A 288,358-nucleotide genomic window follows, 5' to 3' on the forward strand; every position below is an offset into this window, starting at 1 on the left:
CTGGAGAAGAATAGAGTTTGGTGAGAGTGGTTGGGAATAGAGATATAAAATTCCCCTCAGTTTGAGGATCTGAGAGACAAATGTAAGGGGCTGTGGAGAGGAAAAAAAGCAGAGATTTAGGAAATTTGTGTTGTCACAGGTTGGGTTCTCCAGGAAGCAGACACTGTTGCGGAGTTAAGAATACAGAAGATTGCTGGGAGGGTAACACCAAAGAAAGTCAAGGGAAGAAGCCAAGATTGGTCTGTGGGAGCCACCAGCCTTCGTTGTAGGAGTCACTACATCTCTGCCAGTCCAACTTGGGCAGGAGACTAGGCTCAGGCAGATAGCCTAGGCCCTCATACCACTGTCCCAGATGGCCATTGGCAGGGGCCACTGGAGAAGTGCGTGACTTCAGCTCAGTCACTGAGGTGAAGCCTGAAAGAGTGGGAGCTGGGTGCTCTCAGCTAAACACACTCCTTGCAGCTAGGGAGCAAGTCCTGGCTTGAAGGGAAATCTTAGTGATGCCATGTCCACACTCTGCACCACGTGGATCTTGTTTCTCCACCTGTACTCAAGGAACAGCTTCTTCAGGGATCACTGGGCCACTCTTCCTGAAAAGAAACTTAGAAGAGGGAAGTTAATGAAGTGAAGGGCTTCCCTGGTGGCTCAGATGGTAAAGAATCTTCCTGCAGTGCAGGAGACCTGGGTTTGATCCCTGAGTTGGGAAGATCCCCTGGAAAAGGGCTTGAGCCCATTCCAGTGTTCTTGCCCGGAGAAATCAATGGACAGAGGAGCCTGGCGGGCTACAGTCCATAGAGATGCAAAGAGTCAGACAGGACTGAAGTGACTGGGCACACACAATAGCTTCTGCCACTGCAGTTGGTTGTAGAAACCACAACTGGTCCTCATCGTTTCCCTCCACCACTATCCATTTCATTTTAATTATTTTATTGAATATAGTTGATTTATAATATTGTGTTAGTTTTAGGTGTACAGCAAAGTGATTTGGTTATATAAATGTATATATATTCTTTTTTGGTTCTGTTATTATTTATTCAGTTCAGTTCAGTTTCTCAGTCATGTCCGACTCTTTGAGACCCCATGAATCGCAGCACGCCAGGCCTCCCTGTCCATCACCAACTCCCGGAGTTTACCTAAACTCATGTCCATCGAGTTGGTGATGCCATCCAGCCATCTCATCCTCTGTCGTCCCCTTCCCCTCCTGCCCCCAATCCTTCCCAGCATCAGGGTCTTTTCCAATGAATCACCTCTTCGCATGAGGTGGCCAAAGAATTGGAGTTTCAGCTTCAACATCAGTCCTTCCAATGAACACCCAGGACTGATCTCCTTTAGGATGGACTGGTTGGATCAATTCTTCAGCGCTCAGCTTTCTTCACAGTCCAACTCTCAGATCCATACATGATGACTGGAAAAACCATAGCCTTGACTAGACGGACCTTTGTTGACAAAGTAATGTCTCTGCTTTTAAATATGCTATCTAGGTTGGCCATAACCTTCCTTCCAAGGAGTAAGCGTCTTTTAATTTCATGGCTGCAATCACCATCTGCAGTGATTTTGGAGCTGAAAAAAATAAAGTCTGACACTGTTTCCACTGTTTCCCCATCTATTTCCCAAGAAGTGATGGCACCAAGGTATTAAATATAGTTTTCTGTGCTGTGCAGCAAATCCTTGTTGTTTATTTTATATATAGTAGTATATATCTGTTAATATCATACTCTCCATTTATCCCTCCCTCCCTTCCCCATGGGTAACCGTAAGTTTATTTTCTATGTCTGTGAGTCTGTTTCTGTTTTGTAAGATCATTTGTACTCTTTTTTAGATTCCACATGTAAGTGATATTATATAATATTTGTCTTTCTTAGTATGATAATGTCTAGGTCCATTTGTGTTGCTGCAAATGGATTTATTTCATTTTTTTTATGGTTAATATTCTATTGTATGTACAACATCTACTTTATCCATTCATTTGTTGATGGATACTAGGTCACTTCCATGTCTTAGCTATTGTAAATAGTGCTGCTAAGAACATTGGGGTACATGTATCTTTTCAAATTAGAACTTTCATCTTTTCCAGATATATGCCAAGGAGTGGAATAGTTTGACCAGATGGTGGTTCTATTTTTAGTTTTCTAAGAAACCTCCATTACTGTTTTCCATGGTAGCTGCAACCAATTTATTCACTACATTCCCACCAACAGTGTAGGAGGGTTCCCTTTTCTCCACACCCTGCCCAGCATTTGTAGACTTTTTGATGACTATCCATTTCCAATTCCTCTCACCCTAGGTGAGGTGAGTCTCAGTAGTCCACCAGGGTGGGTACCCCAAACCCTCATTCCTAAGAGGTCCGAACACCTTCACAGACCACTGTTGTTGCTCTTTTCTTGTCCATTCTCAGTCACAGTTGGACAAAAGGTACCAGCTGACACCCAAATAGGTCACTGGAGTGCACACATGTTCCTCCCTCCCCCTTCTAACAGCATCCCTGCTTCCTCCTGCTGACCACATCAAGGTATCTCTGATAAGACAGTCGTTTCTTATCTTACTTCTGGTCTCTCACCATCAGGAGGTCAAAGTGTCTGGTGGCAGCCACAACGTGCAATCCAGTGGGACATTTGCTATATCCTCAGGCAATAATGTGCCCTTTTTTGGGACCAAGACCTCTAATTTTGCAGAGCCTGGATATGTGAGGAATAGTGGAAGACCAGTGGGTTTGTAGGAGACCTAAACTTGACATCCCCAAAATATCTCCTTAGTATGAGGATCATTTACAGCTGAATATAATTAAGATCCAAAAGACTCAGGAAGAAACTCTGACCTTCCCACAACTGCCTAAAAAAATTTCAGTTGAGGATATGTTCTGGAATAGAGCTATCACCAGAGGTACCTGTAAAGAATACAGGCTGTGGGTGGTGGGGGAACTCTACACAGGGCCTAGAGATCAGAGTCCATTCTGTGACCCCTTGTTTCTGTGTGACTCAGCAAACATTTATTTACCAAATATTTGTTTTTCCATCTCCATGTGAATTGCCTTCCTCCTCTTTGAAGTTCCAAACCACCACCCTCAACATCCTCTTTTATCTTAAGCTAAAGATGGTATTTGAGGTGAGGAATTCAGCTATTTGGAGGAGTTGCTTAATTTTCCCAAATCTCTTTCAAGGGGTCTTCCACATATGCATGCATGCTATCTCAATCAGTCGTGTCCTGCTCTGTGTGACACCATGGACTGCAGGCTCCCAGCAGGCTCCTCTGTCCATTGGATTCTCCAGGCAAGAATACTGGATGTGGGTTGCTATAACCTCCTCCAAGGGATCTTCCCAACCCAGGGATCGAACCTGAGTCTCCTGTGTCTCCTGCATTGTCAGGCATGTCCTTTACCAGTAGCACCACCTGGGAAGCCTGAATCCAGCATATCCATGTTATTAAACTTTGCTTAATTTTCTTGGGGGCTTCCATGATGGTCCAGTGGTTAAGACTTTGCCTTCCAATGCAGGGGATGTGGGTTCAATCCCTGGTCCAGAAGCTAAGATCCCACATGCCTTGTAGCCAACAAATGAAAATGTAAAAAGAGAAGCTACATTGTAACAAATTCAACAAAGACTTAAAACAAGCAAAAGTTCAGTCAGTTCATTCAGTTCAGCCCCTCAGTCACGTCCCACTCTTTACAGCCCTATGGACTGCAGCACTCCAGGCCTCCTTGTGCATCACCAACTCCCAGAGTCCACCCAAAACCATGTCCATTGAGTCGGTGATGCCATCCAGACATCTCATCCTTTATCGTCCCCTTCTCCTCCTGCCCTCAATCTTTCCCAGCATCAGGGTCTTTTCCAATGAGTCAGCTCTTCACATCAGGTGGCCAAAGTATTGGAGTTTCAGCTTCAACATCAGTCCTTCCAATGAACACCCAGGACTGATCTCCTTTAGGATGGACTGGCTGGATCTCCTTGCAGTCCAAGGGACTCTCAAGAACCTTCTCCAACAGTGGTGTTGAAAAGCATCAATTCTTCGGCACTCAGCTTTCTTTATAGTCCAACTCTCACATCCATACATGACCACTGGAAAAACCATAGCCTTGACTAGACGGACCTTTGTTGGCAAAGTAATGTCTCTGCTTTTTAATATGCTATCTAGGTTGGTCATAACTTTCCTTCCAAGGAGTAAGCGTCTTTTAATTTCATGGCTGCAATCACCATCTGCAGTGATTTTGGGGCCCAGAAAAATAAAGTCAGCCACTGTTTCCACTGTTTGCCCATCCATCTGCCATGAAGTGATGGGACTGGATGCCATGATCTTAGTTTTCTGAATGTTGAGCTTTAAGCCAACTTTTTCACTCTCCACTTTCACTTTCATCAAGAGGCTCTTTAGTTCTTCTTCACTTTCTGCCATAAGGGTGGTGTCGTCTGCATATCTGAGGTTATTGATATTTCTCCCAGCAATCTTGATTCCAGCTTGTGCTTCCTCCAGCCCAGCATTCCTCATGATGTACTCTGCATATAAGTTAAATAAGCAGGGTGACAATATACACCCTTGACGTACTCCTTTTCCTATTTGGAACCTATTTGGAGTCTGTTGTTCCATGTCCAGTTCCAACTGTTTCATCCTGACCTGCATACAGGTTTCTCAAGAGGCAGGTCAGGTGGTCTGGTATGCCCATCTCTTTCAGAATTTTCCAGTTTTTTTGTGATCCACACAGTCAAAGGCTTTGGCATAGTCAATAAAGCAGAAATAGATGTTTTTCTGGAACTCTCTTGCTTTTTCGATGATCCAGCAGATGTTGGCAATTTGATCTCTGGTTCCTCTGCCTTTTCTAAAACCAGCTTGAACTTCTGGAAGTTCACGGTTCACATATTGCTGAAGCTTGGCTTGGAGAATTTTAAGCATTACTTTACTAGTGTGTGAGATGAGTGCAATTGTGCGATAGTTTGAGCATTCTTTGGCATTGCCTTTCTTAGGGATTGGAATGAAAACTGACCTTTTCCAGTCCTGTGGCCACTACTGAGTTTTCCAAATTTGCTGGCATATTATTGAGTGCAGCACTTTCACAGCATCATCTTTTAGGATTTGAAATAGCTCAACTGGAATTCCATCACCTCCACTAGCTTTGTTCATAGTGATACTTCCTAAGGCCCACTTGACTTTGCATTCCAGGATGTCTGGCTCTACATGAGTGATCACACCATCATGATCATCTGGGTGGTGAAGATCCCTTTTGTACAGTTCCTCTGTATATTCTTGCCACCTCTTCTTAATATATTCTGCTTCTGTTAGTTCCGTACCATTTCTGTCCTTTATTGTGCTCATCTTTGCATGAAATGTTCCCTGCTATCTCTAATTTTCTTGAAGAGGTCTCTAGTCTTTCCCCTTCTATTGTTTTCCTCTATTTATTTGCACTGATCACCGAGGAAGACTTTCTTATCTCTCCTTGCTATTCTTTGGAACTCTGCATTCAAATAGGTAAATATTTCTTTTTCTCCTTTGCTTTTCCCTTCTCTTCTTTTCTCAGCTGTTTGTAAGTCCTCCTCAGACAGCCATTTTGTTTTTTTGCATTTCTTTTTCTTGAGGATGGTTTGATCCCTGTCTCCTGTACAATGTCACGAACCTCCGTCCATAGCTCTTCAGGCACTCTATCAGATCTAGTCCCTTAAATCTGTTTCTCACTTCCAGTGTATAATCGTAAGGGATTTGATTTAGGTCATACCTGAATGGTCTAGTGGTTTTCCCTACTTTCTTCAATTTCAGTCTGAATTTGGCAATAAGGAGTTCAAGGCAATGGCAACCCACTCCAGTACTCTTGTCTGGAAAATCCCACGGGTGGCGGAGCCTGGTAGGCTGCAGTCCATGGGGTCGCTAAGAGTCGGACACGACTGAGCATCCTTGCTTTCGCTTTTCACTTTCATGCATTGGAGAAGGAAGTGGCAACTCACTCCAGTGTTCTTGCCTGGAGAATCCCAGGGACGGGGGAGCCTGGAAGGCTGCCGTCTATGGGGTCACACAGAGTTGGACACGGCTGAAGCGACTTAGCAGCAGCAGCAGCAGTTCATGATCTGAGCCATGGTCAGCTTCCGGTCTTGTTTTTGCTGACTGCATAGACCTTCTCCATCTTTGACTGCAAAGAATATAATCAATCTGATTTTGGTGTTGACCATCAGGTGATGTTCATGTGTAGTCTTTCTTGTGTTGTTGGAAGAGGGTGTTTGCTATGACCAGTGCATTGTCTTGGCAAAACTCTATTAGCCTTTGCCCTGCTTCATTCTCTACTCCAAGGCCAAATTTGCCTGTTACTCCAAGTTATATATATATGTATACATATATATATATACATATATACATATATATATAAATCTTTGCTTAATTTTCTCATGTCAGTTTAATTATTAGACCAACCAGAAGAACCTAGAATGGGAGAGGAAAGTTTCTTCCTCCCCAGTGGGTCACTGGGATGATACTAACTGGGGTCACTCACACTTCCACCTATTGTGAAAGATACAAGTATTCTTTCTACGGTGCTATGTTATCTGATCGAAGGCGTATGCTCTGATGTCCTGGAGGAAATATCATGATATGGTGCAGAGCTCTGTCGGGCTCCTGTGCACAAGGCCTTTAAGCTCCCATGTCTTTGATTATAGGAAACAGCCTTCAGTCAGCCTCCATGACCTTCCCTGAGCTTCAATGGGCAGATTCAAACCATTGTTAATTAGGGAAGGCAGGGAATGGGAGATCAAGGAGAAGCAAACAGTCAAGAGCAGCCTTGGAACAAAGTCCTATTTCCCCATCAAAGGATACACACAACAATATCTTTGAGCTATTTTGCAAATACTGAAACCCCCTCCAGGTGGGAGAAGTTAATGATTCATGGTGGTATGCTGCCCACAAGCATATAGACCCAGACTAGTCGGACCTGAAGGTTGACAGTGTGGACTCACTCCTACTTACCTCACCACCAACTCATCAGAAGAAAGTCCACCAGCTGATCACACCCTCTGTGAACAATTGCTAGAAAACTTGTCACTATCTTCCCCAAGTTGGGACACTTGTTCTTGACGGCATTAATTCCTCTTTGCCTGGCAAAGCAATAAAGCTATCCTTTTCTGCATCACCCAAAACTCTGTCTCCGAGATTTGATTCAGCACCAACGTGCCAAGCACCTGAGCTTTTGGCATCAATCACTGCAGTGTATCACCTCCATCATGGAGCTCCACTGTGTCTCTAACTTGCTATTCCAATATTTCATGTATATCCAGCTGCTTTGAGGTTGGTTACACAGTGATGTGACCCGCAGATCCCATGTTCATGGGCCCCTCCTTCTACTTCCTGTGATGGAAAGAGTTTTCTGGTCAGATACTGTGTTATGTGGGATTCCATGTTTGTGAATTAAGCACCCAGAGAGTGGTGCTACTGAGGTCCTGCAGGCAGGAAAGGCAACCCCCATACCTGGAATCAGTGTCTGTTCCTGAAAAAGCAAACCTCTGGCCCTTCCAGGAAAAAGGAGGTCACAGTGCAGTCAACTGGTCACCAAGTATCCTGTTGGTTTCCTTAAGGAGTAGAATTTAGCCTCAGTCTTGATGGCCAACATCAAGACTAGAGTGGATGTCTAGAAGTGGCAGTAGCTATATTCGGGACCCATCATTCAGCAGTGGTGGGAGAGTGACTCTGACAAAGCTGGCCAAGTCATTTTGTCTACTTGGCACATCTTTTGGAATAGATATTTACAAATGGGCTCAACATGGGATACGAACAACTTCTCATGTTGCATCCACTCCTTTACGTCCATCCACAAGCCTCTATACCAGCTCTTCTTATATCTCAACTTTACAATCTTTTTCTCTCACGTCCTCCACCCACCAGCCAGGGCCACACATCACTGTCCATGAGTCCACATTTGTTCAAACTTTGGGCCATTGTCTTTACACACAACTCAGATGACCAGATGCACATCTCAGGGTTCCTCCTATTGGAGAGATTTTCTGTCACCACCATCTTTCAAGGGCCCCCCTGAGTGTGTAGCAGCCTTCCATGTTCAGCTTATACCCACATGCTGAAGTGACTCATGCACACTCCCAGCTTGGAATTTTTCTTCTTTCTTCATTGGTTATATGGGAGCCCCCTCATATGGCCATAGGTAAAAGCTGGTGTATCTGGTGGGGGGTGGGAGTGGGGGGGTGCTGGTGCAAGTGTAATGAGTGATATAGAGGTCTGGGCTACTTGTTCATACAGCTTCCTTGGAGGTGGAAGTGTTAGTCATTCAGTCGTGTCTGATTCTTCATGACCCCTTGGACTGTCACCTGACAGGCTCCTCTGGCCATAGAGTTTCCCAGTCAAGAATACTGGAGTGGGCTGCCATTCCCCTCGTGCAGGGGATCTTCCTGACCCAGGGATCGAACCCGGGGACTCCTGAATTGTGGGCAGATTCTTTGCTATCTGAGCCACCTGGGACATCTTCCTTGTACCTCCTTAAATCCTATATCCTGAGAGAGTGCTCCTTTGTCAATAAAGTCTGTATGCTGCTGCTGCTGCTGCTAAGTCACTTCAGTGGTGTCCGACTCTGTGCGACCCCATAGACGGCAGCCCATCAGGCTCTGCCGTCCCTGGGATTCTCCAGGCAAGAACACTGGAGTGGGTTGCCATTTCCCTCTCCAGTGCATGAAAGTGAAAAGTGAAAGTGAAGTTGCTCAGTTGTGTCTGACTCTTAGCGACCCCATGGACTGTAGCCTACCAGGCTCCTCCGTCCATGAGATTTTCCAGACAAGAGTACTGGAGTGGGGTGCCATTGCCACAGTTTTATATTCCAGCTTACTTGATGGAGGCGATTTCTCAGATTGGTCAGGTCAGAAATCAAAATACATCACTCATTTTAGAGGATTGATAAGGAGAGAAGACGGGATGAGAGGAATTATTTGGGTAGCCAGGGAGATTTTTTTTTTTTGGACTGAACTCAGTCTTCATTGCTTCTCACAGGCTTTCTCTAGTTGCGGTGAGTTGGGGATACTCTCTAGTTGTGGTGTGTGGGCTCCTTATTGCAGCGGCTTCTCTCATTGCAGAGCACAGGCTCTAGGTGCGCAGACTCACAAGCTGTAGTTGCCCCAAGGCACCTGAAATCTTCCTGGACCAGGGATCAAACCTGTGTCCCCAGCATTGGCAGGCAGATTCCTAACCACTGGACCACCAGGGAAATCCCTACAGAGACTTTTTGTTTGCTTGCTTACTTATTGCTGTTATTTTACTGGCAGATCTGGGGCGAGTGTGAAAATTTCAAAGAAATACATCTGGGGAGGGAGCAAAGCCACAGTTGCTCTGACACATTGGCAAGAAATTAGGGTACGTGAGTCAGTTGAACCACCAATCGGGTACAGAAGCAAAACATACACAAGGAAGTGATGAGTCAGCTATGCCAAGTCATAGAAATGTAAAGTACATAAACCTTGGAGGGTTGAGTCACATGCCGTGTTCAAAGTCCACGGCAAACAGGTGTTCTCCAGGAGATGAGGTAGTCAGAGGAGGCATTAGTCGGCCAGACAGGGGAGGGCAGAGGCGGGGAGCAGGCAGAGGGGATTTCCCTAGGTTGAACCTGCAGCAGCAAGGCTCGCTCCCAGGAAGAGAACTGGGGAGGGATGGAGCTGGCATAAATAAGTGGAGGGCTGACTTCAGAGTAAGAAGGCTGATTTCTCTCTCTGAGAATGAATTTCTAGGCTTTGCTTTGGTGGTGTTAAAATGAGGAACTTCAGGCTGCAAATCTTGCTGTTAACTCTGGTTTGAAAACACAGGCAACAGGCATTTAGACAAGGGCCTGATGTGACAGCCAGCTAGTCCCCAGGGAGTCTCACTTCCTGATATTTACACCCTCCCACACTGTATAGGACTGATCTGCATAATTCATCAGTGGGCTAGGACAGTAATGGCAGTGTGAGTTTCAAAGCTAGCTCGTAAAAAACATTGTGACTTCCTGATTCACTCTTATCACTCGCTATAGGGAAGCCAGTTGATATGTCATGAGGACCCTCAAGCAGCCCTGTGGAGAGGTCCATACTACAGGGAACAAAGGCCTACTGTCCGCAGCTAAGCAGCCCTATGGAAAGGTCCACACGACAGGGAACAAAGGCCGCCTGTCCACAGCCAGCACTAACTTGCCAGGCATGTGGATGAGCCCCATAGAATGGGACCCTTCAGCTCCAGCCAAGCAGTCCAATGACTAGAGCCCCCAACTAACAGCTTGGCTTGAACCTGAGGAGACGCTGAGCCAGAACCACCCAGCTAAGTTACTCAGCAGTACGGGAGCTACTCAGTAACTACAGGAGATAAGAATATTGATTGCTTTAAGCTATTAAGTTTTGGGGAAAATTGTTATGCAGCCATGGATAATTAATATAATATACCCAAACACACAAAGTAACAAAGGTCCAAAACAAAAAGCAATGTGGACTGTGGAAGGCATCTGGGGCGATCATCAGGTCCAGAGGAGGAATGAAAGAACAGATTAGTGAAGAGCAGATGACAGGGAGTGGGAATAACAACAGGTTATCAGGTTGTATGTGGTGGGAAGAGATAACTGGGAACTCGTGGCTTCTGAGAACACTCTATAGAAGGTCAAGGCTGGACTTGGCAAGGCAGGGTCAACAGGCTGTGTGTGGATGACCTTTCACAGCTTGGACATCTTCCTTGAGTACTAATCTACTTGGGATAAAATAGGACTGGAGTGGTACCCTGAACCCTATGGTATTGGGTGGGATGCTGATAAGACCACCAGGCCCTAAGCATTTGCTGTGTTAAGTGCTTTAACAAATATGACATAGTCGTACTGTGGAATATTATTCAGCCATCAAAAGGAATGGACTATAATATGCCCTGTAACATGATTGAGACTGGAAAACATTACTCCAAGCGAAAGAAGCCAAAGATAAAGGGTCACACACTGTATGATTCCATTTATATGAAATGTCCACAGAGTCAGAAAATAGATTAATGGTTGCCAGGGGCATAGGATAAGAGTGAATGTGGAGTGACCACTGATGGGTACAGGGGCATTTCTCTCAGAGGTAATGAAAATGTTTTAAATTAAATAATAGTGACGTACATTTTTGCAAACATACCAAAACCCCATTAAATTGTACACTTAAAAATAGTGAATGAAAATTATATTCCAATAAGAAAATAATATGAAGATGGAGGCACATATAATAGCACTAACCAAGAACTGGACATGGAACAAAAGACTGGTTCCAAATTGGGAAAGAAGTACGTCAAGGCTGTATATTGTCACCCTGCTTATTTAACTTATATGCAGAGTACATCATGAGAAATGCTGGGCTGGAGGAAGCACAAGTGAAATCAAGATTGCTGGGAGAAATATCAATAACCTCAGATATGCAGATGACACTACCCTTATGGCAGAAAGAGAAGAAGAACTAAAGAATCTCTTGATGAAAGTGAAAGAGGAGAGTGAAAAAGTTGGCTTAAAGCTCAACATTCAGAAAACTAAGATCATGGCATCCAGTCCCATCACTTCATGGCAGATAGATGGGAAACAATGGAAACAGTGGCAGACTTTATTTTTTTTTGGCTCCAAAATCACTGCACATGGTGACTGCAGCCATGAAATTAAAAGATGCTTGCTCCTTGTAAGAAAAGTTACGACCAACCTAGACAGCTTATTAAAAAGCAGAGACATTACTTTGCCAACAAAGGTCCATCTAGTCAAAGCTATGGTTTTTCCGGTAGTCATATATGGATGTAAGTGTTGGACTATAAAAGAAAGCTGAACGCCAAAGAATGCTTTTGAACTGTGGTGTTGGAGAAAAACTCTTGAGAGTCCCTTGGACTGCAAGGAGATCCAACCAGTCCATCCTAAAGGAAATCAGTCCTGAATATTCATTGGAAGGACTCATGTTGAAGCTGTAACTCCAATTCTTTGGCCACCTGATGTGAAGAGCTGACTCATTTGAAAAGACTCTGATGCTGGGAAAGATTGAAGGCAGGAGAAGGGGACGACAGAGGGTGAGATAGTTGGATGGCATCACTGGCTCGATGGACATGAGTTTGAACAAGCTCCAGGAGTTGGTGATGGACAGGGAAGCCTGGCGTGCCGCAGTCCATGGGGTCGCAAAGAGTCAGACATGACTGAGCGACTGAACTGAACTGAACTGTGTGCCCAGCACTATTCTAAATGCTTTCTGTATGTAATTTAACTTTCACAATCGATGGACCTAGGAGGTAAAAACTATTAATATTATTATAACTTTCTATTTACGAGTGAGAAAACTGAAGCCCAGAGAGGTTAAGTGATTTGCCCAGGTCACACAGCTAAAGTAAGCACTGAAGCCAAGAACTGAATGCAAGCAGTCTACCTCCTGACAGACTTAACCATTACATATCCTTTCTCAGGTGACTTTTAAGCAAATCAGCAAGGCGGGTTTTAGTGTAGTGTCTCTATTTACAGAGGATAAAATTCAGAGAGGTTAAGTAAACTGCTCAAGGTCCCACAGGTAGGAAGCAGGGAAGGCAATATTCAAATCCAAGTCTTGCTGACTTCAGAGCACAAGAGTCTATGTCACCTTCACTTCTTGCTAGGAGCTGCCTTCAGCACTATATGCTAAGTTGCTTCAGTCATGTCTGACTCTTTGTGACCCCCTGGACTGTGGCCGGCCCCCCTCCTCTGTCCATGGGATTCTCCAGGCAAGAATACTGGAGTGGGTTGCCATTTCCTTCTCCAGAGGATCTTCCTGACCCAGGGATCGAACCCACGTCTCCTGCGTCTCCTGCATTGGTAGGTGGATTCTTTTCCACTAGCGCCACCTGGGAAGGCCAGCTCTCAGCACTAGGGAATGAACTGAAATGGACGATCCGAGGAGGATCCCACACCTCAGCAGCTGGCTGACACAAGAAGTACCTTCTCTAAGGATCATGGAACTGCAATACCTGGTATTTTTCCTTTGTACATGTGATGATGTCTATATTGCTTTCTAATTTTCCAATTATCTCTTCACCAAATAACAATTACATTAGCAATCAGAAACTGAAAATCAGCTTGCTCAGTATCCTCACATAGACTTAGTTTTAACTAGTATAAATGCAAGTTACTTTTTATATTGAAATAAATATCGATTGCTATGTCTTTAATTCATTTCACTTAAAAATTTTGGGAGTTTTCAAATGTCTTTTTTATTTTTGGATTATGGAAAATTTCTATATAAAAATAGAATAGTATAATAAACACTCATTATTCATCACCCAGCTTCAACAATCATCACCTATAGATTTAAAAAAATATTTATTTATTTGTTTGGCTATGCTGGGTCTTAGTTGCGCCATATTGGATCTAGTTCCCTGACCAGGGATCGAATCTGGGTCCCCTGCATTAGGAGTGGGGAGTCTTAGCTACCGGACCACCAGGGAAGTCCCACCTATAGATTTCTTATAACTAGTTCTCCAGTTTATTAGTAGATCAGCCATGATCACATTATCCTTTAGTACTAGTTAAATAAATCACTTTTTAAAAGGCAAAATGTTAGAAAGTGTTAATAGGTGGTTATACATTTATAGATAACTTATACTTTCTTCATTTTAATTCTTAGCATCTTCCAAAGTTTCCATGGTGACTATGTAGTACTTTTGTGGTAAGGAAAAGTGTAACTTTTTACAAGTCCTCAGAAATTGCTGCTCTATTGCAACTGCAGTAAAGTTGCAAATTCCAACTTTGCCTCTTACCCATGCAACTAGTTCTCGTGTGTCTATGTTATTAAGTGTTTCACAACACCCTAGATTCTTAGAGATATATCTGGGAATAACAGATTCTTCTCAACTGCCATATTCTGACCTTCACAATTACAGGCAGAAGAAAGACAGAACGCTGTCCTCAGTTATGTCCAACCCTTTGCGACCCCATGCAGCCCGCAGAAGATGGGCCCCATGTAGCCCACTAGCTCCTCCATCCACGGGATTTTTCAGGCCAGAATACTGGAGCGGGTAGCCATGTCCTTCTCCAGGGGATCTTCCCAACCCAGGGATCAAACCCAGGTCTCCTGCATTACAGGCAGTTTCTTTCCCAACTGAGCCACCAGGGAAGCCCTCATAATTACAGCTACAGTTCAAACAGCCCCTAAAGGAACTTACAGGTTGAAAGCAGTATCACAAACTGCTGGAGATCGTTTCAATGGATTTAGCAAAATCAACAGGGTTGTTTACAATGTAATCAGCAACACTGCCCTTAGACCTTGGTGAGCAGAGCCCCTGCCCTGGGCTCCGTGCCCTGACCGCACCCTACCCCAGGTGTGAAAAGGCCATTCTTGTGGCTGAGGGTTTCCTGCAGTCCTCTCACCATGCTATGATGCCCAATCCTCTGCCCATAACACCCCAAGCCTGTTTCCATACCTGAGCAAGTCTCCTCCCTTTAGATCTGTCAGGATGATTCCTCATAAGAGAGTGTGTGATTATGCTTGCACTGCAGGGCAGGGTGTCCACGCACGTGCACAGAGCCCCTTGTGGTACAGGGTGGAGCCTGGGCTGAGAAGGGAAGGACTGAGTGACGGCTGGGCCTAGCTCTGTCCACACTGCCACCTCCCCCTACAGGATTCCAGGAAGTCTGAGAATTCTACATTGGAACGTGACCCTATTCATCACGGTGTATCTGTCAAGGTAGGAGGATGAAACATTTTAACAGTTTGCTAGGGTGATTTTAAATTTTTCAGTATTTAGACATATGGTATGTGGACCTCTGTATGGCTTCATTTTTATGAAATGTCCAGGATAGGCAAATCCATGGAGAGAGATGGGTTAGTGGTTGCCAAAGGCTGGGGGAAGGAGGGGAAACTATGCGTATGCCTGTTGTATGTGTCTTTATCCATGTTTGTGTGTATGTGCTTAGTCACTCAGCCGTTTCTGATTGTTTGCGACATCATGGACTGTAGCCAGCCAGGCTCCTCTGTCCATGAGGATTCTCCAGTCAAGACTACTGGAGTGGGTTGCCAAGCCCTCCTCCAGGGGATCTTCCCAAACCAGGAATCGAATCCAGGTCTCCCGCCTTGCAGGCGGATTCTTTACCATCTGAGCCACCAGGGAAGCCCATGAATACTGGAATGAGTAGCCTATCCCTTCTCCAGGGGAATCTTCCTGACCAAGGAGCCGAACTGGGGTCTCCTGCATTGCAGGCGGATTCTTTACCAGCTGAGCTACCAGGGAAGCCCCGTTTGTGTGTATTCAAAGCTGTATATATCAAGGAATGAAGACAAGTGGACACTCATTTACTCTCCAAGTGTTTGGGGATGGGGTGGGGGGCAAGAACTGGAGCACAAGGAGGATGAAGAATCTAGGAAATCATACCTTCTTTCTGTGAGCTTATGGTACACCCGAGTCTCTATATAGGCTAGTTATTCAGGGGGGTATGTAATGTAATTCAACTATAACACAACAGTCTATACACTTGCGAGAATTACTTCTTCACTTCTCTAGATGTTAGTTCCTTAGTCTGTTAACTCTGAGGGTTGGACTAGATGTCCTTTAAAGGTCCCTTCCAGCTCTAATATTCCGTGATTCGGTGATTTTAGATTACCCTTGCAGCTGTGTTTACTGGATTTGTTCCTGGTGAATTTGAGGTTCTTGCTTCATCATCAAAGAATCTGGAGACGAAGTGATAGGTAAGAAGTGGATTTATTTAGAGAGAAACACGCTCCACAGAGTATGGGCCACCTCAGAAGGTGCGACAGAGCTTCGATATATGGCATGGTTAGTTTTTATGAGTTGGGTAATTTCATAGGTTAATGAGTGGGAGGTTTATTCCAATTATTTGGGGGGAGGGACACAGACTTCCTGGAATTGGGTACCACCCACTTTTTAGCCTTTTATGATCACCCTCAGAACTGTCATGGCACTAGTGGGTGTGTCATTTAGCTTATGTTAATATTAGAGTAGGATACAACTTGGCGACTAAACAACAACAACAGCGTATTACAAGGAGCAAATGATGAGGCTCAAAGGTCTACTGGAAGTTGACTGTTCCATCATCTTGGATCCAGTTGGTTCTAACCAGACTTTGTCATGTCCTATGGCTATATCATTGTTTTAAAGGTTGTGCCCTGCCCCCTTCCCTCCTGTTTCAGGTTCAGGAATAAGATAAATTAAGTCATCCAACCAACACATATTATAGTTTCTTACTGTGTATGGGTGTTGTAAGACAAAGCAACAAGGCCAGGTAAGAATCATGGGATTGAGAAGTCATAAAACATGTCATGAGCCAATTGTGTAAGAAGCTCAAATCACTCGGCTTATTGCATTCAATATACTCAAATTAGTCACACCCAGCAGTAAAGAAAATACAGGGTTTAAGGAACCACTCTGAAGAGGGATCAGGGACAGGAGGCATTCTCAATGCAGATGGCAGGTACAGGTTCTGCATGTAGGCATGGCAACCAGTGTGGTGCTGGCTTTTCTCAGCAGTTAACTTCTACTCCGGCAGCTTCTGACATGGGCAGTCTTCACCTTAGTGTGTGTGCCCCCCTGAGACCCTTCTCCAGCAAATGTGTTCAGTCAGTTCAGTCGCTCAATTGTGCCTGACTCTTTGTGGCCCCATGGACTATAGCACACCAGGCTTCCCTGTCTGTGACCAACTCCCAGAGCCTTCTCAAACTCATGTCCATCGAGTCAGTGATGTCATCCAACCATCTCATCCTCTGTTGCTCCCTTCTCCTCCTGCCTTCAATCTTTCCCAGCATCAGGGTCTTTTCCAATGAGTCAGTTCTTCACATCAAGTGGCCAAAGTATTGGAGCTTCAGCTTCAGCATCAGTGCTTCCAATGAATATTCAGGGTTGGATTTCCTTTACGAAGGACTGGTTGGATCTCCTTGCAGTCCAAGGGACTCTTGAGAGTCTTCTTCAACACCACAGTTCAAAAGCATCAATTCTTTGGTGCTCAGCTTTCTTTATGTGTTCAGATCCTATCTTTTATAAGGTACAGCCCCTAAGGTGCAACAGTTACAACCCTGGCTACAAGGAGCCTTACCTGTAGACAAAAAAATGTTGTCTTCTATTTCAGTAAACAGAGTGCTGTCTGCCATCAAACCAACAGTCACTGCAGCTGTCCTGACAGTGCCTCCTAAGTGGAATTCAGGATGGAGAAAAAGAGGACACTGGCCCTAGATAGTTAAGATGTATATCAAAGGAATAACTTCAATGAGCCCAGTCACTTCGATTTTCCCGTACATAAAAAAGCACTGAAGTCTTTGAGATGTTGGGTTTTGGGTTTTGTTTTTTTTTTTTTTTTTTTTTGTAATTAACAGTAATCTTTTGAAGTTTGACTACATTTTGTTCTCCAAGAAAAACCCCTATATACCCTGGCTCCTTGCTTATCTCTTTGGAACAGTTCCTCAGAGCCATCTGAGAGGCTAATTCCCAGGCTATTGTCCTTAGTAAGGTTCCCTGAATAAACGCTAACTCTCAACTTTTAGGTTGTGCATTTTTTTAAAGTCAACACACAAGCATGTGTGTGTGCATGTGTGTGTATGTGTGTGTTTTAGTTGCTCAGTCATGTCCGACTCTTTACAACCTCAGGGACTATAGCCTGCCAGGCTCCTCTGTCCATGGGATTTCCCAGGCAAGAATACAGGACTGGGTTGCCATTTTCTTCTCCAACATACAAGCATAGATCTCCCCAAAATTAGGATTGCTAAGACAAAGAGCATTGCTTTTTTCACATTTCCACAAGGGTTCATTTGTAAACTCACCACATTTGCTGACTGACAGTAGGACTCTTGGAGGAATTTAAGGTAAAAACAGGATGAGGCATCTGTGCTTTGGATGCACATGAATACAGACAGGTCCCAGGCTTTGGGTAGCTCAAACGGTAAAAAACCTGCCTGCAGTGTGGGAGACCTGGGTTCCATCCCTGGATCAGGAAGATCCCTGGAGATAGGCATGGCAACCCACTCCACTATTCTTGCCTGGAGAATCCCATGGACAGAGGAGCCTGTTGGGCTACAGACCATAGGGTTGCAAAGAGTCAGACAGGACTGAGTGACTAACACTTTCACTTTCATAGGTAGTCAAAAGTATATCTCAGGAAGAATTTTAATGACTCTAGATTCTTCCATCCTCCATACATTGAAAAGCTAAAAAGACTAACTGGAGACATCTGTTCTTTATGATTAGCAGTAATCTTACATGCTTGACTGCAGGTATCCCCCAGCCAAAAGTCATATATGAACTGACTTTTCCCTTACGTCTACTGAGTGGTTGCTTCAGAGTGCACTAAGTCACTGTCTCTTGGGCTTTAGTCCTCAGAAAGATCTTGACTAAAACTTAAAACTCACAGCTCTTACGTTACACATCTTTAAACCCTTTCTCCACACCTTTAAAAACAATTTCCTGGAACTCCCTGGTGGACCAGTGATTAGAATTCCCAGCTTCAGGAGGTCCCGGCTCCATCCCTGGGTGGGTAACTAAGATCCCACAAGCTCTGTGACACAGCCAAACAATAACAACAAAACTTACACACACACACACAGCCAAAACAAATTTAATTATTTCACTCCAGTTATTTTAATTTACATATCCAAAATATTACATCAGACCTTTAGAAACAATCAAGATGGGTGCCGCATTGGCCACTGTGACTTTACCTTGTTTCCCTATTTCTAACGAACGAGAGGTTCTATTCTAAATTCTAAGTAGGAATTATAATGTCACATCACAATGGAGATTTATCTATGGAAATAAGAAACCGTATTCAGGGGAACTCCCGCCTCCAAACAACAGCATCCTCGCTCGGCAGAAATTTGATTCTAAGCCGCACAGCACAGGAGACCCGCGATCACATGCCAGTCAGCGCTCAAGGCTGCTCTGAGCCCAGCGCGGTCCAAATCGGAAGTGGTCCTTGAAAATTACTTTCCCGAGAAACCTGTTTTTGAAAAACTTTGTCATTTTAATTCGCTTTTTCCTAATGTAAACTCACAGAAATACAGACAAACTCTCGCTCGCAGTACAGAGAAAGACACTTTCATGCGGAGAGAAAATCTTTCACGCCCGGCAGCAGCGATAAGCCTATGGGAACCAAGATGCGCAGGGCGCCAGTTCTCCGGCGAGCGCTACTCCGGGAAGGACCAGTCCCCTGGCGGGGTTGCCGTGGAGACCAAGCGAGCTTTGTGGATGCTGAGGCGCGCTGAAGCCAGGCCTTCTGCTGTCTGTCTGCAGAGGGGGTTCACAGGACCGGCGCCAAGATGGTTAGTGGCGTTGAATAGTGAGGAATAAGTTTGAGTAGGTCCTGGGACTGGAGATTAGAGATTCGTAGCACACTTCTGGTTTAAGTCTGGGAGTGTTAGCAGAGGCAGATGTCTGTGCCTTCCTCGTGTTCCCACCGGGGACAGGAATGCAACTGTACATACATCGTTGCTTTCTCCCCTCCTGCTTCTCCGTTTCCGCACTCCTGAGCTGCGCGTGGGATGGAAAGCGGACCAAGGGAAGGCTGAGATGACAACAGCTACGTGAAAGCATCTCTTACCTCATTCTCGTTGGAGGAGATGAAGACGTAGGGGAGAGCGGTTTCGTTCTGCTCAAGCACCGGGTTGTGGACCTTTTAGTAAAATACGTGTTACGGAGAGAGTTTAAATAGGCTTACAGGGGGTTCATTGTTCAGGACTTGACTTATGAATCCGGAGCGCTCACTCTCAGTTTAAAATTGACCATGGGAATGGGATCATACAGCTGTCTTTGTTGTTTCTTTCACAGATGCTTTCAAGGGCCAAACCTGCTGTAGGCGGGGACCCACCGCACACTGACAAAAGAAAGAAGAAAGGTAGGAAGATTCCAAAGCTAGAGGAGCTACTTTCACAAAGAGATTTCACTGGAGCTATTACCCTGTTGGAGGTAATGTCCGAAGAAAGTTGCTTCTTAGGACGTAAATAACCAGAATATAGAGGAATGCATGAGTGAATGCTGGTTGCTATGCATGGAACAGGTGGGTGCATTCTGGGACTTCGTAAATCTAGTCAGGCACAGATTCCAGGTTAACTATAAACCTGACTAAAGATGAACTAAAAAGATAGACTTCTTTCTCTCTATTTCTCTTTTTTTTTACATGATAGACTTATTTCTTGAGGGACACTTTTAATTATGTTTAGTTTCACTGATGGCAAATCCAGCCTAAAAATGTAGAGGGACATTTAATACAGTGTCAGTTCACATATTGCCTATTCCACCCCCTGACAAGTTTATGATTTAACATTCCTATTAATATGTTATAACATTTTGATCAAATTTAAATAATTCTACCATGTTTCATGCTTATTGTCTGAAATACTGTATCTTCAGAAGATATTTCAAATCTCTATGGCAATAGTTCTCAACTTTTAATACTCATCAGAGTGACTTGTGGTAAATGTACTTGTTTAAATGTACATTTCTGGACTCCTACCCTGTATGTGTGTGTTAGTCGCTCAGTCATGCCCAACTCTTTTCGACCCCATGAACTATAGCCCCCCAGGCTCCTCTGTCCATGGGATTTCCCAGGCAAGAATTCTGGAGTGGGATGCCGTTCCCTTCTCCACAGGATCCTCCTGACTCAGGGATTGAACCCAGGTCTCCTGAGTTCAGGCAGTTTCTTTACCATCTAAGCCACCAGGGAAACTCAAGAACCCAATATTTTGGGCAAATAGCCTAAGCGCTGATGTAGATGGTCCACGGATACTGCACTTTGGGAAACGGTTCTGTGGGAAGCACGTTATAGGAGAATGAAGGGGCGCACCAAAGAATGAAGCGGGGAGGAGTTTTGACAGCACAGCCTGGTTGTGTTGTGCCATAATCATTCCTCTAAAGCGCTACAACAGCCATATTACTCTATCAACAATAAGTGTTTTAATCAGCTTTATATATCTTTCTCAGTCTTGCATGTAAAGTCCTGTGTTTCTTGCTAGTGCACTGGTGTTGAGCACGTTGCTTAAACTTTTATGGTGTCAGATTTCTTATCTTTAAATCGAGGGAGCTGCTTTGGAAGGACCCTCTAGATCTGTAAATCAGTGGACTGAGTGGTAGATACATGTGTGATTTTTGTTGTCTCTTTTTCTCTTCTCTCTTTTCTTTAAGGAAGTGACCACGCTCTCCTTATTGTGTGATCCTATGCTGCCTTTAAGTTGTCCAGGGAGGCTCAGCTCTGTGCTTTCATTCTTAGGTAGCCAAAGTGCCATGATGGATGGGAATGGGGACTGCCCTGGTCTGGGACGAGGAAGGGCCTGTGAGCTCTGCTGTGGCTCCAAGGAATTCCAGGGGCAAATTCAGGGAGACCTCAAATAAGAGTTTCTTCAGACTTAAGGCACTGCACTCAAATGCACAGTATTTGGTGAGAGGTTGTTGTTTAGTTGCTTCAGTCGTGTCCGACTCTTTGTGACGCCATAAACTGTAGCCCACCAGGCTTCTCTGTCCATTGGGTTTTCCAGGCGAGTATACTGGAGTGGGTTGCCATTTCCTTCTCCAGGTGAGAGGAGAATTTCTAACGTTATAGAGTTAGCTACAAGAGCAAGTTTTTATTTAGACAAAGTATCAACAGATACCTTCATCTTGTACTGGTCAAGGCACCTGAATTTTTGTAACAATGATTGGTTTTTTAAAATTTTATCTTATTTGTATTAGAGTATAGTTGCTTTACAATGTTGTGTTAGCTTCTACTGTACAGTAAAGTGAATCAGTTATATGCATACATATTTCCACTGTTTTTTAGATTTCCTTCCTATTTAGGTCACTACAAATCAACAATGATCTGCTTAATTTTTACTTTTTCACCCATGTTTTTGACTTATCACCACATAGAGTGGAAAAAAAAAATCTCCTTTTGCCAAAAAAAAAAAAAAGCTCCTGGTAATTCAGACTTGTCCTTCAGGATCTCACACCTTTCCTCCAAAACAGGACTTTTCTTTCATTGGATGATGAATTCATGAATATTTTTTCACAATGGACATAAATGATTAGGTGGTCTTCTAAAATCTTTAATTCTTATAGGCCCTGGCAAACCTGTTCAAGGGTAACAGAATGATTTAATGCCTTGTCTTCAGTGAAAAGTTATAACCTATGAAGAAATACATGTGTGTGCTCATGGGGCAGGTTTGAAGTGTGAAGTTAAATGCAATAGAACCTGGGATAGGGGGTGAAAACACGGGCTTTGGAGTCAGTTGGCTACATGGTCGCTTCTACCACCCTTACTGGCTGTGTGTGGCCTTGAGGTCATTGCTTAATTTCTCTAACCTTCAGTTATTTGGCATTAAATATTTCACAGAGTTCTTATGATCCTTATATATCACCCAGAATTTTTATGAGGATAACTCTTAGATACTTCCTGGAGTAAGGCGTCAGTAAACACAGAAAAACAATTGTGAAATATTTGAGGAAAAGGTAGTTAATTGTGCTGAGTTCTGTAGGTATCAGTTTGATTAAACTGAGATTATCTTGCTTCTATAACTTGCAATTTCCTATTGTTCATTAATAACATAGCATAGCAGTTTGTTAAACAAGGGCTTACCATTCAAAGTATTCATGGTTTTTTTTTTCATGAAATTTTAACATGAAGTTCAAACGTCACGTTGGGGAACAAGAAGAAGACACTAATTTGTGGATCGGATACTGTGCTTTTCACCTGGGTGACTACAAGAGAGCTTTGGAGGTTAGTTTAAAAGTTTTTTTTTTTAAGTAACTGTAGGGTTTTAAAATGTTACTAAGTTTTGTATTATAATAACACATGCTCATGGTAAAATTCAAACAATATAGAAGGGAACACAGGAAAAAGGAAAAAAGTCACCCTGTCTGCCTTCCTCCGTCCTATTTCTTTGTTAACAGGAGTAAACATTGGATCTTTTTTGATGTATTGCTTCAGAAATCTTCTATATATATTCAAGTATATGTAGCAATGTTGGTTTACTTTTTCATTTTAGATATATACTAATGAGATTGTTCAATATATTAATATTAGTCTTTCCTAAGGATATCTTCAGGAGAAGAAAAATAAGCCCTTTTGATTAGAAATTGTGTGATTCTTTTCTCAAAAAAATTTCACGGTTATTTTGTAAGGTTGATTTTAGACATAGGAAAAATTATTTTATCTTTATATTTTTAATATTTTGATGTATTATTTATTTTTTATATTTTAAAAGTATAGTTTTGGAAGTTGTTTCTCTTGGTCATTGTAAACCCTACAGTGTAATTAACAATCTATGGAATTATGGCTGTACATAAAATTGTAGATGCCTTATGTCAGTAATTTTTAACTCATAAATGAAATTGTTTTGACCTTTCTTACATATTCTCACTCTCAAAATGCAATTTAAGGATATTAAAAACCTGCACTACTTAAATGAAAAATATCCAAGATCAGGTAATGAGAAACTGATATGAACAAAAGCAACAAAATCAGTGAAGGAAAAGTGAAGATGTGAAGAGGGCAGAATAGAAGCTGGTAGTATTTGTGAAAGATTTAGGAGAAGACAGAGTAGTTCAAATGGAGTAAGGAAGAAAATAGGCATGTGGTGAAGACTGATAGTAAAAGAGTATATGGAAAATGTAGTTGACAAAGTGAATTTCAGAAACTGTCATTAACAGGGAAGAAAAAAACCCTCAAAGACCAAATTTTTAAAATGTAAAGCCAAGTAAACAAAGCCAGAAAAAATTAGAATGAAATCAAACTTGTAGCATATTAAGGTTATCAGATTTTAAGTTAGCTGAAACTATGCATTTTTAATATCTTTTTTTATGTCTTTTTAAGTTAGCAAAAAGCAAATATTTTAGTTGTTTTTCATCCCTGCAGTTTGTTAGCAATATTAAAAGGGGGGGAGAAAAAAAAACAAGTATAGGATTCTATGGGCAACAGTCCCACATGGGTAGGCTTGAGCCCTAACTTCAGTATTTAATATTACAGGTATAGAATATAAGGAGCACATGTGTGTACGTGGTAAGTCGCTTCAGTCATGTCCGACTCTTTGTGACTCTGTGGACTGTAGCCCTCCAGGTAGCTCCTACTGGAGTGGGTTGCCATGCCTTCCTCCAGGGGATCTTCCTGACCCAGGGACTGAAATTACATCTGCATCCGCAGGTGGGTCCTTTACCACTAGCGCCACCTGGGAAGCCCTAAGGAGCATATAGAATTCTCCTAAATGTGAAGTTGCCCAATCAAGAACTTCTATTCCATTATACATAAAAGAATGGCCCATTGATTGCTTTACTGCTATAAGGGATCACTGCTTATTGTATATTTCAGGAATATGAAAATGCAACAAAAGAAGAAAATTGCAATCCTGAAGTCTGGGTGAACCTAGCCTGTACCTACTTTTTTCTTGGAATGTATAAACAAGCTGAAGCAGCTGGGTTTAAAGGTAAGTGAGCCCCTTTAATATCTGATATTCATCACTAATATTAAGAGTCATTTTGGAGATTTTTAAACTTAATACCTTTCTCGAGGAAAAATCAAGTGACATTAGAAAGCTAAAAAAAAAAAAGAAAGAAAAACTCTGCTCTTCAAAGAATATTGGATCTTAGCAACTTTATGTTTAAAGACAGAGTTAATCTCTGTGTGCCTTACCCTTACCCTCACCACTTCACCTCCCCAGAAGCTGCAGCCAAAAATCAGAAGGATGAGAAAAGAAAAAGATAAGGTGCCTTTCTTAGGCCCTCCTGTGGTGGGACATTCATGCTGTTGGTAGGAGTTGGGTATAGTTATTCAAGCTCCCGTGAATGTGGATTTTATAGCTTCTTGCCCTACTTCTAAATGAGAAGCCTAGTAATTTCGGTTTGAAGAATCCAAATTTCCTCCGTTTTGTTTGACTTATGAGGTCAGTCATCTTCAGTTCAGTTCAGTTCAGTCGCTCAGTCATGTCCGACTCTTTGCGACCCCATAAATCGCAGCACGCCAGGCCTCCCTGTCCATCACCAACTCCCGGAGTCTACCCAAACCCATGTCCATCGAGTCGGTGATGCCATCCAACCATCTCATCCTCTGTCGTCCCCTTCTCCTCCTGCCCTCAATCCTTCCCAGCATTAGGGTCTTTTCCAATGAGTCAACTCTTCGCATGAGATGGCCAAAGTATTGGCGTTTCAGCTTCAACATCAGTCCTTCCAGTGAACACCCAGGACTGATCTCCCCTAGGATGGACTGGTTGGATCTTCTTGCAGTCCAAGGGACTCTGAAGAGTCTTCTCCAACACCACAGTTCAAAAGCATCAATTCTGTGGCGCTCAGCTTTCTTCACCGTCCAACTCTCACATCCATACATGACTACTGGAAAAACCATAGCCTTGACTAGACGGACCTTTGTTGGCAGAGTAGTGTCTCTGCTTTTTAATATCCTATCTAGGTTGGTCATAACCTTCCTTCCAAGGAGTAAGCATCTTTTAATTTCATGGCTGCAATCACCATCAGCAGTGATTCTGGAGCCCAAAAAAATAAAGTCTGACACTGTTTCCACTGTTTCCCCATCTATTTCCCATGAAGTGATGGGACCAGATGCCATGATCTTAGTTTTCTGAACGTTGAGCTTTAAGCCAACTTTTTCACTCTCCTCTTTCACTTTCATCAAGAGACTCTTTAGTTCTTCTTCACTTTCTGCCATAAGGGTGGTGTCATCTGCATATCTGAGGTTATTGATATTTCTCCCAGCAATCTTGATTCCAGCTTGTGCTTCTTCCAGCCCAACGTTTCTCATGATGTACTCTGCATACAAGTTAAATAAGCAGGGTGACAATATACAGCCTTGACGTACTCCTTTTCCTATTTGGAACCAATCTGTTGTTCCATGTCCAGTTCTAATTGTTGCTTCCTGACCTGCATACAGGTTTCTCAAGAGACAGGTCAGATGGTCTGGTATTCCCATCTCTTTCAGAATTTTCCAGTTTATTGTGATCCACACAGTCAAAGGCCTTGGCATAATCAATAAAGCAGAAGTAGATGTTTTTCTGGAACTCTCTTGCTTTTTCAATGATCTTAGGAGAAGTGAATTCAAATTTGCAAATACGTGTAGGGCAAAATAGAAGTATGGGAGGACAGATTAAGAATAATTAGAGTATGAATCAAATTAAAATCAAAGAAAAATAGAGAAAGTGGGCAAAAGAAGGTTTGTTAGGAAATATGTTAGGAAAGAATGTATTCCAGGGTAGAATTCTTAGAGAATTAACTGGTACATACATATTTAGATCAAATTCCAGTTCAAGGTCATGGAAAATCTCTTGATTTGTACCCAAGTTGTTTCAACTTACTGATGTAGTTTTTCCCAAATCAGTTATAACGGTCTTTGAGTTATTTATCTTATGTTTCTGGACTTTTTCTGTGCATAGAACTGTTAGATGCGTGTAAGGTGATCAAGGTACCTATCTCTCTTTCCATATATATTTTTTCTTTTTTGACTTTTTACTGTAAAGAGATATATTAACAATACTGAGTGCCCAGAATTAGGAAAATTCTCCAAGAGCACAAAGGGGATCTGGAATTTAAAAGATGTTAACCTTTTTGCTTGCTACCTCTTTTAGATGGCCCATTATCATGCCAGAAGATCTGTGGAGGATGGGCTAGTATTTAGGAAAAAGCGTGCGAGTGTTCTCAGTTGTATCTGACTTTTTGTGACCCCGTGGACTGTAGCCCGCTGGGCTCCTCTGTCTATGGGATTTTCTGGGCAAGGATATTGGAGTGGGTTGCCATTCCCTTCTCCAGGGGATCTTCGTGACCCAGGGATCAAACCTGCGTCTCCTGCAATGACAGGCAGATTCTTTACCACTGAGGCACCTGGGAAGCCCCGTTTAGGAAAACATGGCAGTATAACTATGAAAAGAAGGAACTGACAACGCTGGATTCCTATATGTACTGATATGACCACCACCCTTTGCTTCCCGTGCTTGGTTCCCCGTGTGAACTACACAGGATGGGCTGCTACTGGCACTGTGAAGAGTGCAGGCCGTGCTTCACCACGACAGAGTCAGGGAGAGCCAGTGTGAGCAGGAGCAGAGCCCTCGAGTGTTGTCCTTCTGGTTCTTGATGACGTTCCTTCTCCTGCAGTGGGACTAGACTAAAATATGTTATAGCAGAGACATAGCAGGATCCCATGGGTAAGGATTTGGGAATATCCTTGTCCGAGTCTTATGTCACTCCTACAAGGGACTAAGTGCCATAGACAATTGAGATCTTTAATAAGCACCTTGGATTTTTTTTCTCAGCTCCAAAAAGCCGACTTCAAAACCGCCTCCTCTTCCACTTGGCTCACAAGGTATTTCTGTGCTTATTTTTTTAATGTAAAATTTTGTTTTTCTTTTTTAATTGACATAAATTAAAACTTGTTTTTAAAATATTTTTCTCTTTCTTTCTTGTTACCAACATGGGTGAAAGAGAATTAAGTAGAAATTCTTGTTAATGATATGTTTAGAGCAAGTAGAATAAAGGTATTAATTTTATAGGATTTTTCTCCCCCATTAATGTTTTTTACCCTGTTAATTTATTCAGAGTTGTTAGGTTTTGGTTCTTCCTAAGCAGTAGTCTTTTATGATTAGTTTGTTTCCACCATCTTATTGTCTCTTAGGAAACAGAAGCAAAGATGCCTTGTCCTGACTCCTGAAAATAAATACATACTTTTCTGATTTGCCTGCCTTATGGCAATAGTTTTGATCATCATCATAAAATTATTTCTTAATACTTTTTCATATTATAAAATCATACATTCTAGTAATCAAAATATAAATATGCAATAAAGAGATATTGTTGTTGTTCATGTCTGACTCTTTGTGACCCCATGGACTGCAGCACGCCAGGCTTCCCTTTCCTTCACTATCTCCTGGAGTTTGTTCAAACGTCTACCATATTTAAAGTTAACTATATTTCAACCTTTTGGAATATCCCTTTAGGGATAATTCTTTTTTGGGGGGGATAATTATTTTTTATATGCATATTTGTATTTTTGTTCATTTGTTTTGCAGAATGGGATTTATGTTAAATATATACTTTTGTATTCTGCAACTTACCTTTAAATTATGAGTGTATCTCTGAGTCACTAGTCTTCAAACCCATCCTTTTTAAATAACAATCCATCATATGCATGTGCCTCAGTTCATTCAGCATTTCCTAGTTATTTGGCTTCTAGATTGGTTTCAGTTTTAATTATAAAAATGTAATTCTAACATCTTAGAAATAGACTTATTGGGTTATTGAGTATAAAACTTTAAAGCTGTTAAAAATAAAAATTTAAAGCTGTTAATTGATAGTGCTAAATTATTTTACAGGAAGTTTGTCTATAGGTAGTATTTGAAAATAATTATTTTTGGTGTATTGAAAAATTTCATGCTGTAATTATCTGTCTTTGTTTAGTTCTTTCAATTTTTGCTTTACATGTTTTGCAGACTCTCATTAAACGCATACAGATATAGAATTGTTATGTCCATCTAGTGAATGGAAACATTTATCATTATCATTATGAAATGTCTGTCTTTATCTCTGAAACTCTCTCTTCATGTAAACACTACTTTGTCATGTTTGTGTAGCTCTATCAGCTCTTTTGGTTAGTGGTTGCCTATTACATCTTTTTATATCCTTTCATTCTCTACTTTTCTATGTCCTATTTTAACTGTCTCTCTTATAAATAGCATATAATAAAGAAACATAGAAAATAAAAAGGGAGGGAGAAGATACAAAGAAAGAAACAGAAAGTAAGAAGAGGGGGGGTCAAGTGATTAATGAGTTGTAACTGAAGACTAAGACTCTGCCTCTAGAGACTATTTTATTCCTTGTCTGAAGGAGAGAGAAAGAAGACCGCAAGCTGAAGGGAAATAGGGAGAACAGAGGCAAGTGGCTGAAGGAAAGGGGGGGTTAAATTTGTGTTACATAAGTGTTGATTTCTCTAACCATACTCTAACATGAATTTTTATATGTCTTTTTTCTCTCTTACAATTTTAGTTTAATGATGAGAAGAAATTGATGAACTTTCATCAGAATCTTCAGGATATCACAGAAGATCAGCTCAGTTTGGCCTCAATCCACTATATGCGATCTCACTACCAAGAAGCTATTGATATTTACAAGCGAATACTGCTAGATAACAGGTGTGTGTCCTGTTACACCTCCTTGAACTCTCATTTTGTTACTTTCTTCTGTACCCAGTTTGGCTGAGGACCTAGTAGTTCTAATATCACCGTGTGTTCAAATCTGTTTAGCTAATAATCTGGTGAGATTAAGAACTCCTTATTGTCTAGATCTGATGAGATTAAGAATTCCTTATTGTCTAGACTCCTTACTGTCTAGATTATCTTTCCCCCTCTTAATTGCCCTCCCATTAAGTTTCAGTACCACAGGTATACTGTATATCTGGTTATGTACTGTATGTATATCTGTATATAGATATATGTATGTGTACTATATGTCTATCTGTATGTATGTATATATATAAAATAAATATTATCTTTCATCTCTCCATAAGAACCAATTTTTTCCCCTTTGGGGGTGATATCACACCTGTTGAAAATGCATGGTCTAGGTGTATCAGTGTTCAGTGTTGTAGTTACATTGAAGGTAATTTGCTGACAAAATTAGAAACAAACTGTATTTGTTTGTAGAACTAGTATTCCAACTTTATCACTGACTACTTGGTCTCTCTTCTGCATCCCAAAATATCTCATGAATCTCCCTTCCTCCTCCTTTTGCTTTACTGTCATAGTCTCCCACCTGTTCCTATTCTCAGTCATCAAATCTGCTTGCCTTGTCTGTCCATCTTCTATATGGTGTCAGCTTATTTGCATTTATACTTCATTACTGATTATATTAGTTTCTTTTTTTTTTAACATGAACAGGTAGTAGTTGAACTTTTCCCTTTCTCCTCCTCTAGTTATCATCTTTTACTCTACTTATATCAAAACACTCAAATATTATAACACAGAAAGAAAAATACTACACTGATCATATTGCCTTTTTCTTTAAAAAAAGAAATGTCCTCTTTGCCTTGCTGTCCAGTTGAGCTATTAAAAATGTCTGTAGTTTGACAACATTTTTGTGAAGTAGACTTAAATTGTTAATCCTTAATTTTTTCATCTAACAGGGAATACCTTGCCCTCAATGTTTATGTGGCCCTATGTTACTACAAGCTGGATTACTATGACGTGTCTCAAGAAGTTCTGGCTGTTTATCTTCAGCAAATTCCTGATAGCACCATCGCACTCAATCTTAAGGCCTGTAATCATTTTCGCCTTTACAACGGCAAAGCCGCTGAGGTAGTGATGAAATTTGTTCTTAATTCACTTAATTCCAGTTTGAATTACCCTATACTTCCCGGGTTAGTCATAAAACTATTATCTGTTACTCTTGATTAATATCCCTTTGTTATTGCCAGTGTGATTCTATAAGAGCCCAACTGTATAAATATTTATATTTACCAGATATTCTAAAAAAGAATGTTGACTTCTGAATTCTCTGTGTGCACCTGATATACTGTAGATGATCTTTATCTATGTCTTACGTTACCTTAAATATATTAAAAACCAAATACTTATGCTTCTTTCTCTGAAATATGTTTGTGGCTCAGAGTCATCAACATGTAATCAGAAACCTAGAGTACCCATCACTCTCTTCTCCTTCATCTGCAGCCTAATTTTCTACCAGTTCCTATCAGTTCTGTTCCAAATATCTCTTTTCTCTGTGCCTTCTCCTTTGCCACTGCTCTAGTTTAGGCATTCCTTATCTCTTGTTTCAACTCCTTAAATAATTTCCCTGCTTCTCCTCTTTGTTCTCTTCAGTCCAGTCATTGAGTTTGTTTCACACACCCATATCCTCCTACTGCCATGGCTTTGTACACAGCATTCTGTTTCCTGGAGTGCCTTTCTCTGCTTAGTGATACTTCAGTATCTCCTTTAAGGTTACTCCAAGAAGCAATAGTGGGAGGCATTTTAAAAGTAGTTAGAAAGTGGTTAACTTATAGGTACTATGCAGAATACTTTGTATCCATTATTTAGTTTCCCTGACAATCCTGTGGATAAATTCTGTTATATAGCTCTCTCTTTTTTTCTTTTTTTGATTTTTTTCCTTGTTATAGCTCTCGTTTTATTTGAAACTCAGAGTATACAGGAGTCCATACATTATGATCTCATTTTATTAAACTACACACAAACACACGCATACACACATATATACATATAAACATAGATATAAATAGATCTATAAATAGATATATAGATAGCATGTTCTATACTATATCTATACAGATTCGGATATATATATTTGAATATACTTTATGTACAGATATGTTTAGGTTAACCCTATGAGGGGGTCCATGAGTACAAATTACTTCCTTGGCCATTACTTTAGTTGATGTCAGAAGCCACCAAAATTTAAATGCAAAATTTCTTTATATGTCAACACCCTGCCCACAAGGTAGTATAAGTGGCATCATACCAGCCTAGAGTAGGGGAAGGAGTGATTGTGCTCAGTCATGTCTGACTCTTCGGTGACCCCACGGACTGTAGCCTGCCAGACTCCTTTGTCGATGAGATTTTCTAGGCAAGAGTATTGGAGTGAGTTGCCATTTCCTGCTCCAGGAGGGTCTTCCCAACCCAGGGATCAAACCTGCATCTACTGCATCTCCTTCATTAGCGGGTGGATTTGTTACCACTGCACCACCTAGGAAGTCCAGAATAGGGGGAGGAAGGAAGAAATTGAAACTAGAAAATTAATTACTATATCAAAGCAAAATTTATTGTGTAATAGCAGGAAGCACTATTAATATACTTTACACTAACAGCAGATTGAGTTGCTGAGTGAAACAGCATTTATCAGCTGGTGGATGGAGAACACATATCCTTAACATTTGCTCAGGTTCACTTTTCATGGCTTATGTCGATGAAGGTGCTCACTTGAGGCAAAAGAAATACCTACAATTAAATTGCTTAGTATGCAATGGAACGGTTGCTTTATGTATGAAATAAAATACATTCTTGGATATCCTTATTTCAGCTAGAGTCCCTGCCTAATTGACTAGTTCCCAGCATCAGCAGTTTAATAGTAAACTGGATTTGCAATTTGGTCTTTAATTAGAGTTTTGGTTAAAATAAATAAAAGAAGTATATTTTTGTCTTTCTATATTGAGTCAGTCTTGGGGGCTTTGTCAATTTTGGCATAAGGTCCAACCTATTAAATGTTTATATTTTGTCTGCACATGTTCTTTCCATAGTCTGGAATGGGTGACATAGCTAACCAATATGCTCTAGATGTAATGCTATCCAACTCAGGACAGCAAATTGTACTTCTTGTTCACTAAAAGCATGCTTTTTCATTTGAAATTGTGCCCATGCAGATTACATACTGATTGTATAATGTTCTCCAGCAGTAGATAACTATAACAAATGTACCCTAAGGAGCTTTCTTTCTTTTTTTTTTGACAGCAATAGGATATAGTTTGTGTTTACTTTGACAGTTTTATTAAACCTTTTAAAAGCAAGCATTCCTCTAGTATCTTTTCTGGTGGGCTCTATATTGTATAATTCATTCTCTCCTCAAACACCAAAACATTCTGCTTTTCTGTAGTAAGTATGAAATATTATGTAATGATTCATTCAATTCTTAAAGTCCTTTGAACAACTTGCCCAAAATTATACAACTAACAAGTGAGAAATTCAGATCTCTAAAGCCCGTAGATGGCTGACTCGTGTTGAAGTTTGACAGAAAACAACAAAATTCTGTAAAGCAATTATCCTTCAATTAAAAAATAAATTAAAAAAAGAAACAAAACAAAAAATAAAGCCCATAAATTAACCACTAAAATTTAATGCAAATTTAAGTGTGCATTTTTCTTCTCTGCGCTTAACTTATATAACTTATATATATGTATACACACATACACATGTAATAATACAGCTACCAAATAACAAGCATGATTTTATATATATATATATATATAATCCAACAATATGGTTATTATATCTTACTAACAAATAATTGGTAATAATATGGCTATTATATATGATTTTATATCTATATATAAAATCATGCTTATTGTTTGGTAGTTGCCTAATTACCTTTTTTTTTCCTGAACAAGTTTTATTATTCACAGAGAGGAAGGAGCTCTGTCCTTGGCTGTGACTTTCCTCATGACTACCAGGACATTACTCAGCTCCTCTCCCTTCTTCTTGGCATGGATGTGTGTCCCCACCCTTTTCTTGCTGAACTTGAGGCCCTGCCTTCAGAGACCTTGAGCAGCTCCACGGCTTGCCACTCCTAAGGGGTGAAGCTGCAGACCTCTCGGATCATGAGGCTTGTTCTTGGTGAGGCGCCCACAGTAACAGTGGCTATAGCTCTGTTGGCTCACATTCTCAGTCATCTTGTAGGCCTTGCTGACGCCCACAGTCATGGGGTATCACAGAGCCGTGGCACTGAGCTTCATGGGGGCCCTTAGGGTCCAGATGGTGGTGGGTCCTACTGGAGCAAGGCCTCATGAACCTGCTTTAATTATCTTTAATCTAGACAAGCTTATTGAGGGTTGAGCCTTGTGACATTTGTATCCCAGGACCTGGCACAATGTATATACAAAGTTGATGCCAATGAAGTAATGGTTGAATGAGAAATTTAAAATATGACTAACAAATTAAGGGAGAGTCATGTTTAAAAAAAGGAGGAGGTTGAAAACAGGTCAATAAAGATGAAGATTAAGAAAAAGCCATTGGATTTCATAACTGGGATTTCCTACGCTGATTAGGGTATCATTATTATTGAGTGTTAAAGCTAGATGTCAAGGAAATAAGGAGTGAATGAGTAACCTCTCGGACTGAGAAATGTCCTAAGGGGTACGGCAGAAGAAAGACAAGTGGATGATGAAGAAATAGAAGCAGTGAGTATAGGATGCTTGTGAAAGGAAGGAATAGTTTCAGCGGATAAAGAAATTTTATCCAAATTCCAATCTTAGGTTACTAGCTATTTGGTTTCAGTACAAAGTATGCAAAATAACAGTACTGGATTATTATAGGTTTTTGTGATGTATATAAAGTCCTTAACTTTATACACATAGTAAATAGTGAACTGAGCAATTATCAAAGATTTTATAGGCTGAAACATAGTCAAATTTATCTTTTTATTTGTTTAGTGCTTTTTGTATTGTGTTTAAAAAAATATTTCCTAGTCCAAATTTTGTTCTCTGATATTCTAAAAGCTTATTGTTTTGCCTTTTACAAATCCAAATTATCTGTAATTATATCTAAAAGGTTTTATTTCTCAATTAATGACAAAGATTGACAAGTTAGATTGAAAAGACAAAACCCTAATACATGTTTTAAATATTATTGTTGTTGAGTCATTAATTCCTGTCTGACTCTTTGGGACTCCATGAACTGCAGCACTCCAGGCCTCTCTGTTTATCACCAACTCTTGGAGCTTGCTCCAACTCATGTCCATGAGTCAGTGATGCCATCCAACCATCTCATCTCTGTTGGCCCCTTCTCCTCTTGTTCTCAGACTTTTCCAGCATCAAGGTCTTTTCCAAAGAGTCAGCTCTTCACATTGGGTGTCCAAAGAATTGGAGCTTCAGCATCAGTCCTTCCAATGAATATTCATGGTTGATTTCCTTTAGGATTGACTGGTTTGATCTCCTTGCTGTCCAAGGGACTCTCAAGAGTCATCTCCTGCTCCACAGTTCGAAAGCATCAATTTTTCAATGCTCAGCCTTCGTTATGGTCCAACTCTCACATCTTTATACGACTACTGGAAAAACCATAGCTTTGACTATGCGAACCTTTGTTGGCAAAGTGATGTTTCTGCTTTTTAATACGCTGTCTAGGTTTGTCATAGCTTTTCTTCCAAGGAGCAAGCATCTTTTAATTTGATGGCTGCAGTCACCATCCACCGTGATTTTGGAGCCCAAGAAAATAAAATCTGTCACTGTTTCCACTTTTCCCCATCTATCTGCCATGAAATGATGGGACCAGATGCCATATCTTCATTTTTTGAATGCTGAATTTTAAGCCAGCTTTTTCACCTTCCTCTTTCATCTTCATTAAGAGGCTCTGTAGTTCCCCTTTGCTTTCTGCTATAAAAGTGGTATCATCTGCATATCTGAGGCTACTTCTCCCAGCAATCTTGATTCCAGCTTGTGCTTCATCCAGCCCAGCATTTCACATGATGTACTCTGCGTATAAGTTAAATAAGCAGGGTGACAATATACAGCATTGACATACTCCTTTCCCAATTTTGAACTAGTCAATCGTTCCATGTCCAGTTGTAACTGTTGCTTCTTGTCCTGCATACAGATTTCTCAGGAGGCAGGTTAAGGCGGTCTGGTATTCCCATCTCTTTAAGAATTTTCCACAGTTTGTTGTGATGCACACAGCCAAAGGCTTTAGCAATGAAGCAGAAATAGATGTTTTTTTTTGGGAATTCCCCTGCTTTTTTCTATGATCTTGCATATGTTGGCAATTTGATCTCTGGTTCCTCTGCCTTTTCTAAATCCAGCTTGAACATCTGGAAGTTCTTGTCTCATGTACTGTTGAAGCCTAGCTTGGAGAATTTTGAGCATTACTTTGCTAGCATGTGACATGAGTGCAATTGTGTGGTAGTTTGAGCATTCTTTGGCATTGCCTTTCTTTGGGATTGAAATGAAAACTGACCTTTTCCAGTCCTGTGGCCACTGGTGAGTTTTCCAAATTTGCTGGCATATTGAGTGCAGCACTTTAACAGCATCTTCTTTTAGGATTTGAAATAGCTCAGCTGGAATTCCATCACCTCCACCAGCTTTGTTCATAGTAATGCTTCCTAAGACCCACTTAACTTCACACTCCAGGATGTCTGGCTCTAGGTGAATGACTACACCACTGTGGTTATCTGGGTCATTAAGACCTTTTTCGTTCAGTTCTTCTATGTGTTCTTGCCACGTCTTCTTAATCTCTTCTACTTCTGTGAGGTCCTTGCCATTTCTGTCCTTTATTGTGCCCATCTTTGCATGAAATGTTCCCCTGTTATCTCCAGTTTATTTGAAGAGATCTCTAGTCTTTTTCATTCCATTGTTTTCCTCTATTTCTTTGCATTATTCACTAAAGAAGGCTTTCTTATCTCTTCTTGCTATTCTCTGGAGCTCTGCATTCAACTGAGTGTATCTTTCCCTTTCTCCTTTGCCTTTTGCTTGTCTTCTTTTCTCAGGTATTTGTAGAGCCTCCTCAGACAACCACTTTGCCTTCTTGCATTTCTTTTCCTTTGGGATGGTTTTGGTCACCACCTCCTGTACAATGTTACAAACCTCCGTCCATTGTTCTTCAGACACTGTCTACTAGATCTAATCCCTTGAACCTAGCTGTCATCTCCACTGTATAATCATAAGGGATTTTCATTTTAAATATAGGATACAGAAAATTTGAATGTATATCATGTACATCATGAGGAATACTTCTTACATGATTTCTATTATGTTTTTGTACTTTTAGACAAGTCATTTTAACTCTAAAATAAGATGACCTACGTCTTCTATTTACACCTCTACGTTTTAACAGCTTTATAGAGGTATAACTAATGTACCATGTAGTCACCCTTTTGAAATATACAATTCTGTGGGTTTTAGCGTATTCACCACTGTGTTTAATCTTCATCACAGTCAGTTTTATTCATTTATTTATTTATTTTTAAACATTTTCCCCCCTATTTTTGGCTACACCATGCAGCTTGCAGGATCTAACTTCCCTAACCAGGGATTGATCCCACACCCTTGGCAGTGAAAGTGCTGAGTCCTAACCACTGGACTGCCAGGGAATTCCCACCACAGTCAATTCTAAAACATTTCCATTACTTCAAAAAGAAACTCGAGGCACAAAGATAGAAATATAGATCAATGGAACAAAATAGAAAGCCCAGAGATAAACCCACGCACATATGGACACCTTATCTTCGACAAAGGAGGCAAGAATATACAATGGAGAAAAGACAATCTCTTTAACAAGTGGTGCTGGGAAAACTGGTCAACCACTTGTAGAAGAATGAAACTAGAACACTTCCTAACACCGTACACAAAAATAAACTCAAAATGGATTAAAGATCTAAACGTAAGACCAGAAACAATAAAACTCCTAGAGGAAAACATAGGCAAAACACTCTCCGACATAAATCACAGCAGGATCCTCCATGACCCACCTCCCAGAATATTGGAAATAAAAGCAAAAATAAACAAATGGGACCTAATTAAAATTAAAAGCTTTTGCACAACAAAGGAAACTATAAGCAAGGTGAAAAGACAGCCTTCAGAATGGGAGAAAATAATAGCAAATGAAGCAACAGACAAACAATTAATCTCAAAAATATACAAGCAACTTCTGCAGCTGAATTCCAGAAAAATAAACGACCCAATCAAAAAATGGGCCAAAGAACTAAACAGACATTTCTCCAAAGAGGACATGCAGATGGCTAACAAACACATGAAAAGATGCTCAACATCACTCATTATTAGAGAAATGCAAATCAAAACCACAATGAGGTATCATTTCACACCAGTCAGAATGGCTGCTATCCAAAAGTCTACAAGCAATAAATGCTGGAGAGGGTGTGGAGAAAAGGGAACCCTCTTACACTGTTGGTGGGAATGCAAACTAGTACAGCCACTATGGAGAACAGTGTGGAGATTCCTTAAAAAACTGGGAATAGAACTGCCATATGACCCAGCAATCCCACTGCTGGGTATATACACCAAGGAAACCAGAATTGAAAGAGACGCGTGTACCCCAATGTTCATCGCAGCACTGTTTACAATAGCCAGGACATGGAAGCAACCTAGATGTCCATCAGCAGACGAATGGATAAGGAAGCTGTGGTACATATACACTATGGAATATTACTCAGCCATTAAAAAAAATACATTTGAATCGGTTCTACTGAGATGGATGAAACTGGAGCCCATTATACAGAGTGAAGTAAGCCAGAAAGAAAAACAACAATACAGTATACTAATGCATATATATGGAATTTGAAAGATGGTAACGATAACCCTATATGCGAGACAGAATAAGAGACACAGATGCATGGAACAATTTTATGGACTCTGAGGGAGAAGGTGAGGGTGGGACTTTCTGGGAGAATAGCATTGAAACATGTATATTATCATATGTGAAACAGAACACCATTCCATGTTCGATGCATGTGACAAGGGCTCAGGGCCGGGGCAATGGGATGATCCAGAAGGATGGGATGGGGAGGGAGGTGGGTGGGGGGTCCAGGAAGGGGAACACATGTAAACCCATGGCTGATTCATATCAATGTATGGCAAAAACTATTACAATATTGTAAAGTAATTAGCCCCCAACTAAAATAAATAAATTTATAAAAAAAAATAAAATAAAATAAAATAAAATACAAAAAAAAAAAAAAAAAGAAACTCGATAATCTATAGCTACCAACCCCCATCCCACCAACCGCAAACAGCTACTAATCCACTTTCTGTTTCTATAGATTTGTGTGTTTTGGATATTTCCTCTAAAAAGGAGTCATATATTAATAATATATAATCTTTTATGACTAGCTTGTTTTACTTTAGCTTAATGTCTATGAAATTCATCGTGTTATAGCATGTTTCAGCACTTCATTCATTTTTATCACCAAATAATATTCCATTGTATGGATATACCACATTGTATTTTTCCAGTTGTCAGAGATGGATATTTGGATTGTTTCCACATTCTTCCTATTATGAATAATGCTGCTGTAAACATGTATATACCTGTTTTGGGGCATGTTTTGAATATGTTTCGTTTCTCTTGGGCATATACCTAGAAATGGAATTCCTGGGTCATATGGTAGCTATATTTAATTGAGGAACTTTCAGACTATTTTCCAAAGTGGCTGCACCAGTTTCCATTCCCACTAGCAATGTGTGTAAGAGTTTCAAGTTTCAGTTTTTCTACATGCTTACCAACAATTGCTCTTATCTGTCTTTTTTATTCTAGCCATCCCAGTGGAGGTGGAGTGGAATCTCACTGTAATTTTGATTTGTATTTTCCTGATAGCTAGAATGATGTTGAGCATCTTTTCATGTGCAAAGAGCGCTGCTTTAAATTTTGTGCCCCGTGCATCTCACTTGCCTCACCTTTCGTCCTGGCTGGCCCTGTCTGAGATCGAAGCTAGCCTCATAATACTAAAAGATTTTGTCTTTTCACCTTCATTCACTTTTGAGTGTGCAGTGAAGTTTTCCAGAGACAGCGTGATTTCAAAACAGATTGATTGCAGGCACAGATATGCCAATCAAGCTGTCATCTGTTAAGGCAGACATTGAAGAGACTTGCAGAAATAGATAACAGTACCATTCTTGTCACTAAATTTTTGTATTGGTAAATACAGTTTTTTTAAATGAAAAATATGTTATTTGTGTTAATGTGTAGTAAGTTTACTAGTACTTTTGATTAATTGAATACTTTAAATTTCTGTTTTAATTTCTAATACAATATCTATGAATGGCTCAGTTCAGTTCAGTTCAGTCTCTCAGTCGTGTCCTACCCTTTGCAACCCCATGAATCGCAGCACGCCAGGCCTCCCTGTCCATCACCAACTCCCAGAGTTTACCCAAACTCATGTCCATCGAGTTGGTGATGCCATCCAGCCATCTCATCCTCTGTCGTCCTCTTCTCCTGCCCCCAAATATGAATGGCTATAACCCACATAAACAAAAACTCTTTGGGATCCTTAGTAATTTTTAAGGTTTAAAAAAGATCTTGAGATCACAAAGCTTGAAAACTGCTGAACTAGCCTAATATTACCCAAGACTTTGGAATTCCTGCTGTAGACAAGAGGAGATTAGTAAAAGGTTGCTAAATAGGTGTGCATTCCCATATGACATCAGGTAGAACAAGTTTGTAGTGCTTAGTGAGAACAGTCAAGAATTTAATTATTTTATCCAGAAAATCTTAGGTATCCACTGATGGAGGTAGAAAAAGAAGGTGAGAATTAGTCAAAATTATAGATTGGCAAGAGGGAATAGCAGAAAGCTGAGGAAGTGGATAAGTAAGCCTCGGACATTACTAAGACACTGTAGAAATGGCTGACCACTTGTTCTAGGGGAAGTTAAAGAAGCAGGATAAAATAAAAGAGATCTGATAGTTCTAATAAATAGTAACATAGAGGGGAGAAGGTACATTAATTGCGTCATGTAAATAAAGGCCAATTGAGCAGGAAGAAAGTATAGGAAAATTCAGGACACAGGTGGAATGGTCAGATTGAAGAATCAACCTTAGTGGACTTCCCTGGTGGTTCAGTGGTTGAAAATCTGACTGCTAATGTAGGAGACACAAGTTCAATCCCTGGTCCGGAAAGATTCTGCCTGCCGTTGAGCAGCTAAAGCCTGTGCGCCATACATACTGAGCCTGAGCTCTAGAGCCCTTGATCGCAACTACTGAACTACTGAGCCCGAGCGTTGCAACTACTGAAGCCCAAGTGCCTCAACCCCATGCTCTGCAACAAGAGAAGCCTACACACTTCAATGAAGAGTAGCCCCCTCTCACCACAACTACAGAAAACCCATGTGCAGCAGTGAAGACTCAGTGCAGTCAAAAATAATAAGTAATAAATGAATAAGTTAATTAATTAAAAATGTCAAATAAAGAAAAATAACCAACCTTAGTTGTTAAAAGTTTATCACCTGAAAGGAAAGACTAACTCTAGGAGTCTTCAGACTTGGGTTCACCAGTTTTAGACTTGCTGCTTAGAGGTTCAGTCATTTATGTTTATAAGCCTCAAGGTTCTCATCTGTAAAATGAAGAGAATAATAATTACATTAATTATTTCTCAGAGCCCTGCAGAACAAAGGAAGCAGCATGTTAAATTCTTTGTAAGCTATAAAACTTTGTAAATTTTATAGGTGATGTAAGAACTATATACTTGTCATTTTCATAAGCCTTTCCTTTTTTTAATTTCAGGCAGAACTCAAAAGCTTGATGGACAACGCTTCTTCTTCCTTTGAATTTGCTAAAGAGCTCATCAGGCACAATCTGGTGAATAAGAGTTTCCAGTTTTGATGATTTGATGTCTACCCTATTTGGGGTACATCACAGTGGTTGGGAAGATGAATGAAGGGAGATATCTCAACAAGTATTTCTCTACTCCAAGTGAACTCTCTGTTGTTGTGGAGGAGAATGAGTTTAAGATACCAGATTCTTTCCTTACTGGGAAGGCAGTAACACATACTTAACATTTAGAAAGAAGTGTGAGGCAGTGAGATCCAAGTGTTCATTTTGTTGGCAAAGACAAAGGAACATATCCTTTACTTTCTGACGAAAGTAAAATTTGAGCTGGTCTTTGAAGAATGACTTGGATTTAAAGGGTTCATTTGTGGCAAGGACATGGATGAATGAATGAAGTCATATGTGAGCAGACTGAATTTACTGGAACAGAAAATTTGCACTGGAATAGTTGCTAAAAAAAAAGATTCAGATGAAGTTTCAAGTTTGATTCGATTGACTCTGCAGTAAAGTGGACGCAGAGCAGCTGCATTCAACTCAGACAGCTGGGGACACTGAGCAAATTACTCAGTATTGTTGAGTTTCAGATTCCTCGTGTGAATATGGCAGTAATAATAACCATGCTTTTTCCTTCTGATTTCTCTGCACCTTCGTTAGTACTAAGTCTCCCAGTACCAATGCTGAAAACTGTAGCTGGTTTAGACTCTCTCGTCCCCTTTATTTCTGATACTCAGTCACTTAATCCTATTAATTCTTCGTTGGCAGTGTCTTCTATTTATTCCATTCCGCCTTTAACTCAGGCCTCCATCACAGAGTTTTCTGAGGTTATTTTGCATTATGAGCTTCTGCTTCTAACCTTTTCACTTCTAATTTAGTCTATAAATTAAAGCCAGATTAATTTTTGTAGAGAACGCTATGATAGAGAGAGTAGTCTGGAAATTAAACTTGGAAAGAGATTAAGACTGGAAGATTAAGAGATTAAGATTTAGGAGTCTTCATAAGAGTAGGGATAGCTGAAGAAAAGGTTAAAAAAAGAGAAATATGGTTCCAAGAGAGTGTTTGTATTTAAGGGGCTGAAAGAGGAGAATAAGAAAATAACCCAAAAAAGGGCAGGCAAGAGAAAACATCTACATACTGTACAACCCCTTCTGCAGCACAGGTTTGAAATGCATGGGTCCGCTCATACACAGATTTTTCTCAGTCATAAATACTATACCATCTGAAGGGGGTTGAATCCTTGTATATGGAGGAAACCTGCATGTGGGTGGCTGACTGTAAATCATATATGAACTTTCAACTGTGTGGAGAGTCAGCGCCCTTAAACAATCCCCCTCACCATTGTTCAATGGTCAACAGTCATTTTATAAAATTTTTCTAATTTTTATATAATTTTTAAAGGTTATACTCCATTTACAGTTATTATAAAATATCAGCTATGTACTCTGTGTTGTACAAATACATCCTTATATCCTACCTTACACCCAATAGTTTATACTTCCCGCACCCCCCACATACTGCCCTCCCGACTGGTAACCATTAGTTTGTTCTCTGTATCTGTGAGTCTGTCTGCTTCTTTTCTGTTCTATTCACTGGTGTGTTGCATTTTTTTTAGATTCCACATATAAGTGACATCAAACAGTGTTTGTCTCTCTATCTGACTTATTTCACTTAGCATAATGCCCTCCAGGTCCATCCATGTTGCAAATGGCAAAATTTCATCATGTTTTATGGCTGAGCAATATTCCATTGTATACACAGACCACATCTTCTTTGTCTATTCATCTCATCTGTTGATGGACACGTAGGTTGCTTCTGACTGTAATGTCATTGTGTTGTGATGTGCTTAGTCGCTCAGTCATGTCCGACTCTTTGCGACCCCATGGACTATAGCCCGCCAGGCTCCTCTGTCCATGAGGATTCTCCAGGCAAGAATACTGGATTGAGTTGCCATGCCTTCCTCCAGGGGATCTTCCCAATCCAGGGATTGAACCCAGGTCTCCTGCATTGTAGTAGATTCTTTACTGTCTGAGCCACCAGAGAAGCCACCACAGAAGTTGTAATGTCATTACAACTACACATTTTAATCACCCGGGGGATTTTAAAAAATATTAATGTGTGAGATTTTTATTGAATGGTTAGGCTAAGGTTCAACTATCAATACTTTTCTTAAAAGTTTTCCAGGTGGATATAATATACAGCCAGAGTAAAGAACCTTTATTTATACATATAACTGGAAGGTGCATATTAGCTAGTGATGGGAGTTATACTTGGAGGCTGGGATTAAAAAGAAAAGTGAGAAAATGGTAATTTTCCTTTTACCTGTTGTAATACTATATGTAAGTTTTTTCTAGTAAATACAGATTAATTTTATAGTTTAAGACAAAACCTGAAAAAACTATTAAGCAGTATAAATTGTTACTGACATCAGCTTTCACAGTCAGACCTGATGTCAAAATCAAGTACACCATATACTAGCTTTATAACTTCGGGTAAGTCACTAAACACTGATGAGTCTCCATGTTCTCTTATGTAGAATAGAGGAAATCACAGAACCTACCGTATTTGCTTGTGAAGATGAAATGAGGTAATATATGTAAGGTACGTCAGGCAGTATACAGCGTATAGTGAGCATTTAGTAAATAGTGCTCTTATAGTCATGCTGTGGCCACCAGTGTCAAAACTGCAGATACGTCATGGAGCGAGAAGAGAGGGAAGTCTATTGAATTTGGTCAAAGGCGTTGATATTTGTGACCTGTAGAATGCGTTTATTAGTGTGCAGACAGCAGCAGCAAGTTTTCTGGGAGGTTAAGGAGAGGAAGGGAAGAAAGTTGAAACAGCAGACCACTTACTTTTCAAGTATGGCACTGAAAAAAGGAGAAAAAGTACGATGCTCTTCAGAGGGAACAGTGGCACCAAGTGAAGTGAAGATTTTTCAAGAGAGCAGAAACCTTTGTGCATATTTAAAGCTGAGAAGTGGGACCAGGATTAATGAAATAGAATATTAATGCAGAAACAAAATCCAAATGGAGTTAAAATCATGACATCAAAGAAGACAATTGTAGGAATTAATCTTGGCAAGAGAAGGGAGCATCTTAGACAAGGAAAACCAAATAAGATGACCAGATGGATATTTTGATATAGAAAGAAGAGACTAGGTAGTTTATGCCTGATAGTCTTGATTTCTGTATATTTATTTGTGAAATAATTTACTATGTGTCAGATACTGTGCTAGGCTCTGGGTACAAAACAGCATATAAAACTGTCCTTTCATGGATGGTGTTTTTGTTTTAGCTATTCTCTGTAGCTTTTATTATCATATGACAGCATACTTAAGTTTGCTCTTTGAAGGTCTCTCCCCATTTGAGTATAGACTATATACAGACAAGAGAATGACTTTTTCCTGTTGTAGCCCTGGTATTACAATACCAGGCATATAGTAGGTGCTAATGAATATTTACTAATATTTTAATAAAACAAAATATAACCTACAATATGCCATGCATGTAGCCCACTTTAACTTATTTTATCCTTATGATAACTCTGAAAGGTGGACATTACTAATGCCATTTAGAGATGAGGAAATAATCTCGAAAGGATTTTATAAATTCCTTCATGGAGTTTTTAATGTAGACTATCTGTCTAGAAAAAAGTTTCATTTAATTTTTGGGTACTTTAAGAGTTTCGTACAGTTCTTATGAGGAGAAAAGGAAGTATATGCAATAGGGCCATGCCTTGATTCTATTTCTTACATTTAGGATGACTTTTTTTTTTTCTGGCCATGGACTTAGCGCCCCAAACAAGCATCAAATCCGTGGCCCTTATATTTGAAGCACAGAGTCTTAACCACTGGACTGTCAGGGAAGTCCCTAGGATGCCTTTTTTGTTTTAAATGAGGTCAAGGTCATGTGTGTATAGAGAAAGCTTCAAAAATATATTCGTCCTTTCAAAGAGTAACTGTTGTGTCAGCTCCGTATGTATTTCCACCAATAAACATACTCATATTTACTGCCATAATAATAGTTTTTCTGTCTTTAGGTAGTTTTCCGAGGAGGAGAAGGGGCTTTGCAGGTTTTGCCTCCCCTGGTTGATGTCATTCCTGAAGCTAGGCTAAACTTAGTGATTTACTATCTTCGTCAAGGTAAGAGAAATGTGTCTTGGTCTTGCCTATGTAAGATATTTTAGAACATTTACTCTCTAACTGAACTACTTGCTTAACCTTTAAAATCACTTCATAATACTTCCAAAAATATATTTGCAGCAGGTTCACAGGACAGAACAAATTTATTGATATTTATTTGTTGTGCCTTTTCTCTTTATCTCCTCCTTCCTCTTCTGTTGCTTCCAATCTCTCGCTCATTCTGGTTCTTGTCTTTTCCTCTTATTTTTCTGCCCTTTGTCCTCTATTCATTTTTTTTTTTTTAATAAATTCATTTATTTTAGTTGGGGTCCTCTATTCATTTTATCTCAGGTTCTCTGTTGTTTTTCCTTTCCCTCCCTCATTTCTTCTTTTTTTGTGTGTTCCTCTGCGCGTAATGTCCATCTGCAGTTCCTTGTGTCTTTTCTTTCTCATCATTAACTTTTTTTTATTTGCTCTAATTACCTGTCTTTCTGTTTCTGGGTACCCCCAGCCTCTGCAAAATATTAAGATGCGGAGTGAGCATGGTATTTGTTGCCCCCAAGGAAGGATAAATTGTAGACACAGACCTAAGCAGTCTGTTACCCCCCAGTTGTGAACATAAGGTGGGAGCTCCCATGCAGTGGTGCTGGCACTCGGTCATGGGCCTCGGACTGAGTGTGGGCCTTTTAAGGTGCATGGTAGGAACCGACCAGGCAACATATTCCTCATTGAGGGAAGTGTGAAGTGTTTATTAACAGGAGACCATGAACTTGCAAATAGTTCTCTCTAATTTGATACATCAGCACCAAGAAAGAAGCTTTTGGACAAGAATTAAAGAAACACCTTATATATTTCATAAACTAAGTTTTATTCTAAGAACTTTCAAACATAAACAAAAGTTAATAGTATGAACACCCAAATAATAACCCCAGATACAACAGTCTTGTAGATATTGCCAATCTTTCTTCATTTATCCCCTCTCTTCCAGTTTTGTTGTGAAATATTTTAAAGCGAATCCCAGCCTTCATGTCATTTTACTCCTATGTACTTTATATATATATATATTTAAAAATGGATGTTTTTCTTGTATAATTACAATGCCATAAGCAGATACTTCCCTGTTCCTTATTTTTAGCTGGAACCCTTAAGTGCTTCGTGGCTTAATACGGGTTTCCTACAGGTACTTGGTTATCTACTACTAAGTGTTGAACTTGATGGAGAAGTAAGAGACAAGAAAAGCCAACCATACTTCCCATGAATGTTTAAAGGACCTACCTTATCATTTGGGGCGACTGTTTCAGAAAAGTTTGCTAGGATACAGACTAATATGGCTACTTATTTCCTATATTTCAGATGATGTACAAGAAGCTTATAACTTAATTAAGGATCTGGAACCTACTACTCCTCAGGTAATTGACAACGTGTTACATTTTTACTAACCAAGTTCTGTTGAAGGTGGAATTTCTGTTGAAAGGTAGTTGGAAGGCATGTTAGAGAAGATTCCTGCCTGTAGACTCTGGAAAGTTGTGTATGTTGATCTGGGACTATTACGTGAGACTTTTGATATGAGACTCAATATTCTGGGCTTTTTTGATATTTGTAAACTCCCATAAGTATGGTCATTTCCTCAAAAGGGTTGAGGTTTGAAAATACTGAAATCTAGAATTCTGATGAAACTAGACATGGAAACTTACGTCACCAGTATGATTGTACTGTGTCTTTGTCACCTGCTGGTTGTTCACTCCTCGAAGTCAGACACTGTGTTTGTATTGTGTCTCCAGTGCTAAGCATGAACGCGAAGCATGTACTAGGCATCCCACTTATTGAGTGAAAGACTGAAAAATATTTCCAGATCTAAGTTGGTATATTTCTCAAGTGTATTAAAAGCTTCAGCATCTTTTGTTTTATTCTTTTTAAGATCTGTCTTAAATAAAAATAGTATCCACATAAAAATCAGGATTCCCTGGTGATCCAGTCATTAGGACTCCATACTCCCACTGCAGGGGACACTGGTTTGATCTCTGCTCAGGGAACTAAGATCTCGTGTGGTGAAAAAAAAAAAAAAAAATTCATAAAGCTAAGGAGAGTATCTGTTAAAGAATAGAACCAAGTCTGAAGGAGATACAGATAAGGCCTCAGGACTCCAAAATGAGAATACCTTACAAATGAGAGTCAGAAGATTATTGTTATTTATTTATTTATTTTTGAGGAAAGGAATCACTAGCAAAGGAAGGTTATTATATCACTGGAAAGGGAAAATTATATGTGTGTGTGTGTGTGTGTGTGTGTGATATGGTCACAGAGAAGGGCAGTGGCTGATAAAGTGTAAAAATTTTTACATAAATATTTTATGGTTAATTTTTTCCACTGAATTGAAATAAAAACAAAACTCCTATGCATGTCCACTGAGTTTTTCTGCTTATGATTGAGAATTTACAAATATGATGAATTCTGTTATATGCACACTTTCCTGAGAACCAAATGAAAGTCTCCTAATTCTTTTATTCTTACCAGGGATAGAACAGAGCAAAGTGACTTTGGGTAACTTTTGATAATATATGTAAAGCATTGAGTTGATGCAAATGATTTTTTTGAGAGATATCTCTTAGTTTTATGTTCCTTTTAAATTAATTACTGATATTCCACATTTCCAGGAGTACATCCTCAAAGGAGTAGTCAATGCTGCCCTTGGCCAGGAAATGTGTTCGGTGAGTATAAAACCACCGGTATCTATAGTTTGTGAAGTTACAGTGCGTGGAAAAAATAAAAATGAATGTTAAAGTTCAACTACTAATAAGCTTACAAATAGGCTCCTCTGCAGTTCCTTTTATTTCTCCATATCCAGCAATCCAAACTCCATTGTGACAGAATTCTGTGTTATTTGAAGACCAAAAAAGGGAATTCTCTAGTGGCCCAGTGGTTAGGACTTGGCGCTCTCATTGCCAAGGGCCCAGGTTTTATCCCTGGATGGAGAACAAGATCCCACAAACCATGTGGTTTGTCCAAAAAATAAAGTAGAATAGAATAAAATTTTTAAAAATAATAGAGAACTATGGCCCTAAGAATTACTGCTTTGTTAAGGAAAAAAAAGCCCAATTGTTGAACAGTGTGTTTATCTAATAACAACAGCAAATCATTGCAAAACTTCATTCTTATTTTCACTGGCTTTTTTTTTAACCTTGCATACCTCTGAGCTATAATTTTGGCATCTGTAAAATGGGAATAATTGTTTTTTTGGGAAAGCTTTTTATAAATACAAAACACTGACTAAAACTAAGCTCTTATTCACCTGAATATGGCATAGTAAGTTCTTTATGGAGCGAAGTGGGATGTAAATAAATCTTTTTATCTCCAGCTCGCTCCAAAGTGCCTCAAATGGGCAGTAAATAGCTATTGAATAAATTAATGATTTTCCTTAATAAATTATTCCTTGTTCTAGCCATAGCTCCTACCACCAGGTCTGATATATGATAAAAGCAATAAATATTTGTTAAATGAATGAATGAGTTCATTTAATGAAGGTACTTTTAAGATAGAATTTAGGAATTGAATTTTTTTTTCTCTTCTTTTCTATCTGATCCTAACTAGGTTATAATTCAGTTACATATTGTCACTTTCTAGTTGGTGATGCTAATAAAAATTAGTACTGCTGGTTTGAGGAGAATAAATACGTTAAATATGTTTAAAATTAAACATATGTAAAATATGTTTAAAGATTTGTTTACAGATTTAAAATATGTTAAATCCTGACAGATATGTTGAAACCATAAAGTGTAATACAATGATATATTTTCAGTTTATTCCTCTTATCAGCTCTGCTTGGTTTTTTAGAGGGATCATATGAAAATCGCCCAGCAGTTCTTCCAGTTGGTGGGAGGATCAGCTAGTGAATGCGGTATGTTTGAATCTGTACATGTGAGCATGATTTATCACTGGAGTTGGTCATATATTGACTGGTGAAGTTTGATTCTGTGTCCGGGGATATATCTGTTAGGCTTCCCATTGTAAAGCAGGAACTCAGACACAGGAGATAATATTAGATTAGCCCTTCTTAACAGCTCAGCTAAAATGGGATAAGAGGATGCATAAACAGAGGAGAATAAGTACATTCTCTAGTTTATAAAAGTTTTAAAAATTTGATCCTGTTTTTTATTTGAAATGTTCACTTTGATTGATTTCTCAAGTGCTCTTTAGGTATAAAACTTTTGTCATGCTATAGATCTTTTTCCAGTAGGTCATTTGCTTTTAACTTTGCCTGTGGTATTTTTCCCATATGAAAACATTTAAATCTTATTTATCTTTTCTATAATGATTTATTACATGGATATCAAGCTTAGAAAATACTTTTTTATTCCTGAAGTTATGTAATATTCACCTATATCTTGCAGTAGTTTCATGGCTTCATTTTTGTTATTAAACTATTGATCTCATCATTCAAGATTCAGTGTAAGATTTGAAAAAGGCATCTAAAAGGGCTGATAGTTAGCCAGTATGAGCCAATATGGATGGCTGTATCTGTTTTCAATGGTTGGCATCTATTCTGACAAACAGTGTTCATGCTGAACTGATTATTAAATATTCTGATCACCCCTGGAGAATTTATTTTCTTTCAAATGTTTCACCAAAACCATTTATTGGATAATATTTTCTTTCCCCATTTCACTTCATTCTTACAAAAATTTATTGAGGTGTTGGGGATACAGCAGTAGACAAAACAAACCAATTCCCCTACCCTTGTGCAGTGTTCAATCTAATGAGAAAAAACTATAGACATAAGAAATAGATGATATAGTATATCTGACTGTGGTAAGTGTTACGGGGGAAAAAGTGAACAGAGGAAGGAGGATCAGGAGTGACCGTGGTGAAGGTAGGGTATTAAACGTATCCTCTGCCACTTCAAATAGGAATCTGTTATCAGACAAGTTGGTCAGAATCAGTATCAGATGGTTCCATGGCCAAATATTCCTCCAGTTGAGATCAGAAGTGTTAGGTCGTCTTAGGTGTGTAATGATGGGTACTAATTCATATTAGTTGAATGTGCAGGTGTTGGAGCTGAAAGAGAGAATCAAAGCCCTGGAACAAAGACCTAGGGAAAACTATAGTCCGAAGGACACATGCTCGTGTGGGACTGAGTTAACCGCAGGAGAGATTATTGGTCATTCTTGAGGACTGTGACTTCCACACGCCGAGGTTCTGTCCACTGAACAGAATCTAATTTCAGAATCTAGAAGGATGTCTTGGAATACATTTCTTGTCGCTAAATTATAAATTAACTCAAATTTCAGCTAAAGAGAACTTTTAGTTTCATGAATACACCTGGTTTCTTTTCCCATTCCGTTTCAGATACAATACCGGGAAGGCAGTGCATGGCTTCCTGTTTCTTCCTGCTTAAGCAATTTGATGATGTCTTGATTTACCTCAACTCATTTAAGGTCAGTATAGAGTTTTCTAGGTGATTTTGTATACAAAATACTCTATATAATATGTCACAGGTAAGATACTTTTGGAGATGACCCTTTTACTGTGAGAGTAGTAGTGGTATCAGCTAATTCCTCAAAATTGTGTTTGTATTTATCTGGTGTAACTGTTGTTTTTATATTTTATATGTTAATGCTTAATGTGACCTGTTCTCGGGATGTTTTTCAGAGTTACTTCTATAATGATGACATCTTTAACTTTAATTATGCCCAAGCCAAAGCTGCAACTGGCAATACCAGTGAGGGTGAAGAGGTAGGTACCTGCTTTTGAAGACTTTTGAATGATTCTATCTAAAAACGTTATCTTTTTCTCACTGAAATACATGTTTAAAGCTAAAGGATTATTGAAAGTTCCATTGTTCTTAGGTAACATTAAAAAGTACAATATAAATAAATACATAGATTTTATGACCACATTCATGTTTTCCTTTTTTGGATAAATTTTATGGGGCTTCCCAGGTTGTGTTAGTGGTAAAGAACCCGCCTGTCAGTGCAGCAGGCATAGAGATGCGGGTTTCGATCCCTGGGTGGGGAAGATGCCCTGGAGAAGGAAATGGCAACCCACTCCAGTATTCCTGCCTGGAAAGTCCCATGGACAGAGGAGCCTGGCGAGCTACAGTCCATATTGAGAGACATACACATATAACCACATTCATGTTTTCCTTTTTTGGAGTAATTTTATAAAGACATAGCATACATGGAGAAAAGTATACAAATCAAAGTACACAGCTTGATGGATTTTTAAAGTGAACATACCCAAATAGTCAGCACCCAGATCATAAAATAGAATTTTATCATAACCTGGGGAACCCTCTCATCCCCTTTTGGAGTCAGTCCCTTTCCCACAAGGCTAACCACTATCTTGATTTCTAACTCCATAGATTGATTATCCAAATGATTCAAAATATTTCAGTTGAGTTACTTGATTCAGTTTTATTATTATTCAACAAATGATTCAACTTACTATTATTGAAATTCTAAGTGTTTTCCAATTTCCATCATGTTTAGAAATGATCTTTTTATTATCTTTAACTGTGAGTTATTTTAAAACATGTTTCATGATTTTCAAGTATGTACATTATCTTTTCCAGGTTTTTTTTTAATTAATATATTTTTTATTGAAGGATAATTGCTTTGTAGAATTTTGCTGTTTTCGGTCAAACCTCAACATGAATCAGATGGGGAAATATATATATCCAGGTTATTTTGATTTCTAACTTAATTGCATTGTGGTCATAGAGTGTGGTCTGTATAACACAAATCCTTTAAAATCTGTTAAGACTTGCTATATCACCCAGTAGTATGTGCAGTTGTTAATTATTCTGTTCAAATCTTCTATATCCTTACCAACCTCATGTCACCTTGTGATATCAATAACTGAGTGCTCTTCCTTAGTCACTAAGTCGTGACTGACTTTTTGCAATCCCATGTACTGTAGCTCACCATGTTCCTCTGTCCATGGGATTCTCCAGGCAAGAATACTGGAGTGGGTTGCCATTTCCTTCTCCAGGGGATCTTCCTGACCCAGGAATCAAACCCAGGTCTCCTGCATTGCAGGCAGATTCTTTACTGACTGAGCTACGAGGGAAGCCTCAATAACTGAGAGAAATGTGTTAAAATCACCACAATTTTATCCTTCACTTTTCTTAGCAGCCTGTGTAGAATTTGGTCATTATAATGCTCATTAGTCTAAGGCAAGCTGCTGTGGATATTTTTACTGTAAAAGCATCTGAGTGTTTGTTCCCTTTTCCCTCCTCTTGCAGGTTTTCCTTTTAATCCAAAGTGAGAAGATGAAAAATGACTACATTTACCTCAGTTGGTTAGCTCGGTGCTGTGAGTCTTCTTTTAAATGTTATAGAGGAATCTTCCTTTTATTGAGTGTTTTCTAACTTTGTTTTGTAGAGTGGTTAAACTCTGAGATTGTGTTATTAATGCTACTCAGTAAAGGTGGCCATGTGTATGTCTTTATATAAGTGTACCCTGTGGTTAGTTCTTCCATATGACAGTGACCTAGCACCAACAGTCCTAAAAGATGCCAAATTCTTTCTTTAGCATGTTCCAGCTTCCAGAGTCTCAGTTTACTTTGGTTTCTTTTGCTAAATGATATTGTTATGTTAATTTTATCTTTTCACTATGGTGCAGGCCTGAAAAGTAGTAAAATGTCAAAAACATAATTTTTGTGTGTGCTGTATATGTGTGTGTGTGTGTGAGTGTGTGTGTGTGTGTGTGTGTGTATAGCCTATCATCTCTGTCTGTCTTTCTCTCTCTCCAGTGTTTTTTCTTGTTCCTTTTTTTCACTTGGATTTAAAATGTTCACTAAGTTTTTGATGTCTTAGGAAAATTTTAGCAATTAGATCTTCTAAGTGAGGCTGAAACTGTATGAGTGAGATTGAATGAATGATAGATGACTTTTTAAGCAGATGAGCAAAGTGAGAACTACTGAAAATCAATTCAGTCTAAAAAGACATACTTACCTGAAGCCTAACAAGTATTTTAAGCACTGTTTGTAGAGTCCTGATGGGGAACCAGCTTAATGCCAACATTGCAAGCTTTCCATGTAAAATGTTCACTGTTTACTATTACTTAGTATGTTTCTAACATAAAACCAAATCCATAGACTAGCAAGATGCAGAAGTGTACTTCGTGTATATTTAGAAAACATAAATCTTTGTTTCTCTTTGTAGACATTATGAATAAGAAACCAAGACTAGCCTGGGAGCTTTATCTCAAGATGGAAACCTCTGGCGAGTCCTTTAGCCTCCTACAGCTCATTGCTAATGACTGCTACAAGGTGAGTCTAAGTGAAATATAAGGGGAAAGTGAAGATCATTATCACATTGGTACATTGACTAAATGTTAGGGAAAAGTGTCCTAGAGACTAAATGGTCATAGGTGAGAGAATTCACATAGTGATATTAGAAATGTCATCCCTTTTATAGATGAACTAAACTCAGAGATAGGCAGGATTTTATGTGTATATAAAACATGTATACATATAAATGAAATGTGAAAATAATGTGTACGGAAATAGTGGTTTAGAGAGGAGGTTTGAGATTTCTAAAGGCTATGACTCTTTAGGTATCATGCAGGTAGAGATATTAATCTAGTAGTTGGAAGTTTGGTTCTGAAGCTCAAGAATGGTGGCCTCTGGACTTCTCTGATGGTCCAGTGGTTATGAATGTGCCTGCCAGTGCAGAGGACATGGATTCGATCCTGGTCTGGGAAGACTCCACATCTGTGGGGCAGCTAAGCCCGAGTGGCACAACTACGGACCCTACCTGCTAAAACAACTGAAGCCAGCTTGCCCTAGAGCCAGTGCTCCACAGCAAGAGGAGCCATCGCAATGAGAAACCTGCACGCTGCAACTAGAGAGTAGCCCCTGCTCATGCAGAGCAATAGAGACCTGATCCAGCCAAAGAAATAAATTAGAAAAGAAGAACAGTGTGCTCTGACATTGAGAGACAGATTTGGAGAAATCACCATTTCAACAGTAATAGATGCCCTGCTGCTGCTTTTGCTGCTAAGTCGCGTCAGTCATGTCCGACTCTTCGCAACCCCACGGACTGCAGCCCACCAGGCTCCTCCGTCCATGGGATTCTCCAGGCAAAAGTACTGGAGTGGGTTGCCATTGCCTTCTCTGTAGATGCCGTGAGAAACAGTGAAATTTCCCAGATAAGGGAGTCAAGTAAGAAGAATAAAGAGTTGCAAACCAAACCTTTGGGAAATCTTGGTGCAAAGAGTAGACAGGAAGGACAAAGGAACCAGAAAAAGTGGAGTCAGATTTAGTAAAAGAGGAGCTTTGTGTGTATGTGTATGTGTGTGTGTGTAGGGAGTTGGAAAGACAGGGAAGAGTTTGGGGCCCTATCCTATAGATTAAAAGCTTTTTATAAAACTAACCTCAAATTCTGAAAACTATTTGGAGAGTATTTCTTCCTGTTCAAAAGACAGGAAAACATTAAAGAGAGTCTAGTATCAACTTAATCAATAATAGCTCATTTCAAAGTGAATCATTACAAAAATAAAGTGAATCACATCAATGGAAAAGGTTTTAAAACATAGGAAACTTGAAAATGTTTAATAGAACTTGGTGGATGGCAATGATATTAAGTGAGTTAGAGAAGGCAGAGGGAAAGAAAACACTGAAAGCCAGGAATTTAGTTCAATTTTAGATGCATTAAATCTGAAGTGTGTTTGGGGCTCCCAAGTAGAAATATTATAGTAGGAAATAATCAGGGTGAGCCCAGAGCTCAGGAATGCATGTGAAAGGTTCGGGTTAGAGACGTGACTTCAGAAGTTAACAGAAGTTAATGGTGGTGGTGGTGGTAGTAGCAGCAGAGTATGGTAAAGAATGAGAGTAACCAGTGAATGGGGTGAGGAACCGTGTGGAACACCAGTCAGTATTTAAGGGTTAGAAACAGAGGAGTCAGTAAAAGAAACAGATGATGAGGATGAACAGAAGGGAAAGGAAGGAACCAGGAGAGAGAAAAAAAGCATTTTTCCTTACTGTTTTTCTTGTTGCTATTTTATCAAATGCCAAGGAAGGAAAATGTCAAATCTGCAGCTAGATTGAATTGCATGAGGCCTGAGAAAACACTCCTAGGTACAGAAGAGAATTGGATTAGGAAACAGATTCAATGAGAATAACACAAGCCATGATCTTTAAAAAACTGATATATGATTTCATATATATACATATATATATAAAACATTCTTGAAATGATAAAATTATAGAGTTGTAGAAAAAAATTGATGATTGCCAGAGGTTAGGAATGGTCAGCTGGGAGGAGAGTACAGCTTTGTGGTGATGAAATAGTTCTGTCTTGAATAGGGGTGGTGGTTACGTGAGTCTGACACACTTGATTAAATAACAAAAGTGTACACATACATTGTAGTTATGTCAGTTTCCTGGGTTTGATGTTCCATGGGACCACTCTGTACTATCTTTGTAACTTCCTGTCAGTTTACAATTATTTCAAAATAAAAAGGCTTTAGCAAATGACCCAACTAGGGCTATATCCAACAATATAGATGAATTGTAAAAACATATACAAGACACAGAAGAACATTTACAGCATTATTTCATATAGTTAACATACTAAGAGGCAGCACTCAATTATGTTGTCTAAACGTATATACAAAGCTGATATAACTATACAGTCAAAGAATTGATGACCATAAGAGTCAGACTGGTAGTTACTGAAAACGGGAAAAGAGGGCTGTGGTATAGAAGTGAGACCCAGAGCTTTGGTTTTGCTATCAATGTTTTGTTTCTTGACTTGGGTGGTAGTTACACTTGTGTTGACATTATAGTCATTAAACTGTACATGTACATCATTTGGTGTGTTTCTTTACCAAGAGAATATTTTAGGTGAACATAGAAAGAAGGATTAACCTTGAAAAGGAATAAGAACACTTCTTTCTGTGAGATAGGCAGCGTAATGAAGTATAATTTGAATGGAAGGCAGGAAAGTTGTGTCTTCCCTATGAAGTAGAGAAAAATGCTATGCTAAGAATGCAATAGAGATCTTAAGAAAATTGGCAAAGGTTTAAAACAACAGTTTATGGAAAAGAAGAAGTAATTAAACCACACTAAGTAAGGGAGGATTTCCCAGCAACTTGAAGACTTCAGTGAAATTAGTAACCCTATATATTTATGAGACTGCAGCCATGAAATTAAAAGATGCTTGCTCTTTGGAAGAAAAGCTATGACAAACCTAGACAGCATATTAAAAAACAGAGACAGCACTTTGCCGACAAAGGTCCTTATGGTTTTTCCAGTAGCCATGTACGGATGTGAGAGTTGGACCATAAAGAAGGCTGAGCCCCAAAGAATCGATGCTTTTGAACTGTGGTGCTAGAGAAGACTCTTGAGAGTTCCTTGGACTGCAAGGAGGTCAAACCAGTCAATCCTAAGGGAAATCAACCCTGAATAGTCATTGGAAGGACTGATGCTGAAGCCGAAGCTCCAATACTTTGGCCAGTTGATGTGAAGAGCTGACTCTTTGGAAAAGACTCTGATGGTGGGAAAGATTGAGGGCAAGAGGAGAAGGGAGCGACAGAGGATGAGATGGTTGGATGGCATCACTGACTCAAAGGACATGAGTTTGAGCAAACTCCAGGAGCAAGTGAAAGACAGAGAAGCCTGGTGTGTTGCAGTCCATAGGTCACAAAGAGTTGGATGTGACTTAACGACTGAACAACAACAACATCTAAGCAAAATTTAATGATAGCATATTGTACAAGGCCATGGAAGTGTGTAGTGTGTTTGGGAAAGAAGTTTGTCAAAATGAATTAAATATTTAAGAGGTTTGCTGTTTAGGAGTCAGTATACATCTAGGCATTCTGAGATGACAAGGCCAAGGTCAGGGAAAGACCATCCTCTTGGGTAAAACATGATCAAATTAGCAGAAAATGAATGAAAGTAGTCATCTATAGAATGTATTGAGGAAACTTAAAAAGTAACCAGTTTGGATCAGTCATTGGTGTTTATCCTCAAGAATAGAATATAATTAGAAGAAATGACAAATGTGTTGATTATAGCATAACTTGACTATATGTAGAAGAAATGTTGTATTGCTGAAAACTTAATGAAGGTAAGGGGATTTAAACTGAACCCATGTACACAAACTGTGATTTCCCTTCTTGTTTTAATAAGGAATAGAAGTTAATTTGCTAACTAAGAATGTTGTCATTACCCATGCACTTGTTTTATGTATACTTACGTTATGTAGTTCTGTTTCATGGTATCTTTACATTTAGTTTCATTCTGTGGGATCTTTTGATTACAAGTATTACCACAATACTTTCTTTTATTCAGATGGGCCAGTTTTACTATTCAGCCAAAGCATTTGATGTCTTAGAGAGGCTGGACCCCAACCCTGAATACTGGGAAGGCAAGCGGGGTGCCTGTGTGGGCATATTCCAGATGATCTTGGCTGGGAGGGAACCCAAGTAAGTAGACGGACAAGAGACACTATTCTGTGCACTTGCTGGTTTCCTGGGGGGTAACAATTGTTTTCCTGGGTAACGTCGTCTGAAAACTAAAAGTTATAATGACGTTTTAGAATGATGAATGAAAGTTTAAGTTTTATACTGCCATTTTCACAAGCAATGTCTTTTTCAATCTCTTCTGCTCTTTTCTTTGCCTGTTGGTTTTTTTCTTGTGTCTCTTAGTTTAGACCTCAAAGAATTAGAAATGGAGTGAGTGTGGTTAGAAATTAATTTTTTTTTGCCTTCTAATATTTCACGAAATACTGAGACATTAGACCACACAAAATTACATGACATACAGTTCCATTTGTAATAAAAGTTAAACTACTGAAAATGAAATTCCATTTTCTGAAAGTAATTTCATGGAATGTATTTGTTACTGACATATGATAGAAGATAATGACTATTTTATAAGTAAATAATCTATCAAAAATTAGTTCCTACCTTGTATATATTTCTAGTACTATTAAAAGTTTAAAAGAATTTGGGTAGTTGAAAGAAGATACTTGAGGGAAAAAGTAGAAAATATGAGAGAACCTTTAGGGAAGAGGATCAGTAGGCAGTCATCTATAGATCTGATGACATAACAGGGAAGATTTAGTATGTATTACTTAAAACATGAGTTTTAATTTAATTAAATTTAAATTAGTTAGATATAAATACTGCATATTTGCCAAATCTTGGTCCTTAACTTTCCTCTCTTCTGTATTTATTAATGTGTCACTTTTCTTGAAGAGATCATATACCCCGGCTTTCTGACATTTTCCATTTAGGGCAGTGACACCCAGTTTGGGGTTATTACCACATTAAACAAAGGAGAAGTCTGGGACTCAGTCAAGTTAAGTGACCTGTTAGCACAGAGCCAGAATTTGAACCCAGCTCCTTGATACACACTTTCTATTCTGTCCTACAGAATAACCGTAGAAACAGAAATATTTATGTCATATTCAGACAAAAAAATATATGTGTATATGTGTGTGTGTATGCAAACAAGGAAAACTGAGATTGGTGAGGAGTTCACAGAATTTCTATTTTACTATGGCACCGTAAGAATAGAAAGCTAGGAAGTCTGTGATTGGTTTATGAAAACACAGGAAAAGGGTAGGCAGATATGCCTGCTAGAAGGATGTGAAGAACTGTCACAAGTTATTTTAGCTGTTAATTTGCGAAGAACTGTCACAAGTTATTTTAGCTGTTAATTTGCATTCTTGTAGGTCTTCTCTTGTAGCTCAGTTGGTAAAGAATCTGTCTGCAGTGCAGGAGACCTGGGTTCGATCCCTGGGTTGGGAAGATCCCCTGGAGAAGGAAATGGCAACCCACTCCAGTATCCTTGCCTAGGAAATTTCATGGACAGAGGAGCCTGGTGGGCTGCAGTCCATGGGGTCGCAAAGAGTCGGGCATGACTGAGCGACTAATACTCTACTCTTGCATTCTTGTCCTTTCACACTTATTTCTCAGAGAGACCCTTCGAGAAGTGCTCCACTTACTGAGAAGCACGGGTAACACGCAAGTCGAGTACATCATCCGGATCATGAAGAAATGGGCCAAAGAAAATAGAGTGCCTGTCTAAAACAGCCCCCAAGTCCTCTGGAAAGTATATCAGAGGACTGATATATAAAGTATAAAATATAAATATAAAATATAAAATATAAAATATAAAGTATATCACCACTTTGATATAAAATTGGAGATCGTTTGCCTCAAGTTTATGTGAGAGACAGGGCTCTGTTTATTGACATCTCCTTCCTTGGTCTCCAAGCCTCCAGATCAGTGACTGGCTAGCTTAGACCAAGCTCCCTGGCTGAATTAAGAGCTGTAGTCTGGGCTGTGGCTCCCATATGACCCCACAAGCAATAAGACTTTGGACTTGTCCAGTGCCTTTATTCTAAAAATACTCAGAGTACTCTTATGTAATTTACTGACTTTAAGGAGAATGACATAAACTTTTTTTATTTATTAGCACTCCATGGCATTTTCTCCAAGTTGCAATAACAGATGCCTTTACTTCTCAAGGGTCACATCATTTCTGTCATCTTAATTTTAGCCATCTATGTACATGATCCTGTGTTACTGGGGAAATCCATAAAAAGTTTTGTAATGCATCTCTGAATCTTAGGAGAGCAGAGGTTATAAATAGCTACATGGTTCTAAGAATGGCAGTAAGACCTTTATCAAACTGTCCAGGCATTAATAGATAATAGACTTATGGGGTTATTCTTTTGATAGTTGAATTGTTGATGATAATAACATGTTGCAGCAGAGTAACATGTACATTGCAGTTTTTAAAAGGTGAGTTCTATATGAAGAAAATCTGAGTGGGACATTTTAAAGATATTCAGGAAACAAAGTATTCAAGTCTCATCAGTCACTTCTCCATTATATTTTAGGTAATCTTACAGGTTAGGTTTTCCTTCATATATCTCACTAAGTAAACACCAATTTTTGAAAGTAGGGCTCCAAAGATTATTTTATTTATTAATGTAATGATAACGGAATATGAATCATGTAAAGTTCTTTGAGGGATTTTCCCTAATGGCTGGACTTTGTCCTAAGCCATATTCCAGCCCAATGTTGCTGAGCTCTCACAACACAACTTATACAGCTGAGCATTTTTAGGCTCACAACCTATTTTCAGAAGATAGACTTATACGTTTTATGTACCAGGTTACTTTATTTCTATATTACATACTTTGTTTCTGCTAGTTGAAGGTACCAGCATTACAGACACAGAAAGTGCAGAGCCATTGCTATCTAGCAGGAGAACTCAAAGTCACAATTCCTTGAAGCACTAAAGACAAGAATTCCTATAAGCACTATGTCAGATTTTCCACCACCACCCCCAGCACCCACTGTGGACGAAGGAGTTGTATAGGCTGGAGACAGGAACGTGGCGGAAGTCGGCACAGCAGAGGTGAGGTCAGTGATGGCAGAGAGTTTATCCTTCTGGACAACTATGAGGGTTCTCCCACCTCCACTCAGGAACATAGCCAGTTCTCCAGTCTTTTATTAGACCCAGACCTAATCAAGTCAAAGCACAAATCAAAATAAACTGGCCCAAATAGCTGAGTTTTAGAAAACAAAATTACACCATTTTTCATATACAAAAGCTTCTGTTCCTTATTATAGTTTCTGTTTTTTCATTAGTTGGTTCTCAGTATCTAAGTTACTAGGTGGATCAGATGTGGACAGAACCTGCCATAATCTTTAGAATCCTTGTGATTCTTACTTACCTCACTCAAAGTATTAGGAAACATGACAGGAGAAAAAGACGTATGGACCTCTTCAGTGGTTCTTGGCAATGAAATTTGTCTTCCAGTTAGTTGCTATTATTTTCAAATTTCCTATACTTGGACAGCTTTTCCATGAATGGCGATTTACTTTTAAATGAGCTCTTGTTGATCTTAACACTCCAGCTTCTCCCTGCCATTTTTCTGTCTCCTGGAAAAAACAGATAGTCCGAAAAGAGCAATTCCCAGAATTACAGACTAACTTTTTAAAAAGTTTTTTATCTATAGAACCATCCCCCACCCCCCGCCAAAACCCCATAGAGACTAGTTTCAGAGAGATACTACCCAATTCTGTTATTAAGGATAGCTACTTCTGAAGTAGCTTGGCCCGTCGGCAGGGCCTCAAGATTGCAGAGTAGTGTTGCATGGAGAGGAGAGGGTCCAGGCTTGGGAATGGAGTGGTAATGTGTACAATTCATAGCATCAATGTGCTCTTTATACTCTGTAACAGATACTACTTGCAAATGGAAAAAATGTTATTTTTATACTTCAAAAGAATTGCTATGTTCCACTGTAACATATTTAAATTAAAGCTCATTATTTGGTTATTTACAGTATTCTGTGAAGTGTGGTGAGTATGGTCAGTGGGTTTATAATGTGCCTTCTCCCCTTTCTTTCCTGACCTCAGAGTGAAGGGGGAAATACCAAGTTTTACTCTCCACAAGTTACTCTTTCTGGGAGGAAAATAGACAGCCCTGAGAAGCCTTGTCCACTAAGGCTTGTATTTCCTGCTTAGCCATGTTAGGTTTGGCTCTCTACTGAGTCACAGTGCATTCCAGAAGTTCATTATACAACGTTAACAAACGTTATACAACACTATACAAGTCTCATACGTAGAAAGCTCCCAAATACTTGACTGAATAATTAAACATAATAACTGGAAGAGCAGGGTACTTGTGAGATCTGACCTCATGTATTCTTGTTCCCATCTAATTTTTTTTTCCTTTTGAACTTTTTATTTTGTATTGGGATATAGCCAATTAACACTGATGTGAGTTTTAGCTGAACAGCGAAGGGACTCAGCCATGCATATACATGTATCCTTTCTCCCCCAAACCCTCCTCCCATCCAGGCTGCCACATAACATTTAGCAGAGTTCCCTGTGCTGTACAATAGGTTCCTGTTAGTTATCCATTTTAAATATAGCAGTAATTGTTTTCTGGTGTGCCAAGCATATACTGGGCTTCCCTGGTGGCTCAGATGGTAAAGGATCCACCTGCAATGTGGGAGACCTGGGTTTGATCCTTGGGTTGGGAAGATCACCCAGAGGAGGGCATGGTAACCCACTCCAGTATTCTTCGCTGGAGAATCCCCATGGAAAGAGGAAGCTGGTGGTCTATAGTCCATTGGGTTGCGAAGAGTCAGACACGACTGAACGACTAAGCACAGCATAGCACAGAAAGCATACACTAGGTGCTAGAGACGCAGAGAGAAATAACGCACAAACCTGATCCTTAAGAAACTCAGTCTAAAAGAAGTATACCTACTGAAACACAGTAATGTGTGACTGTTGTCTCAATAGGAACAAGCTAGTGAGAGATAAAATAAGGCAGTGGAAATGTTTGTATTCATATATAGGGGACATCTCCTTCCCCATGTGGGAGAAGCAACCAGAATCGATCCTGGAACTCAGCAGCTACCAAGACGCCCAGACCTCTGCCATGTGTACAGCACATGCAACATATATCCAAGTACACAGAAGCCAAAGGACTGCTTTCCTTCTTTATGGCTTGATACACTTAAAAAGTTTCAAGCAAAAAAAAAAAAAAAAAGTTTCAAGCTAGTGGGCATTAAATTACAATAGTTATATCTACTTTCTAATAACAAAAATGAATTTGTGATTTACTTTTGTTGTTGTTATTCAGTCACTAAGTTGTGTATGACTCTGAGACCCCATAGACTGCAGCACGCCTGGCTTCTCTGTCCTTCACTACCTCCTGGACTTTGTTGAGTGGGTGATGCCATTCAACCATCTCATCCTCTGTCGTCCCCTTCTCCTCCTGCCTTCAATCTTTCCCGGCATTAGAGTCTTTTCCAATGAGTTGGATCTTCGCCTCAGATGGCCAAAGGATTGGAGCTTCAGCTTCAGCATCAATCTTCCAATGACTATTCAGGGTTGATTTCCTTTAGGATTGATTGGTTTGATCTCCTTGCTGTCCAAGGGACTCTCAAGAGTCTTCTCTAGCACCACAGTTCAAAAGCATCAATTCTTCAGCACTCAGCCTTCTTTATGGACTGACTCTCACACTCTCACGTCCATACATGACTACTGGAAAAACTATACCTTTGAGTATACGGACCTTTGTTGAGAACGTGATGCCTCTGCTTTTTAATACACTGTCTAGGTTTGTCATAGCTTTTCTTCCAAGTGGCAAGCATCTTTTAATTTCATGACTGCAGTCACTGTCCACAGTGATTTTGGAGCCCAAGAAAAGAAAATCTGTCCCTGTTTCCAGTTATTTCCTTCTGTGAGCCATGAGGTGATGGGACCAGATGCTTATGATCTTAGTTTTACTAATTTTAGTGATTTACTAGTTCCTGTATTTATGACTCCCTTAATATGACTTAGATAAATAGTCATCTTTCTTCTTCATCCTATAAAATACTTCTCAGGTTTGTATGTATTTTATGATAATGTTCAAACAGTCATCTGCTTATTTAGAGATGCTCTCAGAAAAGCAGAGCTAGAGACCTGATGATGTGCCCACAACCTACCTCAACTCTGGTGGAATATGTGAAGTTACGAGGCAGCCACACACCAAAAGGATGTGTGAACACAATCAGCTGATGCATGTGTATTGACTGTGTAGTGTACAGACAACCTTGCACTCTTTTCTGCATCAAACCTCTTCCTTGAAATAAAGTCTAGATGCCAAATACAAAAGAACTGCCTTGGTGGTTGGGGCAAAAATAGAAAAGGAAGCAGATACAGCAGGCCCACCACTCAGGCTACCTAACATGGCAACACAGTTTACAAACCTCAGGTATAGGAAAGGAGGAGGCTGCTAGGTGAACCTCAGGAGAGAGGACAGTGGGAAACACAAATGTGAGCATCCATACCGCAAATTACAGAAGCATTTGATTTAATTCACCTTTTTGTGTGTATGTGTATTGATTCATGTATTCATGTATTTATTTGGTCAGTTACTTCTTCTGTGTTCTAGAAATGATTTGAGATAAATTACCAAATATATATATATATATATATATATAATATATATAACAATTAGAAGGCATTTAAGAGTAAAGGAAGGAATACCCTGGTGGTCCAGTGGTTAGGATTCCGTGCTTTTACTACAGAAGGTCTGGGTTCCATCCCTGGTCAGGGAACTGAAATCCCACAAGCCATGCAGTGTGGTCATAAAAAAAGGAAGGCAAGAGTAAAGTTAATACACAAAAATATATACCAGAATTATGAAAAATGGGCCAGAAATCTACCTTCAAGCTTCCCACAAACCAAAGCAAAAAGGGAAATACAACCAGATAAAAAACTCAGTCCATCTGCATAAATGAACTCTCTATAGGGAAAAAAAAACTGGGATCTCTGTTGATGGGGTTCTGAATTGGGTTTCTGCATTATAACTTAGAAATAACTATATGCATAACAAAAATTTCAAGGGAATCTTACTGCATCTCTAAATATATATAAATCTTTCCCACTATGTATAAACTACACATACATACTATGTATAGTTAATTACATGAAGTGAAGTGAAGTGAAGCCGCTCAGTCATGTCCGACTCTTTGCAATCCCATGAACTGTAGCCTGTCAGGCTCCTCTGTCCATGGGATTCTCCAAGCAAGAATACTGGAGTGGGTTGCCATTTCCTTCTCCAGGGGATCTTCCCAACCCAGGGATCGAAACCGGGTCTCCTGCATTGCAGGCAGACTCCTTACTGGCTGAGCCACAAGGAAAGTCTTAATTATATGAGCCCTTCCAATTTTCATTTCCTTCATAGACATATAATTATACCCTCCTTTGCTAGTTTTTAACTGAGAAATAGCTATTAATATAGTGGAGATGAGACATGTTATTCAAGTCTTAAAAATTAAAAGTGCATGTTAGGATGAAAATGTAGGTAACAGCAACCTAAAGAATAATTGCAAGGTACTGTAAAAGCAATGAAATGATAGGATAGTATAGCTTATATTAATACATTTACTGAGAAAATGTAACGGGGAAAAACACTGTGGATGGGTCACACAGGAAAGGCAACATAGGGGAAGTGCATCTTAAGATGAAACAGAATTTAACCACATAGAGAAGAAGTCAATAATTATGTCTGATGAAGATAACATAAATGAAGGCTTGAATAATATTTACAGATGTTTAATCTTAACTTTAATTGTTCCTATTTACCTACTTTCATCTATTCTTTGAGAAACGGTATGACCTTTTTTGTTAACTTTAGCTTCATACTATGACCCAGGAATTCCACTCTTCAGTAAATGTTCAAGAGATACTCTTGGATGTCCTTGGTGGTCCTGGGGTTAAGAAACTGTTGCCAGTGCAGGGAACATGGGTTCAGTCCCTGTTCTGGGAAGATTCCACATGCCATGGTGCAACTAACCCCGTGTGCCACAGATACTGACGTCCAAGCACCTAGAGCCTGTGCTCTGCAACAAGAGACACCCGTCACGTCAGGAAACGTAGTGTCTGTCTCTCCCACTTGAGAAGAATTCTATTCTTGTTAATAGACTTGTATAGGAGAAGGCAATGGCACCCCACTCTAGTACTCTTGCCTGGAAAATCCCATGGACGGAGGAGCCTGGTAGGCTGCAGTCCACGGGGTCGCACAGAATTGGACACGACTGAAGCGACTTAGCAGCAGCAGCAGCAGACTTGTATTACCAAAAAAAATTGTGGTCAGTTTCTATTTTTAATTTCATCAATAAGAAATTTGGGGAGCTTTGTTTTCTCTCTTGTTATGTAAATAGCTACCGAATAGTCTCAATTTGCCTCTTGGTCTCCAAAACCTAAAATATTTACTAACTGATTCTTTACAGAAAGAGTTCTTTGACTCCTGCCCTAGAATATTACCTTATCTTCCTCAAGTGAAACTTTCAAGCAAGGTGGGAATGCTTGAAAAAATTGTTGGGACTTCTCTGAGCTCCCATACTACACAATTAAACTTACATGAAGTATCCAAAGCAGTCAAATTCATAGAAGCAGAAAGTTAAATGGTAGTTGCCAGAGGCATGGAGGGAATTGTTTCATAGGTATAGAATTTCTTGTTCTCCAAGATGAAAAAGTTCTGGAGTGTACATTATATATGGTGGTGGTGGTGGCGGTTTAGTCACTAAACTGAAACTATTAGTCACTCAGTCTCTTGTGATCCCATGGACTGTGCCTGCCAGGCTCCTCTGTCCATGGGATTTTCTAGGCAAGAATAATGGACTGGGTTGTCATTTCCTTTTCCAGGGTATCTTCCCAACCTAGGAATCGAACCCCAGTCTCTTGCATTGCAGACAGATGATTTACCAACTGAGCTATAAGGGAAGCCCATACATTATATCAAAGTTGTTAAAAGATTAAATCCTAAGAGTGCTCATTGCAAGAAAAATATTTTTTCTATTTCTTAATTTTTGTACCTACATGAGATGATGGATGTTCACTAAATTTGTGGTAATTCATGATGAAGTCAAATCATTATGCTGCATACTATATACAGTGCTACATCAACTGTAGCATCAACTGCATACTGCATACAGTGCTACATCTACAGTGCTGTACATCAACTGTCCCTCAATAAAACTAGATTAAAAAGTAAATAAAACATAAAAAAGTTCTGGAGATCTGTTCCAAAACAACATGACGATACTTCTGAACTATACACTTAAAAATGATTAAGATTGTCAATGTTATGTGATTTTTTATCACTATAAAAAAAAAGGAAAGGGATGTAAAAAGATATACCATACAAATAATAATCAAAAGCAAGCTGCAGTGTCTATATTAATAACCAGGCAAAGTAGACTTTAGCCTCCCTGGTAGCTCAGCTGGTAAAGAATCTGCCTGCAAGGCAGGAGACCTCGGTTCGATTCAGGAAGATCCCCTGGAGAAGGGATAGGCTACTCACTCCAGTATTCTTGGGCTTCCCTGGTGGCTCAGCTGGCAAAGATTCTGCAATGTGGGAGACCTGGGTTCAATCCCTGGGTTGGGAAGATCCCCTGGAGAAGGGATAGGCTACCCACTCCAGTATTCTGGCCTGGAGAATCCCATGGACTATACGGTTGTCCCCAAAGATTTGGACACAACTGAGCGACTTTCACTTTCACTTCAAAGTAGACTTCAGACCAAAGAGCCCACAGAAACGACTCAAATCATTTGCCTTGTTTTTGGACTGACTGTTGATGTTGCTCCTAATATCTTAACTCCTTGAACAACTGTTTTTGACAAAAGGCTGATTTATTCTATTTGCGTACATTTTTTATCAACTGCCACAAGCAAACACAGTTTAATTAACTCGCCATTGGTAAATGGCTTTCCTTGCTTGACTAACAAATGAGCCACTCAGAAACCACTGCAGCCTCATTTTCACATTTTATTTTTGTGAAGAAATTCCACTTTGATGAAACACCATTTTAAATTTTCCTGTGTTTTCAAACTTTGCTTTCCTGTGAGTTGGAAATAGTGTGGGGACTGCTTAATCTGGAAATGTGACATATTGTGTTCTTCTAGAATTATTACACTGTCGTTACATAATAAGCATGAAGTTTTGACATCTAATTTGACACAAAATAATTGACACTCCACTGTGCCTTAAAGGCTCTAATATCATGCGGTGAGGACTCATTGGGGTTTCTCTAACTATCAAGTTTGTAGATCCTGATTATATATTAAAGAAAGGGGAAATGACCACAAGGTGGGTCTGCCAACCAGCAGACCCACAGTAAGATGGACTTGGACCAGGGCTGCACTTATTACTTGGTTCCCAGACTCCAACAAAAGTGTACCAAAAGGGTCACGGTATATTCTGGGTCTCTGTATCAATGTCAACTAGGACTTTGAGTCTCCTAGTCTTCAGAAAAGTCAAGTACTCCTCAGTTTACTGTCATCTGAGTAAATGGCCATAGGTCCTTTTGGGCAAGGACTGGGGAAATCACAAAATGTATGTTTTTTACAATTCTACGGTTTTCACAAACGTATACAGTCATTAGTTCAGTTCAGTGGCTCAGTCGTGTCCGACTCTTTGCGACCCCATGGACTGCAGCAGGCCAGGCCTCCCTGTCCATCACCAACTCCCAGAGTTTACGCAAACTCATGTCCATTGAGTCGGTGATGCCATCCAACCATCTCATCCTCTGTCATCCCTTTCTCCTTCCACCTTCGATCTTTCCCAGCATTAGGGTCTTTTCAAATGAGTCAGTTCTTCACATCAGGTGGCCAAAGTATTGGAGTTTCAGCTTCAGCATCAGTCGTTCCAATGAATAAAATATATATGTTATATATAGACCTGTTAATATACACATGATTTTTTTGGTATCAAAAAGCTATTTTTAAAAAAGAATACAGGGGGCTTCCCTGGTGTTGTCAGTGGTTATGATTCTGTTGCCAGTGCAGGTGGTGTAAGTTCAATCCCTGGTTGGGGAACTAAGATTCCACATGCTGCAAGGTGCAGCCAAAATAATAATAAAATAAAAAATAGAAATAAAAAAGAATCCCAGGTTTAACTTCATGCTCACCTGCTATAGTTGCAACCACTATTTGGAAACTGGCATGAGACCTGGGCATCTGTCCAGTGTGTCCGTGGAACTAAAAAAGATAGTTACAGGAACACTGGTGACAAAGAGAACTAAAGCTTATGATGGGGGAGGTCGGCACAGGTTGCAGACAAATATCCCAAAATAAAATTGATAAATGGCCTTGGACTTCTCAGTAGCAACTCTGGAAGCTTTATAACAGTGTTGCAAGGCCTTAAGAATGCTGAGGAAAAACTATTTCCAACTAGAAACTGTCATCCAAGTATGTAGTAGAACAAATGTCTTTTCAGACATGTATTTAAGTTCATAAAATTAACTCCTGAATTTTGTGCTTTACTATCTGTTCTTGTCTTTCCCCATTTTTCTATTAGGTTATTGTGTGCATGCATGCTAAGTCTCTTCAGTTGTGTCTGCCTCTTTGTAACCCTATGTACTGTAGCCCTCCAGGCTCCTCTATCCATGGGATTCTCCATGCAAGAATACTGGAGTGACGTGCCATTCCCTTCTCCAGGGGCTCTTCCTGACCCAGGGATCAAACCCGCTTCTCCTGAGACTCCTGCACTGCAGACAGATTCTTTACCACTGAGCTGCCAGGGTACTGTTGTTTCTCCTTGATTATTATCAGGGAACTTCACCCTTCGTGAAATGTGTTATAATTGTTTCTTTCCAATTTGTCTTTTGACTAAGGCTATTTTTCTTTCATAAAATTTACTTTAAATAGTCAAAAATATCAATCATAATTGAAAAGGCCTTTCCTAGTGTGAATTTTTAAAAACATCTCAGTTCATTACTTCCAAAGTTTTTTTATTTTTTTTTACACTTAAAATTTTTATTCACTACATATTTATCCTTCTGTAAGGTGTGAAATAAAATTTTATTCTTGTCTCAGATTTGTCTCTTGCCTCTTTCCCCATTTTGCTCACTGTGCTCCTGCCACTCTGACCTTTTGTCCAACTCACCAACTCACTCCCCACACAGACCTTTTGCACTTGCGTTTCTTTCTCAGTGATACTCTGCCTTTGGATCTTCCCAAGACATTCTAGTCTTAAACCTGTCATCCTCAGAGAGGGTTAACATAAAAAGGACTGACACTGAGCTGTCTTTAAATCTACCTATTCATGTTAATTCCACTTGTCTCTGCTATTACCAATTAAGTGTTTTCTATTGTTTAACTCCACAAGGCAGCTGTTTTAAGCTTATTGCTAAATTCATTCTGGGGAAGACAGGGATTTGGGGACAATCCTGCTGCTCTGCCTCTAGGACAGAACATTAAGGGAAAGGCATTAAATTAAGGATCAGATTGACCTGCCCTTTCTCTATAAGTACACTTCTCCATAAGTGTCCACACCCTGGACAGAACATTGATCCTCAACCTGAGATTTGAGAGTCTGTAAAGTTATCAAAATTGCTGTGAAGATGTTTTAGATAGTAATTATCCATTAAAAAGGTATGAGTAGCTTGATCTCACAGGATATTTTATAGATAACAAAGATAGAATGCCTGATCTCACAGCCGTTATGTGGGCCTCCCTTGTGGCTCAGCTGGTAAAGAATCCACCTGCAAAGAGGGAGACCTGGGTTAGATTCCTGGGTTGGGAAGATCCCCTGGAGAAGGGACCGGCTATGCACTCCTGAATTCTGGCCTGGAGAATTCCATGGACTGTATGGTCCGTGGGATTGCAGAGTCGGACACGACTGAGGGACTTTCACTTCTCAGCATTATAGTTAGATAACATGAATATCTGACACATTTTAGGTAATCTAGTATTTTAGATAAAGATATTTTGACTTTGAACAAGAATTGACTTTGACCTCTTCCCAGCCTCTTCAAATGCCCCCCAAACTAGGATGTTCATATTAGCAATTGAGAGCTGGGAAGGAACATCAAAATCATCGATTCCAACACTAACTTTATACAATATGAAAGTATTAATATATGAAGGCAAAAAAACCCAGAACCTGCTCATAACTCGTCTACGACATCACACTGACTCAAAGTCATCCATAGGGGTTAACATTGTTAACCTGGTTAATGGAATTAACAGAAGGCGTGGAGGGCAAGCTCTTAGATTTGTTTTCCATTAAATGTATTATTAATCAAATGGACCGTAACTCTCATTCTTTTAAAGGTGAATTTCAATTAGTTTACGACAGATGTGCCTGTGAGTCGTTTCCAACTAAGGCCCCTCTCCTACCAGAAATGGGTCATCTAGCATTCCACTTTCAAGAGTCTCATAAAATACCAACACACTCTGTTGAGAAGGTTTTTTTTTGTAAATTAAACAGCTTAGACTTTATGAATGAGCCCAGAAATGTTCATTAGCTTGTTCAATTTCCCAACTGCAAAACGTTACTGGGCTTTTATGACCCTGTGACACAATCCCCGGGGCAGTCCGACCAAAAAAAAAAAAAAAGGGAATCGGTTTAGGAAAGGGAGGCCTGTGGGAGTCAACGTCGCGCTTTGCGCAAGGAAGCCGCAGGGTGAGTCAGGCTGGAGTTAGCCATTTTCTTTCTTCCCCTGACACTTCGGGCTGCTGGGGCGCTGGGTGGGCAGACACCGAGGCTGGCGTCCGCGGCCTTCTACTCTTCCCCCGCATCGGCCTTGACTAACCAGCTGACAACCCCAACTCTCTAGAAGCGACAGAGAGAGGGAGAGACAGAGAGAGAAAGAGAGAGAGAGACGACCCGGCGCCATAGCTAGGTCGGTCCCAGGCACATCTCCACGCTCGCCACTGAGCGAGCCTCCGGCTTCCAGGTGCGAACAGGAAGCTTCTTGCGAACCCCCAGACCCCTCCCCTTTAGGAAGGGCGCAGACAGCGTCTCTGTTTCCATGGAAACCGGTCCTGCCATGATGTCACTTCCGCTGACCTGTCTGGACTCCAGACTGTTGGGAGGAAAAGGGGAAAACTGAGCCGCAGCCACGAAGGTGGATGCGAGCGTCTCCTGTCTGCGCATGCGCCCGCTCAGCGGCCTGCTTCTATTTATGTGGGGGATCCAACATGGCGGCTGCGGCGACCCTGGCGATGGCGGTGGAGCCCGTCAGAACATAGTGGCGGGGAAGGGGGCACAGTCCGCACTCACGGTGGCGTCGGCGGAGACGGCTGAGGGTGGTGGAGGGAAGAAAAGCGACGGAGAGCAAAAGGAAGGGCAGGCAGGCAAACAACTCGGCGTAGAACCGAGCGCCGGCTCGAGCGAAGGCAGAGGGCCAGAACAGTGGGGATGGCGGAGCCACGCAGAGTAGCGTTTATTAGCCTGTCACCGGTGAGGCGGCGCGAGGCCGAGTTCCCGGGGGCTGAACGCGAGCCCGAGTATCCTCGCGAGCCTCCCCGGCTGGAGCCGCAGCCGTACCGCGAGCCGGCCCGGACGGAGCCGCCGGCCCCGCGGGAGGTTGCCCCCAGGTCGGATGCGCAGCCCCCGCCGCGGGAGAAGCCGCTCCCCCAGCGCGAGGTCAGCCGCGCCGAGCCGCCCATGTCGCTGCAGCGCGAGCCCCCGCGGCCCGAGCCGCCGCCGCCGCCGCTCCCGCAATTGCACTTGCAGCCGCCTCCGCCGCGGGAGTCGGCTTCCCGGGCCGAGCCGCAGCCGAGGCCGCCGAGGGAGACGGTGCGCCTGGAGCTGGTGCTCAAAGATCCCACCGACGAGAGCTGCGTGGAGTTCAGTTACCCGGAGCTGTTGCTGTGTGGAGAACAACGGGTACAGAAGATCCCTCCCTCATCCCCCAGACCCCGGGAGCCTCGAGACCCGTCCGCCTCCCCCCAGTGGTTTGCACCTTCCGACGCCCACCTTGCGCGTCTCGGGTCTCCGCAGAGGGTGGCTGGAAGGGGCAGGGGCCGAGCGGGTGTGCTTTCCTCTGCTCCCCTGGGGTGGCCGAGGCTCCTACCCGCTCCACCGACCATCCTCCCCTACCCCCCACATCCTGCTCCCGCTCCAAACGCTCTTCGGATCTGGCTATCCCCTGCACCTTTAGAAACCTCAGGTTTCCTCTCTGCCTTTTACAAAAAAACCTGGGGGCCCTGCAAGTTGCGTTGTTGGGTTTTGCTTGTGGATCTCCAGCAGTTGTTTCGGTAGAAAGGAAGAGAAAACCTGGGGGACACGCCCCCCAGTGTGAAGCAGAGACATTGTGTAACCCCTCCAGGATCATCCTCACCTTCGTCGCTGTTTGTTGTTGTGGGCGCTGAGATGTGCTTCTGAGCGTGGGGTATTTTTCTTTACTGAAGGGGATTTGAAAGTAATCTAAACATTTTCAGACTAAGGATTCCACTTTAGGAATGAAGGACACCTGGGCTAGTTATCTAGTTTCTTATTTTTCTCTTTCGTGTTGATATTGGTAAACCTTTTAAGCTTTGTTTTCTCTAGTGTTCATGCAGCAATTGAAGGGGAGGGTGTCTCTCGCTTTTTTGGTGCTTACCATCATATTCTTATCTGAGTGTACATATCATTAGTTTATTGGTCCTAGTTGAAGGCTATTGCACTTGGCCATTGTTGCACTTGGCCATTGTGATTTTTGGAGAGTGATGAAAATAATGTTAGCCTTGAATTTCTAAAAACTTTATTAAAAATATCTAGGTATGCCTTTGGTAGAACTGGTGAACAATGGAGATAGGAGAGGGGCTTGTTGGTAGCTGTAATTTTTATTGTTGCTTGGTGATCTTAAGAAGTTAGCTAGAAAGGAAAATGACGGAGTAAGAGTAATAAGAACAATTTCCTCTGTTGTTTAGAGACCATGCTGTTGATTAGGTTTTGCTTTAGCACCTGTCTAATGGACTCCAGAAGTCACTTGTTTTATTTTCATCCTCGATTATCTTTATAGTTGAAATGAATAACTTAGTTTAAAAATACCATATTAAACAATGTCACTAGGTTTTGTTTGTTGTAAAGCCAGCTAATCTTTTGATCATTATTTACAAATACTATTGTGTGATCAAATCATTACTAAATGTTTGCAACCAAAATGAATTTTTAAGGATAGAGATCATTTTGCCCATTTCCACATAACATTTTGCCCTTTAGACTCACTTTAGTGCCCCTGTTATTCATAAAGTGATGGCATATTTTTCCTGCAAAGGATTTTGAGAATATTGGACTGGAGCATTTTTCCAAAAAATTGTGCTATATTTGATCTTCTAATCAAAGAAGGCTTGCAGTTGTACTCCCTAATCTACTTCATAAATTATAGGTGATTATATTGGGGGAAAAATACATAATAATGACTAACATTTACTGATTTCTCACTGTGTGCTGAACACAGTTCTAATTGTGGCTTGTGGAGTTTAGTCCAGCAGAGCTGTATGAGAAAAAACCTTCATCCCCATTTTACAAAGAGGCGGCTGGTTCAAAAAGTGCTCATATGTCATCTTATTAGTACTTTTTACCATATGCTAGTACCAATTGTTAATAAAAACAGAATGCTTACAATTAACTCATATAGTATAAATTTAGAAAGTCCTGCCCAATTGAACTGGAATAAGAGTTATAGTAGAAATAACAAAGACCTCTGTTACGACCTTTATGCTATAATATTCATGGAATGATAAACTAATAATAGATATGTATCTTTTAATTATGAAGTTGATTTTGACACCCTGCCCTATTAATTTGATAATATCAGAACTAATAATTTCATGTACTAGGAGAAAGGTGAATAATTCATTTAATTTTTCTTTTACACTATCAATTTGTGGTGTATTAGTCTAGTTATCTTGTACATTCAGCCATATATCATTTGACATATTCCACTGAACCAGAATATCCATTGTTTACATACAGTGTGCCTTTGCAACAAATATTTGCCAGATTTTCCTATGATTATTCCTAGTGAACATATTTATTACGTAAGGAAGTATAGAAAACACCTTTCTGAATGAAGTTGTCACATTTCCATGAAAGGAAAAGGCAAAATGTAAGCAATAGAATTAATCTGCAAAGTGGCGATTCCCAGCTTGGTTTTACTTCCCCTCAGGAGGAGTCCAGTTTATTTTCAGCGATGATGGAATATTTTCAAAATAGTTTTTAAATTTTGTGGTGATTTAGTGACTAAGTCATGTCCAACTATTTCGACCCCGTGGACTGTAGCCTGCCAGGCCCTTCTGTCCATGGGATTCTCCAGGCAAGAATACTGAAGTGGGTTGCCATTTCCTTCTCCAGGGGATCTTCCTGACCCAGGAGTAGAACCCAGGTCTCCTGCATTGCAGGTAGATTCTTTACCTACTGAGCTATGAGGGAATCCCTCATTTTACCTTATTGTAATTGAACAACATATTATGTAGCAGGTTAAGAGTAGCAAGGGAAGGAAAAGAGATCTTGTAAAATTAAAAGAAGAAAACTTTCTGCAGTATTGAGATAGCTGTCTATCACTAAGACTTTACTTGATAGATGTATAAGTGTAAAAAATCTGTTACATGTGAGTACAATCTGTACTGGGGTGAATTTAAATCGTCTTTCATAAATACACAATGAACAGTAAAACCCCAATTAACTGAATGCAGTCAGGAATTTTTCTAAACTTACTTTTTATTTATAAGGGAAAGCATAATCAAATGAGCAGGTGTTGGCAAAATAGGGGAAACAAAATCCACTCTAGTTGTCAGAACACAGATTAGCTAAACCCTTAACCTTGTCTGCAGAGTATTGATCCTGGTTGAGGGGGAGGCATTGTAATCATCTCTATCCTGAAAGAATAATTTGTTCACCTTTTCTGGCTCAGGGGAATTGATACACAAGAAATTCTTTTTTAACTCTTAGTAAACCAGAAAATCACTTAACCAGAAAACATCTTCCCATAAACATGATTAATTGAGCATTTTGTATAAAAATAAATGATTATAGTGGTAATGTGATTATACTGTTACCAGAGCATTCTGTGGTATTCCATTATTTGTCATACTGCATATTTTGGGTAACAAAGGAAAGCTCTCCTGAAAATGATATTAATTAGTTAACATCAAAGGAAAGAATTGTTGCATCAGTTTTGCCTATGGGTTGATCAGTTATTTTGTTATTTACCAACTGTTAGGTCTTTTCACCTAAAAAATGTAAAGCTTAGAGCCTTAATTTTGAAAGTGAGTCAGTTTCCTTAAATTTGCTTTTATAGATTATCAAGAGCAAATAAGTGATTTAATTTTGCTGCCTATATAAAAATCCACATATAAAATATTTGATAATGGTATATAAGGTGATTCCTATTTAAAATATCTATTCATGTGTTTATATTTGCTCATACAGAAATGGGTCAGATCAGTAGTGAGATGTAGTATTTGGACTCCATAATGACATGAGGGAACAGTTTCTAATGGCAAGGCATAGTGGTTGTTTACTGTCCTTAACTCTAATCTCACGTTAAGACTGTACCCTGAACATGCATAGTGCTTCTTCTTTCATTACCTTTCTGCTTGCTTGCTTGCTTTTTTTGTTTCTTTTGTTTATGTTTTGTTTCTTTTCTTTCTTGTTTCATCACCTTTCTGCTGGTTTGTTTCCTCCAGGTCATATTTATATTTTCCTTTGATAACTCCTGTTGGGATAAAGGACTCTATAAACATGTTATTTATTATAATAGACAATTTTCAAAGTTGAATTTAAAAATTCCTTTAAGCTTTAAAATGTATCCTTTCATTCTGACGCCTCCTAAGTATGATGAATTGTTTTGTATTCATTCTGTCCATATTTTTCGATTAATCATGTCTCAGCCTTTATAGCCAGGATGAAATATCTTGGTTTCAAAGTTTGCAAAACGTCATCCCTTCTACATTTTTTCTTGATCTTCAGGGCAAATCTGTATCTAATACTTCAGCTGTAATGTACTTTCATTTTAATTACTGCTTGAAGATGGTACGTCAGTTAAAGCATCTAGCCTTTTTTTCCATGAACTTTCTAGTCAGTTGTTCATAATTAGAAAAAAATAGCATTTTTATCCATATGTAGCTCCTTGTTTTGGTTTTTTTGTATATTGAAATATATCTATATATATATTAAGTGTGTCTGTGAAATAGGAAGCTTGAGTAAAAGATGTGATCTGTCTTTTTGTTTATTTTGATCAGTAGGTGGTAAATGCCGGATCCTAGCTGCATGTTTTAAACTGTGCTTTATAGTAGATTTTAACTCTTCTTGCTAAAAGGAAGCCTTGGTAATGTAATCTGTAGCTATTGAACTTTTCTGCCTTGTTTAGAAGTCGTATGAATTCCTTGAATGGATATTCATTGACAGGATGTAGGTGATACAGAGCTTGTCTGTGCTCGGCCTCAGCAAAAAGCTGTGGCAGCTACGGATACTCCAGTGCTAACTCAGGGCAGATGATTAAATGATGATTGTAATAAACTTTTTGAAGCAAAAGGTTTTCTGACCAAATTGGTTAATCTTTGTTAGGAAGTTATCAAAGTACAGTTATAGGTGGGTTTTTTTATTTTACCTAATTTTCTTGGGTTTCTTTGGCCTTTTTATTTTGGATGAGGTAACCATAGATCATTTTGTGACTGAAGACAATTTGAATTGTTGAGTTTTTAACTGTTGAAAACCTTTAAAATGTGTAAGAGTCATTAAAACTGCAAATATTTTTGCTATAAACCAACATTTCTTTCTAGTTAGGTTTTTTTTAATTTTTGAATTTTTTTAAATTAAAATGGATTTTTCAAATGAAGTGTAGTTGATTTACAGTGTTAGTTTCTTTTTTAGTTACTTTTTAATGCTTCTAATTTATTTGTTAATATTTGGAAAATTGACTCATTTACTAAATTTAAAGATATAGTCAACTCTAATTGAAGTAATGCTAATACTTCTATTTCTTTTACCATTTACTTTGAATCAGAAAAAGCCCGTTTACACGGAAGACCCGTTCAATGATGATCATCAAGAGAGGCAAGAAGTGGAAATGTTGGCTAAGAAGTTTGAAATGAAATATGTGAGTATAATAAACTTCACTCAGGTAATTTGATCCTGTTGGCCTATTTTTTTTTTTTCCCTGTGACTGGTTGGGAGGGCTTATGACATCCATTGCTCACGTTATCTTGTTCTAATAAATTGAACCCAAATAAATGGTTAGATGATCAAATAAAGATTCTGATAGGTTTGTGGTGGATGTAGTAGTAACTGTCATTTCTTATACTCCTTCTGGAGTTTAGGCAGTTTGCTTATCGTTATCTACAATCCTTGTAACAACACTGCAAGGTAAGTGACATTGACCACATTTACAGATGAGGAAACAGGTCTGAGCTTAAGGTTAAATAACTGATCTAAGGTCACATGTGCTGATGGCAAAAATGAGACTGTATTTCCAGGTCTATTTAGCTTAATCCTTTGCTCTTTCCACTGCCATTGAGAACATTGCTTTAATTCCTTTGGTGTAGTAGTTCTTAAGGCTTCCTGTCTCTTAAGTGTTTAAGAGATTTTGAATGTGTGTCCTTCTAGGCCACTGAGATCAGGATCAATCAGAAGCAGCATGAAATTTCTTTGTAAGTGCCTTGTCTACCTTAAAAATTCATGTGCATTTTATAAACTGTGCCATAATAGATTAGTGTTTGTTTTAATATAAAAATAAATTTGAATTACCTGATTGTGAAGTTGCTTACTATTATTCTCAATTTTTCTGGTGTAATTGACTTTGTTGGAAAATCCCTTCCATACCCTCCCCATGTTTATTCTATGGCTTTAACTACTCCTGTCTCTTTGCTCAGACGTGACCCAAGAGAAGCAAGACCTTACCTCTTGTGGTTTCCTTGAGAGCACTGAAAAGTATCTCACAGAGATAGGCTATCAGCTCACACTAGCGCTGTCATTCATGTTATCTTCAAATGCAGTTAGGGTGGCTATAGTAGTAACTGTCATTTCTTGGTGATCTTGGTGAACACTTGTTGGCTCTTTGTGGTAATGAGGAAACAGTTTGAGGGGAGGAAAATACATGAGAATGTTTTGAAATGTGGGTCAGGGTCTAGGTCATACTTTGCCAGCTGCTAATTGTATCCATTGGTGAGGTTATTTAACTTCTTTGCACAAAGTTTTTTTCCTTGTAAATTTGAGAAGTTCAGATTTTTCACGCCCGTCTCTGGCTCTGTATTCTGTGGCTGTATAATATCTTGAGGGGTGAACTGATGGAAAGCATAGCCGAAGTTGTTACACTGATTTGTAGTGTTAATTATAATGCAGTGTTCTCAGATTATAAATCCTGAAATAGCTGTCTGTAATTTGTATACAAATTAATACATTGGTTAAATTTAGTGTTTTAACCAGCTAGTACATTTTACATGGTTCAAATTCAAAAGGATGGAATGAAAAATCATCCTTTTATTCTCTTGTCCACCTACTTACTCTCATTTCCTAGAGGCAAATAGAGCTCTTGAGTGTCCTTCCCAAAGATATTTTATGTGCATCTTTCTGTATGCATTATTTCTCCCCCTACCACCACCCTTTTACACATATTGCAGAATACATGATTCTGCTCTTTGCTTTTTTTCATTTCCTATATCTTAGAGATTTTTTTCATATCCAGGCAAAGAAAGCTTTCTCTCTTTCTCAAAGCTATATGGTATTCCGTTGTATGGAAATATCACAGTTTATTTAACTAGTTCCCACATAATTGCAAAATTGTTTCCAAAAATTTGCTCTTCTAATAGTACTACAGTAAATTATTTAGTAGTGTGGCATTTCACACTTCTTCAAGTTTATCTGTAGAACAAATTCCTAGAAGGGAATTTTTTAGGTCAAAAGATTTATGCATATGTATTTTTGGTATATACTGCTACTGCTACTGCTAAGTCACTTCAGTCTTATCAAATTAGGAGTTTCAATTATTAGTTTCTACTCCCTCCAACACTCTTATTAAAATGTTTTTTTCCTCCATGGGTTATAAAACCAAGGGTTACAATTGCCCTTTGGAAATGGAAGAGTCTCAGCATATCCTATAAGGAAGGAACCTCACAGTTTGCATTGAATCTTATTGGGGATCTTTTAGATAGTTCTTGGCATAGAAAAACCAGTGTCCAAAAGAAGTTGGTTGATGTGTAAAATTGTTTTAAGTGATTAGGACATACTCAAGCACTGTCATTTTGCAGGGATAAAATGTTACTCTTGTTATCATTGAAATTAATGGACTATATTTCTTCTCTAGTTTTTTATTTTGACTGCTGACTCTTTTATTTCATTCTAAGTAGAGATTTAAAATATTCTGCCTCATCAAGGTTTTATGTACGTAAATCTAAAAGCATGCCATGAATATCATAACAGTGAATGTTAAGTATGCATATTATAACAAGTTATTTGGAATCTTTTAAGAAAATCATCAAACTCTTAAGTGACCTGTGAGAAGATATCTTGTCCAGCTCTAGGCTCCAGGCTTCACAAAAGATCACTCTTAAACAGCAGAGATTTTTATTGTTGTTTAAGGACAGCATATGCAGATGTCTATATGTATATTTATACATATATGACAATTATTTATGTAAGCACCATATGTATATTTATATTTTAACTAAAAGAAAATCTTTTAGATATTTGCAAAATGTTAACCCACCAAAGTTTGATTACTTTTTGTGCATATGACAAATAATGACTTAGCTTTTTGAGGTTTATAAAACACAAATAAAACTTGTATCCCTAGCTACCTTTTCTTCTTACTTTTTCCCCCTTTGTAATATAACTTAGATGTCCTTGTCATTATTTCTGAAAATCACTTAAGGTTATTTCTGACCTTTTGTTTCTTGGAACAAGAGATGGAGATAATTTGTTAAATTCTGTATATAAATAATAAAATATTTCAGTACTTATGTTGGACATACAAAGAATCACGTTATTTGCCGCCTCCTGGAGAAACTTTAAAAATAATTGGGAAGACAAAACATATATGACACACAAATGCAGTGTCTGTGGGAATGAATGACTCTCCTTTGGGGACCTGAAATTGAGTAGAAGAGCCAGTCTCATTCTTGAAATTGGGAGGAATTTTGGAGACTTGAATGGATCCTTTGAACCTCCTTTCCAGCCTCTGTAGGCTTACACTGGATGAGATGCGGCAGCAGCAGCGGGTTGTAGTGGAAAGAACCCAGGATTGTGATTTAATGAAGCTGCATTCTAATCTTCTCTTTGCCATAACTAGCTGGGTTACCTTAGTGAAACCTCTTGGCTTTTTTGTACTTTAGTATGTGTGAGGGGAAAGTAAGGTCTGCTTAGTCAACTTTATAATACAAAGGTTTTGTCAGCATAAGATGAAAAATAGATTGTTAATGTTTAAAATGTTTAAAGTGCTATCTAAATGTGAAATGCTGTTTGGTCACTTAAACATATCATTCTTTTTTCTGAAAAATAATTTATTTCAGGAAATAGCAAGTAACCGATTAATTTTGCAAAAAAAGACATTAAAACACCAATATTTTTCTCTCCCTTTTAGGCAGATATATTAACCTGGCCTCCTAATTACCCAGAGGGCTAGACCTATGCAGTGAATTACTTCATTGACTAAAACAGAAATTAAAGCTTATCATTTTTGTAGAGAGTTGCTCTTATTCTGTACATGTCATAAATTCTTTGTACGTAAACATCTGTGTGGTTTTAACCTCTTAATTGACAACCCCACTGATTTTGATCTTTTCCTTCAGGCATTCTGTTCCATGTAGCCTTTATCTTTGGTCCTCCAATCACTTGTTACATATTCTTCTTAACCGTTGTGTCTTCTTACAGACCACAACAGATTATTTGGAGCCCTTTAAGAAAAATTATTGGCCAGCAGTGACCTGGGAGAAGATATCTCCCAGCCTAGGCTCTCACAAAAAAGAGTACGATTAAATAACAAATGAGGATATTTATTGCCCTGTAGTTTACTGTCCTGTAGTTATTTTAGTGTTTGAAATTCAGGAGTAGCAAATTCAGGTGTCCTCAGTTGTGCACTGATCAATCAGTGAAGCAAGTCTGATGGACAGTGACCGTGGGGGATTCTTCCAAACGGGGGACAGACAGCACACGCCCTATCTAAAGGGGACACTGCTGCTCGGTTCCAGCCTTTGTTAACTTTGCAGGAATTTGGCCTTAGGGTTGCCAAATCTTTCCGTTTCTCAAAAGAATGCTGAAATCTGGATTTTACTCTATTATTCTTACTTTTGAATGTTGGCTTCTAACTAAAACACCTTGTGGGCTAGCCAAAATATATCTGAGGGCCAGATTTGGCTCTCAAGCTTTTGTTTGAGACCTTTGTGTACTTGGTTCACTGTTTTTTTTTCCTAATACATTTAACTCGTCAGTTCATCTACTTTTTACATTCTACCCTTTCTCTTCTGTGAGCAGGGTGGCTGGTGGTACACGTGGGAGCCTGTACCATTCTACTATGGCAGAGCATGCATTTGTATGAAGATTCAGAGAACCGGGCAAGCTAAACTCAGTTGGGGATTTCCAGATATGGAGAAAAATAGGATACATTGAGATGTGGCTGGCTCCAAGAGAGATGTTAGTGATAAATTCTGTGATTTGTTGGAAAGCCTTTGAGGCCAGTTTGTGGGCTTTTTGTGGTCTTTAGTATATCTAGCTGTTACTTGTGCTGGAGAGGAGTTATATGAAGGGGGAGCAGGCAACGACCTAAGGGAGAAGGGAAGGCTGCCTGTGGAGTATAGGATGTGCTTTATCCTGCAGCCGTTGCTTGTGGATAGAAGGACTGAGACAGCTTTGGTAGTTGAAAAGCAGTGATAACAGAAATTATGGGGAGTATAGAACCCTGTGTTGAGTGATTGGTTTGTGTTTTTCCCCCATTCTGTCCTATTTTTATTGTCTGTCATATTTCCTGTTACGTTACTTGTCAGATAATGTGATAGTGTGTCAGTTCAGTTCAGTCGCTCAGTCATGTCCAACTGTTTGCAACTCTTACATCCATACATGACTACTGGAAAAACCATTGCCTTGACTAGATGGACCTTTGTCAGCAAAGTAATGTCTCTGCTTTTTAATATGTTGTCTAGGTTGGTCATAACTTTTCTTCCAAGGAGCAGGCACCTTCTAGTTTCATGGCTGTAGTCACCATCTGCAGTGATTTTGGAGCCCAAGAAAATAAAGTCTGTCACTGTTCCCGTTGTTTCCCCATCTATTTGCCATGAAGTGATGGGACTGGATGCCACAATCTTTTTTTTGAATATTGAGTTTTAAGCAGCTTTTTCACTCTCCTCTTTCACTTTCATCAAGAGTCTCTTCAGTTCCTCTTTGCTTTCAGCCATAAGGGTGGTGTTATCTGCATATCTGAGGTTATTGATTTCTCCAGGCAGTCTTGATTCCAGCTTGTGCTTCATCCATCCCGCCATTTTGCATGATGTACTCAGTGTATAAGTTAAATAAGCAGGGTGACAATATACAGCCTTGACGTACTGCTTTCCTAATTTGGAACTAGTCCATTGTTCCATGTCCAGTTCTAACTGTTGCTTCTTGACCTGCATGCAGATTTCTCAGAAGGCAGGTCAGGTGGTCTGGTATTCCCATCTCTTGAAGAATTTTCCACAGTATGTGACAGTATGCATTCAGCATCAGTTGCTAAATTATTTTTTGGGAAAAGGGCAATATAAGTATTCAGCACTTACTTCCACCTAGAATATATCAAAATGGTTGTTGTACACTCATAATAAATAGCTAAGTGCAAGTTTTGACATTTGACATTTGTCTTGTTGGTTATTGTAGGCAGGAAGTAGAATACAGTTTAAAGAGACCACCATAACTTTCCTCATTCCCAGTCTTAAGGCTCCACATGTTGAGACTAAATATGTATAGTACTTTCCAGTTCAGTTTTTAGATATTTCTAGGTTGTGTATGTTTTTCTGAGGCCATGTATACTCTAGATTAGAGCATGGAATGAGGTTTGTTTGATGGGTGTAGAGTTGTTCTCTAAGCCTGCGAAGCCATAGGATGACATGTGGTGGTTGGAAGATTTGTTCTAGTGATTTTTCTCACTCTCTTACCCCAGCATCTTGAAAGATCATGTTGTCCTAGAACTGAATATAAATTCAATAATCTAAAGGAAAGTGCTTAACCCAATATCTGATACCTTGCAGTTAAAACTATTTGAATCTCAATGACTCTCTAAACAGGAAGACATATATTCTGCCAGGCATTTATTAGCCTTTATAAAATCATGTCGTGACTTTAAAATCTGCTTATTATACCACATAGATTTTGAATACCACCTCTGATGCTTTGATTTTGGACTTTCTGAACCCTTAAGTAGCTTCATATTTATTTTAAAAGAGAGAATAGAGGTAGATTTGATGGTGTAAAAGTTAGGAGCAGTCTTATAAGTAAGGCATTTGATGAAGTAGCGTTAACACTTTTTAATAAAGTATATAAAGAGTCTTGCTATTCGTTTGGTATGGCTTTTAAAACTGATTTTGTTCAATTATGTTTTAAAGAATGGCAATATCTTGGCATAACTAATTTTCAATGAAATGGCTTCTTCATAGTATATACTAAACTGAGTTGAAAGGAAATATATTTTTGTACTTAATTATAAATTGTTTGAAAAGTGTCCTCAAATGTGAGACTGATATAAGTGGATATCAGAAAGCATTTATGCGCCCTGTCTGGGAATTTTAAGGATTCTGTCTGCTCTTCATATTGTTAGATCATCATCCACACTTGCTGAGGCATTCAAGCTTCCTTGAGAACTTCCTGGGCTGGTGTTCCTCTATTTGTTTTGGCCTTATACTAGATCTTGTCCCTAAGGATCAACTTGGTAGGACTTTGGGTAAAGCAGTTTGGGCCAGCTTGTTAATGCTACCACAAAATAAATTCTACTTACAAAGCACAAATGTATTTAAGTTCTGTTGACCAGTAATAGTGTGGTACTGCAAATACAATAAAAATGTAAAATAATAGCCTTTTAAAGCAGTCTGATGGGTGTGGTTTTTCAAAGGGCAAGAGCGAATTCTCCCCTCAAATAATAGTTTCTTTATTGCAGTTAACAATTCTAATTGCTTGCCATGACATGCCCTTTTAAGTCCTTGGCCTCTTTAAGCTAAATAAATTCTCTTCATCTTCTTTAAATCCCATAGGAACAGTTGAGAATCAGCAGTTTTAGGGTATTTGGGAGGAAGGTTCTGTATCCATAAGTGGTGATTATAGAAATCTGGGTATACTGTTCCTGTGTTGTTAAGTCAGCTCTTGATTGACTTTCCACTGACTTAAATCTCAACCCTTTTCTGTTGGTAGGTTAAGGAAATTAGTAAAGGTGGAAGATAAGGTTGTGATGGGGCTGCAACAACTATCTGTATGATCAGCAGATATTTTTCTTCTTGGTTATCAAACTGGAGTCTTGGCAGTGCCTTGCTTCTGTCTTCCATAGGTGATCAATGAAAGTTGGTTATTAGTTTAGGATTATTATAACTTGGAGGCAATAGGGGGTCCTGTAAGTTTGTCTTCCATTCTGGTGTTCCAGTATAATTGGACTTAATTGGCTTGAAACACTGATTATCAGGTTAGGCAGATACTAATGACTCAGTAAGCCATTTTTTTCTGAGTCATGGTATGTGAACTAGTGCCCTCTGGGAATAGATTTAAAGGGATTTCTTCATCTTAGATGAAGAAAAATTCAAAGGCTTTTTAAAATTTGGAAAATAAAATTTGCGTTGTTATAAGATGCATTTACTATGTAAACTGTAATATCAACAACTGCAGGAGGCCAGACAATTTATCAGGTAAGGCTTTGATGCTTCTGAGGAGTATTTTTGCTAAAGATACTGGACAAGAGAGCAGCTCAAAATAGTCCTAGTAGGAAAGACATGATAATACAGTCCTTTGCCAATCTGTCTTGAGTTTCTTTAGGTGAATTTTAATATTTGTAGATTAAAAAAACAAAAGAAATTTCACTGGTGGCCTAAAGGTCAGGATTCCAGACTTCATTGCTGTAGCTCTGGATTAAGTCCCTAGTTGGGGAACTGAGATCCTGCAAGCCAAAGTCTTCCTTCACTGCTACCTCCAATTATATCCCTTCCACACTGGTAATAACCATGCTTATCCACTGGTTATTATTCTTTGAGCTTTATATATATAAAGCTATGTATATAGCTATAGACATATATTGTTGTGTTTTTCTTAAATGAAATCCCTCTGTTTGTATGATAGTTGAATAAACAACTTGTTATTTTTAACGTTGTCTCCGTGATTACCAGTTAGGTTGAGCACTTCCAGATACTTAGTGAACGTCAGTATTACTTTTTCTGTGAATAGCCTGAACCATACATAACATTTGGTAAATTGTTCTTGTTACCTTCTATATTATTGAATATTCTTCTACCACATTGTTTTAAAAATGGCTGTTAATATTGAATAGATTTCTCCAGTATATATAATTTATACCTTTATCATTGTTATGGTGCTATAATATGAGCTTGGTAAAATACTTCTAAGATCCTATTTTTAGAGGCATTTTAGTTTGATTAATACTATTATAGTTAGGTAAAGCATTAGCCATTTTGGTTGCTATCGTTGACAAGTGTCACATTTACTTATTTAACCATTTTACTGAGTATAATAGGGATTCAGAGCTATTAATAACAGCTATCATTTCCAGTGGTAATTACTGGTATCTTTGACTAGACTTAAATGTTCCTAAATCTCTCTACTTATGTGTAAGTTACTGGACTTATGCATAAGTCTCATTGTGCTCATTAAAATAGAACCTATTTTTTTTCAAGTTTTCCCTAGATAAATCTTTTATAGGCAGCTAATTGTACCTGGACAAAAAAATACATTAGGAGAGCAGAAAAAGATCATTGTGATTTTGAGTGGAAAACATCTAGGCGAAAAGCTTTACAACTTGGGCTGAGCTGTAAAGGGTGGGAGTATTCAGAGAGGAGTAAGAGATTATTCCAAATAAGGGGAAAGCATGAGGAAAGATAAGCAAGCATGTTTGGGAGGAGAGTGGGTATATAAACTGAATGGATTTAAGTGCTCAAGTGAAAAAAAAGTTGGAAAGGTAGTTTTGAGTTAGCATGTAGAAGGCATTTAATTAATGCCATAGTAAGAGTTTGGATTTATTTTGTAATAGGATGCTTCTGAAGCATTTTGAGCAAGGAAATGATATGAAATGGTATTTTAGAAATGTTAGATGGTATTAGGCAGGATGAATGGAGGATTAATATGAGGAAATAATATGACAAACCTAGGCAGCATATTAAAAAGCAGAGACATTACTTTGCCGACAAAAGCTATGGTTTTTCCAGTAGTCATGTATGGATGTGAGAGTTGAACCATAAACAAAGCCGAGCGCTGAAGAATTGATGCATTTGAATTATGTTGGAGAAGACTCTTGAGAGTCCCTTGGACTGCAAGGAGATCAAACCAGTCAATCCTAAAGGAAATCAGTTCTGAATATTCCATTGGAAGTACTGATGCTGAAGCTGAAGCTCCAATACTTTGGCCTTCTGATGCGAAGAACTGACTCATCGGAAATGACCCTGATGCTGGGAAAGATTGAAGGGAGGAGGAGAAGGGGACGACAGAGGATGAGATGGTTGGATGACATCACTGACTGGATGGACATGAGTTTGAGCTAGCTCTGGGAGTTGGTGATGGACGGGGAAGCCTGGCATGCTGCACTCCACGGGATCACAAAGTAAGTGAACTGAACTGAATGAAGAAATAAAATGTTTGATGAACTGCACTGAACACTTACTCTACTGAGAACCTCATCAATGGGAACTGTGAGACAAGCACTGATTCTATATGTATGACTAGCCTCCCAAAGCCCCTGTCAGTATGTCAATGAGCAGAATCCTTATTTCTCTGAAGGACTGATACAACAGGCTTTGAGGTGCAACTTCCACTATTATACAGAAAGTATCAGTGGTTTAGTAAGTGTTGTGTTAGTAGTCAGTCGCTCAGTTGTGTCCGACCCTTTGCAACTCCATGGACTGTAGCCCACCAGACTCCTCTGTGTGTGGAATTCTCAGGCAAGCGTACTGGAGTGGGTTGCTATTCCCTTCTCCAGGGGATTTTCCCCACCCGGGGATCGAACCTGGGTCTCCCGCATCACAGGCAGATTCTTTACCATCTGAACTACCAGGGAAACCCCTTAATATGAGGAAGGAGAAGCTAGTTAAGGTATTCATTACGTTTAAGTGAAAACAATGGCCAGGATTATAAGCAATGGCAGTTAGAATGGAGAGGAAACTGTAGATGTGAATAATTATATGAACAAAGGTTTGTGAGGAGAAAGAGTTGAAGTATTAATGAAGAGTTTTTTAAAATTGTTATTGGAGTATAATTTAAATACAGTTCATTCATTTAAATATACAGTTTGGTGAATTTTGATAAATGTATGCTGTCCTATAACCACTACAACAATGATGATATAGAACAGTTTCATCACCCCAGAAAGTTCGCTTCTACCTCTCTACAGATAACCCTCTCCCCTCCAGCCCTGGCCCCTGGCCACCTCTGATTTACTTTGTGTTTCTGTAGATTTTCGGGTTTTGTTTTTTCTTTTCTAGTGTTTCCTATAAATGTCATCTTACGGTTTTTTGTATATGGTTACTTTCACGTGGTATAATGCTTCTGAGATGCATCCAAGTGCCGCATGTTATCAATAGTTGTTTTTATTGCTGCAAAGCATGTGGATGTACCTCTGGGTGATGGGCAGTGGGCACTGGGTGGTTTCCAGTTTGTGGCTGCTAAAAGGAAAGCTGCTCTAACATTGGAACATAAATGTGTGTGTGAACGTATGTCTTCATTTCTCTTGAGGAAGTAGTAAGAGAGGAATTGTTAGGTCATATGATAAGTGTGTGTTTAACTTGATAAGAAACTGTCAAACTTTTCTAAAGTGGGTGTATCATTTTGCACCAGCCACGAGAGTTTGAATTGTTCCACATCCTTGTTAATAATAAACATCCCAGTGTCATCAAGTTGTGTCATTTTAGTTAATAATGAAACTTGAAGGCAGAAAAATAGAATAAAATGGAAACATCTAGTGGGAAAGCTAATTTGGAGATGATTGATGGTTAGGAACACTGGTGTTTTCTGTTGAGTTTTATGTGGCTCTTGAGTGGAAAAATGACCCAGAGGTTTATAACTTCTCTTACAGAACTTTTTTAAAAAACTTATTTTTAATTGGAGGATAATTGCTTTACAATACTGTGTTAGTTTCTGCCATACATCAACATGAATGAGCCATAGGTATACATATGTCCCCTCCTTTTTTACAGAACTTTTAATAGAATGATACTTCAGAGTCAGATGGTCATGAGTTTGAAAATTGACTCTGTTACTTTCTCTATGATCTTAGACAAGTTATTTATCTTCCCCAAGCTTTAGTTTTTCCCATTTGTTAAATGTGAAATAATACACGGTTGTGCTTAGTATAGGTGCTGATGCAAGTTAGCACTCAGTGAATGGTGGCCATCGTCTTCATCATGATTGGTACTTAAGTATATATTTTATGCCCCCAGTAACTTGTGACTTTCTTGCAAATCTCTGCAGTTTTTCTTTCCTAATTGATCTCCTCAACTGTGTTCATCCCCACCACTGTGGCCAGAGTGGTTTTGTTGAAGCAGTAATCTTTCTAGGTTCCTTCCCAGTTCCAGATGAACTGGTTACTTCCCAAGTGAACTGGGCTTCCACAAGTGATTACTTCCTCTCATCCTTGTCTGGGCATAAATATCTCAGGAAAGCCTTGGTTTTGTCTTCTGTTAAGAAGAAAACCCAGTACTACTTATATTTTCCCATTTACCATTTATTTAATCTTTCTCTTCTTCACAATACTATGAAATCCATGAAGGCTGGCACTTGATAGGTGCTCAGTTAATTTGTTGAGGAGATTATTTTCAAGTTCTTTCAGGACGAAGACTTCATACTTAAACCTAATGTCCTTCTGACATCTAATATATTGCTTTTGAAAAAAAATATGTACTCACTTTTTAAGAGAAATTTTATTGATTTTTGGCTGTGCTGGGTCTTTGTTGCTTCATAGGCTTTTCTTTAGTTGTGGCGAGCAGGGTCTACTCTCTAGTTGCAGTGCGCAGGCTTCTCATTGTGGTGACTTCTCTTGCTGCAGAGCAGACTCTAGGGTGGGTAGGCATCAGTGGTTGTGGCTCCCGGGCTCTAGAGCACAGGCTTAGTGGTTCTGGGGCCCAGGCTTAGTTGCTCCATGGCATGTGGAATCTTCCCGGATCAGGGATCGAACCTGTGTCTCCTGCATTGGCAGGTACGTTCTTTATGACTGCGCCACCGGGGAAGCCCTGCTTACTTGTTTTTTTTAAATAATAATTAAAGTATAGTTGATTTGTAATGTTGTATTAGTTTCTGCTGTAAAGCAAAGTGAGTCAGTTGTACATGTATTCACCTGTTTTTAGATTCTTGTCCCATATAGGTCATTGTAGAGTATTGAGTCGAGTTCTCTGTGATATTCAGTAGGTTTTTATTAGTTATTTATTTTATACATAGTAGTGTGTGTATGTCAATCCCAATCTCCCAATTTATCCCTCCCCCCTCACGCTTTCCCCTTGGGTAACCATAGTTTGTTTTCTATATCTGTGACTCGATTTCTGTTTTGTAAATAGGTTCATTTATACCATTTCTTTAGATTCTACATATAAGTGATAACATATTGTATTTGTCTTTCTATGTCTGACTTCACTCAGTATGGTGATCTCTAAATCCATCGATGTTGCTGCAGATGGCATTATTTTGTTCTTTTTTTAATGGCTTGGTAATATTCCATTGTGTATATGTATAACTGTTTCATGTCTTGGCTGTTGTAAACAGTGGTAGAATGAATATCAGGGTACATGTATCTTCTCAAATTATGGTTTTCTCTGGATATATGCCTAGAAGGGGGATTCCTAGATCATATGCTAGCTCCATTTTTCGTTTTTTTGAAGAACCTTCATACTCTTCTCCATATTGGTTGTACCAGTTTATATTCTCATTAACAGAGTAGGAGGGTTCACTTTTCTCCACACCGTTTCCAGCATTTACTGTTTGTAGATATTTTGATGGCCATTCTGACCAGTGTGAAGTGATACCTCATTGTAGTTTTGATTTGCATTCCTCTGATAATTAGTGATGTTGTGCATCTTTTCATGTGCCTCTTAGCCATCTGTATGTTTTCTTTGGAGGACTGTTTATTTAGATCTTCTGCCCATTCTTTGGGGTCTTTGTTTTTTTTTTGATACTGAGCTGCATGAGCTATTTGTGTATTTTAGAGATTAATACTTTGTTGCTTTGTTTGCAAATACTTTCTCTCATTCTGAGGGTTGCCTTTTCATCTTGCTTGTGGTTTCCTTTGCTGTGCAAGAGCTTTTAAATTTAATTAGGTTCCATTTATTTATTTTTGTTTTTATCTTCATCACTCTGGGTAGTAGATCAAAAAAGACCTTGCTGTGATTTATGTCAGAGAGTGTTTTCCCTATGTTTTCCTCTTAGGGTTTTATACTATCCAGTCTTATATTTAGGTCTTTACTCCATTTTTGAGTTTATTTTTTGTATGGTGTTAGAAAATATTCTAATTTCATTCTTTAACATGTAGCTGTTCAGTTTTCTAGTACTACTTATTAAAGATACTGTCTTTTCCATTGTGTTAATATAGTCTTGCCTCTTTTGTCATAGATAAGGTGACCATATGTACGTGTATTTATCTCTGGAGTTTTGTGGCAGTACCATACTGTTTTGATGACTGTAGCTTTGTAGTATATTCTGAGGTCAGGGAGCCTAATTGATTCAGCTCTGTTTTTCTCAAGATTGCTATGGCTTTTCAGGGTCTTTTGTGTTTCCATAAAAATTGTAAACTCTTTTGCTCTAATTTTATGGAAAATGCTGTTGGTTATATGATAGGAACTCCGTTCAATCTGTAGATTACACGTTTCTTTCCATAGCATGCATTTTTATCTGATACTTTTGGATCTAAATAGTAGTTCAGAGTAAGTTGAATTATCAAGTCAAATATGAAGTCTTAAAGCTTCAGTTCAGTAGCTCATTTGTGTCTGACTCTTGGTGATCCCATGGACTGCAACACGCCAGGCCTTCCTGTCCATCAGCAACTCCCAGAGCCTGCTCAAACCCATGTCCATTGAGTCGGTGATGCCATCCAACCATCTCATCCTCTGTCGTCCCCTTTTCCTCCCACCTTCAATCTTTCCCAGCATCAGGGTCTTTTCCAGTGAGTCAGTTCTTCACACCAGGTGGCCAAAGTATTGGAGCTTCAGCTTCAGCATCATTCCTTTCAATGAATATTCAGAACTGATTTCCTTTAGGATTGACTGGTTGGATCTCCTTGCTGTCCAAGGGACTCTCAAGAGTCTTCTCCAGCACCACAGTTCAAAAGCATCAATTCTTCGGCACTCAGCTTTGTTTATGGTCCAACTCTCACATCTATATATGACTACTGGAAAAACTATAGCTTTGACTAGATGGACCTTTGTCAGCAAAGTAATGTCTCTGCTTTTTAATATGCTGTCTAGGCTTGTCATAGCTTTTCTTCCAAAGAGCAAACGTCTTTTAATTTCATGGCTGCAGTCACTATCTGCAGTGATTTTGGAGTCCCAAAAAATAAAGTCTGTCACTGTTCCCATTGTTTCCCCATCTATTTGCCATGAAGTGATGGGACCGGTGCCATAATCTTCGTTTTTTGAATGTTGAGTTTCAAGCCAGCCTTTTCACTCTCCTCTTTCACTTTCATCAAGAGGCTCTTCAGTTCCTCTTTGCTTTAAGGGTGGTGTCATCTGCATATCTCAGGTTACTGATATTTCTCCCAGCAATCTTGATTCCCGCTTGTGTTTCATCCATCCTGCCATTTCACATGATGTGCTCTGCATATAAGTTAAATAAGCAGGGTGACAATATACAGCCTTGATGTACTGCTTTCCCAGTTTGGAACCAGTCTGTTGTTCCATGTCCAGTTCTAACTGGTGCTTATTGACCTGCATACAGATTTCTCAGGAGGCAGGTAAGGTGGTCTGGTATTCCTGTCTCTTGAAGAGTTTTACAGTTTGTCTTTATCCACATAGTCAAAGGCTTTGGCATAGTCAGTAAAGCAGAAGTAGATGTTTTTCTGGAACTCTCTTGCTTTTTTGAGGATACAATGGATGGTGGCAATTTGATCTCTGGTTTCTCTGCCTTTTCTAAAACCAGCTTGAACATCTGGAAGTTCTCGGTTCATATACTGTTGAAGCCTGGCTGGGAGAATTTTGAGCATTACTTTGCTAGTGTTTGAGATGAGTGCAGTTGTGTAGTAGTTTGAACATTCTTTGGCATTGCCTTTCTTTGGAATGAAAACTGACCTTTTCCAGTCCTGTGACCACTGCTGAGTTTTCCAAATTTGCTTGGGTATGGAGTGCAGCACTTTCACAGGATCATCTTTTAGGATTTGAAATAGCTCAGCTGGAATTCCATCACCTCCACTAGCTTTGTTCATAGTGATGCTTCCTAAGGCCCACTTGATTTTGTACTCCAAGATGTCTGGCTCTAGGTGAATGATCACACCATAGTGGTTATCTGGGTCATGAAGATCTTTTTTGTATAGTTCTATGTATTCTTGCCACCTCTTCTTAATATCTTCTGCTTCTGTTAGTTCCATACTGTTTCTGTCCTTTATTGTGCCCATCTTGGCATGAAATGTTCCCTTGATATCTCTAATTTTCTTGGAGAGATCTCCAGTCTTTCTCATTCTATTGTTTTCCTCTATTTCTTTGCATTGATCACTTAGGAACACTTTCATATCCCTCCTTGCTGTTCTTTGGAATTCTGCATTGTGATGGGTATATCTTTTCTTTTTTCATTAGCCTTTAGCTTCTATTTTTTTCTCATCTGTTTGTAAGGTCTCCTCAAACAACCATTTTGCCTTTTTGCGTTTGTTTTTCTTGGGGATGGTCTTAATCACTGCCTCCTCTACAATGTCGTGAACCACTGTCCATAGTTCTTCAGGCACTCTATCAGATCTAATCTCTTGAATCTATTTGTCACTTCCACTGTATAATCGTAAGGGATTTGATTTATGTCGTACCTGAATGGTCTAGTGGTTTTCCCTACTTTCTTCAGTTTCAGTGTGAATTTTGCAATAAAGAGTTCATGATCTGAGCCACAGTCAGCTCCCAGTCTGACTGTATAGAGCTTCTCCATCTTCGGCTGCATATATATAATCAGCCTGATTTGGTATTGATCATCTGGTGATGTCCATGTGTAGAGTCGTCTTTTGTGTTGTTGGAAGAAGGTGTTTGCTATGACCAGTGCTTTTTCTTGGCAAAACTGTTAGCCTTTGCCCTGCTTTGTTTTGTACTCCAAGGCCAAACTTCCCTGTTACTTCAGGTGTCTCTTGACTTCCTACTTTTGCATTCCAGTCCCCTATGATGAAAAGGACATTTTGTTTTGGTGTTAGTTCTAGAAGGTCTTGTAGATCATCAAAGAACTGTTCACCTTTAGCTTCTTCGGCATTAGTGGTTGGAGCATAGACTTTTGCTGTAATATTGAATGGTTTGCCTTGGAAACGAACAGAGATCATTCTGTCATCTTTGAGATTGCACCCAAGTGCTGCATTTCAGACTGTTTTGTTGACTCTGAGGGCTACTCCATTTCTTCTAAGGGATTCTTGCCCGCAGTAGTAGATATAATGGTCATCTGAATTAAATTCACCCATTCCAGTCCATTTTAGTTTACTGATTCCTAAATGTCGATGTTCACCCTTGCCATCTCCTGTTTGACCACTTCCAATTTATCTTGATACATGGACCTAACATTCCAGGTTCTTATGCAATATTGTTCTTTATAGCATCAGACTTGACTTCCATCACCAGTCACATCCACAACTGGGCATTGTTTTTGCTTTGGCTCCATCTCTTCTTTCTTTCTGGTGTTATTTCTCTACTCTTCTCCAGTAGCATATTGGGCCCCCACCGACCTGGGAGTTCATCTTTCAGTGTCATATCTCTTTGCCTTTTCATACTGTTATGGGTTTCTCAAGGCAAGAATACTGAAAGTGGCTTGCCATTCTCTTCTCCAGTGGATCATGTTTTGTCAGAACTCTCTACCATAACTAGTCCATCTTGGGTGGCCCTACATGGCATGGGTCATAGTTTCATTGCGTTAGACAAGGCTGTGGTCCATGTGATCAATTTGGTTAGTTTTCTGTGATTGTGATTTTCATTCTATCTGCCTTCTAATGAATAAGAATAAGAGGCTTATGGAAGCTCCCTGATGGGGAGACTGATTGAGGGGGAAACTGGGTCTTGTTCTGATGGGTGGGCCCTTGCTCAGTAAATCTTTAATTCAATTTTCTGTTGATGGGTGGGACTGTGTTCCCTACCTGTTGTTTGGCCTGAGGCCAAACTGTGGACCCAGGCCTCCACTGGATACTCCTGGACACTCATAGGCAAGTCTGACGCAGTCTCTTTTGGGGACACTGCTCCTTGTCCTGGCTGCTGGTGCACACAGGGTTTTGTTTGTGCCCTCCAAGAGTCTGTTTCCCCAGTCCTGTGCAAGTTGTGTAATCAAATCCCACTGGCCTCCAAAGTCAGATTCCCTGGCGGTTCTCAGTTCCTTTTCTAGATCCGCAGGTTTGGAAATCTGTTGTGGGTCCTAGAACTTTCTTAACAGTGTGAGAATATCTTGGGTATAATTGTTCTGCAGTTTGTGGGTCGTCTGCTTGGCAGCTCTGTGGTGGGTATCGCTGCATAACCTCAGTCTGCTGCAGCCAGAGCTAAGAGTATGGCAGAATCTTGGCAGATTGTTTTAGATTGCTTTCCAAGAGTTTTATTGGTATACTCTTGAAACCATTTACCATAGATCGGGACTTGAACCTATGTGCTTGGACTTAAACCCAGCCAAAACCCAGTTTGGAACTCAAATCCATGTGGCTGGGACTCGAACTCAACCAGAACCCTGCTTGGGACTTGAACCCACGTTGCTGGGACTCAGATCCAGCCAAAACCTTGCTTGGGACTCAAACCCAGCCAAAACCCATGGTACCTGGTTTCAAGACCTAATGAAGCTCAGGTTCTCGATGTCTCATCACAGAAAGAATTGAGTGAGAGACAAAGTGATAGCTAAGAAGTAGATTTATTCAGATTCCGAGAGAAACACTCTCCACAGACAAGATGTAGGCCATCACAGAGGGCGAGTCCACCTCCAAATGTGGTGTGGTTAGTTTTTATAAGCTGGGTAATTTCATATGCTAATGAGTGGGAGGGTTATTCCAACTGTTTTTGGGAAGGGGTGGAGATTTCCAGTATTTCGACCACCGGCTACTCCTTAGTCTTTTAACAGTGGCTTGGAACTGTCATGGCACCTCTGGGTGTGTCATTTCTCTTGCTAATTGAGGATCAAGGTCTAGTCTTGTCTGCCATCTTGGTCCCATTTGATTCTGATTGGTTTATGTTGTGTCTTTGGGCTATGTCATTCTTTCAAAAGTTGTGCCCTGTCCCTTTCCCTCCTGTTACACTCTTATAAGCAGTGTTTGAGAAGTCTTGTTTCTTCCTCATCTTGCCAGAATTTTAAAAGTTTATAATTTGTTAGATGAAATTTATATCTTACTTTAATTCCATTTAGTTATTAATTGCTCTCCATTGAGTTGCAAAGTTGCCTTTTTCATATAAAATTCATTCTTTTCCTGTCATATCTATTTTAACTCCTATAACTTTAAATGTATTTAATATCTGACAGGACTGGTGTTTCTCATTAGTTTTTGTCTGTAGAGTTTTATATTACTAGAACTCTCTCTTTTTTGGGTAAAAACAGTCTGTCATGTATTTAACTGATTTTGTGTTATTTTTTCTCAGTAGAATAACTTCTAACATGGAAATATCTTCTACCCTTCCCTTCTTATTCTCACTGTAGTTCTATAATGTAGCATTACAGCTGCAGTATGCAGATCTGGCAAGTGAGAAAAATAAGGACATTTTATTGTCTGTGTTCCATTTAAGCATATCCATATGTTGTGTGTATTTGCGTATGTGTGTTGCCGTTGGTGTTTCTTGAGAAGCATTGTTCTTATTTTTTGATGATGTCTTCAGTGCTGTTTTGAATTTGGCAATAAGGAGTTCATGATCTGAGCCACAGTCAGCTCCCAGTCTTGTTTTTGCTGACTGTATAGAGCTTCTCCGACTTTCAGTTCAGTTCAGTTGCTCAGTCATGTCCGACTCTTTGTGACCCCATGGACTGCAGCACGCCAGGCCTCCCTGTCCAACACCAGCTCCCGGGGTCTACCCAAACCCATGTCCATCGAGTTGGTGATGCCATCCAACCATCTCATCCTCTGTCATCCCCTTCTCCTCCTGCCCTCAATCTTTCCCAGCATCAGGGTCTTTTCCAGTGACTCAGCTCTTCGCATCAGGTGGCCAAAGTATTGGAGTTTCAGTTTCAACATCAGTCCTTCCAGTGAACACAGCCATTGTTTCCCCATCTATTTGCCATGAAGTGATGGAACCGAATGCCATGATCTTAGTTTTCTGAATGTTGAGATTTAAGCCAACTTTTCCCTCTCTTCTTTCACTTTTATCAAGAGGCTCTTTAGTTCTTCTTTGCTTTCTGCCATAAGGGTGGTGTCATCTGCGTATCTGAGGTTATTGATATTTCTCCCAGCAATCTTGATTCCAGCTTGGGCTTGCTCCAGCCCAGCATTTCTTATGATGTACTCTGCATATAAGTTAAATAAGCAGGGTGACAATATACAGCCTTGATGGACTCCGTTTCCTATTTGGAACCAGTCTGTTGTTCCATGTCCAGTTCTAACTGTTGCTTCCTGACCTGCATACAGGTTTCTCAAGAGGCAGGTAAGGTGGTCTGGTATTCCCATCTCTTTCAGAATTTTCCACAGTTTGTTGTGATCCACACAGTCAAAGGCTTTGGCATAGTCAATAAAGCAGAAATAGATGTTTTTCTGGAACTCTCTTGCTTTTTCCATGATCCAGTGGATGGTGGCAATTTGATCTCTGGTTCCTCTGCCTTTTCTAAAACCAGCTTGAACATCTGGAAGTTCACGGTTCACTTATTGCTGAAGCCTGCAAAGAATATAATCAATCTGATTTTGGTATTGACCATCTGCTGATGTCCATGTATAGAGTCTTCTCTTATGTTGTTGGAAGAGGGTGTTTGCTATGACCAGTACGTTCTCTTGGCAAAACTCTGTTAGCCTTTGCCCTAATTCATTTTGTACTCCAAGGTCAAACTTGCCTGTTACTCCAGGTATCTCTTGACTTCCTACTTTTGCATTCCAGTCCCCTATAATGAAAAGGACATCTTTTTTGGGTGTTAGTTCTAGAAGGTCTTGTAGGTCTTTATACAGCTTCTTTAGCATTACTGGTAGGTGCATAGACTCGGATTACTGTGATATTGAATGGTTTGCCTTGGAAAGGAACAGAGATCATTCTATCGTTTTTGAGATTGCATCCAAGTACTGCATTTTGAACTCTCTTGTTGACTTTGATGGCTACTCCATTTCTTCTAAGGGATTGTCCACAGTAATAGATACAGTGATCATCTGAGTTAAATTCACCCATTCCAGTCCCATTTTAGTGTACTGATTCCTATCATGTCATTGTTTACTCTTGTCATCTCCTGTTTGACCACTTCCAATTTGCCTTGATTCATGAACCTAACATTCCAGGTTCCTATGACCAACCTAGACAGCATATTGAAAAACAGAGACATTACTTTGCCAACAAAGGTCCGTCTAGTCAAGGCTATGGTTTTTCCATTAGTCATGTGTCGAAGTGAGAGCTGGACTATAAGGAAAGCTGAGCACCAAAGAATTGATGCTTTTGAACTGTGGTGTTAGAGAAGACTCTTGAGAGTCCATTGGACTGCAAGGAGATCCAACCAGTCAATCCTAAAGGAGATCAGTCCTGAATATCCGTTGGAAGGACTGATGTTGAAGCTGAAATTCCAATACTTTGGGCACCTGATGTGAAGAACTGACTCATTTGAAGAGACCCTGATGCTGGGAAAGATTGAAGTTGGGAGGAAGGGGGATGACAGAGGATGAGATGGTTGGATGGCATCACCGACTTGATGGACATGAGTTTGAGCAAGCTCCAGAAGTTGGTGATAGACAGGAAAGCCTGGCCTGCTGCAGTCCATGTGGTCGCAAAGAGTTGAACACAAGTGAGTGACTGAACTGAACTGAACTCAGTGGTCTTATCCCGCAAAATAAAAGGGTTGCCACTCTGTGTTGGTCTCCAAATTGTTTTTAAAACTGGTAAAATCTGAAAACATGGGAGCAACTACTTTATCTCACACCAAAATGACACTCTCGCTGGTGATGTTATTGTTAACAGTTTTGTTCACTGAAAACCGTACGATGGAGTCATAGTTATGGGGGTTAGGTTTTTTTTTTAACATTAATATGCAATACAAACATAGCATTTAGTCAGAATTACCTTACAAAATTACCTTAAAAGGAAATGGTTTTATGTTGGAGACATTGCTCAGTAAGTCCATCATAATTTTTTTTTTCATGTGAGTACTGGAAGAGATCACCATTTCTTTACATGGAAATAGATGAAGTAAGTTGCTTTCATTTAAGAGCCATGTTGCACGAAACTCAGCCACCTTTCACCGTTGGAACCAATGGTGAAATGCACTGTGCATTGAGAGACGTGTGCACTGTGGAAATATAAACCAAAGGAGAGTTAGGTCTCACATATTACACCTTCTACAGGGCTCATTCTCACCCAGTGGTGGCATGTGGGCAGGCAGGATCCTTAGCACCAATGGTTTTCTCTCGGCTTTCTGAGCATCCTTTTCCCCACTCCTGCTCCACAAAAATCATGAGATCATAAAGCTGTTAGAAAGATGCTTAGAAAGTAGAGTTGAATTTGCATGAGTCAATTTGCATATCTAAAATGAGTCTTGGCAATGAAACTAAATACTCATTTTAGTAGTGCCATAATAATACTAGCCTTCTTGCTCAGTTAAACTGCTTATGGCAAGCTTGTATATAACCTTTAGAATACATGTAGCATTTTATACCTGAGATAGAGTGAGTTCTTTATACTGTAATCAGTCAGTTAAAAGACTCAATAAAGTATGATGTGAATAATGGATTCGGTACTAACTGGTTCTTTTGATTTTGGTGTGGTTTTACTTAAAAAAATTTTTTTTCCTTTAATTTCAGGAGAACTGTAGACTCAGAAAAAGTTGCAATATAGAGAGGTCCCTTGTACCAGTCACCTGGTTTTTCTCAGTAGTGACTTAACTGTAGTTACCAAAACTAGGAAATTGGCATTGGCACAATACAATTAACTAGACTACAGACCTTATTCAGATTTCAACAGTTTCTGCATGCATTCATTTTTTATTTTCTTGTATGTCTATGTGTATAAATAATAATAGGACATTAAAAATTCTTTTAAGAATAGCTTGGATTTACAGAAAAGTTGAAAAGAAAATACAAAGAATTTCCCTATAGTTCTCACCCACTCTCCCCTGTAACATCTTATGCTTGTATAGCAGACTTGTTACAACTAACAAACCAACATTGGTACATTACTATTAATTCATACTGCATTTTATTCAAGATTTGCTTATTTCCCCCAATGTCCTTTTTTAGTGCCTGCATGCCAGGCAGGAGAGCAGATCACATTTTGTTTTTCTGTCTCTTTAAGCTTATCTAGACTATGACAGCTTTTCAGATTTTTCTTGTTTTTAATAAGCTTGACCACTTTGTGGAATACTGCTCAGTTACTTGTAAGAATGTCCCTCAGTTGAGTTTGGTGTTTTTCTTGTGGTTCCGTTTGTCACGATGTTTATCTCATGGTTAACCTATAACTGAGGTGAGAGGCTTTTGAGAGGAAGACTACAAAGTTTAAGTGCTATTTGTGTCACATCGTGTCAAGAGTGATGCTGTATCAATATGACTTATCACTGTTGATGTCAACCTTGATCATGTGGCTGAGTAATGTTAGCCAGATTTTTCATTGTAAACTTACTTTGGAAGTGAGTGCCTAAGTACAGCTTTCGTTTAAGATGTGAGGGGGTTTAAATTCAACCTCCTGAGAGGCAATATCTACAGAAATCATTTGCAGATTCTTCTGACAGGTGTGTTTTAATTTTATGGAAACAGCATGAATACTGATTCAGTCTAACATATTTGTTCTTCACAGGGTGGGAAGCCCCGTAAACACCGGAAGGATCGGCTACAAGATTTAATCGATATAGGCTTTGGCTATGATGAGACAGATCCATTTATTGATAACTCAGAGGCTGTGAGTAATTTGTCTTTAATATAACAGCACTTGTTTGTTTATTTGGGTAGTGGAATTCAAAGATAAAGTAAATGTTTCAGTAAGTGTTTTTACTAATTCCCTTTTGATGTGTGTCTAAATCATTTACAGTTTTGGGAATTCCCTGGCAGTCCACTGGTTAGCACGTGGTGCTTTCTCGGTCGGAGCCTGGGTTTGATCCCTGGTTGGGAAACTAAAATCCCCAAAGCTACATGGTGTGGCCAAAGGAAAAAATAAGTTTCCAGTTTTATGTGCTTGCAAGTAATTGAGCCATCAGTAGTATACATTTCTCTTTGTGTACTTGAGTATGCATGTAAGATAATTATGGAGTAGGATTAAATGTATAGGTTAAGTTTCTAGTAGTGGGATTTATTTATCAGAGAGTTATTTCCATATTGAGTTTTTATCGATGTTCCCAAGGGCAGGTGTGTTTTGAAACGCCTTCCAGATAAGAACCATGAGATTTTGAAGACTGGGGCTGCTGGGTTGTAGTTAATCTGGCATATACCTTGAAATTGTGCTTCATGGTTTTATTGCTGCCAGTCCTTACTACAGTGGTGATAGTTGAATGCTGTCCTTCATCACAGTCTGTTTTGATGAAGCCCTACAGCTTTCTCCCTGGGATCTTCTTTCTCTTATAAAAGGAAGAGGAATTCAGGAGTGCATTTCAGGACTACAACAGTCCATTGGTCTCATAGCAAATAAATAAAGGCATGTCATGTTTAGGGGTTAGTAAGTTGTATGTTCTTACATTCTTCTCCGTGTGCTGGAATAATCTAATTTCTGCATTATGATATCCCCTGCACTGTATAGTAACTACTTAGAATATACAGAAAGTGATACTAAGGTGTCTGTTAGCCTACCCACAAATTAGTACCTCTTTTTCCTGTTACTACAGTGCTTGGTTGTATAGAGGATGACAAGGCATGTAGTGGTAGGAAAGTGATAGGAAGGACTTCCAGCATGAGGCATACATACCCTGTCATACTCGTGTGTTACTTTGGTTTCCTGGCATAAACTGGTTTACAAGCCTACTCTGTAGAATTAAAATGTTGACAGTGTCCTTTGGAGTTGAGAGGACTTTCTAGTACCAAAAAGGTTGTCAGCCTTTTTGTAGGTTCGGGCATGGAATGGTCTCAAAGAGTTTTAACCTTGATTTGACATTCAAGTCAACAGTCCTAGATTCTAGACTCCACTATTTTCTAATTCACCGTGACCAGGAGCAAGTCTTTTATTTTAGCATCACCCAGTTCTCTCTGATATGACTGACTTGCCCAGCAGAATTATGTACTGAGACTCAAGATAATGACATGCTGAAAAACCTGCATGGGTGCTCAGCTGCTTCATTTGTGTCCAGCTTGTTGCGATCCCATGGACTGTGTAGCCCATCACGTTCCCCTCTCCATAGGATTTCATAGGCAAAAATACTGGAGGCGTTTGCCATTTCCTTCTCCAGGGGATTTTCCCAACCCAGGGATCGAACTCATCTCTCCTACCGCTCCTGCAGGTTGATTCTTTACCAGTGTGCCACCAGGAAAGCCTATCGAAAAGCATAAAGCAAGTATAAAGCAATGGTACTGATGTTAACACTCTATGTAAAGCAGATTTTGAATTCTAAATAACCCAAGAGGAAACTCAGCCATGGCCATATATAAATGAACATTGCATGTACTCAGGCTTACATAAATAGCATTTTTAAAATTTTTTTTAATTAATTTTTTTATTGAAGGATAATTGCTTTTCAGAATTTTGTTGTTTTCTGTTGAACCTCAACATGAATCAGCAATAGGAATACATATATCCCCTCCGTTTTGAACTTCCCTCCCATCTCCTTCCCCATCCCCCACCCCCTGGGTTGATACAGAGCCCTTGTTTGAGTTTAATTAATAAACTTAATTTTTTTCGAGCAGTTTGAGGTTCACAGCAAAATTGAATGTAAGGTGCAGAAATTGCCCATATACTCCCTGCCCTCGCAACATGCACTGCTTCCCCCATTATCAGTGTTCCCCCACCAGAGTATACTAGTCACAGGTAGAGAATCTGCATCAATACATCATCACCCCGAGTCCATAGTTTACCTTCAGATTCACTCTGGGTGTTGTACGTTCTGTGGATTTTGACAAATGTATAATGACATGTATCCACCATTATACTGTCATATAAGATAGTTTCACTGCCCTAAAAATATGCTCTACCTATTCATCCCTCCCTAACACCTGCAACCACTAATCTTTTTATTGTCTTCATAGTTTTGCCTCTTCTCCAGCGTCATACAGTTAGAATCATATGGTATGTAGCCTTTCATAAAGAGCATTTTTAGTATTTTTCCTTTGTAGCATTCCAAATATTTGAATAAAAGTGTTTTTCAAACCGATTTTTGTGAAATGTACTTTCTTTGTGTATCAATTTAAAGACTGGCCAGCATTTTCAAAGAGAATGAAATCGAGTAGGAGCTGTTATAGTAAGCTACTGATATATTATGCGATTTTTATTGTATGTGTATGTTTATACGCATGCACTGGGTTTTGATGCGTAGTGTATTTTCCACTTGGGCTAGTGAAGAAAATTTGAAAGCCACTGCTTTAGTAAGTGAGGATAAATTTTGTAGGTATAAGTTGTTATATATATATATATAAATATATATTTGTTATATATATGTATACATAACTTATACAGTTACTGACATTTATAGGACAATTTCGGTCCCTGTTTCATAGGAGGAAATTGAACTAAAACACAGGTTGTTTGACTTGCAAAATAATTTTGTATCATTTTCTTTAACAGATTATTTCATTTTTACATGAAATAATTCAGTGATTCAAACATAAAACACTTATGAGCCAACCAAATGATTTTCTTGTTTTTTTCCAATGAGTATATTGCCTATAGGCTTTTTTTTTTTTTTTTTTTTACTGTGTCACCCTCATGGGATCTTAGTTCCCTGACCAGGAATTGAACCTGGGCCCTTGGAAGTGAAAGGGCAGAGTCCTAACAACTGGACTGCTAGGAAATTCCCACAAGTAGGCCTTCTCTATTTGTATATTATTCAATAGGCATTGAAAATAATCTGGTTCTGACTCACTTTAAGAATTATGTACCATTAATACTTACTACTGTAATATCTGAAAATAAATGCTTTTGAAGATAATTTTTAGTCTAACAGGCATGCTGCCAGATTTTTAAAAAATGAAATCGTTTTATTATTGAGAAATAATAATAGACATTAATGCTTTTATTTAGGTTATCTCTTTTAAATTTCACTAGAATATAGTGAAATAAGTAATATTGAACCTTTTTACAGCCATGAAGTATTGATGTTAAGTGATTTATTCTGGGTCACAATAGCTAGACATCTCTGTTGACAAAGGACCTAATAAATCTGGTTTGCAAGTTCAGTGATCCATTGCCTCTTAATACATTGTATTTAAAGGGTAAAATTATTACAGAAGTAGAAATGTCATATACTCATGAAACTTACATAAGGTTATAAACAAGTGTTACCTTAACAAAAACAACCACAGAATATATTCTGTACCTTGCAAGAAAAAAAAAAACGCTTGGCACATTTATAATTCACAGTGCAGTGGAAGCTGTGTATTAATTTTGCTCTGTCACGTTGGTTGTGTCACTTTAGTATGGTTGCCAGGTTTATCACATACAACTGTAGTCCACCTGGTTATATTTTTTTTTGAAAAGGCTAAATCAAATATGCATAAAGAGTTTGTTCTCTTGAAGAGTGTTTTGATAGGGAAAGCTCAGCAGAATACTGCAGAAGAAGATAGATATTAACACCTCCACATTGTCTGGTAGCCTGGTGATGAATGTGTTCCTAACATGAGATGCTGCTTACTGTAGTGGAAAGGTTGGGAAAACAGTCAGTGACACTGCCATAAACCAGTACAATTACTGTGGCAAAGTTATTAACCTCTCTGAATTTGGTTTTCACTTATAAAATGGGAGTAATATTTGCCTTTCTTGCCTCAAAAGGGGATCCGGGGAACCAAATGAAATAATTAATATGAGGAAGCTAAAAATTATAAAACATTATACAAGTTATATAAGCAGAAAATACAGGTATATTTATCTTATCACAGTTAACACATTTTCAAAATAATTGCTACAGAGTCTTTTCACTTAAAAAAATTTTATTTATTTATTTATTTTTGGCAGCGCTGGGTCTTCATTGCCATGCGTGGGCTTGATCTAGTTGTAGTGCGTGGGCTTCTCATTGCAGTGCCTTCTCTTTTGTACCACATCTTCTGTATTCATTCCTCTGTTGGACATGTAGGTTGTTTCCATGCCTTGGCCGTTGTAAACAGTGCTATAGTGAACACTGGGGTGCCTGTATTCTTTAGGATCATGTTTTTCTCCAGATAAATGTGGAGATTCCTAATCATTGGACCACCATGGAAGTCCAGTCTTTTCACTTTTAATTCTTTACTCCTCACATCACTCCTTTACTTACAGATAGTACTGGGCCCTTTCTGAAGGTCTTAGCTGTAGGCTTTGTAGTAACCCCTCAAGTGGAGCAACAGGAAAGGAGTTTGTTCCTTTTATCTTTTTCTAACATCATTCAGTTTTGATTCAAAATCATTAAATGTACAGTCTTTCTCCATTCTCCATGTAACTTAAGAGGATACAGTTTATTTATTTATTTATTTATTGGTCATTTATATCTTTTTTTTTTTTAATAAATTTATTTATTTTAGTTGGGGGCTAATTACTTTACAATATTGTAATAGTTTTTGCCATACATTGACATGAATCAGCCATGGGTTTACATGTGTTCCCCCTCCTGGACCCCCACTCCCACCCCCATCCACCTCCCTCCCCATCCCATCCCTCCGGGTCATCCCACCGCCCCGGCCCTGAGCATCTGTCTCATGTATCGAACATGGAATGGTGCTCTGTTCCACATATGATAATATACATGTTTCAATGCTATTCTCCCAGAACGTCCCATCCTCACCTTCTCCCTCAGAGTCCATAAGACTGTTCTATGCATCTGTGTCTCTTATTCTGTCTCCCATATAGGGTTATCGTTACCATCTTTCAAATTCCATATATATGCATTAGTATTCTGTATTGGTGTTTTTCTTTCTGGCTTACTTCACTCTGTATAATGGGCTCCAGTTTCATCCATCTCAATAGAACCGATTCAAATGTATTTTTTAATGGCTGAGTAATATTCCATTGTGTATATGTACCACAGCTTCCTTATCCATTCGTCTGCTGATGGACATCTAGGTTGCTTCCATGTCCTGGCTATTGTAAACAGTGCTGCGATGAACATTGGGGTACACGCGTCTCTTTCAATTCTGGTTTCCTCGGTGTGTATGCCCAGCAGTGGGATTGCTGGGTCATATGGCAGTTCTATTCCCAGTTTTTTAAGGAATCTCCACACTGTTCTCCATAGTGGCTGTACTAGTTTGCATTCCCACCAACAGTGTAAGAGGGTTCCCTTTTCTCCACACCCTCTCCAGCATTTATTGCTTGTAGACTTTTGGATAGCAGCCATTCTGACTGGTGTGAAATGATAAAGAGGATACAGTTTAAAATCACAAGTTCTGTACTTAGCCTTAGTATGTTTAACAAATATGTTCTGTATATTTTTTGCCCATGGCAAAAGAATTTTCCTTACAAATACAACTTTCTTAAAGACTAATGATATAATATGAAGAGAACCCTTAAATAGAGTTCTGGGGACCCCAGGTAGCAGTTATCTGGCTTCTCTTAGATAAGTAGTTCCTTTTTTTCTCTTTTGCCATGAACACCTTCATTTAGTTCAGATTGACCTTCCATTTAGTGCTTGTTTTTTCTTCTTCAGGTGAGATAAGATAAACCTTAAAATCCAGACTTACACAACTAGAGAAAGCCTGTGTAGCAACAAAGACCCAGCACAGCCATAAATACATACATACATAAAATTTTAAAAAATTGAAGCTTAGAGGACATCAGCTTAACGTGATATTCTACACCAGATCTTCATACTGATTTATACAATTTGAATCTTTTTTTCAGAGCAGTACCTGGATTCTCAGTGTATGCTTACTGAACAGGGCAGTTCTTTTTCTACTTCCCTTTAAAACTTATTTTTGTTTTTTATATTTAAAAAATATTCCTTACTTAAAAGCTTAAAACTAAGGCAGAAGAAATAACCTTTAATTTTTACAGTCTATTTATGAATAAAATTATATATTAATACCAATATTGGTAAGAAATGAAGTTCATTTGTCATCTGGCCATTTAGTCTTTTGTTTTAACTTGTTTCGATTTCTCAGCAGAATCATTTGTCATTAAGAATAGTAGTGATTGTTAAATTTTTCTCAGCAGGTGATATATTTAGAATTAGCTTCAGTGTTTGAGAAGTTTCTTTTTTCAATAAGTACTGAATGACCAGAGCTCATTTCTGTTCCAGATACTAACTTTTTCTAAATTTATTCACAGACATCTTCATTGCAGTTAGTTTTGTAGTTAAGATGTAAGGAAAATGCTGACGGGATTGAATTTCTTTGACGCATTTATAGAATTAAAGATAGTAAGATATATCTGAAAAATTTTTTTCAATCTAGTATGACGAATTAGTTCCTGCTTCTCTAACAACAAAATACGGAGGCTTTTATATCAATACTGGCACTCTCCAGTTTCGCCAAGCTTCAGATACTGAAGAAGATGATACCACAGACAACCAAAAGCACAAACCACCCAAAGTGAGTTTATCCAACACTGAAATAGCAATGAGAGCATTCAATTAAAAGATGTGACTTTTGAATTTTACTTGTGCTTTACGGCTGTGAATATAAGGAAAAGTAAAATGCTTTTTAAAAAAATGCATTAAAAAATCATTGTTTAATGAACTTATAGTTAATTACATGCTTTAAAGTAAAATTATATAAATATGGGGAAATATATCATAATATATTTAATATATTTAATATTTAATAATATTATAATAGAATTATATTTTCTGTTAAAACCTCTCTCTCCATATCTAGTCTAATAATCCACTGTTTCTGCATAAGGTTGTGGTGCTAGGATAGCTTAAGACTTGATATGGAAATGACTGGTAATAGCAGTTACTTCTTCTAAGATGTAAAGCAAATTTTATAGTATATATTATATTTGAGAAATGAATAAAATGTCTTTAGATGTTTCCTGAAATGTGAGCCAAAGACATATTTGCACCAGAATTATCAAACTGTTTGTTAAAAATGCAGATTAAAAGGCTCTCCCCCAGATAATTGAACCAAAACCAAGGTTTGGAAGTTTTCATGGACCCAAAGAATTTGCATTTTTAACAAGCAATTATAATGCACCTTGAAATTTGAGTAAAACCATTTCCCCTGGATGCTGGATTGATATCATCAAAGTGTAAAGCAGTAATACTTATGTAAGTGATGTATTTTATCATTTTATAGATTCCCAAAATAAAAGAAGAGGATATTGAGATGAAGAAGAGGAAGCGGAAAGACGAAGGGGAAAAGGAGAAGAAGCCAAGGAAAAAAGTACCCAAACAACTGGGGTAAGTGAAATTAGACATAATGAGGGAACTAGTATTGTAGCATGACAAGCACTCCCTTTTAGAAAGATATATTTAGCATTAATTAGTTCAACTTAGCTGGATCTAATTTAATGCAGTATTTATAAATGTCAGTGACCTATTAACTTATATTTTAATATTATTTATTATTAAGTAGAAGTCATCTTAGAGACTTTAGGTATTTTAGATCAGATTTACATATTTGTTCATTAAGTATTTTGCTCATTACAGCATTTTATCAACAAGAACCAGTTTGAAAAATGGAACATGTTTTCTTGACTTTTTGTACTAAAACAAAGCTTAAATACCCGGAGTCTGAGAATTGGCAGTAGTCTTTGTGTAAATGATTGATGGTCGTTTTAATATTTTTTGAAAGTCATTGGTTTTATTTAGCTATTCTTAATGCTTGTGACTTCAGGTAATGATATTGCCTCTAAAAAGCCAAGAAGAATTTCTCAAAAGCTTATTAAGTCATAAGAGGGAATTCCTTGGCAGTCCAGTGGTTAGGACTTGGTGCTTTCACTGCCAGGGCCCGGGTGCAATCTGTGGTTAGAAACTAAGATCCTGTACGTCGAGAGGCACAGCCACAAAAAAAAAAAATGAGAGCGCAAGAGAGAAATGGAATAAAAAGTCATAAGAATAAAATGTACCTTGTAATCGTGAAGCTACCAGTTGTCCCTACTTCTCTATGGCTTTTTTAGATTGAGCCCAGGGGCAAAAACTTGTGAGAGGCTGTATTTTTCTCCCCTCCTTAGCAGAGGAAGAGGTACATCCGAATTTGGGACTCTCAAAAATCTCAAGAGTCAATGTAAGGAGATATTTAGCCCCTCCTATACATGAGATTGAGCTTCCCAGGTGGCGCAGTGCTAAAGAATCCACCTGCCAATGCAGGAGACGCAGGTTCAGTCCCTGAGTCGGGAAGATCTCCTGCAGGAGCAAGTGGCAACCCACTCCAGTATTCTTGCTTGGGAAATCCCATGGACACCAGAGCCTGTCAGGCTACAGTCAGTGGGGTCACAAGAGAGTCGGACATGACTGAGTGACAAACACACTTCCTGCATACCAGACACTGTCTGGGTTTTGGATGTATAACAGTATGAAATGAAACACTGGCCTACCTTCAAAGCACTAATCATCATTTTTAGTTTCTGTAGTGCCCATAGAAGCATATAAGCCAATGAATTTAGAAAAGATTTTTTAAAGAAAGTGATAGCTAAACTGAGACCACTCTTTCCTTATAATCCCCACAGGGAGAAAGTTGTCACTGAAAATTACATGTATCTATCCGACACCCTCTATCCGACACCCTCGGAGAGAAATGGAAAGTGAAAAAGTAGCAGACAGAATGAGGTCTGGATAGATGACATGGTGATGAATGAAGGCTCACAGATTGACACAGAGGATTTTGCATTCCTTTGGCAGTTTGTAGCACGAACCACCTGGGGTACCAGTTTGAAGGTGTACTATGTAGGCTTCTCTGGTTGTTATTAAAGTCAACTCTGTTTTCAGCAAAAGTGCAATTCTTTACTTAATTAATTCAGTTCAGTTCAGTTCAGTTGCTCAGTCATATCCGACTCTTTGCAACCCCATGGGCTGAAGCACACCAGGCCTCCCTGTCCAACGCCAACTCCTGGAGCCCACCCAAACTCATGTCCATTGAGTCGGTGATGCCATCCAACCATCTCATCCTCTGTTGTCCCCTTCTCCTCCTGCCCTCAATCTTACCCAGCATCAGGGTCTTTTCAAATGAGTCAGCTCTTCGCATCAGGTGGCCAAAGTATTGGAGTTTCAGCTTCAGCTTCAGACCTTCCAATGAACACTTTAGGTGACTACTTTATAGATGTGGCAAAAAAAGAACATTCCAAAAGGTATAGAAGTTTTAAGTTCATATACTTCCGTTTTTTCTTTTTTTTTGACTATGACTTGTGGAATCTTAATTCCCTGACCAGGTATCAAACCTGCACCCTTGGCAGTCCTAACCACTGGACCACAGGGAATTCCCTAACTTTGTATACTTAATAAACCAGAGCTCTATTCGGTGTTGTTTATTTCTGTTGACTTTATCCCTTTCACTTTATTCACTCTAATGGCCATTTACCCATCTGCCTTTCATAAATGACAGTCCAGATGATGAAGATGATGTTATTTTAACTCTATGCCTCCTTATTTCCATGGGGTTTTAACCTTTAAAATTATACATAACCTAACGGATCACTTTTTTCTTCACAGAGTTATGGCTCTAAATTCACACAAATCTGAAAAAAAGAAGAAACGTTATAAAGATTCTCTTTCTCTAGCTGCCATGATAAGAAAATTTCAAAAAGAGAAGGATGCATTAAAGAAGGAATCTAACCCTAAAACCCCAGTGAACTTCTCAACCTCTTCTCTGAATAAACCCCCCTCTGCTGCTGTAGCGTTGGGAAATGATGTCTCGGACCTGAATCTGAACAGTGCTGATCCGGACCTCCCCATCTTTGTTAGCACAAATGAACATGAACTATTTCAGGAAGCTGAAAATGCCCTAGAGATGCTAGATGATTTCGACTTTGACAGATTACTGGATGCTGCTTCTAATGGTAGCCCCCTCTCGGAGTCAGGGGGAGAGAATGGAAACACCACCCAGCCAACCTATGCCTCTCAAGTTATGCCCAAGGTGGTACCTACACTCCCAGAGGGTCTGCCTGTCCTCCTTGAAAAACGTATCGAAGACCTCCGTGTAGTAAGTGTGATAATTCTCTTGTTTTTTGTAACTTTATTTTCTATATTTCCTGTTAAGCATTGGATCTGTGCATAGCCTTTTTCTTTTAAGTATAGTTATAACATGGGAATGGCAACCCACTCCAGTATTCTTGCCTGGAAAATTCCACAGACAGAGGCACCTGGTGGGCTACAGTCCAGGGCATTGCAAAGAGTCAGACTGAGTGATTGAGTGACTGAACACAAATGCACACATAACATGGATACAGTTCATTGTTTTATTACCTCACTTCATCTTACATTTTTCTGTATAATTTTCATAAGTATAATTTTTATTGGCTTACATAGCCTGCTAAAGAAAATACAGGGAAGGTAGGAACAAATAAGTGTACCTGAACTTGGTCCAACTACATTGACTACTAGTTATTCTGCAGTTGATTTTACCAGCTAGTACCCACTAATCAGCTTTAGTAAGCACACAATGTGTTCTCACTAGACAAACTTTAAAGAGTTGAGCTTTTAGCATTTCACAGTGGATTCCTCTGCCGATTGACTTGGATACATAATCTTTGTTAAGCTGCAGATTCAGGTATGTGAGTACACTTTTTCCTTTAATCTCAGGGAGATATTATTTTGACTTAAAATGTTCCAAACATATCTTAAAATGCACCCCCCCCCCTTTTTTGTTACTACTTTGGCTTGTTTGTCTAAACCCATGCCGTGTTTTTAGTCCTCTTTTTATTTTTTCCCCCTGATTACAGAAGTTATATATTCAATATAAGTTGTATTTTTCACTTAGGGAGGGAAGTTCAGTTCACTTCAGTCACTTAGTCATGTCCAACTCTTTACAGCCCCATGGACTAGGAGCCTCCTTGTCCATCACCAACTCCCGGAGTCCACCCAAACCCATGTCCATTGAGTCGGTGATGCCATCCAGCCATCTCATCCTCTGTCGTCCCCTTCTCCTCCTGCCCTCAGTCTTTCCCAGCATCAGGGTCTTTTCCAGTGAGTCAGCTCTTCACTTCAGGTGGCCAAAGTATTGGAGTTTCAGCTTCAACATCAGTCCTTCCATTGAACACCCAGGACTGATCTCCCTTAGGATGGACTGGTTGGATCTCCTTGCAGTCCAAGGGATGCTCAAGAGTCTTCTCCAACACCACAGTTCAAAAGCATCAATTCATCGGTGCTCAGCTTTCTTTATAGTCCAACTCACACATCCATACATGACCACTGGAAAAGCCATAGCCTTGACTAGACGGACTTTTGTTGACAAAGTGATGTCTCTGCTTTTTAATATGCTGTCTAGGTTGGTCATAACCTTCCTTCCAAGGAGTAAGAGTCTTTTAATTTCATGGCTGCAATCACCATCTGCAGTGATTTTGGAGCCCAGAAAAATAAAGTCAGCCAGTTTCCACTGTTTCCCCATCCATTTCCCATGAAGTGATGGGACCGGATTCCATGATCTTAGTTTTCTGAATGTTGAGCGTTAAGCCAACTCTTTCACTTTCCTCTTTCACTTTCATCAGGAGGGAAACATGCCTGATAATCAGACATTTTCCACCCCCGGTATGGGACAGCCACTATTAAACTACTTACATTTCTGGATTTTATTTCATGCATTTGCAAATACATTGTTATTAAAAATAATTGTTGTGATTATTAAAAATTATTAAATAATAAAAAATAATTGTTAACAGAAGTATATTCTATAACTTGTCTCTTCTAGGGTTATAGTAGCCATTTAAATCACATTTTAAATTTTTTCATTATCTCCATGTTGTATTTATTTCTCTTAACTCTTTCTAAATTTTAAGTATCTGATAGGGGAGCAAGAGATCTCATCTGATTTTTCCAACAGGTGACTCGTTGATTCTAATTATCAGTTTTATTCTTTTTCTATTTTTTGTTCTTTAGCATTTCTTCTGAGGTCATTGCTTATTAAATTCTCTAAAATTTTTACTTATTTTAAGGTAATTTGTTAGTTTAGGACTTACAGCAGTGTGTTCAAGTATCTCATTGCCAGTGTTTCTTAGGTTATGAGTTGTATTACCGTAATTTTTGCTTTATGTCTATGCTGTGTTGTTTGTTGGCCCATACAGTTCTTGCTGGCTAGATCTCTGTTGTGATGTGTATCATTTGAAGATGGCCCTGTCTGTGCTATTAATGTTTCTTATCTCAAATTCAGTACTGTCTGATTTTACTGTGGATTCCTTTCTCTTTATTTTTGCATGGAATAGCTTTTCCCATCATTTCCCTTCATTTTAGCTCTTTTTTGAGTTCATTTGTTTTTTGAGTTCCTTTATCTTAGTTCATTCTCTTACAGACAGCATGTTAATGCAAGTTTGCTTATTGACCTCATCTGAGTCTTTTTTCAGATTCTCTTTAAGATTTTATCTTACCTACAGCTGTTATAATGATAATAATATAATCTTTATTCTGTCATTTTCTTTTATATTATGTTTTATTCCCTCCTCCTCCTTTGTTTTTCACTCTTGCTATTTTCTGTGCTTATCAAAGTATACAATCATTTTATTAATCATATAGATTTTTTATTTAATCTTCTTAACCACTGTATGAAGTATGGGTATTGTTTCCTTTTTATGGTTAACAAACTTAAGTGGAGGTAGATTAAGTAGCTTGGTCAGGCCCCACAACTAGTAAGTGGTGGAGCTCGAATTTAAACACAAGGGTTCATCTGACCCCAAGGTACGTGCTTTTTGCTATCCCATATTGCCTGTAAAATCTTTAGTTTCTTTGATGGTTTAAATATAAAAGTGCTAGGAATGTAATCCAGGTTTTTCAACATGTAATTAATAGCTATTGTTTATTTAGCAAATAACTATACTGTGTACTGAGTGTAGTGCTCCTGGGACCCACAACCTCACAGGACCCCAGTTACTCTTGAGGAGACAGTGCCCTGAGTGGAAGTGGCTAAGCCGTGATGCAAAGTCAGAGTTGAAAGGGAGGACCATCAAACTTTATGTAACTTGCACTCTGTCCACTGTGTTGTGTGCCATTCTTTCCCACTTAATAAACAGAACCGATCAGCAATGAGTGTGTTTCAGTTTTGCCAGGTGCTGTCATATCTCATAGACTAAAACTTGTTCTGTAATAGCCATGGCAGGACTGAAACAGCTCCTTCCTAACCTCTTAGGAAATTATCAGTAAGAAGATTCATTTCACTTGCTAGTATCTGTAAATTCTCCATATTTTTGTCTTTCAAATAGGAGATTTCCGTGGACTGTATAGTCAGGGGGTCGCAAAGAGTCGGACATGACTGAGCGACTTTCACTTCACAGACTGGCTGCAGAAGCTGAGTATCTTTGTACAGAGTCACAGTGTTATGCAGTTGAAGTCAGAAAGCTTCTGGTCTGAGTCCTGGATCCACCACTTACTAGCAGTGTGATTTGGGGGCATATCACGTAACCTCTGTAAGATTTAGGTTCCTTGTTTGTAAAATGGGAGCTATAATACCAGTGTCACTGGCTGTTATGAAGATTAAACATGGTAATGTGTACAGTATATAGAATATCCGATGTATTGTTAGACAATATTGTCTAGTACAAAGTGAGACAGCTGCTTTCTGTTATCTTGGAGATAACAGCAAGAATTAATAAAACTAACAGATACTCAAAATACACAAGATACCCATAGCACTAAAAAATCTTATATGTATAACTTATTGAATTTGGGAAAATTCAGAAAAATGAAATACAGACATAATAGGAAACAATGTTATGTATGCTAAATTTTGTTTCAGCGCCCTTTAGTTGCCTGTCATGCCAGGTAATAGCTGGGATGTGAAGTGAAACTAATCCTAGCCCCACCCTCAAGGAGCTTATTCTAAAGTAAATAGATATGGAAACAAATGTGTTTATTGAGAGTTATGTTGACAATTTTGTGTTTCTGTAGGCTGCCAAACTTTTTGATGAAGAAGGAAGGAAAAAATTCTTTACACAGGATATGAATAATATTCTTCTGGAGTAAGTAATTTTCTTCTTTGATTAAAAAATCATAAGAATTCTTTAAGAAATATTGTAGACCTTTGAGGTACAGATCCTGCTTGGTTGGTTAGTCTCAGGCCTTAGCTCTTTCCTTTTGGCCTCACAACATGTATGATTAAGTTTTTTAGCAAAACTACGTGTTTGTGTACAGTGTTTCTCTATGGCCCCTTATGATAATCAAAGCTTCCAATGTTAAAACCACCAGAGCAAGTGACCACTGTATGGGTTGAATGTTATCGTACGTTTAAATGCAGTCTTTGTCATGTTATGTGAAGATATCTTTTTAAGACATCTCTGATTGTTTACATTAAAATTCACACAAACATTTTATATCCAAATGGAAAGTATGGTTTAATGAAGAATCATTGTTATGGGATAGGATGGAGGCATTGTAGAGAAGACAGATGTTCAGTTGGAAAGGAAAGGGTAAAAGCTTGTTTATGATACAAACCGTATATAAATTAGTGATAATCTTCACCCTTAGCTAGAATTTGATGTTAATGAAATTGCAGGTTCTAAGATTGTGGTCATATAAGCTGTACTTATAAACCCATTGGCTTATAAATTTTGACCATGGTTCCAGAAATTGAGTATATAATTGGCTACAGGCAGGAATGGGCAAAAAAGAAGTGGTCCTGGGGAAAGCAGTAAATTCCTTTCTGATGAAAATAATGTATGCCTACTTTTGGTGGTTTAGTAGCATCATATATACAGAAACGAGTCAGTGTTTCCAATACTGTGATTCCTACCTTTTAAATATATAATGGAGATAGTGTCTCATGAGATATGAAGGATGAGTTGGTTTACTGATTTTGATAATTATTTTAATTAATGCATTATCTCTTTTTCCTGAAGTACTTAAAAAAATCTTTTTGGTCCCATGGACTCATAAAACACATAACCTAATATGCTGCTAGCGTGGAGACAGAGGAATTTCTTGTTCCTGTTATTTATTTTAGCCAGGGGTTTTCAGATTTATTCAGTTTGCTTGCAAATGCTTCCTGTCAGTGCCACCTCCTTTTACCTGCTAAGCTGCTGCTAAGTCGCTTCAGTTGTGTCCGACTCTGTGAGACCCCATAGACGGCAGCCCACCAGGCTCCGCTGTCCCCGGGATTCTCCAGGCAAGAACACTGGAGCAGGTTGCCATTTCCTTCTCCAGTGCATGAAAGGGAAAAGTGAAAGTGAAGTCGCTCAGTCGTGTCCGACTCTTAGCGACCCCATGGACTGCAGCCTACCAGGCTCCTCTGTCCATGGGATTTTCCAGGCAAGAGTACTGGAGTGGGGTGCCATTGCCTTCTCCTTTTACCTAGCTCTCCTCTAAACCTTAGATTCAATAACCAGTGTAACCATCATCAGAGCTGCCCCAGATTCCAGGATCAGGGATCTGATTAGCTCTTTTTCTTTTTACCTAATAGCCCAAGTTTACTAGATTAGGTCTTTTTCCTGTGACTGAGACAGTCATTTTTTATTTTACTCATCTGTAAGTGGACAACTCTTTTCTCTCTTTGAGAATCAAAGGTCATACTTGGGACATAACATCTCAAGTAAGCAGAATACCAGTTAGTATTCAGTATTCTGTTAACAGGCTTCTCTGTTAATTCCTGCCATATCTGTCTTAAAACACATCCTCTAGTCTTTTTTTGAGCCCATCTATTTTTTTATTTCACAGAGAGTGTGCCTGTAATTCTGTAAGCCTTAGTGTTTAGGCTTTGAATTTTTTTCCCTTTTAGTAACTTTCTTATGCTCTCTTGTCTTCTTACACTATACTGAACAAATATCCCTTATTTCTCTGTACTGAGTTGATGTCTAAGGGCATATGATACATGATTATTTGGGGTAGTAATTCTGTGAATTTTTTCAGGTAAATTTTCGTCATCCCCATATACTAAAAGATTGGAAATCTTAGAAAAAAATATTAAAGTATATATGTGAGGGATGTGTACCTAAAGTGCTCTCAGATACGAATTTGTATCTATTGGGGATAGACCAGTACAGTCAGTAATCTCTAGGGTTAATCCATTTCTCTCATTTTTACATAATAGGGGCTTGGGAGCACCTAACTCAGTGCTTCCAGTTTCTGAGTTACCCCCTCTTTGGAAACCACCAGTTTTTATAAGTAGGTCATTGATTTAATCTGTTCTTACTTGTAATCTCTTACTACTTGGAGTTTCTATTTTATTTTCAGCTTAAACTAACCTTTTATAATGGGACAAGCCTAAAATGCCTCCTACTCAGAGTCTAGACTTTTAATAAGTTCTAACCACATTATTTAACCAAATGTTTATACACAGAACTCATGACCATAGTGATTATCTTCCATATGAACCTCTGCATTTGACCCTCTGGCTCTAGTAGGTCTTAAACTTCTGTTCATTTATTTCTTAATTGTGTTGGCTTCTCTAATGCTGAAAATTTTATACTGTCAATTCTAAGCTGTATAGTTAGTTTTCCATGTTTCTGAAATTGCAGTGTATATTATAAGTGTTAGATACATTTGATCTGGCAGGGTTTCTGGTTTTTTTTAACTCCCAAAAGCTGTTAACTGAATCTTTGGATGCACCTACATTTGTGAAAGTATTTAAGTCTGTCAGCACCTTCTCCTATAGAAGGACATGACGATTTGGACATAATTTGCTACCAAGGGCCCCAGTTTGGTCTTGGCCTTCAAATTAACATCTGTTCACACGTTTCTACAGTAGCAGTGGCCAGATATAATGTCTTCCATCTTAAAGAAATCTCAACTGTTTATTATAGACTTGTCCTGCTAAGAATATGGTGGCTGTTACAAACTCTTTTTTTTTTTTAAAGCAACTGTTTGGCTAAATACCCTTTAGGAACTGGAGAATTAGAATATATTGAATAAACTAACAAATACCTAGTTTGTGCAGTGGAGGCACAATAAGGCCAATTAAAGCTGGATAAAACAATCTATGTGTGTAGCCTCTTCTGAATCTGTAATTTTTTCTAACACCTTTAAGGAAAATTTACTGTGAGAACTTACAGAAATTGTTACTCTAATATAGCGGTTGCCGGGTGGTGAGGGGAATTATGAAATCTCTTTGAGGAAATGAGGTTTTGGTTAATAGTGGAGTTCCTGTGCTTTACTTAGAAATGGAGACTTTACCCCCATCATTAGGAAGTTATTTGGTTATAGCTGATTCACGTGGTGGTGTTGTACAGCAGAAACCAACATAACGTTGTAAAGCAGTTATCCTCCAATTAAAAATAAAAGACCAAAAAAAAATTATTTGCACGGGAAGGGGAGTAAATTAGGAGTTAAGAATTTTTTTTCTGGCCATGTTGTGCGGCTTGTGGGATGTTAGGGCCCCGACCAGGGGTCAAACTTTTGCCCCGGCAGTGGAAGCATGGAGTTCTAACCACTGGACTGCCAGGGAATTTCCAGAAATTTAGGGATTAACAGATACTCACTGCTGTATGATAAAGAATATGCTTGCAGTGCAGGACACCTGGGTTCAGTCACTGGGTTGGGACAATCTCCTGGAGAAAGGAATGGCTTCCTACTCCAGTATTCTTGCCTGGAGAATTCCATGCCTTGCTGGCTACAGTCCCAAGAAGAATTCTTTGCCTGGCAGGTTACAGTCCATGGAGTTGCAAAGAGTCGGACACAACTGAGTGACTAACATGATGATGATATATAAAATAGATAAAGATACTGTATAACACAGGGGACTATATTAAATATCTCATAATAACCTGTAGTGGGAAAGAATCTGAAAAAGTATATATATAAAACTAAATCACTTTCCTGTATAACTGAAACTAACACAATATTATAAACTGGCTATACTGCAATTTAAAAAAAGAAAGCAAATTGTATGCCTTCTTGTTTAGGGTTATAAATTCTACTCTTAAAATAGATTCATTGAAATTTTTTTATAGCGTTGTTATTTATGTTGGGTTTTTTTGTTTTTTTACTTGAGCAATGCTGTCTGGGAAATCAGGGAAGTATAAAATGAGAAAAGAATCGGCCCCTGTCTCCTTGCCTGTTTGTTACTACCTAAAAGAAATTCTGTGCTACTTAATTTGTTATTGTTTCTGGTCAGCATTGAGTTACAGCTGCAGGAACTAGGCCCTGTCATTCGTAGTGGTGTCTACTCCCACCTTGAAGCTTTCGTGCCATGCAATAAAGAAACACTGGTAAAACGTCTGAAGAAGTTACATCTCAATGTCCAGGTAAGAAGAGGAACAATAATAACTGCATCTGAGGTTTTAGAACCTGTAAAGAGACTGGTTTCTGTTTGCTGCTGTTGCATATTAATTGTTTTATAGTCATAGTATATATATTTAACAACCATAGAATGTTCTTTTTAAGGCCTAGGATACAATTGCTTTTCAACAATTGATAAGTTTCGATGAGAAATGTTTTCTAATGTTTCCTGGATGAAGTAAATTAACTTCATTCCACAGCTGACACAACTTTATCCTCAACAAATAATCTGACATGTGTCACTCAATTTTCTTATTCCTGAAATGGACCTATATAGATACACTCACACAGACATGAAGACCAATGGAAAGAATCACAGGGTTGCATGTAAACTCAAAGATTATTCATTATAATCATCCGCTTTTTGCTAGGTTCTTTTCCACTACAATCCGTCTAAGTGTTTCATTACAATATCAGGAATTTCTTCCATACATTGGGCCAGATCCAAGCCCTTTCCATCCTTTCAACCCTAATTCTGCTTTTGGCATGGAATTCTGTGTTACAGGTTGTATACTTCCATTAATAAAATGGTTCTTTTGAATTGAGAAACTATAGTTCTTTCTCAGTTCAAGGAGGTTAATGAACAAATGAAATTTATTCAAGGTCTCAGATTTCCTGGACTGTGTAATGTTAGCTATGGGAGAAGACATTATCTAACCCTTGCTTTTCTTCATGTGGTATAATTATGTACCTTTGTATCCCTAAACATATTGTGTGGTTTGCATGTTTTTGAGCTTCATGTAAATGGAGAAACAGTGTCTGTTTTCTTCTTCAGCTTGCTTATTTACACTCAACATTATACATCTCAGGTTTATCTGCCTTTTTTTACTGCTGTGTGTACAGTGTTCCATTGTATGAATATATTTCAGTTAATTTACTCATTTAACTGTCAATGGATACTTGACTTTTTCCCAGGCATATAGTCTCGACTATATAACTCTTAAGATCACCCAGAAACCATGATACTGGATTTCACATTTTTAAGAATGGTATTTTATAGCAAACACTGTCATGTGTGTCACAATATTAATTGGTATGCATGAAATAAGTAAAATGCTCGTTAGTACATTTGTGTTTTATTTTTATTAGATTTTGGTCTCTATTTAATCATTTTATTACAGTTAAAGTGTCCATATAATTTACTGCCCAAACATGGAGTATTTTTAAGAATGTAATTGAGCACTATTAATTATGCTGAGGCAACAGGCAAAAACCGGGATTCTGTTTGGCTGTCTGAGAAGTATGGTTATCCTAATTTTATATCTAGTGTGCATTATGAAAAGTCAGCGTTGTAGAAGAAATATATGCATTTGAGTGTGCTCACATTTCAATTGTGTGATCAATATCTAACTCCCAGATTTCATCTTTTGAGGATCTGCTTACAAATTAGGCTATGTAAATATGCTTGAAAAAACTTTTAGTTTTTTTCCCCCTCAGGATGATCGTTTAAGAGAACCTCTGCAAAAGCTGAAACTGGCTGTCAGCAATGTCATGCCTGAACAGCTATTTAAATACCAGGAGGACTGCCAGGCTCGTAATCAGGCCAAGTGTGCCAAGTATGTACCTCTTCTATTTGGACTGGCTTTTGCACTTGAGAAATATTTGTAGCTAGTAGGGATTGGTCTTAAGTAGAAATCCACCTAAACCACTAGAGTGGTATAATTGAATATTTTCTAAATGGTAAGTCACTTCCCACTCAGTTGCTTTGGGGTGAAAGGCAAAAGGTCTTGTGTTGTGTATGATGTTGTGTATGAGTGTGATCAAAGCTAGAGCTGACCCTGGTAAGGCATTTCACATGTTGACCTACTTGACTGGTTGCAGTTGGATAGAAACTTTATGAGTGTGTGTGAGTGTGTATAAGTGTGATCAAAGCTAGAGCTGACCCTAGTAAGACATTTCACATGTTGACCTACTTGACTGGTTGCAGTTGGATACAAACTGTATGAGTGTATGAGTGTATGTGAGTGTGTATAAGTGTGATCAAAGCTAGAGCTGAGCCTGTAAGACATTTCACATGTTGACCTACTTGACTGGTTGCAGTTGGATACAAAAGATAAGTGTTCATGCCTTTATATTAGAATTTGGAGCCTTTATTTACCAGAGTGCTATATAATGCACTTCAAATTCAAAGTATTATGTGGAAAGTTAAATTCCTTACTTACCCTGTTTTTGAAGCAATTCAACAAGTATCCAAGGAGCATATTATAGCAATGTTGGGTTAAAACTTTGCTGCATAAAATGTTTTCCATTTTTAGGTTTCAAACAGATGAAGAACGAGAAAAAAATGGGTCCGAGGAAGATGACGAGGAGAAACCAGGGAAACGTGTCATAGGACCAAGAAAGAAATTCCACTGGGATGACACCATTAGGTAAGGTTTAATGAAAACCTTCACTTTGAACCAATAGATAATGCAGAAGTACGGTTTCTACAGTTTCTCATTAAAAAAGAATCTATAGTAAATGGAAAACTCGATTAGAAGCAACCAAAAAGTTAGTGTGTAGGAAAATTTTATTCAAGAGAAATTAATTTGGTTCTAATATCCATAGAGTTCTATCACTTTTATTTTCATATAGTACTTTTCATAAACTAATCTTATTATTGAGTAAGTCATACTGGTTTCAGAGGTGAAGTACTCAGTATGTTTGTGTAACCAGTCATCTTTCTTACCAGTATTTCTGTACTCTGAGTAGAGGGTTTAGTTGCACTTTGGTGCCTGGATTAAAGGTACCAAAGGGAATTATCTCATACTGGGGATTTGGCTATAGTGCACTGAATGATGTATGTTAGAAATTATTTATCTTCATGTCATCTTCTGAATTCTTCAGATAATATTCTTTATTATTGCTGTCAGATTTGTGTGCTTTTAAAAAAATCTGTTTCAAGCTTAATTTTCTACAATTTGCAGTCAGATTTATATATAAATATATATTTTTAATCTGTTTAGAACTTTGTTATGTAACCTTGTTGAGATCAAATTGGGATGCTATGAGTTAGAGCCAAATAAAAGCCAGTCTGCTGAGGATTATCTTAAATCCTTTATGGAGACAGAGGTGAAACCATTGTGGCCTAAGGGCTGGATGCAGGCAAGGTAAGAAATGTGACATCCTAGACTTTATTTTACTCTCTTATTGCTGTTATTAAAGACACACATATACACACATATTACATTCATTTTCCTAAGAACCTAGTGTGTTTAACATTCTGTAAGTCATCTCAGATGATGCCTACTTTGAATGCTTCACTCACTGAAAAGAAAAAAGTCATATGGACATAGAGATACACATAAAAGTGACTCTCTTTAACCGACCACTTTTTCTTTTTTGGACCTAAATTTCCTAATAGAGAAAAAGGGAGGGGGGGAAGAAGGTTACGAACTTTGGGAGGGGAACTTTATATGGGTATCTTGAAGATATGTAACTGAATACAAGATTTAGACTACAGAAAAAGAGGCACAGCCTTAGTTCTATTGAAAATATAATCAGTGTAGAGTGGTATCTCAAAAACTAAGGGTAGCTCAATTTAAAGAGTTAAGTATAGAATGTTAAAATCAACAGGCCTGGTTGTCTCAACCTGTCATCCTGAAGTGTTCATCTTAAATCAACAGAACTGTTAAAAGATTTAAATAAAGAGGTAATATAAAATTTTGCATAAAATAGGTTATTGAATTTACTGTACCATTGTAAGTCTTTCTTGGGTAAATAGCAAGTAGTAACCTATTGAGTATCAAATGATTAAAATGACAAAGTGATTATCCTGTTATTGTCTGCTATGGAAAAATAACTGTGTTTTTTTAATTTTTCCAGAATGCTTTTTAAGGAAAGTCGGAGTGTACATAATCATCTTACTTCTGCTCCGTGAGTAAATGCAGACCCCAAATTTCTTCATTTATTTTTATTCACATTATGGTATTTACTAAACAAAATATTCATTAAATGCTAGGTGAAATAGGACTTAAACATACAATCTGTCCTAACACAGCTTTTAAAAAAAAATCATTTTAACTGTTGACTCTCTAGACCTGAGGACACATTTCTCTATTAAAGAACTTCTCAGGCTAGTCTCTAAAAACTTGAATCCATAATGTAACATATTGGCTTGAAATCTGGTGGTGAGAAGCCATTTAAATAGGAAGGCTCCAGTGGTTTCCTTTGCTGCTGGACAGTCTGCCCTCCAGTTCTTTTGTATCCTTTTTCTTTCCCTCTTAATGACCATCTACAAAGGTAATCTGTTAGCCTCCTGCTTTCCACGACAGTTCTGTATATATCCTACCTAGCTTGCCTTGCAGCGTGTTTTATTCCACAAAATTAATGTACTCTTCATGTCCTTCCTTCTGTCCCAAAGTGGATCTTTTCATTAGTGATGTAATTGCTAAAGAATGGTCTCTAGTAAAAAGGCGGGTTTTTTCTGTGGTTATATTTTTGGGTGAATACTGGTTATCTCGACAAGGATTCTGTTTTTACTTACAACTTAAGGCTCCTTTCTCTGTAGCCTAGAAGTGTAGTGTTAAGGGTTAATAAAATATAAAATTAGCAGGTCACTGAGAAGTTACTGAACAACTAGTTCAGTACTCCACTAAGAGGTCTGGATAACATCTGGGTAGTGTTACAAAATTCCCCCTCTCCTTATATATAGTTGTAGTAGATAGAATTTTTTTTACAGCTTTTAGGAAGGACACTTTGTTAGTATATTATTAGAGATATATTGAAGTTGGTTTTGGTTTTCAGATCTTGCTCATTTTGGTTTTTTTAGGTATAAATTTGGAGTATTTTGGTTTTATATGTTATAGGTTTACTTTGTTGCAGGTGATTTACATATCCCAGGGTGGGTGTAAATGTATTTTTTTTATGCATTTATGTGTATTTGTGTCAATATTTCAGGCCTTTAATTTCCCTATAGTCTTAAAATCCCATTACAGTTCAAGTATAGAAATAATTTATTTCTTCAATTCTAAAGCAAGTTTTACATAGATCCTTTCCCTCAGTTTTGTTGTCTTTTTTTTTTTTTGGTAGCCTCATTATTATGGCTAACTTTTTGTTTTGTTTTGTATCAGAAAGTAGGAATCTGTGTGATAACATAGGCCTGGAAGTCGTAAATATTACTGTTGCCTTAATGAAGTTGTAGATTGACTGTAAAATTTTAATTAAGACATCTGTTAATTTAACTTAGTGAAGTAGAAATATTCAGACAATGTTCAGAAATATTCAGACAATTTTAGCTTTACAACCCTTTAATTATTCAGCAAATGTGAGTACTTTCTTGTGCTGAAGAACTCTTAAGATTTTTTTAATCTTTTCACTTTTTCACACTGGTTCACAAATGTTCTAAGCTTCCATGGTATTTTTTTATTGCCCTTTTTTCTGTCAGTTTTGAAATTTTTTATTTTAACTATTATGTTAAAAATAACTTTCTTAAAAAACTTGAGGATTTTTTGTTTTGTTTTTTAAATAGTATCTCATTTATAACCTCTTAGCATGGCTTCCTGGTGGCTCAGACAGTAAAGCATCTGCCTACAATGCGGGAGACCTGGGTTCGATCCCTGGATCAGGAAGATCCTCTGGAGAAGGAAATGGCAACCCACTCTAGTACTCTTCCCTGGAAAATCCCATGGATGGAGGAGCGTAGTAGGCTACAGTCCATGGGGTCGCAAAGAGTCAGACACGACTGAGTGACTTCACTTTTCAGCATGGTTTAATTTGAGCTTGAAGTTTCTTGAAGCTCTTTTCTATAAATAATTACAAATTCCTACCAATTCTTTGAAATAAGTCTCCTTTAGGCAGCTTCATTAGCCTGTTTTGAGTTTTAATTTTTATTTTTAGTAATTATATTTAATTTAAAAAAATTTATCATCTACATTTTACTAATGGTTTTACCTTTATTGTAATTAATTGAAATTAGTAAAAATATTGCTGTATGTTCACATATAAACTGAATACTTCCATTCAAAATTATGTGTTACGATTTCCTAATGAGTGACTTAACTGCTATTGAGATAACCTCCTTTTTAATCTTTTCTCTTAGGGCAAAGAAAAAGGTGATTCCTGCACCTAAACCCAAAGTGAAGGTAAGTATTGAACCAAATCTTTAGTTAGTGATAATTGGTGACTATTGAAGTACATTCTTATGATGAAACGGTTATATGGTATTTAGCATAGATTTAGGTACTGTTCTCTGAAGATGGGTATTTTCAAGCATTGTAAAAATCCTGGAACCAGTGTATTTGGGAGAATAGATGACTGTGACAAGGGGAAGTTTACCTACATTAGTTGAAGTCTAAGGCTTAGTACTACTTAGAAATGTTGGATAAAATATTAATATCACAAACAGCTTTTAAAAGCATGGCTGGGATCTTGAATGAGTGAAATCCCTGTCTCAAAACAAAGGAGAAGCTGCCAGAAAGTTAATCTGTCACTGAAACTTCAGTTGCCCTTAGGTGCATTTGCTGATTTCTGTCACCTTTCACAGCACAGCTGATAAGATTTTCTTAGACTTAAGTAGTTTGGGAATTGGAATGAAGCTCTCCATAAACCTGGGACTCTCAGAGAATGGCATTTTTAGTAAAAGAGAGGACTAGAAAAGAAATCCACCCACCAGTAGAAAGATTAAAAAATTTGTGTTTTGGCCTTGGTCCTAAATTAGGGAAAGAAAGTCCTTCCTGAAAATTTTCCGTGGATTAGGAGATTAGTTTATACAACCTGCGTGATCTGGGAAAACCTCAAGCTAAGAAAATAACTTAAAAGTTGTTAGATTAGTATTAACCCAGGGCACTGGCAAATCACACATTATTTCTGGAATAACATACCCTCATCCCAGACCTCAAAGGCTTATTACATATGTGCTTAGTTGGTGAGTCATATCCCACTCTTTGCGACCCCATGGACTGTAGCCTGCTAGGCTCCTCTGTCCAAGGGGATTCTCCAGGCAAGAATACTGGCATGTATTGCCATGCCCTCCTCCAGGAAATCTTCCCAACTCAGGGATCAAACCCAGGTCTCCCACATTACAGGCAGATTCTTTACCATCTGAGCCACCAGGGAAGCCCAAAAATACCAAAGTGGGTAGCCTATCCCTTCTCCAGGGGAACTTCCAGATCCAGGAATCAAACCGGGGTCCCTTGCATTGCAGGCAGATTATTTACCAGCTGAGCTACTGGGGAAGCCCAAAGAAAGGTTTCCCTGACTGGGAAATGAACCCAGGCCGTGGCGGTGAAAGCGCCAAACCCTAGCCACTATATATACTGTGTCAAACATCTGAAAATACGGGATACGTGAGGAAATGTTGTGAGGAAATGTTCCTATGAGTGGGTCAGCAGAGACAACCAATAGAATTGAATCCCTGAGAACAGCAAGTGATGGCTTTATTATGTTTAGGACATAAAGTAACTTAAGTTATTTAATATTTAAAAATGTAGAAGGGGGGACAAAAAACATCAAAATAGACAAGGCAGAGTTGAACCAAGTATTGGGTTGTCCAAAAAGTGGAGTTTTCCTGTAGGCTGTTACTGGAAAAAACCAAATGAACCTTTTGGCCAACCCACTATAACCTCTAGAAGTGAAAACTATAATCATTTGAAATTAAAATTGTAATGAAAGCCCACACCTTTTAGATTTCAGACTTTTCCCATAGCCTTCACTCTTTGAATAGAGTTTCTTTGCTTGTGAGGTTATGGCCAGAAGATGTGTATTTGCTACTCTGTGGTCTTCTTAAGTTAATAGTGTTAGAGGCTTTTTGAATACAGATTAAGTAGTCTTCTTTTTCTTAGTTAACCTACTTTTAACTTCTAATCCAAATAATATTGAGCCAGTATTTCATTAAATCTATTGGTTCATGCTTTGTTTTGACGTTTGACTTATTTTTAAACTCCTAATACCCACCATAAAGAGTTGGTTAAATTTTGCTACATCTATTTAAACATATGATTAAATTTACCAGAACTCTGATAACGGGTGTGTTGGGATGGTACAGTGGGATCATCTGTTGTGTTCATCTTAAAAAAATTTTTTTTAATTTCTTTTTGGCTGCACTGGGCCTTTGTTGCTGTGCACAGGCTTTCTCTAGTAGCTTGGAGTGGGGGTTACTCTTCATTGCGATATGCGTGCTTGTCATTGCTGTGGCTTCTCATTGGAGAGCACAGGCTCTAGGGACAAGGGCTCAGTAGTTAATGCTAGTAGTTGTAGGGCATGGGCTTAGTTGCCCCCAAGGCATATCAGATCTTCCCAGGCCAGGGATCAAACCCATGTCCTCTGCGTTGGCAGGCAGATTCTTAACCACTGAACCACCAGGGTAGTCCTGTTTTGTTCATCTTTGTGATGAATTTACCTTTTCCTTTTCCCCAAATGGAAAAAACTGTATTCTGATTGTTTTTTTTTTCCTGCTCTAATGCCCCTTCAATACCTATTTCAGTTATAAAGGTAATACAAGGAATGCTTACAGGAGAAAATGAAAACAATATAGAAAAGTGAAGGAGGAAAGGAAAAGTATCCTGAAATTTCTGCTCACACAGAGGAAAACAAGCTTCTTAACTTTCTGGTGCACATCTGCCCTCCCTTCTTCTGGATCTCTGTCCTTGCCTCCCCTCCTTCCTTCCAGATCCATGTGCCCATCCAATCATTCATTTATCCAGATTGAATTAACATTTTATATAAAAGAAATAACCTGTTTTTTCCACTCAAATATATATCCTAATCAATTTGCCAATATAAATCTACATAGTACTCTCAAGTGGATAAAATGTTATGTTTATAAAGAAAAAATATTAATAAAGAAGTTACTTTAAAATGGCAATTTTATACCGGTAACACTACCAATATTATTTTGATACACTCCCTCACTCTCAGTTTCTGTCCTCTTTATAGTAATGGAGTTTTCACTGAATGGTATGTCAGTCCAATCGTATCTCATCTGCATTTCATCTTAGCAGACAGTCTTGACCTTAATGTGGTTACACTTCAGACTGCTAAAAGGCATTGAGGTTTTCAGTCAGGGCTTTATAGAAGTTTTAGAGAAATTGCTAAGAAAGTTAGAGTGCAGTGGCATTCTTAAGAGAAATAAGAATTTACTATTCTTGTTTATTGTTATCATAATACCTTAGAAGGTAGATGGTAGAGACGCTTTCTCCATGCTTTCCCCACTATAGTTAAGGTAAGTGCTATGGTGATACAAATTAATATATAAGGCTTTGGGTTTATTTGGATTTGTGTCTTTTTTAAAAACTAATGGAAACTTTGAAATGATTTTTATGTAGTTTTCTTTCTTAATTGTAAAAATAAAATGTCAAGTACTTCATATTTTTCTTGAGAAAGATACTTTTGTAATGCTTTTGCTCTTTAAGTATTTTAAACTGCTCTAATTGTATCTCTTCCTTGAATTTTAAGAAGGTTAAATTCTTAATTCTCTCTTAGAGTTTTAATTTCTAATACTCTTGTTTTCTTAGCAAAGTACCTTGCTCATAGTGAATATATATGGAATAAATTATAAATGACTTCTACCATAATGAATAGAAAACATAATTTAAGTGTGCTTGAATTATCTACCAGTTTGAAGTACCGATTTCTCTATGTACTGTCTGTAGGTAGCTAAAAGACAGGCATACAAAGAGGCCAAAATGCAAGGAAGCAGGGAGTGATGGTCTGTATCATAGCAAACCATACTACATAAAATGGGTAAAATCCTAAGATAAAGGCAAAGAGACTTGTAGAATTTTAATTATGAAAATTCTAATCCTTTAAAAACTAATACTGTGTAAATTTTGATTGATCGTTTTTGTTTTTCCAATATAATGCTTCTTATGCTAGGATTGTAGTCCAAAAAAGGACCAGAAAACTCCTGCATCCTTGGTGGCTTCAGTTGGTGGTCCGTCAACGAGCTCCAGCACATCAGCGGTGGCCTCTACCAGTTCTGGCTCCACGCCAGTGCAGGAGACCATCTGCCTTGATGATTCACTAGATGAAGAACTTTCCTTTCATCCACCTGCACTGGATCTTGTTTCTGAAGCTTTAGCTGTTATCAACAATGGGAACAAGGGCCCTCCAGCTGGCTCAAAGATAAGTATGCCAACTGCAAAACCTCGTCCAGGACTGAGAGAAGAAAAATTAGCAAGTATCATGAGTAAACTGCCACTGGCTACACCCAAAAAACTAGATTCTACTCAGACTGCACATTCATCGAGTCTTATTGCTGGCCACACAGGGCCAGTACCAAAGAAACCCCAGGATTTAGCTCATACTGGCATCTCTTCAGGCCTTATTGCAGGTTCTTCAATTCAGAACCCAAAAGTTTCCTTAGAACCTTTGCCAGCCAGGCTGCTTCAGCAAGGACTACAGAGGTCAAGCCAGATTCATGCTTCTTCCTCTTCACAGACCCACGTCTCCTCCTCTTCCCAAGCCCAAGTTGCTGCCTCTTCTCATACTCTGGGAACATCAGAGGCCCAAGATGCTTCTCCGTTAACACAAGTAACAAAGGTGCACCAGCATTCAGCTGTCCAGCAGAACTATGTGTCTCCATTACAAGCGACTATTAGTAAATCACAGACCAACCCAGTGGTGAAGTTAAGTAATAATCCCCAGCTTTCCTGTTCATCCCCACTTACTAAGACTTCAGACAAGCCACTTATGTACCGCCTTCCCTTATCTACACCCCCACCTGGAAATGGTTCTCAAGGGTCCCACTCCCTGGTTTCTAGGACAGTACCTAGCACCACTACCTCCACTAACTATTTAGCCAAGGCGATGGTGTCACAAATCTCCACGCAGGGTTTCAAGTCCCCCTTCTCAATGGCTGCATCCCCAAAACTTGCCTCATCTCCAAAACCCGCCACGTCTCCTAAACCCTTGCCCTCACCTAAGCCTTCTGCCTCACCCAAGCCCTCTCAGTCAGCTAAGCCTTCAGTATCAACTAAACTTATTTCTAAATCCAGCCCGACTCCCAAACCTACTGTATCCCCAAGTTCTTCCAGTCCAAATGCACTAGTGGCCCAGAGTAGCCACTCGAGCAGTAACAACCCAGTCCATAAACAGCCCAGTGGAATGAACATCAGCAGACAGTCTCCCACCTTGAATTTATTGCCCTTGAATCGGACTTCAGGCCCTCCATCTACAAAAAATCTTCAGGCCCCTTCAAAGCTAACAAACTCACCATCCACTGGAACTGTTGGGAAGAATAGCTTGAGTGGAATTGCAATGAATGTACCTGCCAGCAGAGGTAGCAACCTTAACTCAAGCGGAGCTAATAGGACTAGTCTGTCTGGGGGAACAGGAAGTGGAACACAGGGTGCTACTAAACCGTTGTCTACTCCGCATAGACCTTCCTCTGCCTCAGGGTCTTCAGTGGTGACAGCCAGTGTGCAGGTATGTATGTTAGATGCACTTACATGATAAAGTGTAAGGTGGCGTAATTTCTCTCAGTCAATTTAATGATCTTATTATAATGTGTCAGTTGTTTATAATTTACAGCTTATGGATGTTGACATCACAGTGATGGATAATTTTGGGGACAAAATGTTTGTTGGGATGTGTTTTTTATCACATGCTTGCTTTCAAAATTTTTGAAAAACACAATTTAAAACTGTATCTTATCAAAAGTCCAGAACAAAATAGTCACTTACGATTTTAACATACCTTCACTTGTCTCTTCTTTTGCCTGTCCTAGTCCCTTTCTCCTGTCAACTTTCATAACTTTTTAAATCAAACTTATACATTCATATTATTTTTTTCATTTAACCATGTCTTTTTGAATAAAATTTTTATATTTTATAAATTTTGCAGTTGTTCATATATAATTCTCTGTCAAATTAGTATCAGTAGTCTGTTTATACCACACTTTCCCCATTCATGAGTTTTTCATTTAAATTTCTCTCTCAGTTAGCGGGAGTACCTAATTCAAGGAATCTTTTCAAGAAGGCTAATGGGAAAGTTGTTTTACTTCAGCACTTATATACCTGATGGTTTCTGTCACACTTAAATAGATACAGACTTCTTGGGTCACTAAGTGTCTCACTCCGGATTTTTTAAATACTGCTCTACTGACCCTTACTGTTTAAGGTTACAAAAAAAGTTTGAGGCCATTCTGACTTTTTGTTCCCTTGTAAGTAACATGTTTTCTCTGCCTAAACGCTAATCACATTTTATCTTTTTCCTTGAAAATCAAGTGTCCCCAGATAATGGCTAGGTTTATCTAGATAGTTTTCATTAATTTTGTACGTAGAAAATAGTAACATCTTTCAGTCTCTGACCCGCCCATTTTTTCAGCTCAAGAATATTTTATTCTGTTATGGGCCTGATTATTATTTATGATCCATTTGCCTAGGTTTTTTGAGAGCTCTATTGCTCATATATTTCATCTCTCTGCCTTTCATGTCATCTTTTCTGTTATTATTTTCATCTATTTACCACTTATTTGTATTCTGAGGTTTTCTCAGATTTGTTCTTCACTTTACTCATTTGATTTCTTTAACTTTTCCCTCCTCCCTTGAAACATAATCCATGTTCACAGTTGGTAAAATTCAGAAAAAATTTTAAAAAGAAAGAAAAGTCACATATCATCTCACCAGTGTTGATGTTCATAATATTATGTTTCATAAGCTTTTTAAAAAATAGTATTTTATGACGTTATTTCTTAGTTTCTCAATTACTCTTTGAAAATATGACTTATTTATGAAACTTTGTTGTCTAAGAAAGTGCTCTAACTTTGTACTGCCTCTTATTTATGTGGAATAGGAACATCTAATGAAGTAAGTTTCCGCATGGTATCTGAGAGATTTCCTGCTGTTCAGTATAAGCTAAGTGTTGGTATTCAGTGTACACTTAAAACCCAAATCATCACTCTGCCTCTACTATAAGCTTAGGAATGAATGATTTCTAAAATTCTAATATAGAACAAAATTCCATCAACTGATACTTCATTAATTGAAATCTAAGCTTTAGAGATGTTTTATCCATACAATTTTGCTTTTATCAGAAATAAGAAAATAGCCAAGAAAACCCCTAGGAATTGTTTGCTAAAATTTAAGTTATAACTAAGGTCTAGGAGTTAGTCTACATTCTTATTTTATTATCTTTGTTAAAATGTTGACTGTTTTTGAAATCAGTCTTTAATTTGATTTAATTTAATGTGAGAGGATTATAACCAAAATGACGGTTCCATGGCCCATATCCTCCTTCCTATTGTCAACTACTTTTAACTGTTTGCTTTTTCTCTTGTGTTTTTTAAAAATAAGAATGAATGGAAGTCTCTTTTAGTGTTATTCTTCAGCTTCTCATTGTGATAAATAAGGCTTTTAACTGTCTTATACTTCTCCCATTCTCTTCAAAGGCTAAAATTACAACTTTTGGTTAAATCTGTGACTTTGTAAAAGATTGTCTGTGTTGAGCTAACTATTGTGAACTGTGGTTTCAATCATAAATTTTGGGCTTGTTTCCTGGAGTTAAAATTTGCTTTTTTTTTTTCTTTCACTCACTTTGTTTTCTTTAAAGTTAAATCTCCCTCTATCTTTTGTCGTCTCCAGAATCTATCAGTTCTGGTTTTTTTTTTTCCTGGAAAACTTCGTACATTTGATCATTTATCCCAAAAGAAAAATTTGGTTTATTGTTTACCAGTTAGTTTCTTATCAAGGAACCTACATGGCAATATTTGTGTTTCTAAAATGTAACTCTCCTTTCTTCTGATTTCTTCCTCTCCAAAATGGCTTTATGATTTGGAGACCTTAATGTTCCTGCCTCATATCTGATCCTTTTTGTCTTTCTTACTGGTTTGACTAAAGAAAAGATCAGTAATTGAAAAAGGTTATTCCTAACTTTTCTCTTTTTTAACACATCTTACTGATGTCTTATCAGCTACTTTGTGGCCCCTAGATCCTGTCTTTCTAAAGCTGGCCAACAGGAAAAACAGATTTCCTATCTATGTCTATAAAATATTCCATTTGCCTCTGAAAGATGTCTTTAGCTGTGTGCAGATGTGAAAATGACTGGTCCTGAGGTTAACCAAAGTTAAAGTCTTTCTAGGTTCAGATTGATCTCTACCTGCTTTTTATTTAATAACTTTCCACTGAAGGCTTTCCTGTTCTTTCTTGCCCTTCAGCTTATTGATTTTCTGTGAATCCAGTCTTTGCCACTCTATATAATTTCCAAAATAATTCACTAAGCAAATATTTACCAAGTGTTTAATATGTGCCAGGCACTCTTCTAGGTGCTGGGGAAATTGGGATGAGTCAAAGTCATGCCCCCTCTCATGGGGCATATATTCTAGGACGAAGATAAGCAAAACACAGTATTTAAAAATACTTTGTGCTGTAAAAATAAAAACAGAATAATATAAGTGTGATTGCTGCTAACATGGATAAGAGAGATGGAGAAGGTCTCTTGGAAGAGGCAACGTTTGAGCTAATAATTGAATGACTAGGACCAAGCCTTTTGGAGACAAGAGCAAACAGCCCCAGCAAGAAAGGGAAGGTAGATGTGAAGACACTGAGATAGGAAAGAGCCTGACAAGGCTGGACAGTTGGGGAAGATGGGGAGGTGACAGGTCAAAAAACAACTCCAAACCATGTGATTGAGGACCTTGGGGGCTACAATAAGGACTTGGGCTTTTACTTTGTGTTCAGTGGGAAGCTGTTGGAGGGGAGTGGTATGGTCTGATGTACATTTTCAAAAAAAAAAAAATCACTCTGGGTGTTGTAGAGAATGTGGGGGCAGATATACTCACCAAAATGAAACATGTCGTTAAAAAGAAATCTAATGCCCACCACAGGAAGAGCAAGGTGTTCCTTTGTATTTTCCCCTGGGGATGAAATGTGGAGGTCATGGAAAATATTTCTGATTATGGGGCACTATCCTGAACTGTTTGCCTGCTTCATGTTGATAGCTTCTCCTGTATACTTCTGAATAATACCAACAGTGGGATACCCCACTTTTAAAAGGTCTCCATCTTCTGTGAGAGAAAATTATAACTGCCCATGTAACATCTAGATAATTGGGTGTTTCATTTTAGTTTTATAAACAAAAGTGGATATGGAAGGTTTTTATAAGTATAAAATGTTAGACAGTTACGGCGTGGTGCCATTTTTATTGCTAATACACGTAACTTAATTTTGGAAGTTGTCCTAATTTACATTTTCTGTCAACTTGAATGCTTCAATGAGCCTACTCCAGAAAAGCATAAGGGTTCTCCTTATTAGCAGTATTTAATGTTCCTCACCAGGAGGGCTCTGCTTGGGGAACACAGTTTTGGAGTGTGTTTCCCCATATTATCCTGAGACTGTAGTAGAATGTTGATGAAAAAGAAGAGAAAACCCTTGTTAACTCTTGATACTGATCCTTTTTTTTTTCTTCAAACCACTGTTGTTTCTGAGTTAGTATTTTGTTCCTAAGTCACCCATTTTTAATATCATGGTTGGCACAGTAGAGGGGAACGACTGGCAAATAAGAAAAACAGTTCTAAGTCCAAGCATAAAGTGATAAAGATTTGCACTTAAATGTGGGAGAAAGTTGTGATTTAAAAAAAAAAAAAGATACGTTGAATATGAGCTCATCTTGTCTTTCATTTTGAGTGGTGGGAAAGAATTGAATCTACTGATCTTAGCACTTAACATATATGGGAGGGAAATGATTTTAACAGATGATGAGTTCAATTCTGAGCATACCAATTTGGTGAGGTTAGATATCCAAGTGGAATTCTTCATTAAACCATAGCTAAACAGGATTGAAACTGAGGTGAGAGGTCAGAACTATAGGTACAAATTTGAGACATAAATAAAGGAGGTAAGGGAAGGCAATTGGAGAACTAGTGAAAAAACAGAATAGAAAGCTTTTTAAGGATGTTCTTCATTTTTTCATTCAGCAGTGGTGTGGACCATTGAGTGTATAAATACATGAGATGATGTGGCATTTTTGCATGGGAAAATCACCTACATTTTTCCTGTAGATTAACTGAGAAATAAAATGACCAACCCTTTATTAATAATGTTTACTGGTAGAAATCATCAGTATACAAAATAAAAGTAACAGTTGCTAATGTTTATTATTGATTAACAAATATTCAGAGAATTTTTGGTTTTCTTGACCAAACTTAGAACTGTGAAAATTTTTTACCACAGAAATTTGAAGTGATAAAATAAGGCTATAAAAGAAAGCTCACAATTGCAGATATAGTAGGTAATATCTGATACTGAGAAATTTTGGTTATAATCTTTATTAAGTACACACAAAAAAATCGGAATGGAAAAAATGTTTACTTGCTGTATAGAAAATTGTTCAAAGAACTAAATTAGCTTAATAGAGTATATTTTAGTAATTTCTCAATGAAAGCTTATCAGTGCTAGCATGTTTCTAAGTGTTTTTCTTCATAATCATGGCATCAAAGCCCAAGTGAGGGAGTGTCAAAATACTCTGTAATTTACCTTTTGCCTTAGGAGTCTGAGTTCAGAAATGTAGTGGAATTGGACAGCTTTCAGGGGTTAAGAAGAGATGAGATAGTGTGGGAAATGAAGGCTGCCATTCATTAAGTTCGTTAATACAAAAAAGATACATAAATCAGGTTGTCGTTGGGATTAGGGAAGAGCCAGGAGTAACAGTTGGTTTTAAGACTTGTCAGCGGTCTTTGTATATGCAAAAGCAGAGGAAATGCAGAGAAAGTGCGCTGCTTGATTGAAATCTGTGACAGCAAGTTCTGCAGGGGTGGTATTCATGGCATAGGTCAGGTGGTTAGCTTTTAAGGAAGAGACAGATGAAGCTTGTAAAGAGGAAAATATGGATGGCCGTTAATGATGAAAGCACAAGGTATCGAGTTGAGGGATCTGAGAGTAATAGTCTAGAACAGAAGCTGAAGAGATTGTGCCCAGAAAGACAGTTAAATTACAGATCAGAGACCAAATTGAAATTATATGGAATTAATTCCCTGTGTCAGATGTAGAGGTAAGAGCAAAAGTGGAAATCCAAGTTTAGAAATGAGTGGATTAAGAGGGGAATGGGTGTTAATATAGACATTGCAGTAACAGTTAAGGAAGCTTAACTGGTGATGAAGAGCTAAGGAGAAGTATTTCCAAAGTCAGTATTGGTCACTCTTTGAAATGTAAGTTACACTTCAGCCTTCATTTCTGTCTCCCAGAATTTCTGTTAGAGTAGACGTAAGACACAGTCTCACGTCCATGAGGATATTAAGTAAAATAAATCAATTCAGGTTAAAGACTTGATTTCTTATGTATTTTGACCCCTGGTTTCTGCAGTCCACAGCAGGAGCATCATTATTGGCTAATGCCTCACCTCTGACTCTCATGACATCACCTTTGTCTGTAACAAATCAAAATGTGACTCCTTTTGGGATGCTGGGTGGCCTTGTTCCAGTGACCATGCCCTTCCAGTTTCCCTTGGAGCTACTTGGCTTTGGAACGGACACAGCTGGAGTGACAACCACCTCGGGATCTACCTCAGCCGCTTTCCACCATAGCCTAACTCAGAGTAAGTGGGGCTCTTTTTCTTACAGGGCTACCTAGTCTTGACAGAACAGGAAACCTCACAAATTTATACTAATTGAGAGCAGTCCAGTTGGAGTTAGTGGAGATTATAGAATTTCTTTTTAAAAGAAATCCAGTTTATTTCATGTGTATATATAAAATAAGTGGAATTACTGGACTCTGAAATTTTTTTATAGTTTCTGAAGTAAACTGGCTATTCCACACTTCTATCTTAATGAAATTTATAGTAAGAAAAAGTCAGATTTCCTGGGTTATTTGCATACACATTTATATTTATACACATAATACATGTGCTCTAGTTTAAAAAAACCTTTGAAGTCGACGTCTGTGCTTACATTGGATAAATTATTTTCATTTTTGTATCTAAGAGGGCTCAGATCTTAGTCTGAAGAAGATCACTGACAAATGTGTTCTCCCCCCAGATTTACTAAAGGGTTTACAGCCAGGAGCTCAGCACGCAGCAGCGCTTTCCCACTCACCTCTGCCTACACATGTACAGCAAACATTTAATGGTAAGAGAGCCCCCTGTTTCTTCCTCTATCTAATATTTATACAGATTTACCAATATATTAAATCTTTCCTGAAAACAATGTGAGAGAATGACAAAGATTGGAAAAAGTAATTTTCATATGAGCAAATCCTCATCAGCAACAAACACCTTTTCAGAGAAAGGAAACAGGTAAAGGAGATCTTTCGTTATATGTGCAGAGAGCCTTTTTCAAGGTGTTTGTTATATGGAAATGAGGACAAAGAATATGATTCATAAGACAGTGTAGAAAAATCATGTCCAGTAGTTAATCACACTTGACCTTTATGGAAATTTTCCAAAGTGCCAGATAGTCTTGTGACACACGTATCAGCTAATTTAATCCTTACAATAAACCTGTGAATGAGATCACAGTCCCCATTTTACAGATCAGGAAACGGAATCAGAGGTAAGCAACTTGCCCAAGTTGATGGGATAATAAGTGTTTAATCTGAGATACAAATCCAGGAAGTCTGACTCCATGGCCTGTATTCTTAACTATTACTCTTCTCTGCCTCTTAGCCCTGATTAAACTAATGTGATTTCAGATTGTCTGTGTTATATAGTTGCAGCCCAGCTAGATGCTCGAGATCTGGAGTTGGACAGTGGACACTGCACCCAACCCTGGCCTCCAGATTCTCGCTCTCATCAGTAGCTGACCCCAGCAAAATGCTGATACTATTCTGAGGGCCATTTTCAGCATCTTTGAGCAGATCAACTGCTCTCTTAACCTTGAAAGCTGACTAGGACCTCACTGTTCTTTTTGGCCACTGCATTTAAAATGGTTGTTGAGCAAGTTTACAGCTGACCACAAAGTAGAAGTGGGAGCTTCAGAGCAATCTTAAGGCAGTAGGTGGTAGTAAATGCTCTAAGACACCCAAGTGTTAAGCCGCCCCAGACTAACCCCTTGAGAGAATGAACACAAGACCACAGTTGTGCCAGTGGAGGAACAAAGTGTGAGTCGCTCAGTCGTGTATGACTCTTTGCGACCCCATGGACTGTAGCCTGCCAGGCTCCTCTGTCCATGGAATTCTCCAGGCAAGAATACTGGCGTGGGTTGCCAGTCCCTTCTCTAGGGAATCTTCCTGATCCAGGGATCAAACCCGATCTCCTGCATTACAGGCAGATTCTTTACACAAAGTAGGCACAAATGTCAATAATCCTGATCGTCCTGAGCTTCTTGACTAGGTTTAAATGCTTAAGAAAAATTGCCCTGTGACTAAAGCAGTTCCACCCTGGGTTTTGACAGCTGCTTGGTATGGTGAGTCCAGCTGAGAACTATATGTTTGTGGGCAGACTGGTAGAAATCTGCAGGGAATTAGACACACAGGATTCTTGTGGTTTAATGTGACCCTCGTATTCCAGATTTAGATACAGTATCTTGTTATCTGGTCAGCACCTCTGTTCCAGAGGGAGACAGGAAATAAGACTGTCAGTATTTTCCAAGTAATTAAAATTTAAAAGTTTATAATTTTTCATTTAAGAAGCATTTTAAAATCTGAGACACTAAATTTTAGAACCAGGCTGGAATTTTTTAATTCTAGGACTGCCACTTTGAGCAAGTGTAGTTTGTTCGACCATCACTTCCCTCGCTAGGGATAGCAAGATGTTTTTAATAGGCTTATTATGGAGAATTTAACAAAAATATTTACAGCTTCTAGCATGGTATCGCGTACATGGTAAGAGCTTAGTTAATATTCTCTGATCGCATCTAGAGACTGGGGCCAGTAAACTTTTTCTACAAAGATGAAAATAGTAAATATTTCATGTTTATTTTGCATGGCCACATAGTCCATCACAACTACTTAACTCTGCCATTGCAGTACTAAAACAGTTATAGATAATACATAACGTGAGTGTGACTGAGTTCCAGTAAAACTTTAGTCATAAAAAGAGGTAACAGACCATATTTGGCCTAAGGGCCATAGTCGCCAAACTGTGGTCTAAAGAATTTCATAGTCTGGTTAATATGAGTATTTTTTTTAATATTTTAATTAATTAATTGATTGATTTGGCTCTGCTGGGTCTTAGTTGAGGCATGCAGAATCTTTGGTTGAGGCATGTAAGACTGTCAGTTGAGGCATGTGGGATCCAGTTCCCTGACCAGGGAGCAAACCCAGGCCCCCTGCATTGGGAGCATGGAGTCTTAACCACTGGTACCACCAGGGAAGTACCTAATTCAGTTCAGTTCAGTTCAGTCGCTCAGTCGTGTCCGACTCTTTGCGACCCCATGAATTGCAGCATGCCAGGCCTCCCTGTCCATCACCAACTCCCGGAGTCTACCCAAACCCATGTCCATCAAGTCAGCGATGCCATCCAACCATCTCATCCTCTGTCGTCCCCTTCTCTTGCCCCCAATCCTACCCAGCATTAGGGTCTTTTCCAATGAGTCAACTCTTATGAGTATTTTATGTTGCTGATTATCCAAAGCTGCTTTTAGCAAAATCCCACCCTACCGTTTTATGAATTTAATCATGTCTCAAGTCAAATCATTTCTTTCCACAAATGCAAGGGTATGATATCTTACTATAAATGCAAATGCCAGTTCCTTAGATATTCTCACTAAAGTTCATTTTAATAGTATTCTGTATATACAGCTTTTGAAATAATTATCTTGTTTCATTGATACATCTTTTCTTCAGTAGAGGCAGGTTTTTTGTTTTGCTTATGTTTTACCCAAGTGATTTAGAGAACACAGGAATGGACTCAACATTGTGACTAGAGTGGTCTCCTCCAGGCTTAAGGCTGCTCTTGTAATGCAGTAATTTGCTCCTTGGCACTTGTGCATTTCTGCCATTCTTGCCTCCCCCTGCCTTTTTCTCTCACTCAGGTCTGGTGGAGCTTAATTTTCCTTGATAAGGCAATAAATGATAAGAGATTTTCTACATATTTTTTTGGCCCTCGAGGTCGCCCAGACCTACTCTTGTCCAGTTTAAGTAGAGTGATTAGCATTTTCCCAGTATAAGTTACATAGCCATACGTCAGACTAGCGAAATCATTCTTCCCATAGCAGACTTTCCTTTTACAATGTTTGCCAGGTTAGGACTAAAAACAAAGATGCAGCTGGAGTTTTCACTCCCCATGTGGTCCATTCATTTACATAAATAATTGAGTTATTAACTGCTATGTCATGGCAAGAAATTTTCACTTGCATGAAAATGAAGTTGACCTTGAAGTTGACCTTGTTTTGTAAGGGAACCAAAAAATGTGATAAGTTCCTTGAAGGAGGAGGACTGATTGTATTTTACTTTTCTTTATAATCCTCGAAGCATTTGACACAGTTGACTATAAGGTAGATAACAAATACTTGTTGAAATAGTATTTGTAGGACACTGGAAACCAATTAAACCATAGTCATTTTGAGATAAGAGGATCATTCTTGCTTATATCTCAACTTCTCTAAGGTACTAAAGGTTATCTTTCTAGCAATGTCATCGTCCACGTGAAAATTAGAAGTTAATTGTTTGTTTTGCTTCATATGCTTTTATTTTTTATGACATGCCGACCCATACTGATTAAACACCTCTTTTCTCAGATGGAGGCCAAAGTAAAGGGGACACTAAATTACCACGGAAATCTCAGTGACTTCCCAGCAAGCAAAGGAGATGACACACTTGGCTGGCTGTTGGAACCTACCTGATGGGAAAGTACTCGTGTGGTCATAGGGCTGCTGTTCTGTCGATGTTTACATTCTCTCGTCCCAAGCACTGTGGTGAGGAGGAAAAAGAAAAGAAAACATTACTTGAGTAAAGCCAGGTGCAGGAGGAAGAAATGCTTTTGTGCAAAGTTAAGTGTGACCTTTGGTCTCTTCTAAAGAAAGACAAAGTTACCATATTAACTGACTTGAAAGAGACTCAGTTGTCAAACCCACAGAAATACAAATTTGATTTCTCCCTGGGCAGGAAGAAGGAAATTGAGGATTTGGGTAAACTCCATCCATCCTGGGGGTTGGATCTGAACACTTGTAGACATAGTTGCATAATAAAAGGCAGTATACCCAAAATTAGGCCAGTTTATCAGGAGTAATGGTCATGTCTGAGTGGACTATGCAGCAAATTTGCCACACAAAAAAATTTAATGGCCCTATGTCTGATGCAGACAGTAGCTGAGTATAAATCATGTACCCTCAAAAATCCTGAACAAACTTGAATCTTCTCCAGTGTGTAGCAACTCCTATGTAAATCAGTGGACTAAAGATGCTTCAGGAAAGTTATTTTAGCACAGTGATATGTATTACATTTTTTTTAAGTCAAAAAATTGAGCCTGTTGCTCATAACAGATGAAACTTAGATGTCCCCTTTTTGTAAAAGGGTCAATTACATCTTCCATTCAGAAGCAGGTACTTAACTCTCTTCTTCAGGTGATTTGTGCATCTGGTGTTGACTGGTTAATTCTTATTTCCATTCTTGATGTTAAAATGTGACTTGTGTTCACATTTTCCTCTTGAGAAATGGGGATCTTTGTTGTAGGACTGCAGCTTTGGTCCACTTAGCCTTTGCAGGCCTGCCGGTATGAACTGTCAATTTCCCCCAACATCACTTTAGTTCACAACCTCTCCTTCTGTTCTTTCAGCTAGTGGTATTTCAGGTGATTATTAACTGTTGATATAAACAGGTATAAGTGTGTATTGCAGTGCTTCTTCATTGGTCATTCAAATGGCATATATGTATTTGGGGGGAATTTTGAAGATGGTATTTTAAAGGGAGGAATTAAATTAGGATCATTGTGTACAGGGGATTATTTTTATAACAATCATAGTGTATTTTTACTCCCTATATCCACTGTAGTGAAACTGATTTGGAGCATTTGAAATTTTAAAGTTTTACTAATACTTAGAGTATTGATATATGAGTAAACCTGCAGATAATAAGACTCCGTTACTAGAGCTTCCTAATGCAAATTGCATGTTCAACAAAGGATGTTAAGGGAGAAATTTATAGTGTTTGGATACATTTGTTGCCTTTTTTCACCTCATCATTGTTCTAGTCTTTTTCTTCCTGTTTAGGCTTCTGAATGTTTTCCAACTGTTCACAAGAATGGTGTAAGCTTGGTCCATTAATAATTCCAGACACCTAAAAAATTGCACCAGATTGGTAGTAACAAGATTTCTTACTATGTTTTCATTACAAGTCACCCAATACCATTAATATTTATCCAGATAAGGGTATTAATCAGGCCCTTTTTTCCTTTCATAGGCAAAAGTTCCAAATAGGTTTTAGGACTGTGAATAAATTAACACAGAATGCTTTAGAACTATAAGCCCATATTTTGACTTCAAAGTCACATTGGCTCACTTTACAGCGGAAAAAAAAAAAGTTAATAACTGAAAACTTTAGTTCCAAGAACTTGTTACAATAAGGGGAGAGGGTTATTTCAAAGGAATCATTGATATAATTACTTGCCTCTAAGAATTTAGTTTTATCAGTAAAGCAAATAAGAATGTTCTGTCAACCCTGGTAGATATTTTGGAAGGATACTGGGATGTTGCAGATAGGTTTGACTTGAATGGAGAATGTTTGATTAAAGTTTGTTTGGGTTTTTTTTTAACTAGGGAAGCTTACCCGGTTCTTGAGTTCTTCCAATGTAGCATACCTCTTGCTTTTATCTAATTTAGGGGGGAAAAAAGTCTGCTAATCTTTAGGAATTTTCCTTTGAGAAGCCACCTTCATTTTACTTCCCCGAACAAGGAGAGAACACAATGCAGATTCATCTCTCTTCTGGTGGAGAGTGGTGCCTGTATTCATCTGTGTGTGTATTTCTGTACACACATATTTATCGATAGATGAGTTCAGTGGTAGTTTAAGTTGAGGAATGACAACTTTAATTTGTTAAACCCATCAACTCTGAATCACACCATACAAGACCCCCCCCCATGATTCTGTCTTCATTCAAGAAGAATGGGATTATCAATTCCTCCCCCATGTCATTTTAGAAACACCTGAGGGCCCTGGGCTCTGAGGCCTCCTCTGTGGAGATGTTATTCTGTTCTCTTCAATCCTGATTCTGTGAGAACTGCTGCCTCACTCCCACCACATTTTCATTACCTTCATCCATTTCAATCAAGACTGCTCTTTTATGTTGTACAAATAAAATAAAACATCCTTATATTTCTTAAAAAGTATGATCAAAGAGTTACTGCATGTAAATACCTATTTCTTTTCTAGGTCATAACATTGAAAATGGTGTCCATACTGTACGGTCACCTATTTTTACAGCTTTTCTTACTAAAAACATACATACAAATCAGTTATTTTTTAGCACAGAGGCTTGTGACTCATATACTATTTTTGCACTTGAAAATCAAATTATGTTATTTTTAAAGTGGAGAGTTAATTGGAAAGGCTATAGAGCAATGTGTCTTTTCTGAAGAGCATTAGCAACATCCCAGTGTAAAAGTAATCTGCACACAGTTACATCCCATGCCGTGGGATTCTTGATTCAGGAAAAGTAAGCTGCTTTCAACAGTCTTGTATTTTAAATTGCCTTCGCTGACGTATAAGCTGTTACTGTACATACAAGTTAATCCTCAGTATTCACAAGCAATAATGAATGATCAGCAGAGCTGTCTACAGAGATAGCAGTGCTGAGCCTCGGCTGGAGACTGAGAGCAAAGTGTCAAGCTCATTCAGAGCCTCCACAATCGATGTAAGCAATAATTTCATTACCAGTCAGTTATAATTCTTTCTCATCTGCTTTTGAGATCAGAGGGTAAAAGAAATTGTGATTTTAAAACCAACTGAAGAGATTAAGTATTGGGAGAAGAAGTGAAGTTCATCTGAGGCCCCCAAATCTTGATTTTGAGGGACTCAGAGCATTGTGTCAGCACATTCCTTCATGCCTGCCACCCCTTTGATGGATGTTGTTAGCCCAAATTTCTTTCTTTCTTTTTTTTTTTTTAATATAATAGAAGCTGAATAGGTTTTATCATATCACTCAGCTAGAAGGAAGAACCGGGCACACACCTGTTTGAATGCTGTGGGTTTGACACCTGTATGAAAACAACTTCTACAAAAAGATTTTTAACCCAGGATTTTTTTTCCCCCCAGAGCAGATTTAAATTGTTTACTACCCAGGTTTGGAAAGGGCAGACACCTAATCTTTCTCCTCTCATTGCCCTCTGTCACACCCCCTTTCCACCTCTACTTGGTTCAAGACATTTTCTGAAATGGAATTCTACTGTTATCCAAACTACCATTGATTACGCGAATACTGTGTCCCTTGGGATCATCTCTTAGAACTCCAATTAATCTGTCAGATTTGCTGCTACATTTGTAAAATGAACTTTGCCTGTAATGTTCAACTTCAATTTACAGTTCTTTATTTCTGGGAGGCTTTGTCATATAATTTGACCCATGTATAGAACGAGGATACTTTATTTTAAGGATGTACCGTAAAAGCACACTGGTCCTTGTATTCTTTTTATCATTTAGGTTTTGAGTTTTTGTTTGCTCTTTTTGTTGGTCAATGTTTATTTTGTCCTGTTTTAAATTAGAAGAGTGAGAGAAATCTACAATCAGGCCAAACTTGAGAACTTGCCCTGTGCTTCAGCACTATAGTTTCTGCTGACCTTATGTTCTCAAAAGGGCACTTTTACTTGCTGTTGTACATGTATGGTTGTTTTTGTTTGTTTGTTGTTTTGGTTTTTGCTTTTAGGGGGCTTTTGTTTTTGTAATGATGCAGAAGAAAAATGCAGTAGTAGGTAAATGATTAGAAACATGTTAGACAATTTTATTTTATAAAATTTAAGAGGAAAGGTTTAACTCTGTAAATCATTTCTTAGCTCTGGTAAAATGGCTTATATTACTCCTCTAAAGCATATTCAATTCAGGCCTTTGTCTTTGTTAAGTGCCTTTTTTTTCTTTCTTTTTTCCCCTCTTTTGAAACTGTTCTCAGATATCCTAAAGTACAGGCTAATAATGTCAGGGGATTCAGGAGGAAGAATCTCAGAGTTGCCAAGATCATGTCATGCTGTAATATTCTTTTTCTTTATATGTATATGGATATATGTGTAAGATACACACATACATGCATACATATATATGTGTGTGTATATTTGTATACATATGTAATATATATATATATATAACTAGTAGCTGCTGTACCATTGCATCCTTTCCAAGCACTCCCCTTTTAATGTTTGCAAAATTTCTGCCTTGTTTATTCCATTGCCTTTAGTTGATTTGAATGGGTAGATTGGGAAATTGTCTTCTTACAAGATACTGTCTTCGCCCTTTGAATATGTTTGTAGAAATTAACAGGAACAACTACATATAAAATAAGTCAGTTACTATAACTAAAATAAATTTAGTGGACTCATTGGCTGTTCCTGGGTGTAATCCACTGCTCTGTGCCCTTCAGACTTGGCATGTGTAATACTAGAGAAAGCATTGGAATAACAAGAGTCTTTCCAGGTTGAGTTGATGAGGTATATGATGGCAGGCAAGACATGGGAGAGCTAGAGTTAGAACCATGGTATTGTTTCTGAGTTTCGAAGCAAGTTAGCAACTTTGTCCTTATTAAAAATGCATCATATACTCTTCTGGAAAATGAGTTTTGAAGAATTCATATAGCTGCGTATCTGTCAAAAGGGTAATAAACTTAGAAGTAGAAGGACTTCAGATATGGAGGGAAATACTCATACAACCCACGGCATTCTTGAGAGAGCTTCAGTTTTCTCATTTGCCAAATAATTACATTTGGTTTAATATGATTTAATGGTTATTTATGTTTCTCTCTTGAGCAAAATAACATAATATCAGTAATTAGCGTTCATCTGTTTCTTGTCGAAAACAGATGTGACGTGTGAAGGGAGACTAAGTTGAACCAATCCTCAAAACCCAGTATAAATATGTCTAGTAAATGCCCCCTTTTAAATACATTTTAACTGAGGAGACTGGTTGCCAAAAAGGAGAAAGCAGAGGCTCCTGGCAGTGTTCCTTGATAGCAAGACTGTTATCAGGTGGCCTCAGTTTAGTCATGTTACTCTTGAATTATTGTGTTTAGGGGGAATATTGTTTAACCTTTGTGCCTCAGATTACCCATTAGAAAATTGGGTATAATAATATTCACCTACCTCCCAGGGATATCAGAGACTTTTTCAAAAATATTTTGAGTTTTTCTAAAATGTCCTATATAATTAAAAAAAGTATTATCATCTTCCTGCAGAGGCTAAAAAAAATGTTTCCTTATGATGGGTATAAAAAGCACCATATGATTTTTAGGCTTAAAAGAAATCACTGGAATTCTAATTTAGATACATATGTGTTATTTAAACATATTATATTTGTGGTTGGATAAAATGCTTAGTTTCAGGTTAATAAGAGGGGAGGGGGTAAATAACACTAAGTTTCCTAATTGTAAGTAGTTGTTTTTTTTTTAAGCTGTTTATGGTGTTATTACATGTGTAATTTTTGCCAAGATTGTGGAGCTGAAGCTAGCTAAAGCGTGAATGATTGGTTACTGGAGTTGATTAATGATCCCAAATGTTTTATCTGCCTCACTTTGCCATGTTCTCAGCCTAGTTTCCTTATATTACTTGTTTAGTGATGGATATAGCTAAGCTTTTAACTTTCTAAGAATGAATGGGGGTCTCCTTGTAGAGATTGTGTACTATTCCTGTAACCATAGGTTTATCTAGCTTTGCACTGAAGGGGCAAGCACTACACACAGTCTGCTAGGTATACTTTAGCCAGCTACCTTTGTAATTTATACTTCTTTAACGTGAAAGAGTTGGAGCCATCAACTGCTCAGGTTGTAGAAAAATGGGAGAGAGGAGGCAGGTTTCTCTTCCTAGCTGGGGCAGCCGTGGGAAGGGTGGGGGTACAAAGAAATATATTTTGCCCAGCTCCAGGGAGGAGAGGAAGGTCATCTTATCCTACCCTCCATTGGGTATATAAAGCAGTAATACGTAGAATTTTCCTTTTATCATTTAAAACAATAACAACAGGAAACATTGGATGCTGCTTCTCTGTTAGAGCTAGATGCTGAGCACCATTTGCGAGGAGATGTGTGTAGATTTTGTAACACATGTTCAGGGTCAGGAAAGAGAATGTCAGGGGATTAGGAACAAATGATCCAGTGTGAGTGAGTCAGGAGAAGGCCCCAGGCCCAAGTAGACAAAGCCTCTGAGTTAATTCCCAGAACTGGCGGAGACCCATTTACTCTCTAGTGATAGGATGTTTTTCCTTAAAAGTCACTTTTTGGTTTTTTGTTGTGTTTTCCAGATAAAGCCTTAGTTAATAGCCTCTAAATATCAACTATGCAGATAAACATACATGTTTTCCACATTCTTCCTCTTTTTTCCATTCTTTAAATAACAGATGTTAATTAAGATTTCTACCCAAAGAAATAAGGCATAAGGGTTTTATTGAATGTGTGTTTGTTCCTCTTGGGAAGATTAATGGAAACATAAAAATAGAGATATTTTGTGTGTCCATTTGTCCTAAAATGTGAACTTTATATTCAAAAACTAATTACAGATTCTGGTGCACACTGTAGTTAGAATCATGGAATGTCTTCAGATTGTTAAGATAAAACCATCCCAGTGTTCAATTCTGAGAAAGTTTTAGATTCTCTGGCACAGTGTTCAGGTTTGTGGAGCTAATAAACAGATGGTCAGACTATCATTACAAAGTGGCGTTAAATATTAACGTCAGATTTTCATTCTTTCTTCACTTTCTTTAGTTTTCATTCTTCTTTTCTCTAGTCTGAGCTCTCAAGTTAACCATTTCATCAACCAGTGGCTACACTAGAATAAAAGTTGCTAAGAGTCTGGGAAGGAAAGGTTAAACTTTTCACCTCCTTTTCTCATTCACATTGGTCATCTACGCTGGGTCCCCACTGAATTTGAAAGTCAAGACTACAGGCATGTTGTAGGAGACTGTTTACATCCCAGCACACTCAGACAGGGACTGGTAGGATTTTAATCAGGCTGCCTTTGAATAACTTGATATTTTTCTCAGATATTCCCAAAGTACCATTTGCTTGAAAGTAGCTATTTGCGATCTTTATTTAATTTCCTCATACTGTAATATGTAATACTTCTGCTTTTCAGACTTTCTTTCATATGTCCATTTTAGAGCAGGTTAGTACTTAAATTTTGGACACTTTTCCGAACTGTTACCCAAACAGGTCAAGAATACTTAAAAAATAAATAAATAAATAAATAAATCTCAGTAGTATCATTAAGGGGGTCTATATGTCCAGCACTTAGAATCATCACTGGTGACCTGAATTTTTTTTCTCTTCTCCTTTGTGTTAAAAACAGATTTCTCTACTATATAATATAGTAGTAGCTACATTGCATGGCCTCCTCTTGATACTTTTCAAGGTTATTCAAAAGAGAACTCTTATTTGTTTTTATTATTTGTTGGGCTCTTATTTCACATAGTAGTCTGCCTTGCTTCTTTTCATTAATTCCTCTGGAATAAACCTACTTTACAAAGGTCTGCATCAGAAAGGCCATATGAATCCTTAGTACCAATTTTAGGTTCCTCAGAAAAAACTCTATATATTATTTGTTACTGTTTTGCCAATAATAATATAAGTCTGTTTTATCTTGTCTAGTTTTAAAATATTTTGTAACAAAGCACTAATGGAAACTTAATTGAAACACAAGCAAGGTGACTATTACCTTAGATAATGTGGAGATACTCTGTTTTTTAATTTAACAGTTCCATCTACCCTCCAAGCACATTTAGGAGTTGGCAGTAACCAAGACTAGCCAAGTGGCATATTCTTCTATGTGACAACCTGCTACATTACACTTCATGCTCTTCTGGCCATAAACTTCACTCCTTTTTTGCTTCTCTCATCTGTTTGCAGGGGTAGTGTGCCCTGTGCCAGCATATTAGGTTTTCTTTCCTGTACCTGTGATTACCAAGAATTACCCCCAATTTTGGCCAGAGGCATTAAAAGAGAAATTATTCTCAGTTGACAGAGTTATTACTGTTTTATATAGGTAGTCGGAAAGTTGACCAAGTTTGGCCAACTTTTAAAATCCTGGCTATGCTTACATAATTAATTACATAGACCTTCTGAGACTTACAGATAAGCAAGGGGCCCTTGCACCAGTAGAGGTAGGTTTCCAACATACACACAATTTTTTTGGCCAGCCTCCAGAGAAGGGATTCAAGCTTTGTACTGCTCTTTTGTTGGCTGTCACTGAAAAACTATATTACAGAATGTATCAAAAATATCTTAATTGTTCTTAAGAGTATGTAAATCTTGGAGCTTGCCCTTCTTTGTCTGTTGCTTGCTAAACACTGGCAAGCTGAAAAGGAAAGGAAAGGAAATCTCTGGCTGGTGAAAACTTTGTGCCCCAAATAATAAGTTAATCAAAGTCTCCCAAGGTAACCAAGTGATGAGTGTTTTCTTGTTTATTACAAGCAAGAAAATTTATTTGCAATTGTAAAAATTATCGTGGGACTGCAGACCGATTTGCTATAACTGATTGGAAATAAGGATTCTGATTTTTAGTCTGGGTAAGCACATATTTCCAACTCTTACAGTATGAATTTTGATAAAGGAAAGACGTTTGTTTGGTAACAGAAGGAAAAAGGGGACTTATTTATACAGTGAGTATTCACTCTGTAGAGGAATGTCCCTCCGGTTACACAGCATCTTCTTTCTTGAGCCACCTCCCTGCTTTATATAGATGCCAACAGGTTTTACAACGCATCTTGAAGGAAGGAGCTTAAATAATTGCTGCTCCTCTGGGTGAAAGGCCCTGACTACCATATTGCAGTTGTGTTTAGGGAGGTGCATTTTTACTAACTTGAAGGGATATGCTGTATTTTAAATTTAAATAAATGTGTGACTTAATATTTTGGGAATTTTTTTTTTCCTCCTTTAAAACTGGACCTGAACACAGCTTTGAGTTGATATTTGTAATAATCTCAGGACCTGAAAGATTGTAGCATTTAGTGTGTCTTAAAAATTATGTACTGTACCAGCCATGGATTTTTGTAAATATACCTGTCTCCCTTTTTTGTATTATTTTAGTAAAAAAAAAATAATAATAAATTTAAATAAAAGGGGGTGGTGATGACATGTGAGTGGGTGTGGGTATGTGTGTGTGTATGTTTGTATAAGGCTCTTTTGAGATGAACTGGTGCTTGTTTAATTTCCGGCTCTAATCAGAGCAGGAATATGGACAAACTGCTGCTACCGAACCCTGCACTGAGCCTAGATGTTTCCATTGTGTTTCCTAGTGACTGATCAGGAAATGACTAAGTTAAATTCTTCTTCCCACTGCCATCTTGCCTTTGAATTCTCAGTTCTACACACTTTTTGAACTTTACTGGTAAAGCTTTCCAAACTTTGGGTGGTTTGCTGGTCTCTAGTTTTTAGAGAGCTCTTGTCACTATTTTCTAAGAAGAAAGGAGGACAGGTAAAATTTTTTAACCCCCCAAAAAAATCACATTTCACAAAACCCTGATGACTTTTGGATATGTGAGAGGACTTAAACATTCCTAGATGTGGATCTGTGAATTTAGTAAATTGACCCCATTGATATATATACTCCTTCAGTGCAGGGATTTTTTTTTCTTCTTTTTTTTGCAACAGACTTGCTCATATTCCAAGTGTAGCTAAGCAAACCCCTGTTTTAAAGCAGGAGCCTTATTTGATTGTGTAGATGTTTTCCTGTCTATCCTTTGCGACAGGGCCTTTTACATGAGTGTTTTTTCTTTTTGTATGTGTTACGTGTTGTTGTATTAAATAAAGAGGAATGTACATATTATTATTTTGTCTGTTGTATCATTGAGTTAACTTGAATTTTAATATCTCATTCTTTCAGTGGTGCTGGAGAATCTCTTGCCGGTATCACACTGTGCTGGGCGCTATAGGATACAGAAATCAGGGCATAGGCCCTACCCTCCATGTATTTACAAAGAGTCTGCAATCATATGACAAGTTAAAAGACAACAGTTCAAAATATGTCACACAGGTGTGATCCATGGCCACCTGCCACTTGAGTTCAGAGCAGGGGAGAAAATGGGCTGGAAAGATCTGAGGAGACCTTGTCAGGTTGATGGCATTTGAACTGGGCCTCCAAGGATAAATGGGATTTGACTAGGAAGGAGGAAAAGGGAGCATCCTGAGCAGACTCAGGAAGAAACAGGAAGGAGGCCAGGCTGGTGTGAGGTGGGTGCTGGGGTGACTAGAGGAAGCCAGACGGTGGGAGTCCTGGAATGCAGGCTTACTAGGTTCTTCCTTCAGATTAGAGGGTGTGTGCCTGTGTACGTGTATGCCTGCCTCCAGGGTCAAGGCTTGCAGTTGTAGACACAGGATGCTCACCTAGGGTCAGGGCTTGCAGTTGTAGATACAGGATGCTTTTAGTCTTACTTGTAGGGAAAATATTGGCATGAGGAAAAAAGTGAAAAAAAAGAATTTAACCTTAGAAATCCAGGTAGGGAGTGGGAAAGAGTGTGAAAAAATAGCAATTTGTGAGAGAAATTGAACAGTTTTGTCCTTTATAAGTGTGTATGTGCATATAAAATACAGAAAAGAACATACGCCCTCAAATATAAACAGTCCTGGTATTTAAGTGTATTTTCATTGCACTGTCATTAAGATGAAGTTCAAAGACATTGTCCTCAGGCAGGGTGGAGAGGGTAGGCTGCAAGTGCTTTTACGAAAAACTAGTAACATTTAAGGCCAGTTTTGCAAAAGTATGGTTTTGGGAGTAACAGCCCCTCAAGAAATCTGTAGCTAAGTAATCTGACTACCGTCTTGCAAATGTGGATTAACGTATTAAAAGTGCCATTGTTAAACAGGATTTTTTTAAAGCCATAATTTCTTCAAGCTTCTTTGACTGTACAATACTTTTTTTCATGTAACTTTGATTAACATTAAATTATATAAGGCATGTGAAGCACTTAGCACAGTGACTCATAGTACTAGATAAATGTTAGCTTTTATTATCATTTATACTAATTCTGTTTTATTATTGATTATATGGTATGTGTATATATATATATATATATATATATTTTTTTTTTTTAAGAAGAAAAAACATGGCCCAAGGAGTTAAGGATTTCAGAATAACCAAGTCAATTTAGAGCCAAGAATTAAACAGAGTTGCAGCCTGTTTGCTGAGGCTGAATTGAGTGAGGGACAGATGTCCAGAGGGGTTGGTTCACAGGAGTATAGAAAACTGAAGCAGCAAGTATGTTTTATACTTGTCCATGGAGTCAAGAAATCGTCTCCAGCCTTGGCTTTGGTGCAGAAAAGTGTCTGTGGCTAGTTAGGAAAAGTGACAACTGTAGATGGAGCTCAAAGGCAGAAGTTAACTTTGTTGACTTTGTTTTTTTATTTACAAAGGTAGAAGGGGAAAAGGGACTTGTACAAAGGTTTCTGTACAGAAAGAAGGGACTCATACAAGGGTGTTCATCTGTGTTGCTTTTAACAGTAAAATTTTGAAACAGCTTAATGTGCTGGAGGGGATTGGTTGAGTGAATAAAATCACACACACTACTAAATAAAATTGTTTTAAGAAATGACCAAGATGTCCATGTATTATTAATAAATAAAAGAGCAGTTATAAGTGTTAATGCACATACATAGGCACAGAAAGAAAAAAACATGGACATACACTTCAAAATACAAAGAGTGGTGAGATAAATGCTTTTTTCTTTATCTTTTTACATAAATGGATTTTCAGTGAACATGGATACCATGAATAAATTTTTTGGTTTGGGAGTTTTGTAAAGAAACAAAGAGGTGGGCTTAGTTGGAGAAAAGGGGAAAAAAATGGGAAGGAGCCTCTTGCTATCTAATCACTGGGAGAAGGGAAAGAAATAATTTATTTCTTCCATTCAGACCCCAAAATTGGATCTGGTTTAGAGGGAAGACACAACTGAACTGCTTGATATAAAGATTTTAGAGGGAAAGATTATTCTTGCACTTGGTTAAAAGAAAAAAATACCAAATACATGATTGTACAGTGAATGCAAAGCATCTTTCCTACCCATTGTCCCCCTTTTTCTCCCCCAGACCAACCACTGCTACCAAGTTCTCCAGTTAAAAGTATAAATATGTATCCAACTTTTTAACGTTATCTTGGAGGTTAGTCCATGTCAGTACATAGAGATCTGTCTTTACTTGTTGACAGTTCATATAGTATTTCATAGTTACAGTACCACAGTTATTGATGAGCGGTTAGGTAACTACTACAGGTCAAATTGTGCTATCCTTCAGGTATTTGGTGTCTGTACCCATAACCAAACCAGCAGTCACAGGTTTGTTTTGTAATGGATAATAAGGACTGACGTTCCAGATTTGAAACTCAGTGTCTGGAATCCACAACATTGCTTCATATCCATATAAAGCTTTGAGGAATACTTGAGAAAATAAATGTTTTTTTAAAGAGTTTTGAAAATTGGAAGTAAAAGCAGAAGAGCTGATTCTGGGTGCTCGAAGGATTGCGTTACATTGCAGGTGAGATCATGAGCTTTCCAAAGGGCAGTGACAGGTATCGGCTCGTATGATAGTTCTTCCTCATCGGAGTGTGCCCTGACACGGCTTGTTTTTTTTCTGTCTCTGTGTATATTTACCTCGTCTGTGTCCCTGTGTCTGTCCCTTCGCTATTTCCCCACTGTCGTTTTTGTACCAGGGTGGCACAGCGTACAGAACAGGCTGACATTAGACTTGGGCTTTGAGGTCCCCTTTATGAAGGTGGCACTTCAGACAAGATATGGCTCTCCGTTCAGCCTCCTCATTTCTGCAGGGATAATTCCCAGTGGTGGGTTTTGTTGTTGAATTAAGAGACAAGGTCTGGAAAGCACCTAGCATAGTGCCTAGCACATGAGAACTAATACAGGGTGGCTACTCTTATTCTCTCTTTTCTGCCTCTTTTTTTTTCTCCCCCGTAAATTCATGCTTCTTCTTGCTCTAATTTTCCCAAATATATAAGTGAAACCAGTATTTTAAAAAATCTTAAAAAATATATATTTAAAAGTACAGGCGTGGATAAATAACCAGTTAAAATTCTCCATCACAAGTGTCAATCCCTTGGCATAAAAAGTAAAGGGAGACTGCTCTAAAAGTCTATTAAGCAAAACAATTAAGGGAATCTTTTGGTTCATGTAATGAGCAGTTTAGAAGTAAACCTAGCTTTCTTGCTGTTCAGTTGCTAAGTCGTGTCACACTCTTTGCAACCCCATGGACTACAGCATGCCAGGCTCCTCTGTCCTACACTGTCTCCCAGATTTTGCTCAAATTCATGTCTGTTGAGTCAGTGATGCAATCTAACTGTCTCATCCTCTGCCACCCCCTTCTCCTTTTGCCTTCAGTCTTTCCCAGGATCAGGGTCTTTTCCAATGAGTTGGCTCTTCCCATCAGGGGGCCAAAGTACTGGAGCTTCAGCATCAGTTCTTCCAGTGAAAATTCAGGGTTGATTTCCTTTAGGATTGACTGGTTTGATCTCCTTGCCATCCAAGGGACTCTCAAGAGTCTTCTCCAGCATCACAATTCAAAAGCATCAATTCTTCGGCGCTCAGCTTTCTTTATGGTCCAACTTCTCACATCCATACATGACTACTGGAAAAACTAGCTTTGACTATACAGACCTTTGTCAGCAAAGTGATGTCTCTGCTTTTTAATATGCTGTCTAGTTTTGTCATAACTTCTCACCGTCCACACTGAGGGGAGTCCAAATCACCGCTTCCACTTTTTCTGCTTGTATTGAAGAGAAGTAAAGCTTGAAGTAAAGCCATGAAGAGAAATAAAGCCTTATCCAGTGATTCAGTTTCACTTCTGTCTCTGCCCTTGCATTCAAAGTGTCAGGTTTCACATGTAACCCTCTAACAACTACTGCCTCTCCCGTCATAGTTTGCTACTGCATTTTCAAACTGTATGTCAGTATGTGTTGTATATAGTTTATTTCTGCTTTACTGCAGATGCAAAGCAGTGCATTAATTGTGTGCCTTAATCCATAGCACATGGTTTTCATCTCTTAATAGAAGCTCTTGTTTCCTCATTTTATGATAAATTAGGTTTCTCCTTCCTTTCTTACTCCCCCACTCACTCTACCCAAAGGTGCCCACCCTTCGTTTTGATATGGTTCTTGTTCCGCTTGTTCTTCATTTTTAAAAATCCTCTTTCATGTCTTCTAGTAAAGCTTTAAAATTTTCTCTGTAAAGGTATTGTTCATGTATTGATTTCTAGGTACTTTAGATTTGTTGTTTTTACAAATGGTTATGTTAACCATTTTGTAAACCATGTTTACAAATGGTTATAAAATATGTTATATTTTTTAGTGGTTTTCTTGGGATCAGTGCTTTTGATTTCACAAATTGAGTTAGTATCCAGCAGCTTTACTCTCTTCTTCTAATTACTTGTCTTATTATTAATTTTTCAACTGAGTTGATAATATAATTACAAATAATGTTAGGTTAATTTCCTCTTTTTTTTCACTTTTTTTTTTTGGCCATGCCATGTGGCTTGTCGGATCTTTGTTCCCTCATCAGGTATTGAACCTGGGCCCACGCAGTGAAAGTCCCAAGTCCTAACCACTGGACAGCCAGGGTTCCCATCTTTGTTTCTTATTTTAATGGGAAAATTTTCTCTTTTAAGTATAGCATATATTCTATATTTTTGGTATCTAGTTTTTATGAAGTTAAAATTCTGTTCCTAGTTTTCTGGAAATCTTGTTAAGGATGAGTTGAATTATGTCAGTTGCTTGTCCTATAGCACCTATATTCGATCGATCCACTTGTAGACAATTTCTTAGAAGTGTATTAATATTTTTATTAAAAAATATTTTTATTATTATAATCTGTTGTATCTGTATTTGTTTTCCTGCTCTCATTCTGTTTTGTTTATGTGCATCTTCTTCCTTTTCCTTCAGTCTTGGCATATATTGAGTGAATATATGTTCATTATGGTTATATATATTTTTTCTTTTTTTTTCAATTGAAGTATAGTTGATTTACAATGTTGTATTTGTTTTGGTTATATCTTTTTGATATTTTTTTTCCAACAATATATAATGTCTCATCTTTCTTTATGATATATTTTTGCCCTAATATTAAATTTAATACCCTATCTATATCCTGAATAGTATTTCATTGTATGAATATATTACATTTTTATATATCCATTTATTAGTATAGATACTTGGGCTGTTTCTACTTTTTGAATATTATGAATAATGCTGCTTGCTATGAACATTTGTGTGTGTACAAGCTTTTGTGGAATATGTCTTCAGTTCTTTTGTATATATACCAAGGAATGGTATTCCTGGGTCATATGATAACTTTATGTTTAATTTTTTTGAGGAAACATCAAACTGTTTCCCACAGTAGCTGGACCATTTTACATTCCCAGTTGATGTAAAATATTGTATATTATACAATATAGTGATTCATAATTTTTAAAGATTATATTCCATTTGTTATTATAAAATATTGACTATATTCCCCATGCTGTATAGTATATCCTTGTAGCTTATTTTATACCTAAGTTTGTACTCTACCCACTTCCCTCTCCCCAATTGTAACCACTAGTTTGTTCTCTGTATCTGTTGAGTCTGCTTCCTTATTATATCCACACGTTTTGCTGTATTTTTTAGATTCCATATGTAAGTGATATTATACAGTTTTTGTCTTTCTCTGATTCACTTCAGTTAAGCAGGAGGGCTTTCAAAGAGACTTTTTGTACTGTAAATTTTCTAAGGCCTTGTATGTCTGAATATATCATCTTTCTGTCCTTACATTTAAGTAATAGTATAGCTGGATATAATACTCTTAGGTTATTTTCCTTAGGAAAATATATTCTATATTCACTTAGAATATATAACATCACCAGTTTTCTTGTCTCCATTGTATTTCTTAGGCAGACTAGTATAAATCTAATTCTTATGCTTTTGTGAACTTTCTACTTCTTCTCTCCAGAAGCGTTTATCATTTTGTCTTTTTTTAATTTTTTATTTTTAATTGGAGAATAATTCCTTTACAGTGTTGTGTTGGTTTCTGCTGTCCAACAATGGGAACCAGCCATAAGTATACACATATCCCCTCCCTCTTGTGTTCTTAAATTTCACGTAATATGTCAAAATTTTGATTTTTCCATAATTTTTCTATTTGGTGCTCTATGAGATCGTTGGAGTCCTTTTTATCTTTAATTTTTGAAAGTTCTTACTTATGATTTAAGTATCTCTTCCCTAAATCCACTTTCTGTCTTTCTGGGATTCATATTGTTCAGATATTGACTTATTATTATTTCTTAAATGTTCTTTCATATTTTCCATCTCTTTCCGATACCTTCTAAGAAAATTCCTTGAGTTGATCTAGATTATTATTCATTTTTCAGCTAGGTAGCCATTGTTTTTATCCACTGTATTGGGTTTGTTCAGCTATTACATATTTCCTTTTGTACTTTGAACTATATATTTCCATTTAGTTCTACGTAATTGCTTGTTTCTTACTATTATCCTGTTTGTGAGGATCTTTACTATGCTTAAGTTTTTGGTCAGTGTTCCATTCTGGTTTGTCTAGCACGGTATGTTCCATTTATTGTCTCTCTGTTGTGATTATACCCCTCAAATATCTCATTTTCATGTGTGAGCTTATTTTTTCCTGGGTTTAGCAGCATTCTTAGCTGGTGAAGTGTACTAAAGAGAGAGGCCAAGGTCAGGGCCCTAGCATGTGCTTAGTGGGTTGGGACCCACAAAGTTCGAGACACCAGAGTCAGATCTTGAACCAACTGTAGGTCCAGTCCTACAGTGTTTCTACTAACTTGCTTATACTGGCTGGCTTATTTCTCCATGTGTTTGGTGATTTCTTCTTCTTCTTTTTTTAATATATCCCTGCACTTTGACTTTGGGCATTCTTTGAGGCCTGGATTTAAAGTGTCTTCCTCTAAAGAGTCGGAGAAGGCAATGGCACCCCACTCCAGTACTCTTGCCTAGAAAATCCCATGGATGGAGGAGCCTGGTAGGCTACAGTCCATGAGGTCGCTAAGAGTCGGACACGACTGAGCGACTTCACTTTCACTTTTCCCTTTCATGCACTGGAGAAGGAAATGGCAATCCACTCCAGTATTCTTGCCTGGAGAATCTCAGGGACGGCGGAGCCTGATGGGCTGCCGTCTATGGGGTCGCACAGAGTCGGACACGACTGAAGCGACTTAGCAGCTTAGCAGCCTCTAAAGAGTATTTGAGTTTGCTTCTTCCAAGTTTCTAGGGACATTACCAATCCAAGACCACTTCAAACTAAATGTTCAGCTTAAGGATTTCAAGGCCACAGAGACAGCATGACTTTCCAGCCACAGATGTATATGAGTGGTTACTGCTGGTGGTTAAGAATTATTGTATAGAAGCTTCTTCCCACATGCCACCCAGCCCTGAGCTGAGACAGAAAAGTCTCCTCTTGGTGAGGTCAGGGATATTGTTTTCATTCCCAGCAATAAGGTTAATTGTTGGGGGTGCCAACATTTTGTAAGAGTTTATGATCTGACCCGGGCTTCCTTGGTGGCTCCGTGGTAAAGGATTGCCTGCCAATGCAGGAGATACAGGTTCAATCCCTGAGTCAGGAAGATCTCCTGGAGGAAGGAAATGGTAACCCACTCCAGCATTCTAGCCTGGAGAATCCCATGGACAGAGGAGCCTGGCAGGCTACAGTCTGTGAGGTCCCAAAGAATTGGACACGACTGAGGAGCGTAGCAACATGATCTGACCTCCTACCAAGGTGATCTGAGGCTTTCTCTTTTTTTTGGACTGCCTAAGGCAAATTAGGACTTCCCTTGTGGCTCAGCTGGTAAAGAATCCACCTGCAATACAACAGACACCGGTTCAATTCCTGGGTTGGGAAGATCCCCTGGAGAAGGGAAAAGCTACCCACTCCAGTATTCTGGCCTGGAGAATTCCATGGACTGTATATAGTCCATGGCATCCCAAAGAGTCAGACACGACTAAGCGACTTTCACTTTCACTAAGGCAAATTAAAATCCACATTGCAGGTCACCGGGGATAGCAGACAACCAGGATTATCCCTCAGGGTAAATGCTACTTTTATTGTTCCCTTTCTTCCTTTCTGATTTCTGGTTATTCTGGCTTCTTTTACTCATTCACACTTCGAAAAAATATGTTTATGTGTATGGAAATTTCACCCAGCACTTTAAGGTGTCTTATGTTGGGATTTCTCTGCATATCTAATCTTCCACAATGCGAAAAACAAGAATCTTACAGTAATTTTCAACTTCTAGGAAATCTTTCAGAATGTCAGCTAATACCTTTGCACAAAGATTTTCACGCCAGCACTGTGTTTAATCAAGAAAATTTAGAGTTCATAAATATCCAACAATAAAAGAAGTATTAATAAAATTCCTTCTAAATTATATTTATGGGGAATTTTTATAAGGATATTTTTATGATGTTTTCATGATAGATTAAAGGTATGATTTCATATTGCAAAAAACAAAACAAGAGTCTTATACATAGTTTCCATAAAAATAGCTTTATCTCTATATAAACATATATTAAGGTCAAGGCCCCTGTCCTCAGTCCTGTCTGATTCTTTGCGACCCCATGGACTGTAGCCCGCCAGGTTCCTTTGTCTATGGGATTCTCCAGGCAGGAATACTGGAGTGGGTTGTCATTTCCTTCTTCAGGGCATCTTTCGGACGCAGGGATCTAACCCACATCTTTTGCATCTCCTGCATTGGCAGGTGGATTCTTTACCACTGCGCCACCTGGGAAGACCCATAAATATACATAATATTGAAATTTAACAAATCAATAAGATTATACTTAATAATTAATATGTAAGGGGAAAGAAACTGCCTGCAATGCAGGAGACACGGGTTCAGTTTCTGGGTCGGGAAGGCCCCCTGGAGAAGGGAATGGCAACCCCCACTCCAGTATTCTTGCTGGGAAACCCCATGGATAGAGAAGCCTGGTGGGCAACAGTCCATGGGGTGGCAAAAGAGTTGGCCATGACTTAGTCACTAAAACCAAAAAACAAATATTAGTAGTTCTGTGTTAACTGTACATTCAGGCAGTCCAGTTCACTAGCTGTGTTGCCTGCAGTGCCTCGGGCGTCCTGATGAAAGAATGGGGGTTCCGTAAGGAAGGTCTGACACTGGTACCTTCATTTACTAAAGTGGGACTCTCTCTGTGTCAGTTTCACCAGAAACCCCAAAGGCCGAGAACAAAACAGTAGGTGCCAAGTCCATCCACGTTCTAAAGGGAAAGGGAACTAGATTACCTGTGTGCCATGTTTTAAGAGACTGTGAAGCGGATCCTGGGAAGCACTAGCTCAGTGCTGGGATGGATGAGCTGGCTTGGCACCTGCCTCCAGGCTCCATGAGAGAACGTGAGAAGATTCCTCTGGAAGCAGCTGTCAGTATGCTGGACGTTTCCCTTCTGCTGCCCAAGCAGGAGAGGGTGGGGGTGCTTCCTCTTCAACTCGTGCCAAATGAGGGGGCCCCTCCACAGGACCGTTTGGAGGGCTTGACCCATCTCCGGTGGAATCTGAGGGACATAGGAGTCTGACTCACTCCTTCAAGTCTAAAGACAAGTGAGGAGTAGGTGACTAGCTCCTGGAGAAGACAGAAGAGGAGAGAAGGCTGCATGGGGAGTGGCTTACACTCCCAAAGTTCCCGAGTTCCTGTGGGTCTGATGTGGTTCTCAAGAAAGGGAATCAGATTTGCTCATTTTAAGAAGGAACGCAGCCAAAGGGAACAAATGGACGGATGAAATGACTTCAGTGGAGGGGCGGATCCTGGAAACTAAGTGGCCGGTAGACGCATCCAGAGTGAGTAGAGAAGACACGGCCCACAAGGGACTGCAGCTGAGAGATCCCCAGAGAAAGAGAAACTATTGAGCTATAAGAAAGGAAGCAACACTGGAATCTGCTGCTCCTAGCGGACATGGACACCAGCTTATCTCTCTACCAACGAAAAAAGACCTCATCTCTTCTCTCCCTTGCTGCAACTGCTGCTGGAACAGCAGCCAGCAAGGAGGCAAGAGTGAGTGAGAAACAGAAATGACACTGACCCTGATCCCCCTTCTCTTCACATTTCCAGGCTGGAGGAGGAGAGAAGCTGGCATTTGAAGTTTTGATCTGATACTAGATGAGACTGGTTCATACCTAAAAAAAAAGACTTTTTAAAATGATAACTCTTTAACCTGTTTGTCACCTGAAAGAAAAAAAGCCGTGAATTTCATCCAAGCATAAGAACAAATCATTACAGCAAGTGTGTAGGGGCACTCGTGGTGTAGGGGAACTCGTGAGAAAACAACATTGCTTTCTGTTTATACAAATCCAGCTTGTTCCAGGAAGAGGTTGCATTTGAAGAGCAGGAGAGTAGTTCAGGGGAGATGGAGAAGCAGGCTGTATCCTGCAGTCCTAACTGCTCATCTTCAGCCTGTGGCAGCCTTAGCTGATAACAGGGAGAAGTTTTATGGAAACAAGTTTGGAGTTTTAATGTTAAACAGGTTGAACTTTTTAAAAAACCAAAGCGGGGTGGGGGTGATAGGGGGGAGAGAAAAAAAAAAAGCTAATTGCCTGTTATACCACCCACGATTTCATGCCAGAGAGGAAGTCCACGAGCAGCAGTGGTGGGAGGGATAAATTGCTTTCTGCTTACATTTAGCAAGTCTGGGTTGCTGGTTAATAGTTACCTTTGCTTCTGAGTGTTATAACAGAATGCAGTCTACATGCTTCAGGATGTTATTGATAGGGTTAATCAGTTTAAAAGTAAGACCTTTAAAAAGCATAAATGACTATGTAATGGGAAGTAGACTACATAAAAATACGTAAGCTACACTGATGCAGTGATTAGCTTGCTGAAAAGGATTTACAAGAGCTAACTTAAAATTTACCTATGTTTCTTTTACGAAAAGGGAGAGTGTTTCTCACTTGCTGTCCCTTTCTGTGATGACAAGAGGCTCAGGAGTATGCTGCTGTGTGGGCTACAGCCTGGTTTTGGGCAGCCAGCATTCATTCCTATATCCTTTTATGTATCACAGGGATTAGAATTATGGAAACATTTCCCAAACTCCTTGCCTTCGAGGTTCTGGATGTGATTTCTTTCTGCCAGATGTATTCATAGGGTATTTTGTAGGTGCGAGGGAAAAGCGGCAGCGCCTAGCAAAATGGCCGTCTGTGGGAAACTTAAAAGTTTTCCGCAGCTCCCATGTAATCTCCTATCAGCTCCTAAATGAGTACTTGCGGGGGAGAGGGAGCAGCTCTGATCAGCACAAAGAGGGGGTGGGGGTTCCCTGTATTTTCCGACCTATGTAAGGGCAGCAACCTCCCAATACTCTGAACTGCTGAATGTGAGTGGCAACTTCCCCCGACTCCTGCAGGTCCTCTAATAGTGCCATCGGGCATCTCAATGCCCTACACTCGACTGCTTTGCTTGAAAAGCCTGCAGTGGTTTCTCTTTTTCTGATTCATCCCTTATGGATACAACTGCCTAGCTGATCTTCTGAAAGAAATGAACATATTTAAAGGTTCCCTTTAAGTTAAAAGTAATTTTTTAAAGCTGTAAGTGACTGCCTTTTTAAAAGAAACTCATGCAATGAAGAGAGAAGTTTGAAAATGGATGTTTAGAAATGTTTATCACTATGTGATCTTGTTGCCCCAAATGTGTTAGACCAAGATTTTCAAATAAAACATATTGTATTACACTGCATTTTCAATAAAGTACGTTCATCTTTCTTTACTGAGAGAAATTAGGGCTTTTTTTTTTACTGTTAATAAATACAATAAAAATGTTTTCAAAATACTGTTTTTCATTTTTAAAACATTTTATTTCTATTTTGTGGATGTTTTAAATATATATACTACACTGAATCAATAGTACATGTATGTAATTTTAAAATAAATACAAAGATTTATGGGGGAGGCACAAGATTTTTTACCACTGTGGATACACAAAGTTTAGAAATCACTGCCTTGTGACACACGTCTCTAGAATCACGACTGATGGAAGCAAGTGCCTACGTATATCTCATCTCAGAATCACCCTCTTTCATCAGTCCCGTCTCTTTCCCACTAAAATTTCCCTGATTCCCACGTGCATGGCCAGGTAGCCAGTCACTGCTGTAGTTGCAGAGTTAAGACTAGACCTCCAAGGGTCTGTTCTACTGTTTCTCTAGGCATAGAAAACTTGTCCCAGAACTCCTCCTGTACCTCACAGAACTTGAAGGACAGAATAACGGTGGCCTCAATGGGTGCGAAACGGAGGCAGGGTCTCTACTTAAAGTGTGGGTACACACACACACACATGCTGAAGATGCAATTTCTGCACATCATTTGGGTCTCTGCTCAAATGTCCTTACCTTATCCAGAAGGACCACCCAGAATCCGTAACAGGTCCCCTGCCCCTGGCTTTATTTGGTTATTTTTCATAGCACTCCTCACCATTTGACAAATTTTATGTTCTGCTTGTTTATTTGCATATTGTCTGTCTGCCCCTTTCTAGAATGGAAACTTTCATGAGTAGAGGAAAGGTTGACCTATACTACTTGTGCTTTTGTTTTCCTAGCATCTAGAAGTGCCTGCCTCTTAGTAGAAGCTTAATAAAAACTCATTGAATGACAAAGCATTTGCTTGCCCAGCCACCTCTGGCCAGCATGGAAACATGACCCAGGCAATGTTTATTAGAAGTACTTGGTCCAGAACTCTGACTCTTGGGTAGTGACTTTCTCTCTTCTGGCACAAGTTGGAGCAGAGGAGCCAGCTACTGCCAGTGTCCTGGAGTCACAGCTTTGGTGCCAGTGTCCAGACCCTGTGCAGTGTCCCTGTGTCAGCACTGCAAGCTGCAGTGACTGTGCCTGCTGGTGTTTTCACTGGACCACATCTGGAGCAGGCTTTTAGGTGAGGTTCTTGGCTGTGTAGCTTCCAAACCTGGTCTCTAACCTTACCCAGCAGTTCTGATTATGACCCCACCTCTTTTTCATAAAAATCCCTTTTCTGCTATAAAACTTTTTTTAAGTTTAAAAAATAGGCTTTGGAGTTAAGACTGCCTGAGAGCAAATGCTGACTTTATCACTGAGCAGTCAGTAAAGCTGACTAAACCATGAAACTGCCTCGAGCTTGTTCCCACATTTCTAAGTAGGTAAAATCAAAGTACTACCTCCTAGGGTCCCATGAGACATTGCCTGCGAAATGACCCGGGACACAGTGTGCACCCTTGCAGCCTTAGATTATATAAGGTCAACAAAGTTTTTTATTTGACAAACAGTATTGGTTTTAACTGACTGCTAACACTTTTAATTAAAGAGGCATTGCATAGACTGATTTGGTTTTCTGTTGACACACAGTTCTAAAATTTAGTGGAATTTGTGCCCTAACGACAGTCATGTTATTTTAACATTTCTTTGAGTTGACTAGATTCAGCTGGGCAATTCTCTGCTACATATGACACCAGTTAAGACTCTCATAATTTGTGGGTGCTACTGGATTGGAACATTCAAGATGGCCCACTTCCCTGGTTGCTAATTAGTGCTGTGAGTTGAGAGCTCAGCTGGGCCTGTCTCAGGACTCTTCTATGAGCCCTGTGGTTTTCATAGCATGGTAGCTAGATAAGAAGCACACTGTGAAAGCTAACAGTTTTAAAGCCTGGGGTACCATAGAAGTCCCAGAACATTCTACTTATTAGTTAAAGCTGGTCACAAAGCCTGCTCAGATTTAAGAGCAGGAATGGTGGGAAGGATGGGTAAAACACTTCACCTCTTGTTGTATGAAACAACGTTGTATGAAAGGGGAAGCTTGTTAGGAGGCCGTCTTTGGAACTGACTACACAGAACTAACGTTTTATGATTATCTATTTACTCTGCTTTAGTCTAAAAATGGAAGAAAAGAGTCCCTTAGCAGTTCAGTAAAAAGGAACTCAGAATTATGTCTTATTGCCCCTTACCATAACATACCTAGACAGCATATTAAAAAGCAGAGACATTACTTTGCCAACAAAGGTCCATCTAGTCAAGGCTATGGTTTTTCCAGTGGTCATGTATGGATGTGAGAGTTGGACTATAAAGAAAGCTGACCGCCGAAGAATTGATGCTTTTGAACTGTGGTGCTGGAGAAGACTCTTGTGAGTCCCTTGGACTGCAAGGAGATCCAACCAGTCCAACCTAAAGGAGATCAGTCCTGGGTGTTCACCGCAAGGACTGATATTGAAGCTGAAACTCCAAATACTTTGGCCACCTCATGCGAAGAGCCGACTCATTTGAAAAGACCCATATGGAATTTGAAAGATGGTAACGATAACCCTATATGCGAGACAGAATAAGAGACACAGATGCATAGAACAATTTTATGGACTCTGAGGGAGAAGGTGAGGGTGGGACGTTCTGGGAGAATAGCATTGAAACATGTATATTATCATATGTGAAACAGAACACCATTCCATGTTCGATGCATGAGACAAGGGCTCAGGGCCGGGGCAATGGGATGACCCAGACGGATGGGATGGGGAGGGAGGTGGGTGGGGGGTCCAGGAAGGGGAACACATGTAAACCCATGGCTGATTCATGTCAATGTATGGCAAAAACTATTACAATATTGTAAAGTAATTAGCCCCCAACTAAAATAAATAAATTTATAAAAAAAAAAAAAAAAGAAAAGACCCTGATGCTGGGAAAGATTGAGGGCAGGAGGAGAAGGGGACGACAGAGGATGCGATGGTTGGCTGGCATCACCGAGTCACTCGACATGAGTTTGAGCAAGCTGAGGGAGTTGGTGGTGGACAGGGAGGCCTAGCGTGCCGCAGTCCATGGGGTCGCAAAGAGTTGGACACGACTGAGCGACTGAACTGAACTGAAGATATAGACAACGGTCAATTTAGGTAGGGTCCAGTGGTGTTAAGTTTATCTTACGGGCAACGGGGAGCCACTGCGAGATTTTAAGCAAGGGGTAATGTCGCTGCGACTCAGAAATGAATTGTCCAATTTATGCAACTAGATAAAGAACCAAAATAAACTCCTGGTTGTTTCCAATTAACTAATTCTTAATGGATTAACTAATTCCAATTTCCTGCTGTCCCATGTTTCCCACTGAGCGGCAAACTCAGAACGCAAGATAAACGTTTCTAACTGGCCCCCTTACTCTGCGGAAACGGCCTCAGCGTTTCAACCGGAAACAGAAAATGACCGCCACAAACCCCACCTAATGGCAGGATGGAGGTCAAAGCTAAGTCCGGAAAGCTGCAAGGCCGGAAGGGGCCGGCTGTTTCCGGAGAAAACCCAACGCGACAGAAACTCCAGGGGCGAATCTCAAGTCGGCCAGCGTCCCAAGAGGGTTCGGCTCCACGACGTCGTATGTGCGCTTTTGCGCAGGCGCGGGGGTACCGCGTTGGAAACGTGTACACAAAACCGTGCGCGCGCCCGTTCTCCGTCCGGCGCATCGGTGCTGTTTTCGAGGGTAAAACCTTTCGAGCTGCAACGCGGGATTTTTTTTTTTGTTGAACTACAACTCCCAGCATGCCTCGCCCCCCATTATTGGTACTAAGTGTGGTTTCCTAGGATAGGTTAAAAGGAAACTCTGACATGACGTACCAAGAAGGAAAAAAATTGAAAACGTTGTTTCAGCGCGTTATTCACAGAAGCCCCAGTGGCCTAATGGATAAGGCATTGGCCTCCTAAGCCAGGGATTGTGGGTTCGAGTCCCATCTGGGGTGGCGATGTTTTTTTTTTTTTTGCCTTTAAAATGAACTTTTCAATAAAACTTTTGCCTTTTCCACCTCTTAAACAATTATAGCGAAATATGCTAACTTGATTTTACTTTTTAAAGATGGGAAGTGGATGCGTGGTTTTGCTAGGTTTGGGGCTACAGTTTGCGAGAATCAATAGACTCCTATTTCCTTCTGAGCCGTAATCTCGTTAAGATTTTGGGGAAGCCGATAGGTTGAATTTTGATATCCCCTTTAGCAATAAATAAAATCTCAACGTTTTCTATTTTAAATTGACACCCACTTGCGATATGCCCTTATTTTCTCCAGGTTCAGCGGTGCTCCCTCAGCGAATGGCGTCTGTCATGACGCAGTCAGGAAACGAACAAGGACCTTCTTTCTCTCCGCCGGGCTTTTTCCAGGCCATTCAGTTACACTCGGCTTTCGTTTGCTTTTCTCTTAACACCTTAGGAAGCCGTTCGGCGTTCGATTAATGCTGCTCGGCAGAGAAGGGAAGTGAGACATTCCACTGTCCTGCAATCGATAGGGGGAGCCTGCAGTCTGGTCCCGACCCTACCATTAAGCGGCTGGGCAGGGGGGGTGAGGGAGTAGGAGGGTCTTAGTGCGCCGTCCCGCAGCCGACTCCGACGACGGGAAAATGGCGGCCTTAGGGTCACCGCTGCGCACTTGGCGAGGCCTTCTACGGGAGTTGCGCTACTTGAACGCGGCCACGGGCCGACCCTATCGCGACTCCGCGGCCTATCGGTACCTCGTCAAAGCTTTCCGTGCACATCGGGTACGGAAGCCCGTGTCCGGGTGCTCCGGCGTCCCCTTTCCGGGGAGGGAGGGAGAGTCGGGTCTGGCGGGATGGAGCACGCCTGGCCTTAATCCATAATCCTGAGGCCCAGGCTTCCTCCAGACAGATCCAGGCCCTAGGCCCTGGTCTAAGACCTAAGCCCGAGGACTAAAGCAAGGCCCGGCGGGAGAGCAAAGTCGTCCTGGGGTGGAGCCGTCCCTGGAGATTCCACTGGCTGTCTTTGGCCTTTGTGGATGGGAAAGTTAGAGGAAAGTGAAATGGAAGAAACAGGGACAAGCGGAAAGATGTTGAGTGTAGGGTTCCTAGTCACAGCGTCTATCCAAAACGCGCCTTCCCTAGGAGAGCTACTCTGAGAAGCAGTTCTTGATGCGGAGAGGGATATTGGGAGCTACTTGAAGAGCGTGACTACGCCGCCACTTTTAGCTGGCTCAGTGGTCAAGAATCCGCCTGCTAATTGAAGAGACGCGGGTTCAACTCCTGGGTGGGGAAGAGCCCCTGGAGGAGGAAATGGGAGCTCATTCTTACCGGGTCCCAAAGGGTGGGACAGGACTGAGCACGCACGTTGTGGAGCTGAACTAGACACTTCCAATGAGGTGGTACGGTGAGTTACAACATTAGTGTGATGTATGACCAAGTAACAATTTTTCCATCTGTAGCAGATAAATATGAACATCCACCATCCTTGGACAATTCCTGTGTGAATTCTGCACTCCAGCACTCTATTTTCCCCGGATAGGCAAGATGGGATGAAAGATAGTTTCTTTTTTCAAACGGGGCAACTGAGACTCAGGGACAGTTGACCTATACAAGCCCAACTAGATTTAGAGTTACTGATCTGGCTTGGAAAGAATTTGCAACCTGTCTCAGAAGCAAGTTGAATAATTAGCTTGGGCTTTAGCGAAGGAACCTGGCGTCCTTTGAGCGGTGTGGAAAGGGGAGAACCATCATCTTAAACTCTTGATTTTCTGAGCCATGGAAGTTAGAATGCAAAATGTTAGAACTAAAGTTCAACTGTTTTGAAAGGTCACGATATTAGGTACTAATAGGAACTTGACTAAAAATGACGAGTAAGATTCACATGGGTTTTGTCTTTTAAGAAGCTTGCGTTCCACCTGAGGAGCCATTTGACCAAGGACTTAGAATAAACAAGGGCTCCCTTGGACTGCAAGGAGATCCAACCAGTCCATCCTAAAGGAGATCAGTCCTGGGTGTTTATTGGAAGGACTGATATTGAAGCTGAGACTCCAATACTTTGGCCACCTCATGCGAAGAGTTGACTCATTGGGAAAGACCCTAATGCTGGGAAAGATTGGGGGCAGGAGGAGAAGGGGATGACAGAGGATGAGATGGTTGGATGGCATCACCGACTCGATGGACATGGGTTTGGGTAAACTCCTGGAGTTGGTGATGGACAGGGAGGCCTGGCGTGCTGCGATTCATGGGGTTGCAAAGAGTCGGACACGACTGAGCGACTGAACTGAACTGAACTGAACTGAAAGGAGTAGAGACGCCTGGAGTCCTGCTATATAGAAGAGGTGGGCTTTACAGGATGGAATTTATTACCCAGGAACTTGAAGAATACTCTCGAGTTAGCAAGTAAATGAGGGTTAGTAAAAGTCCAAGAAGCTGCACAACTGAAAGCCAAGAGGGGAGAGGAACTGACAGCTGAGAGCAGCTAAGGCTTAGGGTGTGGTGGGTGAAGTGGAGGAAGATGAAGTAGGCAGGAATTTAAACTTTATTGTAAATGTAACAGGAAGTCACTCTAAGATTCTTAAGGTGACAAGATTTTAGTGTATGCCTTATAGAGGCAACATTATTTGCCCTTGAGAAAGGCTTGGAAATGGCTGTGAAATCCCTTGGGAATAAATGTGAAATTCATGCTAAAAATTCTAGAAACAACTCTCTGGTATGCATGAGAGGAATTGGGTATGGTTTCTATTTCCTGCTGGCTCAGAGCTAACTCTAATCACCTTTGCCCATTGTCTCTCCTTTCTCTAGGCTGAAGGGATTCAATTAGGGAGAGATTGCCCCTTTCTCCATAGGGAAAATACAGCTTTCTATTTCATTAGATCTCTTTTGATCTCTGGTGGTTCATTTACTAAGTTATATTACTGACACTTCTCTCCTCCTTCTAACTCAGGCTTAGCTGAATCAAGATTGGTTATGTGCTGTCCTATACTAAAGTAGAATTCCTGTTTCAAATTCTATCAAACTAGACTTAAGAGATGAATGTTACTCTTGGTTGATGCTTAACATTAGTGTTGATCTGATAAACTTTTAATTATAAAAGTTAAATTGATTAAAACAGATGAATTCTGTTTTTGAGCAGCTTATATTTTCATATATATGATCTGCAGATGTTAAATCAGACATACTAGTTTTCAGGTTCCAAACCTAGATAGTCCAGTAAAGAAAGGTCAAAGAAAAGCATATGTAGGCAGTGGTGCCCAGAGCTTAATCCACACTTGGTCAGGGCTCCTTAAGTCATTTGAGGCTATGCACACATCTCCCTCTCACCTTTCCTGCCCCTTTGTCACAACCTTAGAACATAAAACTAGTCAAGTAAAGTCTGTGTGCTAATGTACTTAATATGAAAGTTAATTATGACCAGCTTTTTAAGGTCATCAGAATATAGATTTTTTAGATGAAAACATAAATTGTGAGGGAGTATAATTAAGTAATATAAACATATGATTCTCATATATATAAAACCTTCATTTTGTTACTGGTGAAGACAAAACTATTTTTCAGACAAAATAAGTTTTTAATTTTCATTGAAAGGCATGTGCCATATTAACCAAAGTCCACAGTCACATAAAGCAGTCCTTCATTTGTTTGAAGGGTAGAAAGTTCTGTGTTTTATTCTTTAGGTGACATTAATGATTAGTGACCTGACTATAGTTCCTCATCTCTGCATTAACCAACCATGGAACGTCTCTGGACTTTAGATCCCGCATTCGTTAAATTAGGATGTTGAAAGGAGGTAACTTTTTTTTTCCAGTATTAAAATTTGACGATACTCAATGAAATGCTTCAGTGAAACTCCTCGTAAAATTCTTCAGTTAACAGGTGGCCAAATTACAGATGTATTAAGTATACACAAATATATGTTTGTATTTCCTATGTGCAGTTTACTTTTATTCTAGAGAACGCTTGTTTAATAACGCTGTCAATACAGTGGCCCTGTGTCTGCAGCTGGGCTGTTAATAGACTATCTGACCTTGCTACTTCTCCAGGTCACCAGTGAGAAACTGTGCAGAGCCCAGCATGAGCTTCATTTCCAAGCTGCCACCTATCTCTGCCTGCTACGCAGCATTCGAGAACACGTGGCCCTTCATCAGGAATTTCATGGCAAGGGTGAGCGCTCAGTGGAGGAGTCTGCTGGCTTAGTGGGTCTCAAGTTGCCCCAGCAGCCTGGAGGGAAGGGCTGGGAGCCATGAAAATGGAGACATTCCTTGGATGCTGTCTTCATGCAAGAGTTTGCTAATTTCTGTCAATATGTATTTATCATTAAATTTTTTTTTTTAAGTTTAGGGGTTTTCTCTGAAATTTTGTTGACTGAGTGTTTCTCAGGGAGGTTTCATCTTTACTCTCAGTGAATTTACTGAAGTTCTTACACTAGGCTGATTGATGTTCTTGATTTACTTTGAAAACTATTATTTATTTTTCAACTTAAAAAGTAATACAGCCTATTATTAAGGAATTCAAATAGTATAGACATATATAAAATAAAGCCCTCTCATCTTTTCCCTTATCTCTCCCTCCCCTCTTCCAAACCCATTACCAGTCCTACAGTTGCTGACAGTTGGTGTCCATCCTTCTAGATGTTTCCTATGCATAAAATAATTATACAGATACACTTTTTATTTAAAAATACACAAATACGATGTTAAGATCCTGGCAGGAAAGATGGTATGCTCAAACAGGGTTATTGAGGCGAGTTAACACTGGGATATATGTATATATATACATGTGGTTTTAATTAAGGTGAACAAGATGGGCTACAACAGTAGAGAGCTAGTACCTCCCTAGGCCTGACCCTTAGGGATGAGAACACAACCACCACTCAAGTACAGGCTGCGGGAAGACCAGGGAGAGGGTGATGGAATGAGCACACTGACTTCTCTCCCCTTCTGCCTTTTACCCTCCATGTCAAATTGCTCTTCCTCTTGAATTTTTTATCAAGGCGAAGGACTCTACCATGCACTTGGGTGAAAAAGTCAAGAACTTGGGCTTCATTCTGTACTTTTTCTTTTCTCCCAATCAATAAGTTTGGAGCGAAAAACATTTCTGTAAGAACTGTTAGCATCACTATCTCTGTCCTAGTTCAAGGACTGGAAATCATTGGGCTGAACTATTAAACTAGACTCTTAAATGTTTCCTTTGCCTCTAACATCCTGAATTCCTTAAATAAAATTTCTCTCTGAACTACCAATAATTCTTTACTTGTGCCCCCTTTGTTTCTTCTGGTATAATTGTAGACATGTAACCTCTTCTTCCCTGAACTGTCAGCTCCTTTATAGTAAGACAGACACCTCATTCATTTTTGCATCTGTAAAGCATCTTCCACAGTGACTTACATAGACAGTTACTCAGTGGTTTGAATGCACGGCTCAGTTCTACTCACTAGGAGTACAATCTAAACAAACACTCATAAAGTACTTCAAAACATCATCTTTTTCTTCTAAGAGATTAACATTAAAATAACAGTATTAAGAGGTCAAACCAAGCATCTATTCAATTGAACAGATCAAAGAAGTAAAAATGTTTACTATCCTATCTCCCCTGCTCTATTTCATATATGCATGCGTGCTCCGTCACTTCAGTCATGTCCAGCTCCTTGTGACCCCATGGACTGTAGCCCACCAGGCTCCTCTGTCCGTGGGATTCTCCAGGCAAGAATACTGGAGTGGGTTGCCATGCCCTCCTCCAGGGGCCTTTCTGACCCAGGGATCGAACCCATATCTTCAGCTCCTGCACTGCAGGCACCAAGGAAGCCTGAAATTCAAACGTAGGCTTTAATCCCACCTTTATAATCCCATCTTTATAATGTGTGTGATCTTAGCTAGATTAATTGACCTGGGCTTGTTCCCTCTTCTGCAGAATGAGAATGCCAACAAGGTGGTTGTAACAAATGAGAATAATACTTACATAAAACATTTGCACAGTACGTAAGTGCTTGACAAAATCTTGTTTTCATCTTAAACCACTGCACCCTTATTCTTTTATCATGAACGCTTCTCTTAGCCCTGGAGAAGGAAGTGGCAACCTGTTCCGGTATTCTTACGTGGGAAATCCCACGGACAGAGGAGCCTGGCAAGCTACAGTCCATGGGGTCGAAAGTCAGACAGGACTTAGCAACTAAACAACAACTTCTCGAAGCCCTATTGAGAAGGCAGGGGCAACCCACTCCAGTACTCTTGCCGGGAAAATCCCTTGGACAGAGGAGCCTGGTAGGCTACAGTCCATGGGGTTGAGAAGAGTCAGGACACGACTGAGCAACTTCACTTTCACTTTTCACTCGCATGCATTGGAGAGGGAAATGGCAACCCACTCCAGTGTTCTTGCCTGGAAAATCCCAGGGACGGAGGAGCCTGGTGGGCTGCCGTCTATGGGGTCGCACAGGGCCAGACACGACTGAAGTGGCTTAGCAGCAGCAGCAGCTAAGCCCTATTGCCACCAGTCTTCTGAAATAAGTTATTTCCCATGGTTTAAATGATTTGCTTAGGCCATTTCTGTCCATATATAACCAACCTGTACCTCTTATCAGTGGTCTTACCATCCAAAATTAACTGAACTCAACATTAAAAATGGAAGGAATTGATTGTGGAATATGAATTGTATTGGTGATAAACTTTCTATACTTGGAATGTTCTAAAACTAGGGACTCCTGAGGTTTGGGCACTTGTTAGCTCACTATTCTAATTTTTGATGTGGTACATGCTTTATCATATTCCTTCACTTTAGTGTCCCTTACCTGCCATCATTTAACTGCTTCCTCTCACTGAATTTTATTAGTATTTAAATATGCTCAAGCCTCTTCCATCTAAAAACAACCATAATTGACACTTGAACAGCTTGGAGGATTAGGGGCACTGACCCTCCACACAGAACTCTAACTACAATCAGCCTTCCATGGTTCTGCATCTGTGGATTCAACCAACTACAGATCCCGTAGTACTTTAGTATTTACTATTGAAAAAAGTCCAGGTATAAGTGGACCAGCACAGTTCAAACACCTGTCATTCACGGCTGTTATAGTCAGCTTTATCTCAAATATTTTTTCAGCTGTTATCTTCTAACTTGTTCCTCTTTGCAAACAAATTGAATGTATTCAATGAATTGACTGTATTCAGTGAATTGAATGAGTTTTCATTTTCTACATTAAAATTTATTTAATTCTGGCTGGGCTGGGTCTTTGTTGCTGCATGCGGGCTTTCTCTAGTTGCGGCGAGTGGGAGCTACTCCCTAGTTGTCGGTGTGCTTCCCACTGCAGTGACTTCTCTTGTTGCAGAGCACAGTTTCTAGGGCGCACGGGCTTTAGTAGTTGTGGCGCTTGGGCTTAGTTGTCTCACAGTATGTGGACTCTTCCTGGACCAGGGACCAAACCTGTGTCCCCTGTGTTGGCAGGCAGATTCTCAACCACTGGACCACCAGGGAAGTCCTCACTTTCTATATTTTTTAAACTTGTAAAATAAGTTGTATTGAGGTATAATTTACATATAATAAATATACAGGTCAACAAATAATGACAAATAAATGCACCTGTGTAATAACCACCCCAGTAAAGCTATATATTTTCACTGCCCCTCAAAGTTCCCCTATGCCCCTTTGCAGACATCCCCCCTTCCCCACACCTGGTCCCAGGCAACCACTGACCTGCTTGCTGTCACAGTAGATTAATTTGGTCTGTTCAAGTATTTAATACAAATGCAGCCATAATATGTATGTATTCTTTTTGTCTCATGACATTTTTTACATTTTTCATGGCCATTCATCCTTAATCCACTGCAGTCTGGTTTCTCCCCTACTAGAACTGCCTTGCAAGTTTACAAATGACCTTCATCCACTAAACCCAATGGATCATTCCTTATCTTGCTGAGCTCTGAGGAGCATTTGCCACTATTAACCGCTCCTTCCCTTTTTCTCTTGGCTTTTGTGAGACATTATGTTTCCTTCTCACTTGAGCCATTTGTCTTCAGTGTCCTCTTCTGTATATCCCTTACATGTAGGTGTTTCTTGGGTGCAGACCTAGGTCCTTAACCTCATACTCTACGTGCTTTCCCTGGTTGATCACCTCCATTCCAAGGCTTTTAATTATCAACAGGCTAACTCCAGTCCACACCCCCCACCCCGGTCAAGTTATAAAAAACTGTATCTCCAGTGGCCAGAAACCACCACTTAGATAACTCAAAAGCATCTCAAGTTCAGTGCATCTAAAATGGAACCTCCTCATTCCCCCATAAATCTCTCTGGCATTCCCTAACATTTTTACTCAATCACTTGTCAGAAATCTGAGTTATTCTAGACTGCTTCCTTACCTTCACATCCTCAGTTAAATAATCACTAAATTAGATTCTACCCCCTAAGAATCTTGAACCTCTATTGCTACTACCCTATTGCAAACCTTATGTCTTGCATCTTTACTCTGGACCCTTGCCCTCCCTAATGCTGCTGCTGCTGCTAAGTTGCATCAGTCGTGTCCAACTCTGTGCGACCCCATAGATGGCAGCTCACCAGGCTCCTCCACCCCTGGGATTCTCCAGGCAAGAATACTGGAGTGGGTTGCCATTTCCTCCTCCAGTGCATGAAAGTGAAAAGTGAAAGTGAAGTCACTCAGTCATGTCCGACTCTTTGCGACCCCATGGGCTGCAACCTACCAGGCTCCTCCGTCCATGGGGTTTCCCAGGCAAGAGTAGTGGAGTGGGGTGCCCTCCCTAATTGGTCTCACTAAATCCAAATTACGCTCTTTAATCAATTTTCCATAATGTACAGATATGATCTTGTCTCTCCAGCACATAACCCTTCAAGCTAAACTTAACAAGGTCCTCTAGGATCTGGCCCTTGCTAGATCTCTTTAGCTTCATCTCTCCTCTCTTTACATCTGACACTCTAGCCATACAGAAATTCATTCAGTTCTAGAAGCCATGGCTCTCTTTCAACTTTCTGTTGTTCCATATGCCTGGAAAGCTTTCTCCCAACTATCCCCCACTTCTCAGGCTAATTCCTATTCACTCTTCAGCTCTCAGGTTAAATTTTGCTTTCTCTTTTTTTCCTTCTTCCTTCGACAAGGTTTTTATTTTTTTGCACGTGCTGTGTGCTGACCAGGGATTGAACCCTGGGCAACAGAATCAAAAGTGCCGAGTACTTACCACTGGACCACAAAGGAATTCCCTCAACAAGCATTTTAAAATGCCTATTATGGGGCTGACTGTGGCTTCGATATCTTCTTTTCACTCTTTAAAACCTCTGTCTTTAATAGACCAATCAAGTAGCTCACTCAGTTTAGGCTTGGTTCTTGCTATTTCAGTCAGTTCAGTTGCTCAGTAGTGTCTGACTCTTTGGGACCCCATGGACTGCAGCACACCAGGCCTCCCTGTCCATCACCAACTCCCACAGTTTACTCAAACTCATGTCCAATGAGTTGGTGATGCCATCTAACCATCTCATCCTCTGCCATCCCCTTCTCCTGCCTTCAATCTTTCCCAGCATCAGGGTCATTTCCAGTGAGTCAGTTCTTCACACCAGGTGGCCAAAGTATTGGAGTTTCAACTTCAACATCAGTCCTTCCAATGAATATTCAGGACTGATTTCCTTTAGGATGGACTGGTTGGATCTCCTTGCAGTCCGAGGAACTCTCAAGAGTCTTCTCCAACACCACATTTCTGAAGCATCAGTTCCTTGGCACTCAGCTTTCTTTATAGTTCAACTCGCACATCCATACATGACTACTGGAAAAACCATAGCTTTGACTAGAAGGACCTTTGTTAGTAATGTCTCTCATGTCTTGGTATTTCTCCTCTCCATAAACTTCAAATGGTTATGAATTTTGACTAGACTGTTTCTGTCTGGTTTTGAGTCATTAGTACTTTGCTTGTCCTTTGTATGGATAAATGTTCAAGAAACAAATACAAACATAATGATAAGAACAAAAGGTTCACATACTAGGATTATGTGGGATGGAAAAAAAGCAGCGTAGTTTTGAACTAAAGGCAGGCTAATCCAAGGCACTTTATGTTTGTAAGGTAAACTTGTAATCACTCAACTAAAAAGATATAATTTACAACAATTTCTGTTTTTGGGGAGATCATGCTACATGCAGGATCTTAGCCCAACCAGGGGTCTAGCCACTGCTCCCCTGCGGTGGAAGTACAGACTAGATCACCAGGGAATTACCCCAGAATTTGAATTTTTTAATCTGTATTTAAATTAACAGGAACAATGTTTATAAAATTTGTTATTAGGTAGGTACTCATGATGAAAGAATCACTGCAATATTAAATTTTACTATATAGCCTTTATTTACTAGATTAGTTTATAAATTAGAATAAAATGAAGAGTTGTCCGCTCTGGATGGCTAGCAAAATGTATGCTATTTAGGTTGGTGCAAAAGTAATTGTGGTTTTGCCAATCATTATAACTAGACTCAAACACATCTTTATTAACCAAAATAGGAACCATTACAATCAACATATTTTTGCCAACAAGAAATAAGTTTGTTTATTCCTATGGCATAAAAATCCGTGCTTCGGGATCCCATGAACTCCTGGAAAGCATTTTCTGCCTCCTGCTGGTTGTGGAAGCATTTTCCCTGCAAAAAGCTGTTGAGATGCTTGAAGAAGTGGTAGTTGGTTGGCAAGAGGACAGGTGAATATGGCAGATGAGACAAAACTTCGTAGCCCAATTCGTTCAACTTTTGAAGCACTAGTTGTGCAATGTGCAGTTGGGCATTCTTGTGGAGAAGAACTGGGCCCTTTTTGTTGACCAATGCCAGCTGCAGGCATTGCAGTTTCCGGTGCATCTCATCAATTTGCCGAGCATACTTCTCAGGTGTAATGGTTTCCTAGAGATTCAAAAAGCTGTAGTGGATCAGACTGGCAGCAGACCACCAAACAGTGATCATGACCTTTTTTTAGCGCAAGCTTGGTGTTGGGAAGTACTTTGAGCTTCTTCTCAGTCCAACCACTGAGCTGGTTGTCATATAAAATCCACTTTTTGTCACGTCAAAATCTGCTCAAGAAATGGTTCGTTGCTGTTGCACAGTATAAAAGAAGATGACACTTCAAAACGACGATTTTTTTGATTTTCAGTCAGTTCATGAGGCACCCACTTATCGAGCTTTTCCACCTTTCCAATTTGCTTCAAATGCCAAATGACCATAGAATGGCTGACGCTGAGTTCTTCAGCAACTTCTTGTGTAGTTGTAAGAGGATCAGCTTTGATGATTGCTCTCAGTTGATCGTTATCAACTTCTGACCGCCAAACACTGCGCTTTTCATCTTCAAGGCTCTCATCTCCTTTGCAAAACTTCTTGAACCACCACTGCACTGTATGTTTGTTAGCAGTTCCTGGGCCAAATGCGTTGTTGATGTTTCGAGTTGTCGCTGCTGCTTTACAACCCATTTTCAACTCAAATAAGAAAACTGCTCGAATTTACTTTTTGTGTAACATCATTTCCTGCTGCTGCTGCTAAGTCGCTTCAGTCGTGTCCGACTCTGTGCGACCCCATAGACGGCAGCCCACCAGGCCCCTCCGTCCATGGGATTTTCCAGGCAAGAGTACTGGAGTGGGGTGCCATTGCCTTCTCCGAACATCATTTCCTAGTTTACAATAAATATAAAATAAACAGCAAGTAATAAGTCATTAGCAAAACAGCAAAGTAAGAAATGTGCATTAAAATGATATACAACATAACCACATTTAAGAATGTATTCCAAAAATAAAAAATTAAAAAAAAAAAATGTATTCCAATATCAAACAGCAAATTTTAACAATGCAAAAACTGCAGTTATTTTTGCACCAATCTTGTACCTATTCTAATTTTTAATTACCTAGTTGATGGCATGTATAGATTAAGAGTATATACTACTCTTGTAAGTTCCTGTTTCCTTATGACAACTCATTCCTAAAGGAATGGATATCATTGCTAGAATTTACACAAAGACATATTCACAGGTTTTGTTTTTTTGTTTTTTTGGAGAAGAGTAATACACAGTTACTAAATTTTAAAAATTAAAAAAAATTTACAAAGAGAACAAACTTCTACTTCTGTTAATGACAGTCTAGGTAATTTAGCTTAACATTTCGGTTGAACACAGCTAAAAACCATGGATGAAATATTTTAATTCTTAAAATCATTAAAGATCTATTAAGATAAGTAGGGAAATAGTAGGCCAAATCTTAGAATAACCAAGAACCAAGAGAAGTGCAGCACACAAAGGCACATTTTTGGCCTCAGGGCATTTGCCAATTTAGTAGCGATAGCTTCAGTTTTGAAATTAACCTGCACTTTTGGTGGGATCATAGAGGTTAGGGAGGCAACAGGCAAAGTCTCAGGCCCACCAAAGTGAGCACTCTAAGGAATCCACACTCACTTTAAACTAGGACTCTGGAGTTCACTCTCAAGGGTGAACTGGAAATAAAAAAGTCCTTGTCAGCCTTTCAGACCAGATTTTTGCCATTTTGGTGTCAAGAGAAATTAAAGCATTGAATTTGTATTATGATGATCCTTGACACGTATTTCAAATTACTATCAGAAAAAAAATAAAAATCCTCTTTGGAGAAAGACAGCATTATATCCTACACATATTTTTTGTTCAGCAGACGAAGATAATCAGATACATAAGAAAACAAGACCCCAAAAGTGAAATCCAGGAGAAACAATAGACACAGAACCATAGAAAACTCCAGATATTATAATTAGCAAACTCAGATTACAAAACAATTATGATCACTGGATCAAATAATAGCCAACCTTGGGAATTTCATCAAGGAACCAGAAACCATAAAAAATGACTTAGATTTGAAAAACAACCAAATAAAAATTCTGTAACTGAAAAAATAAAGAATTCATCAGATAGGTTTAACAGCAGACTAGATACAGCTGAAGGGAGGTTAGTGAACAATAAAATTCATCAGAAAAAAAAAAGCATCAAGAAGGTAGCTTGTCACAAGGTGGAAAATGCAAAGAGAATAAAGAGATCTAGAGGAAACAATGAAAACTTGATTTGGAGGTCCAGAAGTTGATGAATGACAGTATTCAAGAATAGCCAAAAATTTTCCTGAAATTGATTAAAAAAAAAGATGTCAGTCCACAGTTTCTAAAAGCTCAATGAATCACAAGCAGAATAAAAATAAATCCACACCCAGATACAGTAAGCTGCAGAAAAACACAGGCAAAAAGAACACAATTTGAAAGCAGACAAAAACAGCTTTTTTCAAAGGAATGACAGACTGAGAACTAACTTCCCAGGAGCAAGGAAGGCAGCAGAATGATAGAATCTATGTGCCAAAAGAAAATAACTTTCAACCTAGACTATCCATCTAGAATTGAGAAAGGCAAGATAAAGGTCTTTTCAGATCAACAAAAACGGCAGAGTTCTCTACTAGCAAGCCAATATGAAAGTAAACCCTGAGGCAGGGCAGGCAAGTGTCCAGAAAGAGCTAGACAGTAAATATTTCAGCCTTGCAGGCCATAGGGTAGGGTATCTGCCAACCACTTAACTCTACTGTTGTAGTCTAAAGAAACTGTAGACAGTAACAAATGAACAAGCCTGGGAGTATTCCAATAGTCACAACTAGTGATTAGAAACTAGTCACAAAAATTGGCAATGGCCTGGATTTGATGAGTGAATTGTATATTGCTGACTCCTGTCCTACTAACGTTTAAACATCAGACAAAAGGGAAATGATGCCAGATGGAAAGGCAGAGATTGCAGAAAGAAAGAAAAAGTGGTAAATAAACAAACATTGATATGAAATTTGGTTTTAAAAAGCCATAATAAACTGGGAATTCCCGGTGGCCCACTGGTTAAGACTCCACCCTTTCACTGCTGCGGGCCCAGGTTCAGTCCCTAATTGGGGAGCTAAGATCCTGCAAGCTCTGGGGTGCAGCCAAAAAAAGAAAAGAAAAAAAAACAAACCAAAAATCTAAACCACATGATTAACAAGTGCATTTATCTTGGGAAGAGGTTTAAATGGAGTTAGTTTTCTCCGTTCTCTGTATTATCTCTCTGGGTGAAGTGTAAAGGCATTGATTAGACTTTGATACATTAAAAATGCCCCTTAGAACTTCTAGAGTAACTGCTAAAAGAATAAAAAGACTAAAATTTCCAAACTACCAGAAGGGGAAAAAATGAAATGATTAAAAGGCAGACAAGAAAGGAGAGAAAATTAAACCTAATACTGGTGAGATAAATAGACAACAGCTTTAAACTCAAGCACGTATGCAATTACATGAATATAAATGAGTAAATGCTTCAATTAAAAGGCAGTGACTATCAGATTATTAAAAGACAAAAACTATGTTTTCTGAAAATAAGAGATTTATGTAAAATGTGAGCAATCAGAAAGGTAGAAAGTAAGCGAGAGATAAGAACTAAACTCTCTTCACTAACACAAACCATTTCAATATTTTAGTATATTTTCCTCTTAAGGATGGCGTGCTGCAGTCCATTGGGTCATAAAGAGTCAGACACGACTGAACGACTGAACTGAACTGAAGGATACTGTACATGTAATAGTGTTAGTTGTTCAGTCGTGTCCGACTCTGTGACCTCATGCGCTACCCAGGACAGCCATATGTAATAGTGCATTTCTCTCACACATATTAATTTGTAAATTTTTCTTTTACTGTAAATAGTTTCCAAAGGATGACATTCTATGTATTTGGAGTTGTTTGAATTTTCAACTCTCTGAATAACTGGTAGGAAACTATCTTTTCAGTTACTAAACACCAATGATTCTAAGATAGACCCAATAAGCTTTTAAAGGGATCTTGGGGGGAATTCCCTGGCGGTGGGGCCAGTGGTTAGTTCTCAGAGCCTTCCCTCTGAGGAATCTAAGATCTCCCAAGCTGCACTGTAGGGCCAAACAAAAGGGGTGCAGTGGGGGGGCACCTTGAGACTACAATTGCTATTTCATGTACATTTTTTATTGATCTTGCTAATAAAGTTCAAAGACAATGTATATAACATTTTAATGAAACAAAAAATTTCACCATTATTTTCTTTCAAAGTACCTGTGTCTCATCATTTTACAATAAAAGTTAAAACATCAGGACAAGGCTCTGGGATAGGCATTTTCTGTGAGCTCATTTAGGCCTCACAAACGCATAGCTTCATCGGAGGTGGAGATTTAACGGAAAAAATCACTTAAGGTCCCACAGTTAGGAATCCGTCCACCTATGTCTGGAACGCAAGGTGATGGCTAAGCTACCAGCTTTCTTTTCCATTGTCAAAGCTGCTGATACACCAAAAAGGCCTTATCTTTCAAATTTAGCTGTCAAGTAGGAAAAAAAAATTCTCTACAAGATGACCTCCTTTCCTTTCTTAGAATACTGCTTCTTTTTTATAGCTTCTAATTTAGACTAACAGCTTCCTGCTATATAAGTAACGATGATAAATCCGAATGGGTTGGATGGCCTGCTCCTAGTGTATTAATTTCAGGCGTTATTTCCTGAACCTAATTTATTCTAGTTGGGCGGTTTAAAGCCTCTCTGCATAGATTAAGGAAAATGACCCAGCTGTCAGATCTCCAGGGCTTCTTTTGTAGAGGGTCGGGTCGCAATGAGAAAAGGGTTGAGTCTACCTGATCACAGGACCCTGGGCCTGTGAAAACGAGTTAATTGGTCAGGTCAATGAGTATTGTCAGGAATACGCCCATAATAGCTACTAACGCTGCTAACCTCCGTCGAAATGCCAGATATGGTTTCTACTTACTTTCGACTCTCGCTAACCCTCTGGCCCACTGGCTAACTTGGGTCTGGCTCGCCAGCACACCGTGCGGCGAAGCCCTAGCGGACCCGCAGCCGGGCGAGTGAGGTTTCGCGCCCGGGGCGGATCCGGCCCGAGGCACCCGAGTCTCGCGATATCTGGAGACACGCGCGGGAGAGGCCGGCGTGCACGCCCCCGAGAGACGTTAGGGTGGAACCCCTCCCGTGCGGGGCGGGCGGAGCGAATACAGTTAGACGCCAGTTGGTGGAGCCCCCGCGGGAAACGACTAAGCGCGAGGAGCGTGCGCGCTCACGTCGCGGCGACGGTGGCGGCGAGCGGCGTCAGAACTTGGAGGGGGGGCTGACGTCTTCTGGCGGGTGGCGGTGTTGGAGACGAGAGCTTGCTTAGCCGGTATTGCTTCCGTCCCAGGAACCGACGGAGAGAGAGGGAACGAGGGTCGCTTTCGGGGGCTGCTGACTTCCACGTACGCGTCGTCGTGAGGAGCCGCAGCCCGGACTCTCCTGCAACCCCTCCGGCTTCCTTTCCGCACGCCTCGAGGCAGCGGCGGCAGAGACAAGCGTCTCAGCTTCCCCCACCCCTTCCCCTTGTCCCCCCCGCCCGAAAGGGCCTTTTCTGCGCCCCACCCCCGCCCGCCCGCTACGCCGCCGCCATGTCGGCGCAGGCCCAGATGCGCGCAATGCTGGACCAGTTGATGGGCACCTCCCGGGACGGTAAGTCTCTGCCAGTGCCCTGGGGGTGGGGGAAGGGATGGGGAAGGCGAGGGGAAGGGGCTCCGCGGGCGCACCTGGGCTTGTGTGTGTGGCTGAGTAAGGGGCTCCCAGATTGGTAACACGAGGTCCCGGCTCCCGTCCCATCCAATGAGGGCTGGGCAGGCGGGCCCGGGGGGCGGCGACCGAGCGGATTGGCGGGAACTGCTGCCAATGGGGTCAGGCGGGGCCTGGAGCCTGAAAGGAGAGTTTGAGCTCCGAGTGTTGACTTGGCTGGGACGGGAGAGCCCACGTCTCTCCTGCGTAGTCGGGCGGCCTGTCTTGTCGCTGGCTAGGTACCTGCGGACCGCTAAGGCCTCCGCCCCCTGAACTAATTCCTTAACCCAGAGCTGTGGGATCAGCCCTCGCCGCCGCCCTGCGGAGTATCCAGAGAGAACTGGTCCCCACCCTCCCCCCCTTTACCTAGGTCCGGAGAAAACCTTTCCTAGAATCCAGTCCCAGAGATGAAACCACCATTCTTATGGGAAAATCTGACCCAAACCATGGTTTCCTGAAGCGGGTGTGTTTGGCCCATTTTGTGAAAAGAATGTTACGGCCTGTTTTTTCCGAGAGACCTCCATTTTGTTAGACAATTTAATAAAAGCTTTGTTCAGTAAATATTGACGAACTTTGTATGTGCCCCGAATAGAACCATTTTGAAAATGTGGTGCCCAGTGAAGTAGAATTGAGGGCAACAACGATGCTTTTAGGCGCTTAGGTTAGTGTTTGTATAAAGAACCACTAATGGCTGGATATCTTTTTGTCATAGAGAATTTCTAGGTAAGATGACATGCTGTTGCCTTTTTGATGATGGTAATTAGTAATATACTCTGAAATTCGAGTGAAGCCCATGCTAATATGGAGGAAGGGTCTAGTCCACTACTTTCTTAGAAACAAAGCCAATACTTGCTCATTTTTGTATGTTGCTTGTTCAGGCAAATAGTTTCTTAGCCATTAAACCAATGCTTTTTTCTTGACAAGTTACTTAAGTTGTTTGATGTAAGAGAAAAGGCACACTCTTAACTTTTCAGCAGTCGCTGTTGTAATTTCCTTGAGTGCTTTGCAGCAAAATGTGAGTAGATTTAAAACATTTTATTGAATTCAAATGTTTTTAGCAGTGCATAATTTGCATGGTTTATCAGTGTTCATAATTCAGTTTTAATAAAAACCCACATTTGGAGCTTTTCTTTGAACGTATAGAAAAATAGGTGTAGGTCGCAAACCTACTTGTGGTTGTGTATAGAGGAGGGGAAGATTGGGAAGGAGATGAATTTTATTTATGTAGTAAACCCTTGAAAGTTAGCATTAATTAAAAATGCCACTGGAGAAACTAATATCAGTTAACATTTTTCACTTTTAGGTTAGATTGGTTTTTATAACTGTAGCATGTTTTAACATTGCTCCTTTTCCATTATGAAGATGGTATTGAGAAGGGGCTTAATTCAGGATTTTAACTAACAGAATAACTAATCTTTGTAGTAAAATTATAGAAATCATTTTATTTAAGACATACTTTACACCATCCTATTAATCCTAGTTGGATGCCATTTTTGGTATCTTCCTCATGGATTTAGCTTCCTAATTTTACTGGGAGGGTAGTTGGAGCAAAGCAATTATTATCACCTGATAAATTTCCAAACTAGACTGCAATCTACTGTTGCAAAACTGAATTAAAATATATGTGTGTGTGTGTGTACTCACATACATACATACATATTTTTCCTATGTGTGCAATCCACAGAAACTTGGGTTTCTTAAAATCCACTCTGCTTTGTATACAGAAAAATTTATATTTTTATGTGTCTGTTACTGGATTTTTTTTTGCCTCCAGACTAAGGATTTACCAATGAACTCATGTTTACAAGTCCACGATATTATTTTAGCTGAAATGACTGGATTTTCACTGCTGTGTTGGGCTAGAAGTAAGAAACATAACTACTTTCAAGGAGAAAAATGTTTTTCAGATACCCAGATTAGTTCTTTTATGTATATAGAAATCAGAGCATTCTTTTCCTTCTTACCACATAATGAGTTTACATATTCATCTTATTCAGGACCTTCAAATAATTAGGATTTTTTTTTTTAAGTGTTCAGTCAACTTCAAGTTATCCAGGGATAGGGGATATGGACGCCTTCCTGAATAACACCATGTAATTTGAAATTATATAATGGGAAGCTTTGTATTGGACACAGGAACAGTTTAAGGGAATGGTTACTAAGAAGCGGAAATGGGGTCCAAGGGGTGGGAGAGAGATGGGAGAGGTAGGTAGGAGAGTATTTAAAGCAGCTGTGTCCAATTTTTTTTTTTTTTTTTTTTAACCCCACAGACTATAAAGCAACCACTGTCTTTTTGTCGGGGTGGCAGTAGCCACCCCCTCTGCTCTTAGAGAGCTGTCTGTGAGGGGATCTGAAGCGGCACAGGCAGCCTAGGGCACTTTCTCTTTCCCTCCTTCGCCCTCTAATGAAAAATTTATTTCCTCTTTCCCACCCCCAAATCAGAATTTCTAATTAGTTCCTTTTTAAACTCCTTGGAGATTTGTCTGTTAAATGTAACTTGGAATTACTTAAATTAGTTAATCATGTAGATGACCTAAACTTTACTGAAATTCTCAGAAGAGGGACTTTTAGTGGGAAAAAGGAGAGGTAATTTTGGATCACTGGGCACTTCCAGAAAGGACAGTCCTGGGTGAGTGGTGGAAGTGGGAGGCTTTGAACAACCAGAGGGCAGCATGATCGCGCTGGGAGGCTGGGCAGGGGGATGACCAGGAGGTGGGAGAGGAATGCATAAGGGAAGTGGGAGGGCCAAAGACAAACTTTGCCTTCTTTGCAATTTTGCCTAGGGCCCTGGTGGTGGCAACCGCCTGTGTGCCACTGAAAATCGTGCCGATGCCTGGCATACTGCATAAATGGAAGCAGGGTACCGCGTGAGTTGAAACATTGGTCACACTATATAAAGTTTGTATATGTGAATCAGTGTAACTCATACCCATGTAATTGGGGGTCTGACTGTATTTGGATTTTTCTGATAAGGCATCATGGGCTAAGGAAAAGAGCACTGGGCTGAGACTCAGGAGACCTGGTTTCTAGCCCCAGCTGTACCTCTAATTGTAACCTTGGGTAAGTCACTTAACCTTTTTTGCCTCAAGTTAAATCTGTACTTTGTTAAATGAGAAGCCAAGTAATTTCTTATGTTATCATCAAAAATGTTGACAAATACGTATATTTTAAATTTTTTAAAAGGAAGTAACCATAGGTGAATATTAGTATCTTATTTTAAGATACATTAAATTTTATTAATACTTTGTTTTAGTTGTTAGCAGTAACAGAAAAGAGAGGGATAATTTGTTTTCCCCAAAATACTGCATTTAAAAGGGAGGAGCAACACAGGAAAAGTCAAACAGCAGTTCAGTTGAATTGTCTGTGTGATGGTTGGAGGAACCTAGTGTCCTCACACAGACTATAGTCATTTTTGTTGTGTTGGTTTAATTGAAAGGGTGTCCCTTAGCTAAAGCCCTTTTGCCAGAAAATATGGTTTAGTTATGAGAGGTCTTTAGTCCTGACCCCAGAAAGGTCTTGAAAGATTTGAGGGACAGAAGTTAAACAAAATTGAGGGTGTATATTTAGGTTACTTTCTAAGTTTAGCAACTGGGGAAGTTACAGAAGGTAGTTTTAAGGATTCCATACCTCTTGAATTGCTTGCTTATAACTCTTAAATGGGAACAGAGCCCATCTCTGAAAGGTTATATCAGACCAGAAATGGCAATCTGCCCTCAAAAACAACCAGTAGACTATAGGATTCAGAATATAGATTAGAATTTTACAGCATCATTTGTTGTCCATTATGGTTAGGGAATGTTTAGGGCAAGCTAAAGCTTTCAGGTAATTTGAGCTGCTTTGGATGATAATCTTTCTGAATCTATGATGTACTTTCTCAGTTAACAGAGTACATTAACCATAATTAAATATTTTTGCTGATTATTTATATTGTATGGTGGTTGTATCTTATGGGATGTAAAGTTAAAGGGACGTGCATCCTAGGAGATAATCAGGAAAATATAGTTCAGAAAATCAGTTACTTGTTCCTGGTACTAGTGATACATAACTGTTGAACCTATAAGACAGTATGACCATGCTGCTTTTCTTCAAAGTAAATATTGAATCAAAGATTGTAGTGTTCTCTTCAGTGGATTTTCTTCATAAAATCACCTTGACTGTACTCTGTGTTCCTTGAGTTGTCATCAACATCGAGAGCATTTTCTCCTCATTTTCTCTCATTAACATAATGGATCATTTATTTCTTGGTCAGTTGTAAATCATTCTTCTATTCCACTTGGATTGTTCATTTTAAGTGAAGGAGGCGTAGCCTTTAATGTGTAAGCACACATTTTTTGATGTAATAATGGGATATATCTAATTCTAGAGCTTGTGAATTCTTTTGACATTTTAAGAAATTTTAACAAACTTTAAATAGCTAAACATAAAGTTAAACAGCTGTAGTAAATATATGATTTTATCAGAGGTCCAGGCATATCAAAACATTGAAAACTGTTAACACTCACATAGTGAATTCGTTTAAAAAAAACTAGTTTTGAACTCTGAATGATATTTCTGACTACAGTACAACTCAGAAAACAATAATAGTATCACCTCCTACAACTATGCATTGTTCTTAGATTTTCTACAGTTTGGCTCTCCTCAAGGAAACCTGTGCTTCTGAGACATTCTTTGCTTTGGGTAAAAAAATAAAATAAAATTAAAAAAATCATTTGGTCTATCAGTGCATAAGCTTTATAAGCAGCAAGTAAATACTTTGATTTGGTTTGATTAAGATGTCATATAGGGATAAATGTTAGTGAGCTACACCTTCAAGATGGGTAGCAAGAAGTTAAGGGCAAGTAAGGTGTCATGGATGTGGGTGAGGTTTAGTGAGTCAGTGTTCAGTACCAGGTGGTTCATATAAACATTAAACCTCGGAGTTGCTAGGGATTCAGGCAAATTCAGGGTTGCAAGGATAGGCAGAGGGCTTAAAACTGTGGACAAGACTAGATAAATGAGACAGGAACTCCTCAAGAATGGAATTCCAGAAAGGTGCTTGAAATGGACTGAATCCTAAAAGCTCAGGGCTACTAGTATATTCACTGAGTACACATACATGACTGTACTACCCAACTTAATAATCAGTGTATGATAAAACTGTAGGTAAGAAGATGAAGAAAGTTGGAACATTTTGCTGGAGAAAGAGTGAGGGAGTGAGAGGAAGGGTAAGTTTATGACAGTAATCTTACGGATTCGGCACCTGCAAAAGTCATTCTGTTCCTTTAAGTTCTCATACACTAGCAGCTGCTAGGATAGAAATTAGAAGGCAAGGCCTTTTGATCATTTAATCAGTTATGTAAGATTATTGAGGATGTAGAGAAAAGTAGTTTGTAAAAACTCTGAAATTAGCTACAGTTTTGTTTTAACTAAGTAGCTTAAGACTTGAAAAGTCAAAGCCATAAGAAAATAACATGTAACTCAGTCAGCTGAATAAATGTTATATTTTGCTATTTAACATGGGCTAGAGAAAGGAGTCTTTAAAACTTTTTTCTTAAAAAAGCACTCACTAGATACTGATCCTTATGTTCTAATTTAGTTGTGAACCATGTGCAATGATGTTTGACCTCTGTGATTCTACATGAAAAGAATTTAACCAGCTGACCTTGCTGAATCTTTTGTCATGTCTCCTGAATGCATGGTAAATTGTTTGTTTTTATTTTCTTGAGACCTCAGTTTTCTGCAGACATCAGTTTTCTCTTTCAGAGTTAAACTTTACAAAGCTTTTCCTTTCAATAAAATTGGTTAGATATTTATGGATAGTATCTATAGTATATGTACCTTGCTGTTTGGTGGCTTCTGTATTCTGTCTTACTGCTATGTTATACATTATACTCTTCTCAGTCTCTTAAGGGTGTGTTTTAGATCAGGGTTGGCACTATGGCCCACTAGCTTTTTGTAAATCAAGTTTTGATGGAACACAGTTGTGCCCATTTGTGTATATATGGTCTGTGGCTGCTTTGCTTTGCAGCAGAGATATATAGCTGGTAAGTTTAAAGTATTTGCCATCTGGCCCTTTAAGAAAAAGCATGTTGACCATTGTTCTAGATCAGTGTTTCTCAAAAGTGTGTTGCCTGATCAACCTTAGCATCACCTAGAAACGTGTTAGAAATACAGATTCTTGGACCTACCTCCAGGCCTACCAAATTAGAAGTTCTGGGGTTGGGTGCAAGCAATTTGTGTTTTAAGAAGCCTTCCACGTGACTCTGATGCTCATTAAAAGTTTGAGAAACCCTGTTCTAGATAAATGTTACCCAAATGTTAGTCACATACATCACTTTACTATTTTTTACCCTGTTCACTTTACTATTTTTTACCCTGTTTTAACATTTTTAATTGTCAACTCACTTTCTGAAAATTTAAGCCAACTTTAAAGTGAAAGCTTATGTCACCAGAAAAATAAATACAGTGAAAACAACATGGTGTTATAAGAGAAAACTAGATTCTGTTGTCATTTACCTGTGCTAAAAATTAGAGCTCGTTAGATGTGTTAATTAAACACATACTAGGCAGCAAGTGGGAACTTTTTTCTTGACTTAATCATGGTATATAATCACCACTAAGTGATTGAGTGGTGTTCAAAATGTCATGCTGGTGAAATTATGTAACACCTAAAATCACTTTTTGTACAAATTCCATACTTTAGGAAATGCAGTTCTGATTCCATACATGGAAGGAAAGCTGTTTGAACTGTACATATCTAAGCCCCTAGGTAGAAATGACTTTTCCTTAGAAATAGACAGAAATACACACCCATAAGATGGAAGGATATAGAAGTCCCTCGAGAGGTCCATTCAGACTTGTAGGATGAAATTGCCTATTTAGCTTGATCTTACCCCTCCATTAATGTTCTGGTCTGTGGTGGTCAGTATTTCTGCAGGATTTCACCAACCTGTTACACAGTGGGATTGTGAAAAGGTGCTGGCTGTTTGTCAAAGAAAACCCATGAGCTAGAAACGGGAGAGAAGTGCTATGATTCTGCATTATGGGCAGGGAACCATCAGGGCATGCTTACTAAGGAAAACAGTTGATTCACCTCAGATTTTAGAAACCAAGTATTTTGAGAAATTCTGGTATGAGAATAAATTAAATGATTTAGTTTGTCTCATAGTATTACAAGGAATACTTCCCCAGACATGGTATTCTGATACCAGCTGATGTGTTTTAGGATGTAGTAATTGTTGGTGCTACTAGAACCTGAATATCCCTAGGTTGCTGGGTTGCTTCAGATTTTTCTTACTTTCTTTTTCTTAGAGATTATGGACATATTTGCTGCTTTTGTCATTTGACTCCGCAATAAAGTAGTGACATAAAACTCTGACCCTAGACAGACTGAAAGTCTAGTAGGGAGTGAAGATGTACAGTAAGTGATAAATTCTGTATGCTGATTACATATATAGATATCTAATTTTGAAAAAATGTTAAAAATATAAAAGACCGCCAAACACCTCTAAGACTGAACAAATGTTGTTTTGTAAGTTTCCCTTAAATTAAAAAAAAATAAAAGTGTTACAAATGAAGTCTCTTAAGTTCTCCTTCACAGTTTTAGTCCTTTCCCCCAAAGGCATTTTTTGTGAATATGTCAGTGGATTTTCTTCTGTGTTGTTTCAGTACTTGTAAGGCTCAGTCTCCTTCATGCTAATCTGTTTTTTCATTTTAAATTCCTTCATCATTGAGTTGTCTGTCACCTCTGTCCTTTGATATTCTCATTTCTTTTCCATTTTTGTTTCTTTGTTTTAGATTTGGGGAGGCTCTGCTTAGCTTTTATAGCAATCACCAACCACTGAAAACTTGCCTCCTTAATAGACACATCTGCCAAGTACTTTTTCTTCTGCTCTTTTCAGCTATTTCTTCATACCAGAGATAGCTTTTGTTACTTCTAATTTTGTGTATAAAACGTTGTGGATGATAGAAGGCACCAGATATCCAGAGGATGAGTGTTATTGTGTCAGAATTGTAACTCTGCAAGTAAGCATCAAAATATAAAATTTAGCAGGCTACAACTTTTTAGTAATTGACTTCCCTTAATGGCATATACCATAAAACAAAGTATATGTAATCCACTTTTAGGACTACATTTGTGGGTAACTATTTATTCAAGACACACTTCTAATGTGTGCCTTAAATCTAAGAGGAGCAACATGTTGATTTCCTAAAGCATATATCCCCTGGCAGAAGTGTGATGGCACTGACCCCTGCCAGTGGCCAAGACTGTGCTTTATAGAGAAGATAGGGTTGTGGCAAGGGGTGGAATAGAATTCTTGCAATGCAGCTACTTTAGTATTTATTTTTGAACATTTGCTTTACCATTCTGTTAGCTCTTAAAGACCCTGAATAAGGTTTTTCTCCCGCTACAAGGCTGTTTCTCTGTTTCATTCCTTATAATTTTTTTATATGGATTTTCACAGACAAATAGACTGGAAAATCTGAAAAATTATTTTAACATTATTTATCTTTGATATTCAGCAAGAACGAACTTGTCTTGGAAATTTCTTCTACAGTGGGCATTGCGTTTTAAAAATGGGCTTGTCATGGGGAATATGATGGTGGGGGTGATACAAGTACCTATTTGTGATGATAAACCTATAGGACCATATGAAAGAATTAAGAGGGCTAGCCTTTTAATACCCTTATTTTTTGGATTTTTCTAGGGGAAAGGAAAGCCTCTACTAGTACTCAGTATGATTTCCTAAGTTCTGTTAGAAAGAAATGACTTGATGTTACATTTGGAAGGGAAAATGCCCTCAATAGTTTTTCCTGCTGCCATCTTTGAGTATTTTTTCTTTCCTTTCCTTATTTAATAAATGGGTTCTTGGAAAGTTTCATATGTACCAGGTCATTAAATATTTTCAAAGAATCAATAATCATTATTTTAAGACACGGTAGTGAATGCTTTCATAAAATGAACTTTACTTTGTACTGTATAAATATACGATGAATTAAACTGAGTGTATTTATTAACAAGGTAAATGGAGTAATGAGTTTTTTCTTTGAAGATTATTTTAAAAGGATTCTTACAGGTGAGCTTTAGGCTAAATTTAGGCTATAGATGAGCTTCAGGCTAAAGGAACAACAAAGGTAGGTGGGAGAAGTTAGGGGAGTTGGTGAGACTGTTGGAGAAAGCTGTAAAAATGATTAAATTTATTCTTTACTGTAATAGTTGCTGTGCAGCAGTAGCTATTATCGGTTCCACAAGAAGACCTAAAGAGTTTTACAAAAACATATAAAGATGAGTGTTTACTAGTACAGGACAGGCCTCTTCCTGCTCTGTACTAGATTAGAAATCGGTCTTTATATAGTTCCACGTTCTGTTGGCTCATAGCTTATGTCGTAGGAAATGGTAGTAAGAAGGTGGAACATTTGAAGATTTGAGGGCACAGGGAAATAAGAAACTTTAAGCTTAAAGAAACTTAAAGCTTATTCACTGCTCTTTCTACCTCTGGCTTTTCTTTCACTGAAAGAGTATGGAATTTATTTCAGAGGGAGTAAGCCTACCCTGCCCCAGCCAACAGTGACACATGGCCCCAACAAGTATACCTATGGGGAGGGGAGGGATTTGATTGTCACATCAGAGAACGTGGGAGAGCTTTTCCCCTCTTGGCCCCGTTTATAAACTAGGATGCTTCTGTTTGCTTTGTGTGCTGTTGAGTTTTTCCCTCTCTGTTTTCTCTAAGCTAAGCTTTAAGCTAATTCTGTACAAAAGAAATACTAATTAGTTGTTTTTATAAATTGCTTGCCATTAATGCCTGATGAAATGCAGTAAAATAAAGATTCTGCATACCATTATATATGTCAAATATTACAGACTTTAAGGTTCTTTTGAAATTACAATACTAAACTCAGTTCACTTTTGCTTAGCCTTCACAGTTGTTGATCACATAGCATGGTCATCCACTCACAGCTTAAAAAAATACAGGGAGCATCGGAGAGAATGGGTAAAGTAAAATTTTGATGTTTTTAAAATAGCACCTAAATCTATGAAAATTGATTTGATTTATTGTTTGTATGGGAGGGAGAGGGTGGTGGCACTGGAAGGGAGGGGGTGGATATTGGGGAAATAGCATGCACCGTGTAAAATGATGTTAGATAACCAGAAAGGCTAACATTGTAAGTGTTACTACTGCAGTTTAAATGCAAGTCTGTTTCAGAAGAGGTAGGACCATACAGTGGCATTGTTGGGATTTATAGTGGGCCTAGCTTTTTCTCCCTACAGATCGAAGGGGATTTTGAGAATAGCAGTTTTTGAGCAGTTTGGACAGAAGTCACCTTTTTAGAGTGACCTGTCCATATTCCCTGAGTGAAGCTGCTTTGATAGCACCTCAGGTTCCGTTAATGTTACTGAGGAACATTGTTTAAGAGGAACAATGTGCATTCTAGTTTTTATTGTACACCTGTGACTCAGGTGTTCCCAAATAAAGGTTAGGATTCATGAAGCCCTTGAGGGAGTTGAAGAACAGCGAGGTTACTCTGAAGTTAGTTGTTTGGTAGGAAAAATAGAAATTTTGGTGCTTCCTTGCAAATGAAGAACACTTTTCCTTTCAAAGTTCTAAATCAAGGTTTTAATCTCAATCCTTGCCATTATTGTTACCTACAAAGCCTAATTAATTAGTATCGTGGAGGTTGTAGAGAAGAGAGTCTGCCATGTTTTTATGGGTAGGGCGTTTTGTTGTAAATTGTGTTAACTTGATCTAATCTCTGCCTCATTTTTAACCTTTTTCTTTGTTTACACATTTAAAATCTGGGGGAAGAAATTAAAGAAACCAGATTTTACCCTAAAAATATTCTTGCCTCAACTGTGCTATTCCCCTACATGAAACCATTTGCCAAAGCCAGTTATGATATACATACTGTTTCCCAAACCTTCCTGCCTTCATAAGCTTTGTCAAAGGTGGTATGCCAGTTTGGAATGCTCTTCTTTCCCCATTCCTTTGGTCTAAGTCCTATCTTTCCTTCAAATAATGGCTTCTACGAATTGCACAAAGCCTCCTCTAACCTCTTCAGTCCTTGTGGTCATTCTAGTCTTAGAATTCCTGAAGTACTACTATTTGGTAGTATTCCATCCATTATGGACATTCATTTGGCACTTGGATCATGCTCCCTTTTGTTGTTACGGTATTTAAATACCCGCTTTTCTCTAGGAAAGTGATGGGCTCCTTGAGGGTAGAGAGCTTGTCTTAATTAATTGCCTCTTTGTAATCCCATTGCCTGGCACAGAACATATCTTCAGGAGTTGGCTTGATTCTTTGATTTGGATCCAGTATTAGAGTAACAGGGCAGTTGTTTAACAGGTTATTTTTATAATGAATACATACCCAGAAACCCCAAAGATAAAGTACATTTGATGAATAAAATAATTTCTTGTATTGTAAGGAGATTTGGTTCATATTTGTTCCTTAATTACAGCCCCTCTCCCCACCTTTGTTTTTCAGTGGGTGCTGTTTTACCTACTTTCTTTTGAAAAACATGGTTTGGGCCAGATATATTGACAGAAATCAAAATTACTAGTATTTTTATTTTAAAATTCTTTGATTAGTTGGATGATACTTTCATAGTATAAGCCCAAATAAATTTATTAAATACTACATAGTAATAGAGCCAAATTATTTTAAAATGTTAACCTTAAGGTCTCTTAAGTAAAATTTTAAAAATACCAATAGACAGCTACTCAGTTGCTAATCCTTTTCATTTCTGTATCTCAGATTATTAGGAATTTTATTATTTCTTTGTTTATAAAGATTTCTTTACTGTGCAGGCTGATGTTTGATAACTGTGTTTATTGTGTTTGCTGCAGTTATCAAATAGAGCAGACATTTATATGCAGTGAAGAATTAATAGAAAATACTTTTTGATGTTTATAGAAACTGATACTTTCTTTTAGTATCCCCAAACTCATTGGGGATAATTTTGTTTAATTCATATTTGAAACTGTTTACATTTTATCTTATAGCAGTGTCTTCAAGGCACATATGTTAATATTACATTTATGTTGTGATTTCTTACAAAATGCTTAACTAGTAAAAGTTCTGAAATCTTAATTTTACTCTAAAGCCTGGCTTATAATATTCTTGAGCCATTAGTTTGACAAAGCACTGAAACAATACTGCTGTTGCATTACTGAAAAGCTTAGATAATTGTGGCAGGGGACTTCTAGAATACAAGTTTTTCTCCTCTTCAAAAATTTGTATTTAAATTTCTTAACATAATTTGGGTACAGATTTAAGGTAAAATATTTTTTCTTACATGTGAGGAAGCAAAAAGCCTCTAATAATGGCATTGCCATTCTGATGTGAGCTCATCAGAGTACCATTCTCACATGAGCTTAAGGCCCTGATCAGTCTTGATGAAATACACTTTATAAAAAATTTTTTTTCTAAAACCCCAGTTGGCCCAGGGACCTCTTTACAGAGCTCCAGCCTTGGACTTTTACCTATGATCAGTCATATTCTTCTCCAGGGTTTATACTTGTTAAGTCAATACTAAAACACAGAAAACACCCCCCCGCCCCAGCCCCGATTTTGTTCACTTTTGTTTTCATATACAAGAATCTTTACAGTCAACATGTACTTCTAGATGCTGTATTGAAATTGCTGGCAGAGTCTATTCTATACAAACTGAACAATCTGGCCCCTTGTTTTATTTGTAAAGGTTCAATGTATCTATGCCTGCCTACTTCAATCTGCAAGGGAGTGTCAGAAAGGCCCCGCATTCGCCGAGCCGTGAGTTATCACTAACTTTTCAGATGTGTTAATGAATGTGGAACAGAAAGCAGTTGTGTTTAAAAGGAAAAAAGGACCATCAAAATAACCTTTATTATAGTAGCAGGCGTGAACACTAAATTACTCCAAATTGTGGTGTCAAAAATAACATACTTTAACTAGAGACTAGCCTCTAGAAAACCTATTGTTGAACTGCTCTGAAGCTGTTGTTTTAGCTATAAGTTACTGTTCTTAAAGTTTCATGAACCATGATTGCAAATTAATATGTTCTTTAAGTCTTTTTAACCAAGTTGAAACAATCTGAACAAAATCTTACCCCGCCTAAAAATGAGAGTATTTAATTGACTTTGTGTTAAGTTCTTTAAAATAATACCATGTGAAAGGGGTAAAGTTTTAACCTTTTTTGTTACTCACATGTGAAAAACAGATTAAAAAATGAATCTCTTCCTCAATGAAAGTTTTAGTAAGTGTTATTTACAGTCTGTTTTGGTACCAACAGTTCTTGCTTCAGTAATTCACCAGTAGGTTTTCATTCATCAATGACTATGTCAATTTAAGGCTAAAAATAAAACATTTTCATTTCCTAGGGCTTAATCAGTCTCATTAGAGGAAACCATCCTTAAGAGTTCCCCCCCCAAAGAGATTTGAAGCAAAAAAAAAATCATAACTAACATCTATTTTTTTGTTATTAGAGATAGTTACCTTTCTTTTTCTTAGATTCTTTCAAGTTTCGAGTAGATAGGCATATTTGACTAGCAGGTTGGAAGCTTTTGTTGCCTAGGAGGTGTATTGTGTTAAATGAAGACAGAATAAATTTAAATGTACCCAGTTTGGCCATTTATAGCACAGACTACCTAAAACTTGGAGGTATGAGACCTTTGGAGCCATTAAGTTAAATGTTTCATTTAGGCAATGTGCCTCTTTGTTTGACTGGTGTGTAAGTCCTTCTTCCAGGTTTGTACACTCTTAAACACATTATTCTACCCTCTCTAACTCCTCCCAGCAGCAAAAGGGAGACACTTCAGCTGGAACAAAATAGTGGAAGAAATGGCGTCTGGGGTTCAGTGGGGATTCGCAGTGTGTATGCAATGTTTGCAAGATTACTTTTTATGTTTTTCTATTAATGTAAATAATTACAAAATAAATCAGTGCTTAGTGTCAACGTAGGGAACATCGTATACCAATAGAAATTCTCCTACTGGGTCTGCTGCAAGTCGTTTAACCTCTTGGGTCCTCAGTTTTCTCATCTACAGTATGAAGGAGTTGGACTCAATAATCTTTAAGGTCCATTCCTGCTCTAAATCCTGTGCTTTTCTGAAGTACTCTGTTTAACAGAATGCATTGCTTTCCCACTTTGACTGTTTGAATTACATGTGCAGTACATGTACTGCAACTGCATGTTGTCTAAAATAGTTTTTCTGTAGGATATTATATAAACTAACCCCTCTTGAGGTGATTTATAAATGTGTGTGTATAGCCACACATAAAAAGCTAGTGTTAGTAGGGCTCTCAGAAAATACATATTTTCCAAATGTCTAACCTTGAATGTCATTAACTTTCCTCTATTACAGGAGATACTACTCGTCAACGAATCAAATTCAGTGATGACAGAGTTTGCAAGAGTCACCTTCTCAACTGTTGCCCACATGATGTCCTGTCTGGAACTGTATGTGTTTATTAAATCTATTGTTTTATTGTTGATATACTACAAAAACAAACTACTTGATAAAGTCTTAGTTTGTGTCAAATTACTATGCAGTGATTTTTTCTTTAAACACTTGTTAGAGCAATTTACATCCATTATATTCAGGTTGATTATTTAGGTCTGCAATAATGAGATTCCTAACAAAAATAATTGCTATTTTACTTTATAATATTTTCCATTCTTTAGAGCAGGCTTTTAAGAAGCATTTATTTGGAACAAAGAGGCAGTTATAATACAGCAGTTACATTTTTAGTTTAGAAATAATGTAAATGATTTTTTAAATTGTTTGCTTCGGTGTTGACTGTAGTATACTTTTATTCAAAAGAGTTTACATTTTCATTAAGATTTCTGCACATTTGTAATATAAAAATTATTGTAAAGCAATATATTGGTCATTACTTAAATTCACAGCAAAGTTTGTGAGTAGTGTTGTTGGTTAAAACTCATTGCTTACTCCTGATAATACGTAAAGCTCACTTAATTTATATTCTACATCTAATGATGTTAGTTTATCTTAAAGTATTATTATTTTTAATTTGGTGGATAAATCACATGATCATGGACCTGTAGAACAAAGGATTTGGTTATCTGGGTTTTGGATTTGATTGAAATGATACTTTCAAGAGCTCCTGGTCACAGGGATAGCAGAGGAGGGCTGGTAGGGCCTAAATAAGCTGACTGTCATTTGTCTAAAATGAAAAGATTTCATACTTCATTTACAGAAGCAGTGAGGTCCCTTAATTAAAGATGTCTAAATGAATGGTTTCTTCTTCTGCCGTAAGATGTGGGATATTAGTTCCCTGACGAGAGATGAGACCCACATTCCCTTCAGTGGAAGTGTGGAGTCTTGATGGAGTGGTGTCTTTTTGGTAGGAGGAGTAAAATACCCCAAATGTATAGGTATCCAGGCATTTTTGATAAAAAAACACCTGTCTTTCGGGGGCTTCCCTGATAGCTCAGTTGGTAAAGAATCCACTTGCAGTTCAGGAGACCCAGTTTGATTCCTGGGTCAGGAAGATCTACTGGAGAAAGGGATAGGCTACCCACTCCAGTATTCTTGGCCTTCCCCTGTGGCTCAGCTGGTAAAGAACCCGCCTGCAATGCAGGAGACCTGGGTTTGATCCCTGGATTGGGAAGATCCCCTGGAGAAGGGGAAGGCTACCCACTCCAATATTCTGACCACCACTACCCACTCCAGTATTTTGATCTTCCCTCTGAAGATCCTCTGAAGGGGATACCAGTTCTCTCCAGTATTCTTGCCTGAAGAATCTCATGGACAGAGGAGCCTGGCGGGCTACAGTCCTTGGGGTCCCAAAGAGGCAGACATGACTGAGTGACTAACACTACTACACTTGTCTTTTTCCAATAGGAAAGACCATTGAAACTATGTTATATAAGTTAAAAGGAATAGAAGTGCTAACACTTAAAAAATATATAAATACTTAAATTTTTTTAAGTATCAATATATTACAAGGCAAGCATGCCGGTTTCTCAGTGCTTGAATTACAACTGTGACAGATATCTCTATTAGACCCTCATATCTACTCTTTAGAATTTGCATAATTAAAATATTCTGCTCTGCTGTAATATGATTGAAATCTATGTTGTCTGTAGTTATTGTGGTATTATTTGATTCTTCACATTTACTGTATAACACTTAATGATACTTAATGGCTAAATGATCACTTCAAATGAATTTTGAGAACAAGATTAGTTGATAAAGTGGCAGCATTTAAGGTTTTGGTACTTTAAAACCAGCAATAGCAACACTTTGACATATTATTACATTCTTCAGGTATGGCATTTAATAATAATTTAAAAAATCTGACATCACAGTTGTGCTTTTGCATTTTATAATGTATATAATTCAGTTACACTCATTTATTTCTCTGTTGGGTAAAACCATTTTGTTGAGTATTTGTTCCATAGTTAGCCTTAATGTCTCAGGGGTTTCAGTGTTGCTGCAGTGGTTTATTGGAGAAGGAAATGGCAACCCACTCCAGTACTCTTGCCTGGAAAATCCCATGGACGGAGGAGCCTGGTAGGCTACAGTCCATGGGGTCGCTAAGAGACGGACACGACTGAGCAACTTCACTTTCACTAGCCTTAATGATAGTAAAGTGATTTATTCAAAATCATTCAGTTCTATTGATTTAAAGTAAAACTGGAACCAAAGCCAAATTTTCTGAGCTCTAGTTTTACTCACTATGTCTTATACTCTGTAGGTAATACTTAATTCTTCATCATGTTGGTCTTAGACTTTCATTGTAAAATTCTTGCTGGTGGATTTGTAAGAAGCACATTTTTTCAAATTTTAATATCTCTGTAATATGCATCTTAAAATTGATGATAGAAAAATACTGTTTTAATTTGCAAGATTTTTGTTATAGTGAGGCTTAAAATTCGTGTTTTGGATCACATTAAAAATAGTGACCTTTGAAAGGCATCTGCTAAGGAAATTCTGTATGAGACATACCTTCTTTATGTCAGCTTTATAGGCAAGAGATTGTCATTTATGTAAGGATGGAGTTAAGTCCTTATGAGCCTCTTAAGCAAAATTTTCAGGGCTGGCTCTACAATTTTGTAAGAGTCCAAGGTTGTCTCGAGTGATGAACTTGAGAATTGAAACCATCCATGAGTGACTGTCTCATGACCCTTACTATAATACTAAAAAGGGCTGTTTATAGCAGTTTAAGGAGTACGTCAAGGCTGTCTATTGTCACCCTGCTTATTTAACTTATATGCAGAGTACATCATGAGAAATGCTGGGCTGGAAGAAACATAAGCTGGAATCAAGAGTGCCAGGAGAAATATCAATAACCTCAGATATGCAGATGATACCACCCTTATGGCAGAAAGTGAAGAACTAAAGAGCCTCTTGATGACAGTGAAAGAGGAGAGTGAAAAAGTTGGCTTAAAGCTCAACGTTCAGAAAACTAAGATCATGGCATCCAGTCCCATCACTTCATGGGAAATAGATGGGGAAACAGTGGAAACAGTGTCAGACTTTATTTTTTTGGGCTCCAAAACCACTGCAGATGGTGACTGCAGCCATGAAATTGCAAGACGCTTATTCCTTGGAAGGAAGGTTATGACCAACCTAGATAGCATATTTAAAAGCAGAGACACTACTTTGCCAACAAAGGTGCATCTAGTCAAGGCTATGGTTTTTCCAGTGGTCATGTATGGATGTGAGAGTTGGACAGTGAAGAAAGCTGAGCGCTGAAGAATTGATGCTTTTGAACTGTGGTGTTGGAGAAGACTCTTCAGAGTCCCTTGGACTTCAAGAAGATCCGACCAGTCCATCCTAGGGGAGATCAGTCCTGGGTGTTCATTGGAAGGACTGATGTTGAAGCTGAAACTCCAATACTTTAGCCACCTCATGCGAAGAGTTGACTCATTGGAAAAGACCCTAATGCTGGGAAGGATTGGGGGCAGGAAGAGAAGGGGACGACAAAGGATGAGATGGTTGGATGGCATCACTGACTCAGTAGACATGGGTTTGGGTAGACTCCAGGAGTTGGTGATGGACAGGGAGGCCTGGCGTGCTGCAATTCATGGGGTCGCAAAGAGTCAGACATGACTGACTGACTGAACTGATAGCAGTTTATCCTATGTACATGTGGCTTTTGATTACAGAGCTCTGACTTCTTTAGCAACCAGTCTGTGTAGGACCAATGCTTTTCTGGCACAGAATCTAATGGTTCACACCTCTGTATGTTGAAAATATTTTATTGACCTGTTAGATCAAAGATGAACCAAATTGTAACTGTTGATTTTACAGTGCTTTTTGTTTTATAACTAAAAGTTACCCTTTAGTTTTCCAGACCTTGTTCCTCAGATCTGTCACTTTCAGCAGAATATGACTCATCAGTGTTCTAGATGATTTAGCAGAAGATAACATGGAATTATATTCTCTGGCTTTTCTTTATTATTATTGTAAATAGGTTGAACTTTATACTGAGTACTTGGAGATGAAGGGTATGGTTTCTGAAAATACACTCATAACTGACAATTTGGAATATTTTTGGAATTCACTTTGATGAAAATACCCCCGTAGCATTGTACCTTTCTTTAGTCTGGTACTTTGGTATAACCTTTTTTTTTTGGAGTATAGTTGATTTACAAAGTTGTATTAGTTTCAGGTATACAGCAGAGAGATTCAGTGTTTTACACACACACGTACATACATAGATATATAGTTGTTTGTTTAGTCACTAAGTCCATGTGACCCATGAACTGTAGCCTGCCAGGCTCTTCTGGCAGCAAATCCTCCATGGGATTTCCCAGGCAAAAATACTGGAGTGGATTGCCATTTCCTTCTATTTCAAAGGCTTGGATTATTTTCCTGTTCATCTAGAACTTTCTGTTTGTCTCACTCTTTTCATCCTTTGGTCCATTTAGTTTTCTCCTTATATTTAGCATGCATAAAGTAGATAGCACCCCCTTTCAGATTTAGGTAAAACAAAAAGCCTGAGAGTTGGCATCTCCCCCTGCTCCCTCCCTCCACCAAAATAAACCACATTATTTCTGGTTCATATACTCCCTAAGGAAAGATAAAAAGATATTGAAGTGCTTAAAAAAATCTTGGCATCTAGTTCCTAGTAACCTGGGGGAAAGGTATGTCATAGTAATAATTTATAGAATGTGTTAAATCTAAAGCAGGTGGCATCAGAGATTGAAATTAAGATCTGCAGGAATGGGAAAGTATACTCACAATACATTTATCCTAAATTAAAAAATGGCCACTACTAATTTTCTTACAGACTTCATCGTAGTATAATTTTAGTGTTGACAGGCCATCATGTGTTCTAGCTTAAGGCCATCATTTTATATAGATAGAAAACTTAAGACTCAGAGAAATTGTCAGATGTCTCACAAAGAATCATGGTATATTATACCACACAGGAATCTTAGAGTTATTTTAATCCAAATACTTCTTTAATGTTTTATGTTATAAAGAGCTGATCTTGAGAAATACTTAAGTTCAGTCGCTCAGTCGTGTCTGACTCTTTGCAACCCCATGGACTGCAGCACGCCAGGTTTCCCTCTCCATCACCAACTCCCAGAGCCTGCTCAAACTCATGTCCATCGAGTCAGTGGTGCCATCCAGCCTTCTCATCCTCTGTCGTCCCCTTCTCTTCCTGCCTTCAGTCTTTCCCAGCATCAGGGTCTTTTCCACTGAGTCAGTTCTTTGCATCAGGTGGCCAAAGTATTGGAGCTTCAGCATCAGTCCTTCCAATGAATATTCAGACTGATTTCCTTTAAGACTGACTGATTTGATTACCTTGCAGTCCAAGGGACTCTCAAGAGTCTTCTCCAACACCGCAGTTCAAAAGCATCCTTTCTTCAGTGCTCAGCTTTCTTTATGGTCCAACTCTCATGTCCATACATGACTATTGGGAAAACCATAGCTTTGACTAGATGAACCTTTGACAGCAAAGTAACGTCTCTGCCTTTTAATATGCTGTCTAGGTTGGTCATAGCTTTTCTTTCAAGGAGTAAGCGTCTTTTAATTTCATGGCTGCAGTCACCATCTGCAGTGATTTTGGAGCCCGGGAAAATAAAGTCTGTCACTGTTCCCATTGTTTCCCCATATATTTGTCATGAAGTGATTTGGCCAGATGCAATGATCTTTGGTTTTTGAATGTTGAGTTTTAAGCAGCTTTTTTACTCTCTTTCACTTTCATCAAGAGGCTCTTCAGTTCCTCTTTGCTTTCTGCCATAAAGGTGGTGTCATCTGCATATCCGAGGTTACCGATTATTTCTCCCAGCAATCTTGATTCCAGCTTGTGCTTCATCCAGCCCGGCAATTTGCATGATGTACTCTGCATATAAGTTAAATAAGCAGGGTGACAATATACAGTCTTGACGTACTCCTTGCCCAATTTGGAACCAGTCTGTTGTTCCGTGTCTGTTTCAGACTGTTGCTTCTTGACCTGCTACAGATTTCTCAGGAGGCAGGTCAGGTGGTCTGGTATTCCCATGTCTTAAAGAATTTTCCACAGTTTGTTGTGATCCACATAGTCAAAGGCTTTGGTGTAGTCAATAAGCAGAAGTAGATGTTTTTCCTGTAACTCTCTTGCCTTTTCTATGATCCAGTGGATGTTGGCAGTTTGACCTCTGGTTCCTCTACCTTTTCTAAATCCAGCTTGAACATCTGGAAATTCTCAATTCACGTACTGTTGAAGCCTGGCTTGGAGAATTTTGAGCATTACTTTGCTAGCATGTGAGACGAGTGCAACTGTGCAATAGTTTGAACATTCTTTGACGTTATCTTTGGGATTGGAATGAAAACTGACCTTTTCCAGTCCTGTGGCTGCTGCTGAGTCTTCCAAATTTGCTGGCTTATTGAGTACAGCACTTTAACAGCATCATGTTTTAGGACCTTAAATAGCTCAGCTGAAATTCCATCACCTCCACTAGCTTTGTTTGTAGTGATGCTTCCTAAGTCCCACTTGACTTCAGACTCCAGGAGAAATACTTAGGGACAGGGATATGGTAAAATTTTATCTGCCTCTTTGAAGTGATTGGGTGGGAGTATTGGTTGTCAAAATCCTGAGTCGATTTTATGGTGTCCCCAGTAGGTTCTGGGTTTTATCCAAAATGAAATTTTTGTTAATCAGAACTCCTTTATTGCTTCTCTCTTTTGAGACCTGGTTAAAGTCAGTTCCTTGAATACCTACAAACCTGAACTTTACAACTGCTGAAGTGTCTTTGATAGTACAAATTGAAAGGAGCCATGAAAGTTTAGAGAAATAGTACAAATTGAAAGGAGCCATGAAAGTTTAGAGAAGCAGTGATAAGAAATAAACATGCACAAAATTTTCTCAGCCACTAAGTAGAATGGAAATTTCATAGTGAGGGCAGACAAATTTCATTCAGTGCTGTATCTCTAGCATCTAGAATGGTGTCCTTCCCTTGTGTTAACATGAATAATCAATCACCCAGAAGTAGGACGTGAAACAAGTGTTTTTCAGAACTAGCTTTAAGTTTCAAAAATTAATGATTGTGGAAAAATATTCTAATGGATAAGGAGCGTATCTTGATTTTGAATTACTTACCAAAACATAACAGCAGTGGTTTCACCTGCATATGTGAAAAATTCTGTAGATAATTTAAACTCATAACCTTTCCCTGGAAAGGGTTTGTTTTGGGACACTTGGACATTTTTAAGCAAGTGTTTTTAACGTTAGGTTCCCTAGTGATCCTAGTGGTTAGGATTTAGCATTCTCACTGTCATGGCCTTGATTCAGTCCCTGGTCGAGGAACTGAGATATCCCTTAAGCTGCCGTGGCATGGCTAAAATAAAGAAAAGAAAGAAAGCAAAATAAAAAACGGGCCTAGATTACTAGCTTGAAATTTTTTTCCTCCTGATTTCTATGACAGCCAGTTTCTAGAGCTTCCCAATTTGTGAAACTGCCAGATAACCCAGGTTTTTATCAGAATTGGCTCTTGGGGTGTCCTTATATTATCAAACTTGCTGTTTGTATTTTAGTCTCGGTGTCTTAGAAAAATTCCTCTAACAAGGAGTTCTAGAGATGCCTTACACTAAAAATGTATTTGATGCCTAGGAAATCAGAGGCACATTAAGAGCTTCCCAGTGAATAATTTGATCTTTACTGCCAAACTTCAAAAACCTAGTCCTTTTTATGGCTGAGTAATATTCCATTGTATGTATGTAGCACAATTTATTTATCCATTAATCTGCCGATGGACATCTAGGTTGCTTCCGTGTCCTAGGTATTGTAAACAGTGGAGCTCTGAACATTGGGGTGCATGTTCTTTTTCAGTTACGGTTTTCTCAGAATATGTGGCAGTAGTGGGATTTCTGAGTCATATGATAGTTTTATTCATAGCTTTTTAAGGAATCTGCATACTATTCTCCATGGCGGCTGTATCCATTTACATTCAGGGAGTTCAGCCTGGTACAATGCGACAATCTAAGAGGGATAGGAGTGGGGAATGGCCGGGAGGAGGGGTCATAAGTGTACTTGTGTCTGATTCACATTGTTGTATGGCAGAAGCCAACACAGTATTGTAAAGCAGTTATCCTGCAATTAAAAAAAAGAAAAACCCAGTCCTGGAGACTTCCTGGCAGTCCAGTGGTAAGGAATTTGCCTTCAAATGCAGAGGGTGTCGGGTTCAGTCCCTTGAGACCAAAAAATGAAAACGTGAAACAGAAGCAATGTTGTAACAAATTTAAAAAAGACTTAAAATGGTCCACATTAAAAAAAAAAAGCTTAAAACCAATTCCTGCATATGGAATATTATTGGCAGTTTGGGACATGACTACCTTGAACTATTCAAGCTTCAGGTGCTTCTGTCCTTAGGAAATAACCCTTTTCTGTTGTTCTGAATAATCTTGCAGTCATTCATTTCATATTCTTAAAATAAGTTAATATACTTTAGGCTTGTGGAAGTAATTTTTAAAAGGAAACTCGGAGACCATCTCTGGGTCTTGTTCTACTTTAGTCTCTCTTGTTAAGATCAGTCAGCATATTTGTCCATGACACTTGGATTAATGGTTAAATACAAATGTACATATATGTAAATATACGTGCATCTATTGTGCTGATGTCCAGTCTTTGTAGATCAAATACATATTAATTTTACTTTTCATTTTTATTCTGTGCTATTGAAGCAGTTTGAGGAAAAAAATCTTTTGAAACTTACATTTCAACTACATATAAAAGTAGAATTGTATACTGAACTTCATATACCCATATACCAGCTTCAATAAGTATTTTACAAACAACTACCTTATTTCATTTATAATTGCTTAATGTCCTCTTCATCCTTTGTTTGTTTCTTGAGGTAAATCTTAACATTTTGGACCTGTAATTTAGGGTAACTCTTGAAGCACTATAAAGTAGCAAAGACCAGTAACTTCCAAGCAAAGAAGAATGAGGTCTGAAAGTCATTGTTGAAGCTGCTTGTTTTTGATACCCTGGCACTTGGTCGGCATATTTCACTGTCACATTTGTTTTTCTTTTGGGGCGGGGCAGGGTGTTTTGTGGGATCTTAGTTCCCTAGGGATTGAACCTGGGCCCTCCACAGTTAGAGTGTGAATCCTAACCACTGAACTGCCAGATAGTTCCCACACATTTGCTTTTCTGTACAGTGACTCTGAATAAATGTTTATTATTTAAAAACTAGGAATCATTACTCAGTAGTCTCTGAACTCTTTAGGTCTTTTTTTAGATGTAGGAACAGTTTTATAAATTGCATTTTAACAAACCTGAGTTTGTGTGTTCTCTGAGGCTGTTCATTAAGAAAGGTGGGATGGAGTTACAAATGCATTGCTTGGATGATACAGACTGAATACAGAGCAAACATATAGTAATAAATGAAAACTTGAAACAAATATTTTTATTGTACAGGTAATTAACCGCAGACATCAAGCAAAATCATGAAATGTCTTATTACTGAAAATGCTTTCTTAAATGTGATGCATTCTACCTTGAAAGGTCAAATGACTTAGTATAATCCTTCCTTATTTAAGGGTGGTTACAAAGGAAACTTTTAAAAACATTTGGTGTTTTACTCTCTTATATTGACTAAAACATCTTGAATATATATTACCCCATAGACTTTTTTTTTGGTCTATAAAGTCAAAAAATATAAGCATATATGTTTGTATAATGCAATTTGTAAAATATCCAAATTTAGGTAGATTTTTGTGTGTTCCTACCCTTTTGTATTTATTATTACAGTGTTTGGAACAATGAAGTTAAGCAGAGGAGGAAATAGAAAAGGGTGAGCAAGGGTATCAGATTAATGAGGGCTAGATGGGAAATGTGAAGAAAATTCACAGTAAAAATTAACAGAAAATTCTCCTTCAAGAAATGAATTAAAAAAAAAAAATCTCTGGGAGTGTTGCTGATTGCTGAGATCAGCATTCATTCATTTATTCACTTAACAAATACGTATTGAGGACCTGCTATGTGCCACATGCAAAAATGCTGGAGCTACAGAAGTATATAGGGGTTTCTCTTTTCGTGATGGGACCTTACCTTCTAAGATTCTTTCACAATCAAGTGTGAAAAGAAATACTGTGATTTCAGGAATGTTGCAAGCTCTGTGACAGAAATGCGTGGTTAGATCTGGGCGAGTGGGCAAGGGGCTACTCTGACAGGACGACTGGAGAAAACATTTTGATAAGATGACATTTGAAGAGTTCTAAATGTGGAGAAAAGAAGCCAGTTATTCCTGAGAGGAAATAAATTTGGCATATGTTGCCTCCACTCAAAAACTTTGGGTGGTTCCCTATTATGTATTAATATATGGTCAAAAATCTGAAAATCTTCAGTTGAATTTGTCTCTTCCTTGAATAAATAAATCAGTTTGGTCCTCTGTTTGGAACAGACAGATTTTTTCATTGTTGTCTCACTGCTTTCCTTGCCCAGCATGTTCATTATTGCCTATCCCCCTTTGTGTGCCTGGAGTAACCCTTTCTCTATTGCCTAGGATACTATATGTGATTGCTCTGAACCCCAGGGGAGCACCTGCCCTCCATATTACTGAGTGGTCACTTGTGTTATCTTGTTTATATATATTCTTTCTCTCCTTGATTAGATCGTCTTTGTGAGGCAAGGCCTTCTGTTTTAATTTTATCCCGTATGTTTGCATATCTAAGATTAGAAATGGATAAAATATTTGCTACTGTATTCATCAAAAAACATTAAGAAATGGTAAACAAAGAGCTTTATTTTTCTTTATCCACTCAGGAAAAAGTGAACTTGGAGGAAGAACATTCAAGTGAGAATGGGCAGTTAACAAGTGGGAAAGTGGTGGAAAAGCAGGAGCTTTGCTGCGTGCACAGTGGGCCCCATTCCTCTTCACTCGCCACTCATGTTTGACTTGTTAGTTTTGAGTGCCAACATTGGAATTAGGAAAGAAAAGCCTTATTGAAACAATCATGGCGTAACTGACACTCGTATCCAGGTTTTGTTATTTCAAGACTTTTTCCATAGTTTATTCAGCTTTCTCTTGTTCTTGAGCTGGGTCTTAAGGCGGGCACTGAACATGGATGGAAGAGTGAGATTTTATAAATGTGAGGAGGAGGAGGAAGAAAGTGAAGATGTAAGATGTGAAGATGTGAATGTCAAAGTATGGATGATTTGTGTTTTGGAAAATAGCATTGGCATTGGAACCATGCATGGAATGGTTCAGATGCTAGACTGAGGGTTTGTATTTGCTGTGCTCTCTGCCCTGCTGTCATGGTTTTGTTTTACTTTCTCTTCAGTTGGTATTTATCTTTTAGTACTTGACCAATATTGCTGTCCATTCTTAAATTTCTTGCCGAATGACAAGGATGTTCATCCGCCTAGTAGTGTGGTGTTAATGCTTCTGAAACAGGTTTTATCATGTCATATTTCTGTTCAAGTAGTCCAGCATTCTTCTCTGCCCCCAGAGAAAGTTCTGCACGTGTTGATTCACATTCAGAATCTTCCACAATGTAGTCAGTCTGTAAGTAAATCATACTGCTGTCCTGAATTTCCTGGAGAAAAGAGAAGTTCTGAGAGATTAAGTGAATTTCTCACAGTTAAATGGATAATGAGATATGGGATAATGAGAAAATGGGATATTTTCTGAGTTCAGACCAGGTCAGTGCCTGGTCTGTCAGATTTTATTTATTACTTCAGCAATATAGTCCTCAAGTATAAGAGGAAAAGCATAAAACATGAAAGTTTCCCCTTGTTCATCATACCCCTCTTCCCAGAACTAAACCTTGTTAACAATTTAGTGTACATCTTCCACTGCCCTTTCTGTACATTTGTGAGTATGTGTGATGTGTGTGTTTTAACAAATAGCATCTTTGAATTTTTCTCACTTGTCTTGGAGAAGTTTCCGTATCAGTGATCTATATTTTTTAAATGCAGATGTCATATTTCACAATATAACCATTCCCTAAGTTACTTATCCAGTGACTCTTAATTGTTTTTGATGTGCAGTATGGCAATGAAATGCTTGTATATACATCTTGATTTACATTCAATTTGACCATTATCAAAAAATCCAAACAAAATATTCAACCTCACAGCAGTATCTGTATATGAACTTTAAAAATGGCATTTTATTATGTATCTTTCTTTACCATCTTCTCTTTCTTCCACTTAGTGTCATGAACGATGTTTCTAATGGTTGTATATCATATGGCTATTCCATAATTCATTTAATCAAACCTCTTTAGCTAAACTCTTAAAATGTTTTCTAATTTTAAAAATCAAAAACACCATTTGTTAAACTTTATTGTTCATTTATCTTTGTGTACTTGTTACCTCAAGTTCTTAGAAGTAGAATTCCTTAGTCAAATTGTCAAGTTTATTTGGTTATGTTGTGGGTTATGCAAACCTGATCTTCTGTGTTGGAATTTCAAAAGAACAGTTAAAAAGCACTTAACAGAATCAGCTTTGTTAAATAGGAAAACATAAAATGTTGGGAGGTTGTAAGAGAATTCTGTTACCAAGATCAGGTATAGTTATTTGATCAAGACTTTATAGAAAAATGGATTTAGGATGGAGAGGGCAAAATGCAGAACTGAATTTATCTATTTTCCCAATAATCTAAGAATTTAAATGTGCATTAATTAAAACACCAAGAATAAATTTGTGGAAAGAATTTATGAAGTAAATTACTTGTTAAATTTAAAAATTGAGTTAAGCTCTTCCTGTGGCTTTTATCATAAATAGTTATTTTAGGTGAAAATAAATGACCAAACATTTTATTTTGTTCAGTTTGAAGCTCAACTATTTCAAAAGAGAAGCAGTAGCAACAGAAAATATCCGTGCACTTAGTGTTCAAAGCACTGTTGCACCATCAGTGGTGGAGTCAGGTCCATGCTTAGTCATGGTGTGGTTCTACCATGCTTGGCTCTGGTGGCTTTTTAATTACATTACTATACTTTCCCTTCACTCAGTTTTACAGTGGCAGGTAATTGTTGAGTTTACTTTGGCTTGTTAAACACTCATGTGCACAACATGACGCCAGTGTAAGTGCTTAGTAATGATGTTATAGACTGAAGAGAAAACATGACTAGTATCTAGAATTCTGAAAATCTGCCTTGCTACACCTACTGTCCTGATAGATCCCTGAAGAAATAAGCACTGAGGCTATTGGGCTGGGGAGGGGGATGAATTTTCATTACAGCTACGCTCTTTGAGCTCCTACGGCTTTGGCCCCCAGATCTACTTTGGTGAGCTAGACAAGACTAAAGCTGCAGATGCTTTTAGCCCACCGTAGTGAAAAGCCCAAGTAAGTCTTCCTCCTGGAGGAGAGGAGTACATATGGAAAAACAGAGAAGAGGAGCTCAAAACAGTTAAGAAGAAAAGGAACCTCCAACAAAGGAGAAAATCCAAGGAGAGGCTAAGAAGACCTTCCCTCTCAGGAGCTCAACCAGTTTTGTCCTGGGCTGCATCTTGACCACCCTTTCTTAAGTCCAGGACCCTCTGTGCCAAATGTTCTTCTCTGCCCAGTTTTGTTCATTCGACAAAGGTTAAATATTTAAGCATTTCGATGTACAGACCCAGGTATGTAGTGGACAAAGTAGAAAAAAATCTTTATCCTTGGGGAGCTCACATTTTCCCTTCCATAAGTCCGCTACAAGGTATATATTCCCCCCAGTTCTACTCCTTTCACCAGAATTCCAACTTTGCTATAGTGATATAATTGGATCTTTTTTTAGTGTTCATTTTGTTCTTGATCCACATAGTTGCTTTTCTTTTGATTGGTTATGTGGTGTGAATTTAAAGATAGAGGTGGGCGGAGGGCAGGGGGAGCCTGGAATTCCTGCCAAAGGATAGTATGGGTGGACAGCTGATGTTTAGGTTAAGCTCAGTGAGGCAATTAACATGTTTTTGAAAACAGATTGGAAATACAGTTATGCACAAGATAAAAATAAGGAAGATTGCTGAAGTAAAGGCAATAGTAGACAGCTGCTTTGAATATCTGCTGTATGCAGAGCTTTTTTAGATGTTATGGGGGATGATTGTCGACTAAAAATACTAAAAGATAAGTTAATACTGAAATAATTGGAATTAGCATAATAAAGGAGAAGAGGTGTTAGGCCAGAAATCTGCTAACCAGATTTCCTAATAAGTACCCTGAAGAAGCCAGTCGTCGTGTGCTTCAGTTCCGTTTGTCTTTAGAATGGGAATAAAACTAGATCAACTGGTGGTTCACAACATTGTACATTAAAAACTTGGGGAACTTTTACAATTCAATTTTTGGTGGTTAGGGCTTGGGCCTATTTTCAGAAGCTTCCACTGATAATATTTAAATCCAAGTTCAGATTCAGAACTGCTCTCCAGATCAAAGGCATTTCCAACTCTGACATCTTAACATTTGATGAAGTAAGCATAGCATGAACAACTGTAGCTGTGGAAATATATGTAAATAGGATTGTTGGGATGAGTAATATTAAGATATTATTAAATCAACAGGCTAGTGTAACAGAGTAAGAACATTCTTTTACTATTAACTTCTTTCATTCCTGTCTTATTTTCCTGCAATTTTTTTTAAAGAGTATTAAGTATTTTTCTAGTTTTTTTTTTTTTTAAACAAGCATTGCCTAATAAACAGCTTTGAATTTCCAGACATCTGTAGAAAGTTTCAGTTGCTGTTTCTTCTCACTGGAAAGCTCCTTAGTTTGTTAATCCACGGACTAATGAATGAGAGTAAGCATTGGAGCCTGGAAAAATCGCAGCATCACAATGACACTTTAGTAGTCCCCAACCTTTTGGATACCAGGGACCAGTTTCATGGAAGATAATTTTTCCACGGACTGAACGTGAGGAACTGGTTTCAGAGTGATTCTTGTAAGGAGCAACCTAGATCCTTTGCATGTGCAGTTCACAGGCCTGTTCCCACTCCTGTGAGAATCTGATGCCACCTCTGATCTGACAGGAGGTGGAGCTCAGATGGTAATGCAAGCAGTGGGGAGCAGCTGTAAATACAGAAGAAGCTTGGCTAACTCGCCCACTGCTCACCTCCTGATGTGCAGCTGGTTCTTAACAGGCCATGGACTGGTTCCAGCCTAGGGTTTGGGTTCCAGCCTGCTTTAAACCATTAGTGTGATGAGGACTTTTATAATGGTGGTCCTTGTTAGAAATAGTCCTTATTTCCCAAAGGATAACTTTGAGGACATTGTCTATATTTTCCCATTCGTTCCTTTACTTAATTAAGAACCAAGGTAATACAGTTTTGAGAACTTTTTTTTTTTAAGATAGTCATAAAATCTCAAGAGTTGGAAGACTAACAGTTGCCTGATATTCAAATTCTTTATTGGGTACCCCAAAGAAGTAGTTGTCCAAACAGTATTTGAATCTCTCAGTTACCTGGAAACTCAAGTAACTGCCAAGAAAGCTTGTCCATCTTTTGAAAACTCTAAGCATTAGAATGTATTATGAAGAGGACCAAAGTCTGACTCTCTGGAGTCCCTTGGGGCCATAATACAATCTATGTCTGTTTCATATTAAAAAGTTTTTCAGTTGACTTTTCACATCTTAATTCTCCAGTTTAGTTACATCTGTTCTCTGGCTACTTTGTATAGCTTTGTTTTGAGACACTAATTTATTCATACCACTTTTGAAATGTGTTAGCACACAGAATGTGTGTTTTGGAAGAGAGGGATTTGCTTTTAAACCAGCCTTCAGTAAGAGTGTTCTCACTTGCTCATATTATATCCTATAAATTACTATTGTATCACTTAAATTGATCTCAATCATGCCACCCTGTAACCCTTACTCTTGACTAGCAAGTTTTTCAGTTTATCTGATTTTTTGCTTATACCTAGTTATTTATAAATTTGATTTTTTGGTGTAACTGTGAAAGTGAAAATGTTAGTTACTTAGTCGACTCTTTGTGACCCCGTGGATTGTATGTAGCCCGCCAGGCTTGTCTCTGTCCATGGAATTCTCCAGGCAAGAATGCTGGAGTGGGTTGCTATTTCCTTCTCCAGGGGATTTTCCTGACCCAAGGGTCGAACCTGGGTCTTCTGCATTGTAGGCAGATTCTTTACCATCTGAGCTACCAGGGAAGTACTTATTTCTTCATATTAAATTTAATCTGGTATATCAGTATTTTTGAAACTTAATCCGGTGAATTCACTATCCTTTTTAGCTTGGGATATTGCACAGAATCGTTGATCATATCCTATATGTCCAGGTGGTTGCAAAAATGTTAAATAGGCAGAGTCATTTTTAGATAGTATATACAGAGCTAAGACCCAGACCTGTGTGCTAGAGATAGTCCTGTTCCCTGCTACTAGAAACTTCCCTCTTGAGTAACACTTGTATATATTTTCTTAAAGATCTGCTTTCTAAATCTGTAAAACTGAAAGACTATTTTTTTTAGCTTTCCCTAAGGTTAGTGTGCTTCTCTCCTCTCACCTTTTAGATCCAGTTGGAATGTAGCCTCATGAGAAAGGGCTTCTCTGACAACCTTATCCCAAGTAGCTTCCCCTAGTAATAGTGTTTTGCTAGATCACTTAACATTGTTCAGAGATACAAATATGGTTTATTATTTACTTTTCCTCTTCTAGAATGTCAGCTCCGTGAGGTCAGAGACTGTATCTTTGTCGTTTAGTGCTCTGTCCCTTGCACCAAACATAGTGCTTGGCACAAGTTGGGTACTTAGTTGAAGGAATGACTTTACTGCTGCAGTGTTTTTTTGTAGTTTTACTTTATATATAGTTTGTGTAATAAATACAAAAGGAACATTTAGCTTTTTGAATTCCTGTATTCCCTTTTACCATCCTTATAGAGATTCTGTCACATTCCAGTGATGGGATAGCATAACTCCAGTTGGAAAATCTGCTTTGCTCTGATCACCTTTAATCACATCTAATTATCTTTACAGCAAGCCCATTTTTTTTACACAATATGCTTCTAAGAGGATTTCATGAAAGATCTTATCAGTTGCCCAGATACATGTAAAAATGAACAGATTTTTAGAAATTTTTGTCTCAGATACGAGGAAAGCTTCCAATTGGGTGAAAAAGTGAAAGTGTTAGCCACTAGTCCTGTTGGACCCTGTGACCCCGTGGACTGTAGCCCTCCAGGTTCCTCTGTCCATGGGGTTTTCTAGGCAAGAATACTGGAATGGATAGCCATTCTCTTCTCAGGGGATCTTCCCGACCCAGGGATTGAACCCAGGTCTCCCATATTGCAGGCACATTCTTTACCGTCTGAGCCACCAGGAAAGGTAAACAATGTCTAATTGGAATTCCCATAGAAGGTTCCTACTAGATTCCTTACTGAAATAAATACTTACTTGGTATAAATAAATACAAACTAGGTATTTATTTTCCTGACAGATGCTAATCATAGTGGGGCTAGATACTTATTCTTTGTCAAATTGTTATGGGTTTTAATAAATTACCTCTTGATTAGTTCACCTGGAGTCTTGTCTGGGATCCATATCAAGATTACCAGTCTGTTGTTTGAGGACTCCATCTTTATTTGAAAATTAGAATGGTATTCATAGAGTATTGACTATAATTCAGCAGTTTGGTTTATACGTTCTGCTAGTTTGATTTTAAATTTATCTTTTTTTGTGTTAAACAACCAAGTGAAATATGTTTTGAGATAGAAGTGAGAAACTTTTTTCAGTTTCTTACTGGCTTTTCCTTTTCTATTTGTTCTTAAGTACAAAAGTAATCATGGTTCCCATCTGTTGGTAGATAGAATTCATGTGGGTTTTTTCTGGCACCAAGTTTTATAGTTGTCTATGAAATTTTGCGTGATTTGAAAATCCATAAATAAAGAAGCATCTGTATGACTCAGTAATTACTCTGAAGAGAACTGTGATTGTTAATGAATTTTTGAAAAAAGTATTTTCTGTTTTAATAATATGTGCCTTTTTTCCTCTGCAGAGAATGGATCTTGGAGAATGTCTGAAAGTCCATGACCTGGCTTTAAGAGCAGATTATGAAATTGCATCCAAAGAACAAGATTTTTTCTTTGAACTTGATGTATGTCATTTTGTTTTAACAAGTTAGATTACCTTTTGCAGTAAAATATTTTGAATATAGATTGATATTTCTTAATGGAAAAGGCTCTAGCAAAATTATCTTTTTTTGTGGTTAATATGAAGGGTGGTTTAAGGGAAGTCTGCAAAGAGTCAGACACACGACTGAGCGACTAAGACACAACACACTCATGAAGGGTAGTACTAAATTTAGTAAGATGATGTACTTTCTTAACTAAGGATAATTTTGAAAAATATGAGATGAAACCGTTATTTTAAGAAAGTGTGTGAAAGTTGTATAATTCATATATTGATTTGAAAATTAAGGATATTCTTCCCAATTAGGTATTTGTGATTAAGAAAAGACCATCTTAAATGTAAACAACTAATTTCTAGTGTATATAAAACCCTTTAGTAATTAACTGAATTTTTATATTCATACTTGTTTTTGTATCTATAAATATACATAGAGAGGGAAGATATTAAGGACGGTGTTTTTTTAATGTGTGTAAGAGAAGAAATATTAGAGGAAATAGAAGATGCTATATAGGTATCTAAAAGGCTCAAACTCTTTATTCTTTTTATACAAACATGAGAGTAGTTGGGACTTTTTTTAAGTAGAAGACATACCAATCAGCATTACATAAAACATACTGATGACCATCAACCTTATGGTATGTTTTACCAGTGAGGTAATAGATTGTTTATTTGGTTTGGGAGAAAAGTAGTAAATGGCACCCCCCCCCGCCCCCCCCATTTACTTCTCTGAACTTCCAGGAATTTCTGCTAATGGAAATGAAGGCATCTATGTAGACATAATTTTAATGTGAGGCTGGAGCAGTTGGGGAAATGCCTTAAGTGAATTTGTTATGATTTAACGTACACTGGGCATAAAATACTGCAGAAATTCACCAACATCTAGATGTAAGGGTGTGAGGTTTTCAATCTTTTTCTGTTACAGTGTAGTAATAATGCATTGTGTTTATATGTCAAGTATCTACAGAATAAATTCCTAGAATTAGAATAACTGAGTCAAAGAGCACTTTTGCCAGGTCGCTCTTCATGAGAATGATCAATTTATACTCCCACCAGTATGTTTGGATCTATTTCCCATATGCCACATAGTGTGTTGGTCATGATTTCCTTGCAGCTTTAATAAATGAAATGGAATATAAGTATAGTTTTAATTTGCATTTCTTATAAGTAGGTTTGAAAAAATTTCATGTATTTAAGATCTATTTATATGTCCTTTTCAGTGAACTTTCAGTGTACATTTTGTGTGTGTGTGGGGGGGTGCTATTTACTAATCTTGGATGTTAGTGTTTTTTTGTGGGGTTTTTTTTTTTTGCCACGTGGCATGTGGGATCTTAGTTCCCCAACCAGGGATCAAACTCACGCCCCCTGTAGTGGAAGCAGGGAGTCTTAGCCACCAGACCACCAGGGAAGTCCTGGATGTTAGTATTTTTCTAATTGACTTGTACTAAATAAATAGCACCTTACATATAATGAAAATTAGTCCCTTGTCTCAAATAATATGTTGCAGCTTTTTTCTATTTCTTTTTTGGGAGTTGTGAGTTTTGCAAAATATTTGTGTAGTTTTGTAATTTATTAATTGTTAAAAATCTGTTGAATTAAGTCAAAAGGCCTTCCCTGTCCTGCTGTGATAAGAATTCTGTTTCATGATTTCTTCTGGTATTTTTATGGCTTTGTTTTATGTATTTGAATCTGTGATTAAACTTATTCTGTTACAAGGAATTGAGGTATAGATCTCACTTTCTACATAGCTGCTTAGTTGACCCAACACTATCTTTGATTAGTTGCATCTTTTTTTAAAGATAAAATTTAAGTTAATTAGAGTTAAATAACTATTTCTTTTTCATCACAGATAAAAGGTTTTACATTTTCATGAAATTCATGGGTTAAATAACCATTTTTAGAATTTTATATATGTCTAATAAATTTATATTTTTAAACATTGGAGTTTTGAATTAGCTGTATTTCTGTACAGTAAGATAGGAAAGTCTAAATTGGTTGGGTTGGGAATACATCTTTAAAGCTTAGTTTTATATGAACTGTTATTTATTTATAGACATATTAACATATGCCTGGTAAACATCTATGTAAATACTGATGTAGATTTTTACAAAATTCTCAGTGGTTTATTTGAGAAAAGAGCAATTGTTCCTGATTGTAACTTTTCATTGTGAAAAATTTGAAGAACACAGAAGAACACATTACTAAAAATTATCCATATATTCAGAAATTATTGTTAATATTTAATGTATGCTCGTCCATTTTTCTAATCTTTTTTTATTTTACAAAATTGGGCTCTTACTGCATATAACATTTTGTAACTTTATTTACAAATGAAGCATGAACATTTTCTTAGGTCCTTACGTGTTCTACTAACACCTTTTTTAAATGACTGAAGATTAAATTTTCTACATGTTACCTGGATATTTCCCCATTTAACACTATGCAGAACATCTTTGAATATTAATTTCTCCATATACCTCTGATTACTTTCTTAAAATGGATTTCTAGAAGTAAAAGTTACTAAGTTGGCATGTTGTTAAGGCTTTTGATAAAGATTACCATATTGCCTTTTTATTGAGATTTGGTTTGTGATTCCTTCAGCAAAGTATGAGAGTGGCAGTTTCCTTACAGCCTTATATTTTCTGGGAGTTTTTATGTTTGTTCTTTGTAGATTTGATAGATGATGATAGTGGTTTTCAATTTGTAGTTGAACTCACTTTTATTTTTTTTATTCCCATAATAGCATTTTAAATAATAAAGTATAATTTTTGAGTAAAGATATTTATGGATACGGTTGATTTTTCTTACTGTCATTGTCTTAATTAAACTTTGTAGGCTATGGATCATCTGCAGTCATTCATTGCAGATTGTGATCGAAGAACAGAAGTGGCTAAGAAAAGATTAGCAGAAACTCAAGAAGAAATTAGTGCTGAAGTTGCAGCGAAGGTAAGATGTTCAATTATTTCATTAGTACAAAGTAGTTTTACCTTAATATACTTTGAGGTATACTTTTTGTAACTTTTTATTTTATAATAATTACATGTATAGGAGATTGCAGAGACATATGTAGAAATTTTGCGTACTCTTCCTCTAGTCCTCCCCTATGTTAACATCTTACACAATTATAGTATCAAAGCCATGAAGTTGATACTGAGCCAGTCCTTACACTTTATTCACATTTCATTAGTTGTGCATGTGTGTGTAGCTGTATGCAATTTCATCACGTGTAATGGGTAACTACCACTGTAATTGAGTTACTTAACTGTAGCATCACCACAATACTCCCTCATGTTACCCCTTTATAACCATGCTCATTCCCCTACTTCTCTAGCCCCTGGCCACCACTAATCTATTTTCCATCTCTGTAATTATGTTATTTCATTGAATATTGCATAAATGGCATCATGCAGGTTGTATCCTTTTGCGATTGGCTTTTTTACAGTCAGCACTACTTCCTTCAGTTTCATACAAGTTGTTGTGTGTATCAGTAGTTCATTCTTAGGCAAAAATGTTTTGTTGTGAACTTATGCATAAAGTAGAGAGAAAAGTACAGTGAATCCCAATGAACTCAAAGGCATCAGTCTTCTGCTGTTTCATTATTTGAAAAGCAAATTGTGGATGTCATATCATTTCACCTTTAAAACATAACCACAAAATTACATTCATAAAGGTAACAAATTTTTAATATTATCCAATACCCAGAAAGAGTTTATTTTCCTATGTAGAGTTGATGTGTTAAATCAGAGTTCAGAAGTCCACATATTGACTTTTGCTGATTTGATGACTCACTACTTTATAATGTTGTGTACCATTCAGTGTAGTCTGGCACATTTTATGAAAATGCAGAATGGAGACAAAGTTACCCAGTAGAGTTTAGGTGACATCATTAAATGTAGTGCTGATATGTGTGTACAAAATGAAATGGACCCTTGTCTGAGGAGAGGATTATGTATAACCAGCTTTTTCTGGAAAGTTTTCTTAATATGGGGACTATAAAGATAGGTGTCCTAAAGTACAAGGGATTTCATATCTCATGGTAGGAAGAGATCCATAGTGGTTGGCTAGACCCCAGCTTTATTGGTTTATAAAGCTTTGTATTATTTATCCATCACTACAAAAATGCTGTCCAACAGGTTACCTCAAAACTTAAAACATCAAGAATTTATTTAGCTCATGAGTCTGTAATCAGTAACTTAGGCTGAAATTGACTAGGCAGTTATTCCTCTAAGCTGGGCTCACTTATGTCTTCCAGTCAGCTGGAGTCTGGCCTGAGCATATTCTCGTGGTGGTAGCAGAGGTGCAGTAGTATCAAGCCCCGTTGTACAAGCAGTTTTTAAGCCTTCCCTTGTGTCATATTTGCTACCATCCTGTTAACCAAAGCCAGTTAGTTACATGGCCAAGTTCAGAGTCAGCATATGATGGTGTTCACATAGCAAAGGGCACAGGTACAGGGAGGGTGAAGAGCTTTGGTCACTAATGCAGTCTTTCTGTGGCAGATACTTGAAGAAAATACCATTTTGTTAAAGTAGGACGATAATAGAGTTGGGAATTTCTTTGAGGGATAAATATCGTGGGTTGAGGGAAATTTAAGAAGTAAAAATTATTGGTACACTACTTTGTTGGGACTGGATGTCACTATCAAATCAAAACCTTTTTTGCTAATTGGCCTTACAGGCTGAATACTTATTTTGTAGCCAAAATAAAGAGTGCCATGTGCCATTAAAACAATAGGAATGAACTAGATACCCATGATGATGGTGGTGATGAGGTGGTATATCAGAACCCAAGGAAAGAGATAATCCTAATGGAAAGAGATGGACCAAGGGAGAAGGATGCCATGCTGGTATACTGAATATTAGTAATATGCTGCATGCATATACAAGGCACATTTTCTCATTTCTCACAACTTTTGAGAGATAGGTATTATCCCTACTTCTCAGATGAGGAAGTAGATTCAACTGTGGTAATCTGGCCACAATTACATGGCTGTTAATTGGTTTGGCCATAAACCAGATAGATACATTGGACTCTAAAGCCATATCTTCACTTTGAAGAATATCCACCAGTTCATTTCTTTTACTCATATTTGAGCATAGGCTATATCTTAGGCATTGTAAATAACAAAAATGGCATATAGATAATCTGGAAATACAAAAATGGCATACAGAGTGATGTGATATAGATAAAAGTAATTGTCATAGAAGATACAGAGATGTCACAAAGGAAGGTATGGCTCTCTCTGCTTAAGTGTCTTAAGTGAGGGTGATGTGTGGCTATTGATTGTTCACATAATAGACTGTTTAGTTGGATCTTAATGGATAGACATATACAAGGCAGGTCAAGGAGATAATAGACGACATCCTAGCAACAGAGAGCAGTATGTGGAAAGTCAGAAAGGAAGAAAACAGGGTAAGTTTTGGAAACATAAAACAGTAGATTTGTTGTGAAGTCAGAGAACAGAAAGAAATAGTTTGGAAGGACATGGAAGCAGCCTAGATGCCCATCAGCAGATGAATGGATAAGGAAGCTGTGGTACATATACACAATGGAATATTACTCAGACATTAAAAAGAATACATTCAAATCAGTTCTAATGAGGTGGATGAAACTGGAGCCTATTATACAGAGTGAAGTAAGCCAGAAAGAAAAACACCAATTCAGTATACTAACACATATATATGGTATTTAGTCCATCGGTAAAGATAACCCTGTGTGCGAGACATCAAAAGAGACACAGATAAATAGAACAGTATTATGGACTCTATGGGAGAGGGTGAGGGTGGGATGATATGGGAGAATGGCATGGAAGCAGGTACATTATCATATGTGAAACAAATCGCCAGTCCAGGTTTGATGCATGATACAGGGCGCTCGGGGCTGGTGCACCGGGATGACCCAGAGGGATGGGATGGGGAGGGAGGTGGGAGGGGGATTCTGGAAGGGGAAAACATGTATACCCATGGTGGATTCATGTCAATGTATGGCAAAACAAATAAAATATTGTAAAGTTAAAAGATAGAAAATAAACTAATTAAAAAAAAAGAAATAGTTTGGAAAGGTGTACAGAGTGCCAGATTGTGGAAGAAAATGTATTTTATACTTGGAATACACTGCCAAAGCAGAGGTTAAAAAGCAATAGTTACATTGAGATCAGTTGTCTCCCTGAACTCACTAAAGTAAAGGCAGGCAGGCTCAAAATATTCTAATGTCCACCAGTTCATTTATGATATGCTCAGAAAGCAGTAGTTATGTTGCCTTAGATAGCTTAAACGTCTTTTCTGAGCACTTAACGAAATATTTTGAACTTCGGTACATCCTGCTTTTTATTCATGATCTTCTTTTCTGTTTCTTTCTAGGCAGAACGTGTTCATGAATTAAATGAAGAAATTGGTAAATTGTTGGCCAAGGTGGAGCAGCTAGGAGCTGAAGGAAATGTGGAGGAATCCCAGAAAGTAATGGATGAAGTGGAAAAAGCACGGGCAAAGAAAAGAGAAGCAGAGGTAGTTTATAGTTACAGCTTATAGAGCCTTAGCATCTGTACTTCCAAAAGAACATATATTTGATCAGAAATTATTGAAAAGTTAAAGGAAATTTAAACCAGTTTAAAAATATATAGCTAGTTTGTGTCGTGCCGATGGGTTGTATATCAAAACTAGTGGTTGTTTTGGAATTTAAAGTCATTGATCTGTTGAAATTTATAACTGGAAATGAAATTACCTAAACAACGTCTCTCACACACACAAGACACATACAATATTCATATCCATGGTCACTATGATACCCTACCCCCTTCTCCATCCCCATGCAACTATGCTGCTGCTGCTGCTAAGTTGCTTCAGTCATTTCCAACTCTGTGCGACCCCACAGACGGCAGCCCACCAGGCTCCACTGTCCCTGGGATTCTCCAGGCAAGAATACTGGAGTGGGTTGCCATTTCCTTCTCCAGTGCATGAAAGGGAAAAGTGAAAGTGAAGTCACTCAGTCATGTCCGACTCTTTGTGACCCCATGGACTACAGCCTACCAGGCTCCTCCGTCCATGGGGTTTTCCAGGCAAGAGTACTGGAGTGGGGTGCCATTGCCTTCTCCAATGCAACTATAGTATCCTCCCTTTTCTTCCTTCCTCATTACATTCTGCTAGCTCACTCGAAGTCTCCTCTTACTCTTCCTCCACAGCATAGCTCAAAATCTGATATCCTGCAGACAGAGTTCTTTCTTTTTTTTTTTTTGCCCCTCCCCCTGATATTTTTTAGAAAATCAAATACCTTCAAATAAGATTGTACTCTTCCCCTTTGCCATAGTCTCCATTGTTCTTAACTTATCACACCTGGGTTTAATCTTATTTCTGTAGACTTTTGAGGCAGAAGCTTAGAGCATTGATTTAGTTTATTTTATTGATTTATTTTTCATTTTTTACTTTGATTGAAGTATAGTTGATTTACAGTGTTGTGTTATTTCTGGGCTTCCCAGGTGGTGCTAGTGATAAAGAACCTACCTGCCAATGCAGGTTAGACCTAAGAGATGCTGGTTTGATCCCTGGGTCGGGAAGATCCCCTGGAGGAGGGCATGGCAACCCACTCCATTATTCTTGCCTGGAGAATCCCTTGGACAGAGGATCCTGGCAGGCTACTGTCCATGGAGTTGCAAAGAGTCAGACAAGACTGAAGCAACTTAGCAGGCCAGCAAAGTGACTCAGTTATTACATATATTTTTTTTTCTTTTCCATTATATTTTATCATGAATTATTAAATATATATATCGTTCCTGTGCTATACAGTAGAACGTTGTAATTCATCCATACTGTATATACTAGTTTGTGTCTGCTGTTTCCAAGCTTCCAATCCTTCCCTCCTCCAACCCCCTCGGATCATTCTTCTAAGCACAGCCATAGCATCCCACAGATTTTCATATGTTGTGTTTTTATTTTCACTCATTTCTAAATATTTGTTAATATTGCTTATGATTTCTTTTCTGACCTGTGGGTTTTAAGAGATCTGTTTAGTTTTTATTTTTACTGATTTTAATTCTGTTGTGGTCAGAAAACATGTTGTGATTTCAGTTCTCTTAAATATGTCAGTACTTGTTTTGTGACCCTGCCTGTTTCGTGAATGTTCCATTTGCACTTGAATGATACTCTGCCTTGTTAAATGAAGTGTTCTATACATGTCCTTTGAGTCAAGATAGTTGATGAATTTTTTTCAACTCATCTATATCCTGTTGGTTTTTCTGCCTACTTATTCTACTATTAATATTTACTGAGAGGAGTGGTTGAAGTCTAATTGTCGATTTGTTTCTTTATGCTTTCCATTTAGTCACTTTTTGTTTCATATATTTTGAAGCTCTGTTACTAGCTTAATAGACATTTAGGATTTTTATGTCTTTTGATTAATTTAACCCTTTGTTTTGAAATGTCCTTCTCTGTCCCTGTTAATGTCCCTTGTTTTGAAATCTCCTTTGTCTGATGTTAATAAAAGATTCTAGCTTTTTTTATAAGTTGAAGTTGTATACTGTAAACTCGAGAGAAACAACTGGAGCAGAAAAAGAGGTATAACTAATAGCTGAAATAAAGTGGAATCCTAAAAAAATACTTAATCCAAAAGAAAGGCAGGAGAAAAGGAAGAAACAATAGATTAGACATATAGACAATAAATAGTGGGATGGTAGACTTAAACCCAGTGTATCAATAATTACATTAAATATAAATGGTCTCAATAGTCCAATTAAAAAGAGATTGTGAGACTAGATTTACAACAAAAAGAAATAAGACTTAACTGTGTACTAGCTGCAGGAAACCCACTCTAAATACAGAGACAAAGATTAAAGTTTCTAGGCTGGGAAAAGATATACCAAGTAGCCATTCTAGGTAGTTTTATTTCTTAATATTAGGATTTCTTTAAATGTAGTTAATGTCAATTCAGAAAATAAACAGTTTGTGGTACGACCATGGCCTCTAAGCCTAAAGCCTTTCATTTCTCCCTAAGTAGAAAGAGGAGGAATCATAAGGCACAAAAATTGAGTTGACCTGTCTTGTGCTTTCGGTTTTTCTTTTTAAAAATTTTTTATTTTGAAATATTTTAAGAAAAGTTAAAATATCGGGTGAGGAATTCTCCTGTATCCTTCACGCAGACTCTTCAAATGTTAACATATTACCACATTAGCTTTATTCTCTTCCTACATCAGTGTGTGTGTGTATGTATTTGAACTGTTTGACAATAAGTTATAAAAATGATGCCTCTTTATCCCTAAATATTTTGGTGTGTATTTCATAAAAACAAAGATATCTTACCATACAACTATAGTACAATTGTCTGAATCACGGAGTAACATTGTTACAATACTATTAATCTGAAGACTTTGTTCAGATTTTACCATTTGTCCCAATAATGTTCATTTTCAGAAAAGAAAAAAAAATTTTTTTGTTTAAGATCCAGTCCAGGATCATGTATTGCATTTTAGTTGTTATGTCTCTCGAGTCTAATTTAATCTGGTACCTCAGTCTTTGTCTTACATGGTCTTGACCGTTTTGAAAAGTATAGACCTGTTATTCTGTAAAATGTCCTTCACTTTGGATTTGCTCAATATTGCTTTCTCATTAGATTTTTGAGAGGAATACTGTTGGAACAATGTCACAGCCTATCAAAGGCATGTGTTAGTGGTTTGTTGACATGTATACCTATATCTCCTCCCTCTAGAGCCACCCCATCCGTTTAGGTCATCACAGGACACTGTGCTATACAGCAGCTTCCCACTAGCTGTCTGTTTTACACATGGTAATATGTGATTTTGTCGCTAAGTCGTGTCCGACTCTTGCAACTCCGTGGACTGTAGCCCTCCAGGCTCCTCTGTCCATGGAATTTCCCAGGCACGAATAGTGGATTGGGTTGCCATTTCCTTCTCCAGGGGATCTCTCTGACCCCTCTCTCTCCTGCATTGCAGGTAGATTCTACCAACTGAGCTAATAGGAAATCCCTAGTAATGGGAGAAATGTCTTATTTAGGAAGAAAATATTTGCAAATGAAGCAACAGACAGATGTAAGACTGGACCCTATAATACTCTTAGAGGAAAACAGGAAAAACACACTCTTGGACATAAACCCCACTGTAAGATATTTTTTGACCCTTCTCCTAGAATAATGAAAACAAAAACGAGTGGGACCTAATTAAACTTAAAAGCTTTTGCATAGCAAAGGAACCCATAAACAAGACAACCCTCAGAATGGAAGAAAATATTTGCAAATGAAGCAGCAGACAACGGATTTATCTCCAAAGTGACAAACAGCCCATGGACATCAGTATCAAACAAATCAAACATGGGTGGAAGGCCTAAACAGACATTTCTCCCATCGCCTGTTTTTACAAAATTGGTATACAAAAACTGGGCCCAAAGTAGAGGCTGAATTTTAATTATTTTTTTTAAAAATTTCACTCATTTATTTTTGGCTGCGTGTGGGCCTTCTCTAGTTGTGGAGAATGGGGGCTACTCTCTAGTTGTGGTGCAGTGGCTGCTTTTGTTGCGGCGCATGGGCTCTAGAGTGCTGGCTCAATAGTTGTGTTATGTGGGATCTTCCCAGACCAGGGAATGAACTGGTGTCCTTTGCTTTGCAAGGCGGATTCTTAAAGAACCTCCTATAGAATTTCTCCAACAGTGTCCACTTATATTTCCTTAGCCAAAGCTACGTGGGAACTTGGAAATGTCATGCTTTTAGCTGGGCATGCTGCTGCCTCAAACAAATCAGAATTCTGTCAGTGTAAGGAAAAAGGGTAGAGTGGATGCACAAATCCACTAACTTATTATCTCCTTAATGAACTTAATATAAATAAAATGATAGTTCAAGACCTCTTAATCTCAGTAAGACACCTTTCATCTTTGTCTTATAGAGCCCCTCTGAGGCAAAGTTTTATCATTTGTAGGCCCTGTCTGTATTTACATAGTGGGGAAAATGATAAGTGGAAGGAAGCATGGGCGACTACTTCCTTGATCCTTCACTGATGTATATTACTGGGCTTGCTGCATCTCATTTTTAACAAAAAAAATACAACAGAACATTGAGAAAACCTTTGAAGAAAGTTACAGCTGCTGCTGCTGCTGAGTCGCTTCAGTCATGTCTGACTCTGTGCGACCCTATAGACGGCAGCCCACCAGTCTCCCCCGTCCCTGGGATTCTCCAGGCAAGAATACTGGAGTGGGCTGCCATTTCCTCCTCCAATGCATGAAAGGGAAAGTGAAGGCGCTCAGTAGTATCCGACTCCTAGCGACCCCATGGACTGCAGCCTACCAGGCCCCTCCCTCCACGGGATTTTCCAGGCAAGAGTACTGGAGTGGGTTTTGTAGTTCTTGGCAAAAGGTAATTTGAGGCTCTGATCTTTCATTTCTATTGGAGAAGCCCTGAGGACAGAGGATGGGAGTAAGGGGGGAATTTATTTCATGACAAAACAGCCATACTTTTGTATGTTCACTAGAAGCATTTTTTTTTGGTATGAACATAGTGAATTTTGTTTAATTGTGTGATTTGAATGCAGTTTATATGAACATGGTTTTTCTCACTTTTGTTTAGGAAGTTTATCGGAATTCTATGCCAGCTTCCAGTTTCCAGCAGCAGAAACTTCGAGTCTGTGAAGTTTGCTCTGCCTATTTAGGTCTTCATGATAATGACAGACGACTGGCTGATCATTTTGGGGGTAAACTGCACCTGGGATTTATTGAAATAAGAGAGAAGCTTGAAGAATTAAAGGTACATTGGTAAATTAATATCCCTCACTTTATTCAGTTATAGCCACTCATTTAATTTGTCTTTCTGTGTAGTATTTTTCTTTGATATTGAAGACTATGCTTAACTGTGATTCTGTTAATAATTCAGATTATAGGATTTTGTGTAGGATTGTAAATGCAAATAGCAGCTTGTTTAATGGATGTCTGGCAAACAAACTTTAAAAATCCTCTTATTCTTGGTGGAGATAATATTTTGTCTTGGACAGTATATTGAATTAGGTAGGAATCTTACAAACTGGGTTATAAAATCATATAAGCCCCCTAAAGTTTCCAGTGATACTTTCTTTTTTAAAAAAAACCTGGTAATAATGTTAATATAACATTTAAAGGAAGATTGAAAAAATGATCCAATATTTATTTAAAATATTTTGCAGTTCACTAAATAGACTTTAGAACCTTTAGTTTTATGCTTCTGCTCCCACTTCAGAAAGAACTTAGAAACCTATTTTTTTAAATGGACAGTCTGTGTCATTTAAATATATAGGCTGATGTGAGAAAGGCAACACAGCTCTTACTTGTCTGCCAAATTCTTCTGAGAAGATAAGCAAAGACAGAAAAGGATATTTCTAAACCATTGAAAGTAAGCACAGTCAGTGGATAGGGCCAATTTACTTTTCAGCAATCTGATGTGGCTAGTTCTTTTTTATCTTTTTTTAATTGGCACTGTCGCAGTTTGTCATGAATTGAGGACTATCTCAAAGAAGGCAAACACCAATAGTGACTTGTTGTGTAGTTACCATTGAAATTAACCCAGCATCCATAGCTGGGCATTTAAAATAATGTAGACTCAGAATCACCTAGGGATGTCTCCATATTTTTAGTTTATTGTTAGCTCTTGTCAGTATTCTGAGTATCTTAGATGCTCTTGGGTAAGTTTTTTGAAATTACAAAATGAGTGTCACCATAGCAAATGATCATTGGGCTCAAAGATAAAAATGGTACCTGATTGGGTATCAAATACAGACCTAGCAGCAGAACTGTTGAGCGTTTCACTGGTATTTTTAAAAGCAATAGCATCAGGATTGTAACCAGAAGTCAACAGAAGACATTTCTGTGTTGGAAATCATAGAGCATGGAAAAAGTGATTTATAATGATTGTTTTTTTTAAAATCATTTTTATTAAAGAATTTAGAAGATACTAAGAGGAGAAAAATCTTATAGAAGTGATGTTGAAATATCATTAAGAAGTCATGGAGAGATGAAATTTTATATGAAAGGGAGGAAAGATTTTGGAAACCAAACGTGTAAGCTTAATGATTATACCTGACAAAACTTCAAATTGAATTGGTATTAAAAAGTTTTGATATTAGATATGGTAAAGTTTAGGATAATGCTAAGAATGGGCCTGGTAAATAATGCTCCTTATTTAATATTATTTGAACTGTCATTGTGTTTTAAGAGAGTTGTAGCTGAGAAGCAGGAGAAGAGAAACCAGGAACGCCTGAAAAGAAGAGAAGAAAGGGAGCGAGAAGAGAGGGAGAAGCTGAGGAGGTATGGCGTGGTTACTGGAGTAGGCCAAGCGTCTGAGGTGGGGCATTCCCGGTTCTGAAAAGATGTGAGGGTGTGTAAGATTTTAGACATTAGTAAATCTGGACTTGGGAAAGTTCGGTTTACTCTTAAAAATATTACCACATGAAACAATGTTTATTCAAGTATATTAACTAATGACTGTTTAAGTCCAGGAGATTTCCTTCAAAATGTATGGAAGAGGGAGTCAAGAGTGTCTCACATCTTTATGTTTAGTAAGATTTATAACAAGGCCCGTTTATAGCCCTTTGATTATCATAATAGGCTGACTTTGTGCCAGACTGGCACAGAACTATTTTATGGTACATACTTGTTGATAGCAGGGCTGGGTGTTTTTTTTTAATCTGTTTAACTGATTATTTTACATGCTACTTTGATTCTGTATTTCAATATAGAAGCTATAAACTGTTAAAACTTTTATTAATTTAATAATAGCTAAATGTGCACAGTTCTTTTTATGTTGGTGTATTAGTTCATAAAATCAGGATTCTTCATATTTAGAACGTATGCATGTTGTGGATCATTGTTACCCATTGGCAGCAAGTTGTGTGATAACGTGTTTAAAAACTTCAGCAGTTTTCAGATGGACGGATGTGCCAGAAAAGATTTGCCTGTCATTCTAACTTACAGTGTTTCCTTAATGGTATTATATTTCTCTGAAATTTAAATAGCTTCTCTTCAGTAGATGTCCCTAAGTTAATTAAAACCCTTGATAATATGTGACTCGGCTATGTCAGCTTCCTCCAAGCTTTGAGCATATTACATGCAATCTGTTTCAAGACACTTAAACTGACTTCATTTTTGTTACATAGCTTGTAACTAGTAATCTTTGCACTGTGATGACAAAAATGAAACAAAGCTATATATGGACATGTTCCTGTTTAGAGAAAGAGCTTTTATTTTTCCGCTGATGTATTTTCTTCATTTACTAGTAAATTTTATCTCAGAGCTTTATCTCTGTTCTCTTTTGTGTATACTAAGTTTCCATGGAAATACCATTCAGTATTGTAGTATTTAAATAATATAAATGGAATTTGAATCTCAGTTTAAGTTAAAATTCAACAGAATATACTGCCACTAATACAAATTATACATCTGAGATGACAGCCAAATAAGAAAACAAATTCTTTGCAGGATTACATTTTCACATCTGTCAGAGATGAAAGTATATCACATCTTACTCTTTCAATGCCATATTTCTTTTAATATTGGTTATGAAATGTTAACACTATTTCAGAAATGTTTAAAAAAAATTTTTTTAAACTATCTGTGAACTTGAAGGACCTAAGTATGGAAGATGAGGAAATTATTAGTAAGTATAAAATTATACACAAAATGGGGTTCCAACTATGGTGTTGAAAGGATAATGATAAAAATTATCACTTTACTGGTTGCTTACTGTGTGCCAGCTACTGTGCTAATAATAATAAGACTTCCTATATTAATTTATCTATTACTTGAAAGCCCCCTGTGAATTTTTTATTACTATTCCTCTTTTTCAAATGGCAAACTAAGCTGCAGGAAGATATATAGTCTGCCCAGGCCACACAGATAGTGAGTGATGGAAACAGTTATGGCTTATATGAGGCTGAATCCACATTCATGTTCCAACCCAGCTATATACGCTCCACCAAAAAAAACCTTTTGACTTTCTGGTAACCGTAATATTTGCTCTTACTATCTGTTGAGCTTTAATTGTGTGCTGAGCAACATGAAGAGTACTTATATCAGAGAATTGTGTGTCATATTAAGAAACATTGTAAGATTGAATTGAGTGTTCTAGGGGTTATCATATGAGGTGATAATTCCAGAGTATGTGTCCCTCAGAAGTTTTATTCTGTTCCCAGAGGGAAAGACGAAATGACAGATGTAAATAACAAAGAATTCTTTCCAGGTTGGGAGGTGGTTTTTGGAGAATTAGTGAATTGCATTATGTTTTAAGTCTTCTAGGAGCATATTTTAAGCCAGTAGCCTAGGTAAAGGGTATGCCAGAGTGGGAAAGTCTGTAAAGTTTGTGGTGCTTTTTGGGAAAATTTGTGTATACACACATGTGCCTTGTATTTATAAAATTAATATAAAAATTAGAAGTGGGAATGTAATTTTAATAGCACGTTGTACCTTTTCTTCCTTATTTATAGTTATTTTTCTAAAAATAGATTTCTTTTTTTAGGTCTCGATCACATAGCAAGAATCCTAAAAGGTAGGTATTATACAAGATAAGTGGTGAAGCTGTGTTTTCCGAGGGTAGTGAATGAGAATTTATTAGTACTCGTAATTCTTTTGTAGTGCATATTTGAGGAGTGTCATTTGAGAAGAAGTTGATCAGAAGATACTCATGAGCTATAGTTTAGTTTTGTCAGAGTAAATTGTATACAGTACCCTGAAGTTATAGAGACAGCTAAAAATATTTCAGAATATTTCATTAAAATCTTGTTTAGAAGCTCAGAGTATACATATGACAAGATTTATTTTTAAAAAATCAGTTTGGGTGGTACATCTAAGAAACACATTCTAAGAGGTTGTATCTGTTCAAAATACAAATAAATAGTTGGGTAGGTTTTGAATGAGGGAATCCATGGTGAGTTAATTAAGGGAAACAAAAATGTTTAGTTTGCACCCAGGCTAGACTTGGGCTTTATTACTTCTCCCTTTGTACAGGGATCACATAAAGCTTTAATGGGGCATTTTACATCCTTAAAAGATGTAAAAAGAGGTAGAGGAAGAGGAGGAAGGGGAGGAAGAGGAGAAGACTTTATTTTGATCTTTGGCCCTAGTATTGGTGGACTTTTTTTGAAGCTTTTCTCCCAAATTCTTCCATTGCTCTCACTCAAATCACATTTTTGTTTTGAAACCTTCTACGTATTCTTGACTCTAAAGAGTAAGAGCATTTGCTGTTATGAAAGGAAAACCTGGTGTTTCTACTAGATGTCCCTTAGTACTTTTTAGTACCTTTTTTTAGTACTAAGTACTACTTAGTACTTTTTTTTGGTTGGGGGGAGAGGGTTCCCTTGTAGCTCAGTCGGTAAAGAATCTGCCTGCAGTGCAGGGGACCTGAATTCGATTGCTGGGTCAGGAAGCTCCCCTGGAGAAGAAAAGGGCAACCCACTCCATATCCTTGCCTGGAAAATCTCATGAACAGAGGAACCTGGTGGGCTGCAGTCCATGGGGGTCGCAAAGAGTTGGGCACGACTGAGTGACTAACACTTACTTAGTACTTTTTAGCATCTTTCAGTGGTATTTCTGCTTAAAACACTAAAAAACTAAGACATTAGTCAGGACCAGTTGTATCAGCTAATTTAATTTATATGGTTGTGGGTTTCTCAATCCAGGATGAGAAGTAGAAATATTAAATGATGATGATTTTTTACTGATTGGTTACTGCAGGGTTGTCCCTTTGTTGGAGAGAAATTTTAACTCTTTGTACACAGAACATCCTTGGATAGTCAGGCTAGAAATTTAATTTCTACTACCCCAGTCCAAGCCAGTTTTTACCTCACTATTTACAGTAGCCTCTTAACAAGTTTCTTAATTTCTATTCATGTCCACGTCCCTGTTTGGCCTCAGTCTATTTTTTACACATTAACCAAAATGTATTCTTTAAAAAGTGGAATAAAGCAAATCAGCTCGGTCTTCAAACCTAAAGGTATTCCATTTCACTCAGATGAGAAGTTTAAATCCTCACCATGGTTTTTAAGTAGAGTGATCAATCTGCCCTAGGAGAGTTACAGTTTATTTCTTGTCTCAGCATGTTTATTAATGGCTCCCTCTTTTCCTCTGTATAATTTAATACTGAAAGCATCCTAGATTGAAGGACAAAGTACTTGGTCATCCTGCTTATTGGACTCCTGCTATTACTCCCCCTTGCTAATCTCATTACAGCCAGAAGGGTTTCTTTTGTTCCTGTGAACTTTCTCCCCCTCAGCGCCTTTGCACCTGTGTTCCCTCTACCTGAAACATTCTTCTCTGTGCTCCCTGATTAGCTGATTCCCTTAGTTCATTTCATCTTTGCCTAAATGCTATTTTGTAAGAAAAACCTTTCCTGCCTATTCTGTATAAAAGAGGACCGCGTAATTTCACTGTCCATTTTTACCCTTTTGTCATGTCCTTACTACCTGACCTATCTTTTATTTGCTGCCTACGTGTCTGTGGAGGCCTCTTTCTGGAGTTTAAGGACCATGAGGTTAAGGACTTTGCTGTGTGTGCTGCTCAGTCTCCCTAGTACCTGAAATAGTGCAGTAGGCCCCCAGTAAATGTTTTTACCAGACAGTTACTGTCAAGTAAAATGAAATATGCCTTGGGAAATAATTTGTTACAATAGCTAAGAGTGAGTGATAAAAGAAAATGGCATTTGAGAAAAACACATGGAATGGATTTTCTCTTTTCCCTGTGTTCTCAGAAATACTTAATTGTGGAAACACTGTATTCAGCTGTGATTGATACTAGATCCACAGTAGATGCCTTTCTTTCTAATGTTGATATAAGCTGAATACTTTCAAACTGTAACAAAGTAATCATTTGCAAATAAACCCAGTTTATAAACTACCTGAAGAATGTGCTTTTGAACTTACTGTAATCAGATTACGAGAAAATATTTTATTATTTACACACCATGTGATGTTTACCTATATAAGTTTGCAGGTTGATTTTTCAGTAAATTTTTTAAGTTGTGCAACTGTCACAGTCCAGTTTAGAACATTTCCATCACTCTTAATAATATTCATTCATTTCTTCCCCATTGTTCCCCAGATGTTTTATATCCTCTATATATGTTGTCCTCACCTTGACCATATACACAATACATAAGTTAGTTTTATAACCCAGTAGAAGCTACAGAACTGTTTTTCCTTCTCTGTATGCCTACATACTTGTAAATATTTTTTTTTTTGCAGTTTAAGTTCTCTAAAATGATTGATGCATTTAATCTTTTTCTTCCCAATAAATTATGTACCACTTGCATAGAGAACTGTCTTAACTGTTTTGATTACACTGACAAGACACATTGTGGGCATTTAAATTTATTTTGATATTCATATAACCTTTCCAATTCAGCAAGTTAAAACTTACCCTAACAATATTCTTTGTCATGTGTCTCCTCCTTTCTGTCCATGTTTTCACCAGGTACATACTTTGTTTCTAAAGTATACTAAAAATCATAGTTAAATTAAATCCATAGAGATTTAAAATTAAATCCATAAAGCATCTAGGTAATATAGTCTTTGGCATGTAGTAGTATTATAGATTGTTTCCTTCATTTAAAAAAATATTCCAGATGTAAATTTATACAACACTGACCTCTGTGAACTGTTTCTTATTTCAAAATTCTAGTATGTAGTTACTTAATATACCAGCAGTTTATTTCAGTGTAGATGTAGCTGATTTGAAATAGTATTGGCAGTAAGTAAGGCTGTTGAGTTTGTCTTTCAAGAGTAGGCTTTTGTAAATGAGAAACTTAGTGCCAATGAAACTAAAAATTAAATATCTTTTATAGATCCAGGTCCAGGGAGCATCGCAGACATCGGTCTCGCTCCATGTCACGAGAACGGAAAAGGAGAACTCGATCCAAATCCCGGGAGAAACGCCATCGCCACAGGTCCCGCTCCAGCAGCCGTAGTCGCAGCCGCAGCCACCAGAGAAGTGGGCACAGTTCTAGAGACAGGAGCAGAGAGCGATCGAGGAGGAGGTACTGAGGTCCATAGGAGGATATGGAACAACCTTTACAGTTTAGACTTGGAATACTAGTGGTTTGAACTTGCATCTGGTAATTTGTACACATTTGTGTGTGAGTGTATAGCTTTTTTTTTTTCCTGATTATATGGGTAGTTCAGAAAGAATATACTTACAAGCCAGAGTAAGAAATTGGAACCAATACGTGCAGAGGTTATTGCTTTTCTCTGGTTAGTGTGTCTTGAGGAAAAGTACTTTATGGGCAAATAATTTTCGGTACCAGTACTGGGAGAGCTTCTCCAGTATGTATTGGCAAGTTAGGGACTCTGAGAAGTCCTTTTGTTAAGAGTTGTTTGACTTACTGTTTTCTAAACTTCTTGGAGCTGGTGTACTTTTTCAGAGCAGATACATTCAGTATATTCTTGTTTATTCTGCACTATAGGTATGCAATGTTATATACAGTTAGCTTGGCGGGGCAGGTTTGGAATTTTAAGGAAGTTGGACATCACTGGCATGGAAATTCAAAACATGCCGGGAGGGCAGATCCAGGGTGAGGTATGTTTAAGGACTTGAACGTCTAATCAGGACAAAGGATTAGAGTGTGACGGAGCCTTTGCACTCATGGTCAGTATAGACCAAGCTCCCCAAACTTCTCAGGTCCCATCATGGCCCTTAAGCCAGGTCATTTCTATGGAACAGAAACATTTTTTGAGTGCCTAGTATCTACTAATCTCAAGCTTGCTATGGATTATTACTCCACATAAAATCTGTGATAAATTTTTAACAGCTTTCTGCAGATTCCTGTTTTTATTTTTGGCGCCTTAGCTAGCCATTCCCTGAAACTGCTCACAGACTGAGTTGGATATGATAGGCCCTTTTATTTATTTCTTATTTTCTCGCCTTGTTCCAAGTAGGTTCCCACCCGCTCCTCCAGCTTTATTGAGGTGTAATTGACAACGTTGTAAGATATTTAAAGTGTACATTGTGGTGATTTGCTATGCATGTACACTGTGAAAGGATTCCTTCCATCTAGTTAGTTAACACATCCGTCACCTCACATATATTTTTGTTGTTTTTGGCGAGAACATTTATATTCTACTCTTAGAAAACTAAGTTCTTCTACTGTACTAGGCCTAGTAAATATATATATATATATAAAAAAGGTAGTTGAGCAACTTTATTCAAGTGAATTAGGACCTAGGACTAATATTTTGACAATAATGAGATTGACCTAAGTGCTAAACTGGAATCACAGTAAACACTATGAGAGTTTAGTGCTAGTGCTAAGTCGCTTCAGTTGTGTCCGACTCTCTGCAACCCTATGGATTGTAGCCCTCCAGGTGCCTCTGTCCATGGGATTCTCCAGGCAAATCCTGGAGTGGGTTGCCATTTCCTCTCCAGGGAATCTTCCCGACCCAGGGATCAAACCTGCATCTCTTATATCTCCTTTGTTGGCAGGCGGGTTCTTTACTGCTAGCGTCACCTGGGAGTTTAGATGAGGGAAATATCAGAGTAATTAAAAAAGATAGCTTCAGGGAGTAGCCTGAAGCCTAAATAGAGTAGGTATAATTTGAATAGATAAAACCAGGTAGGAAAGAGATATTTCTGATATTACAGGCACATGCAGAGAATGAGCTGGGAATTTGTGAATTTTTAAGGGATGGAGTTGTTCATAGTGTGCTTCTAGGTCACTTATCTCATATCCTTAAAACTAGGCACACAGTACAGTGCCCAGAAAAACACATTTAAAAAAATTCTCCATGAATCTTAACCTGCGCTGTAAATTTTAAGAATCATCTTGCTGGTTGGTAGAAGGTCTAGAAAATTTCTCTTGTCACCTTGGCCCCCTGTCATTGTCTTGGTATCGCTGCACTCTTAAGTGTTGTCATTGGTGGTGGGGACGGCGGGAGAGACATGAAGTCTCCCTCTTCCGGGACCCAGTCCCTAATGTTTCCTGCGTTTATGAAGATAGATAGAAAATTTGACCACCATGCTACCTGACATCCCTCATCCAATATTTTCAGCATATTGTTCATAAAGAGGGTTATTTTTGTAGAAGTATTTCTTTCCTCAAGAACACTTCAATCTTGATACTCAGATTACTGTCTCAAAGCAGTATTTTGTTTTTTGCCAAAAATGAGAAATTGCTGTTGAAATCTACTTGATATAAAAGAGAATATCAAGTTATTACTACATAGTACCAGTTTTAATTTCAAGGTAAAAATCCCCGTTAAAGGTCTTTTGTGACTTGGCGTTCTTCTGCTTTAACTGTGAAGTTCTGGTCTCAGTAGATTCTGCTTGCGGCCTTTCCTGGCAACAGCCACCCTTGGTAAACGAGGACCATGTGCATTTTTCTGCTGCCTGCTGCATTCAGGTGCATACAGTGCAGACTTCAGAGTCAGACTACTTGGATGAAAATGGCCTTGGCCAAATTATCTAATTATCCCTCCTGTCTTTCCTTATATACTTAGTAGAAGAGTACCTGCTTCATCAGAATTATTAGTATACTGAGTAAAAACTGCTTCTGTACAGGACATTGCAACCTCGGGCAAAATATTAGTTGATACACCTCATAGTTTTTCGTCATTTCTCTGGGACTTACCAGCAGTACATGTCCTTATTCTTAGGCAGCATCTCAGTCTCCTCTCTTCATATTCCATTCCTAAAAAGACATGGGTAGGATGTGTGGAGTGTGATTTAACACATCATTTTTATATTAAGCTTATTAAAACTTTAATTCAGTAGAATGCTCAAAGTTGACATCTAATCTTTTGACCTTTCTGGTTTAGTCTTTTTAAACGATATTTCTAAAGCTGCCTAGTGTAGTAGTGTTTTTATCCCTTGCCTTAGTAGTTGAAAGTATTACTTAATCAGGCTTCAGATCCTAATTCTGAGCATGGGTTAAGTGAGATAATTGTGTAAAAGTACCATGTCACCTGTAAAGAACCAAATAAATGTGATATGTTCCTAATTTATTCTAGATGTTGAAGGTATAGAAGATTCCATATTAATTCTGATCCCCTAGTGTCCTTTGGTTCTCCTTCTGATTAAATCTCTGGTATGAGCTTATCTTTCTTACTGGCTAGGTATGGGAATAGAAAGGCGGTATTAAGAAACAGTTACGGTTAATCAAGATTTATTGTAGTGTGATCGCCTGTCTTTTATTCTGTTTTTTTCTATTGGTTGAATGAGCTAACTCAGGAGGAATAAAGCAGAGTTTTAAAATAATCAATGGTTACTTAAAGCCATATCATTGAGTAGTTCTCTTATCTAAGTTGAACACTGGCAAACTTGCCTGCAGGCCAAATCTGGCCCATTGGCCCATTTTTATACAGCCAGGGAGCTATGGATGATGGTTTTTATATTACTAAGGAGTTGACAAAGGGAAAAGGAAGAATATACCACACTTACCATGACCTCTAACACCTAAAATCTTTACATCTCTGGCCAGACAGCAAAGAAAAATTGGTTCCTGACTCCTGTCATAAGTCAGTGCTTTCCATCTAATTTGGAATGTACATTCTGTTTTTAAAATGTTGGATAACATTTTTAAGGTATTATTTTGTATATTTTCATATTAAATACATTTGCTGTGAGCTGGAGAAGCTTTAGGGTTGCCTTTGAGATAATGAGACTGTCTTGGAAATCATTATTTTGGCTTATGGTTTTTTACCCTTAGCTCTTTGTTTTCACCCATCTCCTTATTTTAGTACCCCTACCAAATACAGTAGTGCTCTTTTCTGTCAGAAAACTGACTCCTCTTTCTTGGATGTATTCTGTGTATCTTCAACTAATCAGTACCTTAATATTTATCCGATTCTTTCATTTGGGTTTTGGGTTTCCCAACACATTTTGCTCCTCAAATTAATATTTTTCAGATCCTCAAAAGAAAGATTCAGAGACCAAGACTTAGCATCACGTGACAGAGACAGGAATTCAAGAGACAGATCACCTCGTGACAGAGATCGAAAAGATAAGAAGCGGTCCTATGAGAGCGCTAATGGCAGATCAGAAGACAGGAGGAGCTCTGAAGAGCGCGAAGCAGGGGAGATATAATTAGCTGTGTACATATCCTCAATCCTTAAGCTTCTTCTGGAGTTACATACTGTTGTTTAGTTTACAGCTGTTCGGGGTGACACAGTGAGCAGTTCCAGACACCGATCCAGCTAGGTTAGGTGTACAGCATCTAACTCATTCTGTACTTGTTTTCTTTGATGAAGCCTAAAACTACATCCATAGTTTCTGGTGAACCTGTAATACACTTCTGAAAGTCCAGTTTTATATAATAAGACACAGATGTCTTTATTCTTTCTAGTAGGAGTGATAGTGAATGAATTGTGTTACTTGCCTTGGGATTTTTTGAACATTTGTAAAATGCTGTCTTCCTTTCTAATCCCAAACAACAGCGACTTTGGGAATTTCTTTTTAATCCTTCTTCCTTTGACTCTATATCCCCTGACACTTCTACCCTCTAGCGGTAAGAGAAAGGGATACAAGGAAGCAATATAACTTCTGTTCTAAGGTTCTATTCCCATTGTTAATTACTAGCTGATTTCAGTTCAGAACATGTATACTGGAATGTGTGCTGGAGAAATTTAAAATACGAGATTTGTTTGTCTAACGGTGCCTATTTTAGAGTTGGAAGTTGAACAGCTGTTGCATTACATACTTTGCTTTTTTATTGAAATTTTGAAATCAAACGTCTTGATTTTTCTGTTCTTGAATAGCTACATTCAGGATGTTTTGAGATGGGGGGTGGGGGAAGGGACTTTGATAAGCACTTGTTTTATTTTGTGTGTGTGGAGTACAAAGATGACACCCTTATTGTAAAAAATAATAAAGTGAAAGAATCACCACCACCATCATTAAACTGTAACTTGTAAATTGTCACTAGAGCTATTTGCTGTGGCCATTTCTATTCTGTTATTATAGTGCCTTACTGTGCAAGGCACCAAAGGAAATAAATATATACTTACAAAGATTCAAGATGAATTGTTGCTCCACCTGGGCCCTTGCTGATTATATTCCAGCTGCTTCAGGACTGTAACATCCACTGTAGAGAAGGACCAGACCTGCAGAAGAAATTGGGTTTGTTTGTTTTGTTTTTCTTCACATTGAGCAAACTGAAATAAAAACATGGTGTAACCAGTGTAAAGAGACTGACGATTTCTGCGTTGAAAAGCTATATATACACTCACGTTGAAACAGTAGTTAAACTTGTGATTCTAGAAAAGCTGAAAAATATATTAAGTAATATAAGGATCTGTGAGTATAACTAAGATCATTTCAAGGATTACATCTCAGGTTCAGCTCTGGCACAGCTGAGAATCTTTGGAATCTTGATCCAGCACAATATGCTGTACTGATATTTTGGGGGAAGAAAGTTCTTGTCTGTTTTTCCTATCCAAAAAAAAGCTGTTTACATCCATTATTCATTATACCTCAATAACTGGTATTCAGATTTTCCCCGGTATAAACAAGGCAGTACAAAGTTGTTCTGTTTTTTCCTTACCTGTTGTAATTTGAAAATGAAAAAAAGGTCTCACCTTCAGCAGAGTTAGGGAAGTCAGGAGAGGGCTGAGAACAGAGGTTTGGTGGCAGAGGCTGACTCAGAGGGCCAGGCATGGGACTGCCATGGAGTGAGTAGTGCTGGGGCCACAGGTGAGCAGGACTCAGGTAATGGGGGCAGCAGGTGTTCTGAACTTCGAGGTGGGCCTCCATGTTTTCCAGGTACCAGCAGAGACCCGGATGTCAGAGGTTTGGGGTCTACAAGTACACCGAGGGTCAAACCAAACTGTCAGCGTAGGTGCAAGCTATGCTTGCAGGCTGCAAGCAAGGCATTCAGACTTGCAGAACTGGGCTCTCGGTCGAGGATTCAGCCAAGTGAAGCTCTATAGGAAGTGCCCACACCTGAATCTGCTGATACTGCTCTGGGAGAGGCTCCTAGGGTCACTCCTATACCTGGGTACTGCTGACTGCTTGTAACAGAATACCCAGCTCCAGCAGCCTTACACAAGGAGATCACTCGAAACTCACATGCTTGAGTTCCATGTGACAGCTCCATTCTCAGGGTAGCACTAGCTACCCAGATGAAGAGAAACTGTTCCCAAACCAGCTTTGTCGTGCCTGACCCACGGAACCAAAATGCTGAAATGCCAACGTTTGAGGCAAAAGAGGGTTTCTTGGCAAGTCAGCTGAGTGAGGAGATGAGAGAACAGATCTTAAACCCGCCTCCCCAAAGGCGTCGGAGTATTGATAGGATAATGAGTTACGAAGCAGGGCAGCATGCTCTTGCCTTGGAAGAATTGACGTTGTTAAAATACCCATACTACCCAAAGCATTCTACAGATTCAGTGTTCTATCAAATTACTCATGACGTTTCTCACAGAATTAGAACAATCCTAAAATTCATATGGAACCATAAAAGATCAAGAGGGATGGAGTGGAAGGTTGGGGTGAAGGTTTGGTTTTTGTTTGGTTGCTTGGGGGTTTTGTGTTTTTTTTTGGCTGCACTGGATGGCTTTTGCGATCTTGGCTTCCCGACCAGGGATTGGACCCAGGCCCTCTGCAGTGGTAGCGTGGAGTCTTAACCACCGGACCGCCAGGGAATTCCCTGTAAGCCTTTATGTAAAGAATAAATAACAAGGCCCTACTGTATAGCACAGAGAACTATATTCAATACCCTATGATAAACCCTAATGGAGAAGTATTAAATATGTATAACCAGATCACTCTGGTATACAGCAGTAATTAACACAACATTGTAAATCAACAGTACTTCAGTAAAAAGAAGCAGGGCAGTGTGAGGTGTGGGGTGCATGGGGAAAGGTGATTGGAAAAGGTGCAGGGATCATTCTGCCCTAGAGGAATTAAGCCACAGGCCTCTGCAGGTTGGAAAGGTCACCAGGCAGGTGTCTGAGCATGCTCCGCTGGAGGGTGGGTGGGTGGGAGGTCCTGGGCAGCCTTAACCAGTTCATTTGCACCGGGTGCAGCTGAGACTCCAAGTGCCTGGGAAATAACCCAGCCATGCATCTTAATGTTCACAAGAGCTCCTGATGAGTAGCCGCGCAGCAGGAATCGCACAGCCTGTTCTCTTTCCCCCTCCTCCCGGAATCCTTGCACCCCAGTGCTCGCCTAGCAAGCGCGGAGACACGCTCAGCAAGAGTGGCAGCTGCGCGAAAGTCCCAGCCTCTGACCCCGACGCTGCGCGCCCCTTTGTTGGGGGATACTCACTGCTCGGGAGCTACCACAGACTAAGTGGAGTCTAGAGGCCTCTCCCTGCCCCCAACACCCTCTGTTCCGCTGGTGCGCGCTGCCCATTTTGCTTGCAGAATTAGTAGCTCACCCTTTGCCCCACCGCAAGATTGTCGAGCGTCTTCCCAACCCTTGGAGAGTTGGGCCGGTCCGCAGGGGCTGTACCCGGAGTTGCGGCTGTAATTTCTCACGGCTCCTTCTCTACTTGGAGCCTCAGGCTGCTGGCCTCTTAGGAAACATAAAAATGTTACCCTTGATCAGTAAGGCAGGTAAAGCAGATTTGACTAATCCTCAGGCACCATTTCAGTCCACTGCACCTTTGGATCATTCCTCAACCTTTTATTTAAGTGTTAAAAATTTATCTTTTTTGTCTGTACCACACAGCTTGGGGAGCTTAGTTCCCCGAATAGGGATCAAACTCCTGCCTCCTGCGGTGGAAGTGCATTTTCTTAACCACTCATTCACTGAAAGTCCCTTGTTCCTCAGTCTTGAGGAAGTAGTGGCAGTGCCCACTCTGAATGCTTTCTGTTGATAAGTGGTGTGTAGACCTAACAAGGACTTGAGTAATGAAGCTGTTAGCACTCACTCGAAAATACTCTTATTCCTGATTTCAAGTTAACATTTTGACCCCAGTAAGCAAACAGCACCTATGTGCCAGCTGTCAACAGCATTCATAGGCCAAAGTTGGTAACCAGAAGGATGTACTTGGTGGCGAGGGGAGGGTAAAAGCACAGAGAATGTAAGTGCGAGACGTATTGATAAACTTCACACAAGTCAGGGATCAGTGACTTACTTGACCTAAAGTGCCTCAGTTGTTAACCAGTTTAGCTGAAACACTTAGATATTAAATATAGAAGGGACATGGGCCAGGAAAATTATGATTGCTACAATATCCTGACCAAGTCGACTCTTAAAGGGGAAAGACACCCAGGGTTATTTGAGGACATGAGAGAGGACCAAGTTTCAGCTTCCCGGGGACTGGAAATTCGGTTGATTAGTCCAACATGACCTTAACATCTGAGGGCTCTATATCCTAAGTGTCAGTGAAGGTAGAGGTGGTGGAAAATTGCTGACAGGCATAACTAAGGTGTCAGCATGATCAAATACAGAAAAAGGTTTTGGGTAACATATCCAACAGCTAGAGAGAGTACGTACCTCCTTTTGCCAGAGTCTGAGAAATCCTAATCATTGTTCTTCCAAGCCTGGGAGGTCAAAAGTACAGAAAAGACAAAAGAACAGTCATTCTGGTAACCTAACAAGTTATTTAAGTAACTTACCTTCTGAAGAATTTTATTTAACCAAAGCCAGCACTACAGCCGTCTTGTTCACCTTAGTTTCTTTCTCATGGCTTCTTTCTGGAAAGCAACATAAGATCTGCTAGGGACTCACTTGCCTATTCAGAGAAGTCAGTGTTGGGGATATGGAACCAGATGAGGTTTGGATGACCTTGGGTGAGGTTTGTTTCCTTTCTGCAGCAGGGTCTCTATTTCCCATCATGTTCTTCAGAAGGTCCAGTCCAGCAAGGATGGCGCTGGTCTTCTTGATGTTTACCCTTCCAAGATTTCAGGGTAGAGGTTCATTGTCTCCTCCTTTGAGTTTCCTGGGAAACTTCTGCCTGCCAATACAGGGGACACCGGTTTGATGCCTGGTCTGGGAATATTCCACGTGCCACAGAGCACATAGCTGCTTCAGGGAGGCACTAGTCCAGGCACCAGTTAGGTCCTTTGCACTTTCACTGCCAAGGGCTCAGGCTCAATCCCAGGTTGGGGAATAAAGATCCCACAAGCTATGTGACAAAAAAATCATAGCTGCTTCACATGAATATTCATTCCCCATCTGATGGCCTAGAGACTAGAGACCAGGCTATTTCTTACTGTCCTAGTCGTGTGAGGTTCTATATGCTGGAAATGGATGGACTTGGCAGGATTTAGGGGAGCCTTTGGGTTCCTTGGTCTCTATCATTCTCCTCTGTCTCAGCCATCTGATGTGCCACTTACCTTCTTCCAGAGTCTTCCTTAGGATGGCACAGTCTTTTCTGGGGTCCCTCCTGTTTGAAATATGCACAGTGGTTGTGGGGGGGGTCTTTTTTTGGGGGGGGTTGTGCTATGTGGCATATAGGATCTTAGTTCTCTGATCAGGGATCAAGCCCACAGCCCCTGCAGTGGAAGTGTGGAGTCTTAACCACTGGATCACCAGGGAAGTTCTGGAGGTCTCACTATTGATTTCCCTGTTCACATAGAAGCTTGGGGCCTCCTACCTTTTGCCGAGTCCCTTGTAGGGTCTTCACCTTGGTCCAGCTCTTCCCTCTGTGAAGACAGAGTGGCCTGTTTCATTCTCTTGTTCCCTTCTGAGCCTGCCCTGCCATTAAGACATAGGCATTCCAAGAGCACCTTCCATTTCTTGTGTATGGTGGAGGTGGTGGTGGGGGGCACTCTGACCAATAAGTCTTATTAACCACTTAAATTCTCTGGGGCCTCAGGGTCTGTATCTGTATAATGCCTCTAAGCTTTGAAGACCCTTGCTAGAAGTTCTGAAAGACCCTCATTTGGGTTCCGTTTTACCTCTTGTCCTTGACTAAAGCTTCTTCGTTTGCGCATCCCTATTTGAATCATTCTCAGTAATACTCAAGTTTTGGCCTATCCCCAGCATTCACATCCCACTTAGCATCCGCTGTTGACATAGCCATGCTCACAGCCTCCCAGGCCGGCTTGCCAGGGATACAGCATTGCCTCCTCATGAGCTTTATCCAGCACCATTCTGCAATCTTCTGAAATGAGAAGGATATTGAATGAATTCTGAACATCTGCCCAGGTCGGATTTGGAATTTAAAAAAAAAGAATTGATGAAAAAAGAATTCTTCCATTCTCTTTCCTTCGTCTCTATAAGTTGGCATATTGTTCTTCCAATTAAATAAATCTGAAGTTGAAAGTGAGACTGGACCCAGATCATTCCCATTGGCTGCCTGGTCTCAGCATTCACATCCCCAGTGGGGACTTGCCTTGTTGAACATTGCCCCACCCGAGTTTGTGTAGCTCCCTGGGCCAGTCAAGTGGCAAGTATGAGAAGGGCGAGATCACTCCTTTGGCCCCCTCAGAGACCAGAGGGCCTCAAGCCTGAGGCTGTGCTCAGACAGTGGGAAGAAAAGCAGCCGCCTCACATGGGGTCAACAGCAAATACCCCATTTCACTAGGATTAAGCAAAACAGGTTTCTCTGCCTTCCCTTCCTGTTGGACCATAACTTGACATCTTCTTTGCACAGGTTTATTCTGATACAATCACTGTACCTAAGATACTTCATCCCATTTTTCTTCCCATTTACAAAGTCAGTCTAGTTGCAGAGGGATATTGTAAATGCAGGATCCATTTACAGGCCATTTTGCTCAGGAGTCTACAGGATATTGTGATCATGCTGTGTTACCAAAAACTATCATCACTTTCTTTTCCATGGATTCATAACTGAAAGTCTCCCAATTTTGGAAAATGCAGCCTCGAGGGCTGCAAGGGGGAACCGAGTACTTCCTGTTTTGAAGGGGCTTTGCTTCCAGGTGGTCCCAATAATGAAGTCTTTCTAAGGGTCCTTGCTGCCATTACCAAGCTCAATCCCCAAGTGTCAATTCTTTTATTTATTTATTTTTAGCTGGGCTGGGTCTTCATTGCTGCATGCATGGGCTTTCTCTAGTTGCAGAGAGCGGGAGCTACTGTATGTTGTGTTTCACGGGCTTCTCATTGTGACTTCTCCAGTTGTGGAGCGCGGGCTCTGGGGTGCACGGGCTTAGTTGCTCCACGGCATGTGGGATCCTCCCAGGCCAGGGTTCAAACCTGTGTCCCCTGCATTGGCAGGTGAATTCTTTACCACTGAGCCATCAGGGAAGTCCCCCCAACAGGCGATTCTGAACAACTGAAACAATCAGATGAAGATGGACAGAGACAAGCAAGACCCAAACGAACAAGATCAGCAGCCAAAAACCCCTGTCCTCCAACCCAGGTACAGGGTACCTCAGCAGCTGTGACCTTTTGATTGTCTGACAGAATCCCTCCAGGTAGACGGGCCCCCAGCTCATGACCTGGTCAGGATTATCGGACAGTTTAAGCACTGCTGGATTTCTTTGACGCAGTTACTAACCCACAAGACATCTTCCAAACCAGCTGCTGAGAAATGAAAAGTCAGTGGCACCTGGCAGGGGAGATTTGGGGGAGGTCCTGGAACAAATGGAACAGGCAGCTGCTTGGACCCGTCCACAGGCTCTCAGTACCAGCCAAGGGCCAACAAGCATAAGGTCCACCTGAACTTCCCCTCCTACCTGGCTCCACAAATGTGTTACCCAGTCAGCTTTTGTCCTGCTGCATTGCACAGAGAGCCAAACGCTGAGATGCCGAGTTTTGGGACAAAGAGTGGGTTTATTCCAGCTAAGGGAAAACAGATCTCAAATCTCAAATCTGCCTCCCAGAAAGGGAGGGGCTCAGTGTATGTACAGGATGAGAGAGGCAGAGCTTGGGAGGGATGGGGAGAGATTGGAAAGAGGTGCTGGAATCCTCCTTGTGTGCAGATGTAACTAAGCTACAAGGAGGTCGTGGGAGCGGGCACCCACTGACGCTGGAGGAGGTGGAGGGCAGGTGGTTCCATCCAGCCTTAACCAGCTTAGCTGAGGCTCCAAGGTCCTGGAAAATAACCTGGGCAGACACTGTTCAGGCTGCCTGCTGCTTGGGAGGATACCCAAGTGTTAAAACGACCTTGATTAGTGGAGGCAGGTGAAATCATCACATACCGTTTCAAAACCATTGCATCCTGTCTGTAAAGAGCAAGGTGATCTTTGCTTAGGTCTGTGGCCCAGTTGAGTCAAGTTCCCATTTGGAAACCAAGCAAAGTAGACAGAGTTAGTGACACCCCTAATTGACTTTGGTCTGGACTCCTGAACCAAACACTGGCCAGGGGGTGGGGACTGCACGGCATACGATGGGCTTAGATGTATTAGGTGCCTCCCAGGTTATTGCTGCTCACCTCCACCTGCAAACTGGGGTCACTGCCAGACCACATGGCTGCTCCACGGTCAGCAGTAGGAGGTTGGCGCTTACAGGAAGAAGCCCAGTATCCCCGATGATTCCTTTGCCTGAACACACACCCGTACCATACAACCCAGTAACACTACTCCTAGGTACTCAAGAAAATTGACAGCCTACTTCCACACACAGACTTACATTTGAATGTCCATAGCATTGTATTTTGGAGAAGGAAATGGCAACCCATTCCAGTATTCTTGCCTGGAGAATCCTGTGGACGGAGGAGCTTGGTGGGCTGCTGTCCATGGGGTCGCAGAGTCGGACACGACTGAAGTGACTTAGCATGCATGCTTGCATTGGAGAAGGAAATGGCAACCCACTCCAGTATTCCTGCCTGGAGAATCCCAGGGACAGAGGAGCCTGGTGGGCTGCCGTCTATGGGGTTGCACAGAGTCAGACACGACTGAAGCGACTTAGCAGCAGCAGCATTGTATTCATAATGGCTGTAAACTGGAGACAACTAGAGAGATGATAAACAGATTGTGACCTATCCCTACAAAGAAAGGAACTACTATTAGTAAATGCGGCAACCTGAATATGTCTTTAAAACCTTGTGCTGTGCTAAAGCAGCAGACACAAAGTGTACATAATGTACTGTTCTGTGAAATCCCAGAAAAGCTAAACTTCAACTTGCCTGGGGCTGGAGGTCAGGAAAGAGTGAGCACTGACCACAATCGGACATGAGAGAACTTCCTGGAATGTTGGAACTACATGTCTTGATTGGCAATGGTTTGGGTGCCTACAGTCTTCAGAAGGTACCCTCTTTTTTATTTTTGGCCGCACCATGAGGCCTGCAGTATCTTAGTTCCTTGACCGGGGATCAAGCCCATGCTCCCTGCAGTGGATTCTTAACCATTGGACCGCCCGGGGCAGTCCCAAAAGGTACCCTTGAGATGAGGGCATTTTCTTCTTTGCAAATTATACCTCAATGAAGTTGACAAAATAGACTTTTCCTGGTGACAATATGGACTCTTAGTGTGTCCCACCAGGAAAGCTGGTAAAAACCTGACTTGGGGGTCGGTACCCACCCCCTGCCCATCTCAGGAGGAGTTGTGTGTACCGCACACAGGTGACTTCCACAAGCGAGGTGTCCACAGCTGTACCTCAGAAGCTGCTGTGACATGCTGGGCCAGCCTGTGTCAGAGGCTGTTCTCCAAAGCTCCAAAAAACAAGTGGGTGCTGGTGGCAGCATTATTAGTGTGGATTTCAAACAACAGCAGTTGGCAGTACCTGGTGGGAAAACAGCCTAGAAAAATTACCCAAGAGGAATTCCATGCAGACCAACCTGCTGTGTAACTTTTCCAGCTTCCATTTAGTAGAAAGGGAAACACACGCTCTGAAGGTGAGGTGAGGCTGAAACTTGTGAAAACATATCTTGATGTAAGAAATAATTACAGGTTGTAAGAAAAGGCATACCAGTCACAGGAACCCTTTCTAAAACTAGTAGCTCTCAGGCCAGGCTTCACATCAGAATCTTTTGGACCTTTTAAACATTTTAATTTCTCTATTGAAATAGTACACAAATACGGGTTTTTTAATTAATTTTTTTATTTCTTGGCTGCATGGTACAGCAAGAGGGATCTTAGTTCTCTAACTAGAGATCGAACCTGAGCCCTCAAAGGGGAAGCTGGGAGTCTTAACTCCTGGACTTCCGGGGAAGTCCCAAATACGGGTTTTTTTTTTTTTTGAAGTGAATATGGTTTTATGTTAATAGAACTAAAGGATGTATATTTACAAAAAAGAACAAACATCGGTCCCCTTGTAATGTCATTCCTGTTCCTTAGACACTTAAGCTTTTTAACCTTAAGTGTACAGCTTGATGAATTTTTACACGTGTATCCACCTAACCTCACTCACATCAAGATCCAGACCATTCCAGCGTCCTCAAATACTGGCACCTCAGCCCATGAGTTAATACTGCCTTGCCTCCAGACAAGTACTCTCCTGACTTCTGTCACCATCAAATAGTTTTAAGATGACCATCTGAAATGACTTTTGCCATTTCTTCTAGTGAAGTGAAAGTCACTCAGTCCTGTCCGACTCTTTGCGACCCCATGGACTATACAGTCCATGGAATTCTCCAGGCCAGAATACTGGAGTGGGTAGCCTTTCCCTTCTCCAGGGGATTTTCCCAACTCTGGGATCAAACCCAGGTCTCCCACATTGCAGGCAGATTCTTTACCAGGGAAGCCCATTTCTTCTAGTACTTGTCTCCATAATTCTAAATAATAAGTGTACACTGCTATTCCTTGGTTTGCCAACTTTGGACAGTAACTAGGAACTTCCTACTTTGGTAGATCAAACTTGACTCCTTTACTCTCCTTCCTTACCCACTGAAGCTGAGAAACTCAGGTTTCTACACTGCAGCACCACACCACCCACCCTGGGCACCTGGGTCCTTTAAGCACCGCAGGTGATCTTAAGTGGCACTGAGCCAAGAGGGCCCCAGCCGGTGGTGAGCCTGAAACTGACAGGAAACCAGCCTGACAACACGAGAACGTTCGCCGAGAAGGGCTCTGAAGAGAGTTAAACTAGGACACGTCATCAAGCTCTGGGCTAATTTGTAGTTGGAAGGAAGTCATGAGAAACACCAGCGTGTTTCTAAGATTTTTATTGCTCATCGGGTGTGTTCTCACGGCTCTCCACCCTTTTCTCCCAGGCAGCCACACACTCTACAAGCTCTTAGCTTAACTCGACCAGTAGAGCTTCCTCTGAGGAGTTCGGGCGCCAGGTCTGCCTTTAAGGAGGAAGGTTGGTTTGCACCTGATTGGCACCGTAAGCAGGGCGGGTAGTTTCTTTCCTTTGGAGAAGCCTCTCCAGCCTGGGAGGGCCTCCCACGTGGGGCTAGTGGTATAGAATCTGCCTACCAATGCAGGAGGTGCAAGAGACATGGGTTCGATCCCTGGGTCGGGAAGATTCCCCTGGAGGAGGAAATGGCACCCCTCACTCCAGTATTCTTGCCTGGAGAATCCCGTGGACAGAGGAGCCTGGTGTGCTATAGTCCATGGGGCCACAAAGAGCCGGACAAAACTGAGTGAGCCTGTGTGTGTGTGTGCACACACACTCTCTCCCCCCCCCCCCATTTTGCTGCCATGCCCTTCAACCCCAAAGACCCCTCACTGAACCTCAGCTGGGGAGCATCTCCAGGCTGTGTTTCCATGGCTGTGAGAGGCAGGGCTGTCTCACGCCTCCTCACATTTCTGATTCCTTTTTCTCACTCAGACCCCAAGCTTTGCAGCGGCTTCACCAACCAAGAGGGGGTGCTCCCTCGGTTCCCCCTGCCTGGATGGCTCTGTCCTTGCCACGTCCTCTCAGCCTCTGGCATCAGCTGGGTGGACGGCCCGCCAGCAACCCCCCCATGCAGGTCTGCACAAAGAACCTTACTCTCTGCCGGCTCCTGGGACAGGGACGGGACCTGCTTCCTCTCTCCACGGCGGCCCCTTCTGCCCCATCCTCCACACGCCGTGGGTGCGTGGGTGTGTCTGACTGCCTGGGAAGGGTCTTTATAGCAATGATGTCATTGCTGCCAAATCCCAGGCATGAAATAGGAGCCTCCCTCCGTGGGCTCAAGGAGAACCCAGGCTGGGATCACCTGTGAGTCCTCTCTGTTCCTCTCTGAAAGGGGGCACTCATCTGTGAGGCAGCAGGTACGTGAGAGAATGGGGAATGGCTGGTTTAACGAGGGAGAAACAGGCTTAGAATGCTTTAAAAAAAAAAAAACAAGGTCACAGCAAATGCACTTCAGCAGCTGGAGATCCAGCAGGGAGCTCAGCCTCGGGGCCACGGCAGCTCTCCTCTCCCCCGGACCCCATCTTCCTGCCCCGGGACCCACTCCCTGGTTCGCTGAGGCAGGACTGTTGAGCACCGAGCAGGGAGACCTGGGCACCCAGGTCCAGGGAGGAGGCTGCCCCAGCTCTCAACCTGGCCTCCCCGGGGGGGCACACACCCCCAGTTGACTAGGGCGGGCAGAAACCTAAGTCACTTGGTCCCCTTGGCACAGACCCAGGGTCTGGGGGAGGTACAGTCCGAAGCCACCAGCTTGCCTCCCTCCAGGCGCCCGCACTCGAGATCCGGCTGGTTCTGGTCTTCCTCTGGGAGCCTGGGGAAGGGTGAGAGGAAGGAGAGGCCTTCAGGAGGATGGGCCCTCCTGACCTGTGCGGCTGCTGTCTGGGTACTGCTGGGATCGCCGCCTGGATCCCAGGGTCGGCAAAGAGCCCTGGGGCAGGAGCCAGGAGGCCACACCCCCTCCTGCCCCAGGTGTCAGCTTGGTGGCCCTGGGCAAACCACTAAACGTCTCTGAGAGGCACATCCCTTATCCAGAGAACAGGGTGACAGACCTTCTTGGGCAAATGCGTGGGGGACCCAAACAAGGGGTGGGGTGATGGGTACTAAGTGAAACTGAGATATCCATCCTAGGAGGGGGATGGAGAAGGGGTGGGGCGGGGGGAGGACTCAACCTGGGGACAGGTGAAGGGGAAGGCCTCCGGGTCCCTTTGGTGCTGCTGTGATGTCACGCTGGTCACATGGGGGGCCCAGTGCGAGCAAACTGGGGACAGAGGGGCCAGCCACCCAGGCCCACGGTCACTCACAGCTGGGGTGGCAGGGGGGTCCCGTCGATCCAGTGCCAGCCTTGGGGGCCTCGTCGGGCTCCCACCCAGGAGTACTTGGTGACCGGGTGCCTGCTCAGGAAATCCTGAGGGAGGAAAGCAGCGGGTCATTCTTGGGTCACTGGTACGGCTCACCTGGGCTTCCATCCCCCTGTCCGATCCCTCCACCCCAGCTTCCACAAGTTCCCAGCTCCCCAAGCTAGAGACGTGACTCATCTCTCCCCAAACGCCAGGAAGTGGGAAGCTGTATTGGATGCTTGCTGGTTGACAGGCACTGTGCTCAGGGCTGGGGACCAGAAATGGGGGCGATCGCCTCTCAACCTTCAAGGGGAGAATGGATGTGATCCTCTATCCCCACGAGCAATGCATGATGGGTACTGAGCAGACAGAGAAACAAGGAAGCTCCGAGAACGTGGTGAAAGGCAAGGGGAAAGCTGGGAGCCTACAAAGAAATCCAGGTGACAGACGGCAAGTAGCCTCACTGGGCGGGGAGGTTGCAGAGGTGGTCAGGGAAGATGGTCAACACCACAGTTGCCAGCAAGAAGAATGAACTACATTACATCCACTCAGGAAAGTATTGTTAAGACCACTAAAGGGGACTTCCCTGAGGTGCAGTGGGTAAGAACCTTCCAATGCGGGGGGACGAGGGTTCGATCCCTGGCTGGGGAACTAAGATCTCACATGCCGACGAGCAACTAACTCTTGAGAACCGCAACTACAGAGCCCCCATGCTCCAGAGCTTGTGCTCTGCAATGAAGACCCAGTGCAGCCAAAATCAATAATAATAATGATAATAATAATAAAAGATGTTTTAAAGAAAGACCATTAAAAATAAGGGTGAGTATGAAATCCATGGGGCAACATGGGGAAAAGTTATAGTATGTGAGGGGTTACAGTCCATGAAAAAGCTGAATTAAAGTTGTGGCCTGATTATAAGAATGAAAAAAAATGTACACCCCTGGACACAGACACACAAGGAACAACAAGGATGTTCAGAGAGCTTTTGGAGATGCTTTTTTCTTTTAAATACTTGCCCTCAATGTCATGATGTTTTTAGCAATGAATTAAAGCAAAAAAACTGTGTTTAAAAATGTTGAGGGGGCAGAGTGGGAAAGATGCTCAAGAGGGAGGGGATACATGTATATTTATGGCTGACTCACGTTGCCGTATGGCAGAAACCAAAACAACATTGTAAAGCAATTATCCTCCAATTTAAAAAAAAAAATCTTCAACTCAAAAAAAGGTGTTTCCATATCCTAAGCCCTAGTGTAGGGAACTGGAAGGTGGAAGCGGGGGCAGCTGTCCACGCCAGCCCAATCTTTACAGAACATAAACTGTACTATGTCACAAGAGCAGTACCATGGTTCCTATCGCTCAGATGGGTAATTCCACTTTGGGGAAGAAATCCAAGAACAGAAAGGGAAAATGAACGTTCTCAAAATTTCCTGCTGCTATTTATACAGATAAAATGGAAACCATCCAAATGCTCAGCAGTCAGGAAATAACTAGGCAAATTATGGGATATCAACATGATGGAAAATTACAGTGCTCTTAAAAATGACAGGCACACCGAAGACGCAGTTAGGCAAGAAAATGTAAATATGAAATCACGCCAAGTGGAAAAAGGCAGACCATGCCAGCAAGCCCATGGCGCTCACCACGCTGAGCAGCACACGCATTAGTGATGACAGGAAGTAGCCTGGCATACATCTGACATGGGCTTAGTTCCTCTCTACAAGTGTTCAGGATGACAGAGACAAAAGTTCTGTTTGACCCTGGGGATGAGGAAGCAATCACGGGGACTTCCCTGGCGGTCCTGTGGTTAAGACTCTGCACTTTCACTGCAGAGGGCGCAGGTTCAAGCCCTGGTAGGGGAACTAAGATCCAACAGGCTGTGCAGTGTGGCCAAAAAAAAAATAAAACCCACAGAAAGGAAGCACAGAATGATGCCTGTCCCCTTGATGACATTCCTATTTGTCCTTCAGGTCTCAGTTTAAAGGTGACTTTCTGTAGGGACACTGCACTGAACCCCTCCCCAGGATCACCACAACCTCCATAGTTTGGAGCGCGGCATGAGACACTGAACTTGCCAGTTTTCTGTATCAGTGAACTTGGCGAGGACTGGGGGCCTGCCCTATTGATCACTGACCATGAGAGCCCAGCACACAGCAGACCAGCCAACAAAATGCACTCCCCAACCCCCATGTCCCTGCCAATAACCAGCAAGGGCCACAGGTAACACGTGAGCTGTGAGGCCAGCCCTGCACCCAGAGGTGCTGGAGCGGAGCCATCCCCCACCCACCCCTTTCAGGAACATCAGCTGGTCAACAGCTGGGAGAGGAACCTGAAAGAACTCCTAGACTGAGGGGTGACAACCTTACCCCTGTTGAAATCCCAAAGACCAGAAGCCCAGACTGCACAAGGCACACAAAGCCGTTCCTGGGCATTTCATTTCATCTCTGGCTGGACTCCACAGGCCAGGGCCCAGGGGCATGGCTGGGTGGGAGCTTTGGAGGGGATGAGAAGGAACCTGGGCTGGCTTTGAGCTGTGAGTCAGAGGGCAGGGCAGCCCCAAGTATCTTGCAACTGTGGCTGCAGCAGACTTGGGCCTCCTGCTTCCCAGCCCCGACCTCCTGGGAGTAGTCACTGCCTGATCATCAGATCTCAGAGCTTCTTCCAGTGCTGAGAAGGCGGCTATCACTGCAGAGGAGAGCTTGGGGCCTGGCCTCCCCTTACTCAAATTCTGGTTCTGTGACTTGCAAGCTACATGACCTTAGGCAAGTTCCCTGACTTTTCAGAGCTTCAGTATGATCCTCTGTAAAGTGGGGGAGATGTTTGTAATGAGGCCTGAGATCATGTCCACAAAGCCAAGGACATGTAGTACACACTCATTAAATGAGGAGTCTCCAGTCTGCTGGGTGGTGTGTAAAACTTCGTGTCTGATCCCAACATACGGGAAGTCATCTGATGCTTGGCGCTGCCAAGGTGATCCTGCCCTTCTCTGTCTTAGCCCCAGGCCATCGGGCTCTCTCCCTGGGCCTTCCCCACCCAGCTCCACCCATTCCATTTCTTGCAGCTCAGACTCCACTAACCTGTTGCCATTGTTTGCGAAAATTGTGTGGGAAAAGCATTGTCTAGAGATAAAAGTCAGAGAAGGCAATGGCAACCTACTCCAGTACTCTTGCCTGGAAAATCCCATGGACGGAGGAGCCTGGTAGGCTGCAGTCCATGGGGTCACTAGGAGTCGGACACAACTGAAGTGACTTAGCAGCAGAGATAAAAGTAAATTCTAGAAATTTGGGGGGCTTCCCTGGTGGCTCAGATGATAAAGAATCAGCCTGCCATTCAGGAGACCTGGGTTCGATTCCTGGGTCAGGAAGATCCCCTGGAGGAGGGCATGGCAACCCAGTATTCTTGCCTGGAGACTCCCCATGGACAGAGGAGCCTGGCGGGCTACAGTTCATGGGGTCGCAAAGAGTCAGACACGACTGAGCAACTAAGTACAGAAAATTTGGAGTAATTTACAGCTCAAAGGAAAGCTCTGTAAGAGTGGCACTGACATTGGGGCTCCACTGTCTCTAGCTGGTATGTGTCCAATTTTGCTACCAATGTGGGGGTGAGGGATGTAATCCTGATATTACCTGAAAGTTTATGTTCTACATTTTAAAATTAAGGTAAATTACTCACCATGCTTTCATACATTTCTTCTTTAAAAATTGTGGTAAAATATAAAATTTACCATTTTTAAGTGTGTAGCTCAGAGGCTTTAGGTTCACTCACTGTTGTATGATCATCACTGCCCCCTTTGTCTCCAGAACTTTTTCATCTTCCCCAACTGAAACTTTGCACCCATGCAGCAACTTTGATTTCCCCCTCCCCCTGGCAACCACCATTCTACTTTTTGCCTTCAAACATTTCTGTGTTAATATTTAAATGTTTTAAGCTATATAATTTTCTGAATCCTGATATCTATTCGTGTTTTCATCTTTTCTACACTCAAGATGTGTCTTACAATTGACGTGTGCATTTCAGGAATCTTCTTCCTTCCCCACCCCTGTGAAACCAAGCTGATCTTAAACCAGTGGCTAGTGAATCTAATGACTGATGGCACGTGTGTGCAAGCTAAGTCGCCTCAGTCGTGTCTCTTTGCAACCCATGGACTGTAGCCTGCCAGGCTCCTATATCCATGGGATTCTCCAGGTAAGAATACTGGAGTGGGTTGCCATGCCCTCCTCCAGGGGATCTTCCTGATCCGGGGGTCGAACCTGTGCATCATGTGTCTCCTGCATTGGCAGGTGGGTTCTTTACCACTAGTGCCACTCATGAAGCACTGAAACTTTCTCCTTTCCTCTTAACCCCTTGAGGAAGATGAGCTGTGTCTATCATCAGGCTGTGTGTATTACTGGCACTTTGGCATGTCCCAGGGGTCCATGCCTCCCAGCTTGTGAGCCCAGCCTTTGCTAGCCGGCCCAGCCCCTCTACCAGCCGCCGGCCTGTCCTCAGCTGCTCTTTCCTACCTCCACCTCGGTGCCTCCTGCAGCTTCTGGCCCTCGCCTAGAACTTGGGAGAATTCTAGAACTCCACAACCATCATATCCAGGATTTTAACTGCTGGAGACCCAAGTCTTCACTTTGGTCTTTTTGCAAGGGGCGTTTTGGAAGTTCCTTTTTGGAAAAAGCTTATGAAAACTTTGTGATGTATTTTCTGATTATATATACTTGTGTCCCAAATGATTTGATCCTATGTGCTAAGTTTTAAAAGAACTTAAGATCCATATGTAATTTGGGTAGTTCAGCCCATCTCCCCTCTTGGAGGACCCCAGTCACAGGGAGGCCATTTGTTCAGGCGACATCCAAGGTCATTGTGGACTGAATCTGTCTGATGTGAGGCCAGAGGGCAGGGACCTTTTGGTTCAACAGTTTTCTGATGACACTTACTGCGCTGAGTGGGTCTCAGGAGACGGGCTGCTAAGTCCTTACCCAGTTCACCCGCCCATCAGCTACAGGCACTCTCTAGGGACCCATCAAGTTCCCACGGGCCTTCACTTTGCAGACCCAGCCGGGCTGGGTCGGGCAGAAACCATTATATTCTGATCTCTTGGGCTACCATTCCTCTAGCATTTCCCCCTAATTCTAGAGCATACTATTTGTGGAACATTTAGAACATTCCAAAAAGCTTGAAAGAAGAAAAATAATCACTTGTAATTGTGGCTCCAGTGATAACCATTAGTATACTTCCTTTCAGTACTTTTTCTTTGCAAGTACATTTACCGTCTTGGGATCATGCCCCTCCCCTGCCCACCTCCCCCCTTCTCACCTGGGTGTGTCTCAGCAGGGGGAGGGTAGCGTGGTGGGCTGAGCAGAAAGCCTGGCTGGTCTCCCAGGCCTCGGCTTCGGCAGCGAGGTAGTAGCACTGCCCCTCGGACCACATCCAGCCCTGGGGGCATGGTCGGCATCTGGTCCCTGCGGCACGGAGACTGGAGGTGAGCACAGGGTAAACTGTACAGAGCTCAGGGTTGGTATGGATGTTCAAATATCAGGGGACAGGTGCGGAGACATGGAGCTGGCGAGCCTGGAAGGGGAGAGGGGGGCGAGCACCGGGGGCGGGGCGAGCACCGGGGGCGGGGCAGGTCCCTGGAAGGCTTAGCGCAAGCTGCATCCACCGGGAAGGGGCTCGAATCCCTTACCTTTGTTCACTGAGCCCCCCTGTCTTTGTGCATCTGCCCAGGGGGATGTCTTTTCTTCTTTTTTTTTTCTCAAAAGATTTTTTGGATTTGGACCATTTTTAAAAGTCTTTATTGCATTTGTTACAATATTGCTTCTGTTTCATGTTTGGGGTTTTTGGCCGCGGGGCAGGTGGGAGCTTAGCTACCCAACCAGGGACTGAACCTGTACTCCCTGCGTTGGAAGGTGAAGTCCTAACCGCTGAACGGCCAGGGAAGTCCCTGGGGATGTCTTTTACTAATTTAACAAAGAAGCTGGAAGGACTAGACACCCTGCAGGTGGAGCAGGGGAGGAAAGGGGATGGGGGAGGGGGAGGAGAGGGGTGAGGGTGGGGAAGAAGTTCCACACCTGTTTTCGAGGCCAGGGCCACAACGGCCACCGCCAACACCGCCAGGAGCACGGCCATGACTGCCAGGGCCCAGCGCAGGGACCTCATGTACATGGGCAGCCCTGTGTGTGGGGGGTGGGGGGGAGACAACCAGGAGACATAGGTTAGGCGATCATCGCAACTCAGGACCATGCTGAATCCTACAAGAGCATCACACCCACCTCAGCACCCATCCCCTTGGCCCATAACACCAGGATAAACCATTCAATTTAGGCCCAAACTTCATATTTGGGAGAAAACTGCTAGAAGATATTCCACTTCTTAAATAACTAGGAGACATGAGATTCTCTTCAAGTGAGAGAGTTAAGTGACTAACAACCATTGATGGAGCACCTGATGTGCACGAGAAGCAAGGCACCAACAACACTGAGGAGGGGGCAAGGTCTCTGTGCTCAGGTTGCTAACGGGGACAGGCAAAGATGCCAGGAGATAAAATTCCACAGGAGAGAGGGCCAGGGCTAGATTCAAAGTTCAACAGACCCTCCAATGTAAGTTCAAGTCCTGACTCCATGGGCCCCTCAAGTGTTCTTGGTGTTTTCCCATTTTAATGTTGGACTCACACCTGCCCGTTCTCTCTCGCTCCAGGTCACTGCAGACCACTAATGAAGCATCAGGCAAAGAGCACTTTGCAGGCTGCAGAGCGCTAGACAAATATGAGCTGTCAGCTGCTCAGGGACCAAGGGACCAGATGGCTGGAATGAGGCTGCGGAGGGGAAAGGAAGACAGGGGACACTGCAGGACGGAGGAAGGACTCAGAGATAGAACATGTTCAGATGTCACATCCTGCCCTGTAGACAGAATAACTGGGGAGACCAGAGGGGAACACTTGGAGAATAAAACATAGTCAATGCTCACAGACATCAATAGTTATAAGCAGTTTTCCACCCAGAAAGGCACGTGCATCTGAAGTCACTGAGCACTCAGGATGGGGTCTCGGCCACATCTCAGGTGTGAAATCAATCAGAGCAAAACATCTTGCTGCAGGGGGCCCTGGACCTACCCAGATCTTGGGGATGAGTGTCAGGAAGGCCACATAATCGGTGTGAGGGTCCTAAGAAATCAGTCATATTTCCCAAAGTCTAGAACAGAAGTAAGTCTGTGGCAAATATTTCATTATTTTGAAAAGACTAATTCCATTAAAAAAAAAAAAAAAAAAGGCCAGGTACATTGTATATACCCACCATCTGATTCCCTTTTTGTATCTGGTATTGACATCTCCAACATCACACCCTCTGCTGCTTTTCTTCACTGCTCATCACTGTCATTCTCTATATTTTGACTACCTTTCCCGCCCCACAATTGAAATACCACCTGCTTTCTCCTGTAGTCAAGTCCCACAGCTGGGGTGGAACCGGTTTGGGGGGACTTACAGTTTATTCACCTGGGGCAGCTGAAGGGCATCATAAAAACTAAAATACATACTTCCAAATACAAAGCTTGCCAGAGGACTCAGATGGCTCCTGCCACTGAGAGACCTGCAGGTCAGTCTACTTCGGCCGGTAGCCTCTGTTCCTCCAGCTGAGCTCAAGCATGCTGGACACTACTCTCTCGGCTCCACTTCCTCCAGACACTGAGAACATTCTTCCTCTGAATGTACTCTACCTCCCCCTGCCATGCCATTGCAGACTGCCAGGCCCTTTTGTTTTCTCCAGAGTAAGGACTGCCAGAGGGCTGGGTCAGGACTGTTTCCTCCTATCCTCCACACCTGATGTGCTGAGCACAATGCAACCAGCACCAGCGGGTTGGACAACCACTGAGATCCAACTGCTGCTCTCCTGCCCCGACAGGACTGGGGATGAAGCGTTCCTGACACGTGCTCACATTCTGAAGTTAGTGCCATTCATGGAGTATTGATTCACAGAGCACTGCCAGGTGTCGGAGATTTGGTGAGATGTAGGCTGTCACCAGCCATGCCCTGCGGGGCTTGGGAATCCTGAGGATACTCACAAGAGGGATGCTGAGCTGGGCAGCACAAGGGCCCGCGGAGCACAGAATAGAGTCACCTAATCCAGCCTTGGGACCAGATGAGGTGACTCCAAACCCACGCCTAAGGGGGCATATTCTCCACCCCAGGATCTAGCTGTCTCCCCAGTTTTAGGCTGTCTGCAAAAAGTGACTTCTCTTCTGGGCTGCATGCTGCCATAGAGAACATTCCCTGAGTCTCTCTTTTTTTATTTTTTAAATATTTATTAATTTGACTATGCCAGGACTTAGTTGCAGCACGTGGGATCTAGTTCCTTGACCAGGGATTGAACCCAGGCTCCCTGCATTGAGAGCTCAGAGTCTTAGCCACTGGACCACCAGGCAAGTCCCTCCCTGAGTCTTTGATTCTTCAGTTTACATGGGGCCAGCGCCTCTGGGACAGTTGCCCCCCAAAGCAGTGAAGAGACAAAGTAGTGATGTCCTCTAACTCTCTCCACAGTGGCCTCCACCCTCGGGTTCACAAGGAGGGACCATGAAACAGCTAGCTGGGTGGCAGCATTACTGTGCTGGGGGCCTGGGCAAGTCCCCCAGTGCCTTTGAGTGCCCTCTTGTTGAGGTCACCAGCTTGATCCCAGGTTGGTAAAGGCCACAGCAGGCAGAAACCACACGCAGAGTTCCTCATCCAGGCAGCCTCCCTCAGACCAAGCCTCAGCCAGGTGCTGGGGACCTTAAGGTTCTTTGATCCCACACTTCCCAAAGAGCAAGCCCAAAGCACCAGTGTCTATGTGCACCCTGCAGTATTTTCTGTCAGGTGTCTTCCCCCCTATACCCCCAAACACTCGTCCCCATGCCCCCAGGTTCCTTGCCTCATGCCCAGAGCACTGTTCCCACGTGGCAGCACTCCCTAAGTCTGCCTCTCCCCAGGACACTGCTGACCACATCTTCCTCAAACTCTCTCCTTTTGAGGCTTCTTTGTATCTTCATTCTCTTCCTACCAACTATACTTTTCTTTCCCAGTCTGTGACTGGCTCCTCTTCTTTTTGTTTTTTGGTGATGCATGGCATGCAGGATCTTAGTTCCCAGATCAGGAATCGAACCTGTGCCCCCTGCAGTCGGGGTTTGGAGTCTTAACCACTGGACTGCCAGGGACGTCTGACTCCTCTTCCTTTAAATGTCATCACTACCTGGAACTCCCAAATGTGCCTGCTTATTTCTTCCTCACCTCTTTCCCCGTTCTCCACTCTGGAAGGATAACCCAATGAATCCATCACTCTGCTACTCAGATCAGCAACTTGGGAGGTATCCCCACTCGTCCTGTTCACGCATCTTCATGGGCACAGTGGCCTCGCTCACTAATCCTACCTCTTGAACCCTCCCTCCCACCCCTGCGACAGATCAAGCCTTCATCATCTCTGGTTGAATGACTGCTATCACCTCCTAAGGTCTGCCTTCCTGCAACCTCATGCCTGTCCCAACCTTCCTCCACAGTGCTGTCAGAGCTCACTTTCCAGTCATTTCCTTATCACCCTACTCTTCAGACGGTAAAGAATCTACCTGCAACACAGGAGACCCAGGTTCAACCCCTGGGTAGGGAAGATCCCCTGGAGAAGGGAATGGCAACTCACTCCAGTATTCTTGCCTGGAGAATTCCATGGACAGAGGAGCCTGGCAGGCTACAGTCCATCAGGTCACAAAGAGTCGGACAGGACTGAGCAACTTCTTTTATTAATCAGATAAAAAACTATAGACTCATTATGGTAGACAGAATAACGTCCCCCTAAAGATGCTGGTAAAGAATCCACCTGCCAATGCAGAAGACACAGCTTTGATCCCTGGGTCGGGAAGATCCTCTGGAGGAGGAAATGGCAACCCACTGCAGTATTCTTGCCTGGAAAATTCCATGGACAGAGGAGCCTGGCGAGCTACAGTTCATGGGGTTTAAACAAGTCAGACACAATTGAGCACACAGCATGGCAGCAAAGATGTCACGTCTTAACCCCTGGAACCTGGGAATAGGTTAGGTTACAGATACATGGGGATTAAGGTTTCTTATCTGCTGACCTTGAGATGGATTTCTGGGTGGGTCCAATGTAATCACAAGGGTCCTTATAAATGGGTGAGGGGGACAGAAGGACAGGAGAGTCAAAGATGGCAGTGGGAGGCTTCAAGCAGACATTGTCTGCTTTTGAATATACAAAGGACCATGAGCTAAGGAACTCGATCGCCCTTAGAAAGCAGAAAAGGCAAGGAAACAAGCATCTCCCGAAGCCCCCAGAATGGATCACGGGGGTTGATAACTGGACTTTAGACCCCTGAGCCTACATCAGATTTCAGACTTACAGAACTGCAAGATAATAAATTAGTGCCATTTTAAGCCTCTAAGTTTGTGCTAGTTTGTTACAGCAGCACCAGAAAACGACTACACTTCTCATGCAGAAAGTGTGCTCACACCTAACACTGCACAAGTTTCTGAGTGATCGGAGTCCTTGAACTCTACCATGTCCAAGAACAAACCCCCCCCCCACCTCCGGCATAGAGCCACTCGGGATTTGGAGCCCATCCAGCTGACCCGTCCTTCCTCTCCGCTGGCCAAGCTTTTAGCAATGTGTCTGTGTCTAGCTCCACAGGGTCCCTGCTCCGGCTGGCTTTCTACCTAGGAGTCTACCACCCGCAACTCCTTAAGCTTTCAAGACTGAAGAAAGCTTTCCCATGCCCTCAAGTTCACCAACCACTCCCTTCTGCTTCCGTGTCCAGGATTTTTATATTTAGGATCTTTCTTCTTCCTTGCAAACCCCCACCCCGCGGGGCACGCCCCCCCACCCCCGCCCAGTCTGGCCTGTTGTCGCCACGCAGTAGCTGCTGAATAGATGAGTGTTAGGGACCAGGTGATCCCTGATATATGGGAGGGAAAGAGGAACCCTGGGCCTAGAGAGGTCAGCCAGCCAGAGCCAGGAGTAGGTTGTTCTACCCGGTCGCCACCACCGTCACGTGATCCTGAAAGCCTTCCTGGCGCCTGGAGTTCCTTCCACCCCTACTTCTCAAAGATGCTGCGCACACTAAGACGGAACGCGAAAGTTCTTGCAGGGTCAGGGAGGGAAAATAGGGGTTTTATCTTTTTACTACCAACAATTTGAATTATAATTACGCAGACCATAAAGTTATTGGCTCTAAGCCAGAGAGGCCGGGTGGAGGTTCCTCCGCCCCAGTGGCTCAACCCCAACTGGGCAGCGCTGCTCCCGGCGCCCGCGCGCTTACCTACGCGCTTTATGATCCGGGACATCTTCTTGTCGCCATCCAGCTCGGCGTCGGGCAGGAGCACGCCGTCCTCCCGGCAGCGGCAGCGGCACGTGGGGGAGCCCGGGGACTCTGCGCGCCCCTCCGCTCGACTGGCGCAGCCCTCGGCGTCGAGGCCGCGCTCAGTCCAGGCGGCGGCCGGCGGCGTGCCGCGGCCCCACGTGCCTCCTGGGGACGGGGTCCGCCGCAGGAGCGTGTGCGCGGGGGAGGCGTGGCGGGAGAAGCCCGGGGAGTCGGGCACCGGGACGGTGAGGAAGCGCGTGGAGGGCACCGGCGAGGGCGCGCGGCTGCCGCCCGCCGCGCCCACGGACTTCACGCGCACGTCCACCTGCAGTTCCACCGGGGTCCAGGCGCCCGGAGCTGGCTCACCCGGCGCAGCCTTGGGTATCAGCTCGGCCTCGGGCGCCTCGCCGTCCCTGGGCTGCTCGGCCGCGGCTGGGACAGGAGACGGCGGCTCCGGGCCGGTCGACGCCTGGCGGCGGAAGGCGCCATAGCCCAGGCTGGGTGGCAGCAATCGCAGGGGCGTGGGGCGAGGCGAGGGTAGCATCTTCCCGCCCGACAGGTCCTGGCCCGCGCCCGCCGTCTCCTTGGCGGGGGCCAGACTCGAGCCGTTCTCGGGACTCTCAGGGCGTCTTTCCTCCGCGGGGACCTGCGGCTGCTCCAGCTCCGGGACCTGGCTTCCCAAGGACTCCATTTCAAACACTGCCCCGGCTCGGTCTTCCCTCGACGCCCCCCGCGCCGCCCGGGCCCCCTCCATTCTGTGCGCAGAGGTGCGGAGAGATGCCGGGCGGAACGCACCTGGGCCCAGGTAACGAGTTAGCTTCTCCTCCCGGGTTGGGATTGGTCCAGAGGAGTCGCTTAAGTTATCAAGCCACGCCCCTCCCCGTTACCACACCCACTTCCTCCTCCCAAACCAGGGCCCCGCTGGGATTGGCTATGGCCCGGTTCGGTTGGCCACGCCCCCTCAGGCTCCCGTCTGACTGAGGTTTTACTCAGAAAGACGGAGCTGGGAACAGGGGAATCCCAGAGCTCAGACTCTTCTCTCTTGTCCCTGGCCCCAACCATTTCCCCCTCTAGCGCTCTGGACTGTGCTGATTTTTGAGAGTTATAGCTTGGGCGGAGAGCGATTGGCTAAGCCTGTAGAATCCTGGGACCTCAGTAAAATCAGCGGGTCCAAAGGAAACGGGCCTGCTTGTGGAAAAGCAGCAAAGCTGAGTATCCGGACAACGTAGTGGGAGAAGGAGCGGGACACCTGAGAGGTCACCCCAAGGCAGAAGTCACAGGCACATCTACTCTGGAGGCTCGACTCCCACTGTGCTAACTCAATAAGGACTGAGAGATTAATAAGCTTGAAAATGTGTGTTTTCACCGGGACCAGTAATCTAAATATCGTTAAAAAATATAGATTCCTGGCGGACTCCACCTAGACCTACTGAATCCGCATTGCAGGCAGGCGCTTTAACCTCTGAGCCACCAGGGAAACCCCATAAGGGGATAAAGAGGCCAATTTTCAACAAGTGCCCCAGGGCTTCCCAGGTGGTGCTAGTGGTAAAGAACTCGCCTGTCAATGCAGGAGACATAAGAAACTCTGGTTTGATCCCTGGGTCGGGAAGATCCCCTGGAGTAGGAAATAGCAACCCACTCCAGTATTCTCGCCTGGAGAATACCATGGACAGAAAAGCCTGGTGGGCTACAGTCCGTGGGGTCTCAAAAAGTGGGACTTGACTGAGCGACTTGGCACACACGGCACAGCACAGCCCCAGGCTAGGATTGGCAGATATAATACAGATCACCCAGTTAAATCCGAATTTCTGATAAATAAAAAAAAATTTTTTTAATGATAAGTACGTCCCAAGTGCTCCATTATCTGAAATTAAAATTTAACCTGCCTCCTATATTTTTCTTTTTTTAAAATGATGTGATTGTATTTATCTTTTTTTTTTTTTTTTTTTGGCCATGCTGTGCAGCATGCAGGATCTTGGTTCCCCAACCAGAGATTGAATCCACACTTCCTGCAGCGGAAAGTGGAGTCTTAACCACTGGACCTCCAGGGAAGTCCCTGCCTCCTCTATTTTTACTCACCAAACCAGGCAACTCTATTTCCAGGGACTTCTGCTGGAGTGGTCTTGGGAACAGCATTTGAAAAGACCACAGACTTGTTACTCCTGGGGTAAAGAAGGAAGGAGGCGGTGAAGGGGAAGGATCTTAGGAGGGCAGTTAAATTACTAGAAAGGAAGCTCCCTGAAGACAAATGACTGGAAGAAAAAGTCTGGCAGAAAGAACACACAATATGAGAACACTTTATATTTAATGTCTTCCAAACCCAGGCTATATTTAATGTGAGGACATATATATGCATGAAAATGAATTTTAAAAGATATGGAAAGATACATACCAAAGTGATAATACTAGTGGATTTTGCTGTAGGTTGTTTGGAGGACGGGCGGAGGGGTTGTCTAGGAGACTTAACCTGATCTGCGATGTTTCCACTTTCTTGAAAGAGAAGGTATTTATTGTGTGTATTTGTTGTTGTTCAGTTGTTTAGTCGTGTCTGACTCTTTGGGACCCCATGAACTGCAGCACAGCAGGCTTCCTTGTCCTTCACTATTTCCTGGAGGTTTGCTCAAACTCATGCCCACTGAGTCAGTGATGCCATCCAACCATCTCATTCTCTGTCACCCCCTTTTCCTTTTTCCATCAATCTTTCCCAGCATCATGGTCTTTCCCAATGAGTCTGCTCTTCACATCAGGTGGCCAAAGTACTGGAGCTTCAGCTTCAGCATCAGTCCTTCCAATGAATATTCAGGGTTGATTTCATTTAGGATTGGTTTGATCTCCTTGCTGTCCAAGGGACTCTCAAGAGCCTTGAGAGTCTCCAACATGATAGTTTGAAAGCATCAACTTGTTGGTGCTCAGCCCTTTTTATGGACCAGCTCTCACATCTGTACATGCCTACTGGAAAGTATGTATATTCTTACATAAAAATTCAGTTTTTAAAGAGATGGCATATATTAATAGTAAGGTTTTATAGTGCTAGTAAAGATTACTATAAAAATGAAAATAGTTCAACAAGTATATAAAATACAAAGAAAAGCTTTCTTCTGTACCTCGATGTCACCTCTCAGGGGCAGCTGCTGTCCCTGTTGAGATGGACCGCTCTTCCATTTTCAGTGTGGACTAGAGCTGAGAGGGAAGCTTCCTGACTTGCTTTCCTGCTTAAATATCTTCACCTTGGATAATGATCATCACATATGTAGTTTATAAAAATTAAAAGACTTCTTATCTTCCAGGTGTTTTGACTCAAAGAGAGTCAGCGAGGAAAACATGACATGTTTCACTGTGACATGGTTCCTAAGAGGGAGACGCCAAGGCCTGGCTCCCCTGGCCACAGCCACCAACTCAGGCTGGGCTCCAGACTCAGAGGTGCTCAGGATTCCATCTTGAATTTGAGCTGTAGACCACAGTGCTCGTGGGAAGCTGGTGATGGGCACTGGCGCTGAGGGGTCAGGAGTGGAGAGACTCAGGGCAGCAGAGTGTGAGCCTGGCCTGTCCCTCAAACCAGCTTTCTGGATTCCACCCCCTCCTGTCTGCAGTTGTAATTTCATTTTACCACTATTTATGGAGCACAGATTGTGTGCCTGGCATGTGGATAACTAGCCAGGGCACCATCTTAGGAGCCTGCACCACAATGATCTCCTATTTTTAAAAAAAATATTTACTTATTTGACTGCTTTTGGACTTAGTTGTGGAAAGCAGGATCTTCAATCATATCATTTTGTTGCAGTGCACAGACTCTCCAGTTGTGGTGTGTGGTTCCATAGTTGAGATGTGCATGGACTTATTTGCCCCTTGGCATGTGGGATCCTTAGTTCCTCCACCAGGGATTGAACCCACATCTCCTGCATTGCTAGGCAGATTCTTAACCACTGGACCACCAGGGAAATCCGTCCTCTGTCTTCAGTCTCTCCCTTTTCATCTGGTTCTTTCCCATCATCATTAAACATGATCAAGCTTTACATGCCTCCTTGGACCCCAAATTACCCTCCAGCCAACACCCTATCTATTTCTTCCTTATAACAACCAGCCTTCTTTAACAAGAGAATTGTCCCCCTCTCTCTCCATTTCGTCACATCCCAAGCACTCCTAAACCACTTATGGTCTGTTTCAGCCCTCGCTAGTCTGACAGTCTTCTTTGCCAAGAACCTAATGTATCAGCAGACCCAGCAGACATCCTTCAGTACCTCTTACCTCTCAGAAGCTCTTGCCATTCCTTTACTGCCCTGCTGCATCTCCTTGAGTCTGCTCCCAGAGCTCTCCACCCTCCGTAGTGTCAGGGAGTCTCCAGCTCTCTCTCCGGCCCAGATCTTTCTCCCGACCTTAACCGTAACAGCTGCACCATGGGTTGGATTTTGTCCCACAACCCTGTCTTGCCCCAAACTCATATGTTGAAGTCTTAACCCCGAGAGCCTTAGAATGTATCCTTATCTGAAATTAGGTAATTAGTTAAGATGAAGTCACACCGCAGGAGGGTGGGCCCCTAATCCAATATGACTGGTGTCCTTATGAAAAGGGGAGGTGTGAATACAGACACACACACTGGGAGAACGCCTTGTGAACACGAAGGCAGAGATCGGGGTGAAGTGCCTACAAGTCAAGGGATGCCAGAGATTGCTGGGAAAGTTGTGTTTTTCAAGGAGTTTGTCCACTTCATGCCTGTTTTCTAATATGTTGGCAAAACATTGTTCAAAATATTCCCTTAATATTTAAAAAAATTTTTATCTATTTATTTGGCTGCATCGGGTCTTAACTGTGGCATGCAGGCTTTGGGGCCAGTGGGCTTAGTTGATCTGCCGCATGTGGGCTCTTTGCTCCCCAACAAGGGATGGAACCCCTGTCCACTTCATTGGAAGGCAGATTCTTAACCCCTGGACTATGGGGCAGTCCCTCCCTTAAGTGCCTGTGGAATCTGTTATGACATTCCCTCTCACATTGGACTTGATATTTTCTTAGTCATTACTCATCTGATGGGTGAAATTTCAACTTGCATTTCTTTTTTTTTTTTTTGAAGACCCGAATTCCTTTATTCCATTAATACAAATGGAGTTACCCCATGAAGCAGTTTCTTTTTGAACTGTTTAAAATTCAAAATTAGGACAAGGAAAAATAATTTCTAAAAATCATGAAAGTGTATTTATATCTAAAGTTTATTGAAGATGCATGCTTTCCCAAGCTATTTTTAAAAATCTTTTCATCATTCTTTTTTCTTATCAAATTTCATTTAGTTGGAAAGTGTTTCCTATTTCCTATTTTGGAAAAGAGTTTGGATAAAGTTTTGTTGGTGGTGGTTTATTCGCTAGGTTGTATCTGACTCCTGTGACTCCATGTACTATAGCCCACCAGGGTCCTCTGTCCATGGGATTTTTTAGGCAGGAATAGTAGAGTGGGTTGCCATTTCCTTCTCCATCAGCTTGCACTTCTTGAGACGTGAGTCAGGTTGAACACGCTTTGTTCACTGTGTTGCTGACAAGTATCTTTGGCAGCCTCAGTGAAGACGGCCACGGAGATTCCCTCAGAGGCCTATTCCAGATCACAAATTGGTTCCAGGAAGTGGCCCAGCAGATGCCCTTGTCACCTGCTGGCAAACCACAGAGTTCACTGCTCCAGGAGGCTGATGGTATCTGGCCTGTCTGAGTGTAAACTAAACCACAGCTGGTCGCTCCCAGAGAGGGAGCAAACACGCCCAGCCCTGGCTCTTGGCTGATGTCACCCCCTGTGGCATCCTGAGCCCTTCCCAGGCCCCTGGATGCTCAGATAGGGAGGGGGAGGTTTCCACACGACTGGCTCACTGGCATGGTCCATCTTCAGTTCACATTCCACCTGCTCAGAACCTCAGGGGCCCCTGAGCCAGTGTGGCACTCCCACCCCTGGGGCCCCGGCCCCTCACCTGTGACTGTCTTCATAGCACTCGGCACTGTCTTGGGCCAAAGTGTTCATATATTTGTTTTGTTGTTTAACGTTTGTCTCCGGCCCTCTAGCAGCCACTGTTTTGTATCCCCAGGACAGTACCTGGCAGGCCACTCTACGGTTCTCTGCTGACATTACCCCTGGTGACATATTATGAATATTTATGAAATAAACACTGCTGAATGGGTGCTGGGCGGAGTGCTTGACATATCTTGTCTCATTTCCTCTTCCTCCCCCGACCCCTGCCAATTTTTGACAATTTTAAACATTAAGGAAAATGGAAAGCACACCCAGTGAACATGAATACTTGCAGAGCCTCCAACGGTTAGCATATCATCATATTTGCTTTGTGGTTCTCTCCACACAAACGTACGTTTTGTTGGTGTTGAACCACGTGAATGAGCTTCAGACCTTGAGAAACTTGTGCCTAAATGCTTTAGCATGTTATCACCCACGAATATAGTGTTCTACGGAGGTCCATTGGCTTCCCTGGGGCTCAGCAGCAAAGAATCCACCTGCAATGCTGGAGGCACAGGAGCCCCAGGTTCAGTCCCTGCGTTGGGAAGATCCCCTGGAGAAGGGCATGGCAACCCACTCCAGTATTCCCGCCTGGAGAATCCCATGAACAGAGGAGCCTGGCGGGTTACAGTCCATGGGGTTGCAAAGAGTCAGACACAACTAAACTGACTCAGCACAGTATGGACCGTCCTTGTGCCAAGAAATGAAGAAGTGCTCCCCACAGAGACGGTGTTTAAATCCCCCCAGTTAGTTTCAGACTAGGATCCAGTCAATTTATTTTGGTGCAGTGCATTCGGCTGTGAGGTCTATTTACTCTTCACCTTAACAACCCTGTGGAGAAGACACTGAAATTACTAAAATTCCTACTTTACAGGAAACCGAGAGTGAGAGAGGTTGAGGCACTTGCCAGGGTCACACGACCGCGAAGTGGGAGACTCGGGATGCGGTCGTGTATCTCTGAACCCCGGACATGGCTCTTCTCCCCATTTCCTACCTCGTGCCCCCCTCGGCCCCCAGAGGTTTCTCTCCCGGTCTCTGGAGGCTCCCTGCAAGTCACGGGCTGAGGCCGAGGAGAAGGAGCTGACCCTGTTACTCAGCGGTTACTCGCTTTCAAGTTCCTCCAGCCACCTCCTCACCCTGATCTTTTCTCTGTTGCTCTCTGAGACAGTAGCTGTCGGCTGGGAGTGACACGGCGTCCTGCTTCTGCCTCGGTTATTTGGTGGAGGATCCACCTGAGCTGGAGGAGGGATAAGTGTGGATCCAGTAGAGGAACAAGTGGTGGCCTTCAGTCAGGTGTGCAGATACAGGGAGGGCTGCAGCGGGATGAGAAAACGTCCCACCTGGATGCATGCAGGCTCACCCAAGGAGACTCAGGAGCCATAACAGGGCAGGAAAACAGCTCCCTGAGTCATCAGTTGCTTGCTCCCTGCATGTCGAAACAAAGAGTCTCCCTTGCCGGGGGCTCCACTCCTAGAATCCATTCCCCTACAACGCAGCACAATGAATGCTGTGCACTCAGGCTTGTAAGTGACTGACCTGTGTGAACAGAGAACCCTGATGAATAGACAGTGACACGTGGGACAGACCCAGCCCTCCTATGGATTAATGTTCACACTGTAGCTGACCTCTAGGGGTCTGGGGCTCCATACATGGAAAGACCTGGATGGGGGCAGGTGCAGGAAACAGGAGACCAGCGGTGGAAAGAGACAAGGAGGGACAAAGGGGACTGCTCAGCCTCTATAATGGGATGAGGTGGCTCCTGATTATACATACAGGAAATATATATACATGTATGTCTTTAATGGGCCTCCCTGGTGGCTCAGCGGTAAAGAATTTGCCTGCAATGCAGTAGACTACAGTTCTGATCTCTGGGTCGCAAAGATCCTCTGGAGAAAGAAATGGCAACCCACTCCAGTATTCTTGCCTGGGAAATCCCATGGACAGAGGAGCCTGGCAGGCCACAGTCCATGGGGGTCCCAAAAAAGTTGGACATGACTTAGCGACTAGACAGCCACAATATGTCCTCAATGTTTCCATTTCTCTAAACACCCTGACAAATCCAGCCTTTGTGGTACAGACTCCCTCCTCCCTGCCATTCTTCCAGGGCCGCACCTCCCAGAGGCCGCTCCACACACCTCCATCCACTCTTGCCCTCCCCGGGCTGAGGTCCTGCCCCTCCCTGCCCCTCCAGGGCAAGCATCTGGCACTGTGGGAACACCTGTCCCCACCCAGTCTCTTCCAGCCTCGGGCTGTTCTTTGGACTCAGTCCATGGAGTCTTCCTCTATCCAAAACCTCTTGTGTTATGATTATTTTATGAGTCTAGGCAGGCTTTTAAAAATGAAAGCACTCAACTCTCCCCTGGGGCTAGGAACAATTCAATTTCTAGGACAAAAAGTCCAACCACACTCTGAAAAGGAAGAAGCAGAAAAATACCTCTCTTTTGGTAGTGAGTCTATCGGAAACTGAGGTGGCTAACTTCGAGTCAGACCATTCCCACACGTCGGCTTTGTCTCTTCACTGCTGACAGGAGCAGAGGTGATGAGATGCTGGGCTTGTCCAGGGGAGTTCATGGCCTGCACTGTTGAACCCACACGCTGGTCAAGAGACCTGCCGCTGAACTCTGTGCCCAGGCCCCAGGGGTGAGTGACCACAGTGGAAGATGTGGAGGTGCCCCTGCAAGACCCCAACTATCTTCTCGAGGCCTACAGTGCAGACCTCAGTGAGAACAAAGAGCCTGGTCTTCCCAGGAGGGTGGGCTGCTCCAGTGTGGCCCAATGTGAGGCTACATGGTGGTACTGGAGACAGCAGGCAGCCCAAGGCCACTCACAGTAAAAAAGGCGAGATGAAAGGTCTCAGCAACCCCACAGCCCACAAGGGGTCCCCTGACTGTCTTTCAGGCCCCAGACTTGGCTCCATCAGGGTTGAACTCACCTGGTTACTTCTGCTGGCCGGAGACGAGGGGCCGCCTGTCTCAGGCATGGAGTCATCTGCCCTCCTAGGTTCATCCCAGTTCTCTAAGGGCTCCCTCTCCCTGCTTCCACCTGTCCCCTGAGTCCCTCCACCGACCTCAAGACAGGTGGTGCTTCCCAAGACCTGTCTCAGATACTGGGAGGGCCCCACACCCTCAAGGACTTTCCACGTGAGAAATAAGAGGGGTCTCACACTTACACAGTGACCCTCCCCCCAGGGGTACCCACCCCCTTCATGAGGGAGCAGCCCCGGGACCCAAGGGATTCTCCACACACTGCCCTCAAATCCTGGCCACTTCTCCTCCCTGCCTACCTGATGCCAGGACACCCCATGGCCACAGAAGCAGGCCTTGTGAGGCTCTTCCCTGACCAGGTTAATAACACTGGTGATGATCACGGCCTTTAAGGGAGGCCAGCCGCACACGACAGTGTGACACCCCGGCACTAACGCCCGTGAGGAAGACTAAGCTGGGGAGGGGGTTTTCATCAGACCTGGCTCTCGGTGATGTCATACAGATGCTTTCCAAACAGTGAGTGTATTTGTGCAGACCTCCCCAGGCCTGCACCGTGATGCGTGTGACTTGGCTGCCAGCCGGTCAATTACAAGGAGAGGGATGGCTGGATGGAGATGCTCACAGCACAGAGTGAGGTGGAGATACTCCCAGGTGCAGTCCACGTGCATCAGAACACCCCCGCTTTCTAGAAGACGTTAGAGCAAAAATGCAGGCAAGTAGAAAACAAGAGGCTTTCTCCCCCCCAAATAAAAGCCAAATTCATCAGTTAGTGAAAAACTGATGTCTGATGGGGAGACTATTGGAGGTCTCTGGCTGTGAAGGAAATCTATTTAGGAAAACAGTTTAAACGGCTTGCTAAAATTTCTTTTATTTCTGTAAAATAAATCTGGCAGGGAAAGCTAGATTTTTTATAATAATGCAGACTGAGAACTTTCCCTACCATGTACCATGAGGGTATACAGCTATCTATCTAGCATCTGTCTTTCATCTATCTATTTATCATAGAGCAGAGTAGTGGCAGAGGGCTTTCCTAGGTGGCGCAGTGGTAAAGAATTCGCCTGCAAATGCAGGAGACACAGGAGACTCGGGTTTGATCCCTGGGTTGGGAAGATCCCCTAGAAGGAAATGGCAATCCGCTCCAGTATTCTTGCCTGGAAAATTCCATGGACAGAGGAGCCTGGCGGGATACAGTCCATCGGGTTGCAAACAGTCAGACACGACTGAGCATGTACACAGACAGTGGTGGCAGAAGGTCAGACAAATGAGAGAGACAGAAAGAGAGACAGGGAGAGCAGGACCAACTTCTGCCCTAAATACAAACACTGTGAATCTTTGGTCAAGTAGAAGTTGTCGGTCACTCAGCTCTGGGTGAGGTGAACAAAAACCCTCTAGAGAGGCAAACTTCTAGGGAAAGGGTCTTACATCCCTGTCAGTCTTGGGACCAAGTTCATGAACTCCATCAAGGTCCAACTTTCTCTACAAAGAAACAGACATTTCTACTCCTGGGGACCCATCAGAGAACCCAGGCCACAGGGACCACACTACATGCCATTCTGTGACCACAGAACCTAGCTTGCACCAATCCAAATTATAGATCCACAGACACAAATTATAGATCCTGAAGTTCCTTCGGAGTTCAGATCGGGAGATAACCTTTGTCAAGATCAATTCCCAATCTCATGATGAATGTCTATGCTTTAGAAGAAAATTGAATCTACTTATTTACCATAAAGATGTGTGAGGGGATGGGAGTTTTTAGGACAGTATTTCTTAACTGGTTTATGTATAGATTCCTTTGACTCTCCAGTGAATCCTGGGAACACTCTCCCTAGTAAAATACATACACTTCGCAGTTTTCAGTGTTGGGGGGAGTCACAGATTCCCTAAGGCCCACCCATGAGCAGCAAGGTAAGGATCCCTGGTCTACAGGCTGAAGCTCTAACCACCTGGCTTATCTATTCCACTGCATTTTTGCTCATGAAGCTTCTTTCATAGGCCATCAGAAGGCTGGTTTCCACCTGTCTCCTCAGACCCCCAAACTGGGATTACATGGCTTTCATACACAGCAGATTTAAATACCTTGACTCAGACAGCAGGAGAGCCAGTCTGGCCACTGTGCCTGAGAATTAGACAGTGATTTTGAGCCAGAACTGTGCCATTTCTGCAAGCAAAATACAACGACTGAAACAGCATTTAAGCTATAGCTAATTTGGAAGAGACCTTCACTGCAATGATTAAGACAAGGTATAATTTAAAAAACCTGGAGAGGTAACCTCCTGCAACGATGATGATGGCTCTGGCTGAGGAGGCCAGCTTTTCATAGACTTATGTTTCTCTGGCTGCTGAGACAGCTCAGGGTCTGTTTGGGCTACAAAGCCTCCCTTTGCTTTGGGGTCTGAAGACACATAAATTTGAGACTGTCTGGCTTGTTTATCTTAAGAGATTTTATTGGGGATCAGACAGGTCTCTGAATCCAACCTGACACAGAAAGAAAAGCTTTCTAGTAACTTTTATGAGCTGAATTTCTGTCCTTCCAGCCTCCCCTCCTCCCATCACCATGGCAATAGAGGAGAAGATGAGGGGTTTAGTGCTATCTTGTTTGGGGATCTTAATGGTATCTGCTGAACTGTGTCCTCACAAATTCGTATGTTGAAGTCCTAATCCCTAGTAGCTCAGAATGTGACTTTATTTGGAGCTGAGGTCCTTGCAGATGTAATTAGTTAAGGTGAGGTCATTAGGATGGGCCCTGCGTGCACACGTATGTGCTCAGTCACTCAGTCATGTCCGACTCTTTGCGACCCCATGGACTGCAGCCTGCCAGGCTCCTCTGTCCATGGGATTCTCCAGGCAAAAATATTGAAGTGGGTTGCCATTTCCTCCTCCAGGAGATCTTCCCAACCCAGGGACTGAACCAGCATCTCCTGTGTCTCCTGCTTTGCAGGTGGATTCTTCACTCACTGAGCCATCGGGGAAGGTCCTAATCCATCATAAAAAGGAGAGATCTGGACATGCAGACATGCATGCAGGGAGAATGCCATGTGAACATAAAGGCAGATGGGGGAGATGTGTCTACAAGCCAAGGAATGCCAAAGACGGCCAGCAAACCACTAGAAGCCAGGAGAGAGGCAAGATTCTACCTGACAGCCCTCAGAAGGAATGAACTCTGCTGATGCCTTGATCTCAGACTTCTAGACTCCAGAACTGTGACACAGGACATTTCTGCTTTCTAAGCAAGTGATCCCCAACCTTTGTGGCACCAGGGACTGGTTTCATGGAAGATGATTTTTCCATGGACCAGGGGAGGGGATGGTTTCAAGATGATTCAAGGTATTACGTTTACTATGCACTTTATTTCTACTATTATGATGTCAGCTCCACCTCAGATCATCAGGCATTAGATCCCAGACGCTGGAGACCCCTGTTCTAGGTCACTTTGTTTATGATACTTTGTTACAGTAGCCCCAGGAAACAAACACACTGACCTGGGCCTTTGGTAGGCCACAAGGAAATGCCTCATCGTCCCATTTCAAACATCATCAAAAAGTACTCAACTACACAGATTTTTACAGACCAGGTAGTGGGAACATAAAGTCACTCTTGGCCCACCTTAATCTCTGGACCCTGGAACTGTAACGATCTTTCTATTTACAGAGGAGTGTCTGTATATCTGAGATAGTCTGGGAAGAAGAGGAACGAAGGTGAGCCATTCATAGCTTGGCTTGAAAAGCTAGGCTAGAGTCAGCAGAATGGTGCAGACCCGTTTTCTGCCTGAAAACCTTAAGATCAAATACAAATGGAAGTCTTGACGTTACACTCCCAAGCAGCGCCCCTGGTGGAGACCACAGGTACAGGAAAAGGTTTGCCACTCCCGCTAATACACAGAGCAACTCGGGAAGGGATTTCTACCTGTGGGAGAACACAGGTGAGAAGGGGTCCAGAGAAGCCCAGGGAGTCATGGGCTGGGGCTCCATGCAGGAGCCTGTTCTCCAAGGAGTCACCTAACTCCCCAAAAGCATCAGCTGGCCCCTATCTGCGAGAATTAGGAAAAGCCCCACCGCCCCCATCTACTGTGGGCAGGCTCACAGAGAGGAGGTGAATTTGAAAAATGTGCCCTTTCCTCCAGATGACAGGGCTCTGCAATCAGGTAAGAGCTGAATTCCAGATCCTAATGGCTTCCCCCGCCCCAGGCCAGGTGCCGGGTGTTCACTGAGCAGCTTACACAGACGTAAATGGCAGTTCTGCTTGCTCTCTTGGTTCTCAGTCTCTATCTGCTTCTATTCATGCACTTATCCCAAATGGGTGGGAGACAGCTTGTTGCTCAAGAATGAGAGCCGGGACTTCCCAGTGGTCCAGTGACTAAGACTGGGAGCTCCCAATGCAGGGGGCTTGGGTTCGATCCCAGGTCATGGAACTAGATCCCACATGCCACACCTAAAGATGCCGCATGCCGCAACTAAGACCCAGCACAGCCAAGTAAGTAAAAATAAATACTAAAAAAATAAAAAAGAATGGCAGCCAAGGCTCCAAACGTGGGTAAGAAGTGCTGGGTGGTCCACATTTCAAGTCCAAGGAGGCCAACAGTCAGACCAAGCCTATCCACAGGGCTTACTGCTGCTGCTGCTAAGTCACTTCAGTTGTGTCCGACTCTGTGCGACTCCATGGACGGCAGCCCACCAGGCTCCCCCGCTCCTGGGATTCTCCAGGCAAGAACACTGGAGTGGGTTGCCATTTCCTTCTCCAATTCATGAGAGTGAAATGTGAAAGTGAAGTCGCTCAGTCATTGAAAACGTTCCCTTTTTCCCATCCTCCTCCTCCAACACCCCCCCCCCACCTTACCCCCATCCTCGCCCCCAGGGAAGGAGGTCAGAAGCCTTTGGGAGCTCAGTGCTTGTGGGGAGAAGCTATTCTCTTAAAAGGCGGTTGGTGCTTTCCCTCCATGAAGCCAAGTTGGGGACTACAAGAAAATCCTTAGGGATTTTCTAGGGGGGGGGTGTCTGAAAAAGAGGAGACTGGAGTCCCTTTCTACCTGATTGTTTGCTGAACTGCAGAAACCACTTGCATCCTGGGTTTGTTCTGGAGCAAGTGGGCTGGTCGGATGAGGTGGCTCTGGGCCAGGCCGGTCCAGAAACCCCGGAGGTTGGCCCTGCCCGGTCTTCTGTGTCTCTAACCTGGGGTACACTCAGGGAGCGTGCACTCAGGCTAACCCTGGTGGCGCTCCCTCTGACACCCTGGTCTCCCCGAACACCTTCCCCAGTCCCGATAAGTAGTGGGGTATCCTGAGCCAGAATTTTTCCAGACAGGTCTTATGCCCAGTGTGGCTCTGAGCTGATCTCTGTGGGGCCACCGGCCCGCCCTTCTGAAGAGCGAGACATCCTTAACAGGAGGCCTGACTCAAGGCTTGGACCAGACCCGCCTCCGCCGGCGGAGCTGGCCCCAGGCCGCGTCTTGTCGGGCAGGGAAGCGCCATCCCTCATCCGCCCCCAACAAGGCCTGGAACGGGGTCCAGTCCCCTCCACAGAACTTTCCCGCACTCACCAGAACGTTCCACAGGTCTACGTAGCCTCGGCCACCCGAAGTTAGAACGTGGTAGTATACCCTTGTATATCACTAGATGGCGACCCCGCGTCAAGAGAAAGCGAAACATCCCTGGAAACAGCGCCGCTCACCGCCTGCTGGCCTCTCCGCCGAGGCGAGGTCCCTGGAGGGAATCAAGACAGAAGAAGGTGCAGGCGGAAGGTGCTGGCTTTCGGGTTAGCCCGGGGACTCCGGGGGGCATGGCCCCGCGGGGCAATTCCTCCCCCAGGCCCGCCGGGAGCGGGGATGTCCTTCCCCAGCAGGACGCCCAAGCGCCAGCCCAGCTTCCCGCGGCTGCGGAGCTGTGTGCACACGCGGAGTGGCTCCTCGTTACCCGCTGGGGACCAGTTTTGCCCCCCAAAGGCTGTTTTCAGGTGAAGCACCATCTCAGGGCCAGGACGTGAGCCCTGCGAGAGGGGGAGAGAACGCTCACGGCTGAGCACCGGCCTCCAAGACACAGGCTCAAGGCCACGGCCAAGGTGGCCCCCACGCGCCGCAGCAAGGTCAGACCCGGGGCGGGTTCCTAGGAAAACCAGAGTGGCTCCGTGTGCTCGCAACTGTACAGTTTAAATAATAATAATAATAACAACAACAGCGGGCTTCCCAGGTGGCGCTAGTGGTAAACAACCCTCCTGCCGACGCAGGAGACGTAAGAGATGCAGGTTTCATTCCTGGGTCGGAAAGATCCCCTGGAGGAGGGCTTGGCAACCCACTCCGGTATTCTTGCCTGGAGAATCCCATGGACAGAGGAGCCTGGTGGGCTCCATGGGGTCACAAAGGGACGGACACAACTGAAGCAACTTCGCCAAAACAACAGCAACAATAATGAAAGCTCTGCAGTGTGTTTGGAAGCTTGTGGAATTGGCCCGAAGGTGCTCAGCTGTGTCCGACTCTTTGTGACCCCATGGACTGTAGCCCCAGTTCCTCTGTCCATGGGATTTCCCAGGCAAGAGTACTGGAGTGGGTTGCCATTTCCTCCTCCAGGGAATCTTCCCCACTCAAGGATCGAACCTGAGTTTCCTGCATTGCAGGTGGATTCTTTACCACTGAGCCACAAGGACGCTGTCTGGGCATATTTGAAAAGTGGCAACCGGAGGCCACTTTCGAATCTTCACCCTTTATATTAATTCGCAGTACTATTTATTTTGTGTATGTTTCATTTCAGTCCTGAAACAACTCCCTCAGGGAGATGGGGAACGGAGCTTTACTGCAGGGAGGTGACTTGCCCAAGCCCAGTGGTAAATCCTTTTCATTATAGGGGACTGGAATGCAAAAGTAGGAAGTCAAGAAACACCTGGCGTTACAGGCAAATTTGGCCTTGGAGTACAGAATGAAGCAGGGCAAAGGCTAATAGAGTTTTGCCAAGAGAATACATTGGTCATAGCAAACACCCTCTTCCAACAACACAAGAGAAGACTCTACACGTGGACATCACCAGATGGTCAACACCGAAATCAGATTGATTATATTCTTTGCAGCCAAAGATGGAGAAGCTCTATACAGTCAGCAAAAACAAGACCGGGAGCAGACTGTGGCTCAGATCATGAACTGCTTATTGCCAAATTCAGACTTAAATTGAAGAAAGTAGGGAAAACCACTAGTCCAGGTATGACCTAGATCAGATCCCTTATGAGTACACAGTAGAAGTGACAAATAGATTTAAGGGACTAGATCTGATAGACACAGTGCCTGATGAACTATGGACAGAGGTTCGTGACATTGTACAGGATACAGGGATCAAGATAATCCCCATGGAAAAGAAATGCAAAAAAGCAAAATGGCTGTCTGAGGAGGCCTTACAGATAGCTGGGAAGAGAAGAGAAGCGAAAAGCAAAGGAGAAAAGGAAAGATATTCCCATCTGAATGCAGAGTTCCAAAGAATAACAAGGAGAGATAAGAAAGCCTTCCTCAGCAATCAGTGCAAAGAAATAGAGGAAAACAACAGATTGGGAAAGACTAGAGATCTCTTCAAGAAAATTAGAGATACCAAAGGAACATTTCATGCAAAGATAGGCTCGATAAAGGACAGAAATGGTATGGACCTGACAGAAGAAGAAGATATTAAGAAGAGGTGGCAAGAATACACAGAAGTACTGTGCAAAAAAGATCTTCATGACCCAGATAATCACAATGGTATGATCACTCACCTAGAGCCAGACATGCTGGAATGTGAAGTCAAGTGGGCCTTAGAAAGCATCACTACGAACAAAGCTAGTGGAGGTGATGGAGTTCCAGTGGAGCTATTTCAAATCCTGAAAGATGATGCTGTGAAAGTGCTGCACTCGATATGCCAGCAAATTTGGAAAACTCAGCAGTGGCCAGTGGAAAAGGTCAGTTTTTGTTCCAATCCCAAAGAAAGGCAATGCCAAAGAATGCTCAAACTACCCCACAATTGCACTCATCTCACATGCTAGTAAAGTAATACTCAAAATTCTCCAAGCCAGGCTTCAGCAATACGTGAACCGTGAACTTCCAGATGTTCAAGCTGGTTTTAGAAAAGGCAGAGGAACCAGAGATCAAATTGACAGTATCCACTGGATCATCAAAAAAGCAAGAGAGTTCCAGAAAAACATCTATTTCTGCTTTATTGACTATGCCAAAGCCTTTGACTGTGTGGATCACAATAAACTGTGGAAAATGACCTGTCTCTTGAGAAACCTGTATGCAGGTCAGGAAGCAACAATTAGAACTGGACATGGAAAAACAGACTGGTTCCAAATAGGAAAAGGAGTCCGTCAAGGCTGTATATTGTCACCCTGCTTATTTAACTTATATGCAGAGTACATCATGAGAAACGCTGGGCTGGAAGAAACACAAGCTGGAATCAAGATTGCTGGGAGAAATATCGATAACCTCAGATATGCAGATGACACCACCCTTATGGCAGAAAGTGAAGAAGAACTAAAGAGCCTCTTGATGAAAGCGAAAGAGGAGAGTGAAAAAGTTGGCTTAAAGCTCAATGTTCAGAAAACTAAGATCATGGCATCTGGTCCCATCACTTCATGGGAAATAGATGGGGAAACAGTGGAAACAGTGTCAGACTTTATTTTTGGGGGCTCCAAAATCACTGCAGATGGTGATTGCAGCCATGGAATTAAAAGACGCTTACTCCTTGGAAGGAAGGTTATGGCAAACCTAGATAGCATATTTAAAAGCAGAGACATAACTTTGCCAACAAAAGTCCCCCTAGTCAAGGCTATGGTTTTTCCAGTGGTCATGTATAGATGTGAGAGTTGGACAGTGAAGAAAGCTGAGCACCGCAGAATTGATGCTTTTGAACTGTGGTGTTGGAGAAGACTCTTGAGAGTCCCTTGGACTGCAAGGAGATCCAACCAGTCCATCCTAAAGGAGATCAATCCTGGGTGTTCATTGGAAGGACTGATGTTGAAGCTGAAACTCCAATACTTTGGCCACCTCATGCGAAGAGTTGACTCATTGGAAAAGACCCTAATGCTGGGTAGGATTGGGAGCAGGAGGAGAAGGGGATGACAGAGGATGAGATGGTTGGATGGCATCACCGACTCGATGGACATGGGTTTGGGTGGGTTCCAGGAGTTGGTGATGGACAGGGAGGCCTGGCGTGCTGCAATTCACGGGGTTGCAAAGAGTCAGACACGACTGAGCGACTGAACTGAACTGAACTGAACTAAGTCTCCTCATAGCAAACTACCCCACCTGGGTAAGGTTCATTGCCTACCCCTCCCCCACTACAGCATCCACTCCGGAACCACAGGGAGATGCCTACAACTCTCCAATCTCCAATCCGCCCCCTCACCCAGGCTTTCTTGCTCAGCCTCTCTCTGGGCAGGGCAGCCCCAGAACTTTCCGTTTTCTAGAAGTGTTCCCTGCACCACAGCTGCTGCTTCAGAATCCAACTTATGGGTTTCTTGTTGGGCTTCTGGCCCCCAGAGGACACTCCCCTTCCCTGTTGGCTATTCACTGTGCCCCATGGTTGCCAAATTCGGGCTTCTGGTCTGGGTGAGGGAAAACATCTCATAGTAACTACCAAAAGTCCAAAGCAGTTCACATGGTTGGGGGAAGAGTCCGCAGCAGCTGCTTTGTCTTCAAGAGACCTGTTTCTCAGGGGCTTCTTAAATCTTGAACTATTCAAACATGGCAATGGCTCTAGAGAATTTAATGACTGTCACAACTGGGTGTGTCTGTAGGGGGGAGGTGCTAGTGACATCTAGTGGGTAGACAGACACCATGGTGTCATTAGGGCTTCCCTGTAGCTCAAATGGTAAAGAATCTGCCTGCAATGCAGGAGACATTGAACCCAACCTGGGTTCAGTCCCTGGGTTGGGAAGATCCCCTGGAGAAGGAAATGGCAATCCACTCCAGTATTCTTGCCTGGTGAATTCTGTGAACAGAGGAGCCTGGCGGGCTACACCCCGTGGGGTTGCAAAGAGTCAGACATGACTGAGTGATTAAATTTCACTTTTCATTTCATGCTGTCATTACACATCCTACATTGCACAAGACAGCTCCCCTCCACCCGCCTACTCCTGTAACAAAGAATCATCCAGACCAAAATGTCAATAGTGCAGAAGTTGCAAAACCCTGGGACATGGCTTTTTAGGTTTATTTGACTCCTGAGTTGCTCCTTTAAAAAAAATCTCAATCTGAAAGAAGTTTTGGTGTATATATACACGATGGAATATTATTCAGCTGTAAAAAGAGTGAAATAACACCATTTTCAGCAACATGGATGGACACAGAGATTATTATACTAACTGAAATAAGTCGGACAGAAAAAGACAAATATCATATATCACTTATATGTGAAATCTAAAAACAAGAATAGAAATGAATCTATTTACAAAATAGAAACAGACTCACAAACATAAAAAACAAACTTATGGTTACCAAAGGGAAAGGCAGGGGAGGGATGAATTAGGAGTATGGAATTAACAGGTACACACTGCTATATATAAAATAGATAAGCAACAATGGTTTACTAGATAACACAGGGAACAATATTCAATATCTTGTAATAACCTATAATGTAAAATAATCTGAAAAATATGACTGACCCACTTTGCTGTACACCTGAGACTAGCACAATATTATAAACCAAATATACTTTAAAAAATCTCAATGCAGAGTGTTCCTGTGCTTATTCTCATCCTGCAAGGTAACTACTTGTTAACTTATCTACTTGTTACTAGTTTCTTTTTTTACTTCGTGACCTTTTTTCAAACCATTGTGCCAGTTTGTATCATTTCTGGAGCATCGCTTAACATTCAGTAATGTACTGCATGCGTGCCTGTGTGCTAAGTCGCTTCAGTCATGTCAGACTCTTTGCGACCTTATGGACTGTAGCCCACCAGACTCCCCTGTCCATGGGATTCTCCAGGGAAGAATACTGGAGTGGGTTGCCATTTCTCCTCCAGGGTATCTTCCCAACCCAGGTATCCTCCAGGATATCTTTCCAACCTAGGGATGGCACCTTCATCTGTTAAGTCTCCTGTATTGGCAGGCAGGTTCTTTACCACTAGCGCCACCTGGGAAGCCCTCAGGAATGCAGGGACAACAGCAAAATTGCAGTGAGAGGTGGATGCTGGCTAAGTGAGGCCCACTTACTGGATAACTGTCCTACACCTTTGAAAAACTACACATGCCTACATATCCTGGGACTTTGGTCACACAAAATGAGAACACTGAGACTTAGACTCACTACAACTTACCCAGAATCTTCTTGGGTTGTATGGTATTAATTTTCCCTAAGAGGTTTAGACTGCAAGTATTTACTGGGTGGGTTTAGAGTAAGTGAGAAACTAAGCAGGACGAGATAGAACCCCCTTGTGTGAGGACAGGTGCTGACACCTAAACGCCTCTTGGGGGCGCTGTTCTCTCTTCAGAACAGCTTATGCTCACCTGTGGTCCCTTCCCTCCTGTGATCAACTGATGTGTTCAGTCCATGAATGATTCTGATGCTGCCGTCAAAACCCTTCACACGTTCCCGTCAGTGGGGTCAGGGAGACCCGGCTCAGGAATCCTGCTTTACTGATTTCCTGTCCTCAGGAGGGAAGTGGAATATTTCTGACGAAGCAGTGCAAAGACACGAAGCATACCCTTGGGCACACTTCAACTCTCACTCTGAATAATTAATCTTGTGCATTATTTTATAACTCTCGGCTTGCAGAATGTTTACTCACACAATATTTTGAGTTGAACCACTTCAGAGAACTTTTGACCCAGTAATTCCCCTTCTAGAAATTTCTTCCACAGAAACACTGGTACAGGGCACAGAAGTAACTGTGCTAGAATATTTATCACAGCGCTGCTCATACTATTAAAAAATTATGAATAATTTAAATGTCCATCCATAGGAGAATAACGAAGTAATAATTATGGTATCGCCATACTGTAGAATTCTGTATGTTAAAAAAAGAATGCTATAGAGCTATAGGAAGTGACACCAGAAGCAAGTTGCAGAATGTATTAGATTCATTTTTGTAAAAAAAGTCGCAAATACTTATTTTACATATACTAAAAAGTGCTTAGAAGCACATGAAGTATACCAAACTCTAGTGAACAGTTAAAATTTATATATTGCCTGCATGAAAACAGCTTCTGTATTAGCTTTATAATTTAAAAAAATGTGTTTATTTTGGTTATTTTAGAAAAAAAGGTACAAAGTCAGATTTGGTTTTCATCCTCAGCCAGTGTGTTTTTTGTGTCCCTTGCAGGTTCCTGTTACCCTCCAGGGAGAAGGCTAATGCATGAGGCAGTGGTTTGGAGCAGGATTATTATTGAAGACATCACTCTCATCATAAAGTCAATCTTTTGGCCAACGTTAGCTTCTTTTTTTCTTTTCTTTTTTTTTGGCTGCAGGGCATGTGGGATCTTGGTTCCCTAGCCAGGGATCAAACCCGCTCCCCCTGCACTGGGAGTGTGGAGTCTTAACCGCTAGACCGCCAGAGAAGTCCCAAGACTAGCTTTTCTTGACTGCAGAAGTTGCTTGCGTTAGCAAATACAGCTCCCTGTCAGAGCTGGTACCCAGGATGCTCACCAAGCGACCCAGCTTCCATCCACCGGTGGGGCCCTTGTCATGAAGCTCTGAGTGCCAGGATTGGGTGTGTCCTTGGCCTCTGTGTTCCCAGACCTAGTACCCTGCTCAATAACTGTTAACAGAATTTGTTGAAGGAAGGGTGTTTGAAACCTGTTGATTTGGTTTTCAGATCTTGGGGCAGTGGGGTGTCTATGAAGGTGGCTGGAAGTTCCTGGGTCATGAGTCCCAGGGTGTTTCCTGGGTTCCTAACTCTGTACGGTTGTGAGTTGGCCGAGCCGCCTGAGCAGTACCTGGTAAAGTCTTAACACACAGGAGCAGACACTGTCCTGGACTCAGACAGGATACCACGGAGTTGATCTGACACGTTTTAGCAATTTGCAGAATGTTTCTGCTACACAGTTGTGTTAGTTGCTCAGTCATGTCCAACTCTTTGAGACCCTATGGACTGTAGCCCGCCAGGATCCTCTGTCCGTGGGGTTCTCCAGGCAAGAATACTGGAAAGGGTTGCCATGCCCTCCTCCAGGGGATCTTCCCAACCTAGGGATCGAACTTGCGTCTCTTATGTCTCCTGCTTTGCAAGCAGATTCTTTACCACTGAGCCACCGAGGAAGCCCTCATGTAAATGGTAATCACCTTAAATAATGGTAAGTGGGTTCATGGCTGAAGCAAAATCAATCACTTCTGGGGTGTCTTTGGAGCCTGGATGCCAAAGAGCCACCTAAGTGGACTGCTCTTAGTTCTTTGCAAAGATGCTCTGGACTCCAAATTCAGGCCCACCCACATGCTAGCTCTCTCTCTGTTTCTGAAAAAAGAGGGTGGTCCCCAGCTGTGAGCTCTCAGAGCTGAGCCTCAAGCTCCCCTTCCCTCTGAAGGTCTCCCCAGCCTCCACCCCTGACACAGAAAACATGACTGGTGGCCCTCCTTTGCCCAGCTCCTGGCCCAGGCCCCCTGGCCTTGCTATCCCAGGTCCGTTGCCCCTCAGTCAAAATCTCAACCAGACCTCAGAGTCCTTACTCCCAGTGATCTTTCCTAGTTTCTGTGAGATAAAAATTCTGACATAGGTGCTCTGAATGTAACTTAAATATGGGACCTCTGGTCAGTTGATATTTAATGAAAATGCACAAGAATGGAAAACAAAAAATATTCTTCCTTCCACACCCCCTAGTTCTGCTGTACGGAGATAAATACCCATTAACTCCTTCTTGTGTATTCTCATAAAAATATTCATTCCTGTACCAGCACCCATGCACACATCCTCATCTTTTGGTGGCCAGAGATGGACATACCCTCTGCCATTCTTATGCATCTTCCTATTTTTTTCTTTTTTAGCTTAGCTTGGAGATTGCTCCAAATCAACAGATACAGATTTTTCTTATTCTTTTTTAAACAAATTTTTATTTTGAAAGAACTTTATTTACCTGCCTGCACTAGGACTTAGTTGTGCTATATGAAATCTAGTTCCTTGACCAGGGAGTTGAACCTGGGCCCCCTGCATTGACAGCATGGAGTTTTAGCCACTGGACTACCAGGGAATTCCTTACCTTATTCTTTTTAAAGGGCTTTGCTGTTCCACTGTCTATATGGGAAACGCTTGCTGTTTTTTCCTGCCCAGCAGCCCAGGAGATTAGCATTTCATACTCTGAGAGTAGCATTTCCTTTGTCTCCTCCCCATCTTCAGTCCTATGACTTGGGTGAGGATGGCCTTGACCTCAGCTGCAGCCTTGGACATACGACCCAGACCTTATCATCGAGGCTAGTTCAGGGGTGGATACGTTACCCAGGTGCGGGCACGGTCAGTGAAGGCCATAGCTTTATCTGAATGATTAAGGTAAGAGAAATTCTCTTTTTCCTGCTGAACTTGCAACCAGGAAGATGTGGTCCTGGAGCAGTTTCCATCATGTGGAGTCTGAGAATGAAGCCCATATGGAGAAGAACAGAGCCAAAATAGGGAGATGCTTGTCTTGATGGCATAGTGTAAGAGTCTGGTTCAGGCTTACCTGGAGCCCTCCCTCTCCACCCTGAACTTTAAATTACATGTGCCAATGGATTCCTTTTTTGCCTAAGCCAATTGGGCAGGGCTTTCTGCAGCTCACCCTAGGAAGAGTCTTGCTATAGAAACTGGCATGGAGAATGAGGAATGGCAAGACTTCCCTAGTGGCCCAGTGGTTAAGAATCTGCCTTGCACTGCACGGGACATGGGTTTGATCCCTGGTTGGCGACCTGAGATCCCACATGCCTTGGGGCAACTAAGCCCAGGCGCCACAACTACTGAAGCCTGCATGGCCTGGAGCCCGCACACCACAAGGGAAAGGTCCCACATGACTCAACAGAGATCCTGGGTGCTGCATCTAAGACTCCGTGCAGCCAAATAAATAAACAAATAAATGAGGGATGGCAAGGGACCCCAGCATGCTGAATCGGCTGAGTCAAAGCAAGTGGAGATCCTTCTCTTTGTGGTAGCAAGTTGGCCATTCTTATCACATAGTGATGAAGCAACTGGTTAAATTGTGGCCATTCAGACTAAGGGCACGATCCTACTTACATGAGGTGCCTAGCCTCGTCAAATTCAGAAGGAGGGAGAGTAGAGCAGTGGTTGCCAGTGGCTGGGAGGAGCTGGAAACAGAAAGTGGTTGTTTCATGGATACCAAGTTTCAGTTTTGCAGGGTGAAAGGAGCTCAGGAGATGGATGGTGGTGATGGCTGCACAAAACGTGAACATACTGAGAGCCACTGAAAAATGGTTAAGATGGTAAATATTACTTTGCACGTATTTTAGTTAAAACATACATGGAAGGAAGGAAACACAGCTTTATTATGAGAGGCCCCTTTTTGCCTGTGACCGGCAATCCAGTATGGCTGAGAGTCTGGTCAAGCTCTATTGGAAGAGCTGAATTTTCTGCAACAAGCTGAGGCCACTGGGAGCACAGGCCGAGAGGCAGAAAACAGCCAGAGAGAAGGTTGAGACTGAGGAGGCTAGTAATGCAACCTGACACTTAGGTGTCTCTTGTATGGTTCGCATCTATGAGCTCATTACTCCTAATGACCCATTGGGGTAGATGCTGATTTTCAGAGAAGGAAAATAAAAGCAGGAGGAAGGTAAACAAGTAAATCCTGATGAGGTAAGGCACAGAGTCCTGGCTGTGACCTGGGCAGTCAGTGGCTCCATTCCTACTCCATGGCACTTGGAAACGAACAGCCTGGAAGCCCCTGGAATCCCAACTGGATCGTGGTGTCAGAGAAACCAGTGCTGGCTCACGAAGCCTCTGCCCCAGGGCAATCTCCAGGTCCTGCATCAGTCTGTGTCCAGAGGTGCAGAAAAGCCCCCACGTAGGGACATCACAGCTGCCCTGCCCACCCTCCCTTTCACTCTCACATGCTTCAATTTCCATGGACTCTCCTCTTTCCCAAGAACAGTCTATGGAGAAGTTTTGGAAAACCACTGGCCATACCAAATTATTCAGTGCTTCCAAGATTCATTCACCACAGTCCTCTTTTTATTTTTATTTTTTGGTGGGGATAATATTAAGTTTTTCTTTAGTTTTTAAACTTTTTATTTTGTGTTGGAGGCTTCCCAGGTGGCGCTTGTGGTAAAAGAACACGCTTGCCAATACAGGAGACATAAGAGCCACAGGTTTGATCCCTGGGTGGGAAAGATTCCCTGGAGAAGGGCATGGCAACCCACTCCAGTATTTTTGCCTGGAGAATCCCCAGGGACAGAGGAGCCTGGAGGGCTACAGTCCAAGGGATCTCAAAGAGTTGGACACGACTTAGCACACACATAGTTGATTAACGATGGACATCAAAGGGACTTGGCCATACATATACATGTATCTCTTCTCCCCCAAACTCCCCTCCCATCCAGGCTGCCACATAACATCGAGCAGAGTTCCCTA

General features: G+C 40.4%; 7 protein-coding genes, 4 long non-coding RNA genes and 1 other non-coding gene across 73 annotated transcripts; 7 read left to right on the top strand and 5 right to left on the bottom strand.

The window, feature by feature from the left end:
* Positions 1-19,100: 19,100 nt before the first annotated feature.
* IFT56 (intraflagellar transport 56) lies at positions 19,101-69,334 on the top strand. 8 transcript variants are annotated; one of them, XR_014066434.1, is made up of 19 exons: positions 19,101-19,196; positions 19,702-19,839; positions 22,529-22,621; positions 24,209-24,323; positions 27,150-27,199; positions 28,876-29,021; positions 30,011-30,182; positions 40,830-40,904; positions 44,911-45,009; positions 46,342-46,397; positions 47,643-47,696; positions 48,820-48,883; positions 50,332-50,420; positions 50,635-50,718; positions 52,229-52,298; positions 53,150-53,256; positions 57,283-57,416; positions 58,914-59,049; positions 59,117-59,417. XR_014066434.1 is itself a non-coding variant. In XM_081533128.1 (19 exons), exons 1-18 carry the CDS (start codon positions 19,194-19,196, stop codon positions 59,023-59,025), a joined length of 1,665 nt encoding a protein of 554 aa, XP_081389254.1. In that variant the 5' UTR covers positions 19,101-19,193; the 3' UTR covers positions 59,026-59,049; positions 59,117-61,296. The 8 variants fall into 8 exon arrangements, 6 of the variants coding, with proteins under 6 accessions (XP_081389254.1, XP_081389258.1, XP_081389256.1 ...); XM_081533128.1 differs by having other exon boundaries at positions 44,907-45,009; positions 59,117-61,296; XR_014066433.1 differs by lacking the exons at positions 58,914-59,049; positions 59,117-59,417 and adding an exon at positions 68,886-69,334.
* LOC145523224 (uncharacterized) lies at positions 59,716-74,371 on the bottom strand. Of its 3 annotated transcripts, XM_081533134.1 has the most exons (5): positions 72,226-74,371; positions 68,429-68,498; positions 64,002-64,072; positions 60,686-60,893; positions 60,107-60,473 (listed from the first exon to the last, which is right to left on the bottom strand). In XM_081533134.1, the coding sequence occupies exons 1-3, from the start codon at positions 72,581-72,583 to the stop codon at positions 64,018-64,020; spliced, it is 483 nt and encodes a 160-aa protein (XP_081389260.1). In that variant the 5' UTR covers positions 72,584-74,371; the 3' UTR covers positions 60,107-60,473; positions 60,686-60,893; positions 64,002-64,017. The 3 variants fall into 3 exon arrangements, 2 of the variants coding, with proteins under 2 accessions (XP_081389261.1, XP_081389260.1); XR_014066435.1 differs by lacking the exons at positions 64,002-64,072; positions 72,226-74,371 and adding an exon at positions 71,527-71,889 and having other exon boundaries at positions 59,716-60,473; XM_081533135.1 differs by lacking the exon at positions 64,002-64,072 and having other exon boundaries at positions 59,716-60,473.
* Positions 71,417-143,164, top strand: UBN2 (ubinuclein 2). 3 transcript variants are annotated; one of them, XM_081533125.1, is made up of 19 exons: positions 71,417-72,135; positions 77,240-77,332; positions 100,470-100,571; positions 107,162-107,299; positions 108,008-108,111; positions 110,359-110,848; positions 114,739-114,809; positions 118,895-119,024; positions 120,496-120,614; positions 121,314-121,427; positions 122,004-122,147; positions 122,863-122,913; positions 125,078-125,124; positions 125,323-125,327; positions 128,162-128,197; positions 128,851-130,401; positions 136,272-136,503; positions 136,943-137,032; positions 140,582-143,164. In XM_081533125.1, exons 1-19 carry the CDS (start codon positions 71,665-71,667, stop codon positions 140,629-140,631), a joined length of 4,038 nt encoding a protein of 1,345 aa, XP_081389251.1. In that variant the 5' UTR covers positions 71,417-71,664; the 3' UTR covers positions 140,632-143,164. The 3 variants fall into 3 exon arrangements, with proteins under 3 accessions (XP_081389251.1, XP_081389250.1, XP_081389252.1); XM_081533124.1 differs by lacking the exons at positions 125,323-125,327; positions 128,162-128,197 and having other exon boundaries at positions 125,078-125,120; XM_081533126.1 differs by lacking the exons at positions 122,004-122,147; positions 125,323-125,327; positions 128,162-128,197 and having other exon boundaries at positions 125,078-125,120.
* Positions 143,165-158,059: 14,895 nt separating this feature from the next.
* On the top strand, positions 158,060-162,687 carry LOC145523228 (uncharacterized). Its single transcript, XR_014066436.1, has 2 exons — positions 158,060-159,045; positions 160,170-162,687. It is a non-coding gene; the product is annotated as an uncharacterized LOC145523228 (long non-coding RNA).
* On the bottom strand, positions 158,071-167,346 carry LOC145523229 (uncharacterized). Its single transcript, XR_014066437.1, has 4 exons — positions 166,973-167,346; positions 161,045-161,138; positions 160,254-160,519; positions 158,071-158,817 (listed from the first exon to the last, which is right to left on the bottom strand). It is a non-coding gene; the product is annotated as an uncharacterized LOC145523229 (long non-coding RNA).
* TRNAR-CCU (transfer RNA arginine (anticodon CCU)) lies at positions 166,605-166,677 on the top strand. The gene has a single exon. It is a non-coding gene; the product is annotated as a tRNA-Arg (tRNA).
* On the top strand, positions 167,315-171,018 carry FMC1 (formation of mitochondrial complex V assembly factor 1). Its single transcript, XM_081533194.1, has 2 exons — positions 167,315-167,464; positions 170,722-171,018. Exons 1-2 carry the CDS (start codon positions 167,327-167,329, stop codon positions 170,923-170,925), a joined length of 342 nt encoding a protein of 113 aa, XP_081389320.1. The 5' UTR covers positions 167,315-167,326; the 3' UTR covers positions 170,926-171,018.
* Positions 171,019-175,752: 4,734 nt separating this feature from the next.
* LOC145522502 (uncharacterized) lies at positions 175,753-183,766 on the bottom strand. The gene is made up of 3 exons (XM_081531182.1): positions 183,688-183,766; positions 182,425-183,561; positions 175,753-178,305 (listed from the first exon to the last, which is right to left on the bottom strand). Exons 1-2 carry the CDS (start codon positions 183,764-183,766, stop codon positions 182,705-182,707), a joined length of 936 nt encoding a protein of 311 aa, XP_081387308.1. The 3' UTR covers positions 175,753-178,305; positions 182,425-182,704.
* Positions 182,746-239,819, top strand: LUC7L2 (LUC7 like 2, pre-mRNA splicing factor). Of its 50 annotated transcripts, XM_081533152.1 has the most exons (18): positions 183,393-183,568; positions 184,176-184,257; positions 185,017-185,107; positions 186,026-186,302; positions 188,385-188,446; positions 188,818-188,919; positions 190,533-190,641; positions 193,137-193,213; positions 195,924-195,994; positions 197,566-197,660; positions 215,575-215,673; positions 218,541-218,651; positions 222,062-222,205; positions 227,259-227,435; positions 228,873-228,964; positions 231,171-231,200; positions 234,489-234,680; positions 238,543-239,819. In XM_081533152.1, exons 9-18 carry the CDS (start codon positions 195,937-195,939, stop codon positions 238,718-238,720), a joined length of 1,176 nt encoding a protein of 391 aa, XP_081389278.1. In that variant the 5' UTR covers positions 183,393-183,568; positions 184,176-184,257; positions 185,017-185,107; positions 186,026-186,302; positions 188,385-188,446; positions 188,818-188,919; positions 190,533-190,641; positions 193,137-193,213; positions 195,924-195,936; the 3' UTR covers positions 238,721-239,819. The 50 variants fall into 50 exon arrangements, with proteins under 50 accessions (XP_081389313.1, XP_081389281.1, XP_081389274.1 ...); XM_081533187.1 differs by lacking the exons at positions 183,393-183,568; positions 184,176-184,257; positions 185,017-185,107; positions 188,385-188,446 and adding exons at positions 182,746-183,149; positions 197,001-197,075; XM_081533155.1 differs by lacking the exons at positions 183,393-183,568; positions 184,176-184,257; positions 185,017-185,107; positions 188,385-188,446 and adding an exon at positions 182,746-183,149 and having other exon boundaries at positions 186,026-186,109; positions 186,216-186,302.
* A 7,637-nt stretch (positions 239,820-247,456) lies between these two features.
* On the bottom strand, positions 247,457-263,741 carry KLRG2 (killer cell lectin like receptor G2). Its single transcript, XM_081533192.1, has 5 exons — positions 262,873-263,741; positions 257,655-257,756; positions 256,900-257,045; positions 251,566-251,669; positions 247,457-251,075 (listed from the first exon to the last, which is right to left on the bottom strand). Exons 1-5 carry the CDS (start codon positions 263,666-263,668, stop codon positions 250,955-250,957), a joined length of 1,269 nt encoding a protein of 422 aa, XP_081389318.1. The 5' UTR covers positions 263,669-263,741; the 3' UTR covers positions 247,457-250,954.
* Positions 263,742-269,649: 5,908 nt separating this feature from the next.
* LOC145523230 (uncharacterized) lies at positions 269,650-277,369 on the bottom strand. 2 transcript variants are annotated; one of them, XR_014066438.1, is made up of 6 exons: positions 276,904-277,369; positions 272,356-272,562; positions 271,328-271,411; positions 270,234-270,429; positions 269,888-270,125; positions 269,650-269,724 (listed from the first exon to the last, which is right to left on the bottom strand). It is a non-coding gene; the product is annotated as an uncharacterized LOC145523230 (long non-coding RNA). The 2 variants fall into 2 exon arrangements; XR_014066439.1 differs by having other exon boundaries at positions 269,888-270,130; positions 271,328-271,472; positions 271,826-272,562.
* On the top strand, positions 275,303-284,248 carry LOC145523231 (uncharacterized). Its single transcript, XR_014066440.1, has 3 exons — positions 275,303-275,451; positions 275,529-277,954; positions 284,144-284,248. It is a non-coding gene; the product is annotated as an uncharacterized LOC145523231 (long non-coding RNA).
* The last annotated feature ends 4,110 nt before the right edge of the window (positions 284,249-288,358 follow it).

Source organism: Giraffa tippelskirchi, chromosome 10, assembly GCF_054371585.1.
Source record: "Giraffa tippelskirchi isolate mGirTip1 chromosome 10, T2T-mGirTip1v1.2.pri, whole genome shotgun sequence".
Classification (NCBI taxonomy): Eukaryota; Metazoa; Chordata; class Mammalia; order Artiodactyla; family Giraffidae; genus Giraffa; species Giraffa tippelskirchi.

What these genes read in the sequence shown, in the direction of transcription:
- LOC145522502 (XM_081531182.1), bottom strand. Translation starts at nt 183,766, where the DNA reads ATGGAGGTCTCTCGGAAAAAACAGGCCGTAACATTCTTTTCACAAAAT. An exon ending in ACCCGCTTCAGGAAACCATG is followed by an intron (nt 183,562 to 183,687) that starts GTTTGGGTCAGA and finishes GATACTCCGCAG; the next exon opens with GGCGGCGGCGAGGGCTGATC.
- FMC1 (XM_081533194.1), top strand. Translation starts at nt 167,327, where the DNA reads ATGGCGGCCTTAGGGTCACCGCTGCGCACTTGGCGAGGCCTTCTACGG. An exon ending in AAGCTTTCCGTGCACATCGG is followed by an intron (nt 167,465 to 170,721) that starts GTACGGAAGCCC and finishes CTACTTCTCCAG; the next exon opens with GTCACCAGTGAGAAACTGTG.
- LUC7L2 (XM_081533136.1), top strand. An exon ending in GTGCTGAAGTTGCAGCGAAG is followed by an intron (nt 218,652 to 222,061) that starts GTAAGATGTTCA and finishes GTTTCTTTCTAG; the next exon opens with GCAGAACGTGTTCATGAATT. An exon ending in AGAGAGCGATCGAGGAGGAG is followed by an intron (nt 234,681 to 238,542) that starts GTACTGAGGTCC and finishes AATATTTTTCAG; the next exon opens with ATCCTCAAAAGAAAGATTCA.
- KLRG2 (XM_081533192.1), bottom strand. Translation starts at nt 263,668, where the DNA reads ATGGAGGGGGCCCGGGCGGCGCGGGGGGCGTCGAGGGAAGACCGAGCC. An exon ending in GGCCCTGGCCTCGAAAACAG is followed by an intron (nt 257,046 to 257,654) that starts GTGTGGAACTTC and finishes TCCGTGCCGCAG; the next exon opens with GGACCAGATGCCGACCATGC. An exon ending in CCCTGCTGAGACACACCCAG is followed by an intron (nt 251,670 to 256,899) that starts GTGAGAAGGGGG and finishes TTCCTCCCTCAG; the next exon opens with GATTTCCTGAGCAGGCACCC.
- LOC145523224 (XM_081533134.1), bottom strand. Translation starts at nt 72,583, where the DNA reads ATGATCCTGGAGGGGTTACACAATGTCTCTGCTTCACACTGGGGGGCG. An exon ending in GGAGACCCGAGACGCGCAAG is followed by an intron (nt 68,499 to 72,225) that starts GTGGGCGTCGGA and finishes TATCTTTTTTAG; the next exon opens with TTCCACGGACACACTGGACA. An exon ending in AGTGGTTGCAACTATAGCAG is followed by an intron (nt 64,073 to 68,428) that starts GTGAGCATGAAG and finishes GTGGGATTTCAG; the next exon opens with TTCCCTGACCAGGGATGGAA.
- IFT56 (XM_081533128.1), top strand. An exon ending in TGAAGCAGCTGGGTTTAAAG is followed by an intron (nt 24,324 to 27,149) that starts GTAAGTGAGCCC and finishes TTTTTTTCTCAG; the next exon opens with CTCCAAAAAGCCGACTTCAA. An exon ending in CGAATACTGCTAGATAACAG is followed by an intron (nt 29,022 to 30,010) that starts GTGTGTGTCCTG and finishes TTCATCTAACAG; the next exon opens with GGAATACCTTGCCCTCAATG.
- UBN2 (XM_081533125.1), top strand. Translation starts at nt 71,665, where the DNA reads ATGGCGGAGCCACGCAGAGTAGCGTTTATTAGCCTGTCACCGGTGAGG. An exon ending in AGTTACATCTCAATGTCCAG is followed by an intron (nt 119,025 to 120,495) that starts GTAAGAAGAGGA and finishes TTTCCCCCTCAG; the next exon opens with GATGATCGTTTAAGAGAACC. An exon ending in AAGGGCTGGATGCAGGCAAG is followed by an intron (nt 122,148 to 122,862) that starts GTAAGAAATGTG and finishes TAATTTTTCCAG; the next exon opens with AATGCTTTTTAAGGAAAGTC.